The sequence below is a fragment of the Lithobates pipiens genome, unplaced genomic scaffold (assembly GCF_037356315.1).
Source record: "Lithobates pipiens isolate NorthernLeopardFrog02 unplaced genomic scaffold, aLitPip1_a1.2 Scaffold_8, whole genome shotgun sequence".
NCBI lineage: Eukaryota > Metazoa > Chordata > Amphibia > Anura > Ranidae > Lithobates > Lithobates pipiens.
The window spans coordinates 653321422-653597736 of NW_027507903.1; the positions used below are offsets into that span (position 1 = coordinate 653321422).

A 276315-nucleotide genomic window follows, 5' to 3' on the forward strand; every position below is an offset into this window, starting at 1 on the left:
ATAGTGTAGCATGACCACGCAATTGTCATTCAAAGTGTGACAGCGCTGAAAGCTGAAAATTGTTCTGGGCAGGAAGGTGTATAAGTGCCTGTTATTGAAGTGGTTAAATAGCTATGATATATAAATATCTGTCTGATAAAATATGCTCATGTGCAGATGTGCATAAGACAAAAATGAATAGTAATGATAAGAATATTGTGAAAATGGTGAATGAAGGAAGGAATATACAGAAAAGCACTCAGATTAGACTACTCACCTCTATTTTCTCATTCAGGTCTCCAGGGGCAAGGGAGTCCAATATATCAATCCAATATGTCTCCCTCTGACAGACCCTGAGGCCCGATGAGGAATGGTCAAATTTTTTGAGGAAGTGTAGGAGAACACTGTGCGTGTCGTCTCCTGCCTCTATGAGACGGAGGTGCTCCCCAAACCTCTTCCTCAAAGTGCGTATGGTTCTGCCCACGTAGTACAAACCGCACAGGCAGATCAAACAATAGACTACAAACTCTGTAGAACAGATAAAAAAGCTACAGATCTGGTAGATTTTGCCTTTATTTGTAAACTCTTTTTGACCATGATTGACAGTGTGCCTGTCCACTGACTCAGTTGATCTTCATAAAATGAATCAGTTTTGGATCACCAGCTACCAAGCACCTGATGCTGATGTAACCGAATATTTTTTTCATGAATGCTTGATCCCTTCAAGACTGCCTATGCTGATGCTGAGTGACTATCCAGTTATGCTGAGTGACTATCCAGTTATGCTGAGTGACTATCCAGTTATGCTGAGTGACTATCCAGTTATGCTGAGTGACTATCCTGTTATGCTGAGTGACTATCCTATTCCTCCTCAGTGTTCATGTTGATAGCTTGTAAGAACATTTTCAGTTCTGGGCACCACCCCGGGGGCTAAGGCCCAATTTTTCCGCTCCTGTTTAGCAGGGGCATATAATTACAATTTTTGCTGTAATATTTTGCACCAGGGCTTGTACTCAACTAGAGTATCTGTGAGGGGTTGCAGTGTTGTGGCACCAGCACCAGTGCCTAAAGCCCAATTTTTCTGCCCTTGTTCAACAGGGGTATGTAATTACAATGTTTAATATTTTGCAGCAAGGCCCATTCCTGTGCCCACCAAGAGTAACTGTGAGGGCTTATAGTGTTGTGGCAACACCACCACATCACCACCAAAGGCCCAATTTTTCTGACCCTGTTCAACAGGGGCATGTAATTACAATTCTTAATATAATATTTCATAGCCAGGCCCGTTCCAGTGCCCACCAAGAGTACCTTTGAGGGCTTACAGTGTTCTGATACCACCAACTAGGAATGGGCTTTATGTTCGACTTGAACATTGGCTGTTCACCAGTTTGCCGAATAGGGAACAATTTTGAGTGTTCGCGGCAAATTCGAAAGCCGCGGAACACCCTTTAAAAGTCGATGGTAGAAATCAAAAGTGCTAATTTTAATGGCTTATATGCATGCTATTGTCATAAAAAGTGTTTTGGGGACCTGGCCCAGGGGACATAGATCAATGCAAAAAAAGTTTTTAAAACGGATGTTATTTCAGGAGCAGTGATTTTAATAATGCTTAAACTGAAACAATAAAAGTGAAATATTCCTTTAAATTTCATACCTGGGGGTGTCTATACTATGCCTTGAAAGGGCGCATGTTTCCCGTATTTAGAACAGCCTGGCAGCAAAATGAAATTTCTAAAGGAAAAAAGTCATTTAAAAGTACTCATGGCTATAATGAATTGTCGGTCTGACAATACGCATAAAAGTTCATTGATAAAAACGGCATGGAATTTCCCCACAGGGGAACCCCAAACCAAATTAAAAAAAGGGGAACCCGGCGTCAAAATGAAAAAAAAAATTGTGGGGTCCCCCCAAAAATCCATACCAGATCCTTATCCGAAAACGCAAACTGGCAGGAAAAGAGGGGGGACGAGAGAACGACCCCCTCCTGAACCGTAACAGGCCACTTGCCCTCAACATTGGGAGGGTGCTTTGGGGTAGCCTCACAGCATCGTTTCCCCATGTTGATGGGGAGAAGAGCCTCCTTCCCAATACCCTTGCCCGGTGGTTGTGGGGGTCTGCAGGCGGGGGGCTTATCAGAATCTTAACAAGGGGACCCCCAGATCCAGCCCCCCGTGTTCGAGAGTTTGCACAAACTTTCGGTCTGTTCGCATTTTCTGGATACGAACCGAACCGGGGAGTGTTTGGCTCATCCCTAACCAGGACTAGGTCCAACCCAGTTGGTCAAAGTTGGACTGTTACAAATGTAATTTGGCAGATTAGAAGACAGATTCCAAATGCCGGTAATAATGTCTAACTTTTATAGCAATTACTCTTGATGGAACCATGGTGAATCCCAATATCAATAACAACATGTATTGAGGGTAATGTTCTTTTCTCGCCCTATGTGCCTTGAAACGGATGATATATTTGTTCTCCCTCTTACCTATCTACCGTTACAGGTTCAATGCTTTAGAATAGTTCCCATAATACAAGTTCAATGGTAAATGTTGTTGTCAATTTATGCAGCACCACCAAAATCAATAATAATATATTTGTACAGTTAGTTGCTTTTATACAACTGTTTATACCTAGAAGCTGTATTATAGTGATAATACTAATTATGACTACACCCGATTAAATTGCTGCAATAGTTATGCACCTGATTGTTTTTGCGCAATAAACTTTTTCTTGGTTTTAAAAAAAATCCCACCTTGGTGGATTTTAGTGAAAAAGTTTTCGCTTACAAAGCAAAATAAAGCTGACATGCGTTGCGGAAGGCCCGGAAGTTAGTTTGTTCCTCTGCAAATCTCTCTGGAGTGGGGACTCTGGGTTGGGGTTGTGGCATCACCACTGAGGGAGTGGAGACAGTCTGTGTAGGTGCAGCAGAGGATGCAGAAGCTGCATTAGTAGGAACTGTTAAATTCTGTGCCCGTTCTTTCAGCTTAACGTAACCCTCCTGTAAGGATTTCATGGCCTGTGTGAGAGCTGTGAGGTGCTGACAAATCTCCATCACTGGTGAGGTTCTTCCTGCAGGCTCAGACATGGCTGTTTGATACTGATACTTACCTTATCGTACAGCCTGACTTGTAGGAGGAGACCTCTCTTACAGCCCTGGCTCAGGAGCCACTGGAGTTGGGACAGTAGCCTTGAGAGCACAGCGAGGTAAGAGTGCCTATGAGATCTGTGGTAGCTGGCACAGATGGGTGGATGATGGATCACCAGGGAAGACCGGAATGCGGTTGGCAGATGCAGGTCAGTGATCCGGTGAGCTGGGTGATGCAGGATCAGCAGCAGGCTGGAGCAGGGTGAGACAAGCCGGGCCCCATTTTGGAAAGTAGACACCCCAAGCTATTTGCTGATAGGCATGGTGAGTATTTTGCAGATCTCATTTGTTTGGGAAAATTAAGAAAGAAAAGGAAATAAAATAAAAAATTAAGTAATATCTCTAAATAAAGGGATAACAGTACCCCAGGTACAGTGGGACTTTTAATGCAAACAAATTTTTATTTTTATCATAAAAAAAATATTTATTCAAAAGATTTGTAAAAACAACATATAAACAGACATAAAAAGTCCATACAGAATCTCAATGCATGGATACATAAATGGACAGTCTTTAACAGAATAGATTTTCAATTTTTTTTACATTTTCAAAACTTTGTGACAAAAAGTGAGATCTGCAAAATACTCCCCATGCCTCTCAGCAGATAGCTTGGGGTGTCTACTTTCCACAATGGGGTAATTTGGGGGGCTTTGTACTGTCCTGTCATTTTAGCACCTCAAGAAATGAGATAGTCAGTCATAAACTAAAAGCTGCGTAAATTCCAGTAAATGTACCCTAGTTTGTAGACACTATAACTTCTGTGCAAACCAACAAATATACGCTTATTGGGATTTATTTAGCTGAGACATGTGGCTGAGCACATTTTGGCCTAAATGTATGACTAAAATTATGTTTATTGGATTTTTGTTTTTATAACAAAACGTAGAAATTTTTTTTTTCAACATTTTCAATCTTTTTTTCATTTATATTGCAAAAAAATAAAAATCCCAGAGGTGATAAAATACCACCAAAATAAAGCTCTATTTGTAGGAAAAAAGGACGCACATTTGCTTTGTGTACAGCGTTACATGACCAGATAAAGCAGCGCAATGCCAAATTGTAAAAAGTGCTCTGGTCATTAAGGGGGTAAATCCTTCCGGGGCTGAAGTAGTTAAGGTAAAAAACCTTCATTCTTTACAGTCCTCTGTAATAATTCCTGTAACATCCTAGTATATGATCTATATCTATGGAGATGATATCTGATTGCTGGAGATACTAAAGAATGGGGGATGGAAGAATAAAGTGCTTTAATGTGAAGTGTCCCCCATGTGAATGTAGAATCCCATTGTAAATGTGGAATATCCACCAATATAGTACTTGTATCTCTAATATATCCCAGAAGTTTCAGCGCTAAAGGCTGGAAATGTTTATCTACCCCTCCCCCCTACATTCTCTATAAGGGATCCTATTCCTGCCATAATTCGGTGATCTTCAATGGGATCTCCTGATTGGTGGACTTTAGGAAGGTGATGGAATATTACAACAAGGGGAAGACACATACCAGTACAAGTTAGAGAGTGCTGCTCACCCTGAAAATATGGAAAATTTATTTTTAGGCAGCAGAGATAGTGGATCGAATCAACAATGTATAAGTAATTCAAAAATAATTTTATTCTTAAAAAGATTTAACAAGGTAGTTAAAAAATGAGCTCCAACAGGACAACAATGTAAACAATGTAAATGATGATGGTGATGGAATATTGGGGTCACTGGGGTATCCACCATCAGACATTCTGCTGTTTTATTTCATAAACCCCCCAGATTCTTTCCTTTATCTATCAATTTCAGAAGCCTCTGTATGAGACACTGTGAGTTTCTGCTTAATAACCGAGTACATAAGGGGGTGACTAAGCGGTCACAGCGCCCCCTCTTTATACTGTGTAGACATAAGTACTACACCACCTTCACCTTTATCAGCTTCCCTAATAGCAAGATCTTTCCTCTGTATAACATTCTGTATATTCTGATATTCCGCTCTAGTGATGTTATGTTACTTTTTACTAAATGGGAATAAGTCCTCATATTCCTCTTATAATATAATATCATGTGTCTGGATTTGTCTCTGCAGGTTGGGGAGATGTGGTGTGACTTCCTCCGGCTGTGATGATCTCCGATCCATTCTTATCAATAATCGATCCCTCACCACACTGAAATTATCAAGGAATAATCTGGAAGACTCTGGAATAAAACTTCTATGTGAGGGGCTCAGAGATCCTGGCTGTAATCTGCAGAGTCTGGAGTGAGAATTATCCTATAAATGATATAATATTCTGCAGGATTCTGGTATAAATATTCTATGTGAGGGATCCAGACATGTCACCTAGATGAAAGTTATACAAATACAGACCTCTGATTGGCCGGTTACACTGGGAGTTCCCATCATAGTCCTTCAGGTCACTCGCTGTTATTGGCTTTCATCCCCTCCCCCCTCCGCTGACTATCAGAGATCAGACTTTGACTGGGGTCACACTGGAGGTCACAGCAGGGCGTCCGGTGCATCTCCATTCACCGTTTCAGGTCCAATTTCTCCCGGAATTTTGGGTTGAATTTGGACCTAAAACAGACCAGAAGACGCACAGGACTCCGTATTCTCTTCATTCAGTGACCAATCATAGACAGATGGTCCTCAATTAGAATCCGGAAGGACAGAGCGAGTCTCTAGACCAGAAGTGACCCCTAGATGCCAATAAAATCCCCCCATCCTTGTAGATATAAAATTGTCACCTCATCGAGCCTCAAAGAGAATTCCTAGTCATTTCATCTACAAGCCCAGCAGGGGACGAGGCCGATACAGGGAGAAGACCCCGAACTGTCTGCCAGACATTGATTTATATCAGAGATCAGAGGAATCTATTTTATCTCTCATACAAAATAAAATATGAGTTGCAGAGAGATGGAAATAATTGCCCCTGATTGTAGACATGTTGGGGTACATGTACATATAACATTGTATGTGTAGTGAGGATAGAATCCAGGAGAACCCCCAGAATGGTTCTATGGGGTCTGATCACACCAGACAAGCACTGATTGGTCTTGTTGGGATCAGACTGACATGCCAATGTTACCAATCCTCATCCATCAGAACCATTCATGGTCCATTTAGCTCTGGTTCCTTCAGAACACAGGACCGGCTTGTGGGCTGGGCAGGGAACGCCCCCCCCCGGGGTTGATTGGCTGATGGCTAAACTCCACCCACATCCATAAATTGAGGATCCTGAGATATGGACGGGGTGATTCCCATGGTGTCGGTCTAACCGGTGAATAGCGGATGTTCCTGACATGTTCCTGTCACAGGATAATCCTCAGAAAACGTTTATTTCTGTTTTATTCTCACAGCCAGACTGTGTCTGTCCTTTTGTCTTTGTTGTATTTTCTGTTATTCTTTATCTTTCTACATATTTTATACACTAAATAACAAACTAGTGTAGCTCTGCTCTATATTACACAGACAACCTACCTGCAGACAGAGGTAAGTGTTACCACAACCCCAGTGTTACTATACGGCTGTGTAACTATGTAACAAACCACCTAACCACCTGATCCTGATACTTCCAAATAATAATTACACAACAAAAATGATAATACAAAGCAAATACTACATCGAATATATGTCTGCTACTACCACAACCTCAGTGCTGGAACAATGTGCTGCAGAATAATGAATTGGTATTAATACACTTTATACAGAAAACTAACAACTTTATCCCGGTAATTGTAGAAATGGAGTCGGTGAGGATTTCCTCTCAGTAGTGCCACATCCAAAAACTTGTTAGAAACAAATAAATACCCCTAAGGGGGGCTTTTAAGGCACTTGTGTATATATAAAGCCGTGCTGCGGGAGAAATGTTACTTTGTAGATAAATCTCCCCCTATAATCCTCATGATTCATGTATTCTAGTAAAGGTACGCTGTAATCCAAGGGCCGCTTTTTGTTTTTGCAGCATTTTTTTCTTACTTTTGTAAGTCCCAGCAGGCCGCCGCCATCTCATGTGTGGGCATCTGAAGCAAGACTGTATCTCTTCCTGTATTCCATGGTTACCCAGCATGCACCTCCAGATCTCGCACATGCTCAGAGCAGCACGAGCTGTGTGATAGGTTGTAGTTTGGGTTTCCATAGCAACAGCAGTGTCAGAGGAAGGTCCCGCCCCTTAGCTATGGAAACCTCCCCTCCCCTTTATATATACATATATATGTATAAACATCTGCACAGAAAGAGGGATATCATTTACAATTAGCATTGTTTAAAAAGCAATTATCTTTTGCAGAAGCTGCCCCATCAAAGTATCCCCATCAAAATTTCCCCATTATACTGCAACCATCAAAATTGCCCCATCATATTGTCCCCAATCAAAATTGCCCCATCATATTGTCCCCAATCAAAATTGCCCCATCATATTGCCCCCATCAAAATTGCCCCATCCTACTGCCACCATTAAAATTGCCCCATCAGATTGCCCTCATCAAAATTGCCCCATCAAAACTACCCCATCAAATTTTCCCCATTATATTGGCCCCATCAAAATTGCCCCATCATATTGCCCCCATTATTCTGCCACCACTAAAATTGACCCATCAAAACTGCCACATCAAATTGCCCCCATAAAAATTTCCCCATCCTATTGCCCCATAAAAACTGCCCCATCCTATTGTCCCCATCAAATTTACCCCATCATACTGCCCCTATCAAAATTGCCCCATTATACTGCCCCAATCAAAATTGCCCCATCAAAACTGCCCAATCAAAACTGCCCTATCAAATTGCCCAATCAAAATTGCCCCATTAGATTTTCCAATCCATATTGTCCCATTATACTGCCACCACCAAAATTGCCCTACCCTATTGCACCCATTAAAATTGCCCCATCATATTGCCCCTTCAAAACTGTCCCATCATATTGCCCCATCAAAATTGCCCCACCAAAATTGCCCCATTATACTGACCCCATGAAAATTGCCCCATCAAAATTGCCCCATTATACCGCCCCATCAAAATTGCCCTATCAAAATTTTCCCATCATACTGCCACCATCAAAATTTCCCCAACATATTGCCCCATTATACTGCCACCATCAAAACTGCCCCATCCTATTGCCCCCATCAAAATTGCCCCATAATACTGCCCCTATCAAAATTGCCCCATCAAATTTCCCCATTATACTGCCCCCTTCAAATTACCCCATCCTATTGCCCCCATAAAATTGCCCCATTATATTACCCCATCAAAATTGCCCCATTATTCTGCCACCACCAAAATTGCCCCATCAAAACTGCCTTGTCATATTGCCCCTATCAAAATTACCCCATCCTATTTCCCCATCAAACTTGCCCCATCATACTGCCACCATCAGAATTTCCACAATAAAAATTGCCCCATCCTATTGCCCCATCATATTACCCCCATCAAAATTGCCCCATTATACTGCCCCCATCAAAAGTGCCCCATCAAAATTGCCCCATTATACCCCCCATCAAAACCGCCCTATCAAAATTGCCCCATTATACCGCCCCATCAAAACTGCCCCATAATACTGCCACCATCAAAATTGCCCCAACATATTGCCCCATTATACTGTAACCAACAAAACTGGTTCATCCTATTGCCCCCACAATACTGCCCCATCAAAATTGCCCTATCAAATTTCCCCATTATAGTGCCCCTTATCAAATTGCCCTCTTCAAATTACCCCATCCTATTGCCCCCATAAAAAATGCCCCATTATACTGCCACAAATTGCCCCTATTGAAATTTCCCCATCCTATTTACCCATGAAAATTGCCCCATCATACTGCCACCATCAAAATTGCCCCATCATATTACCCCTTCAAAATTGCCTCATTATACTGCCACCACCAAAATTGCCCCATCAAAACTGCTCCATCCTATTGCCCCCATCAAAATTACCCCATCATATTGCCCCCACCAAAATTGTCCCATCATATTACCCCCACCAAAATTGCCCCATTATACTGCCACAACAAAGAAGAGGGGGTCCCCTGGGGGTGGACTTTTAAGGCATGTACAAATTATAATAGTATACAAATTATTTTATTACATAAAACCAACAAAAGGTAATTGAATATACAGTATACATTAAAAAGTACATCAACAGGTATATATACAACCAGTATTGATGCTATGTCGTATCATTCATTTGAACAGAAAATACCCTACGCGTTTCTGAGCTTGGAAAAGCGTGTCCTTCTTCAGGGTTGTGTGGATACAATGTTTCTGTAGAATCTAATAAATGGCAAGGAACAGGGTAGCACAGTTATATAATATCTAAACAGGTGGTGACACACGGGTACAAAAAATAGTTAAACAGACACAATTTCAAAATACTTACAATACTGTTAACATGTATGACAATAGCCGCTGGGCACCATTTGATAAAAGAACAAACAATTGTACAGGACCATATGAGTATATTTGACTCTGCCAATGCTCGAGGTATATGCCCCAGTCGTTCTCTATTCAATAAAGTGCTGCTAGAGAACAATGCAAAAAATAAATAATAATAATATATGAAAAAATAAAAAAATATAAATAAATAGAAAATAAATAAAAATTAAATACATTTTATTTAATTTTTATTTATTTTCTATTTATTTATTATTTTTTTATTTTTTTAAGCATTGTTCAATGTTTAACTTTCAGTCTTTATTTATATATATCTACAGTGGTGTGAAAAAGTGTTTGCCCCCTTCCTCATTTCCTGTTCCTTTGCATGTTTGTCACACTTAAGTGTTTCGGAACATCAAACCAATTTAAACAATAGTCAAGGACAACACAAGTAAACACAAAATGCAATTTGTAAATGAAGGTGTTTATTATTAAAGGTGAAAAAAAATCCAAACCATCATGGCCCTGTGTGAAAAAGTGATTGCCCCCTAAACCTAATAACTGGTTGGGCCACCCTTAGCAGCAACAACTGCAACCAAGCGTTTTCGATAACGCTGAAATTACAGCGTCCTGGAGGAATTTTGGCCCACTCATCTTTGCAGAATTGTCCTAATTCAGTTACATTAGAGGGTTTTCGAGCATGAACGGCCTTTTTAAGGTCATACCACAACATCTCAATAGGATTCAGGTCAGGACTTTGGCTAGGCCACTCCAAAGTCTTCATTTTGTTTCTCTTCAGCCATTCGGTGGTGGACATGCTGGTGTGTTTAGGATCATTGTCCTGCTGCAGAACCCAAGTTCGTTTCAGCTTGAGTACACGAACAGATGGTCGGACATTCTCCTTCAGGATCTCTTGGTAGACAGCAGAATTCATAGTTCCTTTTATCACGGCAAGTCTTCCAGGTCCTGAAGCAGCAAAACAGCCCCAGACCATCACACTACCACTATTTTACTGTTGGTATAATGTTCTTTTTATGAAATGCAGTGTTCCTTCTACGCCAGATATACTTGGACACACACCTTCCAAAGAGTTCCACTTTTGTCTCATCGGTCCACAGAATGTTGTCCCAAAAGTCTTGGGGATCATCAAGATGTGTTGTGGAGAAATTGAGACGAGCTTTGATGTTCTTTTTGCTCAGCAGTGGTTTTCTCCTTGGAACTCTGCCATGCAGGCCATTTTTGCCCAGTCTTTTCCTGATGGTGGAGGCATGAACGCTGACCTTAACTGAGGCAAGTGAGGCCTGCAGTTCCTTGGACGTTGTTGTGGGGTCTTTTGTGACCTCTTGGATGAGTCGTCGCTGCGCTCTTGGGGTAATTTTGGGCGGCCGGCCACTCCTGGGAAGGTTCACCACTGTTCCATGTCTTCGCCATTTGTGGATAATGGCTCTCACTGTGGTTCGCTGGATTCCCAAAGCTTTGGAAATGGCTTTATAACCCTTTCCAGACTGATAGATCTCAATTACTTTCTTTCTCAATTGTTCCTGAATTTCTTTGGGTCTCGGCATGATGTGTAGCTTTTAAGGATCTTCTGGTGGACCTTACTGTGTCAAGCAGCTCCTATTTAAGTGATGCCTTGATTGTGAACAGGTGTGGCAATAATCAGGCCTGGGTGTGGCTAGAGAAATTGAACTCAGGTGTGGACAACCACAGTTATGGTATGTTTTAACAAGGGGGGGCAATCACTTTTTCACACAGGGCCATGATGGTTTGGATTTTTTTTCACCTTTAATAATAAACACCTTCATTTACAAATTGCATTTTGTGTTTACTTGTGTTGTCCTTGACTATTGTTTAAATTGGTTTGATGTTCCGAAACACTTAAGTGTGACAAACATGCAAAGGAACAGGAAATGAGGAAGGGGGCAAACACTTTTTCACACCACTGTATTCTTACCCCATTCAAATTACTATCATTACTTTTTATTTCTCATTTTTTCTATCCAGGTATTATTCTGGGTAAAACAACTATAAAAGTCCCAGTTCATATGAAAAAAATCTTCTTCCCCAATAGGGGACTGTAGACCTGTTTTCACACCACTCCTGCAGGATCTCTACAGCACTTTATTGAATAGAGAACGACTGGGGCATATACCTCGAGCATTGGCGGAGTCAAATATATCCATATGGTCCTGTACAATTGTTTGTTCTTTTATCAAATGGTGCCCAGCGGCTATTGTCATATATGTTAACAGTATTGTAAGTATTTTGAAATTGTGTCTGTTTAACAATTTTTTGTACCCATCTGTCACCACCTGTTTAGATACTATATAACTGTGCTACCCTGTTCCTTGCCATTTATTAGATTCTACAGAAACATTGTATCCACACACCTCTGAAGAAGGACACGCTTTTCCAAGCTCCGAAATGCGTAGGGAGTTTCTGTTCAAATGAATGATACGACATAGCATCAATACTGGTTGCATATATACCTGTTGGTGTACTTTTTAATGTATACTGTATATTCAATTACCTTTTGTTGGTTTTATGTAATAAAATAATTTGTATACTATTATAATTTGTACGTGCCTTAAAAGTCCACCCCCAGGGGACCCCCTCTTTTTTGTTGTGATGTTTTAGGATGTGGCACAACAAATTTACGTGATCCTGTCATACCCTCTCTTTTGCATTATACTGCCACCACCAAAATTGCCCCATTCAATTGCCCCATCAAAATTATCCCATCCTATTTCACCCATCAAAATTGCCCCATCATACTGCCACCATCAAATCTGCTCCATCAAATTGCCCCCTTAAAATTACCTCTATAGAATTTCTCCATCATACTGCCACCATGAAAATTCCCCCATCATACTGCCACAATCAAAATGTTCCTATGAAATTGCCCCATAAAATGTCCCCATGAAATTTCCCCATTATACTGTCCCCATCAAAATTACTCCATCCTATTTCACCAATCAAAATTGCCCCATCATACTGCCACCATCAAAATTGCCACAATCAAAATTGCCCAAACAAAACTGCCTCATCCTATTGCCACAATCAAAATTGCCCAATCAAAACTGCCCCCTTAACACATTATTGATGGAAATGATGAATGTAATAAAACAATAACTAGTTACAAGTAATTGATGCCACAACTCCAGTGCTGTAAAATGAATGTATCTAGTTGGATATATAAGAGGAAAGTCCATATATCTGTGATCAATCTTCCTCAATGATGGCGCCCCCTCCAGTGTGTCACTGCAAAATGAAGTGTGTTCCGAGTCCTCCACCTCCGTGCTGATGAAATGCCCCATATACAATATAGGTGTGATGTGCTTGTCACCCCCCTCTGGGAGGCTCAATGGGCCCGGGGGACTTCCCACAAGATCAGCTGTCACAAGTGTGGGGTCCTTTTAAGGGATCTAGTCCCTCCTGATTGGCTGGATATAGAACTCCAAAAAAACAAAAATGCCACCAATAGTGAAGTGCGTCCTTCAAAACAATTATCTCTTTATTGACAATAAATGCACTGACAACCAATAATATGTCAGCATATCCAGCAGCCAATTGGGCAGAAGATAATATCACTCACCAACACCACTTCCTGTTTCAGTTCCAGGCAGGAAATGACATCACCCGTCTCTGCCTGAGGGTCCCCTGTCCAATAATTGGTTGATCTGCTAACATATTATCATTACTTGTCAGTGTGTTTAGTGATCCTCATGGATTTTGCTGCATGGAGATGCATGTGAAGTAGAAATCCCATTATTTCCCATGTGGCCGGTTCCCATCGATGTGCCGCAGTTTAGTGTGAAAGGGAATCTATATGGAGCCTTTCACACCTCCAATGTGTGCGTTACCACGTACGCTGCAATGTACCAGCAACAGTGTAACACCACACTAATGCCCCGTACACACGATTGCACATTCCGACAACAAAATCCATGGATTTTTTTTATGACAGATGTTGGCTCAAACTTGTCTTGCATGTGTAGCGGGGTCTCTTTAAGGACTATAAAACTACTGTTCCCAGAACCCCGCTGGTTCCCAGGATGTTTTGAGTTATGTCTCAAAGACTCATGGGGGAGGATATATAAGGAGGGGGAGAGGCCTAGTTCTTCCTTTTTGGACACCCCCCTCTCTTCAAGCAAGAGGAGATCTGTGCTGAACTGCTGAGGCACAAGGCCTGAAGCCTGGGCCTTGTGCTCTTTTCCAAAGAGCTCTCTGCCAGCCTAGTTGCACCTGAGAGACATTTTCTCATTCCTTGCTGCAGTACACCAGAAGGATTGAAGACTCGGAGGTCGGTGGATTCCTGTTCCTAGACGAAAAGGCAGAGAAACCGGACTTGGACTTGTCCGGGTGGTGAGAGCTGTTTAAAGACAGATGCTTTATCTTTATTATTCGTTTGGATTACAAAGTTGTTCTTCAAGTGCACCACCGAAAGATTGCTAGCGAATATTGTTTTACTGGACTTCCATCTAGATCAGTCAGGCCTGACTGCATAGGTAGACAGTGCTGGGTGTTAGTTTACCCATGCGGGGAAGTAGCTGAAAAAGGGCAGCGTTAGAGTTGCATAGCAATACTTTATTGTGCTGATTACTCTGTTTATCTTTATTACTGGTTACTGCAGGGACCTGCTTATGTGTTGCAAACCAAATGTTCAATTCATGTTATTCCTTTTATAAAACAACAAGTAAAGTCAGTTATATACTTTCAAAGATTGTCTATGAGCTTGAGTTACGCACGCACACACACATATTTAGAGTATAAGTGATTTAATGTGTATTGCTAGATACTAACTGTGCCAGAGTGGGTAGTGCAGATTGCCGGGGGGTTGGCGGAGCTGTGCTCAGGACCCAAACCAAACTTGCGGCCCTCTTAAGTGAGGGTATCGCTATACATACACACGGTCACACAATGTTGGTCGGAAATTCCGAACGTCAAAAACGCGGTGAGGTACAAGATGTATGACAAGCCGAGAAAAATGAAGTTCAACAGCCAGTGCGACTCTTCTGCTTGAATCTGAGCATGCGTTGAACTTTGTACATCGGAATTGTGTACACACAATCGGAATTTCCAACAATGGATTTTGTTGTTGGAAAATTTTAGATCCTGCTCTCAAATTTTGTGTGTCGGAAATTTAGATGGGAAAAGTCTGATGGAGCCCACACACGGTTGGAATTTCTGACAACATGATCCGATCGCACATTTTCCGTCAAAAAGTCAGACAGTGTGTAGACTATTCAGGTGGGTGACGACTTACCTCCATTTCACAGGGGAGGTCCTACCAATATTCCATCCAAATGTCCCAACATTTCATTTTCTAAGACCCCACCCACTCATTTTTTCATTGGATGCGTCTACTTCTGCCCCTCCCTGGAAGAACATTTCACCTGTTTCCTGCTTCTCCCTCCAGTATTAAGTACAGTAAAGGGACATTATGGTGCTGTGATGATCTTTCCTCCGTTATCTCCACAAACCGAACTCTGACCTCTCTGTATATAACATTGGGTGATCATTATGACGATGATCATTATGACGATGATCATTATGACGATTATGATGATGATGATTATGACAGGACAGGGTCAGGGGAGCTTGTTTTTTTTCCCGTGCCAGTGGGTCATGATCAGGGATGCATGCACTGTCCTGTAACTATTTGAGGAGGCCATGAGGATGGTGAGCAGTGACAGTGCATGCATCGGTGACACTGTCCCTCTTGTCCACCTCTTGGAGCTCACGCTGCATGGAATAATGGACAGGGCACTTGAAGGAGAACAGAGGCAGAAAGAGGACTTCCTTACCGCTCAAGGTCCCCTTTATCAAGACAGTGTTCCTGCTGGTCCGCCGATCACACAAGAGGATTGTGTCAGCATGGAGGTGAAGTTTAGCACTCAGCATCTGCAACAGCAGCAGTCTTTAAGGGATCATTTACAGTCCCAAGAAACAAATGGACTTGTACATGGCTGGGAGGAGGTGGCTGCGGATCATGTTGTCCTTAGTGACCCAGAGGACTCCTGCTGTCATAGAGGGAGCAGAGGATGAAACATCTTCGGGAGGCCTTGCAGAATGGTTCCCAGAGACTGGGAGGTTACAAATTCCTGTTCCTGGACAACGTGTTGCTGAGGCTTCGGTCAGTCACAGAAGGAGCGGTGGAGTAGGGGCTGTCTGACCGATGCGTTCGGACAGTTTTTTAGTCCGCAGCCCCAAGGTATGATCAGTTCCAGCAACCATCGCCAGTGTGTGTTTTTACATGGTGCAGGAATATCTAGGGGCAAGATCAGACTTGGACACCTTTCCTATTGAAAATCCTCTGGGTTACTGGGTCTTGAGGATGGATCACTGGCCAGAGCTTGCACAGTATGCAATTGATCTCCCTGATCACAGGGTGCACCTGTCCACCAACTCTGTTGATCGACTGACCGTCATAAAAATGAATCAGTCTTGGATCCAGTGGTGACTCCGGCTTCCATATTTAGGGGGGCACATGGGGGGACAGGGACAAAAGCAGGTGGGCCAACTATAAAACACAATTATATATGTGTGTGTATATATACACACATACATATACACACACTGCCTTGAAAAAGTATTCATACCTCATGGTCCCTCTTCTTCTACTCTCATCATCCTCTCTCCCCTCCTCCTCTTCCTCCTCCTGCTCAGCATGCTGGGGGCTGAAATTCACTCCCAGGGAATCATCCTGGGCCGCTGCTATCTGGGACTACACTTGCACAGCTTTTTGTGTAGTATAATCTATAGGATTGAAAAAAACTTTTGGTGTCCCAAGGAGGGCAGTAATGTGGTATGCCATGTGCACCACAGTGAACAGTTGGTATGGCCAGATTGTATTAACAATGGGTAGGGCTGAAAGGGGCATGATTAAATAAACCAAAAGCTTTCTTGTATCCGTAAAATAAGTTTAGATGTCTGTGAGAATCTTGCGCCAAAGCAATGTATAGATATGCTGAAGTGCATTGGAAGACCACTTGCACTGCATGGAGTGCCTGAATGAAAAAAAAAAACACCTGCACTACCACACACAGCTGTGCACATCATTGCTCAGTGGGGGATGTTTCTTCTGATCCACTCTAAGCTGGTGGGTGATGTGTCTGCTCCGCTATTCAAAGTGGACACAGACACAGTCCTGCTCTCCTCTATCAGACAATCAGATGGAAATGGACCTGTCATGGTTATGCAGTGATCTTCCTGTTTGCTTACCTCCCCTCATGTGTTCAGACTAAGAGGCCAGCCACTTCCACCTGGTGGTTTTTATAACCTCTCCTCTAAGCATGGCTCCACCCCAGGCCCCATCAGGGAACCTTATATTAACCTGTGCACTGCAAGCCAACAGTGCTGCTCAACCATTGTGCATTCATTGTGTGTTTGGCTTCCTGGTTCCTGCTTGCCTGCTTGCTTGTGCTCTGTTTGACTCTGTTACTGACCTTGGTGTGTTCTCAATGATTCCTGTCTGCTTGTGACCTTGACCTTTTGCATATCCCTGACCATCCCTGTCTGCATGTGATCCTGAACCTTTGGTGTGTACTCTGTTGTTCCTGTCTGCTAGTTGCCCTGACCTCTGTCGTATCCCCTTACTATTCTTGTCATTCCAGGCTGCTGCTTTGTTCTCCTGTAGTCTACTGTGAGCATGAGCTGTGAGACCCTAGGGGCCGTGACCTGGAGCCAGACTGCAGCGAAGTCCATCCTCACCACTGGAGGCTCTGGCGAACACCCGTTGGCTCTTAGACTCCACGCCCTGGGGAATCTATGCTCCAGCTCCCATTGGGATCTGTGTTAGTGATCCTGTAGACCCGTGTCCTGAATCTCCCTGGGTACAATCCGCAGCAGTCAGTCCTAAGGTCCACTACCTAGCGGTGCACTTCTGACTCCTACAGAGTGCATCTGTCACCTTGTCTCAGGTGACCTGACAGGACCGCCTCTCTGTTTCCATCTGATGCCCTTCAATCTACCAGACAGATGGAAAATAGGACCTCCGTCCATCTGTTTCTGATGGACAGGATCAGATTGGATGACAGTTGGTGTCAGTGGACATCTGCTGCTCCATAGGAGAGACTGCTGTATCCAATCAGGTCTGCCTAAAAAACTGAGAGGATCTGGACCTGATTGGATCACCTTTGTGAAAGGGGTCATAGAGAAAGTGTGATAAAAGGAAGAAGCTGATGAAACTTCCTAGAATGACCATATAATAACTCATATAGCCTCCTGTGCACAGCACCCCATTAGCCAGATCACAGCTCAGATCATCCCAAGGACATATCGGAGGAATTCTGGGCAGAGGAAACCTGGAAATTGACAGCAGAAGCCAGCCCAGAGCCCCCCCCACCCCTGTTTATGTCCACACTATTCCTGACACCTGAAGAGCCTGAAGTAACCACTCCAGGAACACTACACACGTCCATCAGAAACAAAGCCAGACACTATGCACATGCACATGTACATTTAGATCTTATCAGTGAAACACTCTGACCTCTTTGCTACCTTCAGCGCTGCCATTCTAGCCCTGCTCCAAGCTGCCTGTGTCACAGTGTAATGTGAGCTGGCCGGGGGTGTTCTCCGTTATCAGGCACTGTCCTCACTACGGAGCCCAGGAAACAATCCATCATGTCAGAGACATGGGCAGCCCTGCCTCTGCTCTATGCTAGAGGGTGCCCCATTCTCTATTTTAAATTAGGCAGCAATGCTGGGGGCACATCAGGTCAATAGGGAGCCACAATTGACTTTGAATCATTCATGTGTCCAGGTTGGGCTCGAGGAGGAGAAGGAGGCGCGGAAATCCCCTGCAGCTGCGCCTCTGCCACTCCCTTCTTACTGATGGAATGTGCGAGGGGGTGGGGGTTGGCACCCGGCAATCTGGCATCAGCACTAGCTCCAAAAATAAAGACATTTTTAACTGCTACTCTGTTTTAAAATTACTCAACTGTATATTATATAAAAATGTTACGCACAAAAAATACATTTTAATTGGGGCACATGAGGGGGCACAGTATAATGTTGGTGGGGCCATGGTCCCCTCTGCCCCCTTGGGGCGCCACTGCTACAAAGCACCTGATGCTGATGTAACCAAATATTTTATTTGAAATGTCAGATCCCTTCAAGACTGCCTATGCTGATGCTGAGTGACTATCCTCTTCCTCCTCAATGATCATGCTGATAGCTTGGAAGAACATTTTTGGTTATGGACACTGCCACCAGTGGCTAAGGCCCACTTTTTCAGCCCCTGTTTAATAGGGGCGTGTAATTACAATTTTGATGCAATATTTTGCAGGAGGGCTTGTTTTTGTCCTCAACTACAATATCTGTGAGGGGTTGCAGTCTTGTGACACCAGCACCAGTGCCTAAGGCCCAATTTTTCAGCCCCTGTTTAACAGGGGGGTGTAATTGTAATTTTTGATGCAATACTTTGCAGCAGGGCTCATTCCTGCACCCACCAAGAGTAACTGTGAGGGCTTACAGTGTTGTGACAATACCGCCACCACCACCACCAAAGGCCCAATTGTTCTACCACTGTTCAACAATGGCATGTAATTAAATTCTTGATATAATAGTTCACAGCAGGGCGTTCCAGCGCCCACCAAAACTAACTGTGAGGGCTTCCAGTGTTGTGGCAACACCAACACCTAAGGCCCAAATTTCTGCAGAGTATATAAGGCAGGTCCCTACTTTCAAACATCCAACTTACAAACAACTCCTACTTGCAAACAGAAGCAGACAACAGGAAGTGAGATGAAATCTACCCCTAGGAAGGGAAATTCTCTCCTTTAAGAGTTAATATGGGAAAAACGTCTCTCCCCTCCACTGATGCTTTTTCACCAATCCTTGTTTCACTAAAACCCCCAAATTTTCAAAAAACATTTGTCATTGGGACAGCAAATGAGGTGAAATCTTCTGAAGAGGTGCACAGATGGCAAAACAAAAGTTACAGGGTTGATAGCCCTATGTTTTCCAAAAAGCTTAAAAACTATTTTTTTTGTTTGAGCTACACTTTAAAAATGTACCAGTTCAAAATTACAAACAGATTCTACTTAACAACAAACCTACAGTCTGTCTTATTTGCACAGCCTGTATACTGCTGTTCAGAGTATATAGGGTCTCGGAGCCCCACACCTTTCCTTTTTTTAAATTTGAGTGCGGGTTCCCCTTAATACCCATACAAGACACAAAGGGCCTGTTAATGGACTGGGGGGGCACCCATGCCATTTGTCTCACTGATTTTCATCCATATTGCTGAGACCCCACATTACATTAAAGCCGCAAGCAGTTTTAAATGACTTTTATTCCTTTAAAAATGTAGTTTTGTGCAGAGACAGTTCTAAACATGGGAAACATGTGCCACTTTACAGGCATACTATAGACACCCCCAGGTACGATATTTAAAGGAATATTTCACTTTTTTCACTTTAAGAAACATTAAAATCACTGCTCCTGAAAAAACTGCCACTTTTAAAACTTTTTTGCATTGATGCATGTCCCCTGGGGCAGGACCCGGGTCCTCAAACCCTTTTTAGGACAATAACTTGCATATTAGCCTTTAAAATTAGCACCTTTTGATTTTAAACATTCGAGTCCCATAGACTTTAACGGGGTTCCAAAGTTTGAACAAACTTTCGTCCCATTCGCAGGTTCTGGTGTGAACTGAACCGGGGGGTGTTTGGCTCATTCGAGTCGCATAGACTTTAGCAGCCACCAAGAGCCCATAGTGCCCTTCCTGATGCATTTTCTAATCCTGATTGGCAGTCCACCACTTCTGCAGCTCCCGTTCTTCCCCCATTCATTGGCCAACCTGGAATTCAGGTGGAAACAGCGGATTTTAGTACCCTTGACTAGGGATGAGCTGAACACCCCTCCCCAGACAGGGGTAGTCAGTTTGTGCCACTGTTTTGGTGAGCCTTTGTGCACAGTTGGGAATTCAGCTTGCTTTCTCCTTTGCTTATCACCCGCAGTCTAATATGAGAAATTCCTACATTGCTACAATTCTGACCATCATAACAACAACGGGTCAAACCTCATACCATGGGCAGAGTTTTCTCACAATAGTGCCTTGAATTTGTCTTCCCGATTGTCCCCGTTTATGGCGAACTATGGTTTCTAACCTTCCATGTTGCCTGACTCATTTGTTCCACAGAGTGTTCCTGCATTAGAGGAGCATCTCTGTGGCCTTCGTTTCACTTGGGCACAAGTCTCGAAGGCTTTGCGACATGCTAATGATAGGTACAGACTCTATGCTGACGGCAGGTGCCTGCCTGCGCCTTCCCACCAGTTTGGGGACAGGGTCTGGCAGTCATCTCACAACCTCTGACTTCATGTTCCCTCTCTGAATTTCGCACCTCGGTTTATTGGGCCTTTCCATATTCTTCACAGGATTTCATGTTTCCTTATTAAAACCTTTGGTCTGCAACCACTTTACCACTTCGGTGCCTCGGCCTCACCCTGTACAGGTTGAGAACCATGAGGAGTATGAATTACAGTCCATTGTTGACTCCTGTAGGTTCCGTGGGCACATACAGTACCTGGTGCATTGGAATGCTCTTGGATCTCATCCTCGGACGTACATGCCCCTGTCCTCCTCCGTGATTTCCATAGACGTTTTCCCTCAAGCCTGGTGGTCCTCTGAGGGCGAAGGTTCATTGAGGAGGGGGTACTGTCATAGGTGGGCTCAGCTTTTCCTTCTCAAAGCTGGCCGCTCAGCTGTCGGCTAATTGCCAGCTCCTATCTCTAAACAGTGACTCACCTGTTGATGATATCCTGCTCATCAGTCCTGCCTACTTAAGCCACCCAGCCCAGATGATCTCTGCCTTTGCCTTGGTCACATCTCTAGAGGCACTCTCCTGTATTCCTTTTAAATACTTGCTTGGCTGACATTCCTTCTGGCTCAAAATCCTGCTTGCTGTTCTACTATGCTCATCTCTGCATTTTGGCTTGTCTGACTATCCGTACCGGTTCCGGAACTCTAGCTATGCTCTGACTACGTTTATTCTGTTTACCTTTTTATTATTAAATAAGTGTGGTTTAACTGCACTTCTGTCTCAGTCTGATTCATGGTATCTGTGTGACGACATCACGGAACAGGTGGATGTTAGAGACCTTGTGCTCCTCCACCTTCCGTTTGAGAATGCCCCAGAGATGCTCAATAGGGTTTAGGTCTGGAGACTAGTGATGGCCGAACGGTTCGCCCGGCGGTCGTTTCGCAGCGAATTCCGGTCGTTCGCCGTCCGCCCGATCAGCGGACTATTGCCGCTGTTCGCCCGGCGGACTTCCGCATTTTTCTGTGTAAAAGAACTTTGACCTATGATGACACATCCATCATGGGGTACAGGACAGCCAATTGAGACATTACAGCACATGGACACTTGGACATTCCCCCTAACTTATAAATACACCCGATCCGGCGGCCATTTTACATTCTTTCTTTTGTCACTATAGGGAGAGGTTGCTGTGTGGAGTAGGGAGAGATAAATCGCTAGCTATTTGGTACACAAAAGTTCTTTTCAGGACTGGTATAGGTGTTAGGTGTATATAGGTTTGCTGTGCTACTGATTGTTGCAGCAGCCTGAGTGTCTTTTGTCAGTTTAGAGAAAGGGACAGGACGCTGTGTGCTGCTGTTGTAGGGACAGCCAGATTAGTCATCATCATCATTAGCTGTTACTATCAGGTCCACAAACGTGCTATCCCAGTAACCAGTTATTGTTCCAGTAGCCTCTGTTTTGCCATTTTATATAGGGACAGGCAGGAAGCAGTGTGTCAGGCAGTGAGGGTCAGTTTAATCAGTAGCTGTTACTATTAGTTCCACAAAGGTTCTTTTCAGGACTGGTATCAGTGGTATGGTAATAGGCTTGTACACATATAATATTCTTTCTTCCAAATATAGAAAGAATATTATACTTGACTGCTGCCCTTCTGCTGCAGTCTGCTAATCAGTCACAACTCACTTGTTCCACAAAGCTCTTTATCAGGACTGGTAACTTGGTCTGTCTAGGGTGCTACAGTACATAGGGCAGAGTGAGGTACAGTCTGCTATTCTGTAAGGACTGGTATCGGTCCACAATAGGGTCGAGGTGCACTACTGAGTAAACCAAAATTTTTTTTGTGCGTTGCGCTGCTGGATTGTATATGTCCAGGATGGGGGGGGGGAAGGAAAAGGGGGGGGGGGGGGGGTTGGGGAAAAACCCGGAAAAAATGGAGGGGAAAGAAATGGGATGGGGAAATGGGGTATCTGCTATAGTTTATGTGTATAACAGATTTAGGGTTTTAAATCTGCTGCTCCGCAGAGTTTTGCAGTTCTTAGTGAATATGGCAGAAAATATGGCAGATAATAGTCAATGGGTAGCTGGCAGGATCATAGCAGGTCATTGTTATAGCCAATAGTCAATAGTTGTAAGGATAGCCATAAGAAAGGGAGGATTTCTTAGCACAAGCAGGTAGACAGCATGTTCAAGGGTAGAAGGCACCTTTAGAAGATATACAAACAGAAGAAAAACAGCGCCAACCTAAGTGCAGTATTTTTAGATCACAGGTATTTATTTGTAAAGTAATACACTCACTCTCTACCAGAATGTTTCAGGCACATCACGTTTTACGTGTGAGGAAAGGTTTCTGGGGGACATCGCAGGGCTCCCGAGGAGAAGTGGTTTCTCTTTCAGCTGTTTCTTTCGTCCGGTGGCGCCGGTGGTTCCCAGCGTCTCACGGCCCGGTGTAGCAGCATCAGGGAGATCCGTTTGTTGGTCGTGCGGGGTCGCGCTGTGATGACGTTCGTTGCACGCGTTCGGAGCATGCGTGCTCCTTCATTAGGCATCTCGACCCATATTGGAAGTGGTCAAATAGGGAGAAGACAGTTCTGATTGGTCGATCGGGTTAGGGTGCCACCCTCTGTGGGGCGGGGTTGTTACGACCAGGGCCTGGTGTTAGTAAGCTATGTGCTGCAGGCTTGCTGCATATTATTGTGCGTGTGCCTATGTAGGGAACTTGGTCATTGTGAAAAAAACTTTTATTTATGAATATATGGATAAAAATTAATAATAGTGGTAAAAAAATTAATAGTGGTAAAAAAATGATAAGAGTTGGAATTTTTATTATTATTAAAAGCACGAAGATATTTGCAAAAAGAAATGAAGAAAAAATAAAAATAAAAATAAAAATGAGTATATACCTTATTATATAAAGAAAGGGCAAAGAAGTCACCAAGGATATATTTCTTTGATGGGTATTCAGGCATTAATAGTATAAAAAATATATATAGAAAATTTGATACTATAAAATTCAATATAGAATAAGAAATTTTGTATTAAGATTATATATGTACACTTGAATACATGTATACACATATACACATATATATATATACGCACGTGCATACATACACATACAGGGGGATCTGAAAAAGCGCGTCGATTTTGATTTGTGGTGGGGGGGGGGAGGAAAAAGAGGTCTCGTTAGGAAGGCATAGTGGATGAAGATTACACAACTGAGTTAATTTCTATTTCTTCGTTGAGGCCTCCAGGCGTGAGAGTGTCTAGCGTATATATCCAGAAGGTTTCTCTCTCGCAGAGGCGTTTAAAACGCTCTGCGAGGGAGAAAGATCCAGGTATCTGTTCAATGGCCCATACTTGCATGCCCTCTGTAGACCCTTGGTGGTGTTCTTTGAAATGTCGTGGGATGGTGAGATTGGAATCCCCTTCTACTGATTGGCGATGCTCGCTGAACCTCTTTCTTAGGGTACGAATGGTACGCCCAATATAAAGTAGGTTGCAGGGGCAGCGGATCGCATATATTACGAACTCAGAGGAGCAGTTGTAAAATTCTTTAAATTGATATGTATTGCCCTTAGTGTAAAAGATTTTTGGTGGTGGTGGACGAATTTACAGGTCAGGCACTTCAGTTTTTTGCATTGATACATGCCCTTCAGGGTGAGAAATGTCCTGGGTGGCTTTGACTTGTTATTGGTTGTTTTCAATTTGCTCAGGGCGATGAAACTTTTTACATTACGGGCTCTGCGATATGTGATCCTGGGGGTATCTGTAATAGAGGTTTTTAGTAGAGGGTTTTCCAGAAGGATAACCCAATGGTTTTTGAAGATCTTTTCCATTTTTTTGTGTTGGGAGTGATATTGGGTGATGAATCTGGTGCTGTGGGTTTGGGAATGAGCAGTCTGTTTGTTCGGCATGGTTTCGTGTTGTTGGAGTGTAACCTGGTGTGTTTCTAGCTGGGTGTCCAGGAATTTGGCAAAGGCTTCCTCTACTAGGGTGGGGGGATAACCTTTGTCTTCGAATTTTCTTTTAAACAGGGTACCTTGCTCAGTTGTGAGTGCAATTTCGTTTTAGATGATTAAATTGGCTTTTTTGGGATATTAGTGATCCACCTCGGGTGGTGGCAACTTTGGAAGTGTAAATACGAATTTCCTGCAGTGGGTTTGATGTGGTTTCTTGCGAAGATGGTTTTGTTAATATGGCAAAGTTCAAGATCTAGAAAGGGTAAACTGTCTGGACTGGATTCAAAAGTGAAAGATAGGCCTAAATCGTTGGCGTTACAATGGGATACAATGTCATCTATGGGTGGTCCGGTGTTGTCCCATATGATGATAATATCATCTATGTAACGACCTATGTAGATTATGTGTTCTGTATATGGATTGTTGTTCCAGATATATAGATGTTCCCAAAAGCCCATTGTCAGATTTGCATAGCTAGGTGCAAAATTAGCGCCCATAGCTGTCCCTTGGGTTTGTAGGTAAAATTTTTTGTTGAAGGAAAAGTAATTATGAGTGAGGCAGAAATTTGTGGAATCTAGGATGAACTCTGCTTGTGCAGTTTTTAGGGATAGGTCTAAGGCTAGAAAATGTTTTACTGCCCGAAGGCCAACAACATGGGGGATTGAGGTATAGAGGGAGTTAACATCCAAAGAGATGTTAAAACAGCGGACAAAGGAGGTGGTGTAGTAATTCAGAATTTCGATGACTATATAAACGAGGCCAACAGACTACTTTCAGATAACAATACATACAAACCCTTAAAAAGTGACCCGCGGGGGCGTGGCCTGGACATGGAAGAGTGAGGACGTGAGCCCGCTGAGCTCCCGGTCCGTGACCCCGAGGCAGCCTGCCAGCGCAGATTAGCGGCGTATTTCAGCATCCCCGGCAGTGGAGGACAGCTGCCGGACGCAGCCCGCTGAGTTCACGGCACTGCAGGAGCGATGGACAGGTATTTGGTCCCGCTCCAGCCCCCGGCATCCACGCCGAATCCGGCCAAGATGGCGGCCGCTACAACGGGCGCCGCCGGCCAAGCTACACATGAGAGAGGAGGGAGGAGGGAGGAGGGGGGCCACGATCTGCCTCCGTTCTCGCCGCCAAGCGACCTCTCTCCCTGCCTCCCCCGCACGCTATCCCTAGCCTCCCTGGACAGCACGGAGCACAGTGGTCTGCCGCCCTGGTTCCAGCAGGGCCTAGAAATATCCCAGGGGCCCTCCCAGAGCACGTTGTTCTCCCCTGACATGCCTGGTCAACCTGTACAAGCCTCTGGGACAGGGAGGGGGGGTCAGCTGTCCCACCATGCTGCACCATCTATGGAGCGATCGCTGTGGTCACTCTTACAAAATTTGCCTACCAAAGATGATTTGAGCCACATGGTGACCAGGCTGGAAACCGCTCTGAGCAGTGAGATAGCCGGAGTGAAGCAGGAAGTGTCAGCTACAACCTCCAAGGTGCTTTCACTGGAGACAGAGGTGACAACCCTGAGTACAGGTATCTCGGACTTGCGGGACACCCAGGACACCCTCACGGACAGGGTCGCACAACTGCACCTGCTCATCGATGACCTCGAAAATCGAAAACCGCCGACGCAATATCAGAATCAGGGACTTGCCGGAAGCGACAGGACAGGCAGACCTGAAGGAGACGATTACAGCCATCTTTAACATCTGCTTGGACCGCCCGGCAGAAACCCCGATTGCCATCGACAGGGTCCACAGAACACTTGGCCCCAGGGGCCCCATGGAGGGTAGACCTCGGGACGTCCTTTGCTGCTTGCACAGCTACTCGGTGAAGGAAGATGTTCTACAGGCAGCTTGGCGCAAAGGTAGTCTGGACTTTGACGGAGCCCAAATCACATTGCTACCTGATGTTTCTCGGAGGACCCTCCAAATGCGACGTTGCATGCGGCCCCTCTTGGAGAAGCTCAACGAACAGCGGATCCCCTACAAGTGGGGGCACCCATTCCATCTTATTGTCCGCAAAGGAGGCCGGTCCCACGCCCTGCGTCACCCTTCCGAGGCCCCGGCTTTCCTGGAAACATTGGAGCTGCCACCAGTTTCCATTCCTGATTGGCTGGCGTTTGTTCTTCCCCAACCTACTATGGCCGCAGCGACCAACACACCGGCTAGACCCCAAAGGTCAAGGCGGAACCGCCGGTCACAGCGAAGGAGATCGCAAGCACCTCAGGATCATGAACCCTGAGTAAGTAAAGCAACACCTTACATCTTGCAACCCGGGGACACTTGTTTGTAGTTTGACACTGTTTGAGAGGCCCGTTCGGTCTCGCCCCAGACTTGGGGAACATTTCCGGCTGGGGGGTGGGGGGCTGGGATTGATGGCTCTGGGTGGCTACTTCCCCAGTGGAGGCATGGGACTGTACTGCTGGGACCTGAACTGCCCTTAAGTGTCGGATTCGGCCACTAAGCCCCACGAGGCGCAAGTAGGACATCAAGGAACCCCCTGCTACAGTTGTTATATGTTGAGCTGCCCCCCCAGGGGACTTTTTCCGGGTCACTGAGAGACTTGGGGCCCCCTGTCCGTCGCACACCCCCCTGGCCTCTGGTGGTGCTTCACTGACAATCCGGGACTCCCTGGGGCTTGTGGATGGCTCTCTTGGCTATGCGGGTTTGGATCCTGGGCAGGGGAGGGATGCGCCCTGACAGGAAAACGGCTTCTAACGGGGCCCCAATGGAGAACTCGGGATGCTTTGGGTTTGTCGGGGTGGGGGCGCGACGCGTGGGGGGCCCCTGCGGTGGCTGATATCGTTGCCCCTCCCGATCGGCTTCTCCCCTGCGGTGGAGCCGACTGGGGTGGGGGACCGCGGCGGGAGGGGGTTGTTGTTGTTGGGATGGTCTAACTGTCTATGTTCTTTGGGTTGTTGGGATTGTTTAGATTACATAAACTTGTATTGTTTATTAAGTTGCTGAATGTTTTTCATGATTTGTAATGCCATGGTCTTTTATGTTTCTACTGCTGTTGAGATGCTGACTAACGATTTGCAGGCCCAACAGGGACTGCACTAGATTGCGGGCTGTTGAGGGGATATGGCACCAATGGGATCCAATCTCTGAAGTGTCTTACCTCCTCCCCCAATAGGCCCCGACTGCCTTGGCTGGCAGTTACTCTCCTTCTGGAGACCTAGTGATCCCCCTTCCTTCCTACATCCCCCGTCCCCGCTATCCCCTTTTTCTCCCCAAGACTACTCTTGCCCCCTCCCTGCCATCACTTCTTGTCTTACCTCCTTTCCACCCCCGGTTCCCCCCCCCTCCCTTTTTTTTTTTTTTCTTCTCTCTATTTCTCTCCTTTCTTCTCTTTGACTCCGGTGGGGCCTGCTGGCCAGGGACCGCGGCCACCATGGCCTTGAAATTGATTTCCTGGAACGTTAAGGGTCTGAACATTCCGGAAAAACGGTCTAGCTGTCTGAAGGAACTATGGAGGATGAGGTCTCAGGTGGTTTTCCTCCAGGAGACCCACTTCCGGTCCGACCAGATCCCAAAACTCTACAGTAAACACTTCCCCCTGGCATACCATAGTACTTCACCTACCTCTAAGTCAAAGGGCACGTGTATCCTCCTTGCTAGAACCGTTCCGTGGCGGCTGATAGACATCCAGACTGATAGTGAAGGGAGATACCTCTTTGTTAAGGGCACACTCCACTCGAAGATCTTTACCCTCGCGAACCTATACATGCCGAATGTGGACCAGCTCCCGGCCCTGGACGCATGCCTGGATGCCCTGGCCTCTTTCACAGAGGGAACCTTGATTGTAGGGGGGGACTTTAACTTCACCATTGACCCCCACAAGGATACGTCGACGGGGACCTCCGCCCTGTCCGCGAGATCGCGCAATCACATAAGGGAGCTGCTGCACTCCCACCGTCTGATAGACATTTGGCGCACCCTCCACCCACAAGAGAGGGATTACACGTTCTTCTCTGCAGTGCATGGGTCATACTCAAGAATAGACATGTTTCTGGTTGCCCACGGAACGATCCCCCTAGTCTCTGATGCTCGGATAGGCCATATAGCCTTGTCAGACCATGCCCCGATCTCCATGCAGCTGAGTCTGCTCCCTGAGCAGCGGGCATCGACCTTTTGGAGGCTCAATGAGTCCCTCCTGAAGGAACCTGAGGTGCACGCGGATATAACCCGGGAGATAGAACGTTTCTTTGAGACTAACAACGACTCGGTCCCCAACCCCCTCACAGTATGGGCTGCCCACAAATGCTACGTAAGGGGTATTTTTATTAAACATGGACATAGACTCAAGGCAGCCAGGTCTGAGGCCCTTGCAGAGCTTATCTCCAAGTTACATGTGTGCGAACAACGACACAAGTCCCATCCCGACAGTGCCCTAGAGGCAGAGGTGGGGGACCTCAGAGACAAAATTAGGGAATTTTCCCTTTTCCAAGCCAAGACCAAACTATTGTGGTCCCGTAGAACATATTATGAATTTGGAGACAAGTGTAGTAGGTCTCTGGCCAACACCTTACGGGCACAGCGTAATGCGTCTTATATCCCGGCCATCTCTACCGCCACAGGATCCAAAATCTATGACTCGAAGGGAATTGCGGAACACTTCCGTTCCTTCTATGAGGGGCTGTACAATCTGCATCCCCAACCGTCGGGAGCCCACCCCCAAAACCACTACAAAGCCATTGAATCTTACCTTGCATCGGCGAGCCTACCCTCCCTGTCGGAGGACGAAGTGGAGACACTCTCACAACCGATCTCCCCTGAGGAATTCTCAGCTGCCTTGGCGGGCTCACCCAAGGGCAAGGCGCCTGGCCCGGATGGGTTCACCGTCCCTTATTACAAAACATTCCAATCACTGCTAGCCACGCCGTTTACTGCTGCTTTCAATGCCATACTGGAAGGCCAGGGTGTCCCGCCGGACCTCCTGCAGGCCAGTATTTCGGTCATACCTAAGCCGGAGAAGGACCCGCTGCTCTGCTCGAGTTACAGGCCCATCTCGCTATTGAATTGCGATCTCAAGTTGTTTACGAAAATACTGGCAGAGAGGCTTGCACCTGTCCTTCAGCGACTGGTTCCCCTAGATCAAGTGGGTTTCATCCGGGGGAGGGAGGCCAGGGACAGCACGACGAGAACTATTGATGTAATAGCCAGCGCCAAGCGCCTTAAAGTACCGCTTATGTGTTTATCAGTGGATGCCGAAAAGGCGTTTGACAGGGTGAGCTGGCCCTTTCTTTTGGCCACCCTGCGACACCTAGGTCTGCCGCCTCCTATGGTTTCCTGGATAACGGCCCTTTACTCCGCCCCCTCAGCGGTGGTTAGAGTTAACGGAGCCTCCTCAGCTCGCTTTACAATTAGTAATGGTACGAGGCAGGGGTGTCCGCTGTCCTCCCTTCTCTTCGTTCTTTCCCTGGAACCTCTCCTTCAACACATTAGACTTAACGCCGACATCAAGGGGTTAGAAACGCTATCATACCATCACAAGGTTGCTGCCTTTGCAGACGACCTATTGTTTTACATTTCCGACCCTCACACCTCGCTACCGGTACTCTTATCAGAGATAAGACATTACGGAAGGCTTTCGGATTTCAAGATTAATCTGCAAAAATCAGAGGCACTTAACGTCTCATTATCCTCCACCACCCAGGCCCACACAAGCAAAAATTTCCCCTTCCGCTGGGCGGCCCAAGCTATTCAGTACTTGGGCACCAAGATCCCCCCGGACCCAAACCTTATATTTCAGCTGAACTTTCAACCCCTTTTGCAGGCGTTCACCACAGACTTGGAAAGGTGGTCAAATTTGGCAACCTCCTGGTTTGGTAGGTGTAATGTACTCAAAATGAACGTAATGCCACGGTTATTATACCTTTTGCAAGCCCTACCCATAAAGATCCCCCAATCCTTTTTTAGAGCGCTGCGATCCATGTTCACTAAATATGTGTGGCGGAATAGACCGTCGAGGCTAAGCCGGTCGTTGCTCCAACGTTCGAAGCACAGGGGGGGGGTGGGGCTTCCAGACCCAGCTTTATACTACATGGCGGTTCACATGAGTAGGACGGTAGATTGGTGCAGACATGGGGCGGGTAAACTCTGGGTCCGACTTGAGCGGGAAGCGGTCTCGTGCCCCATTGAGGGTTTGCCCTGGAGTGGGATTAGCCTGCCTGAGAAGTCTCGTGCCCATACCCTTATTGAGCCCACGCTACGGGAACTGGATAGATATTTCAAACTGGCGGGGGTGCCGGGATTTCCCTCACCCTTGACCCCCATAGTGGGACATCCTAATTTTGTGCCAGGCACACTCGACAATTCCTTCCGAATCCATCAAGACAAAGACCTAGCTCGGGCCTCCCACTTTCTGGGATCAGGGGACTGGAGGGACCCCTCGGGCTTCTATGAGACGTTGGGGAACACTGCGTTGGGCAGATGGAAGTTGGCCCAACTTTCACACTTCCTCAAATCATTGCCGCCCAGTGGCCATTTCCGTAGAGCCTTAACCCAGTTTGAGGAAATGTGCGTGGGAGAGGGTCCGATCCGCGGCTCACTATCACAATCATATGGCATCCTCTTGGAGCATTCCTCACAGGGGGACCCGTCGTTCATTAAAAAGTGGGAGAGAGACCTCGGTGTTAAATTTTCGACAGACCAAAAGACCCGTGCACTCCTTTTTGCTCACAAGTCTTCCTTGTGCAGTAAGTATCAAGAAATCACTTACAAAATTTTAACTCGCTGGTACAGGACCCCCACGGTCCTAGCTGCCATGTTTCCGGGACACAGCCCCATGTGCTGGCGATGTGGTACGCAAGCGGGTACGTTGATTCATATCTTTTGGGAATGCCCGCAGTTAACTCAGTTTTGGAGACAAGTCCTAAAGATCATTTATGACCTCACCTCGGTTGACCTTCGGGATAACCCAGCTGCGGTCTTCCTTAACCTGACCCCTATGTCTGGGAAGAGATACCGTAAATCCCTCTTGAAACACCTCCTGAGCGCGGCCAGGGCATGCATACCTAGCATGTGGAAGCAACAGTCCTCACCGGCGGTAACGCATTGGTTCGCGAGGATTAGCGATATCGTATGGAGCAGATGACAGCGGCCATAAGGGATAGGGAGGAGGATCACAATGCCTGCTGGTTGCCTTGGAATCTTTTCAGGTTTTCTGCTGAATATAAGACTTATCGGTGAGTCCCGTGATGGACAGTGAAGGGAAGACCCGGCTAGCGGGAACCACTGGAGTCTCCCCTCCTTCCCACCTCACATAGACCGCTCTGGTCCACCTTGCTCCCCCACCCCTTCCCCACTGCTTGTTTTCCTCTTGCTCTGTTCTTTCCCATTCATTCCCCTCCCCTCCCCGTTTTTCCCCCTCCCCTCCCCTCCCCCCACTTTTTCCCTTCCCCTCAACTTAAGTAAAAAACTAGTGATTGCCAAGGTTTGGCCACAATATTTCCTCATTTTCCTCACCGAGGAATGGCAACTTTTCAGATGCTGCGGCCCAGGGTTCTCCCCAATGGCGACAAGGTGCAGCGCCGCTGGGGACCTCTCTGAGATGGCCAGACAGGGCCCTATCTCGGAGAGGGACCCAGACGTTAATATACCGCTGGGCAGCCAGCTGGATGGGAGAGCCGGTGTCGTAGCCATAGGTTACTCACAGTGATAATGCTATCACATACTAATTTACCAATTGATCTGTTTACTGTATTATGTATATTAATCGGTACCAAGGAAAGAGGAGTAACATGTTTTGATCAGTATGTTTCTGTATTGCCTGCAATCCGTAAATAAAGATTTAAAAAAAAAAAAAAAAAAAAAAAAAAAAAAAAAAGTGACCCGCTCCCCCTCTTCTCTCTAGAAGCTGAAGAACTCATAAAACGAGCCCTTGGGGACAATATTATCACAAAAGCAGAAGCATCTTTTCTATATAAAACATATTATAACACTCCATATTTCTATCACCTCCCGAAAATACATAAAAATTCAGAAAATCCCCCAGGTAGACCAATTGTAGCTGCAATGGAAAGCATAACTAGTCCCTTCTCCATCTATATTGACCATTTTCTGCAACCGTTGGCACAAAATCTCCAAACCTACATACGAGATGGTACACACCTGCTAGATATTCTAAAAACCTATCCCTGGGAGCCCACCTACCAGTGGGTCTCTTTGGATGTTAACTCCCTCTATACCTCAATCCCCCATGTTGTTGGCCTTCGGGCAGTAAAACATTTTCTAGCCTTAGACCCATCCCTAAAAACTGCACAAGCAGAGTTCATCCTAGATTCCACAAATTTCTGCCTCACTCATAATTACTTTTCCTTCAACAAAAAATTCTACCTACAAACCCAAGGGACAGCTATGGGCGCTAATTTTGCACCTAGCTATGCAAATCTGACAATGGGTTTTTGGGAACATCTATATACTGTATCTGGAACAAAAATCCATATACAGAACACATAATCTACATAGGTTGTTACATAGATGATATTATCATCATATGGGACAACACCGGACCACCCATAGATGACAGTTTACCCTTTCTAGATCTTGAACTTTGCCATATTAACAAAACCATCTTCGCAAGAAACCACATCAAACCCACTGCAGGAAATTCGTATTTACACTTCCAAAGTTGCCACCACCCGAGGTGGATCACTAATATCCCAAAAAGCCAATTTAATCGTCTAAAACTACATTGAGCAAGGTACCCTGTTTAAAAGAAAATTCGAAGACAAAGGCTATCCCCCCACCCTAGTAGAGGAAGCCTTTGCCAAATTCCTGGACACCCAGCTAGAAAAACACCAGGTTACACTCCAACAACACGAAACCATGCCGAACAAACAGACTGCTCATTCCCAAACCCACAGCACCAGATTCATCACCCAATTTCACTCCTAACACAAAAAAATGGAAAAGATCTTCAAAAACCATTGGGGTATCCTTCTGGAAGACCCTCTACTAAAAACCTCTATTACAGATACCCCCAGGATCACATATCGCAGAGCCCGTAATGTAAAAAGTTTCATCGCCCCGAGCAAATTGAAAACAACCAACAACAAGTCAAAGCCACCCAGGACATTTCTCACCCTGAAGGGCATGTATCAATGCAAAAAACTGAAGTGCCTGACCTGTAAATTCGTCCACCACCGCCAAAAATCTTTTACCACTAAGGGCAATACATATCAATTTAAAGAATTTTACAACTGCTCCTCTGAGTTCGTAATATATGCGATCCGCTGCCCCTGCAACCTACTTTATATTGGGCGTACCATTCGTACCCTAAGAAAGAGGTTCGGCGAGCATCGCCAATCAGTAGAAGGGGATTCCAATCTCACCATCCCACGACATTTCAAAGAACACCACCAAGGGTCTACAGAGGGCATGCAAGTATGGGCCATTGAACAGATACCTGGATCTTTCTCCCTCGCAGAGCGTTTTAAACGCCTCTGCGAGAGAGAAACCTTCTGGATATATATGCTAGACACTCTCATGCCTGGAGGCCTCAACGAAGAAATAGAAATTAACTCAGTTGTGTAATCTTCATCCACTATGCCTTCCTAACGAGACCTCTTTTTCCTCCCCCCCCCCCCCCACCACAAATCAAAATCGACGCGCTTTTTCATATCCCCCTGTATGTATGCACGTGCGTATATATATATATACATGTGTATATGTGTATACATGTATTCAAGTGTACATATATAATCTTAATACAAAATTTCTTATTGAATATATATTGAATTTTATAGTATCAAATTTTATAGTATCAAATTTTCTATATATATTTTTTATACTATTAACGCCTGAATACCCATCAAAGAAATATATCCTTGGTGACTTCTTTGCCCTTTCTTTATATAATAAGGTGTATACTCATTTTTATTTTTATATTTATTTTTATTTTTATATTTATTTTTATTTTTATTTTTATATTTTTTTATTATATTTTTTTATTATTTTTTTTATTATTATTATTTTCATTTTTATATTTATTTTTATTTTTTCTTCATTTCTTTTTGCAAATATCTTCGTGCTTTTAATAATAATAAAAATTCCAACTCTTATCATTTTTTTACCACTATTATTAATTTTTATCCATATATTCATAAATAAAAGTTTTTTTCACAATGACCAAGTTCCCTACATAGGCACACGCACAATAATATGCAGCAAGCCTGCAGCACATAGCTTACTAACACCAGGCCCTGGCCGTAACAACCCCGCCCCACAGAGGGTGGCACCCTAACCCGATCGATCAGAACTGCCTTCTCCCTATTTGACCACTTCCAATATGGTGGTCGAGATGCCTGATGAAGGAGCACGCATGCTCTGAACGCGTGCAACGAACGTCATCACAGCGCGACCCCGCACGACCAACGAACGGATCTCCCTGACGCTGCTACACCGGGCCGTGAGACGCTGGGAACCACCGGCGCCACCGGACGAAAGAAACAGCTGAAAGAGAAACCGATTCTTCTCGGGAGCCCTGCGATGTCCCCCAGAAACCTTTCCTCACACGTAAAACGTGATGTGCCTGAAACATTCTGGTAGAGAGTGAGTGTATTACTTTACAAATAAATACCTGTGATCTAAAAATACTGCACTTAGGTTGGCGCTGTTTTTCTTCTGTTTGAGGTGCACTACTGCTGACCGCTGCCCTATACTGCAGCAGTCCTTCAGCAGTATAGGGACTGACGTACAGTCTGCTAATCAGTCACACACAACCTACTTGGTCCACAAAAGTCCTTCTAAGGACTGGTAAGGTATATAGGGTGCTACAGTACATAGGGTTGAGTGAGGTACAGCCTGCTATTCTGTAAGGACTGGTATCGGTCCACAATACATAGGGTTGAGGTGCACTACTGCTGACCGCTGCCCTATACTGCAGCAGTCCTTCATCGGTATAGGGAGTGGGACTGACGTACAGTCTTCTAATCAGTCACACACAACCTACTTGGTCCACAAAGGTCCTTATAAGGACTGGTAACTTGGTGTAGGGTGCTGCAGTACATAGGGTTGAGTGAGGTACAGTCTGCTATTCTATAAGGACTGGTATCGGTCCACAATACATAAGGTTGGGGTGCACTACTGCTGACCGCTGCCCTATACTGCAGCAGCCCTTCATCGGTATAGGGACTGAGAGTTTTGTCACAGAGTCATTTAAAAAATGACAGGCAGAGGAAGAGGCAGGCCCTTCCGCAGGGGTGGTAGGGGTAGGGCAGGAGCAACAGGCTTGAGCCAAAGTGAGAAGTTGCAGAAGGTGCGTTCAATTACTTTAAAGGACGCACCAGACTTGGTTGAATGGCTCACTCAGCCTTACTCTTCTGCACCCTCCTCATCCTCTCGATCTGCACACTCTTCTTCACTCTCTGCTATGTGCACCCCCAAAGCCACTACCACCAACAACACCACCACCACCACATACCTTCCGCTTGAGTCACAGGAATTATTTTCCGATCCATATCAAGAGGACATTTCTGATGCGCAGCCACTCTTGGTATTGGATCAGGAAGAGGAGGTAGCAACAACCGCTACTCAGCAGTCTGACGACAGTACCCAGATCAGCCCAAGGAGGAGGTTGGTCCCCGGTGTTGCTGCCTACTCCGAGATCTCTACTTATAGCGGTGGGGAAGGTGACGTTGATGATGACGTGTCTAGTGATGTCACGTGGGTGCCCACAAGAGAGGAAGAGGAGGGGAGTTCAGAGGGAGATATGGACCAGCAGATAGGGAGGAGAAGCGGGAATAACTTACATTGCACAGGAGGGACAAAGCAGACTGCTAATGTATCAGGAGCGAGTCATCAATCATGTACGGTCACATCTGGCGCTCCCAGGACACCGGCACATGGCTCCCCAGTGTGGGCTTTTTTTAACGTGTCCGCTGCTGACAATAGCGTTGCCATCTGCAATCTTTGCAGTCAACGCATTAGTCGCGGTAAGCCCAACACTCACCTAGGGATGACCGCCTTAAGAAGGCACATGAGCAGCCATCACCGAGCCCAGTGGGAGCAACGGAACACACAAAGCCACACTGCAGGCTCTCACCGTCCAGCCTCGTCTTCTACTTCTCCTTCTCCTCTCTCCTCACAATTGTCCTCCACTCCACCTTCCATCACGCCAAGCTCATGTTTTTCTGCTAAAAGGCAGGCTTCCTTGGGCCTAATGTTCGAGCGTAAAAAAATGATGACGCCGGATAACCCTCTTGCCCAACGGTTGACGGCTGGCTTGTCAGAACTGATAGCCCGCCAACTATTGCCATATAAACTGGTGGACTCGGAGGCCTTTTGCAAATTTGTGGCCATTGGAACACCACAATGGAAGGTCCCAGGAAGGAAGTATTTCTCAGAGAAGGGCATCCCAGAGCTATATGGCCATGTTCAGCGGCAAGTGAATGTATCTCTGGCACACAGTGTCGGTGCTAAGATACATCTGACCACAGACACTTGGTCTAGCAAACACGGGCAGGGAAGGTATATCACTTTTACTGCCCACTGGGTGAACCTTCTGACGGCCGTCAAGCATGTAACCCGTGGCACCCGTGTAGATTTGGTTTTACCGCCACGGATTGCATGCAGGCCTGGCTCTTCTTCTCCTCCTCCTCCTCCTCCATCCTCCTCCCTCTCCTCCTCGGCTGACTCCTCCTTTTCCACTGCTAGCGTCTCTTCCGCTGCGCCGCCCAAGCTCCCCAGGAACCTATTTGACATGCCAGGTGAGACGTTGCCATGCCGTGCTGCGTCTGTTGTGCCTGGAAGCCAAGAGCCACACTGGCCCGGCACTCCTTTCAGCTTTGCGTTCACAGGCAGATCAGTGGCTAACACCGCTCAATTTGACAGTTGGTACAGTGGTGTGTGACAACGGTGCCAATCTGCTTAGTGCATTGAAACAGGGCAAAATCACGCACGTGCCATGCATGGCACACGTCTTAAACTTGGTCGTGCAGCGATTCCTTTTCAAATACCCTGGGGTCCAGGACATCTTGCGGCAGGCAAGGGAAATCTCGGCCCATTTCAGAAGATCTTACACGGCCATGGCTCGCCTTGCTGACATTCAGCGGCGACACAATCTGCCGGTCAGACGTCTTATTTGCAATTGCCCGACGCGATGGAACTCAACCTTCTATATGCTTGATAGGCTGCTCCAGCAGAAACGTACAGTTAACGTCTACCTGTATGAACTCTGCGGCAGAACAGGTTCTGGGGAGCTGGGTTTTTTTTCACCGCGCCAGTGGCTGCTCATGCGCGACGCATGCAGACTTCTGCGCCCATTTGAGGAGATCACCAAACTGGTCAGTCGCAGCCATGGCGCCATCAGTGACATGGTACCTTATGCCTTCTTTATGGAGCGTGCATTGCGTCGTGTCATTGATCAAGCTGTGGAGGAGCAGGAGCGGGAAGTTGAGGAAGTCGCAATGCTGGATGAATTCCCAGGGGGGGCTAATCTATCTGAGACAAGTCAACAACAGGAGTCTGAAGAGGAGTCAGAGGAGGATGATGCCGGGGCGGATGAGGAGGAGCAAGAAGAGCATGCTTTAAACCTTTCTGGGACCCCTGTTGTTGTGCGTGGATGGGGAGAGGAGAATGAAGAGGACGACATTATCCTGGATGATGAGCAGGAGCCAGGCCACCACACCGCTTCCAGTTTAGTGCAAATGGGGGCCTTCATGCTCCAGTGTTTTAATAGGGACCCCCGTATAAAAAGCATAAGGGTCAAGGACCAGTATTGGGTGGCAACGTACTTAGACCCCCAGTACAAACACAAAATGGCGGAAATGCTACCGCCGCCACAGAGGGCTGTCAGAATGCAGCACTTCCAGGCCTTGCTTCGAGAAATGCTGCATTCTGCTTTTGCGTGCGCTGGCAGAGGAGCAATTCCCACTCCCAAAGAAGGAGTTGCGGGTACCAATCCAACAGTGCCTGCAAGAAGAGGCCGGTTTGAAGATGTGTTGGTGACTTCAGATATGAGGTCATTCTTTCAGCCGACCCATCGACAGGTGTCATCCGGATCCAGCATCAGGGAATGCCTACACCGTCAGGTGTCCGACTACATCGGGTTAATGGCCGATGTGGACGCTCTGAGGAGTGATGAACCCCTGGACTACTGGGTGGGCAGGTTTGACCTCTGGCCAGAGCTTGCTCAATTTGCAATCGAACTGTTGGCTTGCCCCTCGTCCAGTGTCCTGTCCGAAAGGACGTTCAGCGCAGCAGGGGGGATCGTGACCGATAAGCGTACTCGCCTAACTCACGACAGTGTTAACTACCTCACATTTCTAAAAATGAATGAGGCATGGATCTCGGAGGAATTCAACACATGTGACCAGTAGACCATGTATATGTCTATAAACAATTTTTTAAATCGAGCACAGAGACCTTCTTTCTTCATTTGGCTAACTTCCTTGTCCAAAAAAAGCACACCGTACTATATGCCCGTACCCTCCTCTTTGAAGAGGTTGAGCGGTGTCATATTTCTACTGGGGCTGATTATTATGAGGGGCTCCCACCATCCCTGTGCTGTGCTGACTTCCTCCTGGGGCTGCTTATTATTAGGGGCTCCCACCATCCCTGTGCTGTGCTGACTTCCTCCTGGGGCTGTACCACTGCTGTGCATATTATGAGGGGCTCCCACCATCCCTGTGCTGTGCTTATTATGAGGGGCTCCCACCATCCCTGTGCTGTGCTGACTTCCTCCTGGGGCTGTACCTCTGCTGTGCATATTATGAGGGGCTCCCACCATCCCTGTGCTATGCTCATTATGAGGGGCTCCCACCATCCCTGTGCTATGCTCATTATGAGGGGCTCCCACCATCCCTGTGCTGTGCTTATTATGAGGGGCTCCCACCATCCCTGTGCTGTGCTGACTTCCTCCTGGGGCTGTACCTCTGCTGTGCATATTATAAGGGGCTCCCACCATCCCTGTGCTATGCTCATTAGGAGGGGCTCCCACCATCCCTGTGCTATGCTCATTATGAGGGGCTCCCACCATCCCTGTGCTATGCTGACTTCCTCCTGGGGCTGCTTACGGTGCAGGTGTCAGTGCTGTATATCAGAGTGCTGATGTCAGTGCTCTCTATCACGGTGCTGCTGTCAGTGCTGTATATCACGGTGCTGGTGTGAGTGCTTTATGTCACGCTGCTGATGTCAGTGCTCTCTATCACGGTGCTGTTGTCAGATGACTCTATCACGGTGCAGGTGTCATTGCTGTATGTCACGCTGCTGGTGATCATCTCCTGCACCCTCTTCTTTGCCTACCCTGGTCCCTGACCTTCCGTCTCCTCCATTGCCTTCATGCGCTCCACAGTCCTGAATTGTCAGAACAATTTCCCATATAAAAAAAGAATGCTTGTAGTTGTCGATCCCAGATTCACCTCATACATGTGTTATGTCATTGGCCATGTGGTGGGACTATGTTTGCACAGCTATTAATTATTTCGTGGCTGCAAATTTGACCTGTAGGTTTGCAACGTTCGCCTCCCATTGAAGTCAATGGGGCCCGCCGCGAACGTTCCGTTTCGCGAACGATCGGCCTCGTTCACGGTCCGCGTTCGCGAAACGTCACGTCGGAAGTTTGTCCATCACTACTGGAGACATGCTTGGCCAGTCCATCACATTTACCCTCAGCTTCTTTAGCAAGGCAGTGGTCGTCTTGGAGATGTGTTTGGGGTTATCATGTTGCAATACTGCCCTGCGGCCCAGGCTCTGAAGGGAGGGGATCATGCTCTGCTTCAGTATGTCACAGTACATATTGGCATTCATGGTTCCCTCAATGAATTGTAGCTCCCCAGTGCCAGCAGCACTCATGCAGCCTCAGACCATGACACTCCCACCACCATGCTTGACTGTAGGCAAGACATACTTGTCTTTGCACTCCTCACCTGGTTGCCACCACACATGCTTGACACCATCTGAACCAAATAAGTTTATATTGGTCTCATAAGACCACAGGACATGGTTCCAGTAATCCATGTCCTTAGTCAGTGAGGCCCAGAATGGAGATGAAACATGAAAAAGAATGAAGGGAGAGACAACAAGAGGTTAAGGGAAGAGGGAAGTAAAGAGGAGGAGGCAGGTGGAAATGAACTAAATGGGTGGGATACTATAAAAGAAAGAGGCCGGGAGTGCAAGAGGAGAAAGTTGGGACACACTGCAGCAGCATGGCCGACATTGATTTTATCCTAGCGCACTTGCGGATGGCAGCAGCGATGAGGGGGCCCGATTGGCTACAAGCCCATGTAGCTGCCCTTATCCAGGGCAAAGCGAGGGGGTCAGCCACGGGAGGTGAGGAGATGCCATGCCCTAGGAGGTCCCATCCTCCAGAGCGATTCTCTCTAGGCCCCTCCAGCAGAGCTCAGCACCCCACTAGGAGCCCGTTAATGGACCCGTCGGCAACCCCCCGCAAAGCGAGCGGCAGCTTTGGCCACCGGGGGGACCGGGCAGTATCCTCACCATCAGCAGGGCTTGGGGGCGGGGCTATGGGCCAGAATGGCACCCGCACCTCGCCTTCTAGGACTGAGTCCAGGGACAGAGCGATCCCCCTCTTCACAGGGCTCTGGCAGGGGGGAGTTTTGGTGGGGGAGGAGCGATGCCATGAACGAGGGGCAGCAACCAGATGCATCTGGCGGTCCGATGGCACTAGGAAGATGGAGGGACATAGGAACAGAGGGAGAAGAGCAGTGCCTGGTAGAGGAGCCACCCATACAGACATGCGCGATGCATGGCCTCCAGGCCTGCTTTGCCTGGGGGACCGGTCAAACCAATGCTCCCAGCCACGGATGTACAGTCGGAGAGGAAGTTATCGGGCTCTGAAGAAGAGGAGCACCATGAGATTGTGCTGCCAGGAGGAACCAGAGCAGCGGCTATGGGGAGCAGGCCCAGTCAGCCCAGTAAGTCACCTATTTTATCTGCTGTGGATGTGAATGATGCTTTGTGCAGGTTGTTAGGTGTGGGAAGCGGGGGGCTCAAGGGTGCACTAGGGGTTACACCAGAGGCCACAGCGGGGGTGCCTCCTGGCCCGAGGGTTGCAGGCAGCACACCCAGTGCCTCTGGGACACGGAAGCCATTGCAGGAGTTACTGGGGGGTAAGGGATTTGGTCCAGCATTTTGTGGGCAGACAGGGACTGGGGGGACCCCTGGGGTAGCAGTGGAGTCCATGGCTACACCGGAAACAGGTGTGACAGTGAGAACCACGGCTGGGGAAAAAGTGGTGGAGCCAGCGGCAGGGGCAAGCAAGGGCAGACGTGGTCAGGATAGCGGTTGCGGCAAAATGCAAAGTATATGTTTGCTATGAGGGGCCGTTGTGGGCTCATTTGAAACAACAGGTTAGGGATAAGATTGGAAAAGGTGAGTTCATGGAAATCTTCTCACTGTTACCCCTGGAAAAATTCTATTTAGGGAAAATTAGGGTAAAACCGGATGATTCCAAAAAAGAGGATGAGGAAGGGAGGAGGTATCGGTTGATCTCGAGGACCTTTGTGAATTGGCTACAGGCGTTCGCCATCATGGCCAGCGTCATAGGTGAGAAAAACCCAGAACATTGCTCTGCATTGTTCTGCTATATGGACGCCATAGGAGAGGCTCATAGGGTGTATTGGGGGAATGTGTGGCTGCGGTATGATGAGCAATTTAGGCAGGGGAGGGCGGTTAGGCCAGCCCTTAGGTGGGATCATAAGGATATCAGCCTTTGGATTTGTTTAATGTCTTCTGCTAGGGCCCTGAACCTGTTTTTTTCAAGGGGGACCAGGGGATCACCCACCTCTGGACTGCCAGCTGGAAAGAAATGGGTGTGTGTTGCCAATTTTAAGAGGGTTCCTGTAAATTTGGGGGGTCTTGTAATTTCAAAGACAAATGCTCAGGATGTGGGGGGACCCACCCCTTGTCCAGTTGTTTCAAAAAAGGAAAACAGGGAATTTGCTCAGAAGAGGGACAACAGCGGTGATGGAGGTAAGGATGTGGTCTTTTATAAATAGGTACCCGGATAGGGAGGAGGCGAGGGTATTGGCCGAAGGGTATTTGGAGGGTTTTAGGATACCATGATGCTCCCTAGTGGTGGTACCTCCTATGGCAAAGAATTTGCTGTCGGCACTGCAGAATCCTGGGGTGGTTTCTGAGAAATTTGCCAAGGGGGTGGCATTGGGGCGCATGAGTGGGCTGTTTACAAAATAGCCGCTGCAGGATTTAGTAGTGTCACCTTTGGGAGTGGTGCCTAAGAAGGAACCAAATAAGTTTTGCCTTATTTACCACCTCTCATTTCCAAAAGGGAGTCTGAACGATGGTATAAATCCCGAAGATTGTACAATGTCTTATACATCGTTCAATGCAGCCATGGCATGGGTTAGGCACTATGGTCAGGTGGTAGTCATGGCAAAATCGGACACTGAGTCAGCATTACGCTTGCTACCGGTATCCCCGGACAGTTTTTGACTGTTGGAATTCTGTTGGCAAGATGAATTTTATGTCGATCAGTGTTTGCCCATGGGTTGCTCCATTTCCTGTGCCAAGTTTGTATTGTTCAGCTCATTCCTTGAATGGGTGATACGGGATGTGTCAGGTTTGGATTAGGTGATACATTACCTGGATGACTTCCTATGCGTGGATCTTATGGGATACAATGTGTGTGCGATCCTCTTGGCGACGCTGCAGCACATAGCATGTAAGTTTGAAGTTCCGTTGGCAGCAGATAAGACAGAGGGCCCGACGACAGAACTGAGTTTCTTGGGCATCGAGATCGATACCAGAGCTATGGAGTGTACATAAGCTCCCAACTGTCCCTGATTTTGAGGGACTGTCCCTGATTTGGAACAAAGTCCTGCTGTCCCTCTTTCCTTCTCATTTGTCCCTCATTTTGGTCTGATCTATATAGTTGTATATAAAATGCGCTTTTATCTTTCAAAAAGTGTTTCCCAGTGCTAAACCTTTCATCCAAATTCTAAATTGCTGTATTTGTAAATGTTAAAAGCCAATATAAAGGAATAGTAGTGGTAAAAAGCCATTGTGGATTTAATGAACCTTTTTTTGATGAATTCTCCTTTAAGGGGGTGTGGCTGGGGTGTGTCCTATGCCTACATATGTTTGCTAGTAGGTGTCCCTCATTCCCATCTCAAAATGTTGGGAGGTATGAGTGTAGGTTGTCGGGGTCAAGGTTGAAGGGCAAAAAGAAAAGAAAAAAAGTGAAGCTCAAAAGGTTGCAATCCTTGTTGGGTAAGTTGAATTTTAGGTGTTGCATTATTCCTATGGGTAGGGTTTTTTGCCGACAGCTGTCGGCAGCTACAGTGGGCATACAGTCTCCGTCCCATTTTATCAGTCTTACCAGGGAACACAGGGAGGTCTCGAAAGTTTGGCACACGTTCCTGGAAACATACAATGGTCGACTGGTTTGGATGGAAGGGCCGGTAAGTCATTTTGATCTAGAATTGGTTACGGATGCAGCGGGATCTATGGGTTATGGGGCTTTCTTCCAAGGACAATGGAGATGAGGCTTGGCTGGAATTTTGGGTGGAGGCAGGATTGACTCAACCTGGTACTGTTGGAATTGTTCCCAGTGGTCTTGGCTATGGAGATACGGGGTACAACATGGCAAAATTTAAAGATCAGATTGAATTACGACAAAATGGGGGTGGTTCAAGTCATCAATCGGATATCCACATCATCACAGCTGGTGATACGATTGCTGTGCCACCTTGTGTTGCATTGTTTACAGTTAAACATCTTTCTATATGCTGTTCATATCCTGGGCATTGACAACATGCTGGCTGACTCCTTGTCTCGGTTTCAGTGGGACAGGTTCAGGGAGCTTGCCCCAGCTGCAGAAAAAGAAGGGATTCCTTGCCCGGGGTGGCTTTGGGAGATGGCCTGGGAGTCGCCACGGGATGGATCAGGAGGTCTTTAAGTGGGTCAACCTGGGCGGCATACAACAAGGTATGGAAAGAGTGGTTAGCTTTTACATGGCTGGTGGGAGCCGAGCTGGGAGGGCACTAGTTGCAGTGGCTGGTGGTGTATTTTGTTTGATGGTATATGGAGGGAGGGGTCAGTGTGCGCGGCTGAGCAGAAGCTGGTGGGTTTGGCCTTTTTATTTAAGCTTCAAGGCCTGACTAATTTCATTAAGGACTTCTGGGTGAAACAAGCACTAAAAGGGTATAGGAAGGGTCATTCGAAAAAAGATACGAGGAGGCCAGTGTCATTTCCAATTCTGCAGGTAATCGTGTATGGCATTGGGTGGGGTGTGTTCATCTGGTTATGAGGTAATTTTGTTTAGGGCAGCTTTTTCTATTGCATTTTTTGGAACATTTTGTGTGGGGGAGTTGGTGAGCCCAGCAAAACAGGTAAGGGGGGTTTTCTGGTACAGGTGTGGAGTTAAAAAGGGATAGGGTGGTGTTAAGGTTGCACAGGTCTAAGACAGACCAGAGTGGGAAAGGGGTAAATGTGCAGCTGTTTATGTTGCTCGGTTCGCAGGTTTGCCCGGTAAGGATGGTCAAGGAATTTCTCAAAGTTTGACTGGTTGGAGAAGGACCGTTGTTTTTGCATGGGGATGGGACCTGTTTATGTTTTGGTTCATTGCAGTGTTCCGCAAATGCCTTAGGGCGGCGGGGCTGGATTGTAGACAATTCGCCACTCCTTCCGCATCGGGTCAGCTACAGAGGCCGTCGGGTGTGGGTTGGATGAGGCGGCAGTAAAGAGGATTGGGATATGGGAATCCAGGAGGTTCCGGTCTTATGTGCATCATCTTAAATGATGACTTTAAAAAAAAAAGAAGGGCCAAAAGTTTCTTTTAGAGGGGATGTGTGTGTGGGAAGCGCATATATTTTAATTTGTATTGTGTTACGTCATTTCAGATGGAGGTCAACCATGTCTCGTCTTGATCTTGGGGCATTCTTGTGTTTTTTGGGGGGCCAGGAGGGGAGATGCTAGCCCAGAGGGCAGGCAACTGGGGATTTTGCGGAGGGAGGCATGCATTAGATGGATAGGAACTCCAGGAACGGGATGGAGCAGAGTGGTGCCCGAACTCAAAAATATGCTCGGCTTGATAGGCCACCAGATGTGTTGGTATTACATGTGGGGGGAATGACTTGGGGGTCCAATACACTAGGGAGCTAGTTTCTAATGTGAAGTGTGATATATCTTATTTTTTGACACTTCGAGCAGCTTTCCTGGGGATGGTAGTGGTGTGGTCAGACATGGTAGCGAGGACCTCATGGTGAGATCTGTGTTCAGGATCAATAAGGCACGCATTAAATTAAACAAGGCGGTGGGTAAATTTGTCTTTAGAAATGGGGGATTGGTAGTGAGACACATGGAGTGGGAGATGTACTTACGAGGAGACGGAGTGCACCTTTCTGCGGTGGGCATCGATTTATGGGCACTAGGTCTTCAGGATGGTGTGGAGGGGCCCTTAAGGCTAAGGGGTCATCCTCGCAGGCTGTGGTGGTGTCTTTGGTTTCTGATGCTGGTAGAAAACAGATGTGATGGAAGTGGTGGGGGGCTCATCGGTGGTATGTGCCCCTCTGGTAGGCTGGAATATGGAAATGGTTGCCCTGCAGGAAGGGGGTTGTCTCGGAGCTGATAATTTGGCTGGAGGCCTGGCATGGAAAAATATGGTCCTGCAGTATACTGGTGGAAAGTTTAAAATGGAAATGTGAAGCTCAGGATGCCATCAAAAGATTGGGAGTTAAAATTGTGGTTACAAAAGGTTGTATATATTTATACATATGTTGATAAAAAGTTTATTTAACCACTTCAATACCGGGCACTTATACACCTTCCTGCCCAGACCAATTTTGAGCTTTCAACGCTGTTGCACTTTGAATAACAATTGCGCGGTCATGCTACACTGTACCCAAACAAAATTTTTATCATTTTGTTCCCACAAATAGAGCTTTCTTTTGGTGGTATTTGATCGCCTCTGGGATTTTTATTTTCTGGTAAACAAATAAAAAAAGACCGAAAATCTTGAAAAAAAAAACGTTTTTTTTGTTTCAGTTACAAAACTTTGTAAATAAGTAAGTTTTCTCCTTCACTGATGGGCACTGACGGGGCTGCAGTGACGGGCACTGATAAGGTGGCACCGATAAGGTGGCACCAATGAAGTGGCACAGATAGGTGGCACTGATATGCGACACAGCTAGACACTGATAGATGGCCCAAATAGGCACTGATAGGTGGCACGGATTGTCATGGATAGGTGGCGCGGATTGGCATGGATGGGCGGCATGGATAGGTGGCACAAATGGGCATGGATAGGCGGCACGGATGGGCATGGATAGGCGGCACGGATGGGCATGGATGGGCACTGATAGGCAGCTAGGATGGGCACTGATAGGCGGCTAGGATGGGCACTGATAGGCGACATGGATGGGCACTGATAGGCGGCATTGTAATTTAAAGTATTGTAGGGATGGATGCCAATCAGTGCCAAACAATAATGCATGCCAATCAGTGATGCCCATTGTGGGCACTGATTGGCATCCATTATAGGTACTGATTGGCATTCATTATGGGCACTGGCTGGCATCCCTGGTGGTCTAGAGAGGCATACCTGGTGCTGGGCATCCCCTGGTGGTCTGGTGGCGTCCCTGGTGGTCCAGTGTGGGCATCCTCGGGGGAGCTGTGCTGATAATCGATCAGCACAGACTCCCCCTGTCAGAGGAGCAGCCAATCAGCTCTCCTCTACTCACGTCTGACAGACGTGAGTGAGGAAAAGCCGATCACCGGCTCTTCCTATTTACACTGTGATCAGCCGTGATAGGATACGGCTGATCACGTGGTAAAGAGTCTCCGTTGGAGGCTCTTTACCGAGATCGTAGTTGCAGGGTGTCAGACTGACACCCCGCCACAACGATCGCCGCGATGCGTGCCCCCGGGGGGCACGCAGCGGCTTTATATCCTAATATCATATGACGTCCGCCAGGATATTAAAACCACTTTGCCACCGTCATTTTGCTATATGGCGGGCGGCAAGTAGTTAATATTGGATTTAATAGTTTATTAACCACTTCAATACCCAGCCATAGTCAAATGACGGCCATAGATGGGATCTCCCATCCTGGGTGGCCGTCATATGATGTCCTAGGCTTTCCACCGCTACTGTGGGCCCCCCGGGGGCCCGCAGAGTGGCGATTGGGGATCCGGTGTGTCCCTAGGGACACAGCCGTTCTCCGATGGGGGTATTGAAGCGGTGGTGGTGAGTGGCGGAGCAGCTTTACCGGCTGTGATCCGTCACAAGCCGACGCTGCATAGCCACATCCGGGAAGCAGCATGCACGGCGCACGTGCGTGCTCCCGGGGAGGAGATGAGTAGTGATCAGGGTTGAGACTGGCTGAAGCTTTTTCCCTAGCTACAGCCCAGCCCCCGATCAGTGTAAAAAGCCAATGAAATTGGCTATTTAGTGACTGGCTGTGCCCAATGACAGCCTGTCACTAAATGTAAACAAATGGTGTGTGTAATTCCTGTTGCTGGGTTCTCCTCTTCACACACCAATCCATTGTGAGGAGGAGATCAGCTAACAGTGAGTTACCACTACTATACCCCAGTATATGTGTTACTGTGCCCAGATTGCCTCCCTAAATAAAGAGTACCTGTCACTGGGAGTACCTGCCTCCGGAGTACCTGCCACCAGAGTACCCACCACCTCCCCACCTGCCAGAGTACCACCAGAGTACCCGCCACCTCATCACCTGCCACCGGAGTACCTGCCAACAGAGTACCCGCCATCTCACCACCTGCCACCAGAGTACTACCAGAGTACCTGCCACCAGAGTACCCACCACCAGAGTACCCTCCACCTCACCACCTGCCACCAGAGTACCCGCCACCTCACCATCTGCCACCAGCATACCTGCCACCAGAGTACCTATGGCCACTATGTCCAGAAAGGTGTACACCCCAGAAGAGGCATACCTAATACTCAGACTGACCGATGAGAGCAATAGGGAGCTCACACCGCTCAGTTCTGTTTCCGATTCTGTTTCGGAATATGAGTCCCCTGAAGGCAGCATATCAGGATCCATAAAAGAAGACGGTCTGAACACCAGGCAGCTACCAGCAGTGCCAACAGCAGTAGACCCCAGGAGGAGAGGCCCGGTACCAGCACTGCTAGACCCCAGGAGGAAAGGCCCAGAGCACGCTAAAGAATTAGGGCCCAAACCCAGCTTCCAGAAGGCTTGGCAAACCCATTGTGGCTGCCTTCTACCACAAGGTCAGCCACGATCCCTCTTTTTACAGCACAGCCAGGTGTGCAGGTCAACACTGCGGGTTTTTCCCAAATAGATTTTTTAAATTTATTTTTCGCCGACAAATTGGTTCAAGGCATCGTGGACCAAACCAACCTTTTTGCACAACAATTTAATGCAAACAACCCCAGCTCCAGCTATGCCCGCCCTTTTGAATGGGGACCCCTAACAGCGGCGGAGTTTAAATTGTTTTTAGGCCTAACGCTCAACATGGGGCTTACAAAAAAAATGTAATTAATAAGTATTGGTCGATCAAACCCATTTGACCACATTCCACCATCAGAATCCGGAAGACAACGCCAAAAAAAATGCTGGGTGTGCACCAAAAGAGGAATTAGGAAAGACACCAGCTTCCATTGTCCCGACTGTCCCTCCCAACCTGGCCTTTGTATCAGACACTGCTTCAGACAATACCACACTGTGGAAAACTTTTAGCCAATATTTCTAATACTGCCATTTCCCCATTTTCAATTTCCATCATGAATATTTTCCTGCCTCAACCAACCATATCATTGTCTTCCATGTGACCTGACCCTGGCCTGTTTCTCGACTATGCCTCTGCCTACCATCTGCATTTTTTATCTGCCATGTTTCTGCCTTTCAAGTGAACTGACTGGACTGTATCGACTATGTCTCTGCCTACCGTCTATTTCTGCCTTTTACCTGCACTGACCTCGGCCTGTTGACCATGTTTTTGCCTGCCCCTTGGATTGATCTTTTACCCTGCTACACAGGGGTCTCACATATGTGAGGGGCTCCAGAATAGTGTTCAGAGTTCAGAAAACCAGTTTTTGTTTTTTTGTGTTCCCAGAACAGGGTCTGGTTGTCTGGAGGCTTCAAAGTGATTTGGGTGGGAGAAGCCTCTACCCCTGTCCCCATTCTTTCCTCACCGATGCCCTAAGCTTGATGGTCCTGCCTGCTCCCTGGACAAATACTCTGGCTGTGCTGACCATACCTCTGCCTGCTGCATGTACTATGGACAATATTCCTGCCTGCTGCATGGACGATCCTTTGATCCTTTTGCTTCTGCTGAACACATCCCTGCCTGCTATCTGGACCAATGCATTGGCTGTGCTGACAACATCTCTACCTGTACTGACTATTCCTGCCTGCTGCCTGAGTTGCTGTCGCTGTCCCTGTTCCTGCCTGCTGCATGGACCGATGCTCTCCTCTGTGGACCACTGCACTACTAAACCGCAGGTAATCTTTTCTTTACCCTTTGCTCGGCAGAATGTATTTTGGTTTGTAATTGGTATGTACAGTGCATGCTAATATGAACAATGTGATAGGTTGGCAGGAATTTGTGTGTAATTTATGCTCCTAGAACACCTGACAGTGCTACTTGGATGTTGGGCCTCTGTATGTGGCCAGGCTGTGTAAAAGTCTCACACATGTGGCATCGCCATACTCAGGAGGAGTAGCAGAATGTATTTTGGGGTGTCAGTTTTGCTATGTAAATGCTATGTGTTGGAAATATCTTATAAATTGACAACTTTGTATAAAAAAAAATGCGTTTTCATTTTTTTCCACAGTTTCCAAAAACTTCTGGAAAAAAATGAACCATTCAAAAGACTCATTCTGCCTCATAGATTATACGTTGGGGTGTTTGCTTTCCAATATGGGGTCATTTTGTGGGTGTTTACATTGTCCTGGTGCTCCAGGGCCTTCAAAACTGTAATATGTGGTTGAGAAATGAGATGTGTAATTTATGCTTGTAGAACACCAGACGGTGCTACTTCAATGTTTGGCCTCTGTATGTGGACAGGCTGTGTAAAAGTCTCACACATGTGGTATCACCATACTCTGGAGAAGTAGCCAAATGGATTTTAGGGTTTTAGTTTTGCTATGTATGTGCTATGTGTTGGAAATATCTTATAAATGGACAACTTTGTATATTCATACATTTTTTCCACCTATTCCAAAAACTTTGGAAAAAAAATTAACCATTCAAAAGACTCATTATGCCTCATAGATTATACGATGGAGTGTTAGCTTTCCAAAATGCGGTCATTTTGTGGGCGTTTCCATTGACCTGGTGCTCCAGGGCCTTCAAAATTGTGATAGGTTGTCATCAAATAAGATGTGCAATTTATGCTCGTAGAATGCCTGACGGTGCTACTTGGATGTTAGACCTCTGTATATGGCCAGGCTGTGTAAAAGTCTCACACATGTAGTATCACTATACTCAGGAGGAGTAGCAGAATGTATTTTGGGGTGTCATTGCAAGTATGCATATGCTGTGTGAGAGAAATAACTTGTTATTATGACAATTTTGTGCAAAAAAAATTAGAATTTTCCCAAGAATTGTAGGAAAAAATTACAACTTCACAAAACTCACCATGCCTCTTACTAAATATCTTGGAATGTCTGCTTTCCAAAAAGGGGTAATTGGGAGGTTATCTGTATTTTTTCTGGCTTGTTAGGGTCTTAAGAAATGAGATCAGATGTGATCATTTTTCAATGATTTGCACCATAGCGTTTAGACGCTATAACTTTCACAGAGACCAAATAATATACACTTATTTGGGTTATTTTCCTAAAGATATGTAGCAGTATACATTTTAGTCCAAATTTAGGAAGAAAAATGTTTTATTTGCAAAATTTTACAATAGAAACAAATTCCCTTTTCCTGACAGACTCCATGGCAGCAACGTGTGGGTTAAGTCCCGCCTCCACTACCCTATAGGACACTACTCCCATAAATCTTTGCTCCCTGCCCATGGCCGTGTTCTTTTTTTGTCCTCCTCCGTAGGACCCATTACGGTCTTTCTACCTGAAGATTGCTCCCACACGGTTCCATTATTGGTTTGGCCGAATAGCGACTGTGGACAAGATTGTCACATGACTCCGCTAAGCTCTAGTTACTAGCGGGGTATGGAGTTGGCATTGGATATAAGCGCTGGAGGAAGCCAGGAACCTAGCCATTGGCAGGCAGGCTGCGCATTTGGTCAGACAGCCCAGCTAAATAGCAGGTGACCTATTATGCCCTGAGAAGTCCGGTGTGTTTTCCTTACATTCGGCCTGGAGACGATCGTGTGGGAGCGGTAAGATTGTTCCTCTTTTTCATGGCAGCAGTTTGTGTTTGTTTCTTGCTTGTTACCTTCCTTTTCCGTTCGTTTCTCCTGTGTAATATGTTTGTAGTTACAGGCATGGCGGCTGGGTTATCCTGCGTTTCAGCCGGCGCTTACTTCCTGTTTTTTTCGTTCGTACGATCGTTCTGCGTGAGTGCGGCGCGAGAACGAGGCTTGGTTCACGCATGCTCGATAGCGGCAAAATGATGCTATTCGCGCATGCGCAGTAGCGCCATGCATGACGCTGTGATGAGGTCACTATGGCGCCTTATTTAAACATGGGGAATAGCCTGCAGGCTCTGGGAATGCTTGCAGGCTATTACGCTACTTCCCCTTGTCCAGGACTTTTTTCTATGGAGCAATTATTGAAACCTCTAGAGATATGGACTCTCCTCCGCCTGTATGTGGCCAGCCCTCTCATAATAGGTACTGTCTGGGGGGGATCCGGTCCTTCTGTCTAACAGTCAGTCTGTTATCTTTCCTTATCTTTATGTCTCTTCTATCTCTGTCTTGCACTAGCCCATCTAGGTCAGAACAGCAAGGCAGCTCAACGCACAGAGGAAGCCTTACCACCGGCATTCAGATTCTAAATCTAAACATCACGGCTCACCCTTAAGATCTGGGCGCCGTAGCGAGGATCGTTCTCGCTCCTCCAAGGCTCATTCCAGCTGTTCAGTTATCAGTACCTGCTGGGGATGCAGGTCGCAAGTTCCTACTGGGAAATCCCTGTGTGACCTCTGCTTTTCCAAAGCCTCTAGTGAGAGAGGGGGTACGGACCAGCAACTTAGATCCCTTGTGGAAAAGGTGGTGAAAGAATCCCTAAAAGGGATAAGGCCAGTCAGACCCCTGTGCCTCAGTCAGAGTCACCAGTAAGGGAGTCGCATGTTTAAGAGATCTGGGAATCCTCTCTAACAAGCCACCCTTCAGCTGCTGCATCAGACAGTGAATCTGAGGAAGATAGTCCCTGTGTGGGGTTTGACTTTGCCTTACTCTCCCCCTTTAGGTTATCAGAGAGGCTTTGAACTGGGAAGATGAGGTGGCTAATCCTTCCAAACAAAGGAAGTATTTTAAGCAACTTAAAAAGGAGCGTCTCAACTTTCCATTCCTGTCTGAGCTTGGTGAGGTCATTACGGATGAATGGAGTAAAGTTGAGAAAAAGAATAGTATGCTTTCAAAAGTCTTAAAGTTATATCCCTTTAAGGAAGATGAGGTCAAGTATCTGGAATCGGCACCACTAGTGGATGCAGCGGTGATGAGACTAGTAAAGCATGTGACTCTTCCACTGGAAGATACAGTTTCATTCAAGGATGCCTTAGATAGGCGGATTGATTCCGATTTAAAGAGAATTTACCTCACTGCTGGTGTGGCATGCAAGCCAGCGTTGGCTTTAGCAGCAATGTCCAATGCCATGGAAGTATGGACGGACAGTGTGGATTATACCCTCAGGAACATTTCGGATGAAGTCGCAAAAAGCTCTCCTATCCAGGAGTTACGGCTTGCATCGGCTTTTCTGGGGGAGGCTTCGATTGACATCATCCGCTTAGTGTCTTGGCTTATGCTTCCAGCTGTCACGGCCAAACGGGCTCTTTGGCTCCGTCCCTGGCTGGCTAATCCAGCGTCAAAACAGGTATGGTGCCGTATCCCTTTTGAGGGTTCTTCCCTTTTTGGTAATAAATTGGATAATGCCATAACCCGGGCCACTGGTGGGAATCCGGGGTTTCTTCCTCAGGATAGACGCTTAAAAAGCCAGAGAGGATTTTTTCCTAAAAAGCAATATCAGGAGCAGGCCAGGGAGGCCGGTAGCTATAGACCTGGTCGGGAATATTCCAGGTCATGGAAGTCAAGGCAGTCTTCCTTTAAGAAATCCGTCAAGAGCAGTGCGACAGGAGAGGGGGAACAAACTAAATCTTTTTGAGATTGGGCCCGCTCAGATAGGCCAGGTGGGGCTCGTCTTCTACGTTTTCGGCATGTCTGGGTGGCCTCAATCCAGGACTTAAGGCCATTTTTGGACCTTCAGCAGGTACCCAAGACTCGGGTATGTTCCCACCTCCCTTCCGGCCTCAGAAGAAAAAAGGCAGATCCTGTTAGCCTACGTGAAATCTTTATTTGCTCAAGGTGCTGCCGTTCCCGTGCCAGATGATCAACGAGGATGGGGAATTTATTCTCCTCTTTTTATAGTCCAAAAGAAAAACGGATCTTGGAGGCCAGTCATAGACCTTACACATCTGAATCGTTTTATCAGAAGGGAGAGGTTCAAGATTTAAACGTTGTCAACAATACAACAATCAGTCCAGGCGATTGGATGATTTCAATAGATCTAAAGGACGCTTATTTTCATGTCCCTGTGGCAGAAGATTTTCCGTGGGCAAACTACATCTTCAGTTTGTATGTCTCCCGTTCGGGCTTTCAACATCCCGCCGAGTCTTCTCAAAGGTGTTAGCTGTAGTGGCTCTATTGAGAACCAAGGGAATTCATCTTCACCACTATTTGGACGATCTTCTGCTGCTAGCCCAGGACAGAGACCGTCTGTTATTACACAAGGGTCAGGTTATCTCCACTCTTCAAGAATTCGGTTGGATCCTGAATCTAGAGAAGAGTCAGTTAATTCCTTCTCAGTCTCTTGTATTCCTGGGAGCACTCTCCAACACAGTAAAGGGTACCATCTCATTACCCGAAGAGAAGGTGTTAGTAATTCGGGACAGAATTCGTCCGGCTCTCTCAGCCTCCTATCTCTAGGCTCTTCAGTGTCTGGGGATTATCGGCACTATGGTGGCCACGATTCCAATGGTGAAGTGGGCCCAATGGAAGATGAGACTTTTCCAAAAAGGGTTTCTTCACCAATGGCTAGGCGACAAAACTCAGCTTATCCGGATCACATACTCAATGACAAGCGCTCTGCCCTGGTGGCTTCAGAAGGAGAATCTGTTCAATTGTCATTCTATTCTCCCCATCTCATGGATAGCAATAACTTCGGATGCCAGCAACAGGGGCTGGGGTGCCCACTGTTTGACGGAAGTAGCACAGGGCACCTGGGACTTCCCTTCCAGTAGGATGGTGTCGAACATTCTAGAATTAAGGGCAGCTTTCCGGGAGCTCCTAGTTTTTCGTCATCTGATCTCAGGAACCTCGGTTCTACTCAGACTAGACAACACGACGGCAGTGGCATATATAAGGAGACAAGGAGGTACTCGGAGTCTGTCCCTACTTCAGAAGGTAGAGCCAATTATGTCTTGGGCTCAGAACATCCTGGTCAACATTACAGCAACTTATGTTCTAGGGACGCAGAACGTTCAGGCGGACTTCCTGTCTCGAGTCAGTCTGGACAACAGCGAATGGTCCCTTCATGAGGAAGTCTTCAGTTGGATTCTAATGTTGGGGTTCTCCCCAGAGGTCGACCTGTTTGCCTCCCCTTGCAACAAGAAACTGGCAAGGTATTATTCCAGGTTTCGGGATCCTCATGCTTACGGGGTGGATACACTGACAGAACGATGGTGGTTCAACAGAGCTTACGCCTTTCCTCCAACTCCTATTATTCTACAGTTCCTGCGGAGACTCAGATCAGAAGCAGTAGAAGTGTTAGCTGTTGTACCTTATTGGCCCAACAGGCCATGGTTTCCACTACTAATGCTCCCCAATGTCAGAGACCCGATTCCCTTACCTCTCAGGCCCAATCTTCTATCCCAAGGCTTGAAGCTACATCCCTGTCCGGCCCATCTATGTCTGAGGGTCTGGTTTTTGAGAGGGGAAGGTTAGAGGCTCTGGGTTGCCCCAAGGAGGTCATTCCTACTCTCATGAGTGCAAGGAGGAAAAGTACCAACCAGGTGTATGAGAGGATTTGGTCTAGATTCACAAGACACATGTCCTCGGCAATTTCGGCTTTTTCTGTTGTTTCTTGGGCTAAACATCCCTTAGTTCAGCAATTCTTTAAGGGAGCAATTAGACTTAGACCACAGAGGAAACCTAGATTCCCCAAGTGGGATTTACTACTGGTTCTTGACTTCTTCTCACAACTGGACACACCACTTTCAATCAAAGAATTGTCCCTAATGACATCTTTTTGGTAGCCATATCCTCTGCAAAGAGAGTCTCTGAGATACAGTCTCTAGGGTCAAAGGAACGTTTCCTCAAGTTCTTCCCTGACAGAGTGGTCCTAGTGCCAATGCTAGGGTCGAATACCAAGGTTACTTCAGTCTTCCATGAAAATCAGGATATTACTCTTCCTACCTTTAATTCTGCTGGGAGTCAGGATCTTCATCCTCTCGACATGGGAGTTATTCTGAAACGATACTTGGAGGCGACAGCTTCTTTCCGGCAATCGGATTATCTTTTTGTTCTTTTCCACGGTAAAAGCAAAGGCCTTAGGGCTTCGGTTAGATCCATCTCCACGTGGGTGGTTCAGGCTAGTGATGGTCCGAACTTCCGACGGGACGTTTCACGAACGTGGACCGCGAACGCGGCCGATAGTTCGCGAAACCGAAAATTTGCGGCGGGCTCCATTGACTTCAATGGGAGGCGAACTTCGCAAACCTTTAGGTCAAATTTGCAGCCACAAAATAATTATTAGCTGGGCAAACATAGTCCCACCACATGGCCAATGACATAATACATGTATGAGGTGAAGCGTGACATTAAGCACTGACATCAGCACCGTGATATACAGCACTGACAGCAGCAGCGTGACATTAAGCACTCACACCAGCACCGTGATGTACAGCACTGACAGCAGCACCGTAAGCAGCCCCAGGAGTAAGTCAGCACAGCACAGGGATGGTGTGATCCCCTCATAATAAGAACCCCCAGGAGGAAGTCAGCACAGCACAGGGATGGTGTGATCCCCTCATAATAAGCAGGCCCAGGATAAACTCAGCACAGCACAGGGATGGTGTGATCCCCTCATAATAAGAACCCCCAGGAGGAAGTCAGCACAGCACAGGGATGGTGTGATCCCCTCATAATAAGCAGGCCCAGGAGAAACTCAGCACAGCACAGGGTTGGTGTGATCCCCTCATAATAAGAACCCCCAGAAGGAGGTCAGGACAGCACAGGGATGGTGTGATCCCCTCATAATAAGCAGGCCCAGGATAAACTCAGCACAGCACAGGGATGGTGTGATCCCCTCATAATAAGAACCCCCAGGAGGAAGTCAGCACAGCACAGGGATGGTGTGATCCCCTCATAATAAGAACCCCCAGGAGGAAGTCAGCACAGCACAGGGATGGTGTGATCCCCTCATAATAAGCAGGCCCAGGAGGAAGTCAGCACAGAACAGGGATGGTGTGATCCCCTCATAATAAGAACCCCCAGGAGGAAGTCAGCACAGCACAGGGATGGTGTGATCCCCTCATAATAAGCAGGCCCAGGAGAAACTCAGCACAGCACAGGGATGGTGTGATCCCCTCATAAAAAGCAGGCCCAGGAGAAACTCAGCACAGCACAGGGATGGTGTGATCCCCTCATAAAAAGCAGGCCCAGGAGAAACTCAGCACAGCACAGGGATGGTGTGATCCCCTCATAATAAGAACCCCCAGGAGGAAGGATTGTCTATGTATTGTGGACCGATAACAGTCCTTATAGAATAGCAGACTGTACCTCACTCAACCCTATGTACTGTAGCACCCTAGACCAAGTTACCAGTCCTTATAAGAACTTTTGTGGACCAAGCAGGTTGTGTGTTAGTGATTAGCAGACTGTACGTCAGTCCCTATACCAATAAAGGACTGCTGCAGTATAGGGCAGCGGTCAGCAGTGGTGCACCTCAACCCTATGTATTGTGGACCGATAACAGTCCTTATAGAATAGCAGACTGTACCTCACTCAACCCTCTGTACTGTAGCACCCTAGACCAAGTTACCAGTCCTTATAAGAACTTTTGTGGACCAAGCAGGTTGTGTGTTTGTGATTAGCAAACTGTACGTCAGTCCCTATACCAATGAAGGACTGCTGCAGTATAGGGCAGCGGTCAGCAGTGGTGCACCTCAACCCTATCTATTGTGGACCGATAGTGGTCCTTACAGAACAGCAGACTGTACCTCACTCAACCCTATGTACTGTAGCACCCTAGACCAAGTTACCAGTCCTTATAAGAACTTGTGGACCAAGCAGGTTGTGTGTTAGTGATTAGCAGACTGTACATCAGTCCCTATACCAATGAAGGACTGCTGCAGTATAGGGCAGCAGTCAGCAGTAGTGCACCTCAACCCTATGTATTGTGGACCGATAACAGTCCTTATAGAATAGCAGACTGTACCTCACTCAACCCTATGTACTGTAGCACCCTAGACCAAGTTACCAGTCCTTATAAGAACTTTTGTGGACCAAGCAGGTTGTGTGTTTGTGATTAGCAGACTGTACGTCAGTCCCTATACCAATGAAGGACTGCTGCAGTATAGGGCAGCGGTCAGCAGTGGTGCACCTCAACCCTATCTATTGTGGACCGATAACAGTCCTTATAGAATAGCAGACTGTACCTCACTCAACCCTATGTACTGTACAACCCTAGACCAAGTTACCAGTCCTTATAAGAACTTTTGTGGACCAAGCAGGTTGTGTGTTAGTGATTAGCAGACTGTACGTCAGTCCCTATACCAATGAAGGACTGCTGCAGTATAGGGCAGCAGTCAGCAGTAGTGCACCTCAACCCTATGTATTGTGGACCGATAACAATCCTTATAGAATAGCAGACTGTACCTCACTCAACCCTATGTACTGTAGCACCCTAGACCAAGTTACCAGTCCTTATAAGAACTTTTGTGGACCAAGCAGGTTGTGTGTTAGTGATTAGCAGACTGTACGTTAGTCCCTATACCAATGAAGGACTGCTGCAGTATAGGGCAGCGGTCAGCAGTAGTGCACCTCAACCCTATCTATTGTGGACCGATAGCGGTCCTTACAGAACAGCAGACTGTTCCGCACTCAACCCTATGTACTGTAGCACCCTAGACCAAGTTACCAGTCCTTATAAGAACTTTTGTGGACCAAGCAGGTTGTGTGTTAGTGATTAGCAGACTGTACGTCAGTCCCTATACCAATGAATTACTGCCGCAGTATAGGGCAGCGGTCAGCAGTGGTGCACCTCAACCCTATCTATTGTGGACCGATAGCGGTCCTTACAGAACAGCAGACTGTACCGCACTCAACCCTTTGTACTGTAGCACCCTAGACCAAGTTACCAGTCCTTATAAGAACTTTTGTGGACCAAGCAGGTTGTGTGTTAGTGATTAGCAGACTGTATGTTAGTCCCTATACCAATGAAGGACTGCTGCAGTATAGGGCAGCGGTCAGCAGTGGTGCACCTCAACCCTATCTATTGTGGACCGATAGCGGTCCTTACAGAACAGCAGACTGTACCTCACTCAACCCTATGTACTGTAGCACCCTACACAGACCAAGTTACCAGTCCTGATAAAGAGCTTTGTGGAACAAGTGAGTTGTGAATGATTAGCAGACTGCAGCAGAAGGGCAGCAGTCAAGTATAATATTCTTTCTATATTTGGAAGAAAGAATATTATACGTGTACGAGCCTATTACCATACCTCTGATACCAGTGCTGAAAAGAACCTTTGTGGAACTAATAGTAACAGCAACTCTTTAAACTGACCCTCACTGCCTGACACACTGCTTCCTTCCTGTCCCTATACAAAGTGGCAAAAAAGAGGAGACTGGAACGATTAGTGGTTACTGGAATAGCTCTTTTGTGGACCTGATAGTAACAGCTAATGATGATGATGATGATGATGATGATGATGATGACTAATCTGGCTGTCCCTAAAATAGCAGCACACAGCGCTCTGTCCCTTTCTCTAAACTGACAAAAGACACTCAGGCTGCTGCAAGAATCAGTAGCACAGCAAACCTATATACACCTAACACCTATACCAGTCCTGAAAAGAACTTTTGTGTACCAAATAGCTAGCGATTTATCTCTCCCTACTCCACACAGCAACCTTTCCCTATAGTGACAGAAGAAAGAATGTAAAATGGCCACCGGATCGGGTGTATTTATAGGTTAGGGGGAATGTCCAAGTGACCTTGTGCTGTAATGTCTCAATTGGCTGTCCTGTACCCCATGATGGATGTGTCATCAGGTCAAAGTTCCTTTACACAGTAAAAACACGGAAGTCCGCCGGGCGAACGACGCCAATAGTCCGCCGAACTGGCGGACCGCGAACAGCCGAAATTCGCCGCGAAACGACTGCCAGGCGAACTGTTCGGCCATCACTAGTTCAGGCGATCCAGTGGGCTTATAAATAGAAGGGCTTGGCTCCTCCTTAGGCGGTTACAGCACATTCCACGAGAAGTCTCTCTATTTCTTGGGCAGTTTCACGTCATGTGGCTCCTGAGGTTTTCTGCAAAGCAGCTTCTTTTATACATTTATGGCTCATTATTGTGTTGAACCTGCCAGTTTATGCTCTGTTGATTTTGGTTTAAAGGTGCTGTCGATCAACAGTGTTAAATAAATCTTTGTTCAGCATTTTTGCCCACCCGAGTGTGTTTGGCGGGTTATTTCCCACACGTTGCTGCCATGGAGTGTTTCAGGAAAACGGAAAATTCCTATCAAAATACTTACCGTAATTTTCCTTTCCTGATGGACTCCATGGCAGCAGGAGTTCCCTCCCAAAATGGCTGGAGTAGGCTAGTTACCGGACACGGCCATGGGCAGGGAGCAAAGATATATGGGAGTAGTGTCCTATAGGGTAGTGGAGGCGGGACTTAACCCACACGTTGCTGCCATGGAGTCCATCAGGAAAGGAAAATTACGGTAAGTATTTTGATAGGAATTTTCCATTTTCCTGACAGACTCCATGGCAGCAACGTGTGGGAAATAACCTGCAGTTTTTTTTTGCTTATATTGCAAAAAAAAAAAATCCAGCAGTAGTTAAATACCAAAAGAAAGCTCTGTTTGTGAGAAAAAAATGATACAAATTTGGTTTGGGTGGAGTGTAGCATGACTGAGTAATTGTCATTCAATGTGTGAGAGCGCTGAAAGCTAAAAATTGGTCTGGTAAGGAAGGGTGTATAAAAGCCCTGTATTGAAGTCGTTAATTAAAGGCATCTGTGGCCAGTTATACTCCAAAACTTCTGTGTGGTCTATATTTTTATAAAAGGGAGGTAAAGGGGGTTTGAAAGGTAAAAGGGGGGTTATGGGAGAGTTGGGAAAATCTTGCTTACACTGGTCATGCTTGTCTTCAGCAAACTGTTTTCAGGCTTTCTTGTAATACAATTATACAACCTGAACCAAGATTAGCGCTGTCCTCACCTATACATTTCAACTCAAATGCATCTGGATATTTATATATTCACTCCACTCTGGGTGTTGCAGCTCTTTGAAAAGTCCCCTGGGTGGCAGAGATATATCTAAAAAGTGTAAAACAAGAGAGCGCACGCCAGCCCTGGTATATTATTGTTTATTAAAAAGTCTAATTGATTAAAAAGCAGGGATTGCACTCACAGATTGCCGGTGTATAAACCGCATCAATGTTTCCACGACAGCCTCTTCTCCTGGTCTGTATGTTCTTACAGGAACTTGCAGCAAGGTATAGTAAAAACTGCAGGCTTACACCACCTGCTATCCACTACCGCACACTGCCCACACATTCACATGGACCGGCCGGCTATGCGTGACATCACCCGCGGTCAGGGGAGGGAATACACTGCGATCATGCTGACTGCTACAGGATGTAAACAACCGTTACTACAATGACATGTTTCGGAGGCGTGGCCTCCTTCAGGTACCGCCCTCTAATCCACCAGTGACTTTAATACACACAAACCCTCCCGCCCCTCCTTGCCAGCAGCCAATGCAAACACATAGACCAGAAGCAGGAGGTATACAACGGGACATGTCTACAAAGCAGAGGGAGCAGTTTAGCAACAGTTTAAAAACAAACACAAGAATATAATTATATAATAGCAACTTAAATAATCATAAGAATTTTTAGATCTAATTTTGATGCTACAAAGAATAATATATTCAGATGTAGTATTATATAATATAGAAAAATAAAATTCTTAAATTAAAGATTATATATATATATATATATATATATATATATATATATATATATACATATACATACATATATATATATATATATATATATATATATATATAAACACACAATATACATATGTATATTACATGAAATTTGTGCATCTTTTTTAGAAGGTTCTTCCTTCTGGGATGACAGCCATGCAGACCAATTTGATGCAGTATGCGGCGTATGGTCTGAGCACTGACAGGCTGACCCCCCCCCACCCCTTCAACCTCTGCAGCAATGCTGGCAGCACTCATACATCTATTTCCCAAAGACAACCTCTGGATATGACGCTGAGCACGTGACCTCGACTTCTTTGGTCAACCATGGCAAGGCCTGTTCTGAGTGGAACCTGTCCTGTTAAACCGCTATGTGGTCATGGCCACTGTGCTGCAGCTCAGTTTCAGGGTCTTGGCAATCTTCTTATAGCCTAGGACATCTTTATGTAGAGCAACAATTCTTTTTCTCAGATCCTCTGAGAGTTATTTGCCATGAAGGGCCATGTTGAACTTCCAGTGACCAGTATGAGAGAGCGAGAGCGATAACACCAAATTTAACACACCTGCTCCCCATTCACACCTGAGACCTTGTAACATTAACGAGTCACATGACACTGGAGAGGGATAATGGCTAATTGGGCCCAATTTGGACATTTTCACTTAGGAGTGTACTCACTTTTGTTGCCAGCGGTTTAGACATTAATGGCTATGTGAGTTATTTTGAGCGCACAGTAAATTTACAGTCATGTTGTTCCACTGACCCAATTCACTAATACGTCTGTGTTCTCTGCTTCCAAGACTAGATATGAGCAAATCTTGGGGTTTATGCACTTCAATGACAATGAACTCTGTCGTCCTTGGGGTGACCCTGAATATGATCGGCTCCACAAAATTTGGCCCCTCTAAAACCACTTCAACCAACAATTCACAACCTTGTTTATTCCCGATCAAGTTGTCTGCGTTGATGAGTCCCTGATTACGTTTTCTAGTCGTCTTGCTTTAATTTTCTCCCCAACAAGCATGCCAGATATGGGGTCAACATGGGGTCTGAGACAGGGCCACAGGCTATACATATAGTTTAATGGTTTATGAGGGAAAAGATAGTCACATGGAGCCCCCAACATCCCAGACTACTTAGGGAGCAGCAGTAAGATTATTTGGGACTTGGTGTCTCCCTTATTCAGAAAGGGGTAGCATTTATATGTGGAAAATTATTACATAAGTGTGACACTTTAGTCACTTTTTTGATTCTTGAATTGGCAACATGCCGTCTAATCGCTAGGGTATCCCCCAATGACTTGTAGATTCCTGACCTTAGATGGGGAGAGAGCCTGCTTGAAGTGTAATAAATTGCTTGCAGTGGGCGGGGCGCATGCGTGGCGCGGAACGAGTCAGCAGCTAAGACTCGGAGCTCCCGGGACAACGGAGAATAATTAACACTCCCCAGGATGATTCGGACTGTCTACCGGTCCGTGAATAACATCATTCTCCTGCGGGACCACTCGTGCATGCCGACGTCCAAGAAAGGCAAGCGGAAAACCGCTCAACACTCTCTGACTGCCTATCTTCTGCGGGCCACGGACCGACAAGAAATGTCCCAAGATGGCGCCCAGGCCTCCATGGCCGAGGAAGCCTCGCGGCCGGCGGGCTCACCCAAAGGTACGGGGGATGCTCACTTAACCAAGGCGGACCTAGAGGACAGTCTGGCTAACATGTATGACAGGCTAGCGAGGAAGTTCCAAGCGGAACTGCACAAGTCCACAAGCATGTTATCAAAGGAGATGGCGGCCCTGGGAAGTAGGATGGATCTCCTTGAGGTGAAACATGACGAGCTCCACCTGGCCTATTCGGATCTCCAAAAGGACCATGAGTTGCTAGGGGATACGGTCGTTCAACTTCAAAACCACCTGGAGGACTTGGACAACCACAACAGGAGGAATAACGTTCGGGTGCGAGGGATCCCTGAAGCGGTGACTGACCTCCCCGCTACGATCGTTCATCTGTTTCAACTCCTGCTTCCGAATCAACCCAAGGAAGCCTTTACATGTGATCGCCTACACCGGGCACTGAGGCCTAAACCTCCCCCTGAAAAGCCACCCAGGGATATCGTATTATGCCTTAAAGACTTTCTCATAAAACAGGAAATCCTTCGTGCCTCACGTAACACGCCGCGCATTCAACTGGATGGGGCCTCCGTCCAGATCTACCCTGATATTGCACCAGCTACGCTGGAGAAGCGAAGAAGGATGAAGGACATTACCTCTACCCTGCAGACGGCTCAGATACGTTACCGTTGGGGCTTCCCGTTTAAGTTGATCATACCTCACAATGGTTCCACTCACATCGCCACTACGGTCATGGAGGGCAAAGAAATTTTAGTGAAGCTGGGACTTTTGGAGCGACAACAAACACCCCGACACCCGGCAACACCACGTCCATCCCCCATTTGGGCTACGCCATCACCTCAGAGGGACAGACGTTCTCGCAGACTACAGCCATTACCTGATGTTTGATATCTCGGACTCCTGTCCAAAATTCACTAAGACGGCTATCCTTGGACTGATTTCGGGTTACTCAAACCTAGTCCCCATTCCCATATACCCCGCGTGGACTCGGCTCATTTTCCATTTGGCTTCTCCATGTCCCCGGAGGCTGAGAGGAGCGACTTTGTTGTTTTTTTCCTGCGTCTCCTCTCCCCTGACATTTGGAGCAGCGCTCCCCCTCTTCCATACTTGCACACCATTCCCCACACGTTCCCGGTCCCTGGACTCTGGGCAGAGAGACAAGTTTATTGATGTTAAACGTTGCCTCAGAGCTCTTGATCTGAGATTTGAAGGGTTGGGCTCAGTGCAATTCTTTGACTCCCCATCAGCAGCTGCACAATAGCTGGACCGAGACAAACAATTTGTGAAGCACACAACAGGCGCCATGCACCATCATGAACCATAAAACTCTATAGCTGAACACAGGAATCTCTTTCTCTATCTTGCCCACTGACAGCTTACCAAGGCAGAGATTGTTGTCTGCTCTCCAAATAGTTTTTCTGCAACCACGGCTCTTGTTCTCGCTGTTGAGAAGTTGTAAGACACTGAAGTGCACTTCCACTGTTGCCCCCTTAATGGTCTGGTACAGACCCCAAGGCCTCTTCTGGCAAGTATATAAGGCCCTGTTAGCCAATTCCACCATGTTTTTGTTGTTTTTTTTTCAGATTTTTTTTACCATGGTTTTTCCATTATCTTCTCCACTATTTGTGGTTTCTACTTTCCATAAAACTACCACCCCTATGGATCTGCCACTCAACTTCTTACTAAAACGTCTTACTTTTCTAAATTTTTTCCATCTGGACACAGACTTCAAGTGTTAGTTGTCACAACGTATTGCCATGTGATCATGTAATACACATAGGATCTTTAACCATTAGGCCGCGTACACACGCGAGGACTGTTCGCCCAACCTTGTTTGTCAAACAGTCCGCTCAAAATTTGCATGAACAGACTTGACTACACACGATGAACGAACAGTCCGCTGAAACTGTGCACGATGACGTGAACGGCACGTACGACGGGACTAAAAAACGACGTCCTATACACTGCAATGCAACCTTCGGCGTGTAAATCCTTTCTGAGTATGCGCGGAACTTAGTTTGACGAACAAGCCTACACACGAGCGGACTGTCCGCTCAAACAAAGTTTCAGCGGACAGTTTTACGGGATTTCCGAAAAACTTTGTTCGTCAGACTGTCCGCCGAAACTGTCCGCTGAAGCCCACACACGAGCGGACTGTCCGCTGAAACACTGTTCAGCGGACAAAGTTGAGCGAATAGTCCGCCCGTGTGTACGCGGCCTCACTGTTGTTATGTTGATGCAATGTCTAAGCTAACTAGAATACTGTCCTGGAATATCTGGGATTTAAATAATCCAGTAAAACAATTGGCCGTGCTTTGCGCGATCAAGCGTTTGAATTCTGACTTGATATGTTTGCAGGAGACTCCTCTCCCCTCGACGTCCACACCACCATTTGCACAAAGACAGTTTTGTCACCAGCACCAATCTACATACCGTATATACTCGAGTATAAGCCGAGATTTTCAGCCTCTTTTTTGAGGCTGAAAGTGCCCCCCTCGGCTTATACTCGAGTCATCGCCGTCTGTCTGCCCGAACAGCGTGTCGAGCAGACAGACAGCGGCCATTCTAACTTTCAAAAGCCGCGCCTCCCTGTCTGTGATAGGCGGAACACAATTTCCCAGCAGTCTGTGTTCCGCCTATCACGGACATCCGCTCATCCTCATACTACGGACGAGGATAAGAGGATGTCCGTGATAGGCGGAACACAGACTGCTGGGAAATTGTGTTCCGCCTATCACAGACAGGGAGGCGCGGCATTTGAACAGGGGAATGGGCGCCGACGAAGATCGGTGATCCTGGGACGGGACCGGACGGAGGCTCGGCTCGGGACGGGACGGGACCGGACGGAGGCTCGGCTCGGGACGGGACGGGACCGGACGGAGTCTCGGGACGGGACGGGACCGGACGGAGTCTCGGGACGGGACGGGACCGGACGGAGGCTCGGGACACAGGTAGGCTGGACACACAAGGCCACACACACACACACACACACACACACATGGATGGACACACACACACACAGGGATGGATGGATGGACACACACACAGGGATGGATGGATGGATGGACACACACACACACAGGGATGGATGGATGGATGGACACACACACACACAGGGATGGATGGATGGATGGACACACACACACACAGGGATGGATGGACACACACACACACAGGGATGGATGGATGGATGGACACACACACACAGGGATGGACAGGCATATCTCACCCTCGGCTTATACACGAGTCAATAGGTTTCCCAGTTTTTTGGGGGTAAATTGGGGGCCTCGGCTTATACTCGGGTCGGCCTATACTCGAGTATATACGGTACTCAGTGTATTCGAGGGGAGTGAGCCTCCTGATTTAAAGTGGAAGTAAACTCCCCTATCGTTTTCAGCCAAGGAAGCTGCCATCTTTGCCTCTGTTTAATCTTCAACTGCTATGGTGCTGCACATGTGATTCGTTATGACACCAGATGGTTTGATAGTTTGGCTGAGAGCACAGCCAATGTGCAGTTAGCATTCCCGGCATGCCTTTTTTTATAACTGTTTATATCGATGGGTTTACTTCCACTTTAAAAGAGATGCACAAGGGGGGCGTGGCCGGATGAGGGAGTGAGAATGCCAGGCGCTCTGTCCCTGCCTCCCCTCGTTCCCCCTGATGGGGAAATAGCCTGGAAGCAATGACTTAGCCAAGCAATATGCTACCTATACTGTGAACACCTTACTTCCTTTCTTTGCCAAGCCTGTGGAAGCGATCTGGGAGAGTAGCACCCGTGTCCCCAAAGGCAGCCGAGGGAGATCTCGCTGGCGGCCGAGCTATCGCGTGATCCCCGAGCAGCGTTGCAGCCGAGCAAGCAGAGCAAGCGGTGTGCCCGAAGGAAGCCGAGGGAAATCATGCTGCCGCTTCGGGCCATCGTGAGACTTCCCGAGCGGCAAAGCAGAGCGGAGGGTTTCAACGCTGAAGGAGACTGCCCACAGAACAGAGGACTTGACTCTAGCCCTGCCCGATTCTGAGGCTGAATCTGAGAGGGCAGCAGTGCTTCTTAGTAGCCTATGGCAACTGCCTAGGCTAAACGGTAACACGGGGAGAGAGAGGAGGGGGGAGAGAGGAGGAAGGAGCAAGAATGAATATGAACATTGTTAACTGCTAATACAATTGCCAGCAGCAAGCAGGTTTGAGCGCGGTTTGATATCCCCCCCACTCCCCTGCACTGGCAGAACTCTCCCTATATGGTCAGATTGCTGGGCCCCCGGATTAAGGACATTATATTATACCAACTGTACAGCACTGTATTATAATTATACTGACCTTGGAGAGGACAAGTGAGGACTGTTGGGCCCTTGGACTGAGGATATTATATTATACCTATCGTACTGCACTGCATTATAACTACACTGACCACAGAAAGGACAGGCTAGGAATTGAGTAATTGAGAGGAAGTAGAGCTGTCACTGTGCCCCCCTTTTCCATTAGGCCCCCACTTCTATTATTAGTCGTACTCCCCCCCCCCCCCCCCTTCCAGGGGGTTCTGCTACATTACTGCTATATTACTAGCTAAGTCTATATCAATCTCAGGTGATAGACCATGCTTAGTAAATACGTTGCATGGCGAGGGGAACCAAAAAACCCGGGCAGCCAAAGAAAAAGCAAATCAGGCTTCCGTGGCAGCAGCCGCAAAACTTGAACGCTTTGCCCATGCAACCTCACCAACTAGGAGAGGACACCATCAGCTAGCAGGGCAAACAAGGCCACAGGGGGCAACCTCGGACAGGAGAAGTGCCAGTCAATTAGAATTAAACCCCGCTGCCTCACCTATTGGAAGTAAGGTGAACAATCTGGTTCTAGCAGAGGGTAAGACAACATATAATACAATAAATCCAGCAGAATGCCCCGTGATAGGGGAAGGTGAACCCACGTTGCGAGATATATTGCAAGCAGTTAATGAATGTAAACATTCTATCTGTGGCCTCGACAACCAGCTGAGTAGTATTAAAAACTAATTACATTCTATGGGCCAACTGCTGAGCAATACTGTGGAAAGAACTACTGTACTCGAGGGAAGATTAAGCACGGTTGAGGATGAGCTCCTCCCATTGCAGCAAAAAATTACTGGGCTACAGAAACATTGCTATGCAGACATCAAAACTAGACGAAATGGAGAATAGAAATCGCAGGAATAATGTGCGCCTGATCGGTCTGCCAGAGGGGAGCGAGGGCTCTAACCCCATAGCTTTTCTGGAAAACTGGTTTAGAGAACTTCTGGGGGATACCTCTTTTACACCACTCTTCGCTATAAAAAGGGCCCATAGTGTCCCCTCTAGATCTCGGCCATTAGAGGAACGCAGCAGGCCACTGATACTGAAATTTGTGAATTATAACGATCGAGTTATCCTGATGCGAAGGACTAGAGAACTAAGGGACATCTTCTATAAGGGGACTAGAGTATCATTCTACCTGGATTTCTCACCAGACTTGCAGAAACAGAGGGCTGAGTTTATCCTTATTAAGCGTATTCTCCAAATACAGGATAACCTATGCATTGCTATATCCTGCCCGACTACGAATGACTGCCCTGGGCTCAACCCTCTTTTTCAGTGCTCCATATGAGGTTGGAAGGTGGTTGGAGGAACATAAAGGAGATCTCTAGTACTATCTAGGACTATTATGTCTAGAGAACTAATTTTGCGAGAGGGTGCACCCCTTTTTTTTTCTTTTTGTCAAAATGAGATTTGCACGAAGAAGAAATCATTAATCAGCAATATTGTATGCACAAATAGAAGATATAGTTTACATAAGGAGGGTTATGTCACTAACTGGACACTTATCGGGGGAGGGGGGTGGGGGGTTATGAAAGGTGTGAACCTATACAGCACTAACTTCATTGCATATGTCCATTGGGAATGCACTAGCGGGGATTTTTTTGAGCACCCCCCTCCTTTTTTTTTTTTTCCCTCAATAGGGTGAATCAAATAGTAGTGAAAATAGACTAGAAGTGTGTATACCTTTTATGGGGTGAGAGGTATGAAATAAGGTACTTATACAGTGTGAATTATAATATTTTTACTTATGTTGTGAAGGAATGTAATAGATGGATTTTTGCTAGAGGCCCCTTTTCTATCTTTTTTGTTTTTGAGGGAGGAGACGGGTTTAATTGAATGTTATGCTAAGATTATGCTATTTAAACATTACTCTTGAAATTAGGGAGGTTGGGTTTTCAGGCAAATTGGGGGAGAGGGGGGCTGGGCGCCTGGGGCTCTGGGTGTATGAATAAGAGGGCCACAATAGAGACCCCTAGGGGCGCCTTGATGGGCAGGGGTGGGTGGGCGAGATAGAGAACACACACTGTGCGCACTGGAAGAGTGGTGGGCAGGGCGGGGTGCGGGAGGGGGGATGAGGGGCGGGGGGTGTTTTCCTTCCCCCGCCCCTTGTTTTCCCTTTATTTAGATGTCACTTATGCAAACAAATAGAGTGTGCATCACCTTGTGGAATGTGAGGGGTTTGGGCGACCCAAATAAAAGGGCAGTGGTCCTGTCAGAAATAGAGGGGAGTGGACCTAGTCTACTCTTTTTACAGGAGACACATTTAACTTCCAGTACAGCTCCGCGGCTAATTAGTGGGAAATTCCAGCCATGCTTTCATTCTTTTCACTCCTCGTATTCAAGGGGAGTGAGTGTCTTAGTAAAGAGGGGAACAGATTTCTCCTGTAGGGAGTCCTCTATTGATGAGGAGGGTAGGTTTATCTTTTTGTATTGCTTGATTGGCAAGCAATGCTATATTTTGGATAATATTTATATACCCCCTCCTTTCAAGTTGGAGGTTATGTATAAATTGTTTGCATTTAGCCTAGATAAACCAGGTGTCCCATTAATAATATTAGGTGATTTTAACGAAATACTACACAAGAAATTGGATTGGAGTTGAGAGGGAAAGCCGATTGCAGGGATTTCTATCAGAAATAGGATTAGGTGACTTATGGCGAATTCGACATCCGCAAGAAAGGCAGTACTCTTGTTTTTCCCGTACCCACCATACCCTCTCGAGGAAAGATATGATCCTGGGGAATGGGGAGGCATCGGGGCTTGTACAGGATATAGGATATGGGGCAAGAGGGATCTCAAACCATTCCCCCTTGACCATTACTGTAAGCGTGGGGGATAGAGTGGGCCCGGGGGAATGGAGGATAAATCCTAACTGGTTGGAACTGATTGACAGCCCAAGTGCTTTGATGGAAGAGATTAGGGAATTTTTTCTAATTAATGGGGGTTCAGCAGCACCTGGAGTTGTCTGGGATTCCTTAAAAGCTTACCTTAGAGGAATATTAATACAGCAAATCACAACAACAAAGAGGAAATCTAGGGAACAGGAAAGGGAATTAAGAAACTGAGTTTCCCAAGCAGAGAGAGGGTATATAGAAGATCCAACGCCTGATAAGCAGAAGGATTGGCTAGATAGTCAACAGGTATATAAAATGACACTTATGAAAAGGGCCAAGAACGGGCGTACATTTCAACGCCAACATTACTTTGGCAAAGGGGAGAGGGTGGTTCGTGCCCTCTCCCTCTTGATTCAAATTAACAACTCCTCCACAGCGATCCAGCTGATCAAGGCGCCGCAAGGGGACCTCGTCTCTAGCCCCCCAGAGATCATGAAGGTACTTGGGGATTACTATGTAACCTTATATAAATCGACTATAAGGGGTAGCGGTAGAATAGCCACTGATTTCCTACATCAAACGGGAATTCCAACTTTATCAGAACATGATAAAACGAGTCTCGAGGCACCACTCACATTAGAAGAATTAAAAAATGCCCAGGCCCAGATGGGCTGCCAATAGAAATTTATAAATGCTATGGTGAAGTGCTTTTGCTGGAGCTCCTGGAAATAGAGGCATGCATTGGACGTGGGCGAGCTTCCCACTTCAATGATGGAAGCGAACATTACTCTAATACTTAAAGAAGGGAAAGATCAATAGGAAGTCTCCTCGTACCGCCCAATCTCCTTACTATGCTCAGATGTTAAAATCTTATCCAAAGTATTGGCGACTCGCTTAAATAAATATATCCATAAATTAATACACCCAGATCAGTCTGGTTTCATTCCCGGTAGGACAACCAGTATTAATATTAGAAGAGTTTTCCTTAATATTCAAATACCAAGAGACAATGACGAGCCTGGTGTCATATTAGCTCTAGACGCCATTAAAGCCTTTGACAGTCTGGAATGGGACTATCTATGGGGAGTGCTGGAGGGATTTGGCTTTGGCTCTCTATTTATTAGATGGGTAAAATTACTCTATAATAAGCCTAGGGCAAAAATTAAAATGGGCACTGTATTCTCCAAGACATTCCAGCTAGAGAGAGGGACGAGACAGGGATGTCCGCTGTCTCCCCTCCTGTTTGTCTTGACTATGGAACCCCTGGCTGTCCTGACGAGATTGCGCCCAGATATCCAGGGATTCCGACGTAGGTCTGGGAGGATAAAATTGCTTTGTTTGCGGACGATGTCCTGTTTTTTATTGGGGACATGAACTCTACCTTAACCACTTTCAGACCGGACCATTTTGCTGGTAAATGACCAGAGGTCTTTTTACACTTTGGCACTGCGCTGCTTTAACTGGTAATTGCGCGGTCATGCAATGTTGTACCCAAACAAAATTTGCGTCCTTTTCTTCCCACAAATAGAGCTTTCTTTTGATGGTATTTGATTGCCTCTGCGATTTTTATTTTTTGTGATATAAACGTAAAAAGACCGCAAATTTTGAAAAAAAATGATATTTTCTACTTTTTGTTATTAGAAAAATCCAATAAACTCAATTTTAGTCATACATTTAGGCCAAAATGTATTCAGCCACATGTCTTTGGTAAAAAAAAAGTCAATAATTGTATATTTATTGGTTTGCGCAAAAGTTGTCACATCTACAAACTAAGGTACGTTTTCTGGAATTTACGCAGCTTTTAGTTTACGACTGCCTATCTCATTTCTTGAGGTGCTAAAATGGCAGGGCAGTACAAAACCCCCCCAAATGACCCCATTTTGGAAAGTAGACCCCCTAAGGAAATTGATAAGAGGCATGTTGAGCCCATTGAATATTTTATTTTTTTGCCTCAAGCGATTGAATAATGACAAAAAAAAAATGTTTTTTTTTTTTACACAAAGTTGTCACTAAATTATATATTGCTCACACATGCTATGGGCATATGTGAAATGACACCCCAAAATAAATTCTGCTGCTTCTCCTGAGTACGGGGATACCACATATGTGGGACTTTTTGGGAGCCTAGCCGCGTACGGGGCCCCGAAAACCAAGCACCGCCTTCAGGCTTTCTAAGGGCGTAAATTTTTGAGTTCACTTCTCACTACCTATTACAGTTTTGAAGGCCATAAAATGCCAAGATGGCACAAAACCCCCACAAATGACCCCATTTTAGAAAGTAGACACCCCAAGCTATTTGCTGAGAGGCATGTTGAGTTCATGGAATATTTTATATTTTGCCACAAGTTGCGGGAAAATTACAAACTTTTTTTTTTTTTTTTTTTTCCACAAAGTTGTCACTAAATGATATATTGCTCATGCATGCCATGGGCATATGTGAAATGACACCCCAAAATAAATTCTGCTGCTTCTCCTGAGTACGGGGATACCACATATGTGGGACTTTTTGGGAGCCTAGCCGCGTACGGGGCCCCGAAAACCAAGCACCGCCTTCTGGCTTTCTAAGGGCGTAAATTTCTGAGTTCACTTCTCACTACCTATTACAGTTTTGAAGGCCATAAAATGCCAAGATGGCACAAAACCCCCACAAATGACCCCATTTTAGAAAGTAGACACCCCAAGCTATTTGCTGAGAGGCATGTTGAGTCCATGGAATATTTTATATTTTGCCACAAGTTGCGGGAAAATTACAAACTTTTTTTTTTTTTTTTTTCACAAAGTTGTCACTAAATGATATATTGCTCACGCATGCCATGGGCATATGTGAAATGACACCCCAAAATAATTTCTGCTGCTTCTCGTGAGTACGGGGATACCACATATGTGGGACTTTTTGGGAGCCTTAATCGCTTATTAGGCTGGGTTCACACTGGAGCGATGCGGGAACGCCACGAATGCGCGGCGGGTTCCCGCATCGCATGCCTCCCGGCGGCAGTTCACACTGCCCTATGCGAACTGCTGGGAGTGTCAGTGAAATGACACCCCCAGATCAATTCGCATATCGCAGTGCGATCTGCAAACTCGGATCGCATGGTGTGAACACCCATGCGATCCGATTCTGCTGCGGGCCAAAAAAAGGGTCCCGTGCGAATGTGCGGCGGGTGCGGCGGGTGCGGCGAATGGCTGAACTCGAATTGCACAGAGATCGGATGTGATTTGCACTGCAGTGCGGTGCGAATCACATTCGTTCTCATAAACCGCTGCAATGTGAACCCAGCCTTAGTGACACTGGCGACGGGGGGTGATCACGGGGTTAAACCTTTATTGGGGGGGTTGGGGGGGTACATTAGAACTAAAGGGGGCTAACCCTAACTGCCCTAACAGTTATTACAGTCACAAATGACACCAATGCAAAAAAAAAAAAAAAAAATGACATTGGTGTCACTGTGACTGGGGGGCAGGGGTAATTGGGGGGGTGATCGGGGGGGTGTGAGTGTGCCTGGCATGTTCTACTGTGTGTGTAGAGTGTTGGTGCAACTCACCGATCCGCTCTCCTCCGTGTCGGAACGAAAAATACCGACACGGAGGAGAGAATACATCACTTCCTCTCCTGTGTTTACATTACAGGAGAGGAAGTGATGTCACGGGGGATTCCTATTCGTCGGGAGCGATCGCGAGGGGGTGGCCATGAACGAATGGCCGTCCCCTCGTCCGGGATCGCTCCCGCACGAATACCGACCGCCGCAGGCACCGGGCGGGGGCCCGATCGGGCCCCCGACCCGGGGGAAGGCAGGGACGTACATGTACGCCCATATGCCTGCCCGTGCCATGCTGTCGACGTACATCGTCGTGCGGTGGTCGGGAAGTGGTTAAACAACGTGATACAGATGATGGGAGAGTTTGGGCAGCAATCTGGTTTAGTAATTTAGCAAATCAGCTCTTCTACCACTGACCAGATCTGGGGATAAACTACCACCTATAATCACATGTTTGGAGGTGGTGTCAAAACTGAAATATCTAGCAGTTTGGATCTCTGGAGAAGTAAACTATTATGTCAATGAGAATTTAGCACCATTATTAATGAAACTGAAACATAAAGTGAATACCTGGTGCTGTCTTCCTCTCTCTGTGGCAGGACGCTGCAATTTAATTAAAATAATTTGGCTCCCACAAATATTATATATCTTACATAATTCTCCAATTTGGATCAACCAGAAATGGTTTAAGAAACTGGAATCGCTATGCCGGGACCTAATTTGGAAGAAGGGCCAAGCTCGGATCAGTTTGCAAACAATGCAGCTTCCTGTTAGGAGGGGAGGAGTGGCAATACCGCATCCGAAATCATATTTTTGGCAGCCCAACTCCAACATTTAGCTGGGGCGGGGTCTCAAGGCAGAGAGTTAGTGATGGGCGAACGGTTCGCCCGGCGGTCGTTTCGCAGCGAATTTCGGCTGTTCGGGATTCGCCCAATCGGCGGACTATTGCCGCCATTCACCCGGCGGATATCCGTGTTTACTGTGTAAAAGAACTTTGACCTATGATGACACATCCATCATGGGGTACAGGACAGCCAATTGAGACATTACACTTATAAATAGACCCGATCCGGCGGCCATTTTACATTCTTTCTTCTGTCACTATAGGGAGAGGTTGCTGTGTGGGGCAGGGAGAGATTGCAGTGACCCAAATCGCTAGCTATTTGGTACACAAAAGTTCTTTTCAGGACTGGTATAGGTGTTAGGTGTATATAGGTTTGCTGTGCTACTGATTGTTGCAGCAGCCTGAGCGTCTTTTGTCAGTTTAGAGAAAGGGACAGGACGGTGTGTCTCCTGTAGGGACAGTCCGTTTAGTCATTAGCTGTTACTATAAGGTCCACAAAAGTGCTATTCCAGATATTGTTCCAGTAGCTTCTGTTTTGTCAGTTTATATAGGGACATGCAGGAAGCAATGTGTGAGGCAGTGAGGGTCAGTTTAATCAGTAGCTGTTACTATATTAGGTCCACAAAGGTTATTTTCAGGACTGGTATCAGTGGTATGGTAATAGGCTTGTACACGTATAATATTCTTTCTTCCAAATATAGAAAGAATATTATACTTGACTGCTGCCCTTCTGCTGCAGTCTGCTAATCATTCACAACCTACTTGTTCCACAAAGGTTCTTTATAAGGACTGGTAATAACCTGGTGTAGGGTGCTATAGTACATAGGGTTGAGTGAGGTACAGTCTGCCATTCTATAAGGACTGGTATAGGTCCACAATACATAGGGTTGAGGTGCACTACTGCTGACCGCTGCCCTATACTGCAGCAGTCCTTCATCGGTATAGGGACTGACGTACAGTCTGCTAATCAGTCACACACAACCTACTTGTTCCACAAAGGTCTTTATAAGGACTGGTAAGGTATAGGGTACTACAGTACATAGGGTTGAGTGAGGTACAGTCTGCCATTCTATAAGGACTGGTATAGGTCCACAATAGGGATGAGCTTCGTGTTCGAGTCGAACGTACGTTCGACTCGAACATTGGCTGTTCGTCCGTTCAGCGAAATCCGAACATTTTGGTCCGTTCGCGTCAAATTCGTGTGGCGCTCACGGCACACAATGCACTGCGATGGCGCAGTGCATTGCTGGCTCATGATTGGCCAAGCATGCACTGTGACCCCACATGCTTGGCCAATCACAGCGCCGGCAGCGAGGAGGGCCATGATTGGCCACAGGCAAGATGCCTGTGGCCAATCATAGCTCAGGCTGTGTAGTGCACGCCCCACACTATATAAGGCCGCCATCGTGGCGGCCTCGTGTAGTGTGTTGGTGTCTGAAGCAGTGGGTGTTCTGTGTACCTTCAACACAGTACACACCGATCGTTTTTGGCCGATTTTCTATCTTGCTGTTGTGTAGTGGTTATTGTCTGTGTGCCCTGACCGCAGTATACACCGCTATATTCACCTCACCTATATAGCTAGTGATCTATCTTTTATAATAGAGCTTGCAGTCAGTAGTGTTAGGAGATAGTGCGTGCTGTCTGCGTGCTCTGTACCCAGTACATACCGCTATATCCACCTACATAGCTGTTCTCTATTTGAGACCACTTGCCATCTGCAGGAGTTATTGGAAGTTGTGTGTGCCTCCAGCACAGCACAGTATACATCTGTATATACCCCTTTATCTCTGGTGTTCTATATAAAGGCATCTGCAGGAGTTAGTGGGTGTTGTGTGCCTCCAGCACAATATACACTACCCAACTGCTGTTTTACCCAACTCCCTTCAGGCCATTACCATGTCTGGAAGGCCAGCAAGGAGAGGCAGACAGGCGCGAGCCGATAAAAGAGGGCAAGCAGGCTCTGTGTCTAGAGACAACAGTGCTGGTCGTGGACGCGGTGCATTGTCATCAGCATGTGGCCATGGGACATGCTTGTCCTTTTCGGCAGCTGGACATGTTGAACCGCAACATGCCAACGACTTGGTAGAGTGGATGACCAAGCCCTCTTCATCCTCCTCATCCTCTCTCAACCAGTCTCAGGGTAGTAGCAAAGCAGCTGCCAACGCATCGTCTTCCCTCCTCTCAATGTCATCACCAGTGACTCCTTCCCTAGACCCACCACGTCCTCCTGAGGAGTCTCCTGAACTCTTTGAGCACAGTGTTTGGTACATGCTCCAGGAGGATGCCCAGTGTTTTGTGGGCTCTGATGATGACACTCAGCTAGAGGAAGGCAGTAGCGTGAGCGCAGAGAGAGGGGATGCTCAAGAAGGACAGCAATCTGGCAGTCATGTTCCACAAGCTGCAGCATACTGCCAGGTTTGCTACAGCGATGAAGAGGGAGGGGATGATGAGGGCACTGACTCCACGTGGGTGCCTGGAAGGAGGGAGGAGGAGGAGGCACATGTCCAACAAGGCAGGATGCCCTCCGGGGGCCAGCTTAGGGGCAGCACACCGACTGAATCACACCGCAGAGCTCCGCCTGTGCAGAGCGCTGCCTCTGCGCGTTATTCTAAAAGTTCTTTGGTGTGGGCCTTTTTTGAGATGAGTGCATCAGATCGCACCGCTGCTATTTGCAACATATGTCTCAAGCGTATCTCATGTGGCCAAAACAACAGCCGCTTGGGCACCACATGCTTGACCAGACATAAGTTGAGCTGCTATGCAGCTCATTGGCAAGCGTACCTCAAAGACCCACACCAAAGAACAAAGCGGACCTCTCCTTGCTCCTCATCAGCTGGCATCTCCAACCCCACTAGACCTTCAGTCCTCTCTGAAACCTGCTCTGAGAGGAATGAAGGTGTAGAATTAGGTGTGTCACAGTCAAGTGCTTCCGGGAACTCTGCTAGCGGTACACCCACGTCCGATTATAGCAGGCAAATGTCCCAGCCCCAGCTGCTGGACCGGCGGAAGAAGTTTACTCCCAGCCATCCACATGCCCAGCGGTTGAATGCTAGCTTGGCTAAATTGCTAGCACTTCAACTGCTGCCTTTTCAGTTGGTAGACTCGGCCCCCTTCCGTGAGTTTGTACAATGTGCGGTTCCTCAGTGGCAGGTCCCCAAACGCCACTTTTTCTCACGGAAGGCGATTCCGGCTCTCTACCGGCATGTGGAAGGCAATGTCCTTGCCTCGCTGGACAGGGCGGTCAGCGGTAAGGTGATACTGGTAATATTACCGCTGACTCATGGTCCAGCAGGCATGGACAGGGACGTTACCTGTCTTTCACGGCCCATTGGGTCACTCTTCTGGCAGCTGGGAAGGATGCAGGACAAGGTGCAGTAGTGTTGGAGGTTGTTCCGCCACCACGCCTCCAAAATGCTACTATAGGTTGTGACACACCTCTCTCCTCCACCCCCTCCTCTTCTTCTTCCTCCATGGCCTCTTCCAGTGCTCTGTCCTCAGAACCAGCGGTGCTCCGTAGGCGTTCCAGGGGCTACGCAAGCACGCAGGCAAAACAATGCCATGCCGTGCTTGCGCTGGTTTGTTTGGGGGACAGGAGCCACACTGGGGCGGATGTTTTGTCAGCTCTGCAGGGGCAGGCCGAGAGGTGGTTGACGCCACACCAGCTTAAGCCAGGAATGGTGGTTTGCAACAATGGCACCAACCTCCTCTCTGCCCTCCGACAGGGACAACTGACCCATGTGCCCTGTGTAGCTCACGTCCTTAACCTGGTGGTGCAGCGGTTCTTGGGCAGGTACCCTGGCTTACAGGATGTCCTGAAGCAGGCCAGGAAAGTCTGTGTGCATTTCCGCCGATCATTTAATGCCTGTGCTCGGCTGGCTGAGCTCCAAAAGGAGTTGAACCTGCCCAAGAACCGCCTTATATGTGACATGCCCACCAGATGGAACTCAACATTGGCCATGCTGCAGCGGCTGCACACGCAGCAGAGGGCCATCCAAGAGTACCTGTGCGACTACGGCACCAGGACAGGGTCAGGGGAGCTCAGTTTTTTCTCACCACGCCAGTGGGGCATGATCAGGGATGCATGCACTGTCCTGTCACCGTTTGAGGAGGCCACAAGGATGGTGAGCAGTGACAGTGCATGCATCAGTGACACTGTACCTCTTGTCCACCTCTTGGAGCATACGCTGCGTGGAATAATGGACAGGGCACTTGAGGCAGAACAGAGGCAGGAAGAGGAGGACTTCCTTGCCTCTCAAGGCCCCCTTTATCCAGACAGTGTTCCTGCTGTCCCACCCATCACACAGGAAGAGGATGAGGAGGAGGAGGAGGAGGAGGATAATTGTGTCAGCATGGAGGTGGAGGCTGGCACTCAGCATCAGCAGCAGCAGTCTTGTAGGGATGAATTACAGTCCCAAGAAACCCGTGGACTTGTACGTGGCTGGGAGGAGGTAGCTGCGGATCATGTTGTCCTTAGTGACCCAGAGGACTCCGGACCGAATGCCTCAGCTAACCTACGCTGCATGGCCTACCTGATCCTGTAAAGTCTGCGGAAGGATCCTCGTATTCTTCGGATCAAGGAGAGGGACCATTACTGGCTGGCCACTCTCCTTGATCCACGGTACAAGGGTAAGGTTGCCGACCTTATCTTGCCGTCGCAGAGGGAGCAGAGGATGAGACATCTCCGGGAGGCCTTGCAGTAAGGTCTGTGCAACGCGTTCCCAGAGACTGGGAGGTTACAAACTCCTGGTCCTGGACAACGTGTTGCTGAGGCATCGGTCAGAAGGAGCGGTGGAGAAGGTGGCCATCTGACTGATGCTTTCAGACAATTTTTTAGTCCGCAGCCCCAAGGTATGATCGGTTCCAGCAACCATCGCCAGCGTCTGATTTAAATGGTGCAGGAATACCTAGGGGCAAGGTCAGACTTGGAAACCTTTCCCACCGAAAATCCTCTGGCTTACTGGGTCTTGAGGATGGATCACTGGCCAGAGCTTGCACAGTATGTAATTGGCTACTGGCCTGTCCTGCATCCAGCATTCTTTTGGAACGCACCTTCAATGCTGCTGGTGGCTTTGTTACCGATCACAGGGTGCGCCTGTCCACTGAATCAGTTGATCGACTGACCTTCATCAAGATGAATCAGTCTTGGATCACCCACAGCTACCAAGCACCTGAAGCTGATGTAACTGAATAATTTTTTTTTGAAATATCACATCCCTTCAAGACTGCCTATGCTGATGCTGAGTGACTGTCCTGTTATGTTGATTGTCTATCCTCTTCCTCCTCCGCTGATATTTTGGAAAAAACATTTTGGGTTCTGGGTGATGCCATCAGCCCAATTTTTCTGCCCTTGTTTAACATGGGCGTTTAATTACAATTTTTGATGCAATGCTTTGCAGCAGGGCTAATTCCTGAACTAAAACTAGATATGGGAGAGGTTGCAGTGTCGTGGCACCAGTGCCTAAGGCCCAATTTTTCTGCCCCTGTTTAACAGGGGCGTTTAATTACAATTTTTGATGCAATGCTTTGCAGCAGGGCTCATTCCTGCACTACAACTAGAGTATATGGGAGAGGTTGCAGTGTCGTGGCACCAGTGCCAGCAGCCCCATTTTTCAGCCCCTGTTTAACAGGGACATGTAATTACAATTCTTGAAATAATATTTCACAGGAGGGCCCGTTCCTGTGCCCACCCAGAGTAACTGTAAGGACTTATAGTGTTGTGGCACCAGCACCACAACCACCAAAGGTCAATTTTTCTACCACTGTTCAACAATGGCATGTAATTACAATTCTTGATATAATCATTCATAGTAGGGCGCTCCAGAGCCCACCAAGAGTCACTTTGAGGGCTTATAATGTTGTGGCAAAACCAACACCTTGTTCCGCCATTTCTGCAGAGCATATAGGGCAGGTCCCTACTTTCAAACATCCAATTTACAAACATCTCCTACTTGCAAATGGAAGGAGACAACAGCAAGTGAGATGAAAAAAGATGGACGACAAAACAAATTATACAGGGGTGATAACCCTTTCCTATGTTTTCCAAAAAGCTTAAAAATAGTTTTTTTGACTGGAGCTACACTTTGTAATTTTCAACTGGTAAATTTTTAAACAGATTCAACTTAACACAACAAACCTACACAGTCCCTGTCTTGTTTGCACCGCCTGTATACTGCTGTTCTGAGTATATAGGGCCTGGGGGCCACGCGTATTTCCTTTTTTTAATATGGGTACGGGGTTCCCCTTAATATGCGTACAAGACCCAAAGGGGCTGGTAATGGGCAGGGAGGGCTACCCATGCCATTTTTCTCAATGATTTTCAACCATATTGCAGGAACCAGATATAACATTAAAACCGCAAGCATGATGTTATTTCCGTTAAATGTCATTTTGTGCAGGGACTGTTTCTAAACACGGGAAACACGTGGCACTTCACATGCATACTAGAGACACCCCCCAGGCACAATATTTAAAGGAATATTTAACTTTTTTTTTTTTCACTTTAATCGTCATTAAAATCAGTGCTCCCGCCAAAACAGCCATTTTTAAAAAAAAATTTAGTCATTGACCCATGTCCCCTGGGGCAGGAGCCAGGTCCCCAAACCCTTTTTAGGACAGCATCTTGCATATTAGCAGTTAAAATTAGCACTTTTAATTTCGAACGTTCGATTCCCATAGACTTCAATGGGGTTCTAACGTTCGTACGAATTTGGGGTCCGTTCGAAAGTTCTGGTGCGAACCCAACTGGGGGGTGTCCGGCTCATCCCTAGTCCTAAGATAGCAACATCCTATATAAGAGAGTGAGAGTCACAGGAGTACTTAAAGTGGAGGAGAAAGAGAGGGATAGAAAAAGAAGGAAGAGGTCATTGTAGCAACTCATTTACCTGGTAATGGTGGGTCCTCCCGAAGGTACCACAGCTCCCATACCTTGTCATGGGCATCCAGCCTGTCTTGCATCCTGGCTGTTATCTTCTCCATCAGCTCCACATCTTTAATTCTGGTGTATAAGGTCTCAGGAGTGGGGGGGGTGTTATTTCCAGCTTAGGGCGATAAGACAGCATGCAGCTGTGAGGATGTGGCATACTAGTTTTTCTTTATCGTACATCACAGGACACAGAGGCTCATAGTAATTACTAAGTGGCTTATATCTCACCTTCAGGTGCTGGACACTGGTGTAATCAATTAGACAGGAAGTTTCCTCCCTATATAACCCCTCCCCTACAAGGAATATCTGTTTTTTCGCCAGTGTCTAAGGTGTTAGGTCACGGTTAATGAGTGCTCCTTAGATGACCTGAACAGGGTCAGGGGCTACGCTATCGGATCCATTCAAAGAGCCAAAATAAAAGCTAAAGTGGATGGTTCCTGATGCCTCGATACCAAAGAACGAGGTTTTGCCTGTAACGCTTCTCTTAGGAGAGCTGGGCCCTGAGATCCAGCACCTTGGTCACATTGCTATACCACAGGTTTGCTCTGGCAGGGTGCTATACATGGCCCAAGGCAGTGGACCTTATGTACAGAGTGGATCCCGTCCTTGAAGGTCTGGCATGACACCAACCCACCGTGATAGGTGAAGATTAGGTCGCTGTGATATTCCAGCAGTGCCCTGCAGCGGGGAATGGTGAGTCTGCATTTGTTTGCATTGTCTCTATTAAGAGCGTTCTGACTGTCTGTTTCCCGGTGGCCACTGGGAGCAGTGTGCTGTTCTATCATGCTTGTACTCTGGCTCAGGCAGGCTGCTGTTTTTTCCCCAGCCTCTAGAGGGCGCAGATTTGCTCCTAGCCTATTGTTGTAGGCAGGAAGAAGGGCAGCCATTACCTTGTGCTGACAGGTCGGACGTCCTTGGAGACAGAACAGTGGGCCATGAGTGTGTGAGTGCCAGCTTGGGAACAGGTACAGACAAGTCATGATTATATGCTGGGGCATGTAATTAGCAGTTCACTTTAAACGTGTCATTGTCTGCTTGAGGGCAGGAACAGCACAATATATGTGCCTGCAGTTTTGAATTATTTGTTGTTATAATACATCTTTGAAAGGTTTGAGCATACTGCATATGTGCTTGGTATCCTACAGGTATAAGTATAGGTCCAACTGCAGTTGAGCAGGTGCTTGCTTACAGACTAAAATCGCACATTTTCTAAATACATACAGATGCTAATGTGTGCTGTTGCTAAAATCACACAGTTGCTAATACACACAGATGTTGATATATGCACAGTTGCTAGCATGCACAGATGCTGATATGTAAAGTTTCTAAAATCGCACAGTTGCTAGTTCGCACAGTTGCTGATATGTACAGTTGCTAGAATGCTGAATTACACAGTTACTAAGGTCACACAGTTGCTTAAAAAAGCACAGATGCTGAAATACACAGTGGCTGGATCTCACAGTGCTGGATCACACAGTTGCTGCTGAAACGCAAGGTTGCTACTTAACCACTTGCCGACCGCCGCACGACGATGTACGTCGACAGAATGGCACAGGCAGGCATATGGGCGTACCTGTACGTCCCTGCCTTCCCGCGGGTGGGGGGCCCGATCGGGCCCCCCCCCCAGTGCCTGCGGCGGTCGGTATTCGTTCGGGAGCGATCCGGGATGAGGGGGCGGCCATTCATTCATGGCCACCCCCTCGCGATCGCTCCCGACGAATGGAAATGCTCCGTGACATCACTTCCTCTCCTGTAATGTAAACACAGGAGAGGAAGTGATGTAATCTCTCCTCCGTGACGGTATTTTTCGTTCCGGCACCGAGGAGAGCGGATCGGTGAGTTGCACCAACATGACACTACACAGTAGAACATGCCAGGCACACTCACACCCCCCCTTCACCCCCCGATCACCCCCCCAATTACCCCTGCCCCCCCCAGTCACAGTGACACCAATTGCATTGGGGTCATTTGTGGGGGTTTTGTGCCATCTTGGCATTTTATGGCCTTCAAAACTGTAATAGGTAGTGAGGAGTGAAGTCAAATATTTACGCCCTTAGAAAACCTAAAGGCGGTTCTTGGCTTTCAGGGGCCCCGTACGCGGCTAGGCTCCCAAAAAATCCCACACATGTGGTATCCCCGTACTCAGGAGAAGCAACAGAATTTATTTTGGGGTGTCATTTCACATATGCCCATAGCATGTGTGAGCAATATATCATTTAGTGACAACTTTGTGTAAAAAAAAAAAAAACTATTTTTTTTTTGTCATTATTCAATCGCTTGAGGCAAAAAAATAAAATATTCAATGGGCTCAACATGCCACTAATCAATTTCCTTAGGGGGTCTACTTTCCAAAATGGGGTCATTTGGGGGGGTTTTGTACTGCCCTGCCATTTTAGCACCTCAAGAAATGAGATAGGCAGTCGTAAACTAAAAGCTGCGTAAATTCCAGAAAACGTACCTTAGTTTGTAGATGTGACAACTTTTGCGCAAACCAATAAATATACAGTTATTGGCTTTTTTTTTTACCAAAGACATGTGGCTGAATACATTTTGGCCTAAATGTATGACTAAAATTGAGTTTATTGGATTTTTCTAATAACAAAAAGTAGAAAATATCATTTTTTTTCAAAATTTGCGGTCTTTTTACGTTTATATCGCAAAAAATAAAAATCGCAGAGGCAATCAAATACCATCAAAAGAAAGCTCTATTTGTGGGAAGAAAAGGACGCAAATTTTGTTTGGGTACAACATTGCATGACCGCGCAATTACCAGTTAAAGCAGCGCAGTGCCAAATTGTAAAAAGACCTCTGGTCATTGACCAGCAAAATGGTCCGGTCTGAAAGTGGTTAAGCAAATGGGTTATATAAAGATACATGATCATGTGTATACAAAATGCATGTTTGGACATGTTTTGTGTTAAAAAAAAAAAAAAAAAAAGAGGCTTGACCGCATAAAGATACAGGGGTGATAACCCTTCCCTATGTTTTCCAAAAAGCTTAAAAATAGTTTTTTTGACTGGAGCTACACTTTAAAAATGTACCAGTTAAAAATTACAAACAGATTTAACTTAACACAACAAACCTACACAGTCCCTGTCTTGTTTGCACCGCCTGTATACTGCTGTTCTGAGTATATAGGGCCTGGGGGCCACATGTATTTCATTTTTTTAATATGGGTACGGGGGTTCCCCTTAATATACGTACAAGACCCAAAGGGGCTGGTAATGGGCAGGGAGGGCTACCCATGTCATTTTTCTCAATGATTTTCAACCATATTGCAGGAACCAGATATAACATTAAAACCGCAAGCAGTTTTAAATGACGTTATTTCCGTTAAATGTCATTTTGTGCAGGGACTGTTCTAAACACGGGAAACACGTGGCACTTCACAGGCATACTACAGACACCCCCCAGGCACGATATTTAAAGGAATATTTCACTTTTTTTTCACTTTAATCGTCATTAAAATCAAAACGGCAGTTTTTAAAACTTTTTTTTGCATTGACCCATGTCCCCTGGGGCAGGAGCCAGGTCCCCAAACCCTTTTTAGGACAGTATCTTGTAGAAGTCGACCGATATGGGTTTTTCTCTGGCCGATGCCGATATTTAGAAATCATGGCGGCCGATAGCCGATATATGATGCCGATTTTTTTGGGCCGATATGTTAGGCCGATTTTATTTTATTTATTTATTTATTTTTAATCCCCCCTAACACACCTTTCCCACTGGGGCGTTTTTTAAGGCGCTTTTGGGCTAAAAATAGCGCCTGTAAAGTGCCTGCAAAATGGCTCCCCTGCAGTCTGTGTGAAAGACAGAGTGCTTTCACACTGAGGCGATGCACTGGCAGGATCTTAAAAAAAAAAGTCCTGCAAGCAGCACGTTTGGAGTGGTGTATACCGCTCCTCCACCACTCCTGCCCATTGATATGAATGGGCACCACTGCCGAAGCGCATGCAATACGATTTGGCAGCGGTGCTTCATGGGCGCATTTAACCTCTTCCTTGGCCGCTAGCTGGGTTATATGTGCCCCACTAGCAGCCAAATAGCACCGCTAAAATGATGGTAAAGAGCCGCTAAAACTTGCGTTTTACCATCAACGCCTGTCCGCTCCAGTGTGAAAGCGGCCTTCATACGTGATACAGAAAATTTCTTACACTTAAACATTTATTAAACAAAACATACCTCCAATCAGTTTACTTGTATGTATGATTTAGATAAAAAAAATATATATATATATTAAATAAAAACAGGTAGTCAAAACTTTTGGACAAAAAAAAAAAATGGGCTAACTTTACTGTTTTTATTTTATTCTTATTTTTTAAATGGTGTATTTTTTTCCCAAAAAAATGCATTTGAAAGACCTCTGTGCAAATGCCGTGTGACATAAAATATTGCAACAACCGCTATTTTATTCCCTAGGATCTCTGCTAAAAAAATATATATCCTTTTTGGGGGGGTCTAAGTGATTTTCTGGCAGAAAATACAGGATTTTTTACTTGTAAGCAACAAGTGTCAGAAAAGATTTAGTCTTTAAATGGTTAAACTGAGAACTTCTACACACAGAGATGACTTAATTCATTCAGAAGTGTAAACATTGTATCTTTCTGTTCTTTTCTTGGCAGCCTGCCCAGAGTGGAGGAAAGGGTTGCTATGACGACTCAGTCAACTTAGACCATTCTATACAGAAGTCATTTCAAAGTCCCGCTGTAGTTCTAAATCGGCTTTTTATCAGCACAAATCGGCCGATGCCGATTATTTAAAAAACGGCAAATATCGGCCGATATATCGGCCGGCCGATATATCGGTCGACCTCTAGTATCTTGCATATTAGCCGTTAAAATTAGCACTTTTAATTTTCGAACGTTCGAGTCCCATAGACTTCAATGGGGTTCTAACGTTCGTATGAATTTGGGGTCCGTTCGAAAGTTCTGGTGCGAACCCAACCAGGGGGTGTGTGGCTCATCCCTAGTCCTAAGATAGCAACATCCTATATAAGAGAGTGAGAGTCGCAGGAGTACTCAAAGTGGAGGGGAAAGAGAGGGATAGAAAAAGAAGGAAGAGGTCATTGTAGCAGCTCATTTACCTGGTCATGGTGGGTCCTCCCGAAGGTACCACAGCTCCCATACCTTGTCATGGGCATCCAGCCCGTCTTGCATCCTGGCTGTCATTTTTCTCCATCAGCTCCACATCATTAATTCTGGTGTATAAGGTCTCAGGAGTGGGGGGGGGTGTTATTTCCAGCTTAGGGCGATAAGACAGCATGCAGCTGTGAGGATGTGGCATACTAGTTTTTCTTTATCGTACATCACAGGACACAGAGGCTCATAGTAATTACTAAGTGGGTTATATCTCCCCTTCAGGTGCTGGACACTGGTGTAATCAATTAGACAGGAAGTTTCCTCCCTATATAACCCCTCCCCTACAAGGAATATCTGTTTTTTCGCCAGTGTCTAAGGTGTTAGGTCACGGTTAATGAGTGCTCCTTAGATGACCTGAACAGGGTCAGGGGCTATGCTATCGGATCCATTCAAAGAGCCAAAACAAAAGCTAAAGTGGATGGTTCCCGATGCCTCGATACCGAAGAACAAGGTTTTGCCTGTAACGCTTCTCTTAGGAGAGCTGGGCCCTGAGATCCAGCACCTTGGTCACATTGCTATACCACAGGTTTGCTCTGGCAGGGTGCTATACATGGCCCAAGGCAGTGGACCTTACTTACAGAGTGGACCCCGTCCTTGAAGGGCTGGCATGACACCAACCCACCGTGATGGGTGAAGATTAGGTCGCTGTGATATTCCAACAGTGCCCTGCAGCGGGGAATGGTGAGTCAGCATTTGTTTGCAGTGTCTCTATTAAGAGTGTTCTGACTGTCTGTTTCCTGGTGGCCACTGGGAGCATTGTGCTGTTCTATCATGCTTGTACTCTGGCAGGCTGCTGTTTTTTCCCCAGCCTCTAGAGGGCGCAGATTTGCTCTTAGCCTATTGTTGTAGGCAGGAAGAAGGGCAGCCATTACCTTGTGCTGACAGGTCGGACGTCCTTGGAGACAGAACAGTGGGCCATGAGTGTGTGAGTGCCAGCTTGGGAACAGGTACAGACAAGTCATGATTATATGCTGGGGCATGTAATTAGCAGTTCACTTTAAACGTGTCATTGTCTGCTTGAGGGCAGGAACAGTATAATATACGTGCCTGCAGTTTTGAATTACTTGTTGTCATAATACATCTTTGAAAGGTTTGAGCATACTGCATATGTGCTTGGTATCCTACAGGTATAAGTATAGGTCCAACTGCAGTTGAGCAGGTGCTTGCTTACAGACTAAAATCGCACAGTTGCTAAATACATACAGATGCTAATGTGTGCAGTTGCTAAAATCACACAGTTGCTAATACACACAGATGTTGATATGCACAGTTGCTAGCATGCACAGATGCTGATATGTACAGTTTCTAAAATCGCACAGTTGCTAGTTCGCACAGATGCTGATATGTACAGTTGCTAAAATCACACAGTTGCTGATATGTACAGTTGCTAGAATGCTGAATTACACAGTTACTAAGGTCACACAGTTGCTTAAAAAAGCACAGATGCTGAAATACACAGTGGCTGGATCTCACAGTGCTAGATCACACAGTTGCTGCTGAAACGCAAGGTTGCTACTTAAGCAAATGGGTTATATAAAGATACATGATCATGTGTATACAAAATGCATGTTTGGACATGTTTTGTGTTAAAAAAAAAAAGAGGCTTGACCGCATAAAGATGCTTGATCATCAGGCTAAAAAACCTCCACAGGATCCAAATGCACAGTTGCTGGTGCGCATTGTTACTAATGCACAAATGGTTAAATCACATGATTACGGAAACGCACATTGGCGGAGGATAACTTCCTTTTTACTAGTCCACATGTTGCATAAAATACATGAGTTCGGGGGGCGTGGCTTGTGCGCGCACGGAGATGGACGCCTAAACAGAGAGCTCTGCTACCCAGACCGGACAATCAGCGACTACCGGGCGATCATACTGCCGCAAATAGCCCTACAGAGCCTCGCTCGCTTCTCCCGAGCCTCCGTCACAACGATGTCCCGCAAGCGGTTCCAGGAAAGAGGCCCGAAAAGACTGGAGTTCTTTTTCTTCCAGCCCCGCCGCAAGGCCCAAGATGGCGCCGCCAGCACAGCGCAAAACTCCTTGAGCTACACGGATCTCCCGGATGCTCATCCATGGTTAATACAAGCTGATATGCTGTCATCCTACCCCCCTGACACGTCTCCCCCCACTTCAGGCTTCCCAGAGCCCGGTGAAATCGAAGATGCGGATGGATCCCAACAACCAGGCCTCAGACACAGTGAGTACAGGCCTCCATAATGACTCTGCTATGTCTGCTTTTCAATCCTCAATAGCACAATTCCCGACCACAGGGCAACCTGTGCTGGATACAACAATGAAGGATATGCTTCTATCCTTACAATCTTCCCTTATGACTAATTTATCGTCCCTGATCAATAGATTCTCCTTGGAAATGAAACATATGGACAATAGAATGCAGTTCATGGAAAACAAAATGGGAGAATGTACTGACATGGTCAATGAATTAGTAGACGCAAATCCTGAACAAAGAGATGAGTCTCTCTGGATCAAAGCTAAAATCGCGGACCTCGAGGACCGCTCCAGATGAGGTAACGTCAAAATACGCGGGATCCCAGAGTCCATCCAGCCCAAAGAACTGCACAACTTTGCGACCACAATGTTTTCTAGCATGCTTCCTGAGCTTTCCCCAATTGAGCTCACTATTGATCATATACACAGAATACCAAAACCCTGCCATCTTGAAGCGGATGTACCCCGAGACGTGCTTCTGCGGGTCCACTGCTTTCAGGCGAAAGAACTAATGCTATCACCACTCCCTGCACCGTACTCCAATATCCAACTGTACGCAGACCTCTCTCAGTATACGCTACAAATGCGGAGGCAATTAAAAACCATAACTAAGGCCTTGAACAACCACAAGATCACTTACAAATGGTGCCACCCGGCGACCATCTTGGCCACCTACAATGGTATACTGCATACTATCTCCACTTTGTAGGGGGGCTTGAAGCTCCTCAATGCTTGGGGAATCCTACCAGATCCTCCACAACTTCAACTGGATCCTAACGGGAAACCCAATCCATTTACCTTTGGATTTAACCAGGAGAAACACAAAAACACCCACCGTTGAGTGATCAGCCCATATTGCAAAGATAAGCGACTGTTTTAGTCTGGTCTTGAGCTGCGATTACACACCTACCTGTTGAACTTTTCCCCCTAACTTAGTCAGTTACTCAAATGAGCGGTTAACCACTGACATACTTGTGTGTCATTTGTTTTGTTTTCTTGTTTTCTCTTTTCAGTTCACGGCTTCTGCCATACCTGGAACTCCAAGAGTTTCAGGCACACACAGTCTCCCCCCAAGGCAAACTGTCTACCGCAAATCCTAACTTTTCCTTGTATCTGTAGCACCGTATTTTATCTTCCCGCCTGGACTTCCGAGTACTGTCCACACCCAGTACATATGCACCAGCTGGTCTCCTGAGATCTGATTAGTTGCAATCGTCAACTGTAAGTACTTGTTCTGCTACCACACATCCTCCCAGCACACCATGGGAATCACCATCATTTCCCTCAACGCAAAAGGGCTCAACCACCCTGTGAAACGTAACTCGCTATGGAAATCAGCACTTGTACATAACTGCGATGTACTATGTGTCCAGGAAACCCACTTTGCCTTAGGCGCATCCCCTAAATGCCAGCACAATCTATTCCCACATGTCTTCCACTCTTCCTTCCCTCAGAAGAAACACGGAGTCTTAATAGCCATCAAGAACATCGTCCTGTTTACATTGCAGAAATATCTTGCTGACTCGGAAGGCCGCTATATTATTTTGAACTGTACAATCATCAACAATGTACCTTACCCCCTTGTTACCATTTACGCCCCAAACCAAGGCCAAATGAACTTTCTTAGGAAGACACTGCGAAGAGCAAGGAAAGTCCAACAGGGTCACTTAATGCTCTGCGGGGACTTGAATCTAGTCCCAAACAGCACAATGGACTCCACAGCAGGGTCTAAAAGATATGCATCTCCTTTAGAGTCTTTTATTGCATCTAATGATTTGTACGACGTGTGGAGGTGTTGTCATGCGAGCGAGCGGGACTTTACATTCCTCTCGCCGCGTCACAACACCTACTCACATATTGATCTGTTTTTGGCTGACAAACGTTTACTTCAGAAGACTTCCAGCATCCACACCACCACCTGGTCAGACCATGCCCCCATTAGCCTCACTATCTCTGATGATTTGCATCACCCTGATTTCTTCATATGGAGAGTAAACAACTATCTCCTTAACACACCACAATATTCCACTCCTATCAAGCAACAATTGGAAGAATACTTCTTAATCAATCAATCCTCAGTATCTGTGGTGTGGAATGCCCACAAAGCAGTTATGAGAGGGGTGTTCCTTCAAATGGGTGCTAAAGCCAAAAAACAAAGAACCCAGAGACTAGACAAACTCACAGCTGATATTGCCACCGCTGAATCCCTAAATAAAACGAATCCCTCCCAGTTCCTACAATCTAAAATATTCACATTACGAAATGAATTGAGGTCCCTTCTCCTAGAAAGACATGAAACATTTTATAAAATACTCAAGGCCACTTCATACACCACAGGTAATAAGGCAGGTAAAGCAATGTCACTAAAGGTCAAAGGACACAGAAACAAAACGAAAATCCTGTTTCTGCACCATCCCCCACACCAATGGAAAAACTCCTTAAACCGCAATCCATAGCCGACGCCTTTAGTATGTACTATCAAGATCTTTACAACCTCAAGGAAGATCCGAACATCAACCAACCCTCCCCTACTTTAATTCAAGCATTCCTAGATGACCTGACCCTCCCATCTATATCACATCAACACCTCTCAGAACTAAATTTGCCTTTCACGGTCGATAAGATTATATCAGTAATAAATAGGCTTCCTTGCTCCCAATCCTCAGGCCCAGACGGCTTCACTGGGGAATACTACAAACGATTCAAAGATATCTTAGCCCCTACACTGTCCCAAACATTCAATCTGGCAGTCAAATCCGCCTCCTTCCCGAAGGAAATGCTTACTGCCATGATCGTGACCCTACCCAAACCTGGCAAAGAACCTACATCTCCTAAAAACTTCCGCCCCATTTCACTACTGAACCTTGACCTAAAAATATACGCGAAACTGATAGCCAGCAGGCTTGATAACATACTACCTTCCCTTATCTCCTTGGACCAATCGGGGTTCACCAAAGGGTACCAAACCTCAGACGCCACTAGACGACTATTAAATATTATCCATCATGCAGAATCAACTAAACTCCCTTCGATCCTCCTGTCCCTAGATGCCAAAAAGGCATTTGACAGGGTCCACTGGGGATACCTGTCAGCAGTATTGACTAAATTTGGACTCACTGGCCCAATACAGGATGCAATAATGGCCTTGTACTCGTCTCCCTTGGCCCGGGTGTTCTCGGCAGACACTCTTTCTTCACCCTTCCAAATATCCAATGGCACAAGACAAGGCTGTCCATTATCGCCCATAATCTTTAATCTAGTCATGGAACCTCTTGCTGAAAGAATAAGATCTAATACCGAAATCACTGGCATTCCCCTCACTGACTTAGACCATAAAATTAGCCTGTTTGCGGATGACATAATCCTTATGATAACTGATCCTGACCGCTCACTCCCTGCGATCCAGAAAACACTCGCCTGGTTCAGTGACATTTCCTATTACAAAATTAACGACACTAAATCGTATGTATTGGACTTAGGCCTAGACACTCCCACTAGCACTCGACTCAAAGAACAATTCCCTTATTCATGGGCAGAGAATAGCATATCATACCTAGGCATTCAACTAACTAAATCAACAAAATCACTGTTTGCAGCTAACTACTTACCGATTCGCACCAAACTACAAACCGACCTTACCAGGCTGGCGAACTTCGAGTTCTCTTGGAGGGGGCGTCTGGCAGCGTTCTAAATGTTCCATCTCCCCCAAATACTATATCTATTCTGAACTTTACCCATCCCACTCCCCCTTAGCTACTTCAAATCACTTCAATCGATACTATCTAAATTTGTTTGGCAGGGTAAAAAAGCCAGATGTGGACACGCCCAATTTATTAAACACAGACTAGCCGGAGGCACATGCTATGTGGACTTCCAAGACTACTACATGGCATCTATCCTCACACAAACTAAGGAGTGGTTCCCGCTCTCTCCCCCTACCACCCTATGGGGGTAAGTGGAGGCCTCTCTAATTCCAGGAAGAAACCTATCCTCCTGGTTATTCGCAACTATTCTCGGAGCAAAACTCCCTAGCAAACTCTCTCCGATCATAGTGGCGACTACCAAAATTTGGGCACAGTTTATTCATTCAATGACCTCCCACTCAAATAGGTCAACAATTCCTATACCCATAGAGACCTTACATCTTCTAATGCAATCAACATCTTATTCAGGTTGGAAAACCAGGGTCATAACCTAGCTATCGGACATGATTGATAAAAATGCAATAAAAACGTTTCCCATACTCCAAAAAGAATACTTACTCCCGAACTCTGATATTTTCCTATATCTCCACACCAACCACTGCCTTGCTTCCCTTAAAACATGGACATGCACACTCTGCCTGGATCTTCCTCAGATCCACCACAGTACAACAAAAAGGTATTTCTCTCTTCTACAAATTGCTCCACCATAAATCTACATTTACTAGCTCGGCAGCAATTTTACAATGGGAAAGAGTCTTAGACCACAAATTCACATTAGAACAATGGGCCTGCCAATCCACGTATAAAGCTACCTGTTGCGCTTCCCTATGGGAGCTGGCATATAAACTGACCTACCATTGGTATTTGACTCCTGACAAAATATCCAAATTTGACATAACTAATGATGGTACATGTTGGAGGAACTGTGGACACAAAGGGGACTTACTTCACACTTTCTGGAACTGCCCCAAACTCACAGGTTACTGGCAAAAAATATAATAAGACACATACTACTAGCAGCACGTCTCAGTATAGCACAGAAATGGAAAATCACTACCCCACCTACTCTACTTGACGTAGTACAAACTACCCATGCACACTTTCTACACGAAACTGTACTAGCACTCAGACATGGTACCAAAACACGAACCCTTTACATGTGGCAACAATGGGAGGACTGGGTCAGCTCTCCTAGCTTAGTCCCATTATTCAACTCCTAATCTTTGAATTTAAGACTCGAAGTCCAACTTGCGGAGAGGGGCAGATGACTCTTCTCGGGCACAGAATAGATCCCTCAGGGGGTGCCCGGGTGGAGCATCCCCCCTCCCTAGTGCTGCAGCCGAGTTACACAGATATAACTGACCCAGTCTACCAGTCAGATCCGTGATACTACTTTACCTTACAGTTACGGTGTCTACATCACTGTGTGTGCCCCACATCCCAAATGTTTCCTTTTCTCACAAAGTGGATGGTATATATCCCAATTTATCTACATTCTATTTAAGTGTGGAATATGTTTCTTGTGTTTTTTTTTTTTTTTTTTGTTTTTTTTTTGTTTCTTTTCTCTGAAAAATCCATATACATATTTCCCTAAATATGTGAATACACATTACCCTGACGACCAATGTCTTATAGCTACTTAATTCTGTTAGCCTTTATTATCATCTGTATCACGAAAATACGATACTTCTTGATGTATGTCAAATGCTCTTCACATATTGTATGTTGACAAAATTGATTAAAAATTGAGACAAAAAAAATACATGAGTTCGGAATGTACATCATGTGGGTAAAACAAGTAACAGAACATGTTCTTGTTGATCACATTAAGATACGTGTTTTCTGTTTTTTACATAGTTGCATGAGGACACTGGGTCACATTAAAGTGATTGTTTGCACAGAAATGCCTAAAATCCCATAAAAATGCTGGATCGCACAAAGGTGCTGGATCGCACAAGAGTCCTTGGTCACACAAGGTTACTTCTCCACACAGTAGTGGTTATAATGCATAAAATATTTGATCATATAAAAAATGCAAAATCACATAAGGATGCATGAGCGCCTAAAGTTGCATGATCGCCTAGATTGGCATGGTTGCATAACGAGGCATGTTAATTCAAGTTTTCCTTAAATATACAGGATTCCTTATGTTCATAGGAATAATGTGTCTTCATGGGTACATGTTGTGTAATGTTGCATAACACGTTCATAAAACACATGCTTGCAAGATGCCTGTTCCATAGCACACGTGTTATAGGTATGCATGTATACAGCGCACACTTTCTTGTTTTGCCTAAAACTTATTTGTATGAATTTATGCTTCAGTGAACGCACGCTTCCATAGAGGCATATGGCGTTAATACCGGCCTCATACACATATGGGTTGTTTGCATATGCATTTATTTGCATGGGCTACAAAGGTCATCTGCGATTCGCAGGGGAACAGCACCTCTTCTGGTTGGTGATCTGGCCCTTCGGGTTAGCCACTGTGCCTGGGGTAAAGGCCCAGGGTATAGCCATAATGGCATACCAAGGCAATCTGCTGCTGATTGATCAGTCAGTAGCATGGCTGGACCTAGGTGGTCCAGTATGGTCAAGTATCTGGAACTCCTGGGTTGGGATCCCAGTCTAAAGGTACTTTCTTATGGTCGGTAAGGAGCTTGGAGTGTTTGGAACTAAGCCCAAAAAGGGGTCAAGGCAAGGACGAGTTCCTTACTTTTTCTAAGGTGCTAGGGAAGGTGGTTCCCTATGCTCCGTTTCATTCACGGCTGCTATAAACATTATTCTGGGGTGCCTGGAACAAGTAGATTCTAACCTAGGCATACCCAGGAGAAGTGGTCAAGCTCAGAGAGCCTTGACAGTCAACATTCTAGAATTTCCGATGGTTACGCCTGGCTTAATGGCCTGGGTGTATAGATTGCAGGATTGTTCTCTCAGGGTACAATCTGACAATACCACGTCAGTGGTTTTCTTCATTTACCAAGGAGGCACTAGTCACGCGGCCAGAGGGAAGTGGGCCATGTTCTGGTTTGGGCAGAGGAGCTTGTACCTTGCCTATCAATCTTTATTTCGTGAAATGGAGAACTGACAGGCAGCTCTTTGGAGCCGTCAACAATTGTTCCTGGGAGAATGGCCTCTGCACCCCGACTTTTGCTGACCAGATAATTTTGAGCGTCCAGGTTCAACAAGAAGTTGGACAGCTTTGTGTCAAGGGCTAGGGATTCACTCACAAATGGGACAGATGTGTTAGTGACCCCAGGGGGATCAGTTTTTTACTGATTTATACGTTCCTTCCAGTTCAGATGCTCCCATAGCTTCTACACAGGTTCAAAGTGGAAAGGAAGCTGGTAATACTACTAGCCCAGCATGGCCCAGAAGATCCTGGTATGCAGAGATTGTGAGGTTGGCAGTAGGGGAACCATGGACTCTTTCATCTAGTCCAGACTTGCTTTCGTAAAGGGCCGGTATTCCATCCGGCCTTACAATCGCTAAATTTAACGTTTTTTTCTATTAAAACCCACATTTTAAATAATCTGGGGGCTTTTAGGTTCAGTGGTAACGACCCTGATTAATGCAAGAAAGCGGGCCTCTAGGACCATTTATTATTCGGGTCTAGAGGGCCTATGTTTCCTAGTATGAAACCAAAAGATGGCATTCTCTGAGGTATGTCATAGGTAGAATTCTTGCCTTCCTACAGTTGAGGGCAAAAATGAAGCCAGCTTGAATACCATAAAGGGTCAGATCTCTGCCTTTATCATTGGTTTTGAAAGGCCCTTTGCTTCACATTCTTTAATATGGGCCTTTTATATAAGGGACAGTGTGTATAAATCCGCCAGTTGGGTCACATTTGTGCCCTTAGGGTTTAGTTTTGTTGGCTTGCAAGGACCGCACCTTGGGCCGATGCACCATATTCCATTGCACCATATTCCGTTGATCCTCCTAACGGGGGAATTGGTGTTCTTGGTTGCGGTAGCCTCCGCAAGAGAGTTTCAGTGTTGGCAGCTTTCGTTTTTATGGTGCCTTACTTAATTATTCTTAGGGATAGGGTGATGTTAAATCCTCACCTAGCCTTTTTTTCCTAAAAGGATCTAGCTGTCATTTGAATCAAGACGTTTCTTACCTTCCTTTTACCAGAACCTTGTTCTGCAGAAGGAAAGTTATTACTTCCTCTCAATATAGTGAGAGCGGTAAAGGTATATTTGAATATTTCAGATACAGGAAACTGACATTTGTACTGCTAGAGGGATCTAAAAAATGGGAAGGCAGCGTTCAAATCGGCTATGGGGCCCCTTTCACACGGTCAGATGTTCTGCCGCTGTTAAAAGCATGTTTTGTTCTGAAATTCAGAGAATCCTGGCACAGCATTCACTTGCAGTTGTACATTGCGATTAGCTGCTTTTACGTTTGGAAAATTCTTGCCATTTCTGATGTGCTTCTTATTGTTTTTCTTTCCTTGTTGCCGCTGCTATCTGCAGGAGAAATAGTACACTGATTGCCTGCAGTTATGTGCAGATAGCTGCAGTAAATCGTTCCTGGACGCAGTCAACTTTTTTTTTTCTTCTATCTGCACAAGACCGCATGTAACAAAACCGTCACTACTAACGCAGTGTGTGAAAGGGGCTTTAAAATGGTTGCACTCTCTCGTTGTAGTGAGAGCAGTTAAGGTCTAGCTGAAGTGATTGCTCAGTTGTGGAAAACTAATGTTTTTGGTTCTACCAGGAGGTCTCAGGAAAGGGCAGATAGCGTCTAAATCAACTATTTTAATGTTGATTTGTCAAGTTATTATTCAGGCTTGCAGTTTGAAGAAAATGTTTTCTCCTTTATAGTGCACTTTACCAGGGCAGTAAGCTCTTCATGGGCGGTGCGTTACCAAGCCTTTATGACTCAGATTTACAAGGTCGCTACTTGGTCATCTATACATACGTTCACTAATTTCTATCAGGTGAATGTAAGACGGCAAGAGGATGACGCTTCTGGCGCAGTGTACTGCAGGCAGCAGTATATGTCCTCACATCTGATGGTGATCTGCATTTATTTGTGTCTCTCTCCCCTCAGTAGGCATTGCTTTAGGACATCCCACTTAGTAATTACTATGAGCCTCGGTGTCCCATGATGTACGATAAAGAAAATAGGATTTTTATAACAACTTACCTGTAAAATCCCTTTCTTGGAGTACATCACGGGACACAGAGCTCCCGCCCCTCTTGTGGGACACTTATTGCTTTGCTACAAAAACTGAGGTATTCCCTGTAGGGGAGGGGTTATATAGGCAGTAAACTTCCTGTCTAATTGATTACACCAGAATACAGCACCTGAAGGTGAATTATAACCCACTTAGTAATTACTATGAGCCTCTGTGTCCTGTGATGTACTCCAAGAAAAGTATTTTACAGGTAAGTTGCTATAAAAATCCTATTTTTATAGGGTGTGGAGATCCTTAATGACAATAAGCCCAGTAGGAAAAAAATGGGGGTCATGGAGACTGGTGTTTCTAGAAGATTGGTCAGTAACTGCTGGTCCACATTCCAGAAGGAGGTAATTTGTGGGCAGCTCCAAAAAATAATGTGGGGGAGGGTGCCCTTATCTCCCTGGCATCACCAGCATCTGTCGGAACTAGTGGGATAGATGGTGTGGAGCACATCTGGAGTCATGTACCAGAAAAGGATGATTTTATACGCATTTTCTTTATATAGTGTGCAAAGTGAGCTCTTTGCTGCCTGAGACCATATCACCTGCCATTGTTCTATAGGGATTACCTCATTGAGGGTTTTCTCCCACTTATTTATATAGGTGTGTTTACCTTTTGTATCTACTGGGTAAGCATTTAGTATTTTGTAAATGTCAGAGATTAAGCCCTTCTGGCCAGAGCCTGCTAGGATTACATTTTCAAAAGGGGTTTGGGGGGAGAATTGCAGGTCAGACGCTATGGTTAAGGTGTAGTGGCGTATTTGTAAATAACTATAAAAAAACCTGGCGAGTCAGGTCATATTTAGTCTGAAGTTTGGAGAAGGGTAATAACGTGATCTAGGGTCCACTAGGTTCACCTAGTGAAATACATTTTGTGATGACTACGGATATGACATTTGGTGAGTGAGACTATCTGGCATCTTGGAATTGCAGACAAATGAGGTCAGAAGTGATTTTTCTGAGGATAGCCCATGTGGAGGTGATAATTTGCACCAGAGCTGGCGTAGTTGGGACATAGATCCCAGTAAATGTTCGGGGGGCACCTCCACGTTCGCACTCCAAAGTAGGTTATTTGGGTGGGTCGGGGCCAGCCAGATTTCTGTCCACTTATTATAGGACAGTTGGGTGAACCACAATGCTATTTCCCTAAGTATTATTTAAGGTGGCACAGTGGTGTACTGGTTAGAACTCTTGCCTAGCAGTAAAAAGGATCGCTGATATGAATCCCAACCACGACTCTACCTGCCTGGAGTTTGCATATTCTCCCTGTGACTGCGTGGGCTTCCTCCGGGTACTCCGGTTTCCTCCCACACTCCAAAGACATGCTGGTAGGTTAATTGGCTTCTGTCCAAAACTGGCCCTAGTATATGAATGGGGACCTTGGATTGTGTGCTCCTTGATGGTAGGGACCAATGTGAGTGTGCAATGTACACGGATAGGGACAATTGTAGACACACGCTCAGGTTGAACTGGATGGACTGCTGTCTTTATTCAACCTTGCTAACTAAGGAACTGTGAAGTTGGGTAGTTTAATAGTATTTGATGAGGTTGGGAAATGCTATGCCTCCATCCGAGCGCACCTCCATTAATACCGATTGGGGTATTCTATGCCTTTGTGGTTCCAGATAAATTTAATAAAGTCAGATTTTTCTCAGGTGTTTGTAGGGGACCAAGATAGGTAGTGTTTGGAAAAGGTATAGTAGCTTCGGGAGAATCGTCATCTTAACTGAAGTGATCCAGCCTAGGAGGGAGATATGGTGCTTTTTCCACTGCAGAAGCATGGTTCTGATCAAGTGGAAGAGGGAGGAAGTTTTCCTGGTATAGGGTGGTGAATTTTGGGGTGATGTGTATTCCCAGATATTTCAAGGAGGCATGTTTCCAGTGATGGGAGAAATTGGTCTGTAAGTGTGTAGTTTCCGCTTCGGGGATATTAATTGGAAGGGCCTCTGATTTAGCCCTCTGTATCCTGAGAGGGCCCCATTGCAGTCTAGTTCTGCATGGAGATTTGGGAGGGAGATTATAGGTTTTGCTAAGCTTAGGATAATGTCGTCAGCGAACAGTGACATTTTTAAACTGTCTGCTCCTGACTGATACACCCTGGATATCTGGATTATTTTGAACCGAGACAGCTAGCGGTTCAACACAACGCAAATAGCAGGGGTGAAAGTGGGCACCCCTGCCGAGTGCCATTAGTTATAGAAAATGAGGAGGGGAGCGATGGAAGTCCTAACCTAGGATGTGGGGTGGCAGTAGAGGTGCTGAATCACTCATAGGAAATGTCCCCTAAACCCAGCATGTTTTAGCGTGGCAAACAGCAAGGGCCAACCAAGATGGTCAAAGGCCTTTTCAGCATTCAGACTAAGTAGCAAGGATGCCGAATTCTCCCTGTTCGCCACATCCACCAGATCAATCATCTATCTGGTATTGTCCCCCGCCTGTCTGAGTGGGACAAAACCCACCTGATCCTTGTGGATGAGAGAGGGGAGGACTACATTCAGGCCAATTGAGAGCAGTTTTGTAAAAACTTTGAGGTCCGTGTTCAGCAGAGCAATGGGTCTGTAGTTGTCTTTGTCTGGTTTGGGGATCAGAGTAATAAAGGATCGCTGCATGTCTGCTGGGATGGGGGTGTCCCTGAAGAAGGCATTGAAGAGTTTGCACATGTGGGGGAGTAGGATGGGAAAGAAGGTCTTATAGTATTCATAAGGTAGTCCGTCTGGGCCTGGGGTCTTGTGGGATGGTAGAGATTTAACAGTCTGTTCTATTTCTTCTTCAGTAATTGGTGTGTTTAGGGTTGCTAAGTCGGAGGCTTGGAGTTGTTTGAGATACTTTGTTTGAGATATTGTTGCATGCGATGGGATAGGTTGGGGGGTTAGTGGGGATGTCAGGATTGTTGTAGAGGTCTGTGTAAAATTCTGCAAAGGTATGAGCAATGTCTTTAGGGTGGGATAGTAGGCAGCCTGTTTTGTTCTTAATCTGGTAAGGCGTGAACATGTGGGAGTTGTCACACAGTTTCTTCACCAGTAGGTAGTGGGCCTTATTACCTTTATCGTAATATACTTGTTTTAGTCTAAGCAAAGCCTTTTCTTAAGGAGGGATAGGGTAGGGGACAATTGTAGTCGGTGTTCTAGAACCTTAAGCTCTTTCTCGGTTTAGATCTTTGTGGCCAGAACATCTTTATTCATGGCAGAGGATAGTGCCATACATCTGCCTCAAAGGATGGCCTTATGGGCTTCCCAGAGTGTAGGGGGGAGATGTCAGCAGTGGTGTTTTCCGCAAAGTAAAATTTTAGGGTGGAGGTTGGCTCTGTTTTTGGTGAGAGGTGCTGGAAAAGGAATGTATTTAACCTCCAGTTGTAGGGCCTAAGGTTGGGGGAGCCTAGGTACAAGGTAAGCAAGATGGGGGCGTGGTCAGACCATGAGATCAGGAGTATCCGTACTTGTGTGTTATTCTAAGTGTGGGGTTATTGATAAAGAAATAGTCAATACGTGAGTGTGTTCGGTGGGGTGCCAAGTAAAATGTGTACTGCCGATCCCCTGGGTGGAGAACCATCCAGGCATCGAAGAAAGCATATCATCTAGAGAGTTGGCGGAAGAGCTTTGAGTCCCTGAGGGCTCAATCCGACGATGTCTGGGAGCTTACCACGTGGCGATCCGCAGTTTCAGAGTGGGTTAAGTTAAAGTCGCCCCCACCACTAAGAATCCATGATCAGACTGAAAGAGGTGGGCAAACACTTTAGACAAGAATCTATATTGTTTAATGTTCGGGGCATATAGGGCACATAAGGTGACCTCCTGTGTTTGCCACAGACCCCCAAGGATGACAAAGTGGCCATGTGGGTCACTATAGTGTTCTGAACAGGTGAATGGAGACCCGTGCTGGATAAGTATGGTGACCCCGGCAAGTTTGAGGTCCTGAGGAAAGTTAGATCTGGGGGAATTGTTTGTGTCTCTTGGACAAAGACAATGTCTGCGCTTGACTGTCTAAACTCCCGCAGTGCCAAATGTCTTTTTATATTGTAATTTAAGCCGTGAATGCTCAAAGAGAGGATCTTAGCCATGGTGTTGGGTAAGGGGAGGGGCAGGGTATCTTACCTGTTGTGGAGAAGAGGTTACAAAAATTGAAGGCTAGGAGCAGAACTACTTCAGGAAGAATCCAGGCAAATTCCACGACCTGCGCGGTTAGCTACACAATGACGGACGGGAGAAGAAAAGAGGAGATGTAGCTGAAAGAGTATAAAGAAGATTTAATACACAATAAACACTGAGAAATTAGAGAAAATGTTGTCACATGACCTTGAGAGGCCGTCAGGCTTAGGTCAGTATGGTTTCCCAGGGATCCCCCACCCTAATCCAAGGGGATGGGTCAGGTGGATGCAAGGGAGCCCTAGATTGGTCATATAGAAAACAAACAACAAAACTATGGTAACTTTAGTCCCGGGGGGGGCGGGCAAGCATGAAAGTTCCTACTCTCTTGGGTCTCATCAGAGACATGCCCATAAGGTAAATTGGGGATTAAAACTGGGGCACAAGGGGGGGACTAAACATTCAAGAATGTCCAGGGCAGATTCACCAGCCTTGTTAGATGGCAGGTCAGTCCATTAGCAGGTAACATATGAAGAGGGGTGTAGTTAGTTCAGCCGTTTCTATGTTTGTTGCTCTTGTGGGATGCATCCACATTCCAGGAGCGGTTGGATGGGGGGACCTTATGCCAGATTGTGGGCGGCGGAGGTGGAGTGGCCACAAGATCCCATTCCGGGAGTTGGGGCATAGGGATCCCCAGGACATCACAAAAGGTGTTTAGATCCTCTGGGTATTGTAGGGCAGTGGATTTGCCCTGATGTTTAGCTGTGAGGCGAAAGGGGAATCTCCAGCGGTAGGGAATGTTTTTGTCTTGTGGGGTGTGCAAAAGGGGTTGCAGAAGTCTGCATTTTTGCATGGTAATCCTTGCGAGATCCGGATACAGTTACACTTGGACATCTTGGAAAGTGACCTTCCTTCAGGGAGTAGGAACTAATCCTACAGATGATGTCCCTTGGTTTGGAGGTGGAGCTCTTAGAACGTAGGGCTTGGTGGGCTCTGTCCATTTCAATATGTTTGGTGGCAGGCTCACCTAGGAGGTTGTTAAACACATTCTTCAAAGTGTTCTGCAGGTCCTCAGGGCCCTCAGTCTCAGGGACCCCTCTCACCCAGATGTTTTTCCTGTGCCCCCTGTTGTCCAAGTCCTCCATGTGGCGTTGCATGTCTTTCAGAAGGTTGTGATGGTCTGTTCCCTGGAGTTGGGTTCTGTGGACTGCCAGCTTAGTCTCCTGTATTTCTTCTTCGGCCATCTCTACCCTGTCTGCTAGGTGCTTAAGGCCTGACTGTAGCACCTGTATTTCTGAGCAGCATGTGGATATTACATTTGCCGATTAGCTGCTTGAAGTCTTCTTTGGTGGGCATCGCCTGTAGATATGAGTGCCATTGTGGGGGTACAGAGTGGATTTGGGCTGGCATTGGGGTTTGCTGTGGGGGAGGTGGGCGAGATAGCATCGGTTGAGGATGTGAGGTAGCATTGCCCTGGGCAGAGTATGCTAGTCCTGGTGATGAGCTCCATGGGTCCCCCCAGGTCAGTGCTTGGTCAGGCATGGGGTCCCTCATGCTTGCTGCTCCAGAGTGGTGGTTGGCAGGGGAGTACACCTTTTGTGTATAGGTGGCTGGTGGTGTAACCTGTTCCCTGGGGGAGCTGAAGGTCTATGAGTGAGAGAGTCTCTGGGCTTTAGGGGGAGGTAGTTTAGATGCATAGGTACTAAAGGCTGCATGGCTCTCCCCAGGCTCTTGTAGTATCTGGCTGGATGGGTGCACAGAGCCTGGCAGGGCTGGTAAGTCTATAGAGAAATCTGAGGATGCCAGGGATCCAGGGTCAGTTCCATGCATACAGGGGTACTGAAGCTGTCCTCAGCAATCGATGATATGCATCTGAGCATTGGGTGTATTTTGGAGGAGGGGGCCGAGCATGGCAGGCTGCAGGCCATGCGTGAGGCCCCTAGGGATACAGTGTGGGGGACTTACCGCTCCTGAGAAAGAAGGGATCTCCTTACCCTGTTTGTCCACCATGGATGCAAAACAATTAAATGTCCCACTGACTGAGGAAGAGCTCCCTAGAAGCATTGGCCCATGCTCAAAATGGAAAAGTGCCTAGTGCCGATGGCTTGCCAGCGGAAGTTTATAAACACTACACAGCACAATTAATCCCAATACTCCTGCAAGTCTATAACAAGGCATTTGAAACTGGGAGACTTCCCCCCTCTATGAGTGAGACACTTATTGTAGTAGTTTTGAAACCTGGCAAGGATGCCCTATCTCCAGATGTATATAGACCTATTTCATTACTTACATTTGTCATTAAGCTGTTGGCCAGAGTTCTGGCTAACAGATTGGCCAAATGTATTCAAACCGTGATCTGTAGAAATCAGTCAGGTTTTATACCAACTAGATCCACATCTCAAAACCAACGCAGACTATTTCTCAATCTTCAACTGCCTACAGACAACCCAGTTAATAGGGCCATCTTCTCTTTAGACGCTGCCAAAGCTTTGGACAATGTTGAATGGCCCTATCTGTGGGAAACACTGACAAAATTTGGGGTGGGCCCCTCTTTTCACTGGAGATGTATCAAAACCCTTCAGACTCTTCAAGGGCATGCAACAGGGGTGTCCTCTATCACCCCTGTTGTTCACCCTAGCTCTTGAACCTCTAGCCATACATGTCAGAGAATTGTAAAACATCATAGGCTTCTTTCAAGGACTTAACCATGATGTAATTTCTCTATACGCGGATGACACATTGAATTTCTTAGGAGACACTTCCTTGAAGAATGTAATGCGTTTAATTGCTGACTCTGGTGAGCTGTCTGGATTCAGTATTAACTGGAATAAGTCGGTGCTTATGCCACTGGACCCCATGCCACAATCCTCATGTATGGCCATAGGAGGCGCCTCTATCTGTTTTATTGTTGTATGTATGAGTATGTCTGGTTCTGTTTGTTGAAAGTCAGGGTGTATGAAATGAACTGTGCAGATAAGGATGATCTTTGGGTCATCTTTGGTTAATGTTGTGTAAACACCTAAGATCGATTGATGTAATTCAATCAAGGTTTATTGTTTTATGTATAGAAAGAAATAAAAATATTTTTGATATTAATCAAATGTCCTATGTGTTCCTAAGGTAGCTACTTTTCTTGTTTCCTGGTGTTGGTACGCAAGTTAAAAACGGGACACAACAGCAGGCGAAAAGCCTCTTTTCTTTCTTTTTATATCGGTGAGAACCTGATTAAAAAGGGGGAGGGAAAAGGGACAAAAAGTACTAGTAAAATACTAAAGCTAATAAGAGGAACTGTACTGCACAAATGCTATCTACAGACAACGTTCCTTTCTTGTGGGAAAAAGAAAACCATAGGGGTCTTGTCAGAAATAGATAGATGTAAACTAGAGGAGACAACCTGGATAAAGAAAATTTGTTTAGAATGTAACCTTAACTGCTTGCCGCCCGCCATATAGCAGAATGACAGCGGCAAAGTGGTTTCAATATCCTGACTGGACGTTATATGATGTGATCAGGATATTTAGCCGATGCGCTCCTCACGGCGATCATTGTTATCTCTTTTTTCTTTTCAAATATTTTATTGAATATAATGCAATAAAAAGAGTCATACAATAGATTTATAGTTAAGTAGAATGTATAAAAGTGTGAAATGAGGCTTCTCAGTATATTAACAGGAGGTGAATACTATAATAACAGTCATGTCATTTGGGATATATTAGTTTAACACATTTTAGCTAAAGATAAACATGTATAAAGTTTAATAACTGTATTAGATACATAGTAAAAATTGTAGTTTCAAAGTTTAGGGTTGGAGGAGATTTGGTATAATATAGGGTAAAAGAAAGGTTGTTACCAGGAAGGTATAGAGAGGTAAGTAGATAATTCAGGGCCAAGATCCAACCATGTGGCTTGGTTATTCCCTGAATAAAAGATACTTAATTAAACCATCCCTAAAATCTCCTCTATAGTAATAACATTAGGAAATATATAACACATTAATTTAGCTTGTACTTCTATATATAGTAAAAGGAGAGGGTGTGGGGAAAGCAAGGGTGGGGGAAGCATATATAAGGGTTGTGGAGGGAGGAGACCACTCTGAAAGAAAATGGTATGTTAATAAATTCTACATGTAACATAGGGGGTAAGATATATGTTTGATTAGTTGTTTGATGAGAATATAAGAGATTGGTCTAGACCATGTGGTAAGTAGTGTTCAATCCAAGGAAGCCATAATGATTCAAACATGGGAACTTTATCTAGTACGGTTGCCTCTATTTTAGCGTGAATCATGGCTTGCGTTACTCTATGTTTGAATGATACCATGCATAAAGTGGGTGTTTTCCAGGCTTTTGCAATATTTTGTTTGGCAGCCGTGGTTATCGATGATAGAAGTTTAAATTGGTGGTGAGTTAAAGTTTGAGGTTTATTATTCAGGAGTGCTATCGTAGGGTCTGGTTCTACTGTGGTTTTGAAAATGATAGAAAGAATTTTGAATATTTCGGACCAAAAAGCTCTGACTATGGGACAATCCCACCAAATGTGTAAGTGTGTGCCTAATTCAGCACATCCTCGAAAGCAGTTAGCTGGGTATTGCGGGAGGAATTTTGAAATCCTAGCAGGTACTAAGTACCATCTAGAAAGCACCTTATAGTTAGTTTCTGAAGCTACTATATTCAGGGAGGCCGATCTAGAAGCCTGCCATATGCGAGTCCAGTTTAGTTTTTCTGGTTGAAGATTTAAATCATTTTCCAATTTAGATGTATAGGTTGAAGGGGAAGAGGTTGTATGCGATAATAGTTGGTTGTACAGATTTGAAATGAGCCCTCGTTTGTGAGGATCAGATTTGCAAGCTTGTTCAAAGAAAGTGAAGCTTGGGGTAGATGGATTTGAAGGAGTGTTTTGGATTAGAAATTGTTTTATTTGTAAGTATCTAAATGTTTCTTTTTGAGGTATAGCATGTGTTTTTTGTAATGCAGCAAAAGGGGTAATAGAAGAGGATTCATAAAAGTGATGAGAACGGGTTAATTCTGCATTTGACCAAGTAATGAAAGATGATGGAGAAGTCCAGGCAGGATAGAAAGATGGGTTATTAAGGAAGGAAAGAAGGGGGTTTGGAGACCAAAATGAGCTCTTAGTCTGTCCCAAATTGAAAGGCTATGCTTAGTAATAGGGTTAGTAATTGCTCGGCGTTGTGCTGGTGGGAGCCAAAGAAGGTTTGCAGTTGATAAAGGATCACATTCTACTGATTCAATTATAACCCAAAGGGGAATTTCTTTTGTAGCGTGGTATTTAGGTAACATGGCTAATTGGGCAGCATAATAATATTTAGAGAAATTAGGAACGCTCAATCCACCACCAATATGAGGAGTGTGAAGGGTAGATTGTAGGAGGCGGGGCTTAAGTTTTCCACAAATTAATTGGGAAACTTTCCTCTGTAATATGCGTAAGAAATATGCTGGAACCTGTATTGGAAGCACTCTGAAGAGATATAGGATTAACTACAGAAATTCTACCCATCCATGCCAATGGGAGAGAGGACCAGGTTTTCATTAAAACGGCACGGCACGGTGGTGTAGTGGTTAGCACTCTCACCTGGCAGTAAGAATGGTCGCTGGTTCGAATCCCAACCACGACACTACCTGCTGGAGTTTGCATGTTCTCCCTGTGCCTGCGTGGGTTTCCTCCGGGTACTCCGGTTTCCTCCCACAATCCAAAGACATGCAGGTAGGTTAATTGGCCTCTGTTCAAAATTGGCCCTAGTATATGAATGGGGACCTTGGATTGTGGGGACTGAGTGTGCAAGGGATAAGGACAATTGTAGACACTCACTCAGGTTGAACTGGATGGACTGGTGTCTTTATTCAACCTTACTAACTAACTAACTATGAAATTAATGTTGAGAGGTGAGTTAGCATGGAGGGGCAGTTTGCCTAATATAGATAAGTTGGGTTAGCTGTAAATATAATTCCAAGATAAGCAATTTGTGTTGATGACCATGTGAATGGGAGGTAGTCTTGCAATTGCGCCTGCAAGTCAGGTGGAATAGAAATGTTTAAGGCTTTGGACTTATGAGTATTTTGAGTCCTGATATCGATTCAAATTTGGTTAGGATATCTATAAGATCTGGGGCTGAGGTAAGTGGTGAAGTTAGGAAAATAAGAACGTCGTCAGCAAACATACATAGTTTGTGTTGATAACCTCCTAGTTCGAGGCCTTTAATATTTATATTGGAGCGTATAAGCTGTGCGAGAGGTTCGATTGCCAAAGCAAATATAAGAGGGGAAAGGGGGCATCCTTGTCTGGTTCCTCTCTCAATGGCAAAGGATTCGGAACGGTATCCAGAATATGAAACATATGCTTTTGGCTTTTGATACAGAGAAGAGATCCAACCTCTAAATTGTGTTCCGAATCTCCATCGGATTAGGATGGAGTTGAGATAGGACCAAGAAATATAATCGAATGCCTTTCTTATATCTATTGAGAGGAAGCAGGTAGGTATACGACAGGATCTTGCTGTGTGGGCTAGGAGGATAGCACAGCGAATGTTATCACCTGCTTGTCTAGAGGGAATAAACCCTGTCTGATCTTTGTGAATAAGGGAGCCTATTATTGGATTTAGTTGGTTAGAGAGGATCTTGGCTAGAATTTTAATATCTAAATTAAGTATTGAAATTGAAATAAAAGGAGAACAAAGTTGGGACTTTATATGAGACCTTGGACATCCCGCACAAAGGTCTCCATCCCTAATCTATACGTACACAAAGGGGAAAAAACTGGGGGACATGGGGGACAAGGGGACTTTATATGAAATACAACACTCAAGTATTGAAATTGGTCTATAATTGGACCAAGAAGTGTCATCAGTGTTTGGTTTTGGAATCATGGCTATGGATGCTAATAAGGATTCATCACGAAAGGAATGGTTTGTGAGAAGGGAGCTAAAGGCCTCTACCATAAGGGGAGATAGTATAGTAGTAACATTTTTATAAAATATAGCTGAGAAACCATCAGGGCCTGGACGTTTGTGGATTTTCTGAGTTTTTATTGCTGTTTGGACTTCAAAATCTGAGATTGGTTTATCAAGAAGTTATTTTTGAGCAGTCAAAAGGGAGGGGAGTTGTATAGAGGAGAGAAGGGTATCAAATTTTGCTTGGTCAAATTTATGAGTATCTCGGTATAGGTCAGTGAGTCCTTTACTAAACTTATGGATAATTTTGAGAGGGTTACTAGAATAATAATCTTTGGATAATTGGAGGCGGATCGGTTTAGGGGTATAGTTTGCCTTGCGTAGGGCTAAGGCTAAGAAAGTAGTCGGCTTATTGGCTTTCGTATAAAAAGTATGTGCTGATTTTCGGAGAATGTTTTCAGCGGAGTCTGTTCAGAATAGGTCGAGTTCGAATTTGGCTTTTTCATATAATTGTTTGTTTTGCTGTGAGGGTGAGTTTTGAAAATTCTCAGCGGCTTTATAAAAAGCATCATCAAGTTGTGCACGTAGTTGTTTTTGTTTTTTCCGATGATATGTTGCTTGGCTAATGCAGACCCCTCTGATAGATGGTTTAAGGGCTTCCCAAAGTGTCAAAGGGTTTGTATCTAAGGGATTGTTGTTAGCAAGGTAGTCTTGTATAGCATTTTCTATATCTTGTCTGTATTTAGGTTTGGTTAGTAGACTGTCATTTATACACCAGGTACGGTAATTAGGTCTTGGAATTAATGATGAAAAGGATGTCATTACAGCATCATGATCTGACCAAGAGCATGGTACAATTTGAGAGTTAAGGATAAGGGGAGAGGTACTAGTGTTTATAAGGAGATAGTCAATTCGAGAGAATTGTTTGTGAGGATGAGAATAGTGCGTATATTGTTTCCTTATAGGGTTATGTTCACGCCAAGTATCTAGTAAGGAATGCTGATTAAGAAGGTTTTGAAAGGTGCTGAGCATTTATTGGAGTCTGGGATTTGTCTAGGAATGGATATATCACTTGATTAGAGTCTCCACAGAGCATTAGGGTACCAGTTTTATGTGTATCCACTAGTTTGAACAAGTGAGAGAGGAAGGACAATGGATTCTTAAGAGACTATGGTAACTTCGCAGTATAGCAAGTGGCCAGAGAGTTGTAGGTATCTTCCCTCTGGATCTTTAATTTCTTTTTTAAGTATAAACGGTGTGGTACCGTGAAAAGCTATTAAGACACCTCTCTGTTTGGTAGAGGCCGAGGCAGTATATGTCTGGGGGTATTGTTGACTGAAGAATTTTGGGAAGGATTGTGTTGAAAAGTGTGTTTCCTGTAAACATACCACTTGTGCTTTAAGCTTGGAAAAGTATTGGAACGCTTTAGTTCTCTTTGAGGGGGAGTTGAGTACCTGTACATTGAGGGTTAGAATATTTAAAGTCATTTTTATGAAGAAGTGGAATATCAGGAGAGTTGTGGGTATTTGGTTAGGGCAAGGAAGGGTATATGGGGTAATGTAGATAGGAAATGAAAAGTATGAGTTGAATCTGGTAGTTGAAAGGGGTATGAGAAGCTTTGGTATAGAAAAAAGGGTGGCTCCTATGTGGAGCAAGTATTCAGTGGGTGGTAAAAATCACCAACCAATCGATACTGTAGGTCCAAAGAGTACCCCGAGGATCAAGTTGAATGCACAGTACGTTATGACCGGGATTATGACAGCCATTCAAAATAGTCTATAAATTTGTAAACAAGCAAGTTTTTAGAACTATTATATAACTATATAATTATACTCGGTACATTAACAAAAGTACAAAAAATAAAATAAAAATAATAAAAAGGTGTATGAAATAAAAATAGAATTAGTGAAGCATCTCTGAGGTCGTTTTTAAGATGATTTATAGTGCTTATCTCATTAATTATAGCTGTCCTGTACCCATTAATCAGAAGTAAAGCCCCCGACAACGGGTCCAAGAGAGGATAATAATATATATAATTTCTTCTGAAATGAAGGTGTTGCAAATATACCGAGTATTGGCACTTAAGCATTTAAATTAAGAACGTTATATTATGTTAGGGTGTAAGACCCATCGCAGTGTTATTTACTGGTGATGTCACTGAATATATGATTTAAGGCAGAACATGCCCTAGGGGTTCTATATCACATATAAGAATATTAACATCAGTCCATCTGTTCTTCTTGAGCTGATGGAGGTGAAGCAGTACGACACCTTTTATGCATACTGGGATGATCTGAAAGATTAGAAGTGTCCTGTGGTTGTTTAGGAGAGTTAGATGTTGCTCGATGTTTGGATCCTTCAGCTGTTCCCTCTGATGTTGACAGGCAAAGATCTTGAATTGCTTCAATGAGATCATCTTCCGTTTTACAGGTGAAGGTAGAACCTCGGTGAGAAAAGCGGACCGCAAATGGGAAGTTCCAGCGATAAGAGATGCGATGAAGTTGGAGAATCTGCAAATGTGGCTTCATCGCCTTTCTTTTCATTAGAGTTTGCTGTGAGAGGTCTTGAAAAATCTGATATTTATGCCCCTGAAAGATTAAGGAATCTTTACTACGGGCTGCTTCCATTATTTGTGCTTTAGTACGGAAGTAGTGTAATTTTATTACAATGTCCCTGGGGGGACCATCCTCTTTTCTGGGAGCCAGGGTTCTATGAAACCTGTCCATTTCCAGGCGCTCTATAGGAATTGATGGGACTAATTCCTGGAAAAGCGCAGTAATAGTGGATTGGAGATCTTCTATAGCCTCAGGGATGCCACGGATACGAAGATTAGATCTCCTGGCTCTATTTTCAAATTCCTCGAGTTGGCTGCTGAGGGAATAATTTTCTTCCCTAAGGCCTTCTATTTCTTCTTTTTGATTATTTGTAATAACTTCCAATTCATCCAATCTCTGTTCTAGGACAGATGTGCGACGGCCCACCTCACAAATCTCTCGTGTAAGTCTCTCAGTAATTGTATCTGAGGTGTTTTGTAAAGCCTTTTGTAAAACTCTCTCAAATTGACATAAGTCAGAGCCAGGAGGAGAGTTCTGTAAAGTAATGGGAGTCATTCCAAAATCAAAATCTGTCTCATCTTTCTGTGTAGAGGGAGAAATCCTTATTTGTGTCTTTTTCTGTGAGGAAATATTGCAGGGGGATGATGTTCCCGCCATTTTAGCAGTAGTTCCAGTCAGCGATGTTTGGGCTTTTAAAGTTTTAGATTTAGATTTTTTTCCCACTGTACATAGTATCAAAATGTGCCCTGATGTCTCAGTGACAAATGTAACAGTTTTGTAAAGTGGTGTGCTGCTATAACTTGCCGTTATTAGCTGTCAGGTCCCGGTATCCATGGAGCTCTAAGCAGCCATGTACTGCTCAGTTAGCCGCGCGCATGTGCACTCCCTCGTTATAATCTCTGACGGAGACTCTTTACCAAGTGATCAGCCGTGTCCAATCACGGCTGATGACAGTGTAAATAGGAAGAGCCGTTGATCGGCTTTTTCTCACTCACGTTTGTCAGACGCGAGTAGAGGAGAGCCGATCAGCTGCTCCTCTGACAGGGGGGGTCTGTGCTGATCGATTATCAGCACAGCCCCCCAAGGATGCCCACACTGGACCACCAGGGACGCCACCAGGGATGCCCAGTACCAGGTATGCCACCCTAGACCACCAGGGATGACAGTCAGTGCCCACAATGTATGCCAATCAGTGCCCACAATGGGCATCACTGATTGGCATGCATTATTTGGCAATTATTGGCATCCATCCGTACAATACTGTACATTACAATGCCACCTATCAGTGCCCATCCATGCTGCCTATTAGTGCCCATCCGTGCCGCCTATCAGTGCCCATCTGTGCTGCCTATCAGTGCCCAACTGTGCCTCCTATACGTGCCCATCCATGCCACCTATCCATGCCCATCCGTGCCGCCTATCAGTGCCTATTTGTGCCACCTATCAATGCCTATCTGTGCCACATATCAGTGCCACGTCGGTGCCCATCAGTACCGCCTTATCAGTGCCCATCACTGCGGCCCCTTCAGTGCCCATCAGTGAAGGAGAAAACGTACTTATTTACAACGTTTTGTAAATGAAACAAAAAAAACATTTTTTTTTTTTCAAAATGTTCATTGTTTAGCACAAAATAAAAATCCTAGAGGCGATCAAATACCACCAAAAGAAAGCTCTATTTGTGGGAACAAAATGATCATTTTAGTTTGGGTACAGTGTAGCATGACCGTGCAATTTTCATTCAAAGTGCGACAGCGCTGAAAGCTGAAAATTGTTCAGGGCAGGAAGGTCTATAAGTGCCTGTTATTGAAGTGGTTAAATAGCTATGATATATAAATATCTGGCTGATAAAATATGCTCATGTGCAGATGTGCACAAGACAAAAATGAATAGTAATGATAAGAATATTGTGAAAATGGTGGATTAAGGAAGGAATATACAGAAAAGCACTCAGATTAGACTACTCACCTCTATTTCCTCATTCAGGCCTCCAGGGGCAAGGGAGTCCAATATATCAATCCAATATGTCTCCCTCTGACAGACCCTGAGGCCCGACGAGGAATGGTCACATTTTTTGAGGAAGTGTAGGAGAACACTGTGCGTGTCGTCTCCTGCCTCTATGAGACGGAGGTGCTCCCCAAACCTCTTCCCCAAAGTGCGTATGGTTCTGCCCACGTAGTGCAAACCACACAGGCAAATCAAACAATAGACTACAAACTGTAGAAAAGATAAAAAAGCTACAGATCTGGTAGGTTTTGCCTTTATTTGTAAACTCTTTTTGACCATGATTGACAGTGTGCCTGTCCACTGACTCGGTTGATCTTCATAAAATGAATCAGTTTTGGATCACCAGCTGCCAAGCACCTGATGCTGATGTAACCGAATATTTTTTTCATGCATGCGAGATCCCTTCAAGACTGCCTATGCTGATGCTAAGTGACTATCCTGTTATGCTGAGTGACTATCCTATTCCTCCTCAGTGTTCATGTTGATAGCTTGTAAGAACATTTTCAGTTCTGGGCACCACCCCGGTGGCTAAGGCCCATTTTTTCTGCTCCTGTTTAACAGGGGCATATAATTACAATTTTTGCTGTAATATTTTGCACCAGGGCTTGTTCCTGCACTCAACTAGAGTATCTGTGAGGGGTTGCAATGTTGTGGCACCAGTGCCTAAAGCCCAATTTTTCTGCCCTTGTTCAACAAGGGTATGTAATTACAATGTTTAATATTTTGCAGCAAGGCCCTTTCCTGTGCCCACCAAGAGTAACTGTGAGGGCTTATAGTATTGTGGCAACACCACCAAATCACCACTAGGGATGAGCTTCGTGTTCGAGTCGAACATGCGTTCGACTCGAACATCGGCTGTTCGCCCGTTCGGCGAATTCCGAACTTTATGGGCCGTTCGCGCCAAATTCGTGTGGCGCTCACAGCCCACAATGCACTGCGATGGCGCAGTGCATTGCTAGCTCATGATTGGCCAAGCATGCACTGTGACCCCCGCATGCTTGGCCAATCACAGCGCCGGCAGCGAGGAGGGCCATGATTGGCCACAGGCAGGATGCCTGTGGCCAATCATAGCTCAGGCTGTGTAGTACACGCCCCGCACTATATAAGGCCACCAGCGCGGCGGCCTTGTGTAGCGTGTTGGCGTCTGAAGCAGTTAGTGGGTGTTCTGTGTACCTTCAACACAGTATACACCGATCGTTATCGGCCGATTTTTCGATCTTGCGCTTCTGTAGTGGTTGTTTGCGTGCCCTGGCCGCAGTATACACCGCTATATTCACCTCACCTATATAGCTAGCGATATATCTATCTTTTATAATAGAGCTTGCAGTCAGTGTTAGGAGCTTGCGCGTGCTGTCTGCGTGCTCTGTACCCAGTACACACCGCTATATCCACCTACATAGCTCTTCTCTATTTGAGCCATCTGCCATCTGCAGGAGTTATTGGAACTTGTGTGTGCCTCCAGCACAGCACAGTATACATCTGTATTTACCCTTTATTGCTGGTGTTCTATAATAAAGGCATCTGCAGGAGATAGTGGGTGTTGTGTGCCTCCAGCACAATATAAACCTGTATCTACCCTTTATTGCTGTTCTCTAATAGAGCCATCTGCAGGGCTTAGTGGGTGTTGTGTGCCTTCAGTACAGTATACCCCTTTATCGCTGGTGTTCTATAATAAAAGCATCTGCAGGAGTTAGTGGGTGTTGTGTGCCTCCAGCACAATATACACCTGTATCTACCCTTTATTGCTGTTCTCTAATAGAGCCATCTGCAGGGCTTAGTGGGTGTTGTGTGCCTCCAGTACAGTATACCTGTTAGAAAAGTTTTAAATGTTTATTGTGTGACTATTAGAAAAACAATAGTATTGAGACTGATTTGTTAAAAAGCTTACTTCTGAACACATTATTGTATTAACTCATTGTATTGTTTGTCTTAATTAACTCCATAGTAAGTTGTAGAATCATTAGATTTAACTAAATATGATAGCCTAAGAATGTACGGAACATGAATAGCAAATAAAGGTACCAGTTCGTACCATGACAACGTTATTTATGTTCCCTCAGCCAATAGAGGCATAGAGGTGTTGTTCTTGTAGGGTATGAGGAGAGAGAGAGATATTCTTTTGTTGGGACTTTTTTTCTGCAGCTTGTCCTGTAAGCATGTCTCCCTGTTGTGGGCCACATCAGAAATAAATTGTTTGCTTCTCAGAACATCTGGAGTTTTTACTGATCACAAGGGAAGTTCCTAACAATACCCCTTTATCGACCCTTTATTGCTGGTGTTCTATAATAAAGGCATCTGCAGGAGTTAGTGGGTGTTGTGTGCCTCCAGCACAATATACACTACCCAACTGCTGTTTTACCCAACTCCCTTCAGGCCATTACCATGTCTGGAAGGCCAGCAAGGAGAGGCAGACAGGCGTGAGCCGATAAAAGAGGGAAAGCAGGCTCTGTGTCTAGAGACAACAGTGCTGGCCGTGGACGCGTTGCATTGTCATCAGCACGTGGCCATGGGACACGCTTGTCCTTCTTTTCGGCAGCTGGACATGTTGAGCCGCAACATGCCAACAACTTGGTAGAGTGGATGACCAAGCCCTCTTCATCCTCCTCATCCTCTCTCACCCGGTCTCAGGGTACTAGCAAAGCAGCTGCCAACGCATCGCCTTCCCTCGTCTCAATGTCATCATCAGTGACTCCTTCCCTAGACCCACCACGTCCTCCTGAGGAGTCTCCTGAACTCTTTGAGCACAGTGTTGGGTACATGCTCCAGGAGGATGCCCAGTGTTTTGTAGGCTCTGATGATGATACTCAGCTAGAGGAAGGCAGTAGCGTGAATGCAGGGAGAGGGGATGCTCAAGAAGGACAGCAATCTGGCAGTCATGTTCCACAAGCTGCAGCATACTGCCAGGTTTGCTACAGCGATGAAGAGGGAGGGGATGATGAGGGCACTGATTCCACGTGGGTGCCTGGTAGGAGAGGGGAGGAGGAGGAGGAGGAGGAGGCGGCACATGTCCAACGAGGCAGGATGCCCTCCGGGGGCCAGCTTAGGGGCAGCACACTGACTGAATCCCACCGCAGAGCTCCGCCTGTGCAGGGCGCTGCCTCTGCACGTTATTCTAAAAGTTCTTTGGTGTGGGCCTTTTTTGAGACGAGTGCATCAGATCGCACCGCTGCTATTTGCAACATATGTCTCAAGCGTATCTCGCGTGGCCAAAACATCAGCCACTTGGGCACCACATGCTTGACCAGACATATGTTGACCTGCCATGCAGCTCGTTGGCAAGCGTACCTCAAAGACCCACACCAAAGAACAAAGCGGACCTCTCCTTGCTCCTCATCAGCTGGCATCTCCAACCCCACTAGACCTTCAGTCCTCTCTGAAACCTGCTATGAGAGGAATGAAGGTGTAGAATTAGGTGTGTCACAGCCAAGTACTTCCGGGCACTCTGCTAGCAGTATACCCACGTCCGATTATAGCAGGCAAATGTCCCTGCCCCAGCTGCTGGACCGGCGAAAGAAGTTCACTCCCAGCCATCCACATGCCCAGCGGTTGAATGCTAGCTTGGCTAAATTGCTAGCACTTCAACTGCTGCCTTTTCATTTGGTAGACTCGGCCCCCTTCCGGGAGTTTGTACAATGTGCGGTTCCTCAGTGGCAGGTCCCCAAATGCCACTTTTTCTCATGGAAGGCGATTCCGGATCTCTACCGAAATGTGGAAGGCAATGTTCTTGCCTCGCTGGACAGGGCGGTCAGCGGTAAGGTGATACTGGTAATATTACCGCTGACTCATGGTCCAGCAGGCATGGACAGGGACGTTACCTGTCTTTCACGGCCCATTGGGTCACTCTTCTGGCAGCTGGGAAGGATGCAGGACAAGGTGCAGTAGTGTTGGAGGTTGTTCCGCCACCCCGCCTCCAAAATGCTACTATTAGTTGTGACACACCTCTCTCCTCCACCCCTTCCTCTTCTTCTTCCTCCATGGCCTCTTCCAGTGTTCTGTCCTCAGAACCAGCGGTGCTCCGTAGGCATTCCAGGGGCTACGCAAGTACGCAGGCAAAACAATGCCATGCCGTGCTTGTGCTGGTTTGTTTGGGGGATGGGAGCCACACTGGGGCGGATGTTTTGTCAGCTCTGCAGGGGCAGGCCGAGAGGTGGTTGACGCCATGCCAGCTTAAGCCAGGAATGGTGGTTTGCGACAATGGCACCAACCTCCTCTCCGCCCTCCGACAGGGACAACTGACCCATGTGCCCTGTGTGGCTCACGTCCTTAACCTGGTGGTGCAGCGGTTCTTGGGCAGGTACCCGGGCTTACAGGATGTCCTGAAGCAGGCCAGGAAAGTCTATGCATTTCCGCCGATCATTTAATGCCTGTGCTCGGCTGGCTGAGCTCCAAAAGGAGTTGAACCTGCCCAAGAACCACCTTATATGTGACATGCCCACCAGGTGGAACTCGATGTTGGCCATGCTGCAGCGGCTGCACACGCAGCAGAGGGCCATCAATGAGTACCTGTGCGACTAAGGCACCAGGACAGGGTCAGGGGAGCTTGGTTTTTTCTCACCACGCCAGTGGGGCATGATCAGGGATGCATGCACTGTCCTGTCACCATTTGAGGAGGCCACAAGGAGGGTGAGCAGTGACAGTGCATGCATCAGTGACACTGTACCTCTTGTCCACCTCTTGGAGCATACGCTGCGTGGAATAATGGACAGGGTACTTGAGGCAGAACAGAGGCAGGAAGAGGAGGACTTCCTTGCCTCTCAAGGCCCCCTTTATCCAGACAGTGTTCCTGCTGTGCCACCCATCACACAGGAAGAGGATGAGGAGGAGGAAGAGGAGGAGGAGGATGATTGTGTCAGCATGGAGGTGGAGGCTGGCACTCAGCATCAGCAGCAGCAGTCTTGTAGGGATGATTTACAGTCCCAAGAAACCCGTGGACTTGTACGTGGCTGGGAGGAGGTAGCTGCGGATCATGTTGTCCTTAGTGACCCAGAGGACTCCGGACCGAATGCCTCAGCTAACCTACGCTGCATGGCCTCCCTGATCCTGCAAAGCCTGCGGAAGGATCCTCGTATTCTTCGGATCAAGGAGAGGGACCATTACTGGCTGGCCACTCTCCTTGATCCACGGTACAAGGGTAAGGTTGCCAACCTTATCTTGCCATCGCAGAGGGAGCAGAGGATGAGACATCTCCGGGAGGCCTTGCAGAAAGGTCTGTGCAACGCGTTCCCAGAGACTGGGAGGTTACAAACTCCTGGTCCTGGACAACGTGTTGCTGAGGCATCGGTCAGAAGGAGCGGTGGAGAAGGTGGCCGTCTGACTGATGCTTTCAGACAATTTTTTAGTCCGCAGCCCCAAGGTATGATCGGTTCCAGCAACCATCGCCAGCATCTGATTTACATGGTGCAGGAATACCTAGGGGCAAGGTCAGACTTGGACACCTTTCCCACCAAAAATCCTCTGGCTTACTGGGTCTTGAGGATGGATCACTGGCCAGAGCTTGCACAGTATGCAATTGAGCTACTGGCCTGTCCTGCATCTAGCGTTCTTTCGGAATGCACCTTCAGTGCTGCTGGTGGCTTTGTTACCGATCACAGGGTGCGCTGTCCACCGAATCAGTTGATCGACTGACCTTCATCAAGATGAATCAGTCTTGGATCACCCACAGCTACCAAGCACCTGAAGCTGATGTAACCGAATAATTTTTTTTTTTAAATATCACATCCCTTCAAGACTGCCTATGCTGATGCTGAGTGACTGTCCTGTTATGTTGATTGTCTATCCTCTTCCTCCTCCGCTGATATGTTGGAAGAACATTTCTGGTTCTGGGTGATGCCATCAGCAGGGGCATTTAATTACAATTTTTGATGCAATGCTTTGCAGCAGGGCTAATTCCTGCAATAAAACTAGAGTATATGGGAGAGGTTGCAGTGTCGTGGGACCAGCACCAGTGCCTAAGGCCCAATTTTTCTGCCCCTGTTTAACAGGGGCGTTTAATTACAATTCTTGATATAATATTTCACAGGAGGGCCTGTGCCCACCCAGAGTAATTGTGAGGACTTATAGTGTTGTGGCACCAGCACCACAACCACAAAAGGTCAATTTTTCTACCACTGTTCAACAATGGCATGTAATTACAATTCTTGATATAATCGTTCACAGCAGGGCGCTCCAGCGCCCACCAAGAGTCACTTTGAGGGCTTACAATGTTGTGGCAAAACCAACACCTTGTTCCGCCATTTCTGCAGAGCATATAGGGCAGGCCCCTACTTTCAAACATCCAACTTACAAACATCTCCTACTTGCAAACAGAAGGAGACAACAGCAAGTGAGATGAAAAAAATTATACAGGGGTGATGACCTTTCCCTATGTTTTCCAAAAAGCTTAAAAATAATTTTTTTGACTGGAGCTACACTTTAAAAATGTACCAGTTGAAAATTACAAACAGATTCAACTTAACACAACAAACCTACGCAGTCCCTGTCTTGTTTGCACCGCCTGTATACTGCTGTTCTGAGTATATAGGGCCTGGGGGCCACACTCATTTCCTTATTTTAATATGGGTACGGGGTTCCCCTTAATATGCGTACAAGACCCAAAGGGGCTGGTAATGGGCAAGGAGGGCTACCCATGCCATTTTTCTCAATGATTTTCAACCATATTGCAGGAACCAGATATAACATTAAAACCGCAAGCAGTTTTAAATGATGTTATTTCCGTTTAATGTCATTTTGTGCAGTGACTGTTCTAAACACGGGAAACATGTGGCACTTCACAGGCATACTACAGACACCCCCCAGGCCCGATATTCAAAGGCATATTTCACTATTTTTTTTCACTTTAATCGTCATTAAAATCAGTGCTCCCGCCAAAACGGCCATTTTTAAAAACATTTTAGGCATTGACCCATGTCCCCTGGGGCAGGAGCCAGGTCCCCAAACCCTTTTTAGGACAGTATCTTGCATATTAGCCGTTAAAATTAGCGCTTTTAATTTCGAACGTTCGAGTCCCATAGACTTCAATGGGGTTCTAACGTTCGTACGAATTTGGGGTCCGTTCGAAAGTTCTGGTGCGAACCGAACCGGGGGGTGTTCAGCTCATCCCTAATCACCACCAAAGGCCCAATTTTTCTGACCCTGTTCAACAGTGGCATGTAATTACAATTCTTGATATAATATTTCATAGCAAGGCCCGTTCCAGCAACCACCAAGAGTAACTTTGAGGGCTTACAGTGTTCTGGTACCACCAACTAGGAATGGGCTTTATGTTCGACTTGAACATTGGCTGTTCGCCAGTTCGCCGAACAGGGAACAATTTTGAGTGTTCGCGGCAAATTCGAAAGCCGCCGAACACAGTTTAAAAGTCTATGGTAGAAATCAAAAGTGCTAATTTTAAAGGCTTATATGCATGCTATTGTCATAAAAAGTGTTTGGGGACCTGGCCCAGGGGACATAGATCAATGCAAAAAAAAGTTTTAAAAACGGATGTCATTTCGGGAGCAGTGATTTTAATAATGTTTAAACTGAAGCAATAAAAGTGAAATATTCATTTAAATTTCGTACCTGGGGGTGTCTATAGTATGCCTGGAAAGGGTGCATGTTTCCCGTATTTAGAACAGTCTGGTAGCAAAATGAAATTTCTAAAGGAAAAAAATCATTTAAAAGTACCCACGGCTATAATGAATTGTCGGTCTGACAATACACAGGGGAACCCCAAACCAAATTTTTTTTTAAAAATGTATGGGGTCCCCCTTAAAATCCATACCGGACTGTTCAGGATTTTAAGGGGAACCCCACGTCAAAATGAAAAAAATGTGTGGGGTCCCCCCAAAAATTCATACCAGATCCTTATCCGAGCGCGCAAACTGGCAGGAAAAGAGGGGGATGAGAGAACGCCTCCCCTCCTGAACTGTAACAGGCTACTTGCCCTCAACATTGGGAGGGTGCTTTGGGGTAGCCTCACAGCACCTTTTCCCCATGTTGATAGGGAGAAGGGCCTCATCCCCAATACCCTTGCCCAGTGGTTGTGGGGGTCTGCAGGCGGGGGGCTTATCAGACTCTGGAAGCCCCCTTTAACAAGGGGACCCCCAGATCCAGCCCTCCTGTGTGAATTGGTAATGGGGTACAAATGTACCCCTACCATTTCACAAAAAAGTGTCAAAAAGGTTAAATAACACAAGAGGTGGTTTTTGACAAGTCCTTTTATTAATGTCTTCTTTTTTCCACTTCTTCCATCTTCTTGTCTTGCTGCTACCCTAAAGCACCCTCCCAATGTTGAGGGCATGTAGCCTGGTATGGTTCAGGAGGGGGGTTCTCTCATCCCCCGCCTGCCAGGTTGCGTGCTGAGGTAAGGGTCTGGTATGGATTTTTCGGGGGCCCCCCACGCCATTTTTTTTATTTTGGCACGGTGTTCCCCTTAATATCCATACCAGACCTTAAGGGCCTGGTATGGAATTTAGGGGAAACACACGCATTTAAAAAAAAAAAGATTTTGGTTTGGGGTTTTCCTGTGGGGAAATTCCATGCCGTTTTTATCAATGAACTTTTATGTGTATTGTCGGACCGACAATTCATTATAGCCGCGAGTACTTTTAAATTACTTTTTTCCTTTAGAACTGTAATTTTGCTGTCAGACAAATTAAATTTAAAGGAATATTACACTTTTACTGTTTCACTTTAAGCATTATTAAAATCACTGCTCTCGAAAAAAACAAAACTTTTTTTTTTGCATTGATACATGTCCCCTGGGGCAGGACCCGGGTCCCCAAACCCTTTTTAGGACAATAACTTGCATATTCACCTTTAAAATGAGCATTTTTGATTTCTCACATTCGAGTCTCATAGACTTTAACCGTGTTCGAGAGTTTGCACAAACTTTCGGTCTGTTCGCATTTTCTGGATACGAACCGGGGAGTGTTTGGCTCATCCCTAACCAAGACTAGGTCCAACCTAGTTGGTCAAAAATGGACTGTTACAAATGTAATTTGGCAGATTAGAAGACAGATTCCAAATACTGGTAATAATGTCTAACTTTTATAGCAATTACTCTTGATGGAACCATGGTGAATCCCAATATCAATAACAACATGTATTGAGGGTAATGTTCGATTCATGCCCTATGTGCCTTGAAACGGATGATATATTTGTTCTCCCTCTTACCTATCTACCGTTACAGGTTCAATGCTTTACAATAGTTCCCATAATACAAGTTCAATGGTAAATGTTGTTGTCAATTTATGCAGCACCACCAAAATCAATAATAATATATTTGTACAGTTAGTTGAGTTTATACCTAGAAGCTGTATTATAGTGATAATACTAATTATACATACACCTGATTATATTGCTGCAATAGTTATGCACCTGACTGTTTTTGCGCAATAAACCTTTTCTTGGTTTAAAAAAAAATCCCACCTTGGTGGATTTTAGTGAAAAAGTTTTCGGTTACAAAGCAAAATAAAGCTGACATGCGTTGCGGAAGGCCCGGAATTTAGTTTGTTCCTCTGCAAATCTCTCTGGAGTGGGGACTCTGGGTTGGGGTTGTGGCATCACCACTGAGGGAGTGGAGACAGTCTGTGTAGGTGCAGCAGAGGATGCAGAAGCTGCATTAGTAGGAACTGTTAAATTCTGTGCCTGTTCTTTCAGCTTAACGTAACCCTCCTGTAAGGATTTCATGGCCTGTGTGAGAGCTGTGAGGTACTGACAAATCTCCATCACTGGTGAGGTTCTTCCTGCAGGCTCAGACATGGCTGTTTGATACTGTTACTTACCTTTATCATACAGCCTGACTTGTAGGAGGAGACCTCTCTTACGGCCCTGGCTCAGGAGCCACTGGAGTTGGGAGAGTACCCTTGAGAGCACAGCGAGGTAAGAGTGCCTGTGAGATCTGTGGTAGCTGGCACAGATGGGTGGATGATGGATCACCAGGGAAGACCGGAATGCGGTTGGCAGATGTAGGTCAGTGATCCGGTGAGGTGGGTGATGCAGGATCAGCAGCAGGCTGTGAGCAGGGTGAGACAAGCTGGGCCCCATTTTGGAAAGTAGACACCCCAAGATATTTGCTGATAGGCATGGTGAGTATTTTGCAGATCTCATTTATTTGGGAAAATTAAGAAAGAAAAGGAAATAAAAAAAAATAATTAAGTAAAATCCCTAAATAAAGGAATAACACTACCCCAGGTACAGTGGGACTTTTAATGCAAACAAATTTTTATTTTTATCATAAAAAAATATTTATTCAAAAGATTTGTAAAAACAACATGTAAACAGACATAAAAAGTCAATACAGAATCTCAATGTATGGATACATAAATGTACAGTCTTTAACAGAATAGATTTTCTATTTTTTTTTACATTTTCAAAACTTTGTGACAAAAAGTGAGATCTGCAAAATACTCCCCATGCCTCTCAGCAGATAGCTTGGGGTGTCTACTTTCCACAATGGGGTAATTTGGGGGGTTTGTACTGTCCGGTCTAGTGATGGACGAACTTCCGATGGGATGTTTCGCGAACGCGGACCACGAACGCGGCCGATAGTTCGCGAACTGGAACGTTCGCGGCGGGCCCCATTGACTTCAATGGGAGGCGAACTTCGCAAACCTATAGGTCAAATTTGCAGCCACAAAATAATTATTAGCTGTGCAAACATAGTCCCACCACATGGCCAATGACATAACACATGTATGAGGTGAATCTGGGATCGACAACTACAAGCATTCTTTTTTTATATGGGAAATTGTTGTGACAATTCAGGACTGTGGAGCGCATGAAGGCAATGGAGGAGAGGGAAGGTCAGGGACCAGGGTAGGCAAAGAAGAGGGTGCAGGAGATGATCACCAGCAGAGTCATCTGACAACAGCACCGTGATACAGAGCACTGACATCAGCAGCGTGACATAAAGCACTCACACCAGCACTGTGATATACAGCACTGACAGCAGCACCGTGATAGAGAGCACTGACATCAGCACTGTGATATACAGCAATGACACCAGCACCGTGATATACAGCACTGACATCAGCACTGTGATATACAGCACTGACACCTGCACCGTAAGCAGCCCCAGGAGGAAGTCAGCATAGCACAGGGATGGTGGGAGCCCCTCATAATGAGCATAGCACAGGGATGGTGGGAGCCCCTCATAATAAGCAGCCCCAGGAGGATGTCAGCATAGCACAGGGATGGTGGGAGCCCCTCATAATAAGCAGCCCCAGGAGGATGTCAGCATAGCACAGGGATGGTGTGAGCCCCTCATAATAAGCAGCCCCAGGAGGATGTCAGCATAGCACAGGGATGGTGTGAGCCCCTCATAATAAGCAGCCACAGGAGGATGTCAGCATAGCACAGGGATGGTGTGAGCCCCTCATAATAAGCAGCCCCAGGAGGATGTCAGCATAGCACAGGGATGGTGTGAGCCCCTCATAATAAGCAGGCCCAGTAGAAATATGACACCGCTCAACCTCTTCAAAGAGGAGGGTAGGGGCATATAGTACGGTGTGCTTTTTTTGGACAAGGAAGTGAGCCAAATGAAGAAAGAAGGTCTGTGTGCTTGATTAAAAAAATAGTTTATAGACATATACATGGTCTACTGGTCACATGTGTTGAATTCCTCAGAGATCCATGTCTCATTCATTTTTAGAAATTTGAGGTAGTTAACACTGTCGTGAGCTAGGCGAGTACGCTTATCGGTCACGATCCCCCCTGCTGCGCTGAACGTCCTTTCGGACAGGACACTGGATGAGGGGCAAGCCAACAGTTCGATTGCAAATTGGGCAAGCTCTGGCCAGAGGTCAAGCCTGCCCACCCAGTAGTCCAGGGGTTCATCACTCCTCAGAGCGTCCACATCGGCCGTTAACCCGATGTAGTCGGACACCTGACGGTCTAGGCGTTCCCTGATGCTGGATCCGGATGACACCTGTCGATGGGTCGGTGGAAAGAATGACCTCATATCAACACATCTTCAAACCGGCCTCTTCTTGCAGGCGCTGTTGGATTGGTACCCGTAACTCCTTCTCTGGGAGTGGGAATTGCTCCTCTGCCAGCGCACGCAAAAGCAGAATGCAGCATTTCTCGAAGCAAGGCCTGGAAGTGCTGCATTCTGACAGCCCTCTACGACGGCGGTAACATTTCCGCGATTTTGTGTTTGTACCGGGGGTCTAAGTACGTTGCCACCCAGTACTGGTCCTTGACCCTTATGCTTTTTATACGGGGGTCCCTATTAAAACACTGGAGCATGAAGGCCCCCATTTGCACTAAAGTGGAAGCGGTGTGGTGGCCTGGCTCCTGCTCATCATCCAGGATAATGTCGTCCTCTTCATTCTCCTCTCCCCATCAACGCACAACAGGGATCCCAGAAAGGTTTAAAGCATGCTCTTCTTGCTCCTCCTCATCCTCCCCGGCACCATCCTCCTCTGACTCCTCTTCAGACTCCTGTTGTTGACTTGTCTCAGATAGAGTAGCCCCCCCTGGGAATTCATCCAGCATTGCGACTTCCTCATCTTCCCGCTCCTGCTCCTCCACAGCTTGATCAATGACACGACGCAATGCACGCTCCATAAAGAAGGCATAAGGTACAATGTCACTGATGGCGCCATGGCTGCGACTCACCAGTTTGGTGATCTCCTCAAATGGCCGCAGAAGTCTGCATGCGTCGCGCATGAGCAGCTACTGGCGCGGTGAAAAAAACCCCAGCTTCCCAGAACCTGTTCTGCCGCAGAGTTCATACAGATAGACGTTAACTGCACGTTTCTGCTGGAGCAACCTATCAAGCATATAGAAGGTTGAGTTCCATCGCGTCGGGCAATCACAAATAAGACGTCTGACCGGCATATTGTGTCGCCGCTGAATGTCAGCAAGGCGAGCCATGGCCGTGTAAGATCTTCTGAAATGGACCGAGATTTTCCTTGCCTGCCGCAAGATGTCCTGGACCACAGGGTATTTGACAAGGAATCGCTGCACGACCAAGTTTAAGACGTGTGCCATGCATGGCACGTGCGTGATTTTGCCCTGTTTCAATGCGCTAAGCAGATTGGCACCGTTGTCACACACCACTTTACCAACTGTCAAATTAAGCGGTGTTAGCCACTGATCTGCCTGTGAACGCAAAGCTGAAAGGAGTGCCGGGCCAGTGTGGCTCTTGGCTTCCAGGCACAACAGACGCAGCACGGCATGGCAACCTCTCACCTGGCATGTGGAATAGGTTCTGGGGAGCTTGGACGGTGCAGCGGAAGAGGCGCTAGCAGCAGAAAAGGAGGAGTCAGCTGAGGAGGAGAGGGAGGAGGATGGAGTAGGAGGAGGAGAAGAAGAGTCAGGCCTGCATGCAATCCATGGCGGTAAAACCAAATCTACACGGGTGCCACGGGTTACATGCTTGACGGCCGTCAGAAGGTTCACCCAGTGGGCAGTAAAAGTGATATACCTTCCCTGCCCGTGTTTGCTAGACCACGTGTCTGTGGTCAGACGTATCTTGGCACCGACACTGTGTGCCAGAGATACATTCACTTGCCGCTGAACATGGCCATATAGCTCTGGGATGCCCTTCTCTGAGAAATACTTCCTTCCTGGGACCTTCCATTGTGGTGTTCCAATGGCCACAAATTTGCGAAAGGCCTCCGAGTCCACCAGTTTATATGGCAGTAGTTGGCAGGCTATGAGTTCTGACAAGCCAGCCGTCAAGCGTTGGGCAAGAGGGTTATCCGGCATCATCATTTTTTTACGCTCGAACATTAGGCCCACGGAAGCCTGCCTTTTTGCAGAAAAACGTGAGCTTGGCGTGATGGAAGGTGGAGTGGAGGACAATTGTGAGGAGAGAGGAGAAGGAGAAGTAGAAGACGAGGCTGGACGGTGAGAGCCTGTAGTGTGGCTTTGTGTGTTCCGTTGCTCCCACTCGGCTCGGTGATGGCTGCCCATGTGCCTTCTTAAGGCGGTCGTCCCTAGGTGAGTGTTGGGCTTACCGCGACTAATGCGTTGACTGCAAAGATTGCAGATGGCAACACTATTGTCAGCAACGGACACGTTAAAAAAAGCCCACACTGCGGAGCCATGTGCCGGTGTCCTGGGAGTGCCAGATGTGACCGTACATGGTCGATGACTCGCTCCTGATACATTTGCAGTCTGCTTTGTCCTTCCTGTGCAATGTAAGTTATTCCTGCTTCTCCTCCCTATCTGCTGGTCCATATCTCCCTCTGAACTCCCCTCCTCTTCCTCTCTTGTGGGCACCCACGTGACATCACTAGACATGTCATCATCAACGTCACCTTCCCTGCCGTAGAGATCTCGGAGTAGGCAGCAACACCAGGGACCAACCTCCTCCTTGGGCTGATCTGGGTACTGTCGTCAGACTGCTGAGTAGCGGTTGTTGCTACCTCCTCTTCCTGATCCAATACCAAGAGTGGCTGCGCATCAGAAATGTCCTCTTGATATGGATGGGAAAATAATTCCTGTGACTCAAGCGGAAGGTATGTGGTGGTGGTGGTGGTGGTGTTGTTGGTGGTGTTGTTGGTGGTAGTGTCTTTGGGGGTGCACATAGCAGAGAGTGAAGAAGAGGGTGCAGATCGAGAGGATGAGGAGGGTGCAGAAGAGTAAGGCTGAGTGAACCACTCAACCAAGTCTGGTGCGTCCTTTAAAGTAATTGAACGCACCTTCCCACTTTGGCTCAAGGCTGTTGCTCCTGCCCTACCCCTACCACCCCTGCGGAAGGGCCTGCCTCTTCCTCTGCCTGTCATTTTTTAAATGACCCTGTGACAAAACTCTCAGTCCCTATACTGATGAAGGACTGCTGCAGTATAGGGCAGCGGTCAGCAGTAGTGCACCTCAACCCTATGTATTGTGGACCGATACCAGTCCTTATAGAATAGCAGACTGTACCTCACTCAACCCTATGTACTGTAGCACCCTATATACCTTACCAGTCCTTATAAGGAGTTTTGTGGACCAAGAAGGTTGTGTGTGACTGATTAGCAGACTGTACGTCAGTCCCACTCCCTATACTGATGAAGGACTGCTGCAGTATAGGGCAGCGGTCAGCAGTAGTGCATCTCCACCCTATGTATTGTGGACCGATACCAGTCCTTATAGAATAGCAGACTGTACCTCACTCAACCCTATGTACTGTAGCACCCTAGACAGACCAAATTACCAGTCCTGATAAAGAGCTTTGTGGAACAAGTGAGTTGTGAATGATTAGCATAGCATTAGCAATGCAGCAGAAGGGCAGCAGTCAAGTATAATATTCTTTCTATATTTGGAAGAAAGAATATTATACGTGTACAAGCCTATTACCATACCACTGATACCAGTCCTGAAAAGAACCTTTGTGGAACTAATAGTAACAGCTACTGTTTAAACTGACCCTCACTGCCTGACACACTGCTTCCTGCCTGTCCCTATATAAACTGGCAAAACAGAGGCTACTGGAACAATAACTGGTTACTGGAATAGCACTTTTGTGGACCTGATAGTAACAGCTAATGATTAAACTCACTCTCCCTGCAGCACACACCGTCCTGTCCCTTTCTCTAAACTGACAAAAGACACTCGGGATGCTGCAACAATCAGTAGCACAGCAAACCTATATACACCTAATGCCTATACCAGTCCTGAAACGAACTTTTGTGTACCAAATAGCTAGTGATTTATCTCTCCCTGCTCCACACAGCAACCTCTCCCTATAGTGACAGAAGAAAGAATGTAAAATGGCCGCCGGATCGGGTGTATTTATAAGTTAGGGGGAATGTCCAAGTGTCCATGTGCTGTAAAGTCTCAATTGGCTGTCCTGTACCCCATGATGGATGTGTCATCAGGTCAAAGTTCTTTTACACAGTAAAAACACGGAAGTCCGCCGGGTGAACGGCGCCAATAGTCCGCTGAACAGCCGAAATTCCTTGCGAAACGACCGCCGGGCGAACTGTTCGGCCATCACTAGTCCTGTCATTTTAGCACCTCAAGAAAGTAGTCAGTCATAAACTAAAAGCTGCGTAAATTCCAGTAAATGTACCCTAGTTTGTAGACACTATAACTTTTGTGCAAACCAACAAATATATACGCTTATTGGGATTTATTTAGCCGAGACATGTGGCTGAACACATTTTGGCCTAAATGTATGACTAAAATTATGTTTATTGGATTTTTTTTATAACAAACATAGAAATATTTTTTTTCAACATTTTCAATCTTTTTTTCATTTATATTGCAAAAAAATAAAAATCCCAGAGGTGATAAAATACCACCAAAATAAAGCTCTATTTGTAGGAAAAAAGGACGCACATTTGCTTTGTGTACAGCGTTACATGACCAGATAAAGCAGCACAATGCCAAATTGTAAAAAGTGCTCTGGTCATTAAGGGGGTAAATCCTTCCGGGGCTGAAGTAGTTAAGGTAAAAAACCTTCATCCTTTCCATCCTCTGTAATAATTCCTGTAACATCCTAGTATATGATCTATATCTATGGAGATGATATCTGATTGCTGGAGACACTAAAGAATGGGGGATGGAAGAATAAAGTGCTTTAATGTGAAGTGTCCCCCATGTGAATGTAGAATCCCATTGTAAATGTGGAATATCCACCAATATAGTACTTGTATCTCTAATATATCCCAGAAGTTTCAGCGCTAAAGGCTGGAAATGTATATCCACCCCTCCCCCCTACATTCTCTATAAAGGATCCTATTCCTGCCATAATCCGGTGATCTTCAATGGGAACTCCTGATTGGTGGACTTTAGGAAGGTGATGGAATATTACAACAAGGGGAAGATACATACCAGTACAGGTTAGAGAGTGCTGCTCACCCCTAAAATATGGAAAACAGATTTTTAGGCAGCAGAGTTAGTGGATCGAATCAACAATGCATAAGTAATTCAAAAATAATTTTATTCTTAAAAAGATTTAACAAGATAGTTAAAAAATGAGCTCCAACAGGACAACAATGTAAATAATGTAAATGATTATGGTGATGGAATATTGGGGTCACTGGGGTATCCACCATCAGCTATTCTGCTGTTTTATTTCATAAACCCCCAGATCCTTTCCTTTATCAATTTCAGAAGCCCCTGTATGAGACACTGTGTGAGGTCCTGCCTAATAACCGAGTACATAAGGGGGGTGACTGAGCTGCCACAGCGCCCCCTCCTCTATACTGTGTAGACATAAGTACTACAACACCTTCACTTTTATCAGCTTCCCTAATAACAAGATCTTTCCTCTGTATAACATTCTGTATATCCTGATATTTCGCTCTAGTGATGTTATGTTACTTCTCACTAAATGGGAATAATTCCTCATATTCATCTTATAATATAATATCATGTGTCTGGATTTGTCTCTGCAGGTTGGAAAGATGTGGTGTGACTTCCTCCGGCTGTGATGATCTCCGATCCATTCTTATCAATAATCGATCCCTCACCACTCTGCATTTATCAGGGAATAATCTGGAAGACTCTGGTATAAAACTTCTATGTGAGGGGCTCAGAGATCCTGGCTGTACTCTGCAGAGGCTGGGGTGAGAATTATCCTATAAATGATATAATATTCTGCAGGATTCTGGTATAAATTTTCTATGTGAGGGACCCAGACATGTCACCTAGATGAAAGTTATACAAAGACAGACTTCTGATTGGCCGGTTACACTGGGAGTTTCCATCATAGTCCTTCAGGTCACTCACTGTTATTGGCTTTCATCCCCTCCCCCTCCACTGACTATCAGAGATCAGACTTTGACTGGGGTCACACTAGAGGTCACAGCAGGGGTTCCGGTGCGTCTCCATTCACCGTTTCAAGTCTGATTTCAGCCTGTATGTTGGGTTGAATTTGGACCTAAAAGAGACCAGAAGACGCACAGGACTCTGTATTCTCTTCATTCAGTAACCAATCATAGACAGATGGTCCTCAATTAGAATCTGGAAGGACAGAGCGAGTCTCTAGACCAGACCCCTAGATGCTAATAAATCTCCCCTCCTTGTAGATATAAGATTGTCACCTCATTGAGCCTCAAAGAGAAGTCCTAGTCATTTTATCTACAAGCCCAGCAGGGGACGAGGCCGATACAGGGAGAAGACCCCGAACTGTCTGCCAGACATTGATTTACATCAGAGATCAGAGGAATCTATTTTATCTCTCATACAAAATAAAATATTAGATACAGAGAGGTGGAAATAATTCCTTCTGATTGTAGACATGTTGGGGTACATGTACATATAACATTGTATGTGTAGTGAGGATAGAATCCAGGAGAACCCCCAGAATGGTTCTATGGGGTCTGATCACACCAGACAAGCACTGCTTGGTCTTGTTGGGATCAGACTGACATGCCGGTGTTGGAAATCCAATCCTCCTTCATCAGAACCATTCATGGTCCATTTATCTCTGGTTCCTTCAGGACCGGCTTGTGGGCTGGACAGGGAAGACCCCCAAGGTTGATTGGCTGATAAGTGTTACCACAACCCCAGTGTTACTATACAGCTGTGTAACTATGTAACAAACCACCTAACCACCTGATACTTCCAAATAATAATTACACAACAAAAATGATAATACAAAGCAAATACTTCATACAATATATGTCTGCTACTACCACAACCTCAGTGCTGGAACAATGTGCTGCAGAATAATGAATTGGAATTAATACACTTTATGCAGAAAACTAACAACTTTATCTCGGTAATTGTAGAAATGGAGTCGGTGAGGATTTCCTCTCAGTAGTGCCACATCCAAAAACTTGTTAGAAACAAATACCCCTAAGGGGGGCTTTTAAGGCACTTGTGTATATATAAAGCCGTGCTGCGGGAGAAATGTTACTTTGTAGATAAATCTCCCCCTATAATCCTCATGATTCATGTATTCTAGTAAAGGTACACTGTAATCTAAGGGCCGCTTTGTGTTTTTGCAGCATTGATTTCTTTCTTTTGTAAGTCCCAGCAGGCCGCCGCCATCTCATGTGTGGGCATCTGAAGCCAGACTGTATCTCTTCTTGTATTCCATGGCTACCCAGCATGCACCTCCAGATCTCGCACATGCTCAGAGCAACACGAGCTGTGTAATAGGTTGTAGGTCAGGTTTCCATAGCAACAGCAGTGTCATACCAAGCTCCCGCCCCTTAGCTATGGAAACCTCCCCTCCCCTATATATATATATATATATATATATATATATATATATATATATATATATAGATAGATAGATAGATAGATAGATAGATAGATATAACATCTGCACAGAAAGAGGGATATCATTTACAATTCGCATTGTTTAAAAAGCAATTACCTTTTGCAGAAGCTGCCCCATCAAATTATCCCCATCAAAATTGCCCCATCCTATTGCCCTAATCAAAATTGATCCATAAAATTGCCCCATCAGATTGCCCTCATCAAAATTGCCCCATCAAAACTACCCCATCAAATTTTCCCCATCAAAATTGCCCCCATTATTCTGCCATCACCAAAATTGCCCCATCAAAACTGCCTCATCAAATTGCCCCCATAAAATTTTCCCCATTATACTGCCCCAATCAAAATTGTCCCATCAAAATTGCCCCATCAAAACTGCCCTATCATATTGCCCAATCAAAATTGCCCCATTGTATTGCCCCATTATATTTTCCAATCCTTATTGTCCCATTATACTGCCACCACCAAAATTGCCCCATCAACTTGCCCCCATTAAAATTGCCCCATCATATTGCCCCTTCAAAACTGTCCCATCATATTGCCCCATAAAACTGCCCCCGTCAAAAATGCCCCATTATACTGCCCCCATCAAAATTGCCCCTTCAAAATTTTCCCATCATACTGCCACCATCAAAATTGCCCCAACATATTGCCCCATTATACTGCCAGCATCAAAACTGCCCCATCCTATTGCCCCCATCAAAATTGCCCCAAAATATGGCTCTTATCAAAACTGCCTATCAAAATTCCCCATTATACTGACCCCTTCAAATTACATCATCCTATTGCCCCATTATATTATCCCATCAAAATTGCCCCATTATTCTGCCACCACCAAAATTGCCCCATCAAAACTGCCTTGTCATATTGCCCCTATCGAAATTACCCCATCCTATTTCTCCATCAAAATGGCCCCATCATACTGCCACCATCAGAATTGCCACCATCAAAATTGCCCCATTATACTGCCACCACCAAAATTGCCCCATGATATTGCCCCATAAATACTGCCCCATCAAAATTACCCCATCCTATTTCACCCATCAAAACTGCCCTATCAAATTTCCCAATCAAAATTGCCCCATTATATTGCCCTCATCAAAATTGCCCTATTTTTTCCCCATCCATATTGTCCCATTATACTGCCGCCACCAAAATTGCCCCACCTTATTGCCCCTTCAAAACTGTCCTATCATATTGCCCCATTATACTGCCACCATCAAAATTGCCCCATCATACTGCCACCATCAAAATTGCCCCAACATATTGCCCCATAAAAATTACCCCACAATACTGCCCCATCAAATTGCCCCATCAAAACTGCCCTATCAAATTTCCCCATTATACTGCCCCCATAAAATTGCCCCCTTTAAATTACCCCATCCTATTGCCCCATTATACTGCCACCACCAAAATTGCCCCTATTGAAATTGCCCCATCATAATGCCACCATCAAAATTGCCCCATCATATTACCCCATCAGCATTGTCCCATTATACTGCCACCACCAAAATTGCCCCATCAAAACTGCTCCATCCTATTGCCTCCATCAAAATTACCCTATCATATTGCCCCATCAAAATTGCCCCATCATATTACCCCCACCAAAATTGCCCCATTATACTGCCACCACCGAAATTGCCCCATCAAAACTGCCCCATCTTATTTCACCCATCAATATTGCCTCATCATACTGCCACCATCAAAATTGCCATGATCAAAATTGCCCAATGAAAACTGCCTCATCCTATTGCCACAATCAAAATTGCCCAATAAAAACTGCCCCCTTAACACATTACTAATGGAAATGAATGTAATAAAACAATAACTAGTTACAAGTGTTTGATGCCACAACTCCAGTGCTGTAAAATGAATGTATCTAGTTGGATATATAAGAGGAAAGTCCATATATCTGTGATCAATCTTCCTCAATGATGGCGCCCCCTCCAGTATGTCACTGCAAAATGAAGGGTGTTCAGAGTCCTCCACCTCCGTGCTGATGAAATGCCCCCTCAGGTATTGGCCCCATAAACAATATAGGTGTCATGTGCTTGTCCCCCCTCTGGGGGGCTCAATGAGCCTGGGGGACTTCCCACAAGATCAGCTGTCACAAGTGTGGGGTCCTTTTAAGGGATCTGGTCCCTCCTGATTGGCTGGATATAGAACTCCAAACAAAACAAAAATGCCACCAATAGTGAAGTCCGTCCTTCAAAACAATTGTCTATTGACAATAAATGCACTGACAACCAATAATATGTCAGCATATTCAGAAACCAATTGGGCAGTAGATTACATCACTCACCAGAACCACTTCCTGTTTCAGTTCCAGGCAGGAAATGACATCACCCGGCTCCGCCCAAGGGCCGCCTGTCCAATGATTGGTTGATCTGCTGACATATTATCATTACTTGTCAGTGTGTTTAGAGATCCTCATGGATTTTGCTGCATGGAGACGCATGTGAAGTAGAAATCCCATTATTTCCTATGTGGCCGCTTCCCATCGATGTGCCGCAGTTTAGTGTGAAAGGGAATCTATATGAAGCCAATCACACCTCCAATGTGTGCGTTACCACGTACGCTGCAATGTACCCGCAACAGTGTAACTCCACACTAATGCCCCGTACACACGATCACACATTCCGACGACAAAATCCATGGATTTTTTCTTTCGGATGTTGGCTCAAACTTGTCTTGCATACACACGGTCACACAATGTTGGTCGGAAATTCGGAACGTCAAGAACGCGGTGAGGTACAAGACGTATGACGAGCCGAGAAAAATTAAGTTCAACAGCCAGTGCGGCTCTTCTGCTTGAATCTGAGCATGCGTTGTATTGTATTGTCGGAATTGTGTACACAGGATCGGAATTTCCAACAACGGATTTTGTTGTTGGAAAATTTTAGATCCAGCTCTCAAACTTTGTGTGTCGGAAATTTAGATGGGAAAAATCCGATGGAGCCCACACACGGTTGGAATTTCCGACAACATGATGATCCGATCGCACATTTTCCATCAGAAAGTCCGACCGTGTGTACGGAGCATTAGACTATTCAGATGGGTGACGACTTACCTCCATTTCACAGGGGAGGTCCTACCAATATTCCATCCAAATGTCCCAACATTTCATTTTCTAAGACCCCGCCCACTGATTAGTCATTGGATGTGTCTACTTCTGCCCCTCCCTTGAAGAACATTTCACCTCTTTCCTGCTTCTCCCTCCAGTATTCTGGTCTGTAATGGGACATTACGGTGCTGTGATGATCTTTCCTCCGTTATCTCCACAAACCAAACTCTGACCTATCTGTGGATAACATTGGATGATCATTATGACGATGATGACGATGATGATGATGACGATGATGATGACGATGACGATGACGATGACGATGATGATGATAAGAAGATGTCGGAGTCAGAAGTGAGATGCTGTGAGGTCCTCCGGAATGCCGGCTTCTCTGTGAAAAGACGGTAAGATCTGTTATATTGGAGGAAACGCACATACTAAGTCTTAGAATGTGAATAGTAAATAGAAGCAAAATGGAAACAAAATGGACTTTTTAGGCACCAATTATAAAAAGTGACATAATTGTTTATTAAACACATAATAATACAAAAGAACACATTTAAAAACTTTTTTGCAATAAAAGCAAAACTGACATCTCTCTAGGACAAAAAATGCATGACAATAAACATCATTGTAATCCTGCAAACATGATGTAGTATGCAAGAAAAAAGCGCTCTACATGTTTCACAATTGAAAGCTTCTTCGGGAGCTTATTAATTGTTCTTGGAAATCATATGGTAAAGTACGTCTCAGTAGGACCCAGGTCCTGATAACATGTTAGGCACAGTAATAAACTGAGATAATATAACCAGTCAGCAACAAAGCCTGACACTATTAGTAGTCGGCACACAAATGTAGAACCAGATTGTCAGTTCAGCAAACAAACATAATTGCATGCTAGCACACCTGACCGGCCGCCCACAACACAAGTGTGAAGCGGCTCATAAGCAGGCGGCATGGTACAAGTAGCATAGATTCATTCAGCACATCTTTAGCAGCTGAGTGTTGAAATAAGCCTGATAGAGAAGTCAGTAAACAAAATCTCACCAGAGAAGGATGCCAACAAAAATGTGAATAATAAAATGTAGACCACATTGGATGGGAATGAGATGATGGAGATGAGATGATGGAGATGAGATGATGGGGATGAGATGATGGGGATGAGATGATGGGGATGAGATGATGGGGATGAGATGATGGGGATGAGATGATGGGGATGAGATGATGGGGATGAGATGATGGGGATGAGATGATGGGGATGAGATGATGGGGATGAGATGATGGGGATGAGATGATGGGGATGAGATGATGGGGATGAGATGATGGGGATGAGATGATGGAGATGAGATGATGGAGATGAGATGATGGAGATGAGATGATGGAGATGAGATGATGGAGATGAGATGATGGGGATGATATGATGGAGATGAGATGATGGAGATGAGATGATGGAGGTGGGACATTGTTGAGAGGTCTTCTGACACCTGGGCTGCTCTGTAATGAAAATTTAAAATAGAAGTGCAGCGCTAATAATACAAACAATATTAATAAATTGCATTGTATAAAATTGTGAATCAGTGAAAAAATTGTGTTAAGAAGAAAAACTAAGGCAAAGTCCCAATCACAATAAAATCCATATGGGTCTATGTAGAATATTGAAACAAATAATACTAATAAATTACTTATAGAAAAAATTGTGAATCAGTGAAAAATTGATAAAAAGAAAACTAAGGCAGAGTCCCGATCACAATGAAGTCCATATGGGTCCATGCAGGGCCATCTTTAATATTGATTGGGCCCTGGGCAAAAATTTTCTTGGGCCCCCCCCCCTCATGCAGTTTTGCTCTCCATCTGCTCTGAGACATACAATAAATAGCAACTAGACTTAAAATCAGCTTACTGTATCAGATAAGGCAGCAATTGCGATTGGTTGCCAGTGGTTACAGCATATCATTACTGCTTAATGACTGGTTACTAGAGGTTACAGCACACATTACGGCTCACTGATTAGTTGCTAGAGGTTACAGCAAATGATTTTGGCTTGTTAATTGGTTGCTAGAGATTACTGTTAAGTAATACTGCTCACTGATTGGTTTCTAGAGGTTACAGCACATCATCTCCTCACTGCAGGGGAGCATGATGCATATGAATGCCACCTTTATTTACATATCAATGCTGTCAGCCGCACCTATTTACTTAGTAATGCTGCCAATATTTACATATGAATGCCGGTTATTTACATGTAAATACAGGGTCTGCAGGTGAGTCATCTGTACACAACAATAGGGCAAAGCTGGGCAGCATTAGTACCATCAATTCACACTGATATCAGGACACAGCACAGGACTAAAACTTCAAGGGACAAGGGAATTTACATTGGGATAGTTGGCAAGTATGAGGCAGCTGCTTTGGGCCCCACAACAATGAAAGGGGCCAGGGCAGCTGCCCCTTTTGCCCTGCTTTAAAGGCGGCCCTGGGTCTATGCAGCATATTAAACTGGTGAAGATAAGTTGCAATCAGGTCTCCCCGGGATCTTATTGATATTGGAAACGGCAACTAATATTTCTGAGTCAACTTGGGAATATAAAAGAAAAGACCTTTCATAGAGCCTGCGGCGTGACGTCATCACGTTTTTTCCTTCCCAGGCGGTGGAGTGACGATTCGTATTGGAAGTAAAGAGAAGTAAATGGAAACTCTGCAGTCTTCCTTTCTGTATCTGATTGCTGCTCCCGACACACTATTATCATACTTGTCAGTGCAATTTATACATTTATTAAATCTTTATGAATATACACACTGCACTATGAAAGGTTTTTTCTTTCATATTTCCGAGTTGATTCAGAAATAATAGTTGCTGTTTGGGATGTCAGTCAGGTCCTGGGGAGACCAATCATTCCCGAGCTTGGTGACACCGTCCTGCCAGTCACCGCCTTCTGGTAAGACAGGCTACCTCACTTCTTGGGTGTCGATCTGACCGCACTACAATTTGTACGAAGATTTATGTCACGTTCTTCTTCCTGCAACTTATCTTCACCGGTTTAATACGCTGCATAGACCCACATGGACTTCATTGTGATGGGGACTCTGCCTTAGTTTTCTTTTTTTATACATTTTTTACCGATTCACAATTTCTTATATGAGTAAGTGATTAGTATTTTTTGTTTCAGTATTCTACATAGACCCACGTGGACTTTATTGTGATTGGGACTTTGCCTTAGTTTTTCTTCTTATCACAATTTTTTCACTGATTCACAATTTTATACAATGCAATTTATTAATATTGTTTGTATTATTAGCGCTGCACTTCTATTTTAATTTTACCTTATAGTTTTTTGTACTGAACTCATAGGTTCTGGCTGCTTCAGTTTATTTACATATTCATTTAATATAGTGCAGCATTAGCCTATTGGCTTCCTTTTTTATACATGCTCTGTAATGAAAATGGAAGGACGGACAACAAACATATGATGGAGATGAGATGATGGGGGTGAGATGGTGGGGATGAGATGGTGGGGGTGAGATGGTGGCAGGGGCGGGCTGGGCTGGGGGGCAGGGATGCATTTGCCCCCTGGGCTGCTCTGATATCTGTACAATTTGGCTGCTGTGTCGCAGGCTTAGAACTGCACATGCGCAGTCTGGAGCTGGCCGAGTGTGGCAGTTCGAGTGGCCGTCACAGCCGGAGTCAGTACTGCAAGCCAGCGATGAGTTCTGTCACAGACCTGACAGTGTTACAGAGCTTAGCCCCGCCCCTCCCTCCTCCACACCAATGTCTGTGAGAGGCTGGATCTGCTTTCTCTTTCCCCGCCCTCACTCCCGAGCAGCCCATGTGTTGTTGTTGAAGAGGATGTGGGGCGGGAAAGTTAAAACTGAGCAGTCGCTCTGCAGCCACAGCATTAAAAAAAAAAAAAAAACTCAAGTCAGCTTCCTGGGGCTGTCCATTGCATGACCAAGTAAGTGAGCTTCTCATCACCTCTTCTCCCTCCCTCTGCTCTGTCCCCCAAATCTCTCCCCCTTCTCTGCAGCTAAATAGTTCTATTTCTAGCAGCCTGTTCAGTACCTTGCCCTCATGGGTGTTATTATGTGGGCTCGTGCTGGCATAGTGCTAGTCTTCCTGAATGGTGCCCCTGGCCCTATAGACCCCTATTAGGCTGCACATTTTTACTGCATATTCTGAAAGTGCACACAGAGTCCTGCATGCTGCATCTTTGGTGCAATTCCAGAAAATGCAGCAAAAACACACAACCTAAAAAGTCTGAGGGACTGCGCCTAAGGAAAACCGCAGCACACCAGTGTGAGCCCAAAAGGATTTTACTCACAGCAGACATTGCCACTCCACTGAAAAGCGATCAATGCTCAGGTCACTTTTCAGAGGCATTTGACAGGCAGTTAAGGAGGTGATATCTAATTTCCTCCCTGCCTGTTTTAACCTCCTGAATGCCAGTCCCTCCAGGTAAGGGCACAGTTCACTTTGAACTTCACCATTACTCTCTGTAGATATTCAGTGTTCTCTCACCTTTTTGTTTGCACATCTAATACATAATCAGAGTTGTGGAAATAAAGTGGAGTTCAAAGTGAATTTCTACACCTAAGTGGAGCCCCCCTTCCAGAAGATTTGAGGATAAACCCAGAGACTGGTGGACTTAGGCCACCATACACACATATAAATTTCTGCTGAACTGGCAGAATTTCAATCTATGTATGAGCAGACGGCTTGTACAGAATTTGAAAGATCAACTGACTTCAGTACAACCAGCGTGTCTTTTTTTGTTTTCGATCACTGCTGGCTGCTATAGCTGCCAGCAGTGATCCCTGTATTCTGACGGCTCGGAAACACCCACACACGGCTCTTAGGCCCCTTTCACACGGGGCGGATCAGTAACGATCCGCCCCGTGATGATCCGCTCGCTCAGCGGGGATTGCTCTGTTGTCCCCGCTGAGCCGGCAGCGGACAGAGCGGTCTCCGCACACTGTGCGGGGACCACCCTGTCAGCTCTCCGCTCTCCTCTATGGGGATCGGATGCGCACGGACCGTCTGTCCGTGTTCATCGGATCTGCTCTGCAGACAGATAGAAAAATAGGATTTTCCTCCGTCTTTTGAAACTGTTGCGGAGGCAGAGGAAATCGGGTGTCTGCGGATCATCCGCAGACACCCGCTGTCCCATAGGGATGAATGTATGCCCGTATTTCATCCGCAAACGGATGGATGAAATACGGACATATCATCCGCATGTGTGAAAGGGGCCTAACAGAAGCTTGGTAATCAAATGCCAGGCTTCCCTAGCATTACACCTGTGCGGCTGCGACCAAGTCTGGGCACAAGCCAGCACAGGATCCTAGAGATGCAGGATAGTGGCTAGTAAGGGGAGAGCTGGGATACGACGTTAATTACATCGTATCCCTGCCACTCCTAAACCTGCTCCACAGCTGCACCAGGCCCACGTTGCCCTTAATCTGACCCTATGGGCTGGTGCACTGGCCTGTACAGAGAGAGAGAGAGAGAGAGAGAGAGACTTCTCAACATTGCTTCCACAGAGAAAATGCAATGTGAAGTGATTTCTCTCTCTCTCTGTGCCTGCAATGTGAAGTGATTTCTCTCTCTCTCTGTGCCTGCAATGTGAAGTGATTTCTCTCTCTCTCTGTGCCTGCAATGTGAAGTGATTTCTCTCTCTCTCTGTGCCTGCAATGTGAAGTGATTTCTCTCTCTCTCTGTGCCTGCAATGTGAAGTGATTTCTCTCTCTGTGTGGGCAATGTGAAGTGATTTCTCTCTCTGTGCGGGCAATGTGAAGTGATTTCTCTCTCTGTGCGGGCAATGTGAAGTGATTTCTCTCTGTGCGGGCAATGTGAAGTGATTTCTCTCTCTGTGCGGGCAATGTGAAGTGATTTCTCTCTCTCTCTGTGCGGGCAATGTGAAGTGATTTCTCTCTCTGTGCCTGCAATGTGAAGTAATTTCTCTCTCTGTGCCTGCAATGTGAAGTGATTTCTCTCTCTGTGCCTGCAATGTGAAGTGATTTCTCTCTCTGTGCGGGCAATGTGAAGTGATTTCTCTCTCTGTGCGGGCAATGTGAAGTGATTTCTCTCTCTGTGCGGGCAATGTGAAGTGATTTCTCTCTCTGTGCGGGCAATGTGAAGTGATTTCTCTCTCTCTCTGTGCGGGCAATGTGAAGTGATTTCTCTCTCTGTGCCTGCAATGTGAAGTAATTTCTCTCTCTGTGCCTGCAATGTGAAGTGATTTCTCTCTCTGTGCAGGCAATGTGAAGTGATTTCTCTCTCTGTGCGGGCAATGTGAAGCGATTTCTCTCTCTGTGTGGGCAATGTGAAGTGAATTCTCTCTCTGTGTGGGCAATGTGAAGTGATTTCTCTCTCTGTGTCTGCAATGTGAAGCGATTTCTCTCTCTGTGTGGGCAATGTGAAGCGATTTCTCTCTCTGTGTGGGCAATGTGAAGCGATTTCTCTCTCTCTGTGCCTGCAATGTGGAGCGATTTCTCTCTCTGTGCGGGCAATGTGAAGTGAATTCTCTCTCTGTGTGGGCAATGTGAAGTGATTTCTCTCTCTGTGTCTGCAATGTGGAGCGATTTCTCTGTGCGGGCAATGTGAAGCGATTTCTCTCTCTCTGTGCGGGCAATGTGGAGCGATTTCTCTCTGTGTGGGCAATGTGAAGCGATTTCTCTCTGTGCCTGCAATGTGGAGGGATTTCTCTCTCTCTGTGCCTGCAATGTGGAGCGATTTCTCTCTCTGTGTGGGCAATGTGGAGCGATTTCTCTCTCTGTGCGGGCAATGTGAAGTGATTTCTCTCTCTGTGCCTGCAATGTGGAGCGATTTCTCTCTCTGTGCGGGCAATGTGAAGTGAATTCTCTCTGTGTGGGCAATGTGGAGCGATTTCTCTCTCTGTGCCTGCAATGTGGAGCGATTTCTCTCTCTGTGCCTGCAATGTGGAGCGATTTCTCTCTCTATGCCTGCAATGTGGAGCGATTTCTCTCTCTGTGCGGGCAATGTGAAGCGATTTCTCTCTCTGTGTGGGCAATGTGAAGCGATTTCTCTCTCTGTGTGGGCAATGTGGAGCGATTTCTCTCTCTGTGCGGGCAATGTGAAGCGATTTCTCTCTCTGTGTGGGCAATGTGAAGTGAATTCTCTCTCTGTGTGGGCAATGTGAAGTGATTTCTCTCTCTGTGCCTGCAATGTGGAGCGATTTCTCTCTCTGTGCGGGCAATGTGAAGCGATTTCTCTCTCTCTGAGCGGGCAATGTGGAGCGATTTCTCTCTCTGTGCCTGCAATGTGAAGTGATTTCTCTCTCTGTCTGGGCAATGTGGAGGGATTTCTCTCTGTGTGGGCAATGTGAAGCGATTTCTCTCTGTGCCTGCAATGTGGAGGGATTTCTCTCTCTCTGTGCCTGCAATGTGGAGCGATTTCTCTCTCTGTGTGGGCAATGTGAAGTGATTTCTCTCTCTGTGTGGGCAATGTGAAGTGATTTCTCTCTCTGTGCGGGCAATGTGAAGTGATTTCTCTCTCTGTGTGGGCAATGTGAAGTGATTTCTCTCTGTGCGGGCAATGTGAAGTGATTTCTCTCTGTGCGGGCAATGTGAAGCGATTTCTCTCTCTGTGCGGGCAATGTGAAGCGATTTCTCTCTCTGTGCGGGCAATGTGAAATGATTTCTCTCTCTGTGCCTTCAATGTGGAGCGATTTCTCTCTCTGTGCCTGCAATGTGAAGCGATTTCTCTCTCTGTGTGGGCAATGTGAAGCGATTTCTCTCTCTGTGTGGGCAATGTGGAGCGATTTCTCTCTCTGTGCGGGCAATGTGAAGTGAATTCTCTCTCTGTGTGGGCAATGTGAAGTGATTTCTCTCTCTGTGCCTGCAATGTGGAGCGATTTCTCTCTCTGTGCGGGCAATGTGAAGCGATTTCTCTCTCTCTGAGCGGGCAATGTGGAGCGATTTCTCTCTCTGTGCCTGCAATGTGAAGTGATTTCTCTCTCTGTCTGGGCAATGTGGAGGGATTTCTCTCTGTGTGGGCAATGTGAAGCGATTTCTCTCTGTGCCTGCAATGTGGAGGGATTTCTCTCTCTCTGTGCCTGCAATGTGGAGCGATTTCTCTCTCTGTGTGGGCAATGTGAAGTGATTTCTCTCTCTGTGTGGGCAATGTGAAGTGATTTCTCTCTGTGCCGGCAATGTGAAGTGATTTCTCTCTGTGCGGGCAATGTGAAGCGATTTCTCTCTCTGTGCGGGCAATGTGAAATGATTTCTCTCTCTGTGCCTGCAATGTGGAGCGATTTCTCTCTCTGTGCCTGCAATGTGAAGCGATTTCTCTCTCTGTGCGGGCTATGTGAAGTGAATTCTCTCTCTGTGCCTGCAATGTGGATCGATTTCTCTCTCTGTGCCTGCAATGTGGAGCGATTTCTCTCTCTGTGCCTGCAATGTGGAGCGATTTCTCTCTCTGTGCGGGCAATGTGGAGCGATTTCTCTCTCTGTGCGGGCAATGTGGAGCGATTTCTCTCTCTGTGCGGGCAATGTGAAGCGATTTCTCTCTCTGTGCGGGCAATGTGAAGCGATTTCTCTCTCTGTGCGGGCAATGTGGAGCGATTTCTCTCTCTGTGCCTGCAATGTGGAGCGATTTCTCTCTCTGTGCCTGCAATGTGGAGCGATTTCTCTCTCTGTGCCTGCAATGTGGAGCGATTTCTCTCTCTGTGCGGGCAATGTGGAGCGATTTCTCTCTCTGTGCGGGCAATGTGGAGCGATTTCTCTCTCTGTGCGGGCAATGTGAAGCGATTTCTCTCTCTGTGCGGGCAATGTGGAGCGATTTCTCTCTCTGTGCCTGCAATGTGGAGCGATTTCTCTCTCTGTGCGGGCAATGTGGAGCGATTTCTCTCTCTGTGCGGGCAATGTGGAGCGATTTCTCTCTCTGTGCGGGCAATGTGAAGCGATTTCTCTCTCTGTGCGGGCAATGTGGAGCGATTTCTCTCTCTGTGCCTGCAATGTGGAGCGATTTCTCTCTCTGTGCGGGCAATGTGGAGCGATTTCTCTCTCTGTGCCTGCAATGTGGAGCGATTTCTCTCTCTGTGCAGGCAATGTGAAGCGATTTCTCTCTCTGTGCAGGCAATGTGGAGGGATTTCTCTCTCTGTGCCTGCAATGTGGAGCTAATTTGGTGGTTAAATCGGCCACTTGACTGGACTTGCCCCCCAGGCCTAAGGCTGCCAGCCCTCCCCTGGATGGTGGGGATGAGATGATGGGGATGAGATGATGGGGATGAGATGAAGGTGATGAGATGATGGAGGTGAGATGATGGGGGTGAGATGATGGGGGTGAGATGATGGTGGTGACATGATGGGGATGAGATGATGGGGGTGAGATGATGGGGGTGAGATGATGGGGGTGAGATGATGGGGGTGAGATGATGGGGGTGAGATGATGGGGGTGAGATGATGGGGGTGAGATGGCGGGGGGTGAGATGATGGGGGTGAGATGATGGGGGTGAGATGATGGGGGTGAGATGGTGGGGGATGAGATGATGGGGGTGAGATGGTGGGGGATGAGATGATGGGGGTGAGATGATGGGGGTGAGATGGTGGGGGATGAGATGATGGGGGTGAGATGGCGGGGGATGAGATGATGGGGGTGAGATGATGGGGGTGAGATGATGGGGGTGAGATGATGGGGGTGAGATGATGGGGGTGAGATGATGGGGGTGAGATGATGGGGATGAGATGATGGAGATGAGACGACGTTGGGAGGTCTTCTGACACCGGGGCTGCTCTGTAATGAAGATGGAAGGACGGGTGACAAACATTCTATACAATTTCTGTAGAGCCCATTGGAGGTCTCTGTAGTTATACAGATAATGAGAGAGATGATTGAGATTTCCTGTGCCAGTCACAGATTTCCCAGATGATGGAGAATTTATTCCTCATCCCAAGTTTTATCATTACAGATGGGGGATGGGAAAATCAGATCCACCAATAATAATCTTAGTCAGGTCCTATAATCTTCCACAAGGTTTTACCCCCATCCCCCCATCCCCCGAGGTCCATCCAATGTATCAGTATAACTGAGCCAATCAGATGTGTGTTCTCAGCCTGTACACATGACAGCCCAGCACACCCGGCATACAGTCTGCTATCCCAATGGTTGGATGGAGATGAGTGTGTGGCCCCTGCCATGGTGAGGGCCCCTCACTTTTCCATCATTTCTTACAGAGCTCAGTATGAGCCCCTCCCCCCTTCCATCATCACAGCGACATTTCCTCCTCTAACACTCTCATTTTATTCTTCTATGAAGGCGTAAAGGAGGCTGGGATGTATCTATAAAGAGATGAAGATAAGAAGATGGTGTGTGGGAGCCCCTCCCCCTCTCAGGTAATACACGGATCCTGATATGAAGAGAATGTCCGGAATGGATGATATCAGAGTAAAGTCACATCAACTCTCAGCTTTTATTTTCTCTTTCTGATCCTTAAATATAGAATTCCAGTAATAGTAATCTTTCTCTTCTTTTCCTCTTCTAAATGGCGTCATTTCTGCTCAGTATTGCCCACTTCCTGTGTTGCTGTGTGACCGGTGCCCCCTTCACAGTACTGATCTGATAGGGGCACCCACGCATGCGCGCTCCCATCTATTGTACTACAAAACTGCGGTGACACACTGTCTGCACTGCACATCAGATCACCACTACAGCCCCGCCTCCATTGTCAACTGATTGGAGCCCCGCCTCCTCTCTATGAGTGACAGCGCCCCCCGCATTTTCAGAGCTGCATGTGGATTGGCTCCTGGATGATGTTCTGTGACAACGGCACAAGGACCAAACATTACAACAAACTTTATTCATACAAGACACTGTCCTGTTGTGTCAAAGTTTACTGACAATACATTTTACTGACTCAATTTTCATTGGAAAAAAGGGTTTATTTTAACCATCAACTCCAATCATTGTGTGTCACCCCCCCAGGAAGATTCTGTGTAACCCCCCGGGGATATTCTGTGTGACCCCCAGGAAGATTCTGTGTCCCCCAGGAACATTCTGTGTCACCCCCTCCCAGTTTATTGTGTGTTACCCCTACCAGGGCATTGTGTGTCACCCATCCCACTGCAGAGCATTACATGTCACCTATCCCCATAGGCATGCACAGGGGGTGTGCCAGGTGTGCCTGGGCACAATCTAATCACACTTTGAAGTGCCGATTCACCCTACTGCCTAGGCTTTTCCCCATATTGTGCTCCCCCATCCCATTGCAGAGTATGACATGTCACTCATCCCATTGCAGCATATTACGTGTCACCCATCCCACTGCAGAGTATTACATGTAGTCCCTAGTAATGGTTCGAACACCCTCTTGTTTGGTTCACAGCAGAATTTTTAAGCATCACAAAAGTTTGGACCTGAATGGCAAACCCCATTGTAGTTTATGGGACCCGAACTGCAAAAATCAAAAGTCCCTATTTTGAAGGCTTATATGCAATTAATTGGCCATAAAGACGGTATGGGGGCCTGAGTACTGCCCCGGGGGACATCAATGAAAAACATTTTTTTTAAAACAATCTTCTTTAACCATTTCCGGACCACCACACGCCCATATAAGTCCTCACTTTGAAGAGGGATATCATTGTTATGCAGCAGCGAGCTGAATGTGATGCAAATTTAGCCGTACAAATCTGAATGTCTTTTTTTTTTTTTTTTTTTTTTAAAGACAATTTTATTGAACAGAAATAGTAGGCACAAAAGTATAAATGCGGAAACGTACAAAAAAAAAATCCCCAACAATTGGAGAGATAAGATGTCAACAAACGTACAAATAACACATCAAATACAACAAGCAATGAGTTTGATAGGGCTATGCATATAGAAAGACCCTAGTCGGGGGGGGGGGGTGAGTAGGCATTAAGAAGGGCATAAGAGGGGTTTGGAATTGTCCGCAACTTGAAGCCAGAAAGATAGCTGTCTTAGTCAGGTAAGGGAATCCATCTGGGGGATACAGGCTGGGTCCAAGGAGCGAAGAGGTGGATCCAAACCAAAAAGAGTCCAGGGGTAGCTGATAGGACAAGTCAGGTAATGAGTTTCTTAGGTCGTATCGTGCGGTATCTAGATAGAGCGGCCTGGGTAGGGTCTGCTTTGGTAGAGTGTTGGGGGTTCGCAACCGTGAGATATAGCGGTAGGTGTGTGTGCCTAGGTCGAAACATCTAGGATTAGGAGTCTTACAGGGGAGGGGGGGGCAAAAGGGAGAGGGTGTAGAAGAGAAGAGAGAGAAAGTGGTAGAAAGGAGAGGGGAGGAGAAGGAGGGTAATGGGGACTAGAGGCAGACGGGGGGAACAAAGGTACAGGGTAGATCGGAACTGTCTGGGGTCCCCTTTCCCAAGGCCCCCCGAAGCATATAGAATGAAATGTAGGACAACTTCTTGTTTGCTTTTGTAGTTCGGCGACCTCAAGATTAGCAGGTACCAGGGTAAAGAAGTCTGAGTAGAAAGCCTGCGATGGAAAATGCCAAATGCAAATCGTGAAACGTAATGAATGTAAAAAATGTAAAATGTAAAATGTCCCCCTCATCACACATCCAAGTAATCGGCAGTGGTCTGGAAGTGTTTCCAACAGGCCCATTTTGTGCTAAATTTGGAAGGGGTGTCTCTGGATATATGAATCAGTTCTTCCATTTCAGCTATTTTGTTGATTCTGGAGAACCACTCTTTCAGGGAGGGAATTTCGGAGGTGCCCCAATGAATAGGTATGCACTGTTTGGCTGCGTTGAGCATGTGCATAGCTAGAGAGCCATGGTAAGTTCGTCTCGGTAGAGACGAAAGGTGGAGAAGGCATTGGGCTGGGGTTGGGTCAATGGTATAGGTGGTAATTTGGGAGACGAGACTGCACACTTCTCTCCAGAAATTATGTATCGAGGGGCAGGACCACCAAATGTGAAGTGGTGTACCCCTGTCTTGGTTGCACCTCCAGCAGGTGTCAGAGGCGTTGGGGGCAAATTTGCAGAGTAGAGAGGGTGTACGGTACCAACGGGATTGTATTTTATATCCGTTTTCTTGGGTGCTAACATTCAGTGATCCCTTATGAATGGTTTGAAAAATGGCGTCCCACTGTTCATCACTTATTGATAAGGCAAGGTCTTCCTCCCAACGTTTGCATGCTAAGGTGGAGCCGGGACGCTCCCCATCAAAAAGCAAGGTATGGGTAAGTGCAATGAGATGTCTTTGGGGGGTGGATTGGGTGCACAGGATTTCGAACGGAGTAAGTGCCCTAGAGCATTGCGAATTTGTGTCTAGTGATCGTAGGTAATGAGCGATCAATAGGTAGGTCCAAGGAGGGATGGGTGGTTTATCCATGTTATTAGCGATGGTCGAGGCTGGGATGAGTGACCCTTTCTCAAAAAAGTGGCAAGCGTTCAATGTGTCTCCTGGCCAGTTGTCAGTCAAGAAGTCTGGGGATATGCCAGGCGGAAAGTCTGGGTTGCATTTAATCGGGGTTAGGGGTCCCGGAATTGACGAGACTTTCGTGTGGGAACAGATGTGTTGGAAGCATTTCAGTGTCGGGTGTATAAGGGGGTGGAGGTTGGCCGTGATGGGTACATGAGACGGTTTCATCCAAGACAAGGAGGCGAGTGGGCGAGAGGAGAAGGAAGCCTCTAGAGAGACCCATTCTTTGTAGGGGTCGCGAACATTCCAGTCAACTATTCTAGTTAAATGGACTGCCCTATAATAGTTGAGTATGTTTGGGAAGCCCAGACCCCCAAGGAGCTTAGGGCGTGATAGGGTCCGGAGGGAAATTCTAGGCGTTCGGCCTCCCCACAAGAACTTCGAACAGATGGAGTTGTATGTTTTAAAGAACATTTGGGGAACTTGTATAGGGACCGTTTGGAGAATATATAGTAAGCAAGGCAGGACATTCATCTTGAGGACCGCAATTCTGCCGAACCAAGAGAGAGATTGTTTGTTCCAACGTTTAAGATCGTCCGTAATAGTTTGGAGGGTGGGGAGGTGGTTTTTAGCATATAGGTCAGTTAACTTTCTAGAAATTTGTGTGCCCAGGTAGGTAATGGAGTCGCTCTTCCAGCAGAAGGGGAAGTTCGCTTCACATTGTGCTTGGATCTCCTCAGGTAGAGAGATGTTCAGGGCGTAAGACTTGGAAAAGTTGATTTTAAGGTTAGAGATGGCTTGAAATTTCTTAAACTCTGACAAAACAATTGGGAGCGTAGTGATAGGGTTCGTGAGGAACATCAATATGTCGTCTGCGAATGCCGCATATTTACATTCTTTAAGTGGGGTAAGGATGCCCTTAATATCATTGTTTAGTGAAAGGGTTTGGAGGAGGGGTTCTAGGGTTAGAATGAATAGGATCGGGGAAAGGGGGCAACCCTGCCTCGTACCGTTTCTGATGGGGAAGGCGTCTGACAGAGTACCATTGACCCGGACCCTTGCAGAAGGGGTAGAGTATAGAGACATGATCATGGACATCATGTGAGGTCCAAGGCCCAGGTTGTGGAGCACTGTTTCCATGTAGTCCCACGCTACTCTGTCAAACGCCTTCTCCGCATCAAGAGACAGGAAGAAGGCCTGCTGTTCAGTTTGTGTTATGTGGTGGATATTAATGGATTTCAGGGTGTTGTCCCTGGCTTCACGTCCGGGAACAAAACCTACCTGGTCCGGGGAAATGAGGGTTGGAATGAATGGAAGGAGTCTGTTGGCTAATATTTTGGCAAAAAGTTTGACGTCTACATTGAGTAGGGAAATCGGTCTGTAACTGCTCGTGATTGTTGGGTCCTTATCTGGTTTGGGTATAACGGTGATATGGGCCTCTAAGATTCCTTGGGGGAGGGATTTGGATGTTGGGACAGAATTGAAGGCCTTAAGAAAGGGGGACTGAAGTGTCTCAGCAAATAGTATGTAATATGCTGAAGTCAGGCCGTCGGGTCCAGGACTCTTGCCTGGTTTCATTTGTTTGACAGCTTGAAGCCATTCCGCCGCAGAAATTGGTGTTTCCAACGACTGGAGGGCGTCAGGGGAAACTTTTTGAAGAGGAAGCCTGGAAAGGTACGTATGAAAGTCGTGTAGACGTTTTTGGGGGTCTGGAGGGCGCGGGCAGTCGGAGTTGAGGTTATATAGGGAGGTATAATAGCGCTCGAATTCCCGTGCTATTTCTGCATTCGTTTCAAGGGTGGAGCCGGTAGGAGAGTGGATACGGTGTACCGTCTGTTTGGCCTTTTTTGATTTAAGCATGCGCGCCAGTAAGCGGCCTGATTTGTTAGCATGTTCATAAAAGAAATTCTGTGAGAGGGCAAAGGATTTCCTCGTCTGGTAGCCTAATATGTCTTGGATCTGGGTGCGGGTATCTATTAGTTCGGAATGGGTGTTCTCTGCTAGTGTTCTCTTGTGTTTTGTTTCAAGGGATCTGAGTTTCGCAAATAGGGTTGTCAATGTGGCTGCTCTTTCTTTCTTGCGGGCAGAGGCAAGGGAGATAAATTTGCCTCTAACCACGCATTTATGTGCCTCCCATTGCGTGAGGGGGGAAACGTCTGGGGTGTCATTGTCTAAGAAATAGTGTGATAGACAGTCTCTAATTTCCTTAACTCTAAGTTCGTCTGTTAGGATATTTGCATCTAGTCTCCATATAGAGGTTCGTTCAAGCTTTTCAGGAAAAGTAAATAGCGCCGTGATAGGGTGATGGTCAGAGATCGTCATGGGTTCTATAGAGGCTTTGGTTAAATGGTGTAAATCCTGCTGGGAGACCATGAGGTAGTCGATCCGTGAGTACCTGTTGTGAGGGGCAGAGTAGAAGGTGAAATCTTTATCTCTAGGGTGAAGCGTTCGCCACACGTCATGTAATAATAGTTGATGAAGGCTTTTCTTGATCTGTTTGAGTGCACGGAACGGTAAGCTGGAGGACCCGGAGGACGTGTCCAGCAGGGGGTCTAAGGGGGCATTAAAGTCACCTCCAAGAATCAGCATCCCTTCAGAGAAAGAGCTAAGTTGGTGTAATATATTCCGAAAAAAGGTTACTTGGGAGGTGTTAGGGCTGTATATGTTTGCTAGCGTAATCTTCCTCTTTTTAAATGTACCCTTGAGAAATAAGAATCTGCCGTTCGCATCTGCTAGAGTGTCCATAATCTGGAAGTCAAAGTGTTTGGAGAGAAGTATGGAGACTCCTTTGCTTTTAGAGGTGGGACATGTTGCGTGAAATTCCACTGGGAAGGTGTGATTGGACAATTTGGGGGTAGATTTAGAACAAAAATGGGTCTCCTGCAGGAAAACAACATCTGCTTTCAGTTTCTGCATCATCAATCGTGTCTGATGACGTTTCTCCGGAGTGTTTAATCCCTTTGCGTTTAGGGAGACAAGCTTCAAGGACAAGTTTGTTACGTGTTGCGAAGAGGGGGACATTTCGTCAGAGGTCGGAGGCAAAAGTTGTGTACAATGCTTGGAAAGAGGAGGCCCTGGGAAGGGGGAAAAGCAGCAAGAGAAGGAGAAAGAGGAAAGAGAAGAGGGGGGGAAGAAAGGCGGCTAGAGACTGGTATACAGAAGAGAGGATCAGGTATGTGGAGAGGTAGGTAGAGGGGATAGGGAATGAGACCGGTGGTTGGGTTGAACCAGCAACCCTCGGAGTACCGATAAGGGCACCGGTTGGGTCAACACTGACTACCGGCGTCTGTTGTTTGGGGGTGGCGGACGGAGTTACACGAGTTGTAAAGGGGTCCCGTCACTGCGAGACTGAAATGAGTGAGTGGAGGCAAGTAAGGGTGGTACATAGCCCGAGTTCTAAGGGGAGCCAACAGCAATAGCTTAGAGAAATGATAATAGAGATCTGAAAAGGGTGTGGTACGGGTCGGTGATCATTGGTGTAGTCCTAGAATCCGGGGGTTAAGATGGGCATGGCGAGTGTCTAGTCAGGGTGGCACAAGGCACATTCCGGGTGAATGACAGTGGCTTAGGGGGTTCGTCGTCGGATATGTTGTAGGCCTAGGGAGGGTTACGAAAAGGGTAGCAGTCATGATCTGTAGGTGAAAGGACGGGTGTAGTCCGGGTGGGGTGTCTCGGGGATATCTAGGTCCCTAGGTCTGGCTAGAGAGAGAGGAAGGCTGGATACGTCAGGAGGGTAAGCATGTGGACAATGCATGTGGAGTCAGATATAGGTATAGGCCTGGTATAGGTCGAAAAGGTCAGGGGCAGCGAAACAGGGTGGAGTCCGTGGAGGGAATGCTTCAGGACATAGTATATAGGCGAAAAGCAATCTTAATCTTAAAACCATTAGACAAAAAATGATCCAGAGCAGAAATACAAGATGGCACAATAGAATGCTCTAACATGTGAAACAGAGATGAGAGCAGGCACAAAAGGTAACAGTAAGTAACAGTAAATAACATGAAATGCCATATCTGGGAGACATAATAAAATCATACAACAACATCAGTAGGTACTTGCCACAACTGGAGCCGGGAGTGGCAGGGTAGCCAATCGAAAACTAACTAGGCAGCAGGCGCAGTGTGGAAGAAGGGTCCTATATATGGGGGCTGTCCCTACTCGAGACGTTGGGGGAGTTAGGTTATCTAGTCAGGCTACGGCGTTGCTGCCGCAAGGGAATTCTTCCCAGGTGAGAAGGTGTGACCCTTCCTCAGTCACCACCCCCTCTCCTTGGCCCCCCCTCACGAATAACGTGAGGATGGGGCCATGGAAGTGTGTTCCTCCCCCCCCCCCACCCCCTAATACTCATGGATATCACCTGTCCCTGTTCACAGTATTTGGGAGTGGTACTAGCGCTTTCCCTCTATCGCGTAAAGTGAGATACAGGCGTTTCATGCCCCAATGTGTAACGCTGGGTACCAGGTGCAAAATAAGTAGTAATCAAATATGTGCAAATGCCCCGTGGGGCTAAAGGTTGTTCTTACCCGACACCACACTCCCGACTCCTTAGTAGACAATAATGCGGCATGGATCAAGTCATGAGCGAGCTGTAGAGTCTATATGCATATAAATACAAAGATAAACCAGAGAGGTAATCAAGGGAGGGAGAGGAAGAGGCGGTGGGGGGGGTTGAGGGGAGAAGGGCGAGGGAGGGGGGGAGAAGGGCGAGGGGGGAGAGGAGCTGGACGAGAAGGCTGCAACCTGGGTCAAGCATGGAATGTCAGAGGTAGGTCAGGACGTGCTATGATAGCCATACCAGGACTGCGACGGGCGAGATAGTAAGGGGGAGAGGACCAACGTCTAAGGCAGCCCGGTGTACACCTCAGTTATACAGGACACTGTAGAAAGTTCCTGGTAAGGGTGGGTGTGGAGAGCCATGAGATAAAAAGTCACAGGGCAGCAATATCGGGTTCATAGAGTATGTACGAGTGGGCTTTCCCAGCCAGTGAGGAGATAAGCTTTCGCAGGGAGGAAATGAGTATGGTGATCTTCCCGATGCTCAAACAAGGGCAGCAATGGAGAGTCTCAAGGGGACTGCACGGTGTAGAAGCGGCTCCGGCTGGTGTTCGTGCTGGGTGGGTAGAATCGGCAAGTACCGTTGTCTCCAGGAAGGGGCGAGCTCTGTTTCAGCAAAGAGGCCGCAAAATGACGGCCCGCATTCGTAACAACAGGTGCCAAGCAGTGAACAGAGCTACAGAAATGTACCTTAATTATGTCGGGGTCTGCGATGAGCAGGTGAAGCCGTGGGACTGCCATTTCTCGGTGGGGTGGCATTCCTCTGTGGAGGGCGGTGAAGAGGAGGTTGGTGCATGGGCCTGTGACGTCTGCCAAGGGCGTAGTTGCCTGCTTCATCTACACCCTCCATTGAAGTCGCCCTGTGAAGTGTAGGAAATCTGAAGTCACTGTACCAGTCTGGTAGGTCCACGTGGGGCAGGTCTAGAGCAGCACAGAAATGGTCGAGATCTTCCGGAACTCTCAAATTTTCCGTGTGACCTTGATGGGAAACAGAAAGGCAAAAGGGATACTTCCAGCGATAAGGGATGGCCCTGTTCCTCAAAATTTCCAGTAACGGTCGGAGTTCCCTTCTGCGTTGGAGTGTGATGTTAGACAGGTCCTGGAATATTTTAATATTCACTCCTCTGTGTACGATTTGGTTTCTATCTCTGGCCTTGCGAAGAATTTCCTCTTTCAAGGGGAAGTCTGTCAAGCAACAGACAACATCTCTCGGGGGGTCAGTGTCGCGGCCCCTGGGGCGTAGAGCCCTGTGAATACGCTCAAATACAATGGGATTGTCCGGGGGTCTTTCGAGTAGGTCATTAAATATATTAACTACCCGCTGGGTTAGAAGAGTAGGGTCCAGGGATTCAGGAATACCTCGCACTCGTAGGTTTCGACGTCTCCCCCGGTTGTCAAGGTCCTCCATGTGCCTGTTAACGTCTCTGAGGTGGATGGCATGAGACTCAGTGAGCTGTTGTAATTGGCAGAGGGAGGAATCATGGCGGGCCTGTGTCGCTTCAATATCCTCTACTCGCAGCGTCATAGATTGGATATCAGTCCGAAGATCTGATATGGCTGCAGAAAGGGTATGTTTAATGTCAGCTGCGACACTGCGCAGATCCTCTAGGCTGATCGGTGGCTGCTCTCTGGCGTCCGGTTCGGGCCTAGCGCGGATCGGGCTCCTGCTGTGGGATCGCGGCCTACTCGAGGCCGCGGCTCGGGTACCGCCAGTAGGCCGGGACCGGAATATCTCCGGGATTTGTCTGGCGGGGGGAGCGTCGGGCTCCGGTGGCGACCGGGATCGTGCCGCTGACATGATATAGTGGCGAGGGGCTCAAAATGAGTGGGAATGACCACCGCAAACTTGCCTGGTTGTCTGTAGCAGGGTCTCTTGGACGGGAGCTCCGGATTCAAGCGGCCATCTCGGAACAGCGCCAAGCCACGCCCCCCCCCAAATCTGAATGTCTGTATTTGCATGTCCCTGACATCACATGTGATTTGCATAGATGTCGCTCAGCGCACTGAGCGCAGCACTGTGTAAACCCGGCCTAAATCACAGAGCACACAATCATTCTGTATATTACAATGAGCTGTGTATGTAGGAGCCAGCAGCATGACTCCTGAATCTATGAATGACTCCTTCTAGAGAGCTCACAATGAGTCTCTATGGAATCACAAGAAAATAATAACTGAAAGATGGACTCAACTTCCCAGTAATAAAGTTTCAAAAATCTTGTTTTTAAATTTGAACTTAAAATTGGAGCAGATGATAATGTTTTTCAATGTTCAGGTCAGGATCCCTTTAACCTTTATTTTTCATGTTTTTGGTGTGCAGAATGAGGTATAATTTGTATTTTTGGTTATGTTAATATTTTTATATAATTCAAGGTATCTGTTTTTTTTTTTTTGCTGTATTGCAGTTTATAGAATAGTTCTTGCAGCAAAATAAAGTTACTTTACATTGAATATGCTGACTGTACTGACTGAGGGTATCACAGGACTGAAGTTATGATCCTTAATCGTAGTTTGGAGGAAATGAGTTGTGAGTCCATTCAGTGATTCAAATCATTTCACTGAACTGATCCAAATAATTCAAATCACTAAAATGAATCTTTCTGCCCAAGTCTAAATCCCACAGAGGCAATACCTGGGTGGATATTTACAATCCTTCTTGGTCCCCGTTCTTAAGCAACTTCCTGGTCACATCACTTCCGGTTTTCTGGTTTACATAATTTCCAGAGCTCGGCCAGCCCCGATCCTCTCCCCGGTCATTGGCACAGTCCTGCCTCCCCCTTGCTGATAGCTGTCAGCTGGAAGCAATTTTGCCACCACCCACACTCCATCTGGGATACCTGGAAGATGGATTCGGAGGAGGTACACACCATGGCTGTGATGTGAGACTCATCTTGCTTGTCAATGGTAAGATGAGCCCTCTCCCATCCCTCCAGATCCTACAGAATCCATTTGGATCCTTGATCTGGGTGATGTGAGTAGCCTCAAGGATCCCTCCTTCCTCCTCCCCTGGTAATTATAACAGACTCCCCTACATATATATTTATACACCATAACTCATGAAGGTCTCCATTCAGTAGTCCAATTACATGTGGAAACACTGGAAGGAGACGTACACACACACAGGGAACCAGGTGAGAATCCCCATGCTGGGACAAATTGTACTATGACATCACTCTTTGATCTAATAGACCCCCCTTTTTTCCAATTACTGTTCAGTAGGTCCTATAATGCCATCCATTGGGATTAAGACTGAAACCCAAGGGTGGCTTGGCTCATACCCACAGTCATTCAACCTATCTTCTTTTACAAATATATACATATATATTTTTGAACTTCTCAGATCATACACTGGCTTCCCTGTTAGTGTAAGGCAAGACCCTACAATATTCACTTCACAGTTCCTTCCCTTTTTTGCTTTCACTTTTATTTTTTTGCCATTCTAACATTAATCGTATGACCACCATTACATCGAAGTCTGTTGTTCTTCCCCGGTGAGGATTCAGAGGTCATACCCACATCAGGCTCCCTTCCTATTGGACTAACTGCAGTATTGACATTACTCAGGTGAAATAACAATATACTAATATAACCTTGCACCACAGGTTTTAATTGATCTATTTGTCCCTCTGCTCTTTTCTTGGTTCGCACATTGTTTTAAATCCAAAGTAATCTATGCAAAAATATACAATCTAATATATCCTATATAACAATTGCATACATGTATTAGTTTGCCTATCCCTATAAATTAGCTAGTCTATAAGAGTCTGATCAGCACAATAATATAACAAACACATCTGCTTAGTAAGCAATGTTACATTTATTTCCCAAGAAAATAGGAATATACTAAACAGCAGAATTAGGAAACCAACCTACAAGTATTAAAATATTTTACAATATTACAAAGCTTACAATCAGAACACAATACAAGAATATACTTATCACATCCTCTAGAAAAGACTCTTTAGCTGGTCTTCAGATGTTGAAAGAGAGAGCTCTCAGTTTGAAACAGCCCTTTTTACAATCACACCTCATCCAAACCCCTCCCATTGCCAGCCCACCTCGATTTTGGACGAATCAGAATATCCCTGGGGCGTTCCTCAACAGGTTATATTACTCAGATTGCTACAGCAATTTTTATTGTGACTGCGACATTATGGTGGACACATCGGACACTTTTGACACATTTTTTGGGACCATTGGCATTAATACAGCGACCAATGCGATTAAAATTAACACTAGGGGCAGTGAAGGGGTTAATGTGTGTCCTAGTTTGTGTTCTAACTGAAGGGGGATTGGACTGTGCAGAAAAAACTAACAGATCCCTGTTCATACTCTGTATGAACAGACAATCTGTCAGTTTCTCCCCCCAGAGAACTGAAAATGTTTACACACACCGTTCTGGGTTCTCCGTGTGCCCCGAGTGATCGCGGGAGCCCGGTGGTGATTGAGACCGCCGGGCACTTGCATTGGCTCGGGGAGCGAGCAGGAGCCCCCTGGTTGCCATTTATGTTACTAACGTAACATAACAGCGATAAGTGCAGCCAAGCCACGTTGCCGCAGTACAACTGTGGCGGCTGGTTGGCAAGTGGTTAAGTAATTATGAATGTTTGTTTTATACATTTCTTAAATTTTCTGCTTCTGTATTGATTAAAATGTGTATCTATATTTATTTATAACCTTGTTAATATTTTATTCATTGGCTATTATAATATTTGTTACAAGGTACTTACAAAATCCCACTCCACCTTACCTTTGTTATTGATTTTTGCATGTATAGAACCTGCTGCAGCAAAGCTGACATTTATAAACAAAAAAAAATCACATTTAAATTGTTCTTTCCTGCAAGCTTTCTTTCATGAGTGTCCGCAGGTAGGGGCAAGGGGGGTCAAGTGCACCCCTTGGAATTGATGATCAGATCTTAAATTCAGCACAGTTCGTCACTATCGGGCTTCCTGCCCGCTCCTTTCCTTCCCTATTGGCCATAACTGTACATGTTTGCAAAGATTGGCAGCCCCATTTTCCACAGGGAGGAGGCTACAGCTCGATCAAGAGATTGATAGACTGCAGCCTGGAAAAAATCTGAGGGAGAGAGTGCTACAGGACAAAGAATGAGGAGTGTGTAGGAAGCCAGAGAGACCAAGGTACAGACATGCTACACTACTGACCAGAGTCGCCCCCGGGGGACCCGGAGTGATCGATCATCCAGCCAGAAGGATCACTGCTGTAGTTTAGCTGGGTCTGGTAAGAGGGCCTGTTGGTCATTATACATTACTTATCCTAGGGACTGTACTAAGTCTGCAGTCTCTGACCATGATAATGACATTGTTGGAAAGGGGCGGTAAATGCATGACCCTAAAATGATGCCCCCCCTGAAAAAAGTTCTGTGGACGCCCATGCTTTCTTTATTTTATAAATAATGTCTGGGGGGCCGGTCTGTATGATGAGGCCACAATGTAGTGCACTGGGAACAAGAAAAAGTGTAAAGTAAAAGTAAAACGGAATGATATACACATCACATTCACATATATATGTATTGATAAAACATTTCATGGAATGAATACAATGTAATATCTCGGTGTAATTGTACAATTATCTCTTGTAGATGGACAGAGATTTGTCTGGTGATTGTGTCCCGGTGTTGAGTTTGCTGGACCTCTTCCATGTATAGAGGATCTCCTCACCGACACCTCGGATTTCTCTGAGGGTCTTCTACTCTTCATGGATATAATTGTCGCCTCCCATTGTGAATTCCCTCTTCTCCCCTCTGTAGGATTCCACACTTTCCAATATTATCAATACTTACTATGATGATGATGAGGATCCGACTCATTATTAGGACTCATTTTATGGCGGGAAAAAAGTTTCTCATTGATAAAAGCTGACTGGAACAATCACTAATACAGACAAAGAGACCTCATCTTTTTCTTACTGCTGTCCTACTACTCTCCATTCTCCATACTCCTCTCCCTCCTCCATTCTCCTCTCCATCCTCCATACTACTCTCCATCCTCCATACTACTCTCCATCCTCCATACTACTCTCCATCCTCCATACAACTCTCCATCCTCCATACAACTCTCCATCCTCCATACTCCTCTTCATCCTCTCTCCTCTCCATCCTCCATACTCCTCTCCATTCTCCATATTGCTCTTCATTCTCCAAACTGCTCTCCATCCTCCATACTGCTTTCCATCCTCCTCTCCATCCTCCATCCTCCTCTCCATCCTCCATACTACACTCCATCCTCCATACTCCTCTCCATCCTCCATACTCCTCCCCATCCTCCATACTACTCTGCATACTCCTCTCCCTCCTCCATACTACTCTATACTCGTCTCCATATCCCTCTCCATCCTCCATACTCCTCTTCCTGCACTCTCCTATTATTGCATTTTCTTTTTCCTACATTGTGTCTCTCTCTCTCCTCTCCTCTCCTTGGATGTAATAAAGTGATGCGGCTCTATATAACATATATGGCATTCCCGGCTCCCAGTGTCTCTCTCTGCAATGTCTTTCTCCATGTTGCTGACATTATCTTGTATTAGAACAGAACCCGATCCATCGGCAATCCCAAGGAGAGACGGACATCTCATAGCCGGCTCTCTGCTGCCTTATATCAGAGTTTTTCTTCCACAACCAGAACTTTATCCCCCTGAATGACAAGCTTAGCCAAGTCACCCCATTTCTAGAAGTTCATCTTTACTTCTGCCAACTCCCCCATCTCTGCTCTGCATGACTCTCTGCCAAGACTGCTCCTAAGATTTCATTGTGCCGAGTCCGTTCAGCCGCTTCGCCTTTCACTGACAACTTGCTGCAATTTTTATTGTATCCTCTAAATGGATTTATCCACCGATTGTTCTGATTACATTTCATGTCTGATATATTGTATATGAGGATCATGTATTATTCCCCAGAGGATTTCATGTCATGGGTCGTTACCCAAAGGGACACGATTATCCCGATTGATTATTGGGCTACCAATATTATTACCTAGTTATTGGAAGATGTTATTCTCTATAGATTTACCCCATTGAGGGTTTTCACTCATCAATAAAGTTTTGTATTTTATTAGCCTTATTCTGTGATTATTACCAACTTCTTCTCAGCTTGTTCTCCACAGCCGATACCCTCTCACCTCTCCTCCCTTCCCCCTCTCCCTTCTCTCAACACTCCCCTCCCCCTCTCACCTCTCCCTTCCACCTCTCTCTCCTCCCCCTTCCCCCTCTCTCTCCTCCCCCTTCCCCCTCTCTCCCTTCCCCATCTCTCCTCTTCCTTCCCCCGCCTCTCCCCCTATCTAACCTCTCCCTTCCCCCTCTCATACCTCTCTCTTCTCTCCCTCCTCTCCCTTCCCCCCTCTCGCCTCTCCCTTCCCCCTCTCTCACCTCTCCCTTCTCTCTCTCTTTACTCTCACATCTCACTTCCCCCTCTCTGCATTCTTTCCTTTCCTTGCACTCTCCCTGCCCTCTCTCTATATTTACCACATAATATGTTCCTTCCATATACTGTTTGTAAATATGCATGTATTTTACGGTACACATTTTATGTCATGTTTCCTATATATTAGCCCCACATTAGATGCACAGAATGCAGGGGTTGCAGGTGGAGCATTGAGGGCACCTAGTGGTAGGTGAAGAAATTACAACCCAGTCCAATCACAACTTGCTATGGCTAGAAAGAAGGTAGGTGCAGGCAGGAGAAGCAGGAATCTCCTTTTCACCCTACTTTTCACCCTTCTATGGAAATATGAGTCTGTCAGAGCTGCAGCCAATGCTATAGGTAGGAATAGGGAAGAGATGTCTGTACTGTGTGCAGTTGGATTAAGAGACTGACATATATCATACACAAGGTGGAGGGGATGGTATTGCATGAGGTGGGGTATCCTCAGGTCAAGGGAATGATATTAGGTGAGGTGGGGTCTTTATAGATGGAGGGGATGGTATTGGGTGGGGTAAGGTCTCCTCAGGTAGAGGGGATGTATTGGGTGGGGTGTGATCTCCTCAGGTGGAGGCAAAAGAAGGTGTTGCCCCCCCCCCCCCCCAAATGAGCTCAGGTGTTCCCAGTGCTAATCCACCATCATACAAAGACATTGTAGACAGTTGTGCTCCTCCAATCTTGTGGTTGGTGAAGACCCTTTTCTATTCCCCCATGACGGTCCACCTGAGATTTCCACCTGTACACAATGTCAGAACACGGCCAAATTGTATCCCAAAATTCATATTTTATTATTATAAAAATACACAGAAAAAAGGCAACCCTTCTCCTGGACACTCCCACAAAACTAAGGCATACTGGGAGTAGGAGGGGCTATACTGGGCCCACAGTTTTTGTTTGCCAGTGTCTCATTCTTCCGGTAGGAGGCAGTAAAACCCGACAGTCTCTGAATTCATGGGCCCCTCAAAGAAGAAGAAATAAATACAGATTTTGTTTTCCTTGACAGAGAGATTTCAATGGTAACACAGAAGGGTCATCAGAACAGCTGGGGCCCCCGGAGAGATACAGCACATCACCCAGGGTCCCACCTAGAGCCAATGATTTCACCTGCTGCTAATAGGTCACTGAATGAGGACACAAAGGGGAATCTATGGTGTCAGCTGGATCAATATTTCCCAGATGGGTTCCTATCAGATCACTGGGATCTTGTTAGTGGTGGACAGGAGAGGGGCAAATCTGGGCTCTCTTCTTGCACTCCATCCATGGACAGGTCCTCTAATCTTCACTATTCCTCAGCAAGGCCACTGGCTGTCCTTGTTATACATAAAGAAAATATGTATCTGCATAGGAAATACAGCCATGAAAATATGGAACAGCAAAGCACATTAATAATGTACAAGTCACACCCAACAGCAATGATATAAATCTGAATTCTGATTCCATTGGAGGGCCCAGAGTGGAAGGCCAGCCTCCATCTTTGTCCATCCACAAATCACTGTGAGATGTGATGACACTGTGTGTGGCTACTCATGTACTGATTGGCTGGATATGAATTGGGCCCCCAATATGGTGGCACTACACCCAGCTAATGGGGTTATAGGGAAGAGTCGTGTTCAGGTACATCCCTTTAACCCCATCTGTAGCATCCCGATATACACGTATGTTCTCCTGTGTGATGTCCACATCTGTCACATGACCTCTGCTGGAAGGCAACATGGTTTAATATCGTATTTCTGGAGTTTCTCTTTCTTGTTGATGCATTCCAGTCACCTGGTAACAACCTGCACATAAAAGCTTTGTAGAACAAAATCTTGGCGCCTGACCAACTGGTGTGATGGAATCCTTGATTAACACTTTGCAAGCAAGATTCAAAGAGAGATGATTGATCTTCTGTAACAGGACATTCATGAATGGGCCAGCTAAGACTGAAGATGGCCCAGGCACAGCAGGACGGACAGAAATATAATATATTGAAAGGGCTGCCTCTTGCCAATATTTCATTGGACAGGAGTCTAGTGGGGTGTGGTTACGAGTGGATTTGAATGAAGTGTAAACGTGCACACAGAAGGGAAGTTGTCCCTTTTTTCCACTCTTGGCTCTTGCCTGATGGTTCTCTGAGCCTCATGCCTCTTTCTGTTACCATTTTGAGCCCAGCTGACGAGACAATATCTAGAGGACAACATTGCGATAAGTATATTTGATGTTCTTTTGTTATAATCTATATAATATTTTCCTTTAGTGTTTTCATGTTAATATTTTCCTATTTCCTTGGGAATTAAATAAGTCATCGCTTTACTAATCAGTGTGTTTGTTTTCATAGCTAACCTTATATCATTGTGCTTATCAACAGTATCATTATCAGAGTTTTAATAGACTAGCTAACACATATATGCAATAAATAGAGGGAATCCATAACCACCCTTGGATAATATCTGTAATACTGAAATAAATGCTAAACTAAATAACTTTTTTCATGTAGAAGCCCCTGAAGAAGAATTTATTATAGCTTCTGAAATTCAAAACGCGTTGGGAAATTATTGTCTTCACCACCCTGTGTGCTGACTGTTCCAATAGTTATCTGCCATGTAAACTGCATCAGATTTTTAACCTTTTATATGTAACTGTTTTTAACTTGTTCCAATTAACCTGCCTGGCGGTAATCCCGAGTCTGGCTCAGGGTGGAATTTCAGTACCGTGAGCCAGACTCGGGATTGCATTGCAGGATACAGGGAGACTTACTTACCTTGTCCCCTGGATCCTTCGATGTCCTCCCCGCTGTGTGTGCGAGCCATCCTCCGCTCGATTCACACAGTGCCCGAGTGCCGCTGAGCTCCGTTACCTGCGACATTACAACGTACAGGAACGGAGATCGGCACCAAATTCAGAAAAGTAAAAACACAAAACACATACAGTATACTGTATAAAAAAAATACACATCCCCTTTGTCCCTAGTGGTCTGTCCAGTGCCCTGCATGCACTTTTATATTATAAATACTGTTTTTTTTCTGCCTGGAATTTGGAGATTGTCCATAGCAACCAAAAAGTGTCCCCTTATGTCAAGTGATTTTAGACCAGCTAGAAAACAGCGATAATAAATTAGAATCACTTGTAGAATTGAGTGATAGCGATTTCTGAGGATATCCGTCATCAAACACTAAATCTAATGACAGTGGCAATTCTGCAAATGAGCAAATTTCTGTGTTTTTGGATTTGATTATATTATTGAATATTTTTTATTATTATTTGTTATAATTATTTATAGTTATTTATTATATTATAAACTTTATCATACCTGGGATGTCTACTAGACTCTGGTTTGAACAGATTTAAGAGCGTTATTCCTAAGAATTGCAGGCCTACAATATAAAACGCCAAATTTCCATGCAAAATAATTGTACCGCTTTCAGCACCTAAAATCAGTAATAATCATGCCGCCAGGGAGGTTAAGAATATAATTTGTATATATTTTTGAAAATTTGATTCCAGCTTCCATCAACACCTAAAAAATATGGCACCTCATCCCAGTTAGAAATATTCAAAGATTTTTGGGAAAACCCAAATGGAGAGGAGACGGGATTTTTACGGTGCAATATTATAAATTTTCAGAAAAGAAATCCAAAAAGTAAATTTATTTTATTTTCAATTAATAAAAAAAACAACATTGCTAAATGTACAGAAATGTTACATATTATAAACCGGTCCGAGTAACAGTTGGGTTAAGGTGCTTGTAATCGATTATCCCGACATGTTTCGCAATAGCTTCCTCAGGGGATATACAAGCTAACAATAAAATGACATCAGAACAGAGTAGTTAATGATCAATAGTACAAAACATATTGATTTAAATGAAAACACTACTAAATAGCGGTTACATATCAATATAGCCAACACGCCCAGAGTTTTAAAGGGATGTTTACCCTTGCTCCACAACCATTATTCCAAGCAGAAAAAAACGTCTTGGTGTCAAAGAAAACGTGCAAAAACACCGTATCTGACAGCTGGACATGCAGCAAAAAAGGACATAGACGAAGGCCAGTCTGGACAATAATAAAAAGACAAAAAATAGATAAAAAAAATACAATATTGACACCTTTGTGGGGGAATCCTGATTTCCCTCCGGGCGTGGGTAACCGTTCCCTGTTCTCTGGGGAGAGGGGACAGCCGCTCTTGGCGGGTCACTGTTTCCTTAACCAGCAAATAAGGGACTTGACCAACTTAAAGGAGGTGGGTGGAATTCCCACCCTGTCCTGGAGGACATATTTCCAGGTCAGGGACTATGTGACCGCGGGCTCCCGCAGTAGAGACTTTTCCAGGGAACACACAGAGATAGAAGCATTGTGTTTGAAAGGAGAACGAGTGCCACGGACGACCTCGGTAGCCTACAAATGGTTGACCAATAGGAAAGTTCCAGACACAGGCAGTTTGAGACAGAAGTGGTCGGAGGACCTGGGAGTGACAATCACGGATGCTCAATGGGGCCAAGCCTGTACTTTAGCTCATAAATGTTCCCTGAGTACCAGGATACAGGAAACCGCATATAAAATTTTGACGCATTGGTATGCAACACCGGCGAAACTACATACATGGTACCCGCAGACCTCAGAGGTGTGCTGGCGTTGTGGTGGGGATAGGGGCACCTTAATTCACATATGGTGGCAATGCGACCGCATTAGCGTGTTCTGGGACAGAGTGATATGGCTGATACGCAAAATTACAGAGACCAATCTTACACTTGATGCAGCCTGCTGCTTACTGCACATCTCAAACTCCTCGTTCAGGAAATATAAAAAAATCGCTCACCAGACACCTTTTGAATGCAGCCAAATCCCTCATACCAATATTATGGAAGACACCCCAAATCCCCACCACGAAAGACTGGCTGCTAAAAGTAGCGTACATCTGCGAGATGGAGGATACTAGGTCTCAGGCTGAGGAGGAAGTGGACCGCTTTCATGCAACTTGGTCTCCATGGTTTGCCTTTAGATACTCTCGAGATTACCTAGACCTGATGCACTAATTACTCCCTTTCCCACAGGACCTGCTGATACCAATGGGAACTAGACATTCATCCTGGGGCTGCGGGTGGCTCCCTGTTCTGAGACGTCCTTTCTACCCACCCTTTCATAGATTCCTTCCCCACCTTTCCTTATCTCTTTCTCTCTCTTCCCTCCTTCACGTTTCTTTTTCATTTCTTTCCTAACCTGAATGTGTAAATTGTGAATTTTAAGAGCTGGGCTGTGGGATGGGGCCGGGTTGGGCAACTAACTCGGTCTGCTCTATGTTTTCTGCATGCACTGTTGCACTAAAGTCCCCAGCCCACGGGAGAACTTGGTATATCCTTGCCTTTTTTTGTTGATTCAATGCTTCAATGACGAATTCTGTACCATATGTGATTTACACATTGTTGTTTCGCTTCATTTGTTTTATATCTCAATTTCTTTAATAAACTTTCAAATGGGAAAAAAAAAAAAAAAAATACAATAATTTTTAAGATCTGATAGACCAACTCATTCTAAGGATTAGCATGATGATTCTAGAGTATGAGAGAGGGGCAAAAAGCCTCCAAAACAAACTAGAAGATTTGGACCCTAATGATTTCCAATCAGGTCATAAATACCAAGATAAAGCCAACTTGTAGAAAAAAAGTAGGACATTATTTAAAGATAAATTAGTAATTCCATAAGTACTTACTAATACAAAAAGTAACAATACGTCATGTCATCCACACGGGCCGATAAACGAATACGATGTGACATACAGCCAATTAAGGATGAAAAACTGCGGCGATACTCATTTGCACCCACAAGCTATCAGCTCGTTTGGTAGGTGCCTAAGGATATATAAGGAATAAAATAAACCTAGTTATTATCTCAAAGTTACAGATTAGGATGGATGATAAGCAACTTTGTCAGAGACTTACTGTCAGTATCGAATAGCATGTACTACATGCGCAGCTCCTCCGTGACTGAGCCGAGCAAGATCGTGCCAGGCTATTAAGCCTCCGTCCATCGAGCTGGCGTCTGACGTCACCGGCTCAATGCGGACACATTTGACAGTGCTGCGCATGCGCCGGAGGAAGGGGGAAAGGAGCAGAACTACATTTCCCATAATGCTGTAGTGATGACATTCCACCGATAACGAATCAATGGGTACTTCCCATGGGTACTGGGTGCAGGGGAAGTATGTGGCAAGGATGTTATAGGCCGTTACCATCTTAATTACACCACCAGATAAAAACACTCAATAGGCGAACCAATCGTCAGTGCTGTCAGAAAGACAGGAATGCCGGTGGAAAGAAAACCCAACCAGGAATACCCTTGGGTGTCCGTATGATCTCTTATAAATGCCATAATTGTCCAGCCACAGAACAGGTGACAGTTGCACTTAGACAGGGGCTGCAAGGAAAAGATAGGGGGAAGGGAAAGCACACTACCTACTGGCAATAGACCGAAGCCGCAGACACTGACCAGAATGGCTGACAGTGCTGACAATTGGTTTGCCTATTGAGTGTTTTTATCTGGTGGTGTAATTGAGATGGTAACGGCCTATAACATCCTTGCCACATACTTCCCCTGCACCCATTGATTCGTTATCAGTGGAGTGCGCATACTGAATGTCATCACTACAGCCTTATGGGAAATGTAGTTCTGCTCCTTTCCCCCTCCTCCGGCGCATGCGCAGCACTGTCAAATGTGGGCTTAATAGCCTGGTGCGATCTTGCTCGGCTCAGTCACGGAGGAGCTGCGCATGTAGTACATGCTATTCAATACTGACAGTAATGCCGGCCATACACGGTTCGAATTTCGAAAGAATTTTCTTTCGAAAATCGTATCTAAGAATTTTCGTATGAATTTCGCACCATTAGTGGGCTGCAGCAACAGCCGATTTTCGTGCGGAAATAAAATTTGAGGAATCGTACATGTTGGAAATTTTTAGAAAAACAAACGATTTTCTAATCAATGATGGGAGAATCGTGCGAGAAACGTAATAAGAAAAGAAAATGTACGGAGATAAACGAAAATTTATGGAGAGAAAAGAAGATTCCCAGCCAAGAAAATTCTTTTCTGTAGCAACATGAGGTGAAATTGAAGGCTTGGTCGGCTGAATTTCGAAAATCAATGGTGGCATCATCGGATCACGAAAAAAACGAATTTTCTGATTTTGAAAAGAAAATTCGTTCGAAATTCGACCGTGTATGGCCTGCATAAGTCTCTGACAAAGTTGCTTATCATCCATCCTAATCTGTAACTTTGAGATAATAACTAGGTTTATTTTATTCCTTATATATCCTTAGGCACCTACCAAACGAGCTGATAGCTTGTGGGTGCAAATGAGTATTGCCGCAGTTTTTCATCCTTAATTGGCTGTATGTCACATCGTATTCGTTTATCGGCCCGTGTGGATGACATGACGTATTGTTACTTTTTGTATTAGTAAGTACTTATGAAATTACTAATTTATCTGTAAATAATGTCCTACTTTTTTTCTACAAGTTGGCTTTATCTTGGTATTTATGACCTGATTGGCAATCATTAGGGTCCAAATCTTCTAGTTGTTTTGGAGGCTTTTTGCCCCTCTCTCATACTCTACAATCATCATGCTAATCCTTAGAATGAGTTGGTCTATCAGATCTTAAAAATTATTGTATTTTTTTATCTATTTTTTGTCTTTTTATTACTGTCCAAACTGGCCTTCGTCTATGTCCTTTTTTACTGCGTGTCCAGCTGTCTACAGTGTTTTTGCACGTTTTCTTTGACACCAAGACATTTTTTTCTGCTTGGAATAATGGTTGTGGAGCAAGGGTAAGCACCCCTTTAAAACTCTGGGCGTGTTGGCTATATTGATATGTAACCGCTATTTAGTAGTGTTTTCATTTAAATCAATATGTTTTGTATTATTGATCATTAACTACTCTGTTCTGATGTCATTTTATTGTTAGCTTGTATATCCCCTGAGGAAGCTATTGCGAAACATGTCGGGATAATCGATTACAAGCACCTTAACCCAACTGTTACTCGGACCGGTTATTATATGTAACATTTCTGTACATTTAGCAATGTTGTTTTTTTTATTATTTGAAAATAAAATAAATTTACTTTTTAATTTTTTTGGATTTCTTTTCTGAAAATTTATAATATTGCACCGTAAAAATCTCATCTCCTCTCCATTTGGGTTTTTCCAAAAATCTTTGAAAATAATTTGTATATACTGTGATATTGGGGTGTTTAGCTCAATTGGTAGATGCATTTTTTAGTCCACATCAGGCAGGCGTTTATGGTTAAGGGCCTGGTAGCCCACGTTTATTATAAGAAAACAAAATATTAGTTCATCCAGTAATCCCACGCAGGGGTCCAAGCTTAAATTAAATACAGAAAAATCCAAACGACAATGCTAGCCCACCTGACTACTCTTCAGCAGTAGTGCTGCTATAGGTACTTGCCCTGTCCAACAAACTGCTTGGACGCACACAGCTTCAAACACTTCGACACACAGCACACGGTTCCTTGGACGCACACAGCTTCAAGCCCTTCAACGCACACAGCTTTGGACATGCACAGCTTCAAGCAGCAGCAGCAAGCTGCTCACAGCCCACCATCCTTCACCAACAGCCCTTCATTATATGGCCTGTTGCAGCTGGGCACACACCCTGCTCGTTATCACCAACACCTGGACACAGGTCTGGAGATCCCTTTTTCCTCCAATTTCACAGGGACGGAGCCTCGCTCTGCCACATATCCCCCCCCTTTGTTTCGATCCGGAGGGAGGAACACCAGCACACATCATGATGGTTGGGACACCTCTGTGCTGGCTGTCAGCCACGTAGGCCCAACCTTTTTTCCGGGTGCGCTTCCAGGAACATTCCCCCCTGGATCTTAACAGGTTCCTATATTGTCCTATACTCAGCCTTGCTCTTCTTTTGGGGTCCCTGGGCTTATCCACTTTTCTTGGGGGAACTCTGCCTTCCTTGAGCCCTCCTTTCAACTTACAAATACCCATTTTACCCTTCACCATCTGTATTTCAGGTTCAAAACAGTTTCTCTTGTTACCCATGGCAACCAAATCATTGTTTGCAGAACGAACTCTTAACAGATCACAGCTTTCCATATCATCAGTGCTTTCCAACTCAGTGTTTGTTAGAAGAAGACCCGTTGTACAAAACTCCAGGGGTACCTGTTCTAACAAACCACCCTGACCCAAGTATAAACCATTTTTTTCAGGTGTACACATTACATTGTTACGGCAACCAATATTACCATTTTCTCCCACAGTGTCTCCGGGCACCTTAACTTGTACCTCTGGGCCAGTGACAGAAAGCATCTCTGCTACTGCCGAGTCCATTCTGGGCCGTTCCTTCTCAAGAGGCCTAGCGGGTAAGGCAGTATCTGCGCCCTCTACTGACAACTGCTCCGCCGCACCTCGGACCACACCAGAAGAGATGTTTCTAGTCATCGCATCAGATGGAGAGACCTCTGATATCTCAAGCAGTTCTCTTGCGTGCCTTCCATACCAATCAATAACTAGAAGTACGCTCACAGAGAATCTGGAGATCCTGTGCCAAATGGGTAACCATTGGTCCCACCAATTCCACTGTTGGTCAAGGTTTCCCAGCACTGCCTGGTCCAACTGCGGCGGAGATACTCAAGTATACAGTAAGTTCATCTTTACCAATTCTAGCATTTCCAGTAAGGTTTCTGTCATCTCTAAACATCCCATGTCTAAACACCAGAACTTTCTAGGGTCTTTTACCCTGTCCAAGACATGGAGGGGCTCAGCGACTGCAGGTTGAGAGGGTGAGACATTTGAAGAGACCTCATCCTCCTTGGCGGTACCCCTTATCACAGTCTGTTGCTCCCCTGGAGCGCTGTCAGACACATGTCTCACACTTATCCCTTCTGCACCAGTGTTGGTGAGCCTCTGCATGTCATTACAAGTCACACTATCACTTTGATACTCAATATCATTTAGCTGTGGACAACACATCTGCGATGCCAGTGCCCTGAACTGTTTCTTCAGAGTGGAGGGCAGCAACCTTTGCAGGGACCAAGACGCCCTCAACCACCGGCGGCTCTGCGAACCCCCTGTCTGGCATAGCAGTTGTGTCCACACCCTTGTTACTTAAGCTAGCCTTATCCAGCATGGCTAACAATTGTTTGGCCCAGCTGTCCCAGTCCATTGTGGTTCCACCATGGGCGTTCCACAGCGTTGCATCACCTGCTGTAGAAAGCCGCACAGAAACCTGGGATTCATTAGCTTCAACTGCACATTCCTCACTTCTATATACATCATTTTGTGACACCATACTTTTATCAACGTTGCATTGGGGTGATGCTTCATCACGTAAAGCTTGGTGCAGCACACCATTTTGAACACCTTTTTCTGGTGGCACTACAGACACATTCAGCTTTGTACACTCAACTTTTACAGGCTGAATTAACCCCTTGCCCACTGGGCTACACGTAGGGTTGTGGGGCTGCGCCCACACTCTCTCACTGTGTGGCTCAATCATAACATTACAGGAAACACATTTTTCAGCATCATAATAACCAATCACATCATATTGGCCAACACTATTGTCAGCATGACCATCAATATTCTCATTATGTGTAGACATGGCTACTGCTTTTGTGGGTTGTATATGAGCCACCATAACCTCTGAGCAACTCTTCACAGCACCCGCTCTCTGTAAAGGGGTACTTTTGCCTATTTGGGCAGCTCCATAGCTGACCTGGGAAACTCTCTGCTCCAACACTGCAAGCTCCTTGGAAGTTTCCCTGGGCAACCCTGCAGCAGCTGTCACTAGGGAACATGGTACCAGCACTGTTTTGGTCACCCCTAGCTCAATTTTCCCAGCCATCTGCTGGATCATAGCAGGCATATGCAGAGTCCCCATGTCCTTTTCAGTCTTTAGCCCTGCGTCTAGTTGGGCTTTACGCTGCGCCTCCCCACTGCTCTGGGTAGCACAATGCAGAAAGTCTATGTCCATTTGTACTGCGGATCTCCCCACTGGACATACTCCCACTTCACTGGGTTCAGCATCATAAACTGAAACAGTCTTACCAGTTCCTGCAGCTGATGTCAAAGCCTTCACTTGAGTGCGTTGTCTCAGTGGTGTGGTGTCTCCATAGGCTGACTCCCCCATGTGGCCATGGAGCAAAACTGCAGCCTTTCTGGACCCACTGACGCCCTCTGTAGGTAACGCACGATCCTTGTTGATAGGGGTAACTGCAGACTTGCGCTCCAAAGCTGGTTGGCTATACCTCATGCAGGATTCAAGCTGATGTACTCTCCTTTCTGGGCTGACCCCTTTGCCTAAGCGGCCATGACAGAAAACTTTACGTTTCTCTGGATTTCCAAATCCTAGGTCTTCCGGCGACACTTCTCCCATCCTGGAGCATTGCTGGCGGCCCATGATACGATGGAACTCTCCTCTAAGAAGGATTTCCTCTTTAAACTTGCTGTAGTCATCCTGGTCCCCATCCATCAAATGGTAAACCGACCGGAACTCTATCTGCAATAAGGTTTGCAGCAGTTTTGGCCACCGGTCCCTAGGCCATTTTCTCTTTACAGCAACTTTTTCAAATCTTGCAAGGAAGTCTCCCACCTCCTCTGTAGGCAGCATGGGTTGCACATAGTCAGAGGCCAAGATCTCAGCCCCTTGCAGTGCACCCCACTCTTTGCAATTCCGCTTGAACCATTCATTCATTGTCTCACAAATCACTGGCCCTACAAGGTGGAGACATCTTCTCAGGCCATGCTGAGCTCACGTCCTCTTTAACTTGATTAAACATGAACTTCTTGCTTTTTGACTGCCTCATCCTTGCAATCACATGCACACAGCAGCTTGTAAGGCCGCGTACAAACGGGCGGACTGTTCGCTCAACTTTGTCCGCTGAACAGTGTTTCAGCGGACAGTCCGCTCATGTGTGGGGCTTCAGTGGACAGTTTCAGCGGACAGTTTGACGAACAAAGTTTTTCGGAAATTCCGAAAAACTGTCCGCTGAAACTTGGTTTGAGCGGACAGTCCGCCCGTGTGTAGGCCACTTTCGAAATGAGCAAACTGTTCCCGCTCGGAGGAAAGTCTGCTCATTTCGAGCGCGTCTCCAGGTAGGCGGGGCCCGCGAAGGAGACGTCGCGGGCCCCGCCGCCTGGTATGGACTTAAAGGGGAACCCCAACGCCGAAAAAAATCAGCGTGGGGGTCCCCCCAAAGTCCACAACAGACCCTTGTCCGAGCACGCTACCCGGCCGGCCAGGAAAGGGGGGCGAGCGAGCGCGCCCCCCCCTCCTGAGCCGTACCAGGCCGCGTGCCCTCAACATGGGGGGTGCCTTGGGGAAGGGGGGGCCGCGCGGCCCCCCCACCCCAAAGCACCTTGTCCCCATGTTGATGAGGACAAGGGCCTCTTCCCGACAACCCTGGCCGTTGGTTGTCGGGGTCTGCGGGCGGGGGGCTTATCGGAATACCCAAAAAAAAACACAACACACGAGATAAAATATTTTATTGCACAGCTCCGGGGGTCTTCCGTCTTCGGGGGTCTTGTCCCCCTCTTCGGTTCTTCTGTCGCCACCGCGCCTTCTTATAGCTCTTTTACAGGCGGTGGCCCGGTCTTCTGTCGCCGCTGTCGCCTTCCGTTCTTGTTCTTGTTCTTCTTCTCCAGGAGATGTTGACACGTCGCTCTCTCCGGCCGGAATGCCAGAGCCGCGCTGTACGGCCACTTATATAGTGACAATGGGGCGGTGTCACATGGTATATGTCACATGGGTTGGTCACATGGTGACCCCGCCCCTTACGATGTCATAGTCCCCATGTGACATCAACCCATGTGACCAACCCATGTGACATATACCATGTGACACCGCCCCATTGTCACTATATAAGTGGCCGCACAGCGCGGCTCTGGCATTCCGGCCGGAGAGAGCGACGTGTCAACATCTCCTGGAGAAGAAGAAGAAGAACAAGAAGAAGAACGGAAGGCGACCGGAAGGCGACAGAAGACCGGGCCACCGCCTGTAAAAGAGCTATAAGAAGGCGCGGTGGCCCGGCAGAAGAACCGAAGAGGGGGACAAGACCCCCGAAGACGGAAGACCCCCGGAGCTGTGCAATAAAATATTTTATCTCGTGTGTTGTGTTTTTTTTTGGGTACTTTTATTTTACAGGTGAATGGGTAGGGGAACATTGTACCCCATACTCATTCACATAGGGTGGGGGGCCGGTATCCGGGGGCCCCCTTATTAAAGGGGGCTCCCGGATTCCGATAAGCCCCCCGCCCGCAGACCCCGACAACCAACGGCCAGGGTTGTCGGGAAGAGGCCCTTGTCCTCATCAACATGGGGACAAGGTGCTTTGGGGTGGGGGGGCCGCGCGGCCCCCCCTTCCCCAAGGCACCCCCCCATGTTGAGGGCACGCAGCCTGGTACGGCTCAGGAGGGGGGGCGCGCTCGCTCGCCCCCCTTTCCTGGCCGGCCGGGTAGCGTGCTCGGACAAGGGTCTGTTGTGGACTTTGGGGGGGACCCCCACGCCGATTTTTTTCGGCGTTGGGGTTCCCCTTTAAGTCCATACCAGGCGGCGGGGCCCGCGACGTCTCCTTCGCGGGCCCCGCCTACCTGGAGATGCGCTCGAAATGAGCGGACTGTTCCCCCGTGTGTGGGCGAGTCCGTTCATTTCAAAAGTTGCGCGGACTTAGTACGACGAACTAAGTCCGCTCAAAAAAAGTGCCGTGTGTGGGCAAGTTCGTTCATTCAAAAGTTTGAGCAGACTGTTTGACGAACTTCGTTTCGGCAGACAGTCCGCAGACAGTCCGCCCGTGTGTACGCCGCCTCACAGTTCTCAGCAGAGAAAGAAAAAAAAAAAATAATCTGATGTTTGATTCTTCCTTCACAGGTACACAACCTGCATGCAACACAGTCCATCAAATAAACGTATACGCAATGCTGTTCGCCTGGCTGCCACACACAGCTAGCAGTAGTTCCTGATGCGACTCACCATGGAGCAAGGACCCGGACTCCACCGTCTACATGCCCGCATTCGAGCACCACTTGTGATATTGGGGTGTTTAGCTCAATTGGTAGATGCATTTTTTAGTCCACATCAGGCAGGCGTTTATGGTTAAGAGCCTGGTAGCCCACGTTTATTATAAGAAAACAAAATATTAGTTCATCCAGTAATCCCACGCAGGGGTCCAAGCTTAAATTAAATACAGAAAAATCCAAACGACAATGCTAGCCCACCTGGCTACTCTTCAGCAGTAGTGCTGCTATAAGTACTTGTCCCGTCCAACAAACTGCTTGGACGCACACAGCTTCAAACTCTTCGACACACAGCACGCGGCTCCTTGGACGCACACAGCTTCAAGCCCTTCAACACACAGCTTTGGACATGCACAGCTTCAAGCAGCAGCAGCAAGCTGCTCACACCCCACCATCCTTCACCAACAGCCTTTCATTATATGGCCTGTTGCAGCTGGGCACACACCCTGCTCGTTATCACCAAGACCTGGACACAGGGCTGGAGATCCCTTTTTCCTCCAATTTCACAGGGACGGAGCCTCGCTCTGTCACAATACATTATTGATTTTGTGGATGCACAAAAAAAGTCCAATATAGAGGGTGCCTTAAAACCCACACCAAACCCAAGGCCCATTTTTTTTAAAATAATTTTTCTATTGCTGGCAAATTTGGCAATTTTTTTTCATTCAGCTGTCAGCGGGGGAGCCTGCTGACAGTTGATGACTCATCAGTTGTTAATGAGCGGATGAGCGGAGCTGGGAAGCCGGACACTGCATCTTTAACAACCTATTGACTGTATGCTCAGTGGGCAAGCATCCTACCGAGCGATGTTTGGTCTGAACTCATGCTCGGCCCAAACCATTTGCCCTTCCCTACTTACAAGTTCTCCAATCCCAGCTGCAGTAAAACCCCTCCTTAACAGGATATTACCACCCCCATAACAGGATATTACCACCCCCTTAACAGGATATTACCACCCCCTTAACAGGATATTACCACCCCCATAACAGGATATTACCACCTCCATAACAGGATATTACCACCTCCATAACAGGATATTACCACCTCCATGTTTTATTGTAGGAATGGTGTTATTTGGATGGATTCCTGCCAGACATATTGTTTGTTGAGGCCAAATCATTCAATTTTACTGACCAGAACATCTTTTACCATGTGGCCTCAGAATCTTGGTGGTGAATTTTGGCAAAGCTCACTGGTGACGGCATGTGGCCTTTCTTGAGGCATGGCTTTATTTTTGTTACCCTCCCCCCATACAAACCACATTTGGGGAGGATATGTGATATTGGTGTCATATGCACACAATGACCACTCTTTGTCAGAGTTGCTGTAGGCTTCTTGGTAGCCTCTCTGACCAGTTTCCTCCAGTTTGGAGCCACATCCTGATCCAGGGATGGTCTGTATTGTACAAAATACCCTTAACTTCTGAATAATAGACTTAACTATAAAGTCTTTGTATATAAGCTCCTGACTTGTGCCTGTCCGCAACTTTATCCCATCGATACCGGTTACAGTGCCACCCATAGGTGATTGTTGCACTACCGGGGACTGAAATGCTCCAGGAAAGATCTTTTCATGCTGAGCTCAGGAAAATGTCCACAGCTTATCTCCAGGAAAAGTCACATGGTTTTGTGTGCCATTGAGGAGATCATGAGCTACACCTTATTGACATTGAGGGGGAGGGGTGATCATTTTTCCAACTTACTGATTCTGTTCTCTGATATGCTGGTATTCTATCTTTCACTTGGATGTTTAAGTTGCACCAAGTAAATGCAGCTGGATAAAAAAAAAAAAAAAAAATGTGTCTGTCTTCATTTCAGGCTGCAAAGCAAGAAAATGGGATTATTTTATCTTACAAAAGTCTCATCACCATAGATAAGAACTATTCCTATGCAACTTTTTTTAACCCTCACCTCTCCTTCCTGGTCATTCTTGCTGCCTAAAGGCTAGGTTCACACCAAAGCAGCTTTGATTCTTCCTTCAATTAACCCTTCCTTCCATCTATCGATCGTTCCTTCCTTCAATCAAAGGATCCTTTTTTCAATTGATCAACCATGCCTTAGATCAATCAACCCTTCCTTACGTTTGATTGATCGATCAGTCCTCCCTTCAAATTGATCAATCTATCTTTCAGTTGATCAATCCTTCCTTCAAAGGAAGAATGGAATCTTTGAAGTATCAAAATAAGGAAGGAGCGATATGTGGAAGGGGTCAATAGATGGAAGGGCAGATCAATCAAAGGAAGGTTCAATTAATCAATGAAAGGCTTGGTCAAAGGAAGAAAGGATTGCTTGAAGGGAAGATTGATATAATAGAAGCTTACTATATGGGGGCACTTGTGAGGGCTCACTCCTGAGCTGGCTCTGTGTGTCCATAGACACACAGTGCAGCTCAGCCCCCCCACTCCCTCCTCACTGGTTGTGATTGACAGCAGTGGGGGGTAAATGGCTCCTGCTGCTGTCTCTGAGCCAATGAGGAGGGAGAGAGCAGAGTGACCTGTGCACTACCACTGCAATTTAAGTCTCTTCCCTATATTCACTATGAGGAAAGTGCTGCCAACACTACGAGGTGTGTCTAAAAAAGTTTGATGAATGGAATCAGAAAACAAACAAAACAGAAGATACCAACAAATTACCTTTTATTGACCGTCAGAATAATCACCGTTCTTTACAACGCACTTCTGACAACGTTCATAAGGTTGGGTTCACATTGCAGCGATGCGGGAATGCCGCAAATCCGCTGCGGGTTCCCGCATCGCATACCTCCCGGCGGCAGTTCACACTGCCCTATGCGAAAGGCTGGGAGTGTCAGTGAAAAGTTAATGACACCCCCAGATCAGTTCGCAGATCGCAGTGCGATCTGCAAACTCGGACAGGAATCGGATCGCATGGTGTGAACACCCATGCGATTCGATTCTGCTGCGGACCAAAAAAAGGGTCCTGTGTGAGTATGGGCCGTGTGCAATGCGAATTCAGCCATACTATCTGTATGGCTGAACTCGCATTGCACAGAGATTGGATTTGATTTGCACTGCAGTGCGGTGCGAATCACATCCGTTCTCATAAACCACTGCAGTGTGAACCCAGCCTTAAGCTTCTGGAAATTGTCAGCAGAGGCTTCTTTAGGAATCGATCGCAGAGCCGCTGTCACGCATTCTTGGATGATGCCATCGTTGTCGAAGAAGGTGATCAACATTCTCTTGATCTTTTGCAGGCGACTCTTTTTGGTTCTTGGGGAAGACGTGAATGCCATTCCATGGATTGGCGCTTGGATTCTGTATGGAACTGGCAACACCGGCTCTCCTCCCCTGTGACGATGTTTGGCAGGTGTGGATGGATCCCAGTCTCACATGGTGATGAGATCTCCAGAGGTTTCCATCCATTTTGCTTTCTGCCCATCTGTCGGTTTGTGCGGCACAAACCGGAAACAGATCTTCTATCACAAAAATCTGCTCCAGAAAAGCGATCACATTGGCAGCGCTGACCAATCACAAGAAAGGATTGAGATATTAATCTCCAATTTATAAAATGTTGTGAATGATGGAAGAGATCTTCTGCTTCCCCAAATCTTGGTGGAGGATGGTGGGCACCATGTCCTGGCTAATGCCCAATTCCTCCACCATCCATTATCGAGTCAGTGGCCAATCTCATGCCAGCATTTGTGGGACTTGTTGGATGGTATCTGGAGTCCTGCTTGTAGATGAGTGACCCGAGCGTGGCTCCTCCTCAGTCCTCTCCTTACATGGAAGTCTTTGAACCATCATAAACTCATTTTCTGCTCACGACTTCTGGCCCGTACAATCGTCCAACATTTCATGTGTCTCCATCGCTGTTTTCCTCAATTTGTAGCAGAACTTTGATCGTTGTCCCATTGTGCCCCTCCCCCTCACACTGACTATGTCCCCCCACCCACAGCGGATTTACCCCGTCAGTCACAGACAGAATGCCGAAACATGTCATGTGATCAACCTATCAATATTCCATTACACATCACATGGACGTGAGGACAAAATGCCTGTGCTGCAAAAAAAACAAAAATGTGTGAGGGAGTTAAGACCGGACTCCCGGTGCTGCAAATAAAAATGTAAAATACTAAAACATATAATGTGAAGACTCAAATCTACAATACACATTATATAGTCTTTCATTGATGTTATATAGTTATCAGCCACTAGAGTGCGATGATTCTTTGTGTTTAACCACTTCAGCCCCGGACCAATTGCCAGTCTAAGGACCAGAGGTCTTTTTACAATTTCTCACTGTGCTGCTTTAACTGGTAATTGCGCGGTCATGCAATGTTGTACCCAAACGAAATTTGCGTCCTTTTCTTCCCACAAATAGAGCTTTCTTTTGATGGTATTTGATTGCCTCTGCGATTTTTATTTTTTGCGATATAAATGGAAAAAGACCGAAAATTTAGAGAAAAAAATATATTTTCTACTTTTTGTTATAAGAAAAATCAAATAAACTCAATTTTAGTCATACATTTAGGGCAGAATGTATTCAGCCACATGTCTTTAGTAAAAAAAATGTCAATAAGCGTATATTTATTGGTTTGCGCAAAAGTTATAGCGTCTACAAACTAGAGTACATTTTCTGGAATTTACACAGCTTTTAATTTATGACTGCCTATCTCATTTCTTGAGGTGCTAAAATGGCTGGGCAGTACAACCCCCCCCCCCCCCCCAAATGACCCCATTCTGGAAAGTAGACACCCCAAGGAAATTGCTGAGGGGTATGTTGAACCCATTGAATATTTATTAATTTTTTGTCCCAAGGGATTGAATAATGACAAGAAAAAATAAAAAAATTACAAAAAGTTGTCACTAAATGATATATTGCTCACACATGCCATGGTTATATGTGGAATTGCACCCCAATATATATTCCGCTACTTCTCCTGAGTACGGGGATACCACATCTGTGGGACTTTTTGGGAGCCTAGTCGCACACGGCACCCCGAAAACCAATCACTGCCTTCAGGATTTCTAAGGGTTAAAATTTTTGATTTCACTCCTCACTACCTATTACAGTTTCGAAGGCCATAAAATGCCAAAATAGCACAAAACCCCCCCAAATGACCCCATTTTGGAAAGTAGATACCCCAAGCTATTTTCTGAGAGGCATGTTCAGTCCATGGAATATTTTATATTTTGCCACAAGTTGCGGGAATATTACAAACTTTTTTTTTTTTTTGCTCAAAGTTGTCACTTAATGATATATTGCTCACACATGCTATGGGCATATGTGAAATTACACCCCAAAATACATTCTGCTGCTTCTCCTGAGTACGGGGATACCACATATGTGGGACTTTTTGGGAGCCTAGCTGCGTACGGGACCCCGAAATCCAAGCACCGTCTTCAGGATTTCTAAGGGCATTCATTTTTTATTTTACTCCTCACTACCTATCACAGTTTTGAAGGCCATAAAATGCCAAGATGGCAAAGACCCCCCCAAATGACCCCATTTTGGAAAGTAGACACCCCAAGCTATTTGCTGAGGGACATGTTGAGACCATTGAATATTTTTTTTTTGTCCCAAGGGATTGAATAATGACAATAAATAAAAATGTTTTTTTTTTTTTTACAAAAAGTTGTCACTAAATTAGATATTTCTCACACATGCCATGGTTATATGTGGAATTGCACCACAAAATACATTTTGCTGCTTCTCCTGAGTACGGGGATACCACATGTGTGGGACTTTTTGGGAGCCTAGCTGCGTACGGGGCCCCGAAAATCAATCACCACCTTCAGGATTTCTAAGGGCACAAATTTTTGATTTCACTCCTCACTACTAGGGATGAGCTTCGAGTTCGAGTCGAACTCATGTTCTACTCGAACATTGCCTGTTCGCCTGTTCAGCGAACAGTGAACAATTTGGGCTGTTCGCAGCAATTCGAAAAGCCGGAACACCCTATACAAGTCTATGGGAGAAATCTAAAATGCTCATTTTAAAGGGTAATATGCAAGTTACTGTCCTAAAAAGTGTTTGGGGACCCGGGTCCTGCCCCAGGGGACATGGATCAATGCAAAAAAAAGTTTTAAAAACAGCCGTTTTTTCAGGAGCAGTGATTTTAATAATGATTAAAGTGAAACAATAAAAGTGTAATATTCCTTTAAATTTCGTAGCTGGGAGGTATCTATAGTATGCCTGTGAAGGGGCGCATGTTTCTGGTGCTTAGAACTGTCCCTGCACAAAGTGTCATTTGTGCAGGAAAAAAAGTCTTTTAAAATCACTTGCGGCTATATTGTCGGGTCCCGTAATACAGAGAACACTCAATGAGTGTTCTCTGTATTAGCCGACAATTCATTCATTCATTGATAAAAAAAAAAAAAAAAAGCGTGGGGGTTCCCCTAAATTCAATTACCAGGCCCTTCAGGTCTGACATGGATATTAAGGGGAACCCCGTGTCAAATTAAAAAAAAAATTGACGTGGGGGTCCCCCTAAATATCCATACCAGACCCTTTATCCGAGCACGCAACCTGGCAGGCCGCAGGAAAAGAGGGGGGACGAGAGAGCGGCCCCCCTCCCTCCTGAACCGTACCAGGCCACATACCCTCAACATTGGGAGGATGCTTTGGGGGTCTGTGACCCCTCAAAGCACCTTGTCCCCATGTTGATGAGGACAAGGGCCTCATCCTCACAACCCTGGCCGGTGGTTGTGAGGGTCTGCTGGCGGGGGGCTTATCAGAATCTGGAAGCCCCCTTTAACAAGGGGACCCCAGATCCCCCCCCCTGTTTGAAATGGTAAGGGGGTACAAAAGTACCCCTACCATTTCACAAAGAAAGTGTAAAAATGGTTAAATAAGACAAACACACTTTTGAAAAATTCCTTTATTAAAAATAAAAAAAAGATTCCAGCGGTGCTAATCCACTCTTGCTATCCAGCAACGGATCTCCATGGTCCAGCGATGGACGATCATATCCAGCGACGGGGGATCTCTCAGTCCAGCACTGTCCATACATCCTTCTTCTGTCTCCAGTGCGGAGACACTGCGGAGATCCCAGCGCTGACATTTCTTATATTAGGAGGGAGGGGCCACCCGTCACCTGACCCCGCCCCTCTGACGCTGGAGAGGGAAGCCAGGGGTTCCCCAGTGACGTGTTGGTGACCCCGCCCCCCCTCTGATGTAACGCAGTTTTCCGGATTTCTCTGCAACCCTCTAAAGGAAAGTCTTCTACTCTTCATGGATATAATGGTCGCCTCCCATTGTGAATTCCCTCTTCTCCCCGCTGTAGGATTCCACACTTTCCAATATTATCAATACTTACTACGATGATGATGAGGATCCCACTCATTTTTAGTACTCATTCATAGCGGGAAAAGGGAAATTTTCGAAAGTTTCTCATTAATAAAATCTGACTGGAAAAATCACTAATACAGCGAAAGAGACTGCATCTTCCTCTTACTGCTGTTCTACTCCTTTCCATCCTCCATACTCCTCTCCATCCTTCATATTACTCTCCATCCCCCATACTCCTCTCCATCCTCCATATTGCTCTCCAGCCTCCATACTCCTCTCCATCCCCCATTCTACTCTCCATCCTCCATATTACGCTCCATCCTCCATCCTACTCTCCATCCTCCATACTACTCTCCATCCTCCATACTACTCTCCATACTCCTCTCCATCCTCCATACTACTCTCCACCCTCCATCCTACTCTCCATCCTCCATAATTCTCTCTATCCTCCATAATACTCTCTATCCTCCATAATACTCTCTATCCTCCATAATACTCTCCATACTCCTCTCCACCCTCCATACTCCTTTCCATTCTCTCTCCTATCCATCCTCCATACTCCTCTCCATCTTCCACACTGCTCTCCATCCTCCATACTGCTCTCCATGCTCCATACTCCCCTCCATCCTCTCTCCTATCCATCCTCCATACTCCTCTCCATCCTCCATACTACTCTTTATCCTCCATATGCCTTCTCATCCTCCATACTACTCTCCATCCCCCATTCTCCTCTCCATCCACCATACTATTCTCCATCCTTTATACTGCTCTCCATCCGGCATACTCCTCTCCATCCACCATACTCCTCTCCATCCGCCATACTCCTCTCCATCCTCCATACTACTCTGCATCCTACTTTCCATCCTCCATACTCTTCTCCATACTCCTCTCCATCCATCCTCCATAATCCTCTCCATCCTCTCTCCTATCCATCCTCCATACTCCTCTCCATCCTACTCTCCATACTCCTCTCCATCCTCCAAACTCCTCTCCATCCTCCATACTACTTTCCATCCTCCATACTCCTCTCCGTCCTCTCTCCTATCCATCCTCCATACTCCTATCCATCCTTCATACTCCTCTCCATCCTCCATACTACTTTCCATCCTCCATACTGCTTTCCATCCTCCTCTCAATCCTCCATACTCCTCTCTATCCTCTCTCCTCTCCATCCTCTCTCCTCTCCATCCTCCATACTCCTCTCCATCCTCCATACTCCTCTCCACCCTCCATACTGCTTTCCATCCTCCATACTGCTCTCCATCCTCTCTCCTATCTATCCTCCATACTCCTCTCCATCCTCCCCACTGCTTTCCATCCTCCTCTCCATCCTCTCTCCTATCCATCCTCCATACTGCTCTCCATCCTCCATACTGCTTTCCATCATCCATACTTCTCTCCATCCTCTCTCCTATCAATCTTCCATACTCCTCTCCATCCTCCATACTCCTCTCCATCTTCCATACTGCTCTCCATCCTCCATACTACTTTCCATCATCCATACTCTTCTCCACCCTCCATACTCCTCTCCATCCTACATACTCCTCTCCATCCTCCATAGTGCTCTCCATACTCCTCTCCATCCTCCATACTACTCTCCTTGGATGTAATAAAGTGATGTGGCTCTATATAACATATACGGCATTCCCGGCTCCCAGTGTCTCTCACTGCAATGTCTTTCTCCATGTTGCTGACATTATCTTGTATAAGAACAGAACCCGATCCATCAGCAATCCCAAGGAGAGACGGAGATCTCATAGCCGGCTCTCTGCTGCCTTATATCAGAGTTTTTCTTCCACAACCAGAACTTTATCCCCCTGAATGACAAGCTTAGCCAAGTCATCCCATTTCTAGAAGTTCATCTTTACTTCTGCCAACTCCCCCATCTCTGCTCTGCATGACTCTCTGCCAACATGGCTACTAAGATTCCATTGTGCCGAGTCCGTTCAGCCGGCTTCGCCTTTCACTGACAACTTGCTGCAATTTTTATTATATCATCTAAATGGATTTATCCACCGATTGTTCTGATTACATTTCATGTCTGATATATTGTATATGAGGATCATGTATTATTCCCGGAGGATTTCATGTCATGGATCATTACCCAAAGGGACACGATTATCCCGATTGATTATTGGGCTACCAATATTATTACCTAGTTATTGGAAGATGTTATTCTCTATAGATTTACCCATTGAGGGTTTTCACTCATCAATAAAGTTTTGTATATTTTATTAGCCTTATTCTGTGATTATTACCAACTTCTTCTCAGCTTTTTCTCCACAGCCCATACCCTCTCTCTCCTCTCCCTTCCCCCCTCACCTTCTCTTCCCCTGCTCCCTTCACTATCTCACCTCTTCCTTCCCCCTCTCACCTCTCCCTTCCCCCTCTCTCCTCTTCCTTCCCCTGCTCCCTTCCCTCTCACCTCTCCCTTCCCCCTCTCACCTCTTCCTTCCCCCTCTATCCTCTCTGTTCTCCCTTTCATCTCTCCCTTCCCCCTCTCTCCTCTCCCTTCCCACTGTCCCATGTCCCTTCCCCCCTCACCTCTCCCTTCCCCCTTTCTCCTATCCCTTCCCCCTCTCACCTCTCCCTTTACACTCTCTCCTCTCCCTTCTCTCATCTCTTCCTTCCCCTTCTCCCCCTCTCCCTTCTCTCACCTCTCCCTTCTCTCACCTCTCCCTTCCAACTCTGACCTCTTCCTTCCCCCTCTCTCCTCTCCCTTCCCCCTCTCTCACCTCTTCTTCCCCCTTTCACCTCTCCCTTCCCCTCTCACCTCTCCCCTTCCCCACTTACCTCTTCCTTCCTGCCTCTCTCATCTCCCTTCCCCTCTCTTGCATCTCCCTTCCTCCTCTCACCTCTCCCTTCCCCCTCTCACCTCTTCCTTCCCCCCTCACCTCTCCCTTCCCTCTATCTCCTCTCTCTTCCCCCTCTGTCCTTTCCCTTCACCCTCTGTATTTTCCCTTCACCCTCTGCCTTCCCCTTTCACCTCTCCCTTCCCCCCACTCTCCTCTCCCTTCACCCTCTCTCCTTTCCCTTCCCCTCACCCTCTTCCTCCCCCCTCTCACCTCTCCCTTCCCCCCTCACTCCTCTCCCATCCCCCTCTCTCCTCTCCCTTCCCCCTCTCACCTCTCTCTTCCCCCTCTCTCTCACACCTTCCTTACCCCTTCCCCCTCTCTCCTCTCCCTTCCCTCTATCACCTCTCCCTTCCCCCCGTCACCTCTCCCTTCCCCCATCACCTCTTCCATCCCCCCTCACCACTCCCTTCCCCCTCTCTCCTCTCCCTTCACCCTCTCTACTTTCCCTTCACCCTCTCTACTTTTCCTTCATCCTCTCCCTTCCCCTCTCACTCTCCCTTCCCCCCTCACTCCTCTCCCTTCCCCCCTCACACCGCTCCCTTCCCCCTCACACCGCTCCCTTCCCCCTCACTCCTCTCCCTTCCCCCACTCACCCCTCTCTTCCCCCTCTCTCTCACACCTTCCTTCCCCCCTCTCTCCTCTACCTTCCCCCTCTCAACTCCCCCTTCCCCCTCTCTCCTCTCCCTTCCCCCTATCACCTCTCCCTTCCCCCCGTCACCTCTTCCATCCCCCCTCACCACTCCCTTCCCCCTCTCTCCTCTCCCTTCACCCTCTCTACTTTCCCTTCACCCTCTCTACTTTCCCTTCACCCTCTCTACTTTCCCTTCATCCTCTCCCTTCCCCCCTCACCTCTCCCTTCCCCCCTCACACCGCTCCCTTCCCCCTCACACCGCTCCCTTCCCCCCTCACTCCTCTCCCTTCCCCCTCTCACCCCTCTCTTCCCCCTCTCTCTCACACCTTCCTTCCCCCCCTCTCTCCTCTACCTTCCCCCTCTCAACTCCCCCTTCCCCCTCTCTCCTCTCCCTTCCCCCTATCACCTCTCCCTTCCCCCCGTCACCTCTTCCATCCCCCCTCACCACTCCCTTCCCCCTCTCTCCTCTCCCTTCACCCTCTCTACTTTCCCTTCACCCTCTCTACTTTCCCTTCATCCTCTCCCTTCCCCCCTCACCTCTCCCTTCCCCCTCACTCCTCTCCCTTCCCCTCTCTCTCAAATCTTCCTTCATCATCTCTCCTCTCCCTTCCCCCTCTCACCTCTGTTAAGGCTAATTTGCCTACCTCACTTATATACTTACCTATACATAAAATAAGTGATTAAAAACCTTTTATCTATATGAATCAAACCATGAAATTAGGAACGAATGAAACATGTGTGAAAAGGATAACAATCTAATTTATTTAAACATTCTATAGTACAGAAAAGAAACATTAGAGAGTACCCCATAGAGTGTGGAGGATACAACCTTAACCACTCAACGACCAGCACATGGCGATGTACGTCCTATTTTTGAAGAGGGATATCTCGGTAACGGCAGCAGCTGCTGCCACAACCGAGATATCCATCTCTTCAGGCGCCGGTCGTCTGTATGATAACGGTGGTCGGATTCGCCACAAGATCACCACTATCGGTGGTGGGAGAGGTGCCACCCCCCTCCCGCCACCCTCCCGCACCTTCCGCCGCTTACCGGAGCCGTCGGTAGCGGCGGAGGCGATCGGGTCCTTTTCCTAGCTGGGTATGGAGACGAGTGAGGCTAAGATGGCCCCCACTAGTCTCTATACCATAGGAGGGCGGAAGTGACGTCAAAACATCACTTCCGCCAATACCTCTTAAAGGTATATTTTTTTTAAATGTCAATTTTTTTTTTTTTTTTTTTTTTTTTTTTGCATTTTAGTCCAAATATGAGATCTGAGGACTTTTTGACCCCAGATCTCATATTTAAGAGGACCTGTCATGCTTTTTTATATTACAAGGGATGTTTACATTCCTTGTAATAGGAATAAAGGTGATCCATTTTTTTTTAAAACAGTGTAAAAATAAATAAAATCAATTAAAATAAATAAGAAAAAAAAAGTTTTAAAAAACACCCCCCGTCACGACGAGCTTGCGCACAGAAGCGAGCGCATACGTGAGTAGCGCCCGCATATGAAAACGGTGGTCAAACCACACATGTGAGGTATTGCCCGCGATTGGTAGAGTGAGAGCAATAATTCTAGACCTAGACCTCCTCTGTAACGCAAAAAATGCAACCTGTAGAATTTTTTAAATGTCGCTTATGGAGATTTTTGAGGCTAAAAGTTTGACGCCATTCCACGAGCGGGCGCAATTTTGAAGTGTGACATGTTGGATATCAATTTACTCGGCGTACCATTGTCTTTCACAATATAAAAAAATTGGGCTAATTTTACTGTTGTCTTATTTTTTATTCAAAAAAGTGAATTTTTCCAAAAAAAAGTGCGCTTGTAAGACCGCTGCGCAAATACGGTGTGAAAAAAAGTACCGACATTTTATTCTCTAGGGTGTTATAAAAAAACAATATAAAATAATTTTCTAGCAAAAAAAACTGTTTTAAACATGTAAACACCAAATCTGAAAAAGAGGCCTGGTCCTTAAGTGGTTTTAAACACAACAATGTTACCAAATATTGCTATAATGGTCATACACATCCTTTCAAGAGATTAATATTATATTAAGGCAAAGTCCTATGGTAGACAGGGTTACAGAATAGAAAAGAGACATAATAATAATACAGACCCAGTATTTATTTTTTCCCTACGTTACCATTTTTTCAAAGGGGGGGCACAGCAGGATGAAGAGATATAAGGAAAATACATGAGAGAGAGAGAGAGAGAGAGGTATACATTACGTGGACATCCTGTTGCCCCGATGGTCTGGAACTGAACAGGCCATCAGCTAACTCTCGCCCTATTTTATATGCATTCTCGGCCAATCAGAAGATGGAATGCACCCATTGGCTCTGAGTTTGCATCAACCTCTGATTGGCTGATTCTGAAGTCTAAATATCGATTGGTTCAAGATGGCTCACACTCTGATTGGCTAATTCTGGAGCTCCCGGAAATATCCAGGTTTCAGGTCTGAACTTTCAGGGCCACTCGGGGCCCAGTTTATAAATTAATGAACCACCTCTTTTTATCCTTCAGCGCAAACATTCCCGACATTACACCTGTTTAATTATCTCTTGATTTACAACCGTCAGCCCTCTTTAATACAACATAAATTAGCATTTCAAGGACTTGTGGCACAGGGAGAGGCACTATATCTGAAATGGCCATCTCTATGAACAATAGGGTAACTTAGTTACTATGCAGACGGCAGACCAACATGTTTATGTTTGAGATAGCAAGATATATATATATACAGTATATATATATATATATATATATATATATATATACACACACACAGACATATATACATACACATAAACCTGAAAACACAAAGTCATACATTCCTATATATATATATATATATATATATAGATATAGATATATATATATATATATATATATATATATATATATATATATATATATATATATATATATATATATATATATATATATATATATGTTGCAACCTGGGGGACAGGTAGCAGGTATAAAGCTCCCTGGGATGAGCAGTTTTCTCAGGCACAGATACCAAGTCCAGAAAATGATGTGACCAACAGTGCTGTGTTTATTTGTGATATATACAAGTCCATATACAGGTGCTGTACAGTGCTCCAGAAAACAAAAATAAAGGGCAAAGTAGCACAACACAAAACCTAGCCGTGTCACGGCTCTAGCTATACAGTCTGCAGGCCCTCACTACCAGGCTGAACAAGCCTAACACTTGTCAGCCTCTACAAAGAACTGCTAAACAGGTTTTACCAACCTTACTCTCTTCATAGACCAACCTTGTGTGAACATCCCAGGCAGAGAGCAAAGGCTGTCTGCTCAGGTGAGCCTAAATTAGCCTGGGGAGGAGGACCAAGACCCAAACTGGATCAGAAATTTCTGAATGTGTATGAGAGGAGCCTGGGAGATGTATAAACCCCGAACAGGACTTGTCCTGGCTCTCTCTGGGACGCTCTGCTACAATATATATACACATATATATACACATATACATATACACAAATAAAGGCATGGAAATCCAACTAAAAAGACCCCACAATGGCTTAAAGTTCCTTGCCATAAATATTACACTTCAAAATCTCCACCACAGTTCCTCCTGCAGTTCATTCTTGAACTTATATCCTCCTTCAATGATTTTGTACCCACCCACAACAGCCCAGAAGTCCCAACCCTTCCCCACCACCACGGCCTCCTCTTCCTTTCTTGAACACGCCGAAACTCCTCAAGGTAGGCTTGAGAAAGTAAAGAAATCCTGGTGCCTTTGAGACTTCACATACAAACCACGAGTGTCTGTACTGCAATGTTTCATCGCCCCTCTGCCTTGGAAGAGTGGAACTCCAACATTGATGGTGGGATCCTGGCATAACTGGTCCTGTAACTTGATAAGACTGTGTAATGGTTGGTCTGATTGGATCGGACCACGAGACAGCACTTTTCAACATGGTGAAGGACAGTTCAGGATAGTCTTATTTCTTGCACATTTGTCTCAAGAGATGACTTGGTTGTCTTCCAGTGGTGGTTGGGCGGGCCTCCGGACAGTCGTGCATGAATACAAAAAAAACAACAAAAAAAAGGGAGAATGTCAGTGTACAGATGGAGGAATGCCAGACAGGAGCAGCGAGTTGGCCATTAAGAATTAATACTTATAAGGGGTGTAATGTGAATGAGTAAAGTGGGCTCCCCACAGGGAACAGAGTACAGGACACAGCCAGTATCATCCATGGCCCTTGATGGTAGGGATAGTCAACACTGCCTATTATTGCCAGGTCCCTGGGTTCACCACACCTGCTCGCAGGGCTCAGGTTAAAGCAGGAAGTAGAATTACATTAAGTCAGGCAGAAACGGTAAAGCCTTCCAATTCACAGCTCATCTCTGCTATTCAAACAAGAGTTCCAGAAGACTAATACATTTACTTTTAAAGATATAGGATAACATTATCAGCTAATGGACTGGTACCAGCACTTAAAGTAATTAAAGATAAGAATATGAAATAAAGAAAGTAGGAACAAGAAAGAAGAGGAAAAAATGCTACTTCAACCCAGATGTCAAAGAACATTGAATCTGCATTCATAAAAACAAACAAACAATATATAACTGTCCTGAAAAATTATTACAACGTGCCTTGAAAAATAATACATTGCCGCTGTTACTGCAGCAACTTAGCAAAAAATAAAAAATAAAGAGGAACAAAAAAAATAAAAATAGGTAACTCCTCTCCCATATTAGTAATCAACAGGTGAACCAGATCACTGTCACTAAAAATGTACCGTCGGGTACAAAAAAAAATAAAAAAAGGAGAGAATAAAACAACGGTTGCCAAAAAACTTTTAGAATTTAGTCAAACCCGACTGCACTTTGTTGCTCAAATTTTCTTAGAGGCTTTTTCCCAAAATAACAAAAAGAGAAAAAATATAGTTCAAGGGTCCTATTTTTTTTCCAAATAACAATTTATTTATTTTTCGTAGTCTCATGAAAGAAAAAGCAGTACAAGCATACAGTAGAAGCAGTATGGCTCCCAAATTGTGAGGGGTCAAAAGCAAGCAGACAGTGCAAAATAAGACAGTATAGGGAGGTGCGGCAAATTTAAGCAGTCTGACCAGGGGTGCGCAGCCGGACAGAAGACTCCATAAGTCAGCTATCTGTGCTAGCAACCATGTGGCCACCCAAGGTCTGCTACCTAGCTTATACGCCAAATTCGAAAAAAAGCAAAGACCATCAGCATTATAAACAAAGAGTGTAAGAGAGAGAAGAATTGAAAGAAGTAAGGTAAAAGAAATAGAAAGCCAGTGGTCTACATCACCGTACCCGTACTGATTCGCCATCAGTCCTCCAGAAGCCACCATCTCCCCCAGACCAGGTCGTCCTCCCCAAGCCTATCTCTCACCCTGGCAGTCATTTTCTCCATGAGTTCAACGTCCTTAATCCTGGAGTATAAGGCCTCCGTGGACAGAGGCAATGGGTTCTTCCAGTTAAGGGCTATCAGGCAACGAGCTGCTGTCAGGACATGCCTAAGGAGCTTCCGACCCGGCCTGGCCAGTGTAGGTTGAGACAGGCCTAGTAAGAAAAATTTGGGGGAGAGCGTTACCGACACATCAAATAAACGCTGGAGCAGCCATCGGGTCATAAGCCAAAATGGGGAAATCAGAGGACAGGCCCAGTAAATGTAGGACAGGGAGCCCCGCTCCTTCAGACATCGCCAACAGCTGTCCGAAGAGGAAGGGTATATTTTGTGGAGTATATCTGGGGTCTGATACCAGAAAAGGAGGATTTTGTAAGAGTTCTCTTTGTACAGTGTACACAGAGAGGACTTGGCCGCCTGACGCCATACCCCCTGCCAAGCCTCAAGGGGGAGCTCCTCACCCAGTTCCTTCTCCCAGCGTTTCATATATAAGTGTTTACCCCTCGTTTGGAAGTGGTGTGTGTTGAGGATGCAGTAAATGTCTGAAATCAGCCCCCTGCGATTCCCTATCTATTCGAATGGGGAGGGTGGGGAGAACTGTAGGTGAGGGGCCACGGTCTGTGTAAAATGTCTTATTTGTAAGTAGCTGTAAAACATCTGTCGGGGGAGGTCGTGCTTAGCCTGGAGCTCTGAGAAGGTCAACAGCCTTCTCGTTCTGAGGACCACCAAGTGCCCGAGATGGAACAAGTTCCGCGAGGCCCGGGGCCAGGACATCTGGTGGGTCAGGCTAGTTGGCAACTTCGGGTTACAGAGGAAAGAGGTCATCAGGGAGGACTCCGAGTGAAGACTGCGTTCACGAGACAGCTTCCACCAAAGCAGGCAGAGCTGAGCCATCAGCCCCAGTAACCGACCCGAATCTATCGCTAAGCTCGCGCCCCATAGGAAACTGCTCAGGTGTACCGGAGCTAGCCAATTTTTTTGATCTCCGACCACTTATTATAAGACCTCTGCGGAAACCAGGAGACTATGGCCCGTAGCTGGGCAGCCTGATAATAACAAACCAGGTCAGGGAATGCCAAGCCGCCATCTGAGCGTAAGGCCGTCATGACAGAGCCCGGTACCTGTTGCTTTTTGTAGTTCCATACAAATTTCAACAAGTCCTTCTGAAGTGTGCGTAGATGCGCGTATGGGACCGGAATCGGCAATGTCTGAAATAAATACAGGAGCTTAGGGAGGATCACCATTTTTATAGATGTGATCCATCCAAGGAGCGATATGTGGTGTGCCTTCCATTTGTGGACTAGTTCCCTAATTGCCCGATAGAGGTGGGGGGAATTAGCCTGGTATAAGGTATGAAACGATGGCGTGAGAAGGACCCCCAAGTATTTAAGGGAGGAGCTTTCCCATTTGTATGGGAACGCGGAACACAGGTGGGTCGTCTCGCCCGTCACCATATTTAGTGGGGGGCCACTGATTTGGACATGTTGATTTTGTAGCCCGAGAGCTCCCCGTAGCGGTTCAGCTCAGAGTGGAGGTTGGGTAGTGAGATCTGGGCTGAGTCAGGGTAAGGATGACGTCATCCGCGAAGAGCTATATTTTAAATTCCCTGCCCCTGACCGGAATCCCCCGAATGTCTGGGTTGCCTCTAATGGCAGCTGCCAGAGGCTCTACACATAGCGCAAAGAGCAGAGGGGACAGCGGACAGCCCTGGTGAGTGCCATTAGCAATGGAGAAGGTTGAGGACGTGGTTAAGGGGGTCTTAACCTGTGAGGAGGGAGTAGTGCAGAGGTGCTGTTCCGCATGCAGGAATGGGCCCCGAAAGCCCATACGGTGTAACGTACCCGCCATGAAGGGCCAGCTTAGGCGGTCAAACGCCTTCTCTGCGTCTAAACTAAGGACCAGAGATGCTAGGTTGTCCCTATTTGCAACATCAATAAGATCAATGATCTTCCTGGTGTTGTCTCCTGCCTGTCTCAAAGTGACAAAGCCCATTTGGTCCTTATGTATTAAGGAAGGGAGGATCGCATTTAAGAGATTTTGCTCTGAACATTTTTAGATCCGCATTCAGTAGGGCTATGGGCCTGTAACTAGCACAGGAGGTCGGATCTTTATCCGGTTTGGGGATGAGGGAAATAAATGAGCCTAGCATTTCGGTCGGGACCGGGGACTGTTGGAGAAAGGAGTTGAATAGTTTGGTCATATGTGGGCTCAGGAGAGGCAAAAAACGCCTTGTAATACTCGTAGGGGAGCCCATCCGGCCCCGAAGACTTATGAGTCGGGAAAGCCTTCACAGTCGCTAGGAGTTCCTCCTCAGTGATAGAGGCATTCAGTTCCCGGAGGTCCGTGTCCTGCAGTCGGGGTAATACTATATCTTATAAGTATTGGGTTATACGGTTAGACAAGCCCGAGGTCAGGGGGTTGTGGGGAATGTCCGGCCTATTGTACAGATCTGTATAGAAGTCGGCAAACGCATCTACTATCGCTTGGGGGTGAGTCAAAAGGTCTCCCCTCCATTTTTAATTTGGGCCGGTGCGGAGGTCAGAGTGCAGTCCGACAATTTCCAGGCCAACAGCGACTGCGCTTTGTTACCCTTGCCGTAGCAGAGTTGTCGCAGGCGGATTAGTGCCTTTTCTCCAAGTCCCAACGCTAGGTCCCGGAGTGTCTGCCGAGTCTGGACAATTTGCTTAAGGATAGAGATAGAGGGAGATCCCTGAAGACGGGCCTCGAGGGTCTTTAGCCACTTTTCGGCCAGTAGCCTGGCAGCCTGTGCATCCCGCTTCAGGGCTGAGGATAGGGCAATGCAGCGACCTCGGATGACCGCCTTGTCTGGGGTAGCGGTCCTGTGGGTGCAGAGCTCGCCAAGCATCAAAAAGGCCCCGTCTTCTGGTGATCTGGTGGAAAAGCTTGGAGTCTCTCAGGGCCCTAGCCTGAGGCGCCCAGGAAGTCACCCCAAGGCGATCATAGAGTATGGACTGAGTAAGGTTAAAGTCCCCCCCTATCACCAGAAGCCCGGGGGGCATCTTTTTAAACAGGCGAGAGAGCTCCCCAGACAGAAATCAGTGTTGATGAACATTAGGGGCATAGAAGACGCACAGTGTCAAGGCCTGTGTATGCCATAGGCCATGGAGAATAATGTAGTGGCCCCGCGGGTCTAAGTGTACGGAGGTGCAAGTAAAGGGGGCCCCCTTCCGGAAGAGAATGGCCACTCCCGCCCTCTTATGTGGGTTAAAAGCCTGATAGATCTGAGGAAAATGGAGGCAAATGTGAAGGAATCTCCCCGGTTAAAGTGTGTTTCCTGAACCATCACTATATACGCCCCTGTCTGTTGGAACTCCCTGAGCGCTAGATGCCTCTTTTTGTTGGAGTTCAGGCCGTGTACATTAAGGGACAGGATCTTAGTCATGGTCAATTGAGGGGAGTGTACAAGGCATACTTAGCTTAGTTTGTTGGAGGACTACGTGCCTCAGGAGGGGCGGCGACCACCGGAGGAGGGCTGGCGACCGAGAGAACCACTGGCAGAGTGTCACTAGAGGAGCGAAGCTAAAGGAAAACCTAGAGAGAAGAGAAAGAATGGAAACAATAACAAAGTACAAGGTAAAATAGAAAATTAACAAGTGGCAGGTCCAGAGGTCCTATAGGGACACTGGATCCGCACAGTTCCTTAAAGACTCCCCAACCAGGAAGTCCAAAAATTCAGGTTAGGGAGGCACCGACAGTTCACTCCACAAAAGGAACCAACAGGTGGAGAACCACGGGGGGCAGTAACCCGGGAGTCGATCCGTCCATGGACTCAACCTAAGCCAGCCTGGAGTAGAAAAAAAAGGAATAAATGTAGCTCCGGCAATCGGGGGGAGGGGGAAACAGATCCCCAGAAATAGAGCAAAAAAAACAGCGAAGGGGAGATGCCCATTGGGCAGGGCGTCCACTTCATTTGCATTTGGGCGACCTGCGGTGGGGTTCCGGGCCTCTGTGTCGTTTGGCTGAGGGGATTTTCTGCCAGATCACCGGCATTGGGGGAGGGAGAGGCAACCAAGTCCCAGTCGGGCAGTTGAGGAACAGGAATGTCCAGAGTATCACAAAAAGGGACCAAGTCCTCCGGATAGTCACGGACTTTCCTTGGCGTCTTGTGGTCAGGCTGAAGGGGAAACCCCATCTGTAGAGGACATTCTTGTCTTGCAGGGCCTGGAGAAGAAGCTGCAGCAGCCTACGTTTTTGAAGCGTGATCCAGGACAGATCCAGGTAGAGCTGGACCGGGGAGTTGTCAAAGGCCAGATCGCGGATTGAGCGGGATTTGCTCCTGATGTCCTCCTTAAGTGGGAAGGAGTGAATCCTGCAGATGACATCCCTCGGTTTTGAGGCCGGGCCTATGGGTCTCAGGGCCCAATGGGCTTTGTCCATTTCTATGTGCTTCTCCGGGTCCTCCCCTAACATCTCGTTGAATAATGTTTGCAGCGAAGTCTGGAGGTCCTCAGCGCCCTCCGTTTCAGGCAGGCCGAGGACGCGGATGTTATTTCTGTGGCCTCTATTATCAAGATCTTCCACTTGGTGTTGCATATCCCATAGCAAGAGGCGGTGGTCAGAGATCTATACCTGGGCGCGGACAATCGCCAACTTAGTCTCCTGAATTTCCTCCTCTGCCATCTCCACCCGGTCAGCTAGGTGTTTAAGGCCAGTGTGCAGGGTCTGAATTTCAGAGCGGAAAGTAGTAAGCACCTCCGCTACAAGCTGTTTAAAGTCATCCTTTGTCGGTATGGTTTGCAAGTAAGCCTGCCAGTAGGGGTGAATGGTCTCTTGCTGTTGGAGGGGAGGCTGAGAAGGTAGAGGGTGGGGGAGGCTCCCCTCATGTAGGTCCCGGGGTGGGAGAGGAGGGCCATGAAGGCACCGGGTTCCAAGGGTCCGTCCAAGAGGTAGCATGGGGAGAGCGGGGTGAGGGGTCTGACTGGATTGTCCTTGGAAGGTGGCCGGAGGCCCGAGCCACCTGAGCATAGGAGGGGAGAGCGGCCGTGCGATCTCTGGATGCACTGGGGTCCCGAGAACGGGGCAGCCTCTGTGCTTTAGGGGAGGCAGGTAATGGCCAGGCTGCCCGATCCCCCTCCGCAGCCACAGAGGGCGCCTCATCATCCCCACTGTGTGCAGGGTCCGAAGGGGCCTGAGAGTCCTCCATGGACTGGTGGCCATGCCTGGGTCAGGGACAGTCCGTAGGAGGTGAGGGAAGGCCTCTGAGCATTGGGTGTGCAGTGTGAGAGGCAGTGGGTCCACAGCCCGCTCCCCCCAGGACGGAGGAGAGAGGGTGTGGGATAGGTGGCTCTGCTCATCCACCCCAGTTAACTGCCTGCCATATGGGGTGTCCCGTGGGGGGGCCGATGGAAGTAGGGGCTGCATAGCGTCAGGCAGAGAGGAGGGCTGGCGTACCTGCTGTGTAGCTGTGAGGCCGGCCGGCACCATCTTGCCGCAATGGCCTAGTCCGTGTTGCAGGTCCTGGGCAGGTATGGCCGGGGCTTCCGGGCAGTTATAGAGGGGGCCAGGAGGGTCAGTGCAAGGCGTCCAGCTTCCCCGCAGCCTCGGGGGGATGCGGGGGCTGCCGAGTAAAGTCCGCCTGGAGATCGTGAAGTGGAGGACGAGACGCTGTGGGGACCCACTGATGAGGATCTGCGCCGTCCGGCGCCATCTTGCCGTCGCTGCCCAGCAAGGCCTTGGGCGGCTGAAAATAGGTTTTAAAAGCCGAGGCAGAGCCCAGCGGGGGCTGAGATGCGCCCCGGGCTGACAAAGAGTGCGTAGCCCGTGATCTCCCCATGTTATTAGAGGTGGGACCCCCGATTTATGCCGCTGTAGCGTCGGGCTGGAGGAGAGCTCCTACTCAGTGCGTTCTTCCAGCTCGACTTCCGGACACGTCTAAGGGTCCTCTTTTAAATGCACACAATACTCTACATCAGTCTCTTAATAGCTACCCACATCAGGACAGCAACAGGGTGGAGTTTACTAAAAGCTGTGGCCCTAAGATGGTACCTGAATAAACTTTTCCCATTAAGAAACCTTAGTTGGAGATATTTAGATTAACCTCTTTTGATTGTGAGCTCACCCAAATCATCCACTTCACTCCTCCTAAGGCATCCTGATTTCCAGCTCTCTTGTTACCTCCCATGCTCAACATCAAGATCGCTCCAGAACCTTTGGAACTTCCCCACCCCCATATGTCCAGCCAGCTCCTACCCTGACCACCACTAGGTGATCCCAAAAAAAAACTTTTATTCCGGGAAGCCTACCCCGCCACCACCTAAAATGTTACCTCAGCCAGCTCCCTATTCCCAGCCACTATTATTTTTGTACAACCCTCCTCTCCTTAGATCATAAACCCATTGAGCAGGGCCCTTCTATTTATGCCCTGCACAGACTGTTGGCACTATCTAAATTCTGTTGTCCAAACTACCCAACTATCCAACTTTTAACTTCTCCCGAATCCCAATGGAAGTTTCGATAGGGCATGTCAGGTTTTCTATAAAACCTTTTCTCTGGGGTAATAGGGGTCTGCCTTTGTGTCCCTGCTATACCTATTACCAGGACAAGGGAAGATGTGCAATAGACTCCCTGAGGTAGTGTACCACGCTGAGAACAGTTCAACCTGTATACAGAATATAGGGCATCACTGGATGTCCGATATCAAAGCTCCTTGCCATAAATATTACACTTCAAAACCACACCTCTGCCTTCCCCCTCTCACCTCCTCCTTCCCCCGCTCTCCTCTCCCTTCCCCTATCACCTCTCCCTTCCCCCTATCACCTCTCCCTTCCCCCTTTCTCCTCTCCCTTCCCACTCTCTGCTCTCCCTTCCCCTTCTCACCTCTTCCTTCTTCCATTCTCCCCTGTCCCTTCCCCTTCTCTCCTCTCCCTTCACCCTCTCTCACCTCTCCCTTCCTCTCACCTCTCTGCATTCTGTCATTTCCTTGCACTCTCCCTGCCCTCTCTCTATATTTACCACATAATATGTTCCTTCCATATACTGTTTGTAAATATGACAAAATTTGTACCATAAAATGTTTGCACGTTTCCTATATATTAGCCCCACCTTAGATGCACAGAATGCAGGTAATGCATTGAGGACACCTAGTGGTGTTTGAAGAAATTACAGCCCAGTCCAATCACCCCTTGCTATGGGTAGCAAGAAGGTAGATAGGTGCAGGCAGGAGAAGCAGGAATCTCCTGAGGTATCTGGTGAAGCACCTTCCCCTTCTATGGAAATATGAGTCTGTCAGAGCTGCAGCCAATGATATAGGTAGGAATAGGGAAGAGATGTCTGTGCTGTGGACAGTTGGAATAAGAGACTTAAATTAAATAATAATAATATACGCTGCGCTATCAAAGTGTGAATCTAAATAATAAATAATATATAATATTGCACATTACCTCACATGAAACAAAGTGATATGTATACAATACACAAAAAAAATGTGCGATATAGCAAAATGTAATAAAGTGACACTGCATTTACGTGAAAAGAACTGTAAACATACAATCCATAAAGAATGACTAAAAAACATTTCCTGGATTGGTCCCAGTTATGCCTCGTTAGAGTTGAATACCACTTGTGCCTCGGTATATTAATAGAGAGAGGAGGGCTTCATAGTGTAGTATGTAAACAATTTATTAAGATACACAATAAAAACCCACACAGGGTACTCACAATAGCTTGGAGCGTCAGGGCACCACTCTGTAACAGCGTAAATAGCGGAATAAGCCAGCCGATAGCGGGATGGTGTGCTTATCATACCCCAGGGGAAGGGGATAGGACGGAACGTTAGGCAGTGGACCTGCCATGAATGATAAGCACACCATCCCGCTATCGGCCGGCTTATTGCGCTATTTAAGCTGTTACAGAGTGGCGCCCTGACGCTCCAAGCTATTGTGAGTACCCTGTGTGGGTTTTTATTGTGTATCTTAATAAATTGTTTACATACTACACTATGAAGCCCTCCTCTCTCTATATTAATATACCGAGGCACAAGTGGTATTGAACTCTAACGAATCATAACTGGGATCAATCCTGGAAATTTGGATCTACTGGTGAAACCCTAAGAGGTTGTAAGGCGTGTTTTGACCAAGCTTAATAGCAAGGTCACACGCTCTGAGGTTAGCGACTAACACCTGGGCAGGGGGGGACACCTGAGTGTGGATACAGCATGTCATGTCATTTCTGGATCAGTTTTCACAGTACCCACTGAATCGCATGGACTTGTACTTAGAGGCCAATAATTGCATGGACTTGTACTTAGAGACCAATAATCGTATGGACTTTGTTTGGAGCACTTATATATTAACTATTTGGATATTGCAAAGCACATTGCAGCACAGATATATATAATTCTTTACATTTTTAAGGAATTTTTTGATTGTTTTTTTAGTAATTCTTTATGGATTTTGTTTACAGTTCTTTTCACGTAAATGCAGAGTGTCACTTTATTACGTTTTGCTATATTGTACGTTTTTTTTGTGTATTGTATACATATCACCTTATTGCGCCTGAGGTGTAGTGCAATATTATATATTATTTAGATTTACACTTTGATAGCACAGGGTATATTATTATTTCATTTATTACTCTTGCATGCTTTATGAGACATGTGTAATGCTAGCAGCTGATTCAAAATGATATAGAGACTGTATTGGTGGAGGCTTGCAGGACGTAACTTTATTAATGGAATGAGAGACTGACAGATACCGTCCCCTCCACTTTGTGATACAAAAAAAAAACACAGTCATTTCCAACGCTAATAGGTCTTCCAAGGTGAGGCGTAACAGATGTTAAATAAAATTGTGGTGTGAAAGGTATATATGGTATCCAAAACTGGGTGGAATGCGCTTCAGATGGGTAAACCAAAAGGAACTACAAGAAAAACAGAAATGGAAGGCGCGCACGCCTAGTGCATTACCAAAGATAAATTAATAATAAAAATGTTTTATATAAAAGTGGGTACTCACAAAATGCAACTGGCAAAAGCCCATAAAAACAATGCTTGGACATGCACCGAACACGGGGTACAGCTAACGCGTTTCAGGGGCGCACCCCCTTCCTCAGAGCTATGTGTGCGTGCCTTCCATTTCTGTTTTTCTTGTGGTCCCCTCCACATTGTGTATGATGTTAGGCGAAGTGGGGTCTCCTCAGGTGGTGGGGATGGTATTGGGTGAGGTGGGGTCTCATAATGCAGGGAGGATGGTATCGGGTGAGGCTGGGTCTCCTCAGGTGCAGGGGGTGGTATCGGATAAGGTGGGGTCTCCTCAGGTGAAGGGAATGGTTTTGGGTGAGGTGGGTTCTTCTAGGGTGGAGGGGAGAGTAGTGGGTAAGGTGAGGTCTCCTTGGGTGATGTGAGGTCTCCTCAGGCAGGGGTATGGCATTAGATGAGGTGGGGGTCTAATAAGGTTGAGGGAACTGTTTTAGATGAGGTGGGCATCTCTCCTCAGGTCAAGGGAATGATATTAGGTGAGGTGGGGTCTTCACATATGGAGGAAATGGTATTGGGTGAGGTGGGATCCCTTCAGGTGGAGGGGATGGTATTGGGTGGGGTGTAATCTCCTCAGTTGGAGGCAATAATAAGTGCTGCCCCCCCCCCCCCCAAATGATCTCAGGTGTTTCCAGTGCTAATCCACCATCATGCAAAGACATTGTAGACAGTTGTGCTCCTCCAATATTGTGGTTGGTGAAGACCCTTTTCTATTTTCCATGATGGTCCTCCTGAGATTTCCACCTGTACATGTCAGAACATGGCCAAACTTTGTCCCAAAATTCATATTTTGTTATTCTAAAAATACACAGAGAAAATGCATCCCTTCTCCTGGACACTCCCACAAAACTAAGGCATACTTGGAGTAGGAGGGGCTATACTGGGCCCACAGTTTGCCAGTGTCCTATTCTTACAGTAGGAGGCAGTATAACCCAACAGTCTCTGAATTTCTTGGCCCCTCAAAGAAGAAGAAATAAATACAGATTTTGTTTTCCTTGACCGAGAGATTTCAATGGTAACACGGAAGGGTCATCAGAACAGCTGGGGCCCCCAGAGAGATATAGCACACCAGCCAGGGGCCCATCTAGAGCCAATGATTCAACCTGCTGCTAATGGGTTACTGAAAGAGAACCTGTCACAAAGGTTCAGCTGGATCATTATTACCAAGATGAGTTCCTATCACTGGCATCTAGTCATTGGTGGACAGGAGAAGGGCCCCCAGTGCAGATGAGGGCCCTCTTCTTGCACTCCATCCATGGGCAGGTCCTCTTATCTTCATTATTCCTCAGCAATGCCACTTGCTGTCCTTGTTATACATAAAGAAAATATCTGCATAGGAAATACAGCCATGGAAATATGGAACAGCAAAGCACATTCACATTATTAAAGTCACACCCAACAGCAGTAATGTAAATCTAAAGTCTGATTAAATTGGAGGGCCCAGGATGGAAGGGCAGCCTCCATCGTTGTCCATCCACAAATCACTGTGAGATGTGATGATACTGTGTGTGACTCCTTGTGTACTGATTGGCTGGATATGAATTGGGGCCTTAATATAGTGGCATTACACCCAGCTGATGTGTTCAGGGACATGACTCCTCCCTATAACCCCATCTGCGGCATCCCGATATACACGTATGTTCTCCTGTGTGATGTCCACATCTGTCACATGACCTCTGTTGGGAGACAACATGGTTTAATATCATATTTCTGGAGTTTCTCTTTCTGGTTGATACCAGGTGACTGAAATGTAACAAGTTGCACATCAAAGCTTTGTAGAACAAAAGCTTGGCTCCTGGCCAAATGGTGTGATGGAAATCCTTGATTAGCGCTCCTGCAAGCAAGCTTCAAAGAGAGATGATTGATCTTCTGTAGCAGGATTTTCTTTAAAGGGCCAGCTAAGACTGAAGATGGTCAGGGTCACAAAGTGATGATCCATGGACGGATACTGCCCCTACAGGCCAATAAAGCAGGAAGGACAGAAATATAATATATTGAAAGGACTGCCTCTTGGCAATATCTCATTGGACAGGAGGCTAGTGGGGTGTGGTTATGAGTGGGTCTGAATGCAGTGTAAAAGTGCACACAGAAGGGAAGTCATCACCCCTTCCCCTCTACAACATACACCCAAAGACTATCTCACAAACCCTGCCTCAAAAACCAAAAGCATATGTTATTTTTATAACCTTCTCCATAAAAAGTATACCTTCATTAAGATGTCCCCACATCATCTATGGGAATCGGATCTAAAGCCGCGTACACACGTAGCCGTTTGTCCGACATACTTAGTCTGGCGGACTTCCCGCCAGACTGTCCGTCGGACTTTCCGAACGGGCTACTTGCCCACACACGGCACTTTTTCAGCAGACTAATACGGCGTACTAAGTCCGCCGTACTATCCGCCGTACTTTTGAAATGAACGGACTCGCTCACACACGCGGATGAAAGTCCGCTCATTTCGAGCGCATCTCCAGGTAGGCGGGGCCCGCGAAGGAGACGTCGCTGGCCCCGCCGCCTGGTATGGACTTAAAGGGGAACCCCAACTCCGAAAAAAATTGGCGTGGGGGTCCTCCCAGGTCCACACAAGACCCTTGTCCGAGCACGCTACCCCCCCTCCTGAGCCGTACCAGGCCACGTGCCCTCAACATGGGGGGTGCCTTGGGGAAGGGGGGCCACGCGGCCCCCCCACCCCAAAGCACCTTGTCCCCATGTTGATGAGGACAAGGGCCTCTTCCCGACAACCCTGGCCATTGGTTGTCGGGGTCTGCGGGCGGGGGGCTTATCGGAATCCAGGAGCCCCCTTTAATAAGGGGGCCCCCGGATACCGGCCCCCCACCCAATGTGAATGAGTATGGGGTACAATGTACCCCTACCCATTCACCTGTAAAATAAAGTACAAAACAAAACACAACACACAAGATAAAATAATTTATTGCACAGCTCCGGGGGGGGTCTTCCGTCTTCGGGGGTCTTCTCGCCAGACTCCTCCGCTATCTTCTTGTAGCTCTTTTACTAGCGGAGGAGTCCGGCATTCTTCTTCTCTTCTTCCGACTTCGGGGGTCTTGTCCCCCTCTTCGGTTCTTCTGCCGGGCCACCGCGCCTTCTTATAGCTCTTTTACAGGCGGTGGCCCGGTCTTCTGTCGCCGCCGCCGCCTTCTGTTCTTCTTCTTCTTCTTCTCCAGGAGATGTTGACTCGACGATCTCTCCGGCCGCAATGCCAGGGACGCGCTGCGCTGCCACTTATATAGGGACAAGGGGCGGTGTCACATGGGTTGATGTCACATGGGTTGGTCACATGGGTTGATGTCACATGGCGACAGTCCCAGCATCCTCCGGGACTGTGACATCGTAAGGGGGCGGAGTCACCATGTGACACCAACCCATGTGACAGTCCGTACTTTCGGGTCAAAAAAGTATGCCGGAGGCTACACACGGGGGGATTGTTTGGCGGACTTGAGTTTGCCGGACTTTTCCAACCGCTTGTTTGATCGTGTGTACGCAGCATAACACACACTTACACTAAATGGCAATACGCACTTAAGACCATATACAAAGCCACAAAATGCTCGGCCCTCTGGGAACTCACTCATAAAATCTTGCTGTGATGGTACCTGACACCGGCTAAACTGGCATCCTTCAGCCCCCAAACCCCCAATACATGCTGGAAATGTAAATCCGCCAAAGATGACATGCTCCATATCTTTTGGACTTGTCCCTTCATCCAGAGATACTGGGTAGATACCTTTAAAATTATCTCAGCCATCACCAACCTCACAATTCCCCCCTCACCTGAACTTGTCCCACTAAATCTAACCATAGAAACCATCCCCTACCCCCTCAGGTACATAACAACCCATGTACTCTTGGCCTCCAGACTCAACATAACAAGACAATGGAAGTCTGGCAAAACCGCAACTATCACACAAACCTTATACCTGGTAGCCTTGCACTTCAGCTATGAGACAATGACGGCCGCCAGCAATGGTCAGGCCACAAAATCCCACGCAGAATGGCAACCCTGGACAGACTGGTCTAATGCTGCAACTGTCACCTAACACGTCCACCACACTCTTACACCTTTCTTGACCAAACAATATGTATGAATCACACTAGTTATGTTTACTACAGCACTATATAGAATAATACATACAAACTGTAAGAAATTACCTATGTTAAGCATGTACACATTGGGTCCTCTCTCCTCTTGTGACACAAAAGTGCTCCCAATTGCGGTGCCACATCAGGGGAGGAGACCATCTGTATGTACCTTTATCTCCTTTATTTGAATTACATGCAATCTGTTGGTTGTTAATGAGTTCCTAATGTCTTATTATTGCACAACATACAATACCTAAATTGTACTCTGTACCTACCTGTATAAACTCAATAAAACATTTGAAAGAGAAGAGAAGTCATCCCTTCTTTTCCACTCTTGGCTCTTGTCTGATGGTTCTCTGAGCCTCATGCCTCTCTCTGTTATCATTTTGAGCCTAGCTGATGAGACAATATCTAGAGGACAGCCTTGCGATAAGTATCTTTGATGTTCTTTTGTTATACACTCTATAATATTTTCCTTTAGTGTTTTAATGTTAACATTTTCCTATTTTCTTGGGAAATAAATAAGACGTTGTTTTACTAAGCAGTGTGTTTGTTTGTTTTCATAGCTAAACGTATATCATTGTGCTTATCAACAGTAACATTATCAGAGTTTTAATAGACTAGCTAACTATAGGAATAGACAAGTTAATACATATATGCAACAATTAGAGGGAATCCGTAACCACCTTCAGATTTAGTTTAGCATTTATTTCCGTATTATAGATAACTATTTTTTCATGTAAGGCAAAGGGATCACCAATCCATGTGGAAATGTGGATATAGAACATTCCTCGGAACCGGAACACCAGGTGCAGGCTAAGCATATTGCAACATGAGGCAAAAAGGAAGTTCTGGACAGCCGCACTCCGGAATATAGCCTTTATTTGTAAAAAGTCCAACAGATACAAGCCACAGCAAAAAATGGGACAAACAAACTGACGCATTTCACACTTAACAGTGCTTAGTCATAGCTACCCTACCACCAAAAACAGTGCAATATATATATACTTACTAACATATTTCAAATATGTGACTCCATGCGTGGTTAATTACTCAATTAGATCTTAAAATGAAAGAAACTCTTGATTAACAAACGCGTTCAATTTGTGTGAGTTGGGGGAATACACATGAATGTGTGAATTCAGTGAAAAGATGAGGCAAATGCTTTTATAATGTTTTAAATTCAATTTAAACAAACTAAAATAAAGTGTCTAAATAACTTATTTTGTTTTAATAAATTATTCCAATGTGCTGTAAACATGTCCAATAAATACGTGAACACCTGAATAGTTGATGAATAAATGAAATTAAATTAACTTAAATAAAAATAAAATGTGATAAAAATTAAACATTTAAATGAAATAAGTGGCTATATGATAATAATAAATCTGTGTTAATAATAATGAAAAATATATATGTATATATATTAGGGCTATGGTAATTAAAGATTAATTCCTTGATTAATCGTTAATTTTTTTGATTGATCAAATTTTTTTTGATCGATCAAAATACTCACCTCTTCACCGGCTTCCGGGTCTTCAGGGAGTTCCATTGGACATCCGGTGATGTCACGGACATCGACGTCACTGGACTCCTCCCCCTTCCCCAAGTGCCTCTGTCTGCTAATGAATGGAAGGGGGGAGGAGTCCGGTGACGTTGAAGTTCTGGTTAAATGTAACGCGTACGGGAGGAGCTATGCATGACATCACCCACTGCTGCCATACGGGACTAACACGATTGTTGACTTTACATGCTGTTTTTTATCATCTTTATGTGAGTAGTTTGTGTTTGAACACAAAAATTAAATCTTATACTTAAAGGGGTTGTAAAGGTTTGTTTTTTATTTTCTAAATAGGTTCCTTTAAGCTAGTGCATTGTTGGTTCACTTACCTTTTCCTTCGATTTCCCTTCTAAATGTTTTTTTTCTTTGCTTTCTTTGTCTGAATTTCTCACTTCCTGTTCCTCCTCAGTAAGCTGTTCAGTAAGCTGTTCTGGCTGACTAAACACTGCTCGGATGATGGTGTGAAGTTTACTGAGGAGAAACAGGAAGTGTGAAATTCAGACAAAGAAAAAAACATTTAGAAGGGAAATCGAAGGAAAAGCTAAGTGAACCAACAATGCACTAGCTTAAAGGAACCTATTTAGGAAATAAATAAGAAACCTTTACAACCCCTTTAAGCAGTGAACATGTAGTTCTTTTCTTTCGACCCATGACCCAGTGTCCTTGCTGAGATCTAAGGAGACGCGAGAGAAGTTTATGGTTCGTGTTAACCCTTTTGATACCTGCTTGCATGACCACCTGTTTGCACAGGGGTTCATGCCATAAGGTGAGATTCATTAGTTAGACCAGAGGTGGAGGGATTGTCACGCTACTGTGGAAAAAAAATTACTTACGTCAGTGATACAGTTTGAATTTAAAACTTATTTGTGTGAACTGTGAAGTTAATTAATGGATTGTGGAAACTAACTAGTGTCGGGTGATTGTATATAGTGTATACCACATTTACCACTGACTAATGCAGAGTTACAATGCAAGGAGATCAGCTAGTAGTTGGATCTGTATGTGTGCTACAATTAATCAAAATTATTCGATTAAGCAATTAAAAAAAAAAAAAAAACAATTAATCAAACACAGTTAGTAGTATAGCTCAGACTGATTATGTTAAATTTTGGTTCTGTTTCAGTTCAGCTGAGTTGCGTGGTTTTCCACTTGGCCCAGAGGTGGCGCCCTCGTTGTTGGCCGATGTTGTAAATTGCAACAAGCTGGGTGTATTGAGTGCCTCTTTGCCCGGAAATAGTCAATGGGAGTGGTCTACCCACTGTGCATTCTGGGAGAGGGTACTTAAGGGACAGACCCAATGATGGGAAGGGAGTTCCTGACCTGATGGCCCTCCTGGCTTAAGGTGTGCTGCTGCCATTTAAATTGCCTCAGGGGCTGGCCCGAGGCTCCGTTACTGAAAGGTAGGCCCAGAAGTCCCAGGGCCTATCAATCCAGGGATGGTCCTGTGCTGTCTTGCCTGCAGGGAGAACCCAAGCAACTGAAGAAACCAGAGGAGGACTTTTCAGAGAGAGGACCGAGGCAACAAAGTCGGTACCTCTAGAAGAGCCTGGAGTCTCAGTTGGAGGATGCATCCCGGGTCATTAACCGCACAGTATCGCCGGCTCGGCTGAAAGAAACTGGTACTGTGTGACCGTTCTTTGATATTGCAAAAGTTACTGGTTACACAATCTTGTGGCAGAGGATTGTTCTACTAATTCTTCAAGTCTGTGGCAGTGACTATGACCGAGCATCGCATCGGCTGCTAGGTCAGTGAGAGAGGCCTATCTGGTGGTTGCTGGATCCAGTGTTGGAGCTGTTTGTCCTCTGGATCAAGAACTATCCCTGACCTGCAATTATAAGGTACCTGAATTCCCCTTAACCCTCCTTCCCTCTATTGGAATGTCTTTTCTGTCAATAAAGCAATGAGAAAAAAGGACTAAGTGTTGGAGCTAAAATCTGTGATCTCTATGACGGACATGGTGGAATGGTAAGGTAAAGGTAAGCCCAATCAAATGCCAGCAGCTCCTTCAGCGGTTAGTGTGACAAATGAATGAATGAATGCTGTCTAACACCAACTGTGTGTGAGTAACGTATACTCATATATATATATATATATATATATATATATATATATATATATATATATATATATATATATATATATATATATATATATGTATACCTCTATATGGGATTCACCAGATCTCAGTTGTTGTCTATGCAATAGGTATATTATCATGAAGTCACATATTTTCCAAAGAATATATACATGAGCCTATGTACATATATACATATATACATATATATATATACATATATATATATATATATATATATATATATATATATATATATATATATATATATATATATATGTATATATATACATACACACATATAAACCTAATCCTTGTTTGCACAACGAACTGTGGACGTAGGCTACAAATATAAACACTTAAATATTTCTCATCATATAAAAAATAAATTAATGTCCTATCCAATTAAACACGTATCATCATTGAAAAAATCTATACATGTTATTGTTATGACAAAATTATATACAGTATGTATATATATATATATATATATATATATATATGCATCTATGAGCATTCTAGTGATGTCCAAAAGAACTGTTGAGCAAATCCAGTCTGTGAATCACTCCATTCACTGAAATGTAAAGTGTAAATTCTATAATGGACAAAACAGAAGAAATGGACATGGGGAGAAAGTATAGATGAACCCTCATTTAGCAAAAAAAGTCGAAAAAATAAGTAATGATAAAGAAGAAAAATGGTAGCTAGTCAAATAATTGAAAACATGAAGGCCACCATACCACAAGTACAAAAATGATCAAAATGATACTCTAATAAGAAACCTCCATGTACCCATATACACATATATAAATATGACGGTGGGTATCTATATGTCCACTATCCAAAAAATACCACAATTGCCCTAATGTGTAGTGGCCGCTAGTGTTCGGCATACAAGCAGCAATCTGCAACGATGTTGATACCGCAACCATAGTGAAAGTATAAGTATTGGACGGGGTACTGGATCAGGTGCTGGATAAGAAACCCACATTGTCATCCTATAGAGCTGTAAATGTATCTCAGCAAATGTGCCTACAGGATATCTATGTAGCACTTACCCCCGAAGGAGCTGATGGTATTTTAATTCTTTTGGGCTTACCGTCACCTCACTGTTTCACCATGTCCATCATAGGGGTCCCAATGAATAGTTGTTCACAGAGTCAACAAAAACACTTTGTTTCTTTTCTCCAATGTTTTTATTAACAAAAATAAAGTTTAGGGATGAGGGTTTGGGGGATTCGGGTACCTTGTATTGTGGATCACGGGTACTTCTTTGATCCAGAGAACAAACAGCTTCCAGTGACTGGATCCAGCAACCACCGGATTGGCCTTTCTCACTGACCTAGCAGCCGGTGCGATGCTCGGTCATAGTCTCTGCCACAGACTTGAAGAAATATAATAGAATTGTTGCACAATCCTCTTCCACAGGATTGTGTAACCAATAAACTTTCCAAAGTCAAAGTACAGTCACACAGTACCAGTTTCTTTTAGCCGAGGCGGCAATACTGTGAGGTAGATGACCCGGAATGCGTCCTCCAATTGAGTCCCCAGGCTCTTCTTGAGATACCAGCCTTGTTGCTCGGTCCTCTCTCAGAAAAGTTCTCCCCTGGATTCTTCAATTGCTCGGCTTCTCCCCGCAGGCAAGACAGCATAGGACCACCCCTGAATCGGAAGGCCCCCGAACTTCTGGGCCTACTTTCAGTGACAAGGCCTCGGGCCATCCGGCCCTGAGACAGTTGAATGGTTACGGTACACCTCAGGCCAGGAGGGCCATCAGCTCAGGGAACAACAACCCTGGACCAACAGTGTCTGTCCTTTAAGTGCCCTCTCCCAGAATGCATAGCGGGCAGACCACTCCCACTGGGCTGTTTCCGGGAAAAGAGGTACCCAATACACCCAGCCTGTTGCATTTCCAACACTGACCAAGGATGAGAGCGCCACCCACGGTCAAGGGGAAAAATTACACAACCCAGCTGAACTGGGATAGAAACCAGAAATTTAACATAATCAGTCTGAACTAAACTACAGCTCAGACAACTCTAAATTTACACTTCTAGCGTCATTAGGAGCAGGGCGCTACATCTATAAGAACAAACCTCTATATAAAAGAATCACTATTCACATCAGACACGTAAAACCACAGTCTAAACCCATGCCGGCATTGAAAACCTCCAAGAATTGCAAGATGTCAGCTACTGGTACAAACAGTTTAACATAATATGGGACATTGTTGATAAGTGTGCCCAACATGAAACAGAACCCAATTATATAAATGAATACAAAAAAAATGCAAAAACCAAATGAACCTCTCGGCACTAGAATAGGGTAAAAGGGGGCGAGGAGAAAAAAAAAAGACAAAAACCAACCACCAGGCAGGGGGAAGAGAGGAGACGAGGGAAACGAATATTGTTAATGAGAACAGACAGTGGAATACATAGCTATGTGTGGCCAATCACGTTTTAACTAGTGGACATTTCCTCATTCAAACCTCCCAATGGTCCATAGAGTTTAAAACATGGACCGCTTAGAGTCCTGATGATGACTACCTAAACTGCCCACATGTAGGTAAAAGCCATCTAAATATAATACTCCCACTCATGTCCACAACACTATGGGAACAGAGTGGTCGGTATCAAGACGGCCAAAGTATTGCCACACTTCCCATTAATAACGGGCATGCACATGACAAAGTAAATTGTATGAACCATAGTAAACTGAAGCCTGAATGGCAAATCTTGTCTGCACTACAACCCATATACACCGCCATGAATCTAGTCACAATAGTGAGAAACGTCCCACTCAAAGTTCAATCCTGTCGGGATTCTGGTGTGTAGATTAAATATCCAGAATTCTTTGTACTTGCAAAGTATTCTGAACTTGTCCCTCCTCTTTTGGGGGCAGTCATTTTCTCCACAACCTGTATAGAAAGTCCAGTGACATCCATAAAATGTATGAGGTTCCAATGTTTAGCTACATTTGTGGATTTGATTTTTTCAATGTCGTATAGATGATCGTATAATCGATCTTTCAGCCTACGTGTAGTACGGCCAACATACTGGATCTGACATTGTTCACATGTGATAACATAGATGAGAAATCTGGAATTACAGTTTATAAAGGATGTGATGTCAAATGTTTCTCTATTTACACTGCAGCTCACAACTTGGCCTCTTGTTATATAGTAACAATAGTCGCATCCTTTATTATCACATTTAAAGTTACCGTTAAAGTGAAACCAGTTGGAGCCTGATTGTGGCTGGTATCTGTTGAACTTTTTACAAATAAAGGCTCTATTCCGGAGTGCAGCTGTCCAGAACTTCCTTCTTGCCTCATATTTTTCATGTATATATCCCTGAAGAAGAATTTGTTATAGCCTATGAAATTCAAAATGCGTTGGACTATCATTGTTTTCACCATCCTGTGTGCTGACTGGTCCAATAGTTATCCGCCATGTAAACTGCATCTGATCTGTAACCTTGTATATGTAACTATTTTTAAAGTGGTTATAAACTCACTTTTTGGACTTCTACCTATAGGTGATCCTAGAATAAGGCTTACCTATAGGTAGTGGAAATATCTCCTAAACGTGCACCATTTAGGAGATATTTCACTTGTAGTCCGCCGAAAATTCTGCGCATGCGCGGGGAAGAAACAAAACTAAGTGGCGTCTCTTCCCTAGCCTGTGCCGTTAATCGCGGCTCCTGTGCATAAGCACGGGAGTGATGTCATGTGGCTCTGGCGAAATCACAGAGCCGGAGTCCACAGCCCAGAAGGAAGAGGGGCCAGAAGATGGATGCGGCTCACACAGGAGACATTGCTGGATTATTTTGCAGGTAAGTGGAACATAATGAGCTAGTATGTGATGCGATGCATACTAGCCCATTATGCTTTTCATTTGCAGGGTTTGCAGCGAGCAAAAGAGGAAGTAAAACCCATCAGGGCTTCCTATTTAACTTGTTCCAATTAAGAATATCATTTTTATATACATTATTGATTTTGTGGATGCTCTAAAAAGTCCTATTCAGAGGATGGCATAAAACCCACACCAGACCAGAAGGGCCTGGTATGGACTGGGGGGACTTCCCACACAGTTTTTTTTAAATAATTTTTCCATTGTCATCAAATTTGGCAATATATTTTTTTCATTCAGCTGTCAGCGGGGGAGCTGACAGCTGATGACTCAGTTGTTAAGGAGGCAGTGGCCGGCTTCCCAACCCTCATTAACAACTTGACTGTACGCTCAGTGGGCAAACATCTTGCCGAGCGATATTTGATCTGAACTCATGCTCTGCCCAAACCATTTACCCATCCCTACTTACACGTTCTCCAATCCCAGCTGCAGTAAACACACCTCCTTAACAGGATATTACCACCCCCTATAACAGGATGTTACCACCCCCTATAACAGGATATTACCACCCCCTATAAGAGGATATTACCACCCCCTATAACAAGATATTACCACCCCCATAACAGGATATTACCACCCCCATAACAGGATATTACCACCCCCCATAACAGGATATTACCACCCCGTATAATAGGATATTACCACCCCCTATAACAGGATATTACCACCCCCTATAACAAGATATTACCACCCCCATAACAGGATATTACCACCCCCATAACAGGATATTACCACCCCCATAACAGGATATTACCACCCCCATAACAGGATATTACCACCCCCCATAACAGGATATTACCACCCCGTATAATAGGATATTACCACCCCCTATAACAGGATATTACCACCCCCTATAACAAGATATTACCACCCCCATAACAGGATATTACCACCCCCATAACAGGATATTACCACCCCCCATAACAGGATATTACCACCCCGTATAATAGGATATTACCACCCCCTATAACAGGATATCACCATCCCCTATAACATGCTATTACCTCCCCATAACAGGATATTACCACCCCCATAAAAGGATATTACCATCCCCTATAACAGGATATTACCACCCCCATAACAGGATATTACCACCCCATAACAGGATATTACCATCCCCTATAACAGGATATTACCACCCCCATAACAGGATATTACCACCCCCTATAACAGGATATTACCACCCCCTATAAAAAGATATTACCACCCCCATAACAGGATATTACCACCCATAACAGGATATTACCACCCCCATAACAGGATATTACCATCCCCTATAACAGGATATTACCCCCCCTTAACAGGGTATTACCATCCCCTATAACAGGCTATTACCCCCCCCCCCCCATAACTGGATATTACCCCCCCTTAACAGGGTATTACCATCCCCTATAACAGGCTATTACCCCCCCCCCCCCCATAACAGGATATTACCACCCCCATAACAGGATATTACCATCCCCTATAACAGGATATTACCACCCCCATAACAGGATATTACCACCCACCATAACAGGATATCACCACCCCTATAACAGGATATTACCACCCCCCATAACAGGATATTACCACCCCTATAACAGGATATTACCACCCCCATAACAGGATATTACCACCCCCTATAACAGGATATTACCACCCCCTATAACAAGATATTACCACCCCCATAACAGGATATTACCACCCCCATAACAAGATATTAACATCCCCTATAACAGGATATTACCATCCCCCATAACAGGATATTACCACCCCCCATAACAGGATATTACCACCCCCATAACAGGATATTACCACCCCCATAACAGGATATTACCACCCCCATAACAGGATATTACCACCCCCATAAAAAGCTATTACCACCCCCCCATAACAGGCTATTATCACCCCCATAACAGGATATTACCATCCCCTATAACAGGATATTACCACCCCCTCATAACAGGATATTACCACCCCCAAAACAGGATATTACCATCCCCATAACAGGATATTACCATCCCCTATAACAGGATATTACCACCCCCTATAACAAGATATTACCACCCCCATAACAGGATATTACCACCCCCATAACAGGCTATTACCCCCATAACAGGATATTACCATCCCTTATAACAGGATATTACCCCCCCATAACAGGATATTACCATCCCCTATAACAGGCTATTACCCCCCCATAACAGGATATTACCACCCCCATAACAGAATATTACCATCCCCTATAACAGGATATTCCCACCCCATAACAGGATATTACCACCCCCCCATAACAGGATATTACCACCCCTATAACAGGATTATACCACCCCCCCCATAACAGGATATTACCATCCCCCATAACAGAATATTACCATCCCCTATAACAGGATATTCCCACCCCATAACAGGATATTACCACCCCCCCATAACAGGATATTACCACCCCTATAACAGGATAATACCACCCCTATAACAGCATATTACCACCCCCCCATAACAGGATATTACCTCCCCATAACAGGATATTACCACCCCCATAAAAGGATATTACCATCCCCTATAACAGGATATTACCACCCCCATAACAGGATATTACCACCCCCATAACAGGATATTACCATCCCCTATAACAGGATATTACCACCCCCATAACAGGATATTACCACCCCCTATAACAGGATATTACCACCCCCTATAAAAAGATATTACCACCCCCATAACAGGATATTACCACCCATAACAGGATATTACCACCCCCATAACAGGATATTACCATCCCCTATAACAGGATATTACCCCCCCTTAACAGGGTATTACCATCCCCTATAACAGGCTATTACCCCCCCCCCCATAACTGGATATTACCCCCCCTTAACAGGGTATTACCATCCCCTATAACAGGCTATTACCCCCCCCCCCCCCCATAACAGGATATTACCACCCCCATAACAGGATATTACCATCCCCTATAACAGGATATTACCACCCCCATAACAGGATATTACCACCCACCATAACAGGATATTACCACCCCTATAACAGGATATTACCACCCCCCATAACAGGATATTACCACCCCTATAACAGGATATTACCACCCCCATAACAGGATATTACCACCCCCTATAACAGGATATTACCACCCCTATAACAAGATATTACCACCCCCATAACAGGATATTACCACCCCCATAACAAGATATTAACATCCCCTATAACAGGATATTACCATCCCCCATAACAGGATATTACCACCCCCCATAACAGGATATTACCACCCCCATAACAGGATATTACCACCCCCATAACAGGATATTACCACCCCCATAAAAAGCTATTACCACCCCCCCATAACAGGCTATTATCACCCCCATAACAGGATATTACCCCAATAACAGGATATTACCATCCCTTATAACAGGATATTACCCCCCCATAACAGGATATTACCATCCCCTATAACAGGCTATTACCCCCCCATAACAGGATATTACCACCCCCATAACAGGATATTACCATCCCCTATAACAGGATATTACCATCCCCCATAACAAGATATTACCACCCCTATAACAGGATTATACCACCCCCCCCATAACAGGATATTACCATCCCCCATAACAGAATATTACCATCCCCTATAACAGGATATTCCCACCCCATAACAGGATATTACCACCCCCCCATAACAGGATATTACCACCCCTATAACAGGATAATACCACCCCTATAACAGCATATTACCACCCCCCCATAACAGGATATTACCATCCCCCATAACAGGATATTACCACCCCCATAACAAGATATTACCACCCCCATAACAGGATATTACCACCCCCATAACAGGATATTACCACCCCCATAACAGGATATTACCACCCCCATAACAGGATATTACCACCCCCATAAGAGGATATTACCACCCCCCTAACAGGATATTACCACCCCATAACAGGATATTACCACCCCCATAAATAGCTATTACCACCCCCCCATAACAGGCTATGACCACCCCCATAACAGGATATTACCATCCCCTATAACAGGATATTACCACCCCCTCATAACAGGATATTACCACCCCCATAACAGGATATTACCACCCCCATAACAGGATATTACCGCCCCCATAACAGGATATTACCATCCCCCATAACAGCCCCATAACAGGATATTAACACCCCCATAACAGGATATTACCGCCCCCATAACAGGATATTACCATCCCCCATAACAGCCCCATAACAGGATATTAACACCCCCATAACAGGATATTACCACCCCCCCATTAACAGGATATTACCACCCCTATAACAGGATAATACCACCCCTATAACAGCATATTACCACCCCCCCATAACAGGATATTACCATCCCCCATAACAGGATATTACCACCCCCATAACAAGATATTACCACCCCCATAACAGGATATTACCACCCCCATAACAGGATATTACCACCCCCATAAGAGGATATTACCACCCCCCTAACAGGATATTACCACCCCATAACAGGATATTACCACCCCCATAAATAGCTATTACCACCCCCCCATAACAGGCTATGACCACCCCCATAACAGGATATTACCATCCCCTATAACAGGATATTACCACCCCCTCATAACAGGATATTACCACCCCCATAACAGGATATTACCACCCCCATAACAGGATATTACCGCCCCCATAACAGGATATTACCATCCCCCATAACAGCCCCATAACAGGATATTAACACCCCCATAACAGGATATTACCACCCCCATAACAGGATATTACCACCCCTATAACAGGATATTACCACCCCCATAACAGGATATTACCACCCCCCATAACAGGATATTACCATCCCCCATAACAGGATATTACCATCCCCATAACAAGATATTACCATCCCCTATAACAGGATATTACCATCCCCCATAACAGGATATTACCACCCCCCCCATAACAGGCTATTACCACCCCCATAACAGGATATTACCACCCCCCCATAACAGGATATTACCACCCCTATAACAGGATATTTCCACCCCCATAACAGGATATTACCATCCCCTATAACAGGATATTACCACCCCCATAACAGGATATTACCACCCCCCATAACAGGATATTATCATCCTTCATAACAGGATATTACCACTCCTATAACAGGATATTACCACCCCCATAACAGGATATTACCATCCCCTATAACAGGCTATTACCCCCCCATAACAGGATATTACCACCCCCATAACAGGATATTACCATCCCCTATAACAGGATATTACCACCCCCATAACAGGATATTACCATCCCCTATAAAAGGATATTACCACCCCCTATAACAAGATATTACCACCCCCATAACAGGATATTACCACCCATTAACAGGTTATTACCCCCCCATAACAGGATATTACCATCCCCTATAACAGGCTATTACCCCCCATAACAGGATATTACCACCCCCATAACAGGATATTACCATCCCCTATAACAGGATATTACCATTCCCCATAACAGGATATTACCATCCCCCATAACAGGATATTACCAGCCCCATAACAGGATATTACCACCCCCATAACAGGATATTACAACCCCTATAACAGGATATTACCACCCCCCATAACAGGATATTACCACCCCCATAACAGGCTATTACCACCCCCCATAACAGGCTATTACCACCCCCATAACAGGATATTACTATCCCCTATAACAGGATATTACCACCCCCTCATAACAAGATATTACCACCCCCATAACAGGATATTACCACCCCCCATAACAGGATGTTACCACCCCCATAACAGGATATTACCACCCCCCATAACAGGATATTACCACCCCCATAACAGGATATTACCATCCCCCATAACAGGATATTACCACCCCCATAACAGGATATTATCACCCCCCATAACAGGATATTACCACCCCCATAACAGGATATTACCATCCCCCATAACAGGATATTTCCACCCCCATAACAGGATATTACCACCCCCATAACAGGATATTACCATCCCCCATAAAAGGATATTACCATCCCCCATAACAGGATATTACCACCCCCTCATAACAGGATATTACCACCCCCATAACAGGATATTATCACCCCCCATAACAGGATATTACCACCCCCATAACAGGATATTACCACCCCCCATAACAGGATATTACCACCCCCTATAACAGGATATTACCACCCCCATAACAGGATATTACCACCCCCATAAGAGGATATTACCACCCCCTATAAAAGGATTTTACCACCCCCTATAACAGGATATTACCACCCCCAGGTTTTATTGTAGGAATGGTGTTATTTGGATGGATTCCTGACAGACATATGATTTGGTGTTGAGCCCAAATCCTTCAATTTTAGTCTCATCTGATCAGAACATCTTTTACCATGTGGCCTCAGAATCTTGGTACATTTTGGCAAAGCTTAGTGGTGACGGCATGTGGCCTTTCATGAGGTGTGGCTTTCTTCTTATACCCCTCTCCCTATACAAGCCACATTTGGGGAGGATATGTGATATTGGTGTCATATGCACACAATGACCACTCTTTGTCAGAGTTTCTGTAGGCCTCTCTGACCAGTTTCCTCCAATTTGGAGCCACATCCTGATCCAGGAAGGGTCTGCGTTGTACCAAATACCTTCACTTTTTAATAATATACACCACTATAAAGCCTTTGTATCCATCTCCTGACTTGTGCCCGTCCACAACTTTATCCCGGAGATCCAGGTGACAGCGCCACCCATAGATGATTGGTTGCTTCAGTTGCACTACCGGGGACTAAAATTCACAAAGGCACATGGCTTTGAGTGCCAATGAGAAGATGATTAGCTACACCAGGGGGAGGGGTTATCCTTTTTCCAACTCACTGATTCTGTTCTCTGACATGTTGGTGTTCTATCTTTCACTTGGATGTTTAAGTTGCACAGAGTAAATGCAGCTGGATAAAAAAATGGTGTCTGTCTTCATTTCGGGCTGCAAAGCAAGAAAATGGGATTATTTTATTTTACAGAAATCTCATCACCACAGATGAGAAGTATTCCTATGCAACTTTTTTTTAACCCTCACCTCCCTGGTCATCCTTGCTGCCTAAATGCTATGTTCACACCAAAGCAGCTTTGATTCTTCCTTCAATTAACCCTTCCATCTATCGATCCTTCCTTCAATCAAAGGATCCTACTTTCAATTGATCAACCCTTCCTCAGATCAACCCTTCCTTCCTTTGATTGATCGATCAATCCTCCCTTCAAATTGATTAATCTTTCCTTCAGTTGATCAATCATTCCTTCAAAGAAACAATGGAATGTTTGAAGGATCGATCTATCGAAATAAGGATCGATACATGGAAGGGTCGATAGATGGAAGGGCAGATTAATCGAAGGAAGGCTCAATTGATCAAAGAAAAGGGTCGAGCAATAAAAGGAAGAAAGGATTGCTTGAAGGGGACATCGATAGAATGGAAGATTGCTATGAGGGCACTTGTGAGGGCTCACTCCTGAGATGGCTCAGGAGTGTACATAGAACCCCCCCCCCCCCTCACTCCCTCCTCACTGGTTGTGATTAACATCAGTGGGGTTAAATGGCTCCTGCTGCTTTCTCTGAGCCAATGAGAAGGGAGAGACCAGAGAGACCTGTGCACTACCGCTGCAATTTAAGTCTCTTCCCTATATTCACTATGAGGAAAGCGCTGCCAACACTAAGAGGTGTGTCTAAAAAGTTTGATGAATGGAATCAGAAAACAAACAAAACAGAAGATACAAACAAATTACCTTTTATTGACCATCAGAATAATCACCGTCATTCACAATGCACTTCTGACAACATTTATAAAGCTTCTGGAAACTGTCAGCAAAGGCTTCTTTAGGAATCAATCGCAGAGCCGCTGTCACACATTCTTGGATGATGCCATCGTTGTCGAAGAAGGTGATCAACATTGTCTTGACCTTGGACTTTTGCGGGTGAGTCTTTTTGGTTCTCGGGGAAGACAGTGAATGCCATTCCATGGATTGGTGCTTGGATTCTGGATGTAACTTATAGCACCGAGTCTCCTCCCCTGTGACGACGATTGGCAGGTGCGGATGGATCCTGATCTCACATGGTGATGGGATTTGTCTGTTTGTGCGGCACGAACCGGGAACAGATGTTCTGCTTCCCCAAATCTTGGTGGATGATGGTGGGCACTGTGTCCTGGCTAATGCCCAATTCCTCCACCATCAATTGTAGAGTCAGTTGCCAATCTCGTGCCAGCATTTGTGGGATTTGTTGGATGGTGCGTGGGGTCCTGCTTGTAGATGGGTGACCCGAGCGTGGCTCATCCTCAGTCCTTTCCTTCCAGACGTCATTTTCTGCTCACGACTTCTTCAATCGTCCAATATTTCATGTGTCTCCATCGCTGTTTTCCCCAATTTGTAGCAGAACTTTGATCGTCATCCCATTGTGCCCCTCCCCCTCCCCCGCCCACAGCGGATTTACCCCAACAGTCACGTGTATTCCAGACTAGGTGGTTCTTCTCAGCGTGTCTCTGGATAGACACGTGCATGCGCGTGCACCTGGCCCATGTTGTGATATGGGAGTGATGGATGAACTATTTAGACACACCTGGTATCTGTATCCCCACATATGTTAGTGTATTGTTCTTTGTATCAGCATGGAGCTTAGCCCTATATGTGTGCTATCTATACATGGAGAAATGACATCACAGTGTATGTGTATGAGTCATTATACATCACATGAGGGGGTAGGGCCAAAATACCAGCGCTGCAAAATCCATTGTGAGGAGATAACCCCAGACTCCCAGTGCTGGAAGTAGAATACAAAACATGTCATGTGACCAACCCATCAATATTCCATTACACATCACATGAGGGGGAGGGGACCGGACTCCCAGTGCTGCAAATAAAAATGTAAAATACTAAAACATATAATGTGAAGACTCAAATCTACATTACACATTATAGTCTTTAATTGATGTTATTTAGCTATCAGCCACTAGAGGACATTTCTTTATGCGTTTAATACACTAAATGTTTTGGCCACTAGATGTCCTCATTACATGAGCCCACAATTCACACACATTATATGTATACATGAAATCTAATTATGAGATCAATAAGGGGGAAAATTAGTTGTATTAGGAGAAACTCTGACCAAAAGAACGACCTTTGGTGTTGGGACTATCCAAAAATCATCAGATAATGATTAAAAATGAAAAAGTAATATTTATTGATACAAAAAAAGTTAAAAGAATGAGAGAATAGAAGTAGAAATGCAGAGAATGTAATCTACATCACATTGATAAGACACTTCCAGGTCACCAAAGATCGATCGTCCCATACTGACCATGGAAACCTATACAGAGGCATATGGGGAACGCAGAAGGAAATATTCTGATGTGCTCAACCAATCATCCGCCCAGAGTCCAGACCATGGAAGCCAATCCCAGCACTGGACCACTGAGATCTCCCAAAGGGTGCACAATGCTGGGCCAGCCGACCTCTACTTGCGAGTGTTGGAAAAGATGGTGGTAATAGGGGGAGCTGGAAGTGTATAAAGATATATATTTGTTTACTAGAAATCCTTCATAGAGATGCAGAATGTAGAATTCCACCGATCAACATTTCTTGTAATAAAAGTCATCAACATTTTTATTTATTTTTTACAGGGAAAGTGTAAAAATAAAAAATAAAATAAAATAAACAGGGCGTGGCTTGGCCGCTGACCGGAATGGCCGCATAAGTGCTGAGCTCCACACATCCACGCAGCTACGATCAGCATCCAGCGCCATCCGATACCGCAGTCTGTCCCACGGAGTTCCAGGGATCACCCCGCACCACGGGGGACATGACCCGCGGCAGAACCGCCGCCCACGGAGCGAGGAAACTTACCGATTTCTACATGAAGCCTGCCGGCGTGCAGGCCTAAGATGGCGCCGACCGGGATGAAAGCAACGTGCCTCAGGAGACACCCGCGGCCTCGGCAGCCCCTGCATCCACAGAGGATCCCCTCTCTGACATGGAGGAATCTGGGGAACAGCAGCGCTTGCCCGCCATATCACCGGCTGACAGAGGTAAGAGAGCAGCAATCTTCCCAGCACACTCTCCCTCTAAGCCTCCCCTAGTGAAGCGGCAACATGGCACTGGCATCTGTAGTTCCACAGCAGCACTAGGTGATTCTGACTCCTCGCTGGCTGCTTACAATACCTCTGAGAGCCCTGCTTCTGAACATACACTGAAAGCCATGCTACTCTCATTTCAAGCAGGCATGCAGAAAGAGCTCAGATCCTCCATTAACCATTTGTTGGACAGAGTAGACGACATGGAAGACCGCATAGATCACATTGAGCACCATCTCTCTGCTGCCCCTAGCTCCCATAACACTGTGGTTGATATTCAAGATGAACATTCCACAGCTATCCGCCAACTGCGACTTAAAGTCGCAGACCTCGAGGACCGCTCAAGGCGGAATAATATTAAGATCCGAGGAGTCCCAGAGACTGTGTCACCCCCTGATATAGTCCCTTACCTGCACCAGCTGTTTCGCAAGATCATACCGACCCTTACACCGCAGGATCTCCTCATTGATAGAGCACATAGAATCCATAAACCGCAGCACCTGCCCGATTCAATACTCAGAGATATCCTGGCTAGGATACACTTCTTTAATACAAAGGAGCAGATTATGTGGGCCGCGAGAACTATACGCAACCTTCCTGAACCCTTTGCTAAAATTCAACTGTATAATGATATTTCAGCCACCACCTCACAGGCACGCAAGGCCTTCTCACAAATTACTGCGATACTCATAGAGCATAAAATCGCATACAAATGGGGATTTCCCACCAAGCTTCTTGTAAACTACCAGCAACAGCAAGTCGCATTTCTGACTCCCAAAGATGGATTCAAACAGCTACATAATTGGGGCATCTCTCCTATCATACCCCTGGCTCCGCCTCTGAATACTAGAACCACCAAGATCCCTTCTAAATGGGCTACAAAAATTAAATCATGACTCTCCGATGACTAGGGGGCCTCCCTCCTGGTCACCCCTTCTTAACAGGTGCTCAATTTCACAGGTAAAAGTGGATGACTGCTTTATCTCTCTTGAACCCCCCACGTCGAACTGCCACTGTGTGCCACACACACGGCATTACCCATACCTGTACTCCCAACTCACCGTTACACCACGTTTTACGCCACTTATTGTTCCTGAAGGGACTGTCTGATTACGTGGTTTACGCCTCTATATCTCCCGGTCAGCGATATAGAAGCTTCAACACTGTTTGTTTTCTATACTGCATTATCGTTCTTGTTCTCCTTTTTTTTGTGTTTTTGTTACAATACTTGTTTATCTCTGCTCAAAGTCAACGATTTTGTGTTCGTTCTCTGTATACAGAGCTACTGTTTGTTTTTTTTATAAAGGTCCGTCAACCTCAGTACCATCTTGACAAATGATCTTAGCAGTTCATGTCCCTTACAATCACATCCCTTAATGTTAAGGGACTAAATAGTCCTTACAAGCGATCCCTCTTATGGAGGGAAGCAACGACTTCCCGATCTGATATCCTATGCGTACAGGAGACCCATCTATCCTCCCAGAACCCTCCACAGTGTACTAATAAGCGATACCCTCATATCTTTCATTCCCGCACAGACAAAAAAGTTAGAGGAGTACTGATAGCAGTGCGCTCCACGGTGGCACTCACAGTTTCCAATTTAGAGCAAGATCCCGAAGGAAGGTTCCTAATTCTGGCCGCTTGTTTTAATAACAAGCCCTTGGTAATTGTTAACATTTATGCTCCTAACACTCACCAAAACCCCTTTCTTAAGTCCATTCTTGCCAAAATACAACACTATCCGAAAGATCAAATCATTTTATGCAGGGATTTCAATGCGGTGCCAGATCACGCACTTGACTCCTCAACCCCCCAAAGGAGAAGGTCCTACACCCTCTCCTCCTTTCTACACTTGGAAGAATTCTATGACCCTTGGAGGTGTCAACATGGTACTGAGAGGGACTATACGTTCTACTCTAACTCCCAGAGATCATATTCCAGGATTGACCTGTTCCTGACATCCAAAGTGCTACTACAAGCAGTTGCGTCCACTAATATTGGCGTAATATCATGGTCTGATCATGCCCCCATCTCTATGGTTCTCAATCTCTCCCCACCTACCACCCCATTCACAATTTGGCGTCTAAACCCTAACCTGATCAGCACTAAGGACATTAGGGAACAGGTCAAAACTGCCATAGAGGATTACTTCGCTCTAAACCAACAATCTGTCCCCAATTCCACCACATGCTGGAACGCACATAAAGCGGTCCTACGAGGGATTTTACTAAAACTGGGGGCTCAGGAGAAGAAAAAGCGCTCAGCGACCCTTAACGCCCTTCTAGATAGAATAAAGTCTCTAGAGAAGAGTAATATGAATTTGCCCTCTGCCTCTACTCACGCAGAGCTCAGTAAACTGAGGTCAGAACTGAGTACTTACCTTCAGAACAAACATGAGTTTTATTTGCGAAAATTTAAGCTAACCTGGTACTCTCAAGGCAATAAATCAGGGAAAGCTCTGGCCCATAAATACAAACACAGGACAGTCCAATCCACAATCTCCCACTTAATAGATTCTAAAGGCAACAGATTGACTAATCCCAAAGACATAGCCAATTGCTTCGGCGCATTTTATGAACAATTGCATTACTTAAAAGACTCCACGACTGAGACGCAGCCCACTGAGGCGACTATCCAGACATTTCTCTCTAACATAGCCCTCCCCTCCTTGTCCCCTTCTCAAGCTGCTGACTTAGCCTTACCTTTCTCTCCCCATGAATTTAAAAATGCAATTAAAGGCCTTCCTCTACATAAAGCCCCGGGACCAGACGGTTTTGGAAACGAATATTACAAGACATTCATTGATGCACTAACCCCGCATTTATGTAACTCCTTTAATCACATGTTAGCCACTGGGGAGATCCCCACAGAATCTTTAGAAGCTACCATTTCCACTATCCACAAACCAGGGAAGGCCCCGCATGACCCAGCTAACTACCGCCCTTTTTCTCTTCTTAACACCGACCTGAAAATGTATGCCAAACTTCTGGCCACCCGACTTTCACAACACATGACACTCCTCATACACCCAGACCAGGTGGGATTCATTCCCCGACGCCAGGCCTCCGATAGTACCCGTAGGTTTGTAGATCTTATCCACTGGGCAGAACACAGTCGAATGCCTTCTCTGTTGATTTTGTTAGATGCAGAGAAGGCGTTCGACAGAGTCCATTGGGGATATCTCAAGGCAGTTCTAAAGAAATTCAGCGTAGAGGGCAACTTCTTACGAGCTATCCTAGGCCTTTATACTTTGCCTACTGCGAGGATCCGCACTTCAGACATTCTTTCCAACCCCTTTAGAATCACTAACGGCACTCGCCAGGGTTGCCCACTCTCACCCTTGATTTTTGCCCTAGTCATGGAGCCATTGACGCAATCAATTCGCTCACACCCTCACATTTCTGGTATCAATGTGAAAGAAACCTGTCATAAGATAGGTCTATATGCGGACGATGTCATCATAGCTATCTCTGACCCAGTAAAGTCCTTACCTGTCCTGACTGAAGTTCTCCATAATTTTAGCGAAGCATCAATGTACAAATTGAACCACTCGAAATCTGCCATGCTTGGCATTGAGATTTCGCCAGCGCTTAAATCAGAAATTGCCAAAATATTGCCCTTCTCCTGGGCCCCCGGTTCTTCTTTGCAATATTTGGGCATTCAACTAGTCTCCCCCTCTTCTGCATTGATACGAAACAACCTTGCTTCCTTGTTTGCGAAATTGAACAACTTAAGCTCGAATATGACCTCCTTAAAAGCCTCATGAGTTGGTAAGATAGCCCTAACCAAAATATTTCTCCTCCCACCTGTGCTTTATTTTTTTCGGACCCTCCCGCTTCCAATTCTTTCAGCAGACCTATCTAAACTACAGCGTACCTTAGACTCATTCATATGGGCAGGATGTAAACCCCGCTTGAAATCCTCCGTCCTATGCACTCCCTCTGCCTTAGGAGGGATGGGATCACCAGACGTTAAAAAGTACTACAAGGCCGTCATTCTAGACCAAGGGAAGCAACTGTGGTCGCAGGACCCAAACACAAGGTGGCACCAAATAGAAGCAGCAACTCTCTCAGCTGAGCCACAACTAACCCTAGCAGCGATCTGGCTGTCCCTCCCTATCACACGGTCCATCTTTCCCACAGTACGCGCCTGTCTAGCACAATGGAATGCAATACGCCAAGATCACCAGGGCATTCATAGAGACTCACTGAAAAATCTTCCCTTACTAGCGCTACAACTTCTCTCTCCGGATCTCCCTATCAAGCACTGGCATGAAGCCGGAATCACAACCATTGGAGCCCTGTTTCTTGGTTTAGATCTAAAGAGTTTTCAACAACTGACATCGGAATTTAGTCTCTCGCATAAAGACTTTTACATATACCTCAGGCTCAGACACATCGTCTCTCAAATCTTGATATCTCCAGAATACACCTCCAAGGAACTTCTCAATTTTTACAACCATCCCCCTAATGTCTCAAAGGGCATATCCTTCATTTACAAACTTCTCTCAAGGCCTACCACGTCCTCGAAACCTTCGAACATGATCTATTGGGAATCCAAGTTGCATTGCTCTTTCCCCCTAGAAGATTGGCATTGCGTACTACGCACCCCACTAGTCATCTCCAAAAATGTAACGCATTGCTAAACGGTCATGAAATTGTTTCATAAGTGGTATCATACACCGGACGAGTTAGCAACCATCTTCCCCACTCATTCTCCAAAATGTAGGAGGAATTGCAATTCCACCGGAGACATGTTCCACATCTGGTGGAGCTGCCCGGTTATCGTGTCCTTTTGGCTTCAAGTCTCCTCTCTGGTTCAGACTTTGACCAACTCTCCCCAACAGCTGACCTCAATGGCTCTTTTTGGTCTGGATTCCCAATATTGGCCCTCCACTAGTTTACCTGTAGTACACCACATACTAATCTCAGCACGCCTGCTCATAGCTCGTGCGTGGAAAAATCCCCTCTCTCCAACACTTACTGAGCTTACAAATACCCTTAATGTTCATTGCCGCATGGAATATCTTTTCTCTAGAATAAACATGACAGAACCTAGATTCAACAAACAGTGGTCCTCCTGGTTAACACACCCAAGCTGTGTTAAGCTTGCATAACCTCGTTGTGCATCACACCCAGACCAGATGGAGCCGGCAGTGAAAGTCACTGGTTTAATGTACTATTTCTTATATATCATATGTAAGTTAGCTGTGATTCTCCTGAAGCTCTGACTACTTGACTCAGTTATCTCTTTTTTTCTTTCCTTCCTTTTTTCACATTATGGGACTAAGTTCCACCCACACTCTACCTTACCTCTTCACTGTTCTTAGGCATTGCGTCCCCACTGGACACAGCCCATTGGGGTGTCAGGGGGGGACAGGATGCCTCTGGATCTACCGGACCTAACTATGCAGAATGCAAAGTATACAGCAGGCGGGCACCAGGCCCATGTTCCTTTGTGCTAGCAACCCATGCAGTTCAATGTATTTGGGCACTATTTGCTTATCTATTCAATATCTCCCTACAACTTATGTACAATTTGTTGATGTCATATATTTGTTACTGTGATATATTACAATAAAACCCTTTTGAAAAAAAAAAAAAACAATAAATAAAGCACCCCACCCTCGCGAGCTTGCATGCAGAAGAAAACGCATAGGTAGGTCGCGCCCGCCTATGTAAAGAACGATCAGACCACACATGTGAGGTATTGACGCAAACGTTAGAGCGAGAGCAATAATTCTAGCACTAAACCTCCTCTGTAACTCCAAACATGTCACCTGGAAAAAGATTTAAAGCGTCGCCATGTGAGGTATCTATTTACTCGTCGTGTCGTCATCTCTCACATTATACTAAAAAATTGGGATAACTTTACTGTTTGTTTTTTTTATTATTCATGAAAGTGTTTTCTTTCCAAAAAAAAATCACGTTTGAAACATTTCTGTAAAAATTCTGTGTGACCAAAAAAAGTGTAATGACCGCCATGTTATTTCCCAGGGTCTCTGATTATATCTATATAATGTTTGGGGGTTCTGAGTAATTTTATATCAACAAAAGTATAATTTTTACATGTCGGAGGAAAACGCCAGAATTGTCTGGTGGGTAAGCGGTTAATGACTGGACAGTATTTGGTGATACGGAACGGCGCGACTTTAACTGATAATTGCGTGGTCCTGCGGCGTTGTACATAAATACATTTTACCTCCTTTTCCCCCCACCAATAGAGATTTCTTTGGTGGTAATTGATTACCTCTGTGTTTTTTTGCGCTATAAACAAAAAAAGAGCGACATTTTTAAAAACAAAACAATATTTTTTTACTTTTTTCTATAATAAGTATCCCACAAATGTAGAAAATGAAAATGTCTTCCTCAGTTTAGACCGATATGTATTCTTCTATAGATTTTTGGTAAAAAAAAAAAAAAAAATTGCAATAATCGTATATTGATTGGTTTGTGCAAAATTTATACAAAATAGGGGATAGATTTATGTCATGTTTACTTTATTACTAGTGTATAGAGATAAGAATATGATCCTCACAGAATAATACATCATAGTACAATATATATATACTTTATATAGTCATCAATATAAGGAAATCAAGTGATTAACATGGATGAGCTGAACACCCCCCTGTTCGGTTCGCACCAGAACCTGCGGAACAGACCTAAACTTCGTGTGAACTTTAGAACCCTATTAAAGTCTATGGGACTTGAACGTTCAAAATCGAAAGTGCTAATTTTAAAGGCTAATATGCAAGTTACTGTCCTAAAAAGTGTTTGGGGACCCGGGTCCTGCCCCAGGGGACATGGATCAATGCAAAAAAAGTTTTAAAAATGGAAAGTTTTTTCGGGAGCAGTGATTTTAATAATGATTAAAGTGAAACAATAAAAGTGTAATATTCCTTTAAATTTTGTACCTGGGGGGTGTCTATAGTATGCCTGTGAAGGGGCACATGTTTCCTGTGCTTAGAACTGTCCCTGCACAAAGTGTCATTTCTGTAGGAAAAAAAGTCTTTTAAAATCACTCGCGGCTATAATGAATTGTCGGTTCCCGTAATACAGAGAACACTCAATGAGTGTTCTCTGTATTACGGGAGCCGACAATTCATTCATTGGATTAAAAAAAAAGCGTGGGGTTCCCCTAAATTCAATTACCAGGCCCTTCAGGTCTGGTATGGATATTAAGGGGAACTCCACATCAAATTAAAAAAAAAAGATCCCACCTCCCTGTTTGAAATGGTAAGGGGTACAAAAGTACCCCTACCATTTCACAAAGAAAGTGTAAAAAATTGTTAAATAAGACAAACACACTTTTAAAAAATTCCTTTATTAAAAAAAAAAAAAAAAAAGATTCCAGCGGTGGTAATCCGCTCTTGCTATCCAGCGACAGATGATCCTCTCTCCGGGGTCCAGCGATGGCCGATCTGATCCAGTGATGGGTGATTTTCAGTCCAGTGCAGTCCATCCATGCATCCATCTTCTGCCTCTACTGAGGATACACTGCAGGATCCCAGTGCCTGACGTTTCTTATATTAGAAGGGCAGGGCCACCCGTCACCTGACCCCGCCCCCTCTGACGCTTTACAGCGTTACATCAGAGGGGGGCGGGTCACCCATAAGTCACTGGGGAAGCCCTGGCTTCCCTCACTAGCGTCGGAGAGGGTGGGGTCAGGTGACGGGTGGCACCACCCTCCTAATATAAGAAACGTCAGGTGCCGGGATCCCCGCAGTGTCTCCTCAGTGGAGACAGAAGACAGATGCATGGATGGACTGCGCTGGACTGAAAATCACCCATTGCTGGATCAGATCAGCCATCGCTGGACCCCGGAGAGATGATCATCCATCACTGGATAGCAAGAGTGGATTACCACCGCTGGAATCTTTTTTATTTTTTATTTTTAATAGAGGAATATTTCAAAAGTGTGTTTGTCTTATTTAACCATTTTTTACACTTTCTTTGTGAAATGGTAGGGGTATATTTCAAACGAGGGGGCTGGGATCTGGGGTCCCCTTGTTAAAGGGGGCTTTCAGATTCTGATAAGTCCCCCACCCGCAGACCCCCACAACCACCGGCCAGGGTTGTGGGGATGAGGCCCTTGTCCCCATCAACATGGGGACATCGTGCTTTGAGGGGTCACAGACCCCCAAAGCATCATCCCAATGTTGAGGGCATGTGTCCTAGTACGGTTCAGGAGGGGGGGCGCTCTCTCGTCCCCCCTCTTTTCCTGCGACCTGCCAGGTTGCGTGCTCGGATAAAGGGTCTGGTATGGATTTTTAGGGGGACCCTCACGTCAATTTTTTTTTTTTTATTTGACACGGGGTTCCCCTTAATATCCATACCAGACCTGAAGGGCCTGGTAATTGAATTTAGGGGAACCCTACGCTTTTTTTTTTTAAATCAATGAATGAATTGTCGGCTCCCGTAATACAGAGAACACTCATTGAGTGTTCTTTGTATTACGGGAGCCGACAATTCATTATAGCCGCGAGTGATTTTAAATGAATTTTTTTTCTGCAGAAATTACACTTTGTGCAAGGACAGTTCTAAGCACGGGAAACATGCGCCCCTTCACAGGCATACTATAGACACCCCCCAGGTACAAAATTAAAGAAATATTACACTTTTATTGTTTCACTTTAATCATTATTAAAATCACTGCTCCCGAAAAAAATGGCAGTTTTTAAAACTTTTTTTTCATTGATCCATGTCCCCTGGTGCAGGATTTGGTTCCCCAAATACGTTTTAGGACAATAACTTGCATATTAGCCTTTAAAATTAGCACTTTAGATTTTGAACATTCGAGTTCCATAGACTTTAATAGGGTTCTAAAGTTCACACGAAGTTTAGGTCTGTTCGCAGGTTCTGGTGCGAACCGAACAGGGGGGTGTTTGGCTCATACTTATTACCCCTGTAAGGGTGTGAGGATCCGGTGAGTAGGGATCCTTGCGGGGAGCACTCAAGTCACTGGAGATTCTTTTCAAGCAGTAAAGTCACTTTTTGTCACTTTTTTTGGACATTTTGGCACATTGATTTGATAGAAGAGTATACAGACATTTTCTTCATGTATACAGTTTACACATTTTTACAATTCTGGTGTCTATGTTACCTACAAGTCACAGACATCATTATTAATATTATTATCTGTAATCTTATTTATTCATCTATCTATTTATTTATTCACTTGGGCATTTACATTTGTACACAGTTTGGATGCACATTGTTATCATTTCGTTATGTGACGTAGGGGCGTGAAATTGGCACAGTATTTGTCTTTGTGGGTAACTCACCAGCCCTTGTTTCAATCCTAAATCACTTATTTATTTCTAAAATATGGTTATTACACGCACCAACACAGATTATTAGTAACTATACATGTGCTCATGCACAGGGTGATTATAATTATAGTTGGCAAAGTTTTGGTTTGTGCAGAGTAGGTGCGCCAATCTAATGCACCAGCATATCTTGGCACAGAGTTAGCATATACACTCACCGATAGGGGACTTTGAGGGACGTCTTTTGGATTTAGAGATCTATTATAGATTTACCCCTCCCCCATCCTTTCCTCCCCCATAAATACATATATTTCTTCTCCTTTGGTTAAGAATATTTATAGGGGGTTGCTTTGAGGGAGGTTTCGGAGGGACGTTTTACACATATGTGCATTGTTGAGGTATCACCACTGACCCCAATTTTTTATAAAACATTCTACCCTTATAGTTCCCTTGGGGACTTTCAGTTTGAGGGGAGGCAGCAACCACCACAGTTAATCTAAGCGCGGCCTTTGTAGTATAAAATAACTTTTTGTACACCCTCTGTTGAGTCAAATCTAGATCTCTCCAATCCATAAAGCTCATGCTCCCTGTTAATTGGCTGTGACTGGTTGTGACTCAGCAGTGGGCATGTTGGACCTCTGCAGAGAGACAGCTGCTTCCACACAGAGAGCAAGGGTTCTTCTTTGAGACATTTTGGGGGGGTGAAGGCTTTTCTATAAAAAACAACTTAGCACAGTTTTTGGTTTTAAGCCCTTGGAATGTAGTTATCAGATGTAACCTGTTGGTGCTGACAGTATGCAAATATGTCGCCTCTCAGAGGGTGAGCCTTGGTACTGAGATGCTGCAGATTTGTGGGCAATATTGCAAAAACAGCTGTGCCAAGAGTGCATGCCTAGTCCCGTGACAGCCAATCACAGCGATCACATGATCATAAGCCCCGCCCCACCTCCTGGCACCCTAAACACCTTAAAGGACTGGGAGGCACTGGCACCAAGGGGTTAAGCTGAAAGTTCTGTTGGGATTTAATGACATCACAGAGTTCAAGAACTCTGATTGGATAAAGATGAGACATTAATAAGAACATGTTGTGGTGTAAATTTCCAGGGGGCGACATAGAGCAGTGCAGAGCTCAGACCCCCTGACCCTGTATAGAGGAGATAGATGACAGACCTTTCTGTTTTCTCACTCTAACCCTAAACTTACTCTCCCCTCCCCCACATTTCTGGGGGTTCAGTCCTCCTGAGAGGGGTACAACCAGACACACAATAATATTACTTTGTACATCAACAAACAAAAAAAATCATCTCACACCTACAGTATAAAGTAACTTTTTCTATTCTACTCATTTATTTCCTCTATTACATTGCAGATCAGCATGATTTTGTAGCACGGCCTCCTATTTCTGTAACCTGCACCTTGATTTTTACTGTACCCCAAACTACAATAAAAGAGACACCGACTGGAGTCCCCACCATCCACCCCATTGGATGAATATTTAACCAATCTGACCCTCCCTTACTATGATGTCATCAGTCTCTAGGCAGTGCTCTCACATCTCCCGCCTCCCCCCACAGATCTTTATACAACCTTCCCATACACCTATCCCAGCATGGAGGGGCTCAGTGAAGGTGGTGGTGAAGGTGTGGAGGTGTCGGATCGGGTTACACAGATCATAAAAGGAGATCCGCCCGGCCTCATAATCCAGATATATCCTGACTCTGTTACTGGAGATATTGGTGGGTAAGAGGGTTTCTTCACTGTAATGTATCACTGAATACTGATCATCATCCCTATCCAATCCCCAGGACTTCTCATTATCTCCAATCCCTGACTCCTCCCCTTCCCTCTCTATACTGGGGTAACACATCCCAACTATCCAGATCTCTGACCCCCCGACATCCACTTCCCAGTAATGTTTCCCTGAGGAGAAACTCTGACTGCTCATCACCTGAGAAAAACGCTGAAATCTCTCTGGTGTTTCTGGATGATTCTGGTTTCTATCTGACCTGGATACAGTTTTCCTATCATCTGATATCTGTAGATATTTACCAGCTGTGTTTCCATCCAGTAATATGTCTGCAGCTCCCTGTATATAGGAGTATACATTTACCTCTGTTATTATATCAGATAAACCCGTGTGTAAGACCCCCGCCACATCCAGACCCCCTCCATCATGGAGGAGTTCCTCATGTCTCTCTCTGTCCTCATTATCTCCATCCTCAGTATCACACAAGTCACCTGTGTCTGATTCCTGTAAGACAGTCAGTGGATCCGTCACGTTACACAGCTCCTCAATGTGACGCAACTTCCTGGACAGCTCCTCCTTCTTTATTTCCAGATCCCGGATGGAGATGGAGATCCGCTCTGCCCTCCCGGAGATGTCCCTCAGGACTCTCTTCTCCAGGTCTTCCAGACGTCTCCTGAGATCTCCAAACAGGGCAGTGACTCTCTCAGTGTGACCAGCTGCTTCTTCTTCTACTTTCCTCCTGTGTTCCTGCAGACTCTGGACTCTTTCCTCCATCTCCTCTCTCGTTGTCAGAAGTTTCTGCAGAACATTCCTCAGTGTCTCCTTCTTCTTTTCAGAAGCCTCATCCAGTGACTCCATCTCATGTCCTTTATGTCCTCCAATCATACAACAAGACACACAGACAGAGGTCTCATCCAAAGTGCAGAAATACTTCAAAACTTCCTTATGGACGGAGCATTTCCTGCTCTCCATGGACAAGGCAGGGTCACATAAGATGTGTTCTGGGGACTTTTTGTGGACTCTCAGGTGTTTATCACACAGAGAAACCTCACAGTGCAGACAGGATCTAACAGCAAGTACAGGAGAGTCCACACAGTGAGTACAGAAGACCCCGGACTCCTCCCGATCTGGATGAGTAGACAGGAAAGTCTCTGCTATGTTACGTAGTTTCATGTTCTTCTGCAGTGCAGGCCAATCCGGAAACTTCTCTCTGCATTCAGGACAGGAATATCCTCCAGACCCCTCCTGTGTATCCAACACACGATCAATACAGACCCGACAGAAGTTGTGACCACATCTCAGGGTTACAGGATCTGTATAAATGTTCAGACAGACGGAACATTCCAACTCAGCTCTCAGATCACCAGACGCCATCGCTGACAGCAGACAAGGAAATGAAATGAAATTCTCTGACACTGGAGAAGAATGCAGTTGGGAGGGTCACGTCCTCCAACACGGGGGGGGGCTGGGCTGTGACTTGTACTGTAGTCATAGGATTCGTTATGTGGAGGGACACAGATAATCAAGGCATCTCCTGTAGGACAATGTTCATTTCCTGGGAATATAACAGACATGTTTGTATTTATACAGTGGGGTTTATTTACTAAAGGCAAATCCTCTCTGCACTACAAGTGCACTTGGAAGTGCAGTCACTGTAGGTCCAAGGACAAGATCTGAAATGAGGGGAAGCTCTACTGATTTTATCATCCAATCATGTGCAAACAAAAATGCTGTTTTTTATTTTCCTTGCATGTCCCCCTCAGATCTACAGTAGGATAACCAGATGTCTCCGGTTTCAGGGGTCAGTCCCCGGATTGAGGACACTGTCCCTGGAACAATTCTGTCCCCGGTTTTTCTCCCCGGATTTGACTTCAACAGGAGCTGGGGCAATTTTCAAAGACAGTGCAGAATAAAAAAAAATCTGAATTACACCCCCCCGCTCCTACTAGCTCAGGGGGGTTATTTTTTCCATTATCTGTGTCCCTTTCTGATGATGATGTGCTGGTCGGAGCGGATGGACTATTTCTTCTTTTTTCGGCACATGCCCATTCAGCTCCGCTCACATGTTCTCCTGCCTTGGCTCAAATCCCGGCCAGTCGCCTGCCTGCTTTTCTCCTTGCCTTCCCCGGCAGAGCCATTTCCTCCACTCCCCACCCAGTAGTAGCCGGGCCCGAAGAGTGAGACCTGAGAGACTGTGAGGCCGGTGGAGGTGGCGACGGGCAGAGAGAGGCGGCTGAGCTCAGCTGACGATGTCCAGAAGCAGGAATAGGGGGGAAGCAGATCCAATCGTGGGGCCTTCAAGGCTTCAACACGGGTGTGCTTTGGGGGTGCCTGTGAATAGACTACATTGCAGTGTGTCTGTCTCTCTGGCATAATGGATGGTATCAGAACTCATAGGCAGCGGGGGGCACTTATTGGTCAGAAGTTAACAAAATCAGCACCCAGCAGCCATGTTATGTTATACACTGTGACAGAGCCAGCCAGAGTCATGATAAAGTGCCCCCTGCCTGTGAGTTATCATAATGCTGATTAGGGATGGCCGAACTGTTCGGCCGGCGGGCGGTTTGTAGCAAATTTGGCGTGTTCGCGATTCACCAAATTGGCGGACTATTGCCGCTGTTCACCTGGCGGACATATGTGTTTAGAGTGTGAAAGAACTTTGACCCATGATGACACATCCATCATGGGGTACAGGACAGCCAATTGAGACATTTCAGCACATGGACAATTGGACATTCCCCCTAACTTATAAATAGACCTGATTTGGCAGCCATTTTACATTCTGTCTTATGTCAGTGTAGGGACAGTACGCTGTGTGCAGCAGGGAGAGACTGTAGTGACACAAATCACCAGCTATTAGGTCCACAAAAGTCCTTTTAAGGACTGGTATAGGTGTAGTACAGTATATAGGGTTCAGTGCACTGCTGTGCTGGTGATTGCAGCTGTCTTTTGTCAGTGTAGGGACAGGACGCTGTGTGCAGCAGGGACGGACAGTTTAATCACTAGCTAGCTATTACTATTAGGTCCACAAAGGTCCTTTTAAGGACTGGTATATGTGTACAATATATAGGGTGCTGGTGCATTGCTGTGCTGCAGATTACTGCTTGTTTCTGCAGCTGTCTTTTATCAGTGTAGGGACTGAGGGACAGTCTGCAAATCACTAGCTACTAGGTCCACAAAAGTCCTTTTAAGGACTGTTATAGGTGTACAATATATAGGGTGCTGGTGCATTGCTGTGCTGGTGATTGCAGCTGTCTTTTGTCAGTGTAGGGACAGAATGTTGTGTGGAGCAGGGACAGTCAGTTTAATCACTAGCTAGCTATTACTACTAGGCTCACAAAGGTCCTTTTAAGGACTGGTATAGGTGTACAATATATAGGGTGCTGGTGCATTGCTGTGCTGGTGATTGCAGCTGTCTTTTGTCAGTGTAGGGACAGGACGCTGTGTGGAGCAGGGACAGTCAGTTTAATCACTAGCTAGCTATTACTACTAGGTCCACAAAGGTCCTTTTAAAGACTGGTATAAGTGTACTATTTGGTGTGCAGTATATAGGTGTGTAATACACGTATAAAATACTTGCACATATACAAAGCATAGTATAGTGCATTTTCACTGTGCAGCATTGTGACTGCTGAGCGTTTCTGCAGCGATACTACAAAGAGTGACAAACGCAATAAAAAAAAGTATTATAACTGGCGTGATAGACCAGTGGCCCCCAAAAATGACAGATTGAAGCGGAGTGTTGTATAACTTCTTCCACATATACTGTATACTTCACTTCTCTAGAGACTTTTGTTACAGGGTAATTTAAAAAATGACAGGCAGAGGAAGAGGCAGGCCCTTCCGCAGGGTGGTAGGGGTAGGGTAGGAGCAACAGGCTTGAGCCAAAGTGGCAAATTGGAGAAGGTGCATGCGATTACGTCAAAGGACGCACCAGACTTAGTTGAGTGGCTCACTCAGCCTTACACTTCTGCACCCTCCTCATCCTCTTGATCTGCACCCTCTTCTTCACTCTCTGCTGTGTGCACCCCCAAAGACACTACCACCAACACCACCACCACATACCTTCCGCTTGAGTCACAGGAATTATTTTCCGATCCATATGAAGACATTTCCGATGCGCAGCCACTCTTGGCATTGGATCAGGAAGAGGAGGTAGCAACAACCGCCACTCAGCAGTCTGACGACAGTACCCAGATCAGCCCAAGGAGGAGGTTGGTCCCTGCTGTTGCTGCCTACTCTGAGATCTCTAATTGTAGCGGTGGGGAAGGTGACGTAGATGATGACGTGTCTAGAGATGTCACGTGGGTGCCCACAAGAGAGGAAGAGGAGGGGAGTTCAGAGGGATATATGGACTAGCAGATAGGGAAGAGAAGCAGGAAGAACTTACATTGCACAGAAGGGACAAAGCAGACTGTTAATGTATCAGGAGCGAGGCATCAACCATGTACGGTCACATCTGGTGCTCCCAGGACGCCGGCACATGGCTCCGCAGTGTGGGCTTTTTTTAACGTGTCCGCTGCTGACAATAGTGTTGCCATATACAATCTTTGCAGTCAACGCATAAGTCGCAGTAAGACCAGCACTCACCTAGGGACTACCGCCTTAAGAAGGGACATGAGCTGCCATCACTGAGCCCAGTGGGAGCAACAGAACAGACAAAGCCACACTCCATGCTCTCACCATCCAGCCTCGTCTTCTACTTCTCCTTCTCCTCTCTCCTCTCAATTGTCCTCCACTCCACCTTCCATCACGCCATCCTCACGTTTTTCTGCAAAAAGGCAGGCTTCCGTGGGCCAAATGTTTGAGCGTAAAAAAATTGGCTTGTCAGAACTGATAGCCCGCCAACTACTGCCATATAAACTGGTGGACTCTGAGGCCTTTCGAAAATTTGTGGCCATTGGAACACCACAATGGAAGGTCCCAGGAAGGAAGTATTTCTCACAGAAGGGCATCCCAGAGCTATATGGCCATGTTCAGCAGCAAGTGAATGTATCTCTGGCACACAGTGTCAGTGGCAAGATACATCTGACCACAGACATGCGGTCTAGCAAACACAGGCAGGGAAGGTATATCACTTTTACTGCCCACTGGGTGAACCTTCTGACAGCCGTCAAGCATGTAACCCGTGGCACCCGTGTAGATTTGGTTTTACCGCCACGGATTGCATGCAGGCCTGGCTCTTCTTCTCCTCCTCCTACTCCATCTTCCTCCCTGTAATCCTTGGCTGACTTCTCCTTTTCCACTGCTAGCGTCTCTTCCGCTGCGCTGCCCAAGCTCCCAGAACCTATTCGACATGCCAGGTGAGATGTTGCCATGCTGTGCTACGTCTGTTGTGCCTAAAAGCCAAGAGCCACACTGGCCCTGCACTCCTTTGAGCTTTGCGTTCACAGGCAGATCAGTGGCTAACACCGCTCAATTTGACAGTTGGTAAAGTGGTGTGTGACAACAGTGCCAATCTGCTTAGTGCATTGAAACAGGGCTGACATTCAGCGGTGACACAATCTGCCGGTCAGACGTCTTATTTGTGATTGCCCGACGCAATGGAACTCAACCTTCTATATGCTTGATAGGCTGCTCCAGCAGAAACGTGCAGTTAACGTCTAACTATGCGGAAGAACAGGTTCTGGGGAGCTTGTTTTTTTTTTTCAGCGCGCCCGTGGCTGCTCATGCGCGACACATGCAGACTTCTACAGCCATTTGATGAGATCACCAAACTGGTCAGTCGCAGCCATGGCGCCATCAGTGACATGGTTCCTTATGCCTTCGTTATGGAGCGTTCATTGCATTGTGTCATTGATCAAGCCCTGGAGGAGCAGGAGCAGGAAGATGTGAAAGTCGCAATGCTGGATGAATTCCCAGGGGGGTTACTCTATCTGAGACAAGTCAACAACAGGCGTCTGAGGAGGAGTCAGAGGAGGATGGTGATGGGGCGGATGAGGAGGAGCAAGAAGAGCATGCTTTAAACCTTTCAGAGATCCCTGTTTTTGTCCATGGATGGGGAGAGGAGAACGAGGAGGACGACATTATCCTGGATGATGAGCAGGAGCCAAGCCACCACACCGCTTCCAGTTTAGTGCAAATGGGGGCCTTCATGCTCCAGTGTTTTAACAGGGACCCCGTATAAAAAGCATAAGGGTCAAGGACCAGTACTGGGTGGCAACGTACTTAGACCCCCGGTACAAGCCCAAAATGACAGAAATGTTACCACTGTCACAGAGGGCTGTCAAAATGGAGCACTTCCAGGCCTTGCTTCGAGAAATGCTGAATTCTGCTTTTGCGTGCACTGGCAGAGGAGGAATTCCCACTCCCAGAGAAAGAGTTGCGGGTACCAATCCAACAGCGCCTGCAAGAAGAGGCCGGTTTGAAGATATGTTGGTGACTTCTGATATGAGGTCTTTCTTTTAGCCGACCCATCGACAGGTCTCATCCAGATCCAGCATCAGGGAATGCCTAAACCCGCAGGTGTCCAACTACATTGAGTTAACGGCGGATTTGGACGCTCGGAGGAGTGATGAACCCCTGGACTACTGGGTGGGCAGGCTTGACTTCTGGCCAGAGCTTGCCCAATGTCATGGTTATGCAATAGAGTTCGTCTGCTTACCTGTCTCCATGTGATCCTTCATTGGGGACATGATTCCAAGGTGGCAGGTCATGCTGGGTTCCTCCGATCCTTCCTGCTCATGGGTCGTCACTACTGGTGGCCTAATCTCCTCTCGGATGTTAAAGACTATGTCAAGGCTTGTCACGTCTGTGCTCAGTCTAAATCTTCCACTCAAGCCCCTGCTGGTCTTCTCATGCCCTTGCCCATTCCGAAGGAGCCCTGGTCTCATATGCCCATGGATTTTATCACTGATCTTCCACTGTCGGAGAATAATACGGCCATTTGGGTAGTAATCGATCGGTTCTCCAAGATGGCTCATTTTCTTCCTCTTCCTGGTCTCCCTTCTGCCCCTGCGTTGGTTCCCATTTTTGTGCGAGAGATTTTCCGCCAACATGGTGTTCCTTCTCATGTCATTTCGGACAGGGGTGTGCAGTTTACTTCTCGTTTTTGGAGAGCCTTTTGCAAATCCCTCGACATTACCTTGGATTTTACCTCTTCTTATCCCCAATCCAATGGCCAGACTGAGAGAGTTAATCAGGAGTTGGAGGTCTTTCTCCGTACTTTGGTCTCTGCCCATCATGATGATTGGGCATCACTATTACCGTGGGCTGAGTTCTCACACAATAATCATGTCAACATCAGTTCTCAGAAAACACCCTTTGTCACTGTTTATGGAAGACATCCTCAGCTTCCTCTTCCTATGACCTGTTCAGGAATCATTCAATTCCATGTGGGCTGACGTTCATGATTCCCTCCAGAAAGCTGCCAACAAATTCAAGAGTTTCGCTGACTGTCGCAGGCATAAGCCACCTTCTCTTCAGCCAGGAGACAAAGTCTGGCTCTCCACCAGGAACATCAAACACCTGGTTCCTTCTCTGAAATTTGCCCCAAGATTCATTGGTCCGTACAACATAATTTCTAAACTGAATCCAGTTTGTTTCAAGCTCCAGATTCCCAAAAGCCTCAAAATCTCTAACTCCTTTCATGTTGCCCTTCTGAAGCCTTTAGTCCTCAATAAGTTCTCTCGTCCTCTCTCTACCGTAGCACCAGTCTCTGAGGATGATCAGGAGTACGAGGTTAGCCAAATTTTGGATTCCCGACTCTGTAGAGGCATTCTCCAGTACCTCGTGCACTGGAAAGGTTTTGGTCCTGAGGAGAGGTCGTGGATTTCGGCTTCCGAGGTCTTTGCACCTCGTCTGTTGAGGAAGTTTAATTTGAAGTTCCCCTCTAAACCTGGTCCCAGGCGGGGAAGGGGGAGGCCTCGTAAGAGGGGGGGGGGGGGTACTGTCATGCTTATGCAATAGAGTTCGACTGCTTACCTGTCTCCATGTGTTCATTTCTAGAGACCAGCCGACCCTCACCTGACTGCTTTTATAATCCATCCTCTGGCATGGCTCCACCCTAGCTCCTATCAGAGAACTCTATATTAACCTGTGCACTGCAAGCCAACCCTGCTGATCAACCTTTGTGTGTTAGCTTCCTGTTATCTGCCGTGTGCTCTGCTGTTATTCTGTTACCGACTTTGGCGTGTCCTTGACTATCCCTGTTTACCTGTGATCCTGACCTTTTGGCGAGTCCCTGACTATTCTTGTCTGCTTGTGGCCCCGACCTTGGCTTTGTCCCTCACCATCCCTATCCTCCTGTTTCCTACTGTGGGTGTGAGCTGGGGGACCCTGGGGGTCGCGACCTGGAGCCAGTTGAAGCCAAGTCCATCCTCACCACTCGAGGCTCTGGTGAACACCTGCTGGCTCTTAGACTCCGCACCCCAGGGAATCTTACGCTCTAACCTCGGTGGGATCCATCTTGGTGTTCTGGTGGCCCTGCCTTTCTACCACCTTGACCCCCGTCCACAGCAGTCAGCCGTAGGGTCCACAACCTTGCGGTGCACACCTAATCCCTACGGGGTGCATCTGTCACCTGGCCTCAAGGTGACCTGACACCCAATTTGCAATGGAACTGCTGGCTTGCCCCTCATCCAGTGTCCTGTCCGAAAGGACGTTCAGTGCAGCAGGGGGGATCGTGACCAATAAACACACTCGCTCAGCTCACGACAGTGTTGACTACCTCACATTTATAAAAATGAATGAGGCATGGATCTCGGAGGAATTCAACACATGTGACCAGTAGACCATGTATATCTCTATAAACAATTTATTTAATCGAGCACACAGACCTTTTTTCTACATTTGGCTCACTTCCTTGTACAAAAAAAGCACAACATACTATATGCCTGTTTGAAGAGGTTGAGCAGTGTCATATTTTTGGGGTCCAGCAGCGAGTTGCTGGTATCAGTGTTGCTGTCAGTGCTCTATATCACGTTGCTGGTGTCAGTGCTTTCTATCACGGTGCTGGTGTCAGTGCTCTCACGGTGCTGGTATCTGTGCACTCTATCATGGCGCTGGTGTCAGTGCACTCTATCACGGTGCTGGTGTCAGTGCTCTATATCACGGTGCTGGTGTCAGTGCTCTTATGGTGCTGGTGTCAGTGCACTCTATCACGGTGCTGGTGTCAGTGCACTCTATCACGGTGCTGGTGTCAGTGCTCTATATCACAGTGCTGGTGTCAGTGCTCTATATCACGGTGCTGGTGTCAGTGCTCTATATCATGGTGCTGGTGTCAGTGCACTCTATCATGGTGCTGGTGTTAGTACACTCTATCACGGTGCTGGTGTCAGTGCTCTATATCACGATGCTGGTGTCAGTGCTCTATATCACGGTGCTGGTGTCAGTGCAATCTATCACGTTGCTGGTGTCAGTGCTCTATATCACAGTGCTGGTGTCAGTGCTCTATATCACGGTGCTGGTGTCAGTGCACTCTATCACGGTGCTGGTGTCAGTGCTCTATATCACGGTGCTGGTGTCAGTGCACTATATCACTGTGCTGGTGTCAGTGCACTCTATCACCGTGCTGGTGTCAGTGCACTCTATCACGGTGCTGGTGTCAGTGCTCTCTATCACGGTGCTGGTGTCAGTGCTCTCTATCACGGTGCTGGTGTCAGTGCACTCTATCACGGTGCTGGTGTCAGTGCACTCTATCACGGTATTTTGTGGCTGATGTTAGTGCACTCTATCACGGTGCTGGTGTCAGTGCTCTAAATCATGGTGCTGGTGTCAGTGCTCTATATCATGGTGCTGGTGTCAGTGCTCTATATCATGGTGCTGGTATCAGTGCACTCTATCACGGTGCTGGTGTCAGTGCTCTATATCATGGTGCTGGTATCAGTGCTCTATAGCACGGTGCTGGTGTCAGTGAACTCTATCACAGTGCTAGTGTCAATGCTCTCACGGTGCTGGTGTCAGTGCACTCTATCACGGTGCTGGTGTCAGTGCTCTATATCATGGTGCTCGTGTCAGTGCACTCTATCACGGTATTTTGTGGCTGAAAATATGACCTGTAGGTTTTTAACGTTCGCCTGCCATTGAAGTTAATAGGGCCCGCCGCGAACTTTGCAGTTCGCAAACTTTTGCCCGCGTTCGCGGTTCGCGTTCTCGAAATGTCCCGTTAGAAGTTCATCCATCTCTAATGCTGATGATCTTAACCAGTTGCCGATCGCCTGATAGCAGATTTACTGCTACAAGGCGGTCGCGCTGCGCAGGATCACTTATATACGTGATCCTGCATTTCTGAGTGTCAGAGCCAATCAACGGATCCGGCGGACTCGCCTAGTGGTCTGCCTATGTAAACAAACCAGACATTAAGAAAAACATTTTTTGAGAGAAAAGGAATCTGAACGGCACAGATACCACGTCCCAATATTTATGAAAAAAGAAAAAGTAAAGGGCCAAAAAGGGGCTGGGGAGTCACCAACCCCTGGGACTTTTAGGGTATCAAATCAAAACATTAACAAAAGATTAAAATAAAATAATATAATTTTATTAATATTAAGCAAAAAGATTTTTTAATATAAATTAAACATTCATAAAAACAATAATTTTGCCTTATTGGTGCATGAACAGGCATGTTAACAAAATTGACCAAGATTTCAATTCACCATACAGGAAAAATGAAGAGGAGAGCTGCAATCATTCAACATGTTTCGCCCGGATTGGGCTTCTTCAGGAAAATTATTTCAGCAACCAGAGAGTTAGCACTAAAATAATAGAATTATGAGGGGGGCGTGGCCTGGACGGAGACCGAGATGGCTGCCTAACTTGGGAGCTCCCGCGTTCTGGGGACATATCATCGGCACATACGGGAGCCTACCACCCTTCCCTGCTATGCACAGGTCCACTAGAAGCTCGTCCGTCTCCCGCACCCCTAAGGACTCCCAGACCCCGCAGGGGAGACATATCCCGGAGATATTCTGGTCGCAGAAACACCAGACACACGCGCCTCCACAGGCCCGATCCCCGGCCTCACCTGACGAACCGCCGCCCTCTCACATGCCCGGAGCATCTTCGTCTGCCACCGGGGGGGCTCACCCCCCGAGCCTCTTGGATCCAGAGAAGGTGGCACAGGACATTAAATGTACGGTGACAGCGGCGATTGCGGATCTTAAGGCGGACCTGCTCGCTGTGGCCCACTGCATGGACAGCGTGGAACAGACCACCCAGACCCACGCTGCAGCCATTCGCCAGGTACAGTCTGCCTATGATTCCCAGCTCGCTCAACTGTTTAAGCTCCAAAGGCACGTTGAAGACCTAGTTAACCGGGGATGCCGGCACAATATTCGGGTACGGGGGATCCCCGAAACTGTCGAGCCCGACGCTATTCAACCAACCCTGTGCGCCATTTTCAACAACCTCATGGAGCGTCCAGCGGACTCCCCCATAGACATGGAAAGGGCTCACCGTGCCCTCCGCCCTCTGCCCAGGGACTCTGAGCCTCCCAGAGACATAATTTGCTTTATTGTGAACTTTCCCCTCAAGGAATAAATTCTCCGCAAAGCACGCATAAGAGGCCATATATCGTTTAATGGGGCTGAGGTGAAATTGTTTCTGGATCTTTCGCAGATTACCCTCCAGAATAGGAAGGCACTGCGACCGCTACTAGAGGCCTTACGCACCAGGAACATTCAGTATCGCTGGAGATTCCCCTTTGGCCTATCTGCTTCCTCCAGGGGGCGCTCAGCTCTCCTCCGTACACCCGAAGACCTTCCGGCCTTTTGTGACCAACTTGATCTCCCGCACGTCGAATTTCCGGACTGGTATGCTATCTTCTTCCCAGCTGAACCCTGGCGGCCTGTATCACTCAACCCCTCACTGAAAGCTGCTCGCCAGAGATCCCGCCATCGCAGGCCTGGACCGATGTCACCTAATGCCCGTCCGCTACGCCGCAATCTGCGTCAACGCAGCCCCTCTCCTCCGTTGGTGAGAGGTGAGGCTTTGGAAGATTGAGGAACTTTGTTGCCGCTGGAGACCTGCCGTTCGTGAGTACCCCTCCCAGCCTATCAACCCCTCCTGCCTCCATTTCTCTCGGGACCTGCTTTGCCCTTTCCATTATTCCCCACTATGTTTTCACTGATGACCCGGGGTGTTTACTTCAGCCAAAGGCTTCCCCCACCTCCCGAATGTATGACTGACTTCCGAGTCCTTAGCCCGCCTCCCCAAGCAGCCTTCCCCGCACAGATCACCGTAAACCTGTATAGTCCGCCCCCTGCCATTGGTGCTGACTCGCTGTATGCCATCGCTCCGGCCTCTCGGGAGCCTGGGAGGGATCGGATCGATTCATGCCTTACCTGATAGTGCGAGCTACACTACCTTCGCATCCCAGAGTGGGGATTATATCCGTGAGGACCCTGCCATGCCACCTTGGGCTCCTGCCGGAACCGCCCCCTTCCCCCGCTCTGCTCCTGGCCGTGGACTTATCATACACCGTCGCTGTGATGGATCCTCTTATTGTGTTTTACTGCTCACCACCTTCCGAAGCCCTGAGATGCAGTGCATTCTACGATTCCTGAAGGAGTGGGACACGCATCCCTTTCCTCTCCCGATCCAAGTTGTCCACCTGGCTCTTCACCCACCCCCATGACCGTAGCTGGAAGACTGTGGGCTCTAGTCGCAGTTGATTTCTTCAGCTCCCACCTATCTAGCACTCTCCTGGGGCTAACCTTGGACGATATGCACTGGTTTCTACTCCGCCCTCTAGATGGGTCTGCTACCCCATGGTTGTTCCTGATGCCCCCCTTGTCCCCTCCTCCCCCCATCCTGCATCCCCCCATCCCCTCCTTGTCCCCCTGTCCCCTCCTCTCTCCTTTCCCCCTGCCCTTCCCTTCCCCTTCCCTTCCCCCCTCCTCCTCCCTCTCTCCCCCCTGTCCCTCCCTCCCCTCCCCTCCTTCCCTCCCCCCCCCCACCTGGGTTTTGCACTCCAGCCTCGGTTGGATGTTTTCATTTGCTTTATTTTTTTATTTTTTTATTTTTTCTGAGGGTTGGGTACTTCGAGCTGGTCAAGCCACGGACTTCCTTCTCCTTGGCTAACTTCCGGCTTTGTTATATGCTTTGACGGTAGGCCGAACTGTTCTTTTTTCCTTTTTTCTTTTTGCAATGGGTTTTAGATTGTTTATGTTATAGCCAAATTTTCTGTTTGTAAAGGCTAAGTGATATCGTGTATAAGGCTTATTACTGCTATCTTCTTACATGTTCCTTCCTCAGGTTCCCCTTTTCTTGGTAGGCTCCCCACTACGCTTGGACCCACCTCACGGTAGGTGGAGTCCCCCTTATTTTCATTCTCGCCCCCAGACCGCGGCCATCCCGGGGTCCCCGCCTGTTTCACGGTTCCCACACAGCGATCTCTTTGAGATCAGGCTGACATACCAGAATCCCCCCTTCACCCCTTCAGGTGGGTATCTGGTCTAACCCTACCTCTGGTAGCCCCCCCCCCCCCGGATCCCCACCCTTGCCTCCTTCTTCTCCCCCCCTCCATCCCTCTCTCTTGTCTTCTTTCTCCCCCCTGTCTCTTCCCTTGTCCCTTCCATGTCCTCTCTCTCTATCTGACTTTTCCAACCCCCTTCCTTCCCTCTCTATTGCCCCCACTCTTTGCCCCCCTCACCCGCTTTCCCCTAGGGGTGTAGCTCCCGTCCCTCTTTCTTCTGTTTGGACCCCTACACCTACAAGCCCCGGGTGACAGTTTCTGTCTCTGTTTGCCTCTGGCGATGCAGCCCTCTCCCCAATTAGTAACCCTTTGCAGCTGAAATGTGTATCCCTTAATGTGAAGGGTCTTAATCTGCCTGAAAAGAGGTCCCAGGTGCTTTCATCTTTAACCAAATTCAAAGCTCACTTTATTCTCCTACAGGAGACACACTTCCGTTCTGATGCCATTCCGAAACTGTCGAACCACATATACAGGTCTGCCTTCCATGCCACCAATCCTGTTGCAAAGTCAAAGGGCGTCTCCATCCTCATCTCCAAGCATGCTAATTTTCATCTGACTGATTCCCTGATAGATCCTGAGGGCAGGTACGTCTTTCTCAAGGGTACATACGCATCCACGCCGATCACGTTGGCCAATATCTACTGCCCTAACGAGCATCAGATTACCTTTTTCCGCAAAACTTGTGCCCTACTGATCTCCTTTCAGAGCGGTTTGCTCCTTATGGCTGGGGACTTTAATGTGCCCCTAAACCCTCTGCTGGATACGTCCACCGGGACCTCCTCATTGACCTACAAAGCCCTACGCCAGATTAAATCCCAACTACAGGCCTTATCTCTCCATGATGCTTGGCGCACCCTCTACCCCTCTACTAAAGATTACACGTACTTTTCGGCCCCCCACCAAAAATATTCCAGAATTGATTTCTTCTTTCTGTCCCAGACCGACCTCCCCCTCCTACAACAGTCCTCCATCGAACCCATGTTCCTCTCTGACCACCACCCTATCACGCTCACACTATCCTTCCCCGAATCCTGCCCTAAAACAAAAATTTGGCGTTTCAACCCATCCATAGTTAAAGATTCCCTCGCCCTGGAACGCATTCGCACACGTCTGCGGCTATACTTCCAGGAGAACGCAGGATCTGTTGTCTCCCCGATTTCCCTCTGGGAGGCGCACAAATGCGTGATCAGAGGAGAATTGTTGGCCATGTCCTCGCAGGCCAAAAAACTGCACCAGGAACGTGTGTCTTCCCTTCTGCAATGGTTGAAATTGTTGGAACTATCTCACAAACAATCCCAAGCTCAAACCACCCTCCAAGACCTGATCCAAACTCGCACTCTACTCACAGAGGAGTTGGGCAGACGCACCAAGAGGAGATACATCCTTGGCCAACGGATCTTCTATGAACATGGTAACAAATGTGGCCGTCTCTTGGCTCGTTCGGTCCAATCCGCCAAACTGTCTCCCACTATACATAATCTACGGTCCCCCAAGGGCCCCCTACTAACCAAAAATGCAGACATCGCAAACGAATTTGAAACCTTCTACACTAAACTCTACAACCTCCAACCACTCCGACAATCCCAGACCGCTCGTGACGCGCACAACGCCTTTATTGCAGAGTTCCTTTCTCTCCATGGCCCTAAGTCCATCCCCCCAATGCGTACAATCTCTTGAAGTACGGTTTTCGCCCCTCGAGCTAGACACAGCGCTGAAACAAATGAAAGTCGGTAAAAGCCCGGGTCCTGATGGGTTTTCACTTCAGTACTATAAGACCTTTTGAGATGTCCTTTCCCCCAACCTCCTTCACACGTTTGACGCCTTGGCCGATCCATTGGTGCAACCAGGTGAGATGTTAAGGGCTCACATCTCCGTAATACCTAAAGAAGGCAAAGATCCCCTTCTAGCAGCTAACTACAGGCCAATATCGCTACTAAACGTAGACATAAAAATCTATGCTAAGATTCTTGCCAACAGGCTACTGCCCCTTATTCCCGATCTCATCCCCAATGACCAGGTGGGCTTTGTCCCGGGTAGGGAGGCCCGGGACAACACCACCCATGCTTTAAACTTACATCACTGGCTCACCTCGTCCAAAACCCAGGGCTTTCTACTTTCCCTTGATGCTGAGAAGGCGTTCGATAGAGTGGCCTGGGATTACATGCGAGCAGTCCTGGTGGCAACGGGGCTGGGGGACCGCATGCTTGCCTCCATTATGGCATTGTACTCCACCCCCACTGCGGCGGTGAGAGTTAATGGCCACCTATCGAACGCCTTCCCCATCACCAATGGCACTCGCCAAGGCTGCCCCCTCTCCCCTCTAATTTATATCCTTACTTTGGAGCCCCTCTTAAATAAGCTCAGAGCGAACCCTGATGTCAGGGGGGTGACGGTGGGGGGCAGGGAATATAAAGTCTCTGCGTTTGCCAATGACGTTTTGCTTTCCCTGACGTCCCCGCGCACCTCCCTGCCGTCATTACTTCAGGACCTAGAGGCCTTCGGGAAGATCTCCAACCTCAAAATTAATTATACCAAATCTCAGGCGTTGAATGTCACTTTGCCCTCCCTTGAAGTAGCCCATTGTCAAGAATCCTTTCCCTTTAAATGGGAACGGACCGCGATCTCATACTTAGGTATTAAACTCCCGCATCATCTTCCGGACCTTTACTCACTCAACTTCCATACTACCCTGGTCCAAACCCAAAATTACCTCAAGGACTGGCAACATTTAAACGTATTGTGGTTTGGCCGGGCGGCTTTGATCAAAATGATTGTATTACCCCGCTTTCTTTACCTATTCCAAACCATCCCCATAGCCTTACCCCCTTGCTTCTTCTCTTCTTACCGGAGGACATGCTCTGCCTTTTTATGGAGGGATTCACCCCCGAGGATCAAGTATGCCCGCCTCACGTTGCCCAATTCTAAAGGAGGCATTGCCCTCCCGGATCTTTATAAATACTATGTAGCCTGCCATCTTACCAGAATCGCAGACTGGAATATTCATCCCCATGATAAACTATGGGTTCCCCTGGAAAACGCTTTCTCCCCTGTCCCTATCCACCTTCTTCCCTGGCTGCTCCGGACACAATGGCCTCAAACGCTTGTCACACACCCGTTTATCTATACCTCCCTGATGCTATACAAGAAAATCCCTGCTAGCTTACGTATCGCTCCGACCCCGGGCCCCTTGACCACGCTGCGAGGCAATCCTGACTTCCCCCCTGGAAATTCACCCAATTTTCTCCGGCAGGAATGGCCTTTTGAGGACGTTCTTACCTCTCACTTCTACCCAGGGGGTAGGATTGCCTCCCTTGACACTCTTAAGAGCCTATCCAAATCCTCGTTCTTTTCGTTCTGGACTTACCGACAAATTTGCCACTTTCTATCCACCCAAGATGCATCAGACTGCTGGACGAGGCGACTCACCCCGTTTGAGGACTTATGCAACCGTAAGACACCTCAGAAACACCTCATCTCCCTCCTGTATGCTCTTATACTGGACCTGGGTGACCTGACCCTCTCTCCGTCGCAATCCTCCTGGCATAGGGAACTGACGACCCCCCTGACATCTGGAGACTGGACTAGAATTCACGAATACGCACACGGTGGCTCGATGAATGTCGCTACCCAGGAGAATGGATACAAAATCCTCACTCGATGGTACAGGACCCCCTCCCGTCTCCACAAATTTTCCCCTGCTGTCCCGAATACCTGATGGAGATGTAACGCTGATGTTGGGACGATGATACACATCTGGTGGGCTTGCCCAAGCATCCAACTTTTCTGGAGGGAAGTCCACAGACTCATTTTATCAGTTACCACCTACACTCTAGACTTTACACCGGAGCAATTTCTCCTCCATCACACATCCCTATCTAAAAGGGCCTACTTTAAATCCCTAGCTATGCACATGGTCAATGCCGCAAGACTATGCATCCCCAGACACTGGCGGACTACCCACACCCCAACCTTGGGTGAATGGTTCGCTACTATTTCCAGGATTGGTGACATGGAAGAGCTGATTCATATTGCACAGGAAAGGACGGAAAAATTCTCGATCACCTGGGCCTGCTGATCTCACTTTACAACTACCACAGAATTCAAACGACACGTTCCCCCCTCTTGTGCATAGACCCTTCCCCGGGTTCCTGAAACCTTTCCCCACTCCCCCCCTTACGGACACTGGCCGAGGTGCTACACCCCTTTCTTTTATTTTATTTTCTCCTCTTCTCTTTTCTTTTCCTTCCTTTTTTCTCTCTCTCTCTCTCTTTCCTTCCCTCCTCCCATCACCCCCCCCCCCCTTTTCTTCCTCTCCCCCTCAAACCCTGTTACTCCGTCTCCCTCATAGTTGGTCCTTCTCACCCGCATATCCATAAACTGGCGTCATGGACGCGCGCTGGTCGCCGTTCATGTCACCTCCTCTAACGCCAATATTCACACGAAGTGACATCTGCACTTAATCTAGTATATCTTTTGGAACGGGCACTTTCCCCCCTATTTCTAGCTGGGTACACCCAGGAGATGTCTCCTGGCTTTTCATAAGTTTTGCCTTGGCTTGTATTGTACGCTGTACCTGTTTAAATTGTACATATCTGTACCTGCCTATGTTGTAACCTTAATAAAATCTTTATGGAAAAAAAAAAATAATAGAATTATAGCATGAATGTTACAATAAATTAATGCATAGGGTAAAGATAATCTTGCAATGGTCCAAAGGGGTAGAAAATACAATAAAGTCTACTATTAATCAAATATTTGATAAATACATATAATGAATCCAATATTAACTGTGAAGTAAATACAATTATGCTTAGTATCTCACCAAAGTTGCCAGAGACTACATGTGTCAGTAACCAATTATTCATAATATCAGTTATCAGTCGCTCAAAGCTGAGGTCAAAAAATTAGGAGAAATATATGTCGCCTATTTTGGGTCTGCAGAGAGGAATAAAATAAATTAAATAATGAATAGAGGTATGTGGCCCCTTAAAAAAGAGAAAAAAGGGGCCAATATTGCAAAGAGGGAAAGAAGAAAGTATTTTTATTTAAATATATGTAATAAAGGAGTGTCTCTCCAAAATCCACAGTAGTAATTACCTGGGTTTTTCATTGAATCAATAAAGTTAGCAAAAAAGTTCTGAAAAGCTTCAGTGGTATGTCAGGATCATGCAGAAATAAGGATGTTTTTAGTAGCAGATTTGAGAATTAATGCTGAAAAAGAAAAAGTATAATTGAAAAAGAACATAGATAGTGAAAAAGCCAAAGCATGTAGACCACCTGCAGGATCTATTATATAAAGATCCCCAGCGAGGTCTAGCTTAGACAGTTGGAGCAGTGGCAGCTGAATATAAATTAGCCTAACTTTTTGTTGCGCAGGGTTTACATAAACGTCCAGCTCCATCAATTGCCAATAGGCAACTGATTGGGATGGAAAGCTTTAAACCTCTCCAGCTCGGCGGCGTCTGACGTCACCGCTGAGCTGCGGGCGGAGAGAAAGGAAAGGGGCTGTCCTGGTTTCTCTTTGAGGCTAAAGAAGTTAGTGCGCATGCGCGGAAACTGCGTCATCGCATTGTGCCTGGCGCGCATCACGTGAGGATGCTTCAGCGGCCATTTTAGAAAATCGAATGCCTGCGCATGCGCAAAAGCCGCGCCATCGCGTTATGTATGGCGCGCATCACGTGAAGATGCCATGGCGGCCATTTTAGAAACTCTAATGCCTTGATTTATAAATAGCATGATTCGTTTGGTGGTAGATGGGGATGACATACAGTGCATCAATCACTTGCACACTATATATCAACACAGGTCATATCAGATAAGGCATCAACCTAATGAAAACGTCAGAAAGGGGGCATCTATATAGCTCAAAGCAGTGATTGGCTGGTAGTATTAGCTGGAAATAAGCCAAGGTGATATTAACAAATAGGTCGTATTGTACGCACCAACAGGATTACCTTGATGCTTGCACAAACATTGTGCTCAAATCTGACAGCAAATGGACATATAGTGCAAAAGGACACTATACAGACCTTTGTAAAGAGGTGTTCATAGTTAAAAATTTGGAATCACTACATGAATCATTATAAACACGAGATACCTATGGAAGCCAAAACCCCATAATTTGGGGGACATACGGGTCAAAGCTCTGATTGATTCACAGAGTTGAACAAGACATTGATGTCCCCCGGGGCGCCTGTACAGAACCCATTTCAAATGTAGGCGACAAATCTCCTATAGAACATAAATTACAACGATTCAAATATAGAATATCCATAATGTAATTATTGGAGTGTCGGCAAGTTCGGAGAGATTTACAGATTAAAAAAAAATATATATATTTTATTTCCCTCATAAAAAGGGTTTAAAGCTGAAAGCTTCATTGAGGCCAGGTGCATCAGTGGCCTTGAGGTCAAAGATCCAGCGAGCCTCGCGCTGTAAAAGAATCTGATTATAATTGCCTCCTCTGTTACCAGGGGTAATGTATTCTAGAGCAAAAAAATGCATTTTGTTGTCGTCAAAATTAAATAATTTTCTTTCCACGCACCAGGGAAACATGGTCCCTGATGCGGTGAAAGAAAGGCCTCTTTGTCTTGCCCACATAGTAGGCGCCACATTCACAGGTCATGATGTATACAATACCTACTGATGTACAGGTGACTGAGAATCTCGGTTTGTAAAGTCGTTTGTTAGGTAACAAAATTGAGTCCGAGGCGAAAATATATCTGCAAAAACTACATTTATGACATGGCCTAGATCCGCGTACTGGTTTACAGGTGGTAAGGGTTGGGGGAATGTAATGGCTCTTAACCAAAGTGTTTTTGATTGATCGTGATTTCCTAAAAGTTATTTCTGGATTGTCCCTTAAAAATTTTGACATTTTTGGATCACCTATCAAAAGATGCCAATATTTACTCAGGATGTCTCGTATCTGAGAATGTTGAGCACAATATCGAGTGATCAATCTCACTCTTTCATTTGACTGAGGGGGTTTTTTGCCATGCAAAAGAGATGATCTAGTGTGTTTTTGGCCCTTGCATATGCTCTTTTTAAGCATTTGTTACTATAACCACGGTGTTCTAAACGTATTTTTAGTTTCTTGGCCTCATATTCTAAATCAGTTTCACTGCTGCAAATTCAACAGTTCACCATTCTGTCAGTGTGGAAGACATTGATTCTGTGTTCCTGCAAAGCAGGTACAGGGATCCATGTCTTCCCTTAGTAAAAGCACCTCCCCTAACACTTGTTAAGCACTCATTTAACCCATTGATTGCCCTAGATGTTATCCCTTTCCCAGCCAGTGTCATTAGTACAGTGACAGTACATATTTTGAGCACTGATCACTGCATTAATGTCACTGGTTTTCTCAAAGTGTCAAAAGTATCACTAATGACGCGTACAAATGAGCGGAATGTCCGACAGAAAAAGTCAGACAGAATCTTTTCATCAGATATTCTGATCGTGTGTGTGCCTCATCTGACTTTTTTTTTCCAAAATTCTGATGAACCTAGAAATGGAACATGTTCTAAATATTTCCGACTGAACCATTTCCTATTGGGAAAACTGCTTGTCTGTATGCTGTATGCAAAAACGGTGCATGCTCTGAAGCGAGTACGAGACGGAGGCTATTGGCTACTTGGTATTGAACTTCCTTTTTCTAGTCCCGTCTGTCAAATAAATTATACTTTTTATGTCATCTTTGAAAAATGTAATTTGGTATTAATATAGTTTTATTTGATATAGCTTAGTTATACCAAAATGCTTAGACTTGCATAATTTGGAAACTCATGATGTTTGCAAGAGGCTTAGGGAGTTTCACGTCAGTATCCTGTATAACAATTGTGAATGTAAAAATCTGTAAGGCCGCGTACACACGGGCGGACTGTTCGCCCAACTTTGTCCGTCCAACAGTTTCGGCAAACAGTCCGCTCAAAATTAGCATGGACGGACATGGCCACACACGACGAACGAACAGTCCGCTGAAACCGTGCGCGATGACGTGAACGGCACGTACGACGGGACGAAAAATACGACGTCCTATACACTGCATTATAACTTTCGGCGTGTAAATCCTTTCTGAGCATGCGCGGAACTTAGTTTGTCGAACAAGCCTACACACGAGCAGACTGTTCGCTGAAACAAGGTTTCAGCGGACAGTTTTTCGGAATTTCCGAAAAACCTTGTTCGTCCAACTGTCTGCTGAAACTGTCCGCTGAAAGCCCACACACGAGCGGACTGTCCGCCCAAACACTGTTCAGCGGACAAGGTTGGGCGAACAGTCCGCCCGTGTGTACGCGGCCTTACGGACATTTCCACTTTTCCTGCCATTATTAAGATAAAATTTGAAAATACATATGACTGGACATTTCTGTAACAGGAAAGGGGGGTGTCCGAGGCATATAAAAGAAGAACACGCTACAATGTTAAGCCAGAAATGACGGATGCCTATCTGAACATGTAATGCAACTCATTTAACTTGCATATGCAAATGAATGTTATCTTGCCTCGAGGACGGTCTTAGACGGTAATTTATTTTCCATAACAATTTGGTCCTTTCGAGCCAGAAGTCCAAATTCCTGAGAAGCACTGGATCAATTCAGTGACCGATGACCGTACAGCAAAATTGTAAGTCCTCCATCTCAAATTAGACGTTAAAAAGAGGCCGGTCCACTGAACTAGTGCTTCCCAAGCAGTGACTTACCGGATCAGCACAAGAGACCGCTCTCGGGACAAGGTAAGATTTTTATTTTATTATTAATCTTTTGTCTTAGACTTGATTAGGAATTTAATGACTAATGGATTTGAATACATACATACAATATAGAGATTGATTGAATATTTACCTGTTTCTGTTCTATCTGCTTTACCCTTGTTCAGGGGAAATAAATATTCCTACATCAAAAAAAAATGTGTTGATACAAAGGTATGGCCTGATAGATTTCCAGGTAACAAATAGAGGTCATTTGACGAGCCCTTGTGCTCAATCAGCCTCATATGTTGTGTAAAACCCTGTACATGGCATATAAATACCTTTTTATATCAACAAATATTAATGTTTTGATAAGGTGTGGTAACAACAGTCGGAAGAAATAAAGTCTCTTTTGTAATTCTGTTCGTGCTCCCTACAGTTTACTGAAATATTAATGTTTTGATAAGTGGTGACGTGAACAGTCAGGTGAAAATACGTTCGCTTGTAATTTTGTTCTGCTCCCTACAAATGAATGAAACATTAAGTAAGAAGACAAGACACCAGTATTTTAGCAGGGCACAAGATCAATATACTAGAAGTGATATGTCTCGACTGGAAAGTTTGTGAGTAGCTGATAAGATATTGTGTGCATGTATTGTGTCATTGTGAGAAGACCTTACAAAAAACCCAGTGTATACGTTAAAATGGGTGTGATCCATGGAAAATCTGATGGTTTGAATGATGATGCAAAGTATATGTGTAGCTCAGACAAAGAGAATGTGAAACTCTTTAAGATATGGAAAACAAAGTATGATTTTGATGCATTTTTAAATAAGGATTGTTGTGTAATACTGTGTAGTGTAGAAAGCTTACAAATTGTGCCGGCATATACAGTTCTGTGTATATATATATATATATATATATATATATATATATATATATATATATATAAAACAAAAAAATATAAAATAAAAAAAGGAGACAGGAGAAATTAGGTCTTCCCCAGGCAAAGAAATGGCTTGAGGAGGCTAATCGTAGGTTAAAATCATAAAAATGTTTTAGACAAAGAGGAGGCCAATAATATGACCGTCCTCTGAAGTTTAGTTCAGCAAGTATTAACTAAACAAAAACGCAACAAACCAAATGCCCCCGACAGCCCCTACACACCCTTTAGAGGCCTCCCCAACCCAACCAACAGTCGCTGCTCCCCCTCTGACTTTACCACCCGCTCCAAATTCCCTATACCCTATTGCAGACCTGCAGTCCCCACCACCGTATGGGACAGAGGTATGCAACAAGCCACCACGCTGACCCCCCTTACAGCAATCCCAAGGTCAACATAGCTCAATTCAGGGATGGTATCATGGGAATGGTTGCTAGCTATCATCTAAATGGGAGGGAAATAGAGCAAGTCACCAGGCAGGTCTTGGAACCTGACTGGCATCATGTAGTGGGAGATTGGAGTGGATTAAACAACCAGGGAGGGGTGTTGCCTCAGCACAAAAAAAAAAAAAAAAAAAAAACATGAGAAATGCTCTTATAGCAAGGATAGAGACTAGATGGATACATCAAGCCGACTGGTCCATTATAAATCAGTGCATATCGGGAGAAGAGGGAAAAAGTGAATAATGTCATTGTTAGGATAAGGAAGAATTTCAATAACCACTCTGGGATAGAAATCTCAGTAGATCATGTGAACGATAGCCCATATGAACAACAGCTAAAGAATGCAATCCTGAAGGGGCTGTCACCCCCTATATCAAGTTTTGTTTCCAAACACATGATTAACCATAGGATCTGCAGACCCTAGGAACTGATCCAGTATGCGAGACATGCTGAGGGGCACTTCCAACTAGGGATGAGCTTCATGTTCGAGTCGAACGTATGTTCGACTCGAACATCAGCTGTTCGCCCGTTCGGCGAATTCCGAACGTTATGGGCCGTTCGCGCCAAATTCGTGTGGCGCTCACGGCCCACAATGCACTGCGTCCTCGCAGTGCATTGCTGGCTCATGATTGGCCAAGCATGCACTGTGACCCTGCATGCATGGCCAATCACAGTGCCAGCAGCCAGGAGAGCCATGATTAGCAACAGGCAGGATGCCTGTGGCCAATCATAGCTCAGGCTGTGTAGTACACGCCTCACACTATATAAGGCTGCCAGCGCGGCGGCCTTGTGTAGTGTGTTGGCGTCTGAAGCAGTTAGTGGGTGTTCTGTGTACCTTCAACACAGTATACACTGATCGTTATCGGCCGATTTTCGATCTTGCTCTTCTGTAGTGGTTGTTGTCTGCGTGCCCTGACCGCAGTATACACCGCTATATTCACCTCACCTATATAGCTAGTGATCTATCTTTTATAATAGAGCTTGCAGTCAGTAGTGTTAGGAGCTTGTGCGTGCTGTCTGCGTGCTCTGTACCCAGTACACACCGCTATATCCACCTACATAGCTCTTCTCTATTTGAGCCCACTTGCAATCTGCAGGAGTTATTGGAAGTTGTGTGTGCCTCCAGCACAGCACAGTATACATCTGTATATACCCCTTTATCTCTGGTGTTCTATAATAAAGGCATCTGCAGGAGTTAGTGGGTGTTTTGTGCCTCCAGCACAATATACACCTGTATCTACCCTTTATTGCTGTTCTCTAATAGAGCCATCTGCAGGGCTAAGTGGGTGTTGTGTGACTCCATTACAGTATACCCCTTTATCTCTGGTGTTCTATAATAAAGGCATCTGCAGGAGTTAGTGGGTGTTGTGTGCCTCCAGCACAATATACACCTGTATCTACCCTTTATTGCTGTTCTCTAATAGAGCCATCTGCAGGGTTAAGTGGGTGTTGTGTGACTCCATTACAGTATACCCCTTTATCTCTGGTGTTCTATAATAAAGGCATCTGCAGGAGTTAGTGGGTGTTGTGTTCCTCCAGCACAATATACACTACCCAACTGCTGTTTTACCCAACTCCCTTCAGGCCATTACCATGTCTGGAAGGCCAGAAAGGAGAGGCAGACAGGCGCAAGCCGATAAAAGAGGGCAAGCAGGCTCTGTGTCTAGAGACAACAGTGCTGGTCGTGGACGCAGTGCATTGTCATCAGCACATGGCCATGGGACACGCTTGTCCTTCTTTTTGGCAGCTAGACATGTTGAACCGCAACATGCCAACGACTTGGTAGAGTGGATGACCAAGCCCTCTTCATCCTCCTCATCCTCTCTCACCCAGTCTCAGGGTACTAGCAAAGCAGCTGCTAACGCATCGTCTTCCCTCGTCTCAATGTCATCATCGGTGACTCCTTTCCTAGACCCACCACATCCTCCTGAGGAGTCTCCTGAACTCTTTGAGCACAGTGTTGGGTACATGCTCCAGGAGGATGCCCAGTGTTTTGTAGCCTCTGATGATGACACTCAGCTAGAGGAAGGCAGTAGCGTGAATGCAGAGAGAGGGGATGCTCAAGAAGATGCTCATCCCCACCCCCTTTCCTGACCGGCTGGGCTGCATGCTCGGATAAGGGTCTTATATGGACCTTGGGGGGGACCCCCACGCTGTTTTTTTGGCACATAGGGCTTCCCCTTTAAGTCCATACCAGGTGACGGGGCCAGCGATGTGTCAATCTTGCCGCCGAAGGTGGCGACATTGACTTCTTTCGCTAGTCCCGGCTACCAGGAGCCGCATTCAAAATGAACGGACTTTCCCCCGTTCGCGGGAAAGTCCGTTCATTTCAAAAGTCCGGTGGACTAGCACACACATGGCCAGATTGTCCACAGTCCGGCGGACAATTTTTGAGTCAAAACTACTCTCTAAGTCTGCTGGACTTTTGGGGAAAAAAAGTCCGCCGGAGCCCACACACGGACGAATTGTCTGGTGGACTCTGGTCCACCAGACCAAGTCCGCCGGATAGTTTGATCGCGTGTATGTGGCATTAGTGTCAAAGTCAAAATATTGAAGAACTCACTTTGACTGCATCCAGAGAATAGCCATTAGCAACTGGATGATCACTCAGGTTGGACAGTCCCTCTTTCACAAGGCCTAGCAGCCAACAAGGTGCTTACTCAGGAACAATTCTCTGCCACAGACGTTGTTGTAGAACATATAAGATAATGTCTCTGCCACAGACGTTGTTGTAGAACATGTAGGGAAACTAAACTTGAAAACACTTGTAAGATACCTGGATCTCTCAGCCTGTTTGGCGATATCCACAAAACCAGATTCTTTCTGTTACTTCAGCACTTCCAGGCTCTTGCTAAGAAAACCAGCCCGTACGTGGTGTTTCTTCTGAAGAGTCCTCCCCTGGAATGCTTGAAGTACACTGGGTCTCTCCCGAACCGGAGACAGCACCCAACCACCTCAGAATGCTTCCTTTCATTTCCTTGCCTTGGGCTAGCCAGCCCCGAGACAGTAAAGTTGGGTGGATTTGCACCCCAGGCCATAGCCTTCCTGAGGGCTGGTCAGGAGGACCAGGATCATGAAATCAGTACATCATTTTGGACCGGAACCCCGAACCACGTGACATCTGCATCTTAACCACTTAAGGACCGCCGTATAGCCATTGCACGTCATTACAATGGCACAGGCAGGCACAAGCACGTAACTGTACGTGCCTGCCTTCCAGCGGACCCCCTCCCGCTGGATACGGCGGTCCCGTTCGCTGCCGGAGTGATCCACGATGAGGGGATGGCCGTTGGTTTCTGGCCATCCCCTCTCGATCGCTCCTGGCCAGTGACGAACTTCCTCCCCTGTGAAAATGTAAACACAGGAGGAGGAAGTGATGTCACACTCCTCGTGGCGGTCTTTTTGACCGGACAGCACGGAGTGAAGACACACAAGTAAGTGCACCAACAGTCCACTGACACATAGGTACACATAGGCACACATTTCACCCCAGTCACCCCCCCGATCACCCCCCCGCCCCCCCCCCCCAGTCACAGTGTCACTAATGCAGTGTTCATTTATTTATTGATCACTACATTTAGTGTCAGTTGTGACTGTAAAAAGTGTCAGGGCAGCTAGTGTTAGGCCCCTTTAGGTCCAGGGTAGCCCCCTACCCCCCCTAATAAAGGTTTAACCCCTTGATTGCCCTCCCAGTTAACCCTTTCACCCCCTTTTACCAGTATCACTAAGTGATCGTTTTTCTGATCGCTGCAATAGTGTCACTGGTCCCGCTAGGAAGCTAGTTTTTTTTTAGGTTCAACGCCAGGTTTTTATAGCGTTAGGTACCCCGATATATAACCTAATAAAGGTTTTAACCCCTTGATTGCCCCTAGAGTTAACCCTTTCACCAGCGATCGCTGCATAAGTGTCACTGGTGACGCTGGTTAGCCAGTTAGTTATTTAGGTTCCCCGTCAGGTTTTTATAAAGCTTCAGGTACCCCCATATAAATACCCAATAAAGGTTTTAACTCCTGATTGCCCTTAGTTAACCCTTTCACCAGTGATCACCGTATAAGTGTTACGGGTGACGCTGGTTAGGTAGTTCGCTTTTTATAGCATCAGGGCACCCGCCATTTATTACCTAATAAAGGTTTAACCCCCTGATCACCCGGCGGGTGATATAAATTTGGTTTTAGGGTCATAAAGGGTCTGCGTCACCCCAGGCAGTGCTAGGTTAGTGCCAGTACCGCTAACACCCACGCGCAAAGCATACACCTCCCTTAGTGGTATAGTATCCGAACAGATCAATATCTGATCTGATCAGATCTATACTAGCGTGCCCAGCAATTTAGGGTTCTAAAAAAACGCATTGTTAGCAGGATCAATTCCAGATACCTGCTAGCACCTGCGTTTTGCCCCTCTGCCCAGCCCAGCCCAGCCCACCCAAGTGCAGTATCGATCGATCACTGTCACTTACAAAACACAACACACATAACTGCAGCGTTCGCAGAGTCAGGCCTGATCCCTGCGATCGCTAACAGTTTTTTTTGTAGCGTTTTATACAGTCGCTGACAGGCTAGGTGCTTTTTTACCTGTGAGTCTCACTACTGTACCCCTAAATTTAGAGCCCAAAATGGCAAAGCGAAGGTACACTAGTGAAGAGGCCTACACGTTTCTGAGCATGACAGATAGTGAAGAGGAAGACACTGATCTGTCAGATTCAGGCTCAGAATACGAACCTGTAGAGGACAGCGCCTCCATGTCAGATAGCTCTGACGACGAAGAAGAGGTCCCTGCTAACGTCAGGCGTACCCGACCCCGATCTTCTGATGTTGTTGAGGTGCAGGAACCGCAAGTCCCTCGTATGGAGTATAGAGCCAGTACTAGCGCCGCTCATCCTTTTGGTGAACTGGCAAGCACCAGCGGCCTAGTACACCCTGGACGTACATCCAGCACTGCAGTATCACGTGGTGACGTGGCGAGTCCCATAAGTGCAGTTCAAGCTGGTGAGGTGGCAAGCACAAGTAGTGTCCTGCTGCCACCAAGAAGACGAAGACAGGCCCGTCGTTCCCATAGTGCCCTTCCTGCAGAATTCGCCAATCCTGATTGGGTGCCCACCACTTCTGCAGCACCAGTACTTCCCCCATTCACTGCCAAAACCTGGTATTCAGGTGGATACAGATGATTTTACGCCACTCGATTTTTATTCTCTGTATTTCACGGAAGATCTCTATAGATCTATTGTGGACCAAACCAATTTATATGCTGGTCAACACATCGCCGCTAATCCCCAGTTGCCGTCTCTTGCCAGAGATTGGAAACCAGTTACGGTTTCCGAATTTAAGACCTTTCTGGGCCTTTCCCTCAACATGGGCACACATAAATTCATGACGTTGCGGGCTTATTGGTCCACGCATCCGACTGACCACATGCCCGTGTTCTCTAACTCCATGTCCAGGAAACGATACGAGCAGATCTTGCGGTTCATGCACTTCAGTGACAATGAACTTTGTCGTCCACGTGGAGACCCTGAATACGATCGGCTCTACAAAATTCAGCCCCTCATAAACCACTTCAACCAACGTTTTGCAGACTTGTTTACTCCCCACAAAGTTGTCTGCGTTGATGAGTCCCTGGTTAAGTTTACTTATCGCTTGTCATTCAAACAGTACATTCCCAACAAGCGTACCAGATACGGGGTCAAGCTCTATAAGTGCTGTGACAGGGCCACAGGCTATGCATGGAGCTTTATGGTTTATGAGGGTAAAGATAGTTACGTAGAGCCGGAGAACTGCCCTGATTACATAGGAAGCATTGGCAAGATAGTGTGGAAATTGGTGTCACCCTTATTCGGAAAGGGGTACCACTTGTACGTGGACAACTATTACACCAGCGTGCCACTGTTTAGTCATTTATTTGATAATCATATTGGAGCATGTGGCACCCTGCGACCTAATCGCCGGGGCTTTCCCCAGCGGCTTGTAGATTCCCGTCTTAGGCTGGGGGAGAGAGCCTGCTATCGGTGTAATAATTTGCTCGCTATGAAGTGGAGGGATAATAAGAATGTTTTCGTTCTTACCTCCCTTCATGCAGACACAATGGTCCAAATTTCTACGGCGACTGGTATTGTGGAGAAACCCCTCTGTGTCCACGAATATAACAAAAATATGGGAGGGGTGGACCTCAATGACCAGTTGTTGGCGCCGTATCTAGCTTCCCATAAGGCCAGACGCTGGTACAAAAAAGTGTCTGCTTACTTATTTCAATTGGCTTTGCTGAATGCTTTTGTGCTATACAAAACTTCAGGCGGGACTTTAACCTTTCTTTTCTTCCAAAGAGAGGTTGTCACAGAGCTTCTGTATCCAGAGGGTTCTGCACCTCACCATTCCCAACCAAATGCAGTAAGCCGGCTGCATGAGAGGCATTTTTCTTGTGTCCTCCCGAGTACCCCTACCCAACGAGCCCCCCAAAAAAGATGTCGTGTCTGTACCAAGCGCGGATTTAGGCGTGACACCCGTTGTTATTGTCCACGCTGTCCTGGCAATCCTGGTCTTTGTCAAGGTGAGTGTTTTGAACGCTACCACACACTAGTGAAGTATTAGCGTAGGGTACAGCATTTCACAGGCTAGGCACACTAACACAGAGTCTCCCAAGATGCCATCGCATTTTGAGAGACCCGAATCATTACAGTTGTTACAGTTTACAGTTCAAAAAAAGTGTATAAAAAAATAAATAAAAAGTAAAATAAAAAAAAAATATATATAAAATATAAAAACCAAAAATAGTTGTCGTTTTATTGTTCTCTCTCTCTCTCTCTCTTCTCTCTAATTTTTTATACTTTACTGTTTACTGTGTTATTGTTAACCATTTTTCATGTTTTCAGGTACGCCATTCAGCTGCAGCATGGATTTATCTATCTTGACAGCAACAGCGTTTGCTCCCACGATACATAAAACCGCGACTCCAGTGCTGTAGGAGGTGATTTCACCACCACAGTTAAAAAAGAGCATATATGCCGAAGCATGGGGGCATAAGGGGTGGAGGAGCGATTTTGCTCCTAATGCCGCGTACATATGGTCAAAATTCCGACGGAGGGCTTGCCCGTGGAAAAGTTTGAACGTATGTACGCGGCATAACTTTTTTGCAGGAGGATGCCCCCATGCTTCGGCATATATACAGTATATTTTAGGCACAGGTTGTGTTAAAAAATGTTTTCAGGTACGCCATTCAGCTGCAGCGCGGATTTATTTATCTTGACAGCAACAGCGTTTGCTCCCACGATACATAAAGCCGTGACTCCAGTGCTGTAGGAGGTGATTTCACCACCACAGTTAAAAAAGAGCATATATGCCGAAGCATGGGGGCATAAGGGGTGGAGGAGCGATTTTGCTCCTAATGCCGCGTACATATGGTCAAAATTCCGACGGAGGGCTTACCCGTGGAAAGGTTTGAACGTATGTACGCGGCATAACTTTTTTGCGGGAGGATGCCCCATGCTTCGGCATATATATATTTTAGGCGCAGGTTGTGTTAAAAAATGTTTTATTTTTTACTGTTTTTTTGGCATTTGCTTTGCAGGTATGGTATGGTAAGGTTTTACTGTGATGTTACTTTGTTTTAACGTTAACCATAATTTGCTTAGCAGGTACGCCATTCAGCTGCAGCGCAGATTTATTTATCTTGACAGCAACAGCGTTTGCTCCCACGATACATAAAGCTGTGACTCCAGTGCTGTAGGAGGTGATTTCCCCACCACAGTTAAAAAAGAGCATATATGCCGAAGCATGGGGGCATAAGGGGTGGAGGAGCGATTTTGCTCCTAATGCCGCGTACATACAGTCAAAATTCCGATGGAGGGCTTGCCCATGGAAAAGTTTGAACGTATGTATGTGGCATAACTTTTTTGCGGGAGGATGCCCCCATGCTTCGGCATATATATATTTTAGGCACAGGTTGTGTTAAAAAATGTTTTATTTTTTACAGTTTTTTTTTGGCATTTTCTTTGCAGGTATGGTATGGTAAGGTTTTACTGTGATGTTACTTTGTTTTAACGTTAACCATAATTTGCTTAGCAGGTACGCCATTCAGCTGCAGCGCGGATTTATTTATCTTGACAGCAACAGCGTTTGCTCCCACGATACATAAAGCTGTGACTCCAGTGCTGTAGGAGGTGATTTCACCACCACAGTTAAAAAAGAGCATATATGCCGAAGCATGGGGGCATAAGGGGTGGAGGAGCGATTTTGCTCCTAATGCCGCGTACATACGGTCAAAATTCCGATGGAGGGCTTACCCATGGAAAAGTTTGAACGTATGTATGCGGCATAACTTTTTTGCGGGAGGATGCCCCCATGCTTCGGCATATATAAATGGTGCATGTATGTCCATCATTAGAAGTGGGTGGATGAAGGGAGGTATTCTAATGGTGGGCATACCCACCGATCAATCTCTTTTTTTTCGTTCAGACAACATGACTCTCAGTAAATAGCTTGGGGTGTATTTGGGGGGGTTTTGTGCTATTTTGGCATTTTATGGCCTTCGAAACTGTGATAGGTAGTGAGGGGTGAAATCAAAAATTTGCACCCTTAGAAATCCTGAAGGTGGTGATTGGTTTTCGGGGTGCCGTACGCGACTAGACTCCCAAAAAGTCCCACACATGTGGTATCCCCAAACTCGGGAGAAGAAGCTGAATATATTTTGGGGTGCAATTCCACATATAACCATGGCATGTGTGAGCAATATATAATTTAGTGACAACTTTTTGTAAAAAAAATAAATATTTTTATTTTTTGTCATTATTCAATCCCTTGGAACAAAAAAAAAAAATATTCAATGGTCTCAACATGCCCCTTAGCAAATAGCTTGGGGTGTCTACTTTCCAAAATGGGGTCATTTGGGGGGGTTTTTGTGCCATCTTGGCATTTTATGGCCTTCAAAACTGTGATAGGTAGTGAGGAGTGAAATAAAAAAATTAATGCCCTTAGAAATCCTGAAGGCGGTGCTTGGATTTCAGGGTCCCGTACGCGGCTAGGCTCCCAAAAAGTCCCACACATGTGGTATCCCTGTACTCAGGAGAAGCAGCAGAATGTATTTTGGGGTGTCATTTCACATATGCCCATAGCATGTGTGAGCAATATATCATTTAGTGACAACTTTGTGCAAAAAAAAAAAGTTTGTAATATTCCCGCAACTTGTGGCAAAATATAAAATATTCCATTAACTCAACATGCCTCTCAGTAAATAACTTGGGGTGTCTACTTTCCAAAATGGGGTCATTTTGGGGGGTTTTGTGCTATTTTGGCATTTTATGGCCTTCGAAACTGTGATAGGTAGTGAGGGGTGAAATCAAAAATTTGCACCCTTAGAAATCCTGAAGGTGGTGATTGGTTTCGGGGTGCCGTACGCGACTAGACTCCCAAAAAGTCCCACACATGTGGTATCCCCATACTCGGGAGAAGTAGCTGAATATATTTTGGGGTGCAATTCCACATATGACCATGGCATGTGTGAGCAATATATCATTTAGTGACAACTTTTTGTAAAAAAAAAATATTTTTTTATTTTTTGTCATTATTCAATCCCTTGGGACAAAAAAAAAATATTCAATGGTCTCAACATGCCCCTCAGCAAATAGCTTGGGGTGTCTACTTTCCAAAATGGGGTCATTTGGGGGGGTTTTGTGCCATCTTGGCATTTTATGGCCTTCAAAACTGTGATAGGTAGTGATAGGTAGTGAGGAGTAAAATAAAAAATGTATGCCCTTAGAAATCCTGAAGGCGGTGCTTGGATTTTGGGGTCCCGTACGCGGCTAGGCTCCCAAAAAGTCCCACACATGTGGTATCCCTGTACTCAAGAGAAGCAGCAGAATGTATTTTGGGGTGTCATTTCACATATGCCCATAGCATGTGTGAGCAATATATCATTTAGTGACAACTTTTTGCAAAAAAAAAAAGTTTGTAATATTCCCGCAACTTGTGGCAAAATATAAAATATTCCATGGACTCAACATGCCTCTCAGTAAATAGCTTGGGGTGTCTACTTTCCAAAATGGGGTCATTTTGGGGGGTTTTGTGCTATTTTGGCATTTTATGGCCTTCGAAACTGTGATAGGTAGTGAGGGGTGAAATCAAAAATTTGCACCCTTAGAAATCCTGAAGGCGGTGATTGGTTTTCGGGGTGCCGTGCGCGACTAGACTCCAAAAAAGTCCCACACATGTGGTATCCCCGTACTCAGGAGAAGTATCGGAATATATTTTGGGGTGCAATTCCACATATAACTATGGCATGTGTGAGCAATATATCATTTAGTGACAACTTTTTGTAAAAAAAAAAATGTTTTTTTATTTTTTGTCATTATTCAATCCCTTGGGACAAAAAAAAATATTCAATGGTCTCAACATGGCCCTCAGCAAATAGCTTGGGGTGTCTACTTTCCAAAATGGGGTCATTTGGGGGGGTTTTGTGCCATCTTGGCATTTTATGGCCTTCAAAACTGTGATAGGTAGTGAGGAGTAAAATAAAAAATTTATGCCCTTAGAAATCCTGAAGGCGGTGCTTGGATTTTGGGGTCCCGTACGCGGCTAGGCTCCCAAAAAGTCCCACACATGTGGTATCCCTGTACTCAAGAGAAGCAGCAGAATGTATTTTGGGGTGTCATTTCACATATGCCCATAGCATGTGTGAGCAATATATCATTTAGTGACAACTTTTTGTAATTTTTATTTTTTTTTGTCATTATTCAATCCCTTAGGACAAAAAAAATAAATATTTAATGGGCTTAACATACCCATCAGCAGTTTCCTTGGGGTGTCTACTTTCCAAAATGGGGTCATTTGGGGGGGTTTGTACTGCCCTGCCATTTTAGCACCTCAAGAAATGAGATAGGCAGTCATAAATGAAAAGCTGTGTAAATTCCAGAAAATGTACTCTAGTTTGTAGACGCTATAACTTTTTCGCAAACCAAAAAATATACGCTTATTGACATTTTTTTTACTAAAGACATGTGGCTGAATAAATTTTGCCCTAAATGTATGACTAAAATTTAGTTTATTCGATTTTTCTTATAACAAAAAGAAGAAAATATCATTTTTTTTCAAAATTTTCGCTATTTTTCCATTTATATCGCAAAAAATAAAAATTGCAGAGGCAATCAAATACCATCAAAAGAAAGCTCTATTTGTGGGAAGAAAAGGACGCAAATTTCGTTTGGGTGCAATATTGCATGACTGCGCAATTACCAGTTAAAGCAGCGCAGTGCGAAATTGTAAAAAGACCTCTGGTCCTTAAGGTGTTTATTGGTCTGGGGCTGTAGTGGTTAAATACCCTCTCCCAGAAAGCACAGTGAGAGTGCCACTCCCACTGGGCGGGCTCCGAGAGAGAGTAACTTAAGCACCTAACGAAACCATAGTTCCATGCCTGCCAGAAGAGACAGCGCCCCCTGTGGCCAGGCTGAACATCTCACAGTCCAGTCAGACTGATGCTGAAGTCTAATTTAGACAATTGTACCCAAACTAAACTGCAGTTTAGGCAAACCTTTTAACTTTGAAAACGCATAACATGTGCTCTTGAGGAGCCGCCGCTACATATTAAAAAAAGGACAGAAAATGAATTTGGGTACAGTGTTACATGACTGAGTAATTGTCATTCAAAGTGTGAGAGCACCGAAAGCTGAAAATTGGTCCGGGCAGGAGGGGGGCTTAAGTGTCCAGTAGACAAGTGGTTAAGGCCCCTTTCACATGGATGGCTGTTCTGCCGCAGTTAAAAGCATATAAATTGTTCTGTGAAATTCAAGACTCCAGGCACTGCGATCGGCGGCATTTGTACAGTGCGATTACCTGTGTTTATGTGCGGTTACATGCGGTTACATGTGGTTGCATATAACTGCAGTTGTAATTCCAATAGAAACCCTTTTTTATTTATTGTTTTTTTGGTCCCTTGAATCTACCCATGATGCATTTCGGTCCTCTGCATTGCAAACCATCTATTTAATGTCTTTTTGTTCACTGGCTGAGTATGTGTGTTGGAGTTTTGCAGTGAGAGGAGTGTTTTGTGTATGGTGCTGAAATCGTTGAAGATGAATGCATGTATGGGTAGTTTGATGGCAATGCTCATATTGCTGCTCATGAAAATGAAGAGGAGAAGAGAGATCGAGTGGAGGAGATGTCCCCGTCGTTACTGGGTGCACCTTTAACCTCACAGAGTCTTTCTATCGGCTACTTTGCCCTCATCTTTGGTGAACTGAGAACTCACGGAGAAAAGTTCTATAACTTCACGAGGATGTTGGTGGCGAGTTTTGATGAATTGTTGGGACTTGTTGGAGGATGCCTCATCAGACACAATACCAACATGAGATGATGCATTAGTGAGGAAGAACGGCTGTTGCTTACTTTAAGGTAGGTTTTCCATATCTTGAACATATGCTTAAATTCATGCACATGTAGGTTTACCAATATTATTGACAATACTGTGTGTGTATTGTGACAGTACAGTTCCTTGTCCTAGTAATTGTCGCCCAGGGTTCTCAAATAGGCAGGTTGAGGGGCTCCAGGGGTATTTAATGTGGAGGAATCTGTTTTATCAGTTTCCTCCAAAGTTTGTAAAATCCACTTGGGGACCTGGAGCCCGGAGATTCCATAGTGTTATGGGTGGGACGGAATCTCCAATCCTGGGACCGGGTTTTGGAAACAGCTAGAAGTCTGGCTGTATGATTGCACAGGTGGGTCCTGGGATTATAACAGAGCCAAGACTATGGTTCTGGGCTCCACCCAGAGAGGTCCCAGGCCTCCTTTTAGTCTAATGATAGTCAAGAGCTGCTGACATCCTTCCATATAGAGTGGGTTGTAAGGCATGGCGGGTGTTGTGCAAGATAGATTCATAGGTGCCAGACACTTCTGGAAAGCAAAGAGATTTTATTTCTCTTGAGCAGAACAATGGGAGAGAGGGTTAGGGCCAGGACACCCTTAGGTAGTTGGTTTAGGGTCAGGACACCCTTAGGAAGTTGGTTTAGGGTCAGGACACACTTAGGTAGTTGCAATGTTAATTAGCAGACTCAGAGACTTCTACAGGTAGACAGCCATGCAGGGAAAGGCATCCAGCAAGACACCACATCTGCATATGTAGGAATGCTGTCTCCTATGGCAACAGTCTTAGAATAGTTTCTAACTCAATTTGTAATAAACTCCTTTACATTCTCTACAGTCACTTCTTGTAGGTTCTCAACCCGCTGAGCTCCCAGTGTCTCTCATAGACCTGCTGATTCACCGCCAACGAATCCCTTGAGCTCTTCCTCAAGCCTCAACCCAGCTTCCCTGCTGGGTCCCTAGTTGGCACTTCAGATACTCCTCAAGCTTCACCCCACTGGCCTACTCGGTCCCTGGCTTGACACACAAGGCTGCTCTCCAAGTATCACCTTCGCTGGTTGGATCCCTGGCTCGACACCTGCTGGAAGTTTCCCAATTCTTCACCGTCCCCCGTTGGTGAGAATACTGCTCTGGTACTTTCTTCAGCTACTCACTGTGGTCCCTGGTAATAAGGCGGTTGGTCCCTTAGTGGCGGCAGCTTCCCCTCTACCTCCGACCATGTCAGGTTCCCCAACCAGGTGAACCGGCACTTCTGTTTGGACTGTAAGCCGCAATCCCAAACCTACCCTGCTCTCTTGCTTCTAGATAGGCCCTCACACAGCCTAGCAGCCAGATGTGCCCAGGATAGGCCCAAACTCTGGCCTAGCAGCCCGGGCAGTACAACTCAAGTCCACCCAGACAGCCGTCAAGGTGGCACAGAACCCCGATCACCTGACTCCACCCAAATATATATGCTCTCCCAGCAGGCCAAGGATTTAAGAAAACCCCTGCCCATTGGCTGAGGTACCCCATATACTACAACTCCGTCCATGCATTGCCCTTGTCTTATCTAATGTAACCAGGTACCCAGCCACCTAGTGGCAGAAGAGAAAAGTGCAACTATTATAGACTTTGTGTGAAATCAATTGATCCCTAACAATGAGCCAAGGTAACTACACCTGGCAGGTACATTTAGGAGCAACCCTGCCTAAACATCAGGGTGCTACAAAAATATCAGCATCAAACCTACTGAGCAAAAATAAGGCCATGTTACGAGTACTTACAGATTTGTATGCTGGTGACATTAACGGTTGCCACCTTCAAAGGAGTGGGAACCGCGATCAGGATGATTGAAGTAAACGTTTCTTAGCCTGCTTACCCCCTCCCTACTGAGTGACCCTACACACTTCAGCATACTCTGTGATTCCTCCTACATTGAAATCACAGATTCATAAAACAAAGAACCCGAACCCTCCACCTCAGAAAGCACTTCAAATGTGTTGGACACCTACACAATCCCAAGTTCAGGTACAAGCAAATCCTTCTTGTTCTTCCTCTTCCCAGACTTTCTTTTTGCCTCCAACCACTCCATATTATCATGAGACAATCCTGACTGAAAAGCCCCCTCACCTTCCATTCTACCATCACCCACAACATCATCCACCCCACTCCCTCCACTCACCACAACAGTCCCCCACCCTTCACCCCAGCACCCCACCATCATTCACTCCATCCCCCAGTGTCTCACACCATTTGGTCCTCAGATGCTGGGGAGCAGAGATCACTGCAACCATACACACTGGTCCAACTCCCACCACAGCCCCCTTACCTATGGGGAGACTGACACAGGGGATCAGACACAACATCCATAGACACCGACTCCGGGGGTACAACACAAGGGGATGACAGAACATTGGATGGACCATCAGACACTAATTGCACTGAGACAACAGGGACAGAGAAAACCCCAATCTCCTCTGCCTCCACCATATCCAGAAAAAAAATCTCTTCCACCATAGTGACTGATTATGTAAGGCCTCAGGGCACTGACTATACACATGTCCAAACTTATCACAAAGATTGCATTTTATATTATTGCAATCCTAAGCCAGATGCCCCAGGTCCTCACACAGAGAGCACTTCATTTCTGGACATAAGGAGGCAAAATCCCCAGTAGAGTCCCTCCTGAGATCAGGTGTCCCCAGCGGAGTCCCTCCTAAGATCAGGTGTCCTAAGCGGAGTCCCTCCTTAGATAAGGTGTCCCCAGTGGTGTCCCTCCTTAGAGCAGATGTCCCCAGGGGAGTCCCTCCTTAGAGCCAGTGTCCCCAGCGGAGTCACTCCTTAGAGCAGATGTCCCCAGCAGAGACCCTCCTTAGATCAGATGTCCCAAGTGAAGTCCTTCCTTAGATCAGGTGTCCCCAGTGCAGTGCAGTCCCTTGGCTCCGCCTCTCACAGACCAGTGTGATGAAATCAGTTTCCCCTGGCTCTCAGCTGAGATCGAAACTCTGCCCCTATAGCCTCCAGTCCAGCTCCTCCTAATCTCCACCCCTCCAGCCCTCTCCACTGCAGCTCCTCCCACTCTGTCATAATGTTATTCAGCCGTCTACCGCCCCCACCCCCGTGCACGCCCCCCAGTTTTCAAGGGGTTAAAACTGTCGCAGTACAACACCATGAAAATGTGGGCGGGGACAGCCAAATAACATTGTGAGGGAGAGTGGGAGGAGCTGCAATGCAGAGGGCTGGAGGGATGGAGTTCAGATCTGAGCCAGGGGAAGCAGGAAAGAGATCTCGCAGTGGCGGCCATGTTTTTGGAGCCAGAAGCAACTCCCGTAATTTTATTTGGGACAGCCTCTGATTGGGACTGTTGGCACGTATGCTCTCCATGCTGCTCTCCATAGTCCAGAAACATCAAATCAAGGTAATTACTACTCCAGGTGGTATCACTTGTGTTCACACCATCCTAGTATATAGGAGATGAAGGGTGCCGGCTCGGAAAAATCAATTGGCCGAAAATGGAAAAGGACGGCCGCACTCCAAAATAATGCCTTTATTGAATAAATCTAAATCCATACATCAACATTGCCCTTCTGTCTCTTCTCCCAGAGTCTATTAAATCACAGAAAAACAATTTACTAAAATGTTTCCTATGTGTAGGGCGACAGCTTATCCCTAGACATTGGAAAACTACTACCTCCCCATCCTTATTAGAATGGGTGGGCAAAATTAACAACTTGATGCTCATTGAGGACATGCAAGCAAAGGTACTTAATAAATAGGCTAAATTCTCCTTTACCTGGAGTATATGGAGGCATTACTCTACTTAGCATTTGCATCCACCTGAGATATTGATCTAATCTCTCTGGAAGACCTTAGGTCTTATACCCTGAAACTCCCAGTCTCAATGAAGCTCGCTGTCCCTTTGCCCTGCCCCTTTCCCCTCCTGTCCCTCCTTTCCCCCCTGTCTGCCTTTCCCCCCCACTACTTTCCCCCACCTCTGTCTTCTTTCCTATCCTATCAGACCTCTCTTGGCCTTCCTACGTGCTTACAGGCATCCTGGTTCACTGATTTGTAACCGCTGCACATTAAGGGTTCCATATGGACCTTGTCCTTTCGGTCAGGCTCGTCGTAGCAGACTTAGCGTTAATACCCGCCCTCCCCTGGTACTGGACGCTGCAGGTTCCCATAGGGGCACCCAGTTCAGGGAGTAGGATACCCATATTGTATAATTTACATGCTCTCTACTGTGAATATAGATGGGAACCCCAATGTGCTACATGACTGTAACAATATGCCTTATCCTATCATTACCTGTAAAGTATATACTGTGTTTAACATTGTTGGACCAGCCAGTCCATTGTTGGACACCTGGCCCTGTTCCTACCTTATGTTTCTTTATTGACTTTACAATCTTTAATTGCCTATATTCCGATAAAAAAGATTAATAAAAACTTATTGAACCTAAATCCATATATCAGTCAGAGACACAGGTCCAGATGATAACTGACACGTTTTGCACCATTAAAGGCGCTTAATCATAACTGTAGGACTACCGATCACAATCTGTCTTTTATACACACAGAATAATATATGGTGGTCACTTGACCGATTGTATCCAATCCAGATAGCGATCAGCTGTGGTCCTGCAGAAACCTTTCACACATGTGGGAGAGGAGCGGTCAAGGAGGTGATCAAGGCAACCGATATATTAGATCATTTCATCCCATAAAAGATAAAGGAGATAAATAATAAAGATATATTGGATGACCTTATAAATTCCGGGTTAGATTAATGGGCTGCAGCAGGTCGTCTCCTTGGCACTCCGTACATATAATATATTTCTATATCACATACATAACATACGATATTCATGTGTCTGACAAATACCCAATAAAACCGATAAGTGAGGTATAAACATCAATAAATGTGCAAAACAAAACATGTGATATAAAATGTGTTAGAAGATTCTATAAATGTGCGCATACATGTCGTTCCGTGTATGTGGCTGGATATCGATATCCGATGTTCACATTTTGAATGGGATTTGTTCTACTTTCACGATTGAAAACATCATTTATAGTATATGATATTCACATAATCCCTTCCATTCACTATTTCACTTGTTTTAGGCATTTTCATTCTCCGGTATATTTTGCCTGTTATATTTTGCCTGTTTGCCCCCCATTCCTATCTATTGAGTTTCATGTTACTTTGTATAAACAGTCCCTTTCCTCCCTCACATCGCTCGGTACTATATAGTCCTTTCACCTCACTTTCTTCTATTGCTATAACACACTAGGACTATATTAGTGATCTGAAGTGATGATGAATATTCAAATGTTACACAAACATGAAACGTCTGGAGTTCTATGGACACGTAGATTATGAGGTCTCATGTCACATGTGGCCACATTTAGGTTGTTGAGGAGCAATATGTTCTTATTCCACACATTATACAAAACGGTTTCTGTCCCTGACCTGCCTTTTCTATCATGTAGGATCCCCTTTTACATGTGTGTATACATCCGTGTGTGTGTCTATTATAACCATGTACATGTGTTTTATACATCCGTGTGTGTCTATTATCCCCATGTACATGTGTGTATACATCTGTGTTATTATCGTCATCTACACGTGTGTATACATCCATGTGTGTGTGTCTATTATCGCCTTATACATGTGTGTATACATCCGTGTGTGTGTGTATACATCCGTGTGTGTGTCTATTATGCCCATGTACATGTGTGTATACATCCGTGTGTGTCTATTATCGCCATGTACATGTGTGTATACATCCGTGTGCATGTCTATTATCACCATGTACATGTGTGTATACATCCATGTGTGTGTCTTTTATCGCAATGTACATGTGTGTATACATCTGTGTGTGTGTCTTTTATCGCAATGTACATGTGTGTATACATCTGTGTGTGTGTCTATGATCGCCATGTACATGTGTGTATACATCCGTGTGCATGTCTATTATCACCATGTAAATGTGTGTATACATCTGTGTGTGTGTCTTTTATCGCCATGTACATGTATGTATACATCCATGTGTGTGGCTATTATCACCATGTACATGTATGTATACATCCGTGTGTGTTTCTATTATCACCTTATTTAATGCGTGAAGCATTTCGCTTTGTTCTGCTTTCATCCTGAACATCGGATATGGATATCCAGCCACATACACGGAACGACATGTATGCGCACATTTATAGAATCTTCTAACACATTTTATATCACATGTTTTGTTTTGCACATTTATTGATGTTTATACCTCACTTATCGGTTTTATTGGGTATTTGGCAGACACATGAATATCGTATGTTATGTATGTGATATAGAAATATATTATATTTACGGAGTGCCAAGGAGACGACCTGCTGCAGCCCATTAATCTAACCCAGAATTTATAAGGTCATCCAATATATCTTTATTATTTAGCTCCTTTTTCTTTTATGGGATGAAATGATCTAATATATCGGTTGCCTCGATCACCTGCTTGACCGCTCCTCCCCCACATGTGTGAAAGGTTTCTGCAGGACCACAGCTGATCGCTATCTGGATTGGATACAATCGGTCAGGTGACCACCATATATTATTCTGTGTATAAAAGACAGATTGCGATCGGTCGTCCTACAGCTATGATTAAGCGCCTTTAATGGTGCGAAACGCGCTTGGATCCTCCAGGGGGACCATCGCCCGAGTCATCCCCAGAATCTCCCATCCTCACTGGGGCCAAGGAACTCACCTGCCCCCTGGTGTCTGGAGAGGAGAGCTGCAGCACACACAACCTCTCTGGTACAGAGACTGATGTGACTGTGGGGAGGGGGGGACATTAGAGTGTAAGCTCCTCTGTACAGAGACTGATGTGACTGTGGGGGGAAGGGACATTAGAGTGTAAGATCCTCTGTACAGAGACTGATGTGACTGTGGGGGGAGGGGACATTAGAGTGTAAGCTCCTCTGGTAAAGAAAATGATGTGACTGTGGGGGGGGGGGGACATTAGAGTGTAAGCTCCTCTGTACAGAGTCTGATGTGACTGTGGGGGAGGGGACATTAGAGTGTAAGCTCCTCTGTACAGAGACTGATGTGACTGTGGGGGGGGGGGGGGGGGATATCAGAGTGTAAGCTCTTCTGTACAGAGTCTGA

At 46.0% G+C, this 276315-nt stretch overlaps 2 protein-coding genes and 1 long non-coding RNA gene across 3 annotated transcripts; 1 reads left to right on the top strand and 2 right to left on the bottom strand.

Moving 5' to 3' along the window:
* The first annotated feature begins 3251 nt into the window (after window positions 1-3251).
* Window positions 3252-161078, top strand: LOC143962470 (ribonuclease inhibitor-like). The gene is made up of 6 exons (XM_077471744.1): window positions 3252-3270; window positions 5102-5360; window positions 131214-131384; window positions 136270-136515; window positions 146379-146455; window positions 159603-161078. The coding sequence occupies exons 1-5, from the start codon at window positions 3252-3254 to the stop codon at window positions 146413-146415; spliced, it is 732 nt and encodes a 243-aa protein (XP_077327870.1). The 3' UTR covers window positions 146416-146455; window positions 159603-161078.
* Window positions 161079-165046: 3968 nt separating this feature from the next.
* Window positions 165047-167451, bottom strand: LOC143964204 (uncharacterized). Its single transcript, XR_013271095.1, has 4 exons — window positions 167353-167451; window positions 167124-167262; window positions 165350-165469; window positions 165047-165212 (listed from the first exon to the last, which is right to left on the bottom strand). It is a non-coding gene; the product is annotated as an uncharacterized LOC143964204 (long non-coding RNA).
* Window positions 167452-232927: 65476 nt separating this feature from the next.
* LOC143961717 (E3 ubiquitin-protein ligase TRIM39-like) lies at window positions 232928-234758 on the bottom strand. Its single transcript, XM_077471046.1, has one exon. It carries the CDS (start codon window positions 234729-234731, stop codon window positions 233160-233162), a length of 1572 nt encoding a protein of 523 aa, XP_077327172.1. The 5' UTR covers window positions 234732-234758; the 3' UTR covers window positions 232928-233159.
* Between the last annotated feature and the right edge of the window lie 41557 nt (window positions 234759-276315).

Bases quoted from the DNA above. Each gene is read 5' to 3' on its own strand.
- LOC143962470 (XM_077471744.1), top strand. The intron at 5,361-131,213 runs GTGAGAATTATC...TTGTCTCTGCAG, and splicing joins TGTAATCTGCAGAGTCTGGA to GTTGGAAAGATGTGGTGTGA. The intron at 131,385-136,269 runs GTGAGAATTATC...TTCTCCCTCCAG, and splicing joins TGTACTCTGCAGAGGCTGGG to TATTCTGGTCTGTAATGGGA.
- LOC143961717 (XM_077471046.1), bottom strand. From the start codon at position 234,731: ATGGCGTCTGGTGATCTGAGAGCTGAGTTGGAATGTTCCGTCTGTCTG.